This window comes from Macrotis lagotis, chromosome 1 (genome assembly GCF_037893015.1).
Source record: "Macrotis lagotis isolate mMagLag1 chromosome 1, bilby.v1.9.chrom.fasta, whole genome shotgun sequence".
NCBI classification, from domain to species: Eukaryota; Metazoa; Chordata; class Mammalia; order Peramelemorphia; family Peramelidae; genus Macrotis; species Macrotis lagotis.
In genome coordinates, this window is record NC_133658.1 from 277,982,876 (window position 1) to 278,271,233 (window position 288,358).

At 39.8% G+C, this 288,358-nt stretch overlaps 8 protein-coding genes and 1 pseudogene across 10 annotated transcripts in view; 3 read left to right on the plus strand and 6 right to left on the minus strand.

Moving 5' to 3' along the window:
* Positions 1-498, plus strand: part of NOXA1 (NADPH oxidase activator 1) — a 44,215-nt gene extending 43,717 nt beyond the window's left edge. Inside the window, exon 13 of the mRNA XM_074210610.1 lies at positions 1-498. This exon is cut by the window's left edge and continues 2,555 nt beyond it. The gene's annotated coding sequence lies outside the window, so the exon portion shown is untranslated.
* Positions 499-856: 358 nt separating this feature from the next.
* On the minus strand, positions 857-32,105 carry ENTPD8 (ectonucleoside triphosphate diphosphohydrolase 8). 2 transcript variants are annotated; one of them, XM_074210608.1, is made up of 10 exons: positions 31,936-32,104; positions 14,087-14,225; positions 13,863-13,980; positions 11,499-11,649; positions 10,239-10,398; positions 9,898-10,128; positions 9,219-9,476; positions 7,809-7,916; positions 2,745-2,879; positions 857-2,239 (listed from the first exon to the last, which is right to left on the minus strand). In XM_074210608.1, exons 2-10 carry the CDS (start codon positions 14,210-14,212, stop codon positions 2,048-2,050), a joined length of 1,479 nt encoding a protein of 492 aa, XP_074066709.1. In that variant the 5' UTR covers positions 14,213-14,225; positions 31,936-32,104; the 3' UTR covers positions 857-2,047. The 2 variants fall into 2 exon arrangements, with proteins under 2 accessions (XP_074066709.1, XP_074066710.1); XM_074210609.1 differs by having other exon boundaries at positions 2,220-2,301; positions 31,936-32,105.
* Positions 32,106-86,633: 54,528 nt separating this feature from the next.
* On the minus strand, positions 86,634-146,285 carry LOC141505094 (dual specificity testis-specific protein kinase 1-like). Of its 2 annotated transcripts, none has more exons than XM_074210612.1 (9): positions 133,820-145,829; positions 118,052-118,173; positions 117,268-117,316; positions 116,307-116,456; positions 115,515-115,688; positions 113,501-113,584; positions 112,533-112,619; positions 111,866-111,964; positions 86,634-86,807 (listed from the first exon to the last, which is right to left on the minus strand). In XM_074210612.1, exons 1-8 carry the CDS (start codon positions 134,003-134,005, stop codon positions 111,875-111,877), a joined length of 942 nt encoding a protein of 313 aa, XP_074066713.1. In that variant the 5' UTR covers positions 134,006-145,829; the 3' UTR covers positions 86,634-86,807; positions 111,866-111,874. The 2 variants fall into 2 exon arrangements, with proteins under 2 accessions (XP_074066713.1, XP_074066712.1); XM_074210611.1 differs by lacking the exon at positions 86,634-86,807 and adding an exon at positions 146,240-146,285 and having other exon boundaries at positions 109,748-111,964; positions 133,820-134,047.
* On the minus strand, positions 119,955-133,813 carry LOC141505095 (destrin pseudogene; annotated as a pseudogene).
* A 10,630-nt stretch (positions 146,286-156,915) lies between the features above and the next one.
* DPP7 (dipeptidyl peptidase 7) lies at positions 156,916-171,463 on the plus strand. Its single transcript, XM_074210615.1, has 13 exons — positions 156,916-157,092; positions 158,151-158,264; positions 158,704-158,843; positions 159,604-159,767; positions 161,753-161,888; positions 162,225-162,306; positions 162,735-162,901; positions 163,559-163,619; positions 168,393-168,511; positions 168,605-168,761; positions 169,020-169,084; positions 169,381-169,451; positions 170,728-171,463. The coding sequence occupies exons 1-13, from the start codon at positions 156,975-156,977 to the stop codon at positions 170,819-170,821; spliced, it is 1,488 nt and encodes a 495-aa protein (XP_074066716.1). The 5' UTR covers positions 156,916-156,974; the 3' UTR covers positions 170,822-171,463.
* LOC141505098 (kelch-like protein 9) lies at positions 157,498-172,735 on the minus strand. The gene is given in 4 exon segments (XM_074210614.1): positions 157,498-165,168; positions 165,484-165,644; positions 166,281-166,533; positions 166,985-172,735. Coding segments are annotated over 4 exon segments (1,653 nt in total). The 5' UTR covers positions 167,897-172,735; the 3' UTR covers positions 157,498-164,841.
* A 76-nt stretch (positions 172,736-172,811) lies between these two features.
* MAN1B1 (mannosidase alpha class 1B member 1) lies at positions 172,812-212,562 on the minus strand. Its single transcript, XM_074210613.1, has 13 exons — positions 212,312-212,562; positions 208,373-208,481; positions 207,518-207,645; positions 204,566-204,726; positions 202,828-202,940; positions 194,488-194,673; positions 191,306-191,454; positions 190,467-190,655; positions 188,826-189,016; positions 183,980-184,100; positions 178,220-178,417; positions 177,979-178,110; positions 172,812-175,670 (listed from the first exon to the last, which is right to left on the minus strand). Exons 1-13 carry the CDS (start codon positions 212,438-212,440, stop codon positions 175,467-175,469), a joined length of 2,010 nt encoding a protein of 669 aa, XP_074066714.1. The 5' UTR covers positions 212,441-212,562; the 3' UTR covers positions 172,812-175,466.
* An 11,943-nt stretch (positions 212,563-224,505) lies between these two features.
* On the minus strand, positions 224,506-255,480 carry UAP1L1 (UDP-N-acetylglucosamine pyrophosphorylase 1 like 1). Its single transcript, XM_074210616.1, has 9 exons — positions 255,079-255,480; positions 237,643-237,847; positions 237,096-237,271; positions 236,227-236,399; positions 235,570-235,763; positions 231,724-231,864; positions 230,538-230,723; positions 227,368-227,434; positions 224,506-226,053 (listed from the first exon to the last, which is right to left on the minus strand). The coding sequence occupies exons 1-9, from the start codon at positions 255,365-255,367 to the stop codon at positions 225,967-225,969; spliced, it is 1,518 nt and encodes a 505-aa protein (XP_074066717.1). The 5' UTR covers positions 255,368-255,480; the 3' UTR covers positions 224,506-225,966.
* Positions 255,481-265,381: 9,901 nt separating this feature from the next.
* Positions 265,382-273,177, plus strand: SAPCD2 (suppressor APC domain containing 2). Its single transcript, XM_074210617.1, has 6 exons — positions 265,382-266,098; positions 269,473-269,600; positions 270,501-270,647; positions 270,773-270,880; positions 271,327-271,431; positions 271,556-273,177. Exons 1-6 carry the CDS (start codon positions 265,423-265,425, stop codon positions 271,682-271,684), a joined length of 1,293 nt encoding a protein of 430 aa, XP_074066718.1. The 5' UTR covers positions 265,382-265,422; the 3' UTR covers positions 271,685-273,177.
* Positions 273,178-288,358: the final 15,181 nt, after the last annotated feature.

A 288,358-nucleotide genomic window follows, 5' to 3' on the forward strand; every position in this document is an offset into this window, starting at 1 on the left:
ATGACTTTCTGAGAAAGTACTTTCGGTCCCTGGCTATCTGCTTTCTGTTTTGTATATTTTTTCCCTTGAGCACAGGTAAAGAAATGAATATATTCAGAAATGAAGTTAGTGTAAAAGAGTTAAATAAGAAAATGTTTAACAGAATCCTAGCAGTACTTTTCATAGTAATAAAAAATAGAAACAAAGTGAGTGATTATTTGAGCAATACTTGAATAATTGTGGTATAGCATTACCATAATTTTAGAGAACGAAGATTATAAGAAATTAATAAAAAACTATAATATATAAATGAATATGACACTAAAAAGCAGCCAAATAAAGATTTAAGTGCAATGTTGACCAGAGTTGTTTCCTAGAAAACAGGTGATGAAATATTTGTCCCTTTTTAAAATAAAGCAGTAGGAGGCTTTGTCAACATACTATTGCGTATATCATTAGATAACAATCTTTTTGTCTGTCATTTTTTATTACTAAGAAGTTAATAAAAGATACCTCCCTTTGCAGTATTTAGTTCTGTGAAATTATGTTTATATTTACCTCTTATGTGGTTTGGATCTACTTATCATCTATGTTTATTCCCTAACCCATTCAGAAAGAGAATATAAATCTTGTGAGTAAGGATTTTATTGGGGTGGGGTTGGGGGGAGTGCCTATATTTCTATTCCCAATGTTTAGCATAGTGCTTGGTAAAGTAAATCCTTAATAGCAACATCATGTTGAAATGAATTACTCCACTTTCACCCAATCTCAAATGTCAGTCTAGAGATATAGGGCAGGACAGGGTTATCTCCTGAGAGTTGTCTAATAGACAAAAACCTCCCAATAAAGACTAAAAGAAATTTCTGAGATCTAGAAATCAAACTGCAGACAAGTGGAATTTTAATAAATTTAATAGCATATTTCCCAAAACTTTGAGCCATTCAGAGGAAAGGAGGGGCATTTCTGGGATACCCATCAGGGTTTGAGGCTTGGGCTTTGGACCAGAGTGTAGGAGCTGTGTCCCTGGAGACAAACCAGAATGAAACGGCTCAGATTTGAAGGTCTGAGGAGTAAACAAGGTCCTTGGTCAGTCAACAAATATTTATTAAATATCCAGAATATGCTGGCAGTGTTCTGAGGATACAAAACAGGCAAAAAGCAGTCCCTGCTCTCATTTTACTGGGGATGACAATATATAAAGATCACATACAACTAGAAGCAAGGGCTGAGATTGGAGGACTTGGGAGAGGAGGGAACTGAAAGGGAAGGAGGAATTGTTCTATAGAACAATCAGATCCAAATAAGGAGAACACGTACAAAAATCTTTGACCTGGAACTGTGCCTAGAGTTTCTCCTTGTGAGAAACTGGAGGTGAACCCCAACATCTGGCTGTTGCTGAAGAAACTGCTCTTCTGTCTCTCTTTGGAGACTTGAGCCCACCTTTGTAAATAGCGTAAGTGCATATTCCAGGGACAACTGCATTGAAATCCTTGAGCTGCCCCCAAGTTCCCTCAGACATTCTGTCATTTTTCATATAATTACTGAACAGGAAGGGACCTCAGTGATCATCTTGTCCAACCCCCCCTCATGTTACAGATGAAAAAACAGGCTTCAAAAGAGAAAATAATTTGTTTCTGGTCTCATAAATGGTTGATTGGAGAGGCAGCATTTGGACCTTGGTGTCCTGAATCTTCAATCAAGTTCTTTGTTCATTTTATCTTTCCATCTCTTCTCTCAGAATAGTCATACTTCCATGCCCCAACTTCAGCCCCTACACTTTGGCTCTTTCCCTCAGCTCATACCTACCCCAGAACCTTCCAGAAGGACTCCAGACTGAGGGCCAGAGTTATCCACCAAAAACTATACGTATAATAGTCAGGAGACCCAAAAGAAACCTCAAAAGTCTTCAGAGACAATTTCCTTGCTGTAGCCTTTGAGGTTCCAAGCTGGGAAGGAGTGGATTGCCCAAGGAGTTAAATGAACCAGTCTTCAGTTTATCAGAAGCTCATAATCGGGCTCCTTTTGTCCCACCCCAAGGATGTTCACCACAGTGACTTGAGTCTGAGGCCTAGTCCGGGCTCCAAAAACAGTAGATGAGTCCAGACCCAATGCTTGTGACTACTGTCAGGACGATAAAGAAGATACCAGAAGCCCAGACACTGTGACTGTGTGCCCACCGATGGCTGGGTGCTTCAGCTGGGATCATATTGGTCATATTCAGCATATAGCCCAGGGTCCAGCCGACATCAGTGCCGGCAGCCTGGAAGAGTCACAGAAAGGGGCTCACTCAGAGATGGCCAGTAGCAAGCCTTCAAGATGCACCTTTAGTTGGGGTAGCAAACTGAGGTTATACAGAGCCTGCTCCAGGAGCACTGGTGAGCAGACGCTGGGTAATCTATGCCACAATTAGCTACCTGTCCCCAAGTTCATAGTTGGACCTACTCCAGTGGAATCCCAGAAGGTAATGAATGAACCCAATGACTAAGAAAAATGGTACTCATGTTTATCAAAGCCCATAAGCAGCAGTCCTATCACCAGAGACTGCCACTGCCACACATCTGAATAGAAAGCCCTATGGGGATAATAGCACAGTTGTGACAATCCAATGAGATAATATTATAAAAATGCCTGCACAAAGAAGCATTCTTTGAATGCTTAGTCCTTTTCCTTTCTCATATCCTTAAAGGGAAAGTAGATGACAGCAAACAGATTCAACCTTTTTCTGGAAAGAAGCAATAGGTGGGCAGAGAAGTAAGGGCTCTCACCTGTTTGGTGAAGTGGATGTTGTTCCATGTTCCATTATCAAATTTGTAGCCATTGGTCAGGAGGATGAGGATGTATATGGCATTTGTACAATAGTTGTGTAGTCTTTGCTTCTGCTCAGGGTAGCTTGCCTCCACCTGCAGACCCCATGGTCAGGGGTAGGAGAAAACACTAAGTTCATGGGTCTTCTCATCACCAATACCTAAAACTGGAGGTGCTCCATGGGGCATGAGGAACAACAGAAGGAAAGAAGAGCTCCAAGGAACTGAAGCTGCCAAGGAAAACAGGTGGACTCTTGACCTTGAAATTTCCATCCTTTCCTAGAGTTCTTTTCTCTCATCATATCCATAGTGATTCAAGTAAAAAAAACACCAAAAGGGAATTTAGTGACTTTCAAGGCTGGAGGATTTTGTTGCCAATTGTTAAATATTTATAGACCAGAGACAGAAGATTTAAGGCCACTGAAAAGGTGAAGAATTTGCATGCTCTCTGGGATGTTAAAACTATTCAGGATTTTATTATGGCAAAATATTTTTACAAAGTACATTGGTCAAAATTAGTAAGAAAAGCAGTAAGCACTCTGAGGACAGGCTAGGTCAAGTCTCAATAAGAGAGAGAGAGAGAGAGAGAAGGGCAGGCAGCTATGAGGCTTGGCTTGGCTTGGCTTAGCCTGGCCACAAGGTGAGAGGTCCACTGTGCTCCAGGTAGGTTAAGGAAGAGCATGAGGAAAAACCCAACCCTTCTGGATGGGAGCCTGGAAGAAGGAAAGACCTCAAACTCACCACCAATGAGGAGTAAATTAACGTAATAATTTGAAATTATTTTGCCCAACTCTATGCCAATGAATTTGATAATCTAAGTGAAATGGATGAATATTTACAAAAATATAAGTTGCCCAGGCTAAATGAAGAAGAGATTAAATACCTAAACAACCCTATCTCAGAAAAAGAAATTCAACAAGCCATCATTGAATTCCCTAAGAAAAAGTCTCCAGGGCCTGATGGATTCACAAGTGAATTCTACCAAACATTTAAAGAACAATTGGTTCCAATTCTATATAAACTCTTTGGAAAAATAGGGAAAGATGGAACTCTGTCTAACTCTTTCTATGAAACCAATATGGTGCTGTTACTTAAACCAGGAAGAGTTAAAACAGAGAAAGAAAATTATAGACCTATCTCCCTGATGAATATAGATGCAAAAATCTTAAATAAAACATTAGCAAAACGATTACAACAAGTTATCACTAGGATAATACATTATGATCAAGTAGGATTTATTCCAGGAATGCAGAGTTGGTTCAATATTAGGAAAACTGTTAGTATACTCAATTATATCAACAACATATCTATCAGAAATCATATGATCATATCAATAGATGCTGAAAAAGCTTTTGACAAAATACAGCATCCATTCCTATTAAAAAACATTAGAGAGTGTAGGAATAAATGGACTGTTCCTTAGAATAATTAGCAGTATCTATCTGAAACCATCAACAAGCATTATATTCAATGGAGAGAGGCTAGAGGCATTCCCAATAAGATCAGGGGTGAAACAAGGATGCCCATTATCAACACTACTATTCAATATTGTATTAGAAATGTTAGCTTCAGCAATTAGAGAAGAAAAAGAAATTGAAGGAATTAGAATTGGGAAGAGACAAAACTCTCACTCTTTGCAGATGACATGATGGTCTACCTAGAGAATCCTAAGAAATCATCCAAAAAACTACTGGAAACAATTAGCAATTTTAGCAAAGTTGCAGGATATAAAATAAACCCTCATAAATCCTCAACTTTTCTATATATGTCTAGCAATATACAGCAGGAAGAGCTAGAAAGAGAAATCCCATTCAAAGTAACCTCAGACAATATAAAATACTTGGGAGTCTATTTGCCAAGACAGACTCAGAAACTTTTTGAAAACAATTATAAAACACTTCTCACACAAATTCAATCAGATTTAAATAACTGGGCAAATATCAATTGCTCATGGATAGGTAGAGCTAATATAATAAAAATGACAATTCTACCAAAACTAAATTACCTGTTTAGTGCCCTACCAATCAAAATTCCAAAAAATTACTTTAATGAGTTAGAAAAAATTGTAAGTAAATTCATATGGAGAAATAAAAAGTCAAGAATTTCCAGGAGCTTAATGAAAAAAAAGTGCAAAAGAAGGTAGCTTAGCTCTACCTGATCTAAAATTATATTATAAAGCATCAATCATCAAAATTGTTTGATATTGGCTAAGAAATAGAGTGGTGGACCAGTGGAATAGGCTAGGTGTAAAAGCAGGAGATGATTATAGTAATCTGCTGTTTGATAAACCCAAAGAGTCTAGCTATTGGGACAAAAACTCCCTCTTTGATAAAAACTGCTGGGATAATTGGAAGTTAGTATGGAAGAAACTTAGATTAGACCAACACCTAACGCCCTTTACCAAGATAAGATCCAAATGATTACAGGACTTAGTTAGACATAAAAAACAATACTATAAGCAAATTAGAAGATCAAGGACTAGTCTACCTGTCAGATCTCTGGAAAGGGGAGGAGTTTATGACTAAGGAAGAGTTGGAGAACATCACCAAAATCCAATTAGATGATTTTGATTACATTAAATTAAAAAGCTTTTGCACAGACAAAACCACTGTAAGATCAAAAGAAATGTAGTAAATTGGGAAAAAATCTTTACAACTAATGATTCCGACAAAGGACTCATTTCTAAAATATACAGAGAACTGAGTCGTATTTTTAAAACAATAAGCCATTCCCCAATTGACAAATGGTCAAAGGATATGCAAAGGCAATTTACAGATGAGGAGATCAAAGGAATCCATAGCCATATGAAAAAATGCTCTAAATCATTAATTGTTAGAGAAATGCAAATTAAAGCTTCTCTGAGTTACCACCTCACACCGCTCAGATTGGCCAATATGACCAGGAAGGATAATGATCATTGTTGGAAGGGTTGTGGGAAATCTGGGACATTATTACACTGTTGGTGGAGTTGTGAACTCATCCAACCCTTCTGGAGAGCTATTTGGAACTATGCCCAAAGGGCAACAAAAATGTGCACACCCTTTGACCCAGCAATACCACTACTGGGTCTATACCCTGAAGAGATGATGAAAAAAGGTAAAAACATTACTTGTACAAAAATATTTATAGCAGCCCTGTTTGTGGTGGCAAAGAATTGGAAATCAAGTAAATGTCCTTCAATTGGGGAATGGCTTAGCAAACTGTGGATTATGTATGTCATGGATCACTATTGTTCTATTAGAAATGAGGAGGGACAGGATTTCAGGGAAGCCTGGAGGTATTTGCATGAACTGATGCTGAGTGAGATGAGCAGAACCAGAAAAAGACTGTACACCCTAACAGCAACATGGGAGTGATGTTCAACCTTGAAGGACTCACTCATTCCATCAGTGCAACAATCGGGAACAGTTTGGGGCTGTCTGAAAAGGAGAGTGCCATCTGTATCCAGATAAGGAGCTGTGGAGTTTGGACAAAGTTCAAGGACTATTCCCTTTATTTTAGGGAAAAAAACAGATATCTTATTGTCTGATCTTGTTACCTCTTAGACTTCTTGTCTCTTCTTTAAGGATATGATTTCTCTCTCATCACACTCAATTTGGATCAGTGTACAACATGGAAACAAAGTAAAGACTGACAAATTGCTTTCTGTGGGGGGGGGGGGGAGGGAAGTAAGATGGGGGGAATTGTAAACTCAAATAATATCTTTAATAAAAATAAATTTAAAAAAAAGAAGGAAAGACCTCAAAGAGGTGGTGCTTCCTATTAATTACCCTTCTTTACCCTTCTATGGTAGGTTGGACAAGAGGTGGTGCTTAGGGAATGGTCTTACACCTTGGACCAGGTATCCTCCAATGACAATCCATGTACTGGTCCTTCCTGACCCAAGGTGCTTGACCCCCCAAGTTCAATATGTCTTTTCTTGTCACACCATCGTCTATGGCCAAAGGACAGGGAAAATGGGGGATAAGATGCAAACAACAGCATCAAAAGGGAGACAGGATGGGGTGGCTAGGTGGTGTAGTGGATAAAGCACCGACCTTGGAGTCAGGAGTACCTGGGTTCAAATCTGGTCTCAGACACTTAATAATTACCTAGCGGTGTGGCCTTGGGCAAGCCACTTAACCCCATTTGCCTCACATAAAAAAAAGCCTAAAAAAAAGGGGAGACAGGATGCAATCAACAATCAAGGTCAGTTTACATCTCAAGAGCAAACAGCCCTCCACAATTAATAAGATTTTAATAGCATGAAAGCTACATTCATAATTCTCTACATCATTTCCCTGCATCAAGATCAGTTGAGCTAAATTGTTTCTGGGGACAGATGAGGAAGAGAGAATAGAAAAATGAGAGACTGAGGTCAGATATAAAGACTGTTAACATAGAAAAAATCTATAGGATTTCAGAAAGGATAGCTTGGGCATGAGGAAGAGTCAGAGAGATGAGTGACTGCCTGAATGATTTAGGGGAAGGTCTGCTGATAATAAGGGGAATGAACTAGGTAGACAGCCTTAAAAAGCCAATGAGCCTATGAAACTGGCTTTAAGTCTAATCTAGATAGAGATGATGATCTAGAGGCCTGACCAACTTCAAACAGTATTCTTTATTATGTTCAAAGCACCAGGTCAATTTTCTGAGGAATAGAAGGACATCTAGTCCTTGCCCTTATCAACCTCATAGTATGGGAGGAGAAAGAAGACAATGATATAACTAATTCCAATACACAGCAGAAGATGCCAAGTATATAAGGAAAGCATCAACATATATGTCAGAGTGTGAAATAGTTGAAAGAAGTGGGAAGCAAATGAGATCTTGGTATTAGTTTACTACTGTGTCACTAAATAGCTATATGACCTTATATTGAATCACTCAATTTCCAAGTTTCAACACTTACAAAAATTTTCTAAAATCTCTTCCAACTTTCTATTGATAACGGTTCACTGTGCCTTCTGTTCCCAAAGAAAGGTCAGGTCCCAAAAGACAAACTTTGTGAATTTGCCCAGAGGGGCTGCAAATAGTAGGTCTCACCTGCTTCCAGGGCTTTTGGCAGAATTCCCAAATGGTTGTATTCACAGTATGCAAAGGCTGGCCTGTGAGGTTCAAGAAGTGGAAAGTGTAATAGAATCCAGAAAATGCCTGGGAGGAAAAAAAATTTTTTCAAAACCCTCCTGCTTCTCCATCCTTCCTATATAATGTGGTCTCCAGGGTTCTCAATGCATAAACCGGAGACTGGAGGACTCTCAAATTCTGGGTCTGGGAATCCAAAAAGAGGCTCTGGATCAGAAAACTCAAAATCTCTCTCCATTGTCCTCAATACTAGTAAATATCGACTTTTTATCCTTGCTTCTTCCCTCTCAGAAAAGTTGCTTCAAGCAATCTTTTAGGATGTATAGGGATTGTTAAATGGTTAAGAAAATGGTTAAGAAAAAGCTGGTGAAGTTGGTCTCACCAGAAAACTAGTTAAGAGAATTAGTAAGTACCAACATACAAGGGAGTCACTTCTGTGAATCAAAAATTTTGTGATCCAAATACTTCTGGGAATTACTCTTATAAACTTAAGACTTCATAGGATCATAGATTTAGAGCTGGAAGGATTCTTAGTGGTCAGCTAGTCCAATCCCTACCAAGTATTTATGAATGAAAATAGATTTGATTCTTTTTTCATAACATGATTAATATGGATCTATGTTTATCATGATTGCACATGTAGAGGCTATATTAGATTGCTTTCTGTCAGGGGGAAGGGGAAGAGAAGGGAGGGAGGAAGAAAAATATAAAACTCAAAACCTTGCAAAAAAAATTGGTCAAATTCAATTTGAATCAATGTATATCATGGAAACTGTAAATTGCCTTCTGTGGGGGTGGGGAAGGGAAGTAAGATTAGGGGGAAAAATTGTAAAACTCAAAATAAATAAAATCTTTATAATTAAAAAAAGATTGGCGAAAACTACTGTTGTATGCTGTTGTAAAAACAAACAAAAATATTTTCAAAAAAGAAAGAAAGAAAGAAAATGGTAGGATGAGGAGAAGGGTCCAACCTAGTCACCTTCAAAAATGAAAATCCTCTTTCTGAATTTCACTTCTTTGGCTATTGATCTCTATATAGATCTTTTGCAAGTATCATTGAATTCTTGGAGTGAATAGTCCTGGCTCTAAAGCAGGTGAAGATTAGGAGCTCCCTTTCCCTCACTACAAAGTTTCATTTTTAATTCCTTCCTTATTTCCTTCCTCCTTCCTTCTCTCTGTCTTTTTTTCCCTTCCTTATTTCCTTTCTTGCCTTTTCTCTTATCCTCCTCCTCCCTCTTCATCTCTTTCTTTTTCTCTATCCCTTCCTTATCACTATCTTTTTTTTTTCCTTTGCTAAGGAAAAATGAGGAAGTTTAGGGCAGAAGTTGGAGTGGTGGTAGAATTTAGGAAGGAATGGAAGGGGAATCTTACATAGAATTGGCCATGCTGCTGAGGCTGGTAGATGCCATTAAAGGCACAGTTTTCACGGCCCTGACAGGTAGAGAAGTTGAAGAGACTATAGATGGCAGAGTGGCAAGCTTCTGGGTTTCCTGTCCCCTCCACCTTGACACTCTGCATGGATGACTGGAAGTTCTGGATACAAGGAGTGTCATACAGATCAGTCAGAGATAGCATCTCCTCATATCCACCAGGGTAGCATGGGTTCCGGACCACTTCAGAAGGTCTGATCTGAGGACAAGGCAGATTTATCACCCTATCACCTAGATCCCATCTTGTTGTTGTTGTTGCTTGTGCAAGACAATGGGGTTGAGTGACTTGCCCTAGGTCACACAACTAGGTAATTATTAAGTGTCTGAGGTCACATTTGAACTCAGGTCCTCCTGACTCCAGGGCCAGTGCTTTATCCACTGTGCCACCTAGTTGCTCCTAGATTCCATCTTGATCTAACTTTGTTACTCATCTCTGCTCATCTCTGCTCTCAGTTAGCATCTAAAAATGAAAATAGAAGTCCCCATTTCCCTTCAAATTTCTCCCTTCTCTGCTTGATACTGCCTGCAATTTTGACCCCACCCCATTTCTAAAACTGACCCTGTGCTCCATACTCCATTCTCTCTTCCTGACCCTTTTCATCTCCCATTCCCATACACACCTGTACAAAATGTGCTAGGAGTCGTTTTTGAATCTCATTCTGTCCATAGCACAGGTAACTGTGTGTGTAGACACTGTAGTTATTCCCATAGAGGTGGAAAGTGGCCTTGGTGCTTGAATCATCGATGGGATCAAGTGGAAGGAAGGAGATCTGTGTCGAAGCTCCACCTAGATCTAGGGCTCCCACCATCTCAGCCATAGGGGGTTGAATCCACTCCCCTGAGAAGGTGTACTGACCCCCAAACACCAGTGACTCAGACCCGTGTACACCAGTGACTCAGATCCACAATCACTGGTGGCTTAGGGCCCCTAGAGTCCTCCCCTCCCAGGTTCCCAAAGCACCTTCACCAGGGTCTCCAGGATGTAGTTAATAGTGATCCAGCCAAAGGAGCCTTCCTCATTCCCTGTCAGAATTTGGGCCCCCTGGAAATTGACAGGGAACTGCCCCAGAACCTTGGTGATTTCTTCAAAGATCCGTTCTGCCTGGGAACCATTCTTCTCTCTGGAGGCAGCATGGGGGTAGGGAATGAAGGCCTAAATGGTACAGACTCCTTCTACAGAAAGATTTGTCTTTTGATCTAATATCTCCCCAGACTATAGCATTTTTAAGGGTAATAAAGGGTGTTTCTCTTAATAACCCTGTCAGGCTAAGTATGGACCTGTGTGGGAATCCTGACACTGATACTGACTAGTTATGTGTTCTGGGGCAAATCCCTTCATTTCTCTGATCCTTTGTGTCCTCTTCTTTACAACATTGTAGTGGGGATCAAATGATAGAACATAAATAAAGTCCTTTGAAAAATGGAACATTAATGGCAGTTATTTTTCTTCTCATTTTTACAGACCAGAGTAGAAAACTGACTTTCCCAAGTTCATATAACCACTAGTAAGAGTCAGAGTTGGGATTCAAACCCAGGACTCTTTTGGCTTTCCATACTCTCACCACACCAGGTTAAGGCTAATCAGCTTTCATTTACTGAGTACCCAATATGAGATGAGTGAACTACTGTGGCTTCAGTTTTCCTGTTACACAATCGTAACTATCAGGGGTTCACTAGGGAAATGGAGGTACAGAGAGGGGGGTCAAGAAGAAATTCAATACAGAATTGGGACAAGGTTGGGGGGAGGAGTGGGGCTAGAGGAAGCAGCAAGAGGCCTTCACCCAGGGGCAAGTCAAGTCATCTTCCATTTGCATCATCTCCCTGATGTCAGGGTCTTCTTCAAGAACGAAGGACAAACATCATCATCATCATCATCATCATCATCATCATCATCTTCCATTTATCATTCATCCTAGACTCCTTGAGATGCCTGCCTTGCCCTCCACATCTACCCCCACCCCATCCCATCCTGTCCTGGTCTCCATCCTCATCCCCATCATCCCAGTCCCTGTCTCCTAGTTTCTGATCCCAAATCCAATCACTTTTTGTTGTTCAGGCCTGATTTGAGGGCTAGGAGATAAGGGACTTTTGCTCTCTCTACCCACCCCTGTGAAATACCCTTCCATTAATCTAGAGACCCATACTTCTTGAGTCTCCCCAGCCACACCAACAGGTAGTATCTCCCACCCTGCTCCCTCCCCAGTCAAGGTCCCCATCAAACCTCAGAAGCCTCATCCCTGCTGTGGCCCCAAGGAAAGTCGGAGTCTCCTGATGCTTTTCTTCTGGGATAAGGGCCAGTGCCTGCTCCATACAAACCCTCAAGCTTTCACCAGCTTTCTCTGGGTCATTGAGGAAATGAGAAATCCCAGGCCCTGAAAAATAATAATCCTAGAAATTAGAACCTTTACCAGAATTTAACCTGTATTCCTGTTTTCTGAAAGGGTGATGGTGTATGTCTGTATATGTTAGCTTCAGAGCTTGAAGTGGGAAGAAAAGAGACCTGGAGTGCAGAGACAGATCACAGGACAAAACTGAGAAAGGTGAGATGGAGACAGAGATACAAGGGCAAAAGTGTTCAGAGAGAAACTGAAATAGAGAAAGATGGAGGAAAAGTGTATAAGAGAAACAGAGACAAATGAGGGAGGAGGAAGATGGGGAAAGAGCAAGGAAGGGGAAGAGAGACAGAAACAGAAACAGAGAGACAGAGACAGAGATAAATTGAAAAGCTAGAAATAGGGGAATTCAGGGAAAAAATAAAGACAGAAAGAAACAAATAAGAGGACATGGGGAGAGGGACATACAGAAAAATAGGAACAGAGGCAGAGAAAGGAGAAATAGTAACATAACTATATCATGCTTTAAGGGGTTCCAAACACTTTGGACAGTGTCATAGCCTGGTATTATTAGCTCTGTTTCTCAGATGTGTCTAAGAGAAATTAATCAACATGACTATGACCACCCAGCTAGTAAACACCTGAGAGCTATTTGGAGGTAAGTCTAGGACTTTCCACAATATATCAATATATCTCTATATATCTATATCTATCTATCTATCTATCTATCTATCTATCTATCTATCTATCTATCTATCTATCTATCTATATCTTTTTTATATTTTCCCCCAATTCCATCTAAAGATAATTTTCAATATTGGTTAACTAATATTTTGAGTTCCACATTTTTCTGCCTCTCTCTCCCTTCCCTTCTTTCTCCTTATGACAGCGAGTAATCTGATAAAGGTTATATTATATCACACTTTCTTGTCAGAAAAAGGGAGCTAAGTGGTACAGTAGAGAGAGAACTGTGTGACCTTGGGAGAGACATTTCATCCCTGTCTCAGTTTCTTCATCTGTGAAAGACGAAAGGAAATAACCATTTATATACCACCTAAGCACTTTCTCATTTGATCTTCAGAACAATTCTGCTGTTATTAATAGCATTTACTTTCCATAGTTCTTCAAGAATAAAATGAGATAAAATTTTCAAGATTTAAAAGTGCTACATAAATGTTGACTACTGTGTGTGTGTGTGTGTGTGTGTGTGTGTGTGTGTGTGTGTGTGTTTAATGCAGAAAGAAAGAGGAATGATTTATACCTCTGCCCTAGGCTTAATGGTTTCTGCAGGCCAGGGTTCCCACGTTCCCACTAGGATGAGGCAGTTTGAGGACAATCATGATACCCTTCCATGGGGTACCTCATATATAAGGAATGTCCACAAACACCCTCAGTCTCCTTTTGTAAGGATTAATTTTATATATTATTATATGGATCTGCATAGAAGAGTCCTAAAATGGTGGATTTGTGAAGTCAGAAAGATCAGGGTTCAAATCCTCCTTCTGATGAGTCTAAATATGACCATGTGTGAGTCATCTGAGTTTCTAACCATTTTGAAGTTACATAATGGTTGTGATCTGCATTATTATTGGGCAGCTGTTACCCCATCTGAATCATTGGTTCTTAACATATTGATAAAGGGATCTGTCATTCAGGAATTCATCTAAACTTTCTTTGTTTCTTTATTCTTCATCTTCTATCTCCTATATATGATGGCAGGAGATGGGTTTCACAGAGATGATGGTCAGTGCTTATAATCTACTTATCACATGCCATTCCTAGAGGTTTTGAAGACTTTTCTATTTTTAGGTTAAAAAAAAAATCTCTGGGGGCAGCTAGGTTGCATAGTGGATAGAGCACACTGTCTGGCATCAGGAGGACCTGAGTTCAAATCCAGCCTCAGACACTTAATAATTGCCTAGCTGTGTGATCTTGGGCAAGTCACTTAACCTCATTGCCTTAAATAAAAATTAAAAAAATAAAACTCCCTTCAAAACCATTAGAGCTTCCTAAAAATGGAATAAACTGCCTTAGAGGGCAAGGGATTTTCCACCAAGAAAGGATGTTCAAGCAGAATTTGAAAGATCCCCTCATGAGTAAGTAGGAGACAGGATTCCTGTATCTTGGACTCAACCCTTCCACTTCTGAGATTCTAGGGATTCATGAAATATCCCTGAAAAGAATCATCCTATAAATCACTTTTGACTCAGAATCCATAATTTTGTTGCTTATGTGTGCAACCAAAAACATACCTTCCACGTTGCAGGACAGAGCCTGGCTCACAATACCAGTGTCATTTTCTTTTTCTGCTGGCCACTTGTAGACATAGAGAGATGTGTGTGAGGATCCAGCATCAAACACCATCCCAAACTAGTGGAATCATGTGATACATATAAGTCATATACTTTTTTTAAGGTAAATCACAGGATCTAAAAATACGAAAATCCCCTAAGAGCAGTCCCAGGAGAAGGCCTACCTTGTCCTGTGAAGACAGGAAGATGTCTGAGCCATCCACAAGAAAGAGGATGAGGGCAATGATTCCTGATATTATTGTGGCTCCCAGGAAGACATTGAAGACTACATCTCTCCAGGAGTACCCCATGTTCACCTGGAATCTGGTGGTATAGAAAGCATTGAGGACCCAGCCTAACCTGTTCTCCATGGGGTTCAAACATCCATGTACTCTCCCCAAATAGGACTTGCCCCTCCTAAGCCTTGGACTCTCCAGAGGACTTCCTCTTCAGCCACTGTTATTCAAGCCATGCCTTTGTACTAAATCCTGAACTTGCACATTTAGAAAGAACTTTGTAGAACTCAAATGAAAATCCCCCAACTTTAGGCTTATGGATGTATAGATGAGACTGGGGACATTGCCTAGAGAATCATCTGTCTAGACTGAATATCCTCATACCTTATGGGCAATTCCAATTCTGCCATCATAGATCCTTGGAAAGTGATGTTGCCTTTCCACAACTATAGGTACATATGTCTCCATTGGGCCTGGGGTAATTGTTTGGAGGTGAAGTTCAAGTTATTTAAGAGATATCTGGATCCTTGAAGTGAATATTGGTTCACAGCTGAATAATGTTTTAAAAAATGAAGTTTTATAGTGGAAAAAATTGTGTATTTAGTCAGACGACTGGGTTCAAATTCTGGCTCTGCTATTTACCCTTTGAGACCCTTGAGGGAAGCTCCTTTCCTCCTCTAGGCCTCTCCTTTTCCTGAATTGCAAAATTTAAAGATTGAATTAGATGATCTCTAAAGAGCTTTCCAAATTTTAACATTCTATATTTCTCTTTCCTTAAGGATCCAGATACAGAAAGACTTGTTAGACATGCAGAGAAACTCATTCTCTGTACTGTTGTAATAAAGAAAGAAATACAAAAGTGCTGGTCCTCAGGAAAAAAAAAAGTGAATTAAGTCTTATTACTTCAATCTGAAGTACTTTCCAGTTGGCTTGTTGTTAACCTTGAGCATGTCCCTCAACTTCCTTGTTCCTCAGTTTCCCAATCCATAAAATGACAATAATAATCCCTGTCTTTTTAGAGCATTGTGAAAGAATAAGGAAATGATGGAATTCTAGGTATATTTGCTTCAGAGCCTGAGGTCCCACAGTCTTCCTCAATTGCATTCCAAAGTTTTATCCCCAGTGAGCTGAAAAGTCCTTCCTTGACTGTAATTGAAACTTCTGATAAATATCAGTTTGAGCCAGTTTTTCTCCTGCTTGGGTTTTTGATGACTATAGAGGACTACTAGGAAAAAGTCCTCCCCCAGCACTTCATAGACTGAAGAGACAAAGTCCTCAGCTTAAATAACTATCTTTAGAGTAGGGAAAGGAATCTGTGATTTCATTGACAATGAGAACCACCCACAAGGAAAATTTCGACTGAAGCAATGGGGCAGGTATTGGAAAGTTCTTTAGGTTACAATAAGACTTGTGATTGCCTTGGGTCACCTAGTCTAAAGGTGCTCAAGGTTAGACTTGAACCCCAGGTCTTCTAGACTCAGAGGCTATCTATACACTAAACTTCCCTGAATTTCTGCCAATTCCTTTGATTCATTTTCCAAACCTGAATTCATCCATGCCTCACTTCTTGGCATCTTCTACATGATTTTTAAAGTAGGAACCACCTCTAGTCCATGCTTCTGCATTAGGCTTCCCAGGTTCTACAAACCTTTTCCATTCCCAGCCTAGCTGGAGGCAGGGAATCCAGAGGCTTTCAGCCAAAACCATGGGGAAATCTAAGCAGAGTCACCTTGGTGCACATTTTCATCCCTTCATTCTTGACATTATATAGACCTAGATGGTCTCCTTGCCCCAAATATCTTCTCCACTTCAATCCAATCTCTCCTCTATTGCTCAATGAACTCCTTTGGCTCCCTATTACCTCTGAGATCAAATATAACATTCTATTTGACTTTTAAAATTCTTCAATAACTCAGTCCCTTTCTATGATTCCAGGATTCTTGCATTTAACTTCCCTCCAAACTTTATGATATGGCAGCACCTGCCTTCTCCCATCTCTTGTAACTTTTCAAAATAACTATTCTCCATGGGTGAAATGCTTTCCCTACTTATCAATGCCTCTGGGTTTCTCTGTCTTCCTTCAAAACTCAGTTTAGACCCTAATCTTCTGCTAGAGGACAACCTCTATCCCTCATTATCAGTCATTATCAGTCATCAAACCTTTACATAGTTGTTTGCATTTTGTTTCCCTCATTCCCTGAGCACAGGAATTGTTTTTGCTTTTCTTTGAATCCTGAATGCTTAAAAAGTACCAAGCAAGTTGTAAGGGCTTAATAAAATACTTAATTGACTCCCTGGAGTCAATTGGCTCCCTGGAGAGGTGACTTAAAGTGGCTATTTCTTTCTCCAATTTTTGGAGGGAAGAGAGGAGAAGAATTAGGGACCTTCCATCTCCTGCTGTGCATATCTCTAGGCCAAACTCTAGGTTCCTCTGGGAAGAGAAGAGTTGCCTTCACTGAATGATTAACCTGGTCTCATCCTTCCCATCCCAGGGATTCTGAAAGTCATTATGCAAATCCCATTCCCATCTCCTACCACCTATTTCCTTCTTCATAAATCCTTTCATCACAAAGACTACCCACCCCTTCTACTGCATCCCTGGAATGTCTGTTCCATAGGCAACAAACTTGTCTTTGTCTTAAATCTTTTCCTCTCTCTCTCCTCCAATCTTCGAACTGTAAGAGAGACCTGGCTTCCTTCCTGATGACAGGTTCCCTAGAAATCCCTTTTAGTTCCGGTTGCACTTACATTTGTTCCCCTCTGGTGGAAGTGGGAGAATTGGAATATTCGTTCTTAATTGCCACTTTTAGGTTCTCCTTCTACCTCCATTACTCAGTAGATTCTCATTCTTTATGTTCATACAATTCACAAATTCTACCCAATCAAAATAATGATAGTTGTTGTCTACATATCTCCATAATAATCACCTGCCAGTCTTATTCAACTCCTGTACTACTAGGGGACTTCAATCCACATATTCATTCTCCCTCAAACTGTTCTTCATCCTACTTATTCACTTCTCCAGTTTACTCCTCCAACCCATTTCAGTCACATACCATTCTTTTAATATTGCCATCTTTACTGCATGAACCTCCAAGTTCAAGAACTGTGAAATTTTCTTATCTGACCGCAATCTAGGACTTTCCACTTCTCTCAGTTTTCTCTTACTAAACCCTATTCTTCATTCTGTGACTTCCAATCCCTCGATTTCAATTCTCTCCACAGATATCAAAACCAGTTTAACTCAGTACTAGTTTTCTCTTGAATTTTCCCTGACCCCCTTATCATATCAAAACCTAACCTCCTGGAATACTCCCAATATTTACTGTCTTTACTCCTACACATACATAGGAATAGGATATCATACAATCTTCTAAGTAGGTCCACTCTAAATTTGTGTTATGCAACCTCAACTGGATCCTCTATGATGCTAAAAGTCTTCCACACTTCCCTTATCAACTGTTACAGAGATCAGTTAAATTTTAGCATTAAACTTTTATACAACTCACCAACCCACTCTCCATAACAAGTCTACATCTCTTCATTCCTCCTCAAACTTCCTTTGGCCTCTTCACCTCACCCTCTCAACTGGGAACCTTGTCTCATATTTTACTAAAACAATTGAGGCCATTCTTTGAGAGTTCTCTTTTTTCTCTTTCTCTTTATCTGATGTCAATCGAATGTCTTCTGCCACTATCTCTTCCTTTACCCCTGCCTCATACAAAGGGGTTTGTCAAGACAAACTACTCTACCTGAGCAAGCAATTCCATTCCGTCTTGTCTCTTCCAATGGATTGCCTCCTCTGACATCCCTTCTCTATTATTTAACTTCAAACTCTCTCTCTTTACAGGCTCCTTCCCTACTGTTTAGAAACATGCTAATGTCTCCCTCATCCTCAAAAAACTCTCATTTGATCCTTCCCATCCTCAATATTATCCTCCATCTTCTTGCCCATTGCAACTAACTCCTTGAGAATGTCATTTATTTTAGAAGCTTTCATTTCCTCCCTTCTCATTTTCTTCTTAATTCCTGCTTTCTCCAGTTACCAATGATTTTTTAATTACCAAATCAAGTAGACTTTTCTTAATCTTTTCACCATTCTTTGACACTGTTGATCATCCTATTCTCCTTAATAGTCTCTTCTCTCTAGGATTTTGAGACACCACTCTTTCCTGGTTCTATATTTCTGACTGTTCCTTCTCATTCTCCTTTGGTGGATCCTTATCCAGGTTATACTTACTAATTAGAGTCCTACAGAGTTTCTGTCCTGGAACCTCTTTCATTTCTACTACTTCTCTTGGATTCAGTGAACATCTCTATGCCGATGACTCTCAAATCTACCTATCCTAGAGGACTCCGGGGGCAGAGCCAAGATGGCAGCATGTAGCTAACATGCTATGTTGTTTACAAGAAACACATTTGAAGCACAGAAATACACACAGGGTAAAGGTAAAAGTATGGAGAAAAATTATTATATCTCAGCTGAAGTAAAAAAATCAGGGATAGCAATCCTGATCTCAGATAAAGTAAAAGCAAAAGAAGGTACCATTAATAATGAAGCTATATCATCATTAAACATATATGCACCTAGTGGTATAGCATCCAAATTCCTAGAGGAAGAGCTGACTGAATTACAAGGAGACATAGATAGAAAAACTTCAATAATGGAGGACCTCATCCTCCCTCTCTCAGAACTAGATAAATCTAACCACAAAATAAACAAGAAGGAAGTTAAGAGGGTGAATGAAATCTTAGAAAACTTAGATATGATAGACCTCTGGAGAAAACTATACCTTTTTTCTCGGCAGTACAAGGAACCTATACCAAAACTGACCATGTACTAGGGCACAAAAGCCTTATAATCAAATGCAGAAAGGCAGAAATAATAAATATACACTTCTCAAACCATGCTGCACTAAAAATTACATGTAATAAAGGGTCAAGGAAAGATAAACCAAAAACTAATTGGAAACTAAATAACTTAATCTTAAATAATGTGTGGATCAAAACAGCAAATCATAGAAATAATCAATAATTATATCCAAGAAAATGACACTAATGAGACATCATACCGAAATTTATGGGATGCAGTCAAGGCAGTTTTGAAGGAAAATTTTATATCTCTAAATGTCTATATGAATAAAATAGAGAAAGAAGAGATCAATGAATTGGACATGCAACTTAGAAAGCTAGAAAAAGAACAAATTAAAGATCCTAAATTAAATATCAAATTAGAAATTCTGAAAATCGAGGGAGAGATTAATAAAATTGAAAGCAAGAATAAAACTAAGAGTTGGTTTTATAAAAAAGCCAATAAAACAGACAAACCTTTGGTTAATCTGATTAAAAAGAAAGATTACCATATGCTAATAAATTTGATAATCTGAGTAAAATGGATGAATATTTACAAAAAGTCGCCCAGATTACCAGAAGAGGAAATAAAATATTTAAATAACCCCATTTCTGAAAAAGAAATTGAAGAAACCATCAATAAACTCCCTAAGAAAAAGTCTCCAGTTCCAGATAGAATTACAAGTGAATTCTACCAACCATTTAAGGAACAATTAATTCCTTTTCTACATAAACTATTTTTAAAAAATAGGAACAGAAGGAGTTCTGCCAAATTCCTTTTATGCCAACATGGAAGAACTAAAAGAACTAAAACAGACAAACTAAGCAGAAGAACTAAAACAGACAAAAAAAAATTATAGACCAATCTCCCTAATGAATATTGATGCTAAAAATCTTAAAATAAAATTTTAGCAATGAAATTACAACAAGTTATTACTAGGATACTACACCATGATCAGGTAGGATTTATACCAGGTATGGTTCAATATTAGGAAAACACTCAACATAATTGAACATACCCATAGCAAAACCAACAGAAATATGATTATCTCAATAGATGCTGAAAAAGCCTTTGATAAAAATAGAACATCCATTCCTATTCAAAACACTAGAATGTTTAGGAATAAATGGAGTTTTCCTTAAAATAATAAATGGTATCTATCTAAAACCATCAGCAAATATTATATGACTCTCCAGCTCTCTGTCCCTCTGATGCGTTCTCCTAATCTCTCCTTCTCTCCTTCTCCTTCCCACTCCCTCTTGTCCCTTCCCACTTCTGTCTCTCCTTCTGTCTCTCTGTCTCTGTCTCTCTTTCTCACCTGCCTGTCAAAGAACCCCGGGAAGTTTTCAGGTGCTTCTGTCAATCACTGTCCACACCTCCCTTCATTCATTCATTCTCAAGGTCATCCAGCCTCTGCCCATGCCCCCCAGTCCTCAGTAGTTGGCAGGGAGCCCCCAGAGCGGGTCTATATGCCCACCCCACCCCCAAACACCGATCCAGCCCCTACGGCTGCGGGGCTTTGGGGTGAAAGAGAGTTAAGACTGAACAACAGGGACATCTAGGTGGTACAGTGGATAGAGCACCAGAGTGCTGAAGGACCTGAGTTCAAATCTGCCCTCAGACACTTAATAATTACCTAGCTGTGTGACTGTGGGCAAGTCATTTAACCCCACTGCTTTGCAAAAAAAACTAAAAAAAAAAAGACTGAACAACAAATAAACAACTCCTGCTCTCGAGGGATGCAGGAGTGAGGGATGGCAGGGGTAACATGACATGAGCACCCCTTGGTCTTGACCTGGCCCCGAGGGCAGAGGGAGCCTGGTATCCTCTGCCAACACCACCAGCACAGCCACTACCAGCCAAGAGAAGCAGCCAAAATGGAAGTAAAGGATCTGATTATAACTTGTGAAAATAAGATGCAGACAGAGCTTGACCCTCTCTACCCCCAGCTGGTGAAACAGTATAACCTTCCATCCTTCCTGGATCTCCCAGGTGAAATGCCCCTTGCAGGAAAAGACCCAGATTTCTCTAAGGAGTTCCACTCAACACTTCACAAGTCAGAAGGATATAGATTATACCCAGATAAAACAAAACTCTGAGAACAAGAAGACTTTCACTTGCAGCTGGGAGTATCTTTCTGGAACCAGCCCCCCCCCCCAAAGGCCCCCTGGGCCAGCCCAAGTTCACAGCATGCAGTGCTTAAAGCCCTTGGAGGCAGGAGGCAGTACAGAAACTGCTCCAGTGGTCAGCTCTTAACAGACTTGGGGCCCAAAGAGATTTTGGGGCCAGTAGCCTACATCACTCCCAGTCAGATGATCAGACAGCCTCCAAACCAACCATCATTGGGTTCCTACCCTCCTAAGTGCTCAGCCAAGCTCCATCCCAAGGCCAAAAGAAGACTCACCTATAACCTCTGATCAATTCCTCCCCCCAGCCCCTGAGAGGTCTGGTCCAATATTGGCTACCTTTGCCTTTTTGACCTTGTGACTTTGACTTAGTTGCTTCCCTTTCCTTAGCCTCAATTTTCTTCTCTAAAATGAAAGGCTTTTTCTAAATGATCCTTGAGGTCTCTGTTTACAGTGTGTAATCCTTTGTATTTCTGCTTTTTAAAATGGGAAAATAAAGAGATGTTCTCATGGGAGAAAAAAACCCCAAATGTTATATGTAATGGGAATAAATTTGGAACATTTTGAATAAGTCAGGGTTGAAACAAGGATGCCCATTACCACCATTACTATTTGATATAGTATTATAAACACTACCTGTAGCAATTAGGAAAGAAAATAAAATGGAAGGAATGAGAATTGGCAATGAGGAAGCAAAGCTTTCACTCTTTGCTAATGATATGATGATATACTTAGAGAACCCCAGAAAATCATAATTAACAAATTCAGCAAAGTAGCAGAATATAAAATAAACCCACATAAATCATCAGCATTTCTATATATGAACAACAAAGCCCAAGAGCAAGAGATAGAAAGAGAAATTCTATTTAAACTATAGACAACATTAAATACTTGGGAATCTATCTCCCAAGACAAACCAAGAAACTATATGAACACAATTATAAAGCACTTCTCACTCAAATAAAATCAGATCTAAATAACTGGAAAAATGTCAATTGCTCGTGGTTAGGTAGAGCTAATATATAAAAAAAAGACAGTTCTGCCCAAACTGAGCTACTTATTCAGTGCCATACAAATAAACCAAATAACTATTTTACCAAGCTAGAAAAAAATAGTAACAGAATTTATCTGGAGCAACAAAAGGTCAAGAATACTAAGGGAACTGATGAAAAAAAAAAGTAAAGAAAGGTGACCTAGCTCTACCAGATCTAAAACTATACTATGAAGCAGCAGTCATCAAAACTGCCTGATACTGGTTGTTAAAAAATAGAATAAAGGATCAGACGATTAGGATAGGTTCAAAAGAAACCGTAATAAATGACTACAGAAATCTCCTGTTTGACAAATCCAAAGACATCAGTTTCTGGGATAAAAGAACTCAATATTTGACAAAAATTGTTGGGAAAACTGGAAAACAGCATGGCAAAAACTAGGCATAGATCTATATCTTACACCCTTTACCAAAATAAGGTCAAAATGGGTACAGGATTTAGACATAAAGGGTGACACAATAAATAAATTAATGGACCGAGAAATCTCTATCAGATCTATGGAAAGGGGACAAATTTAAGACCAAACAAGAATTAGAGTACATTATAAACTGCAAAATTAATGATTTTGACTATATTAAACTAAAAAGTATTTACACTATTAAAATCAATGCTGCCAAAATTAGAAGGAAAGCAGAAAGCTGGGAAACTATCTTCACAACTAGGAGGTCTCAATTCTAAAATATATAGAAAATTGCATCAAATGTATATGGTTACAAGTCATTCCCCAATTGATAAATGGTCAAAGGATATGAATAGACAGTTTTCAAATGAAGAAATTAAAGCTATATATAATCATATGAAAAATGCTCCAAATCATTATTCATTTTTTTTAGGTTTTTTTTTTGCAAGGCAAATGGGGTTAAGTGGCTTGCCCAAGGCCACACAGCTAGGTAATTATTAAGTGTCTGAGACCGGATTTGAACCCAGGTACTCCTGACTCCAGGGCCGGTGCTTTATCCACTAGCCACACCTCCAAATCATTATTGATTAGAGAAATACAAACTAAAACAACAATGAGGTATGACCTCATACCTATCAGATTAGCCAAGATGAGAAAAAGGTAAGATGAACAATGTTGGAGAGGTTGTGGGAGGATTGGGACATTGATGCATTGCTGGTGGAGTTGTGAACAGACAAAACCTTTCTGGAGAGCAATATGGAACTATGCCCAAAGAGCAATAAAATTGCTTATATCCTTTGACTCAGCAATTCCAATTCTAAGTCTAAATCCAGAAGAAATTATAAAAAAAAAGGGAAAAGTCCTACCTGTTCCAAAATATTCATAGCAACTCTTTTTGTAGTGGCAAAGAATTGGAAATTGAGGGGATGCCCATCAATTGGGGAATGGCTAAACAAATTATGGTACATGAATACTATGGAATACTATTGTTCTATAAGAAACCATAAATGATTGGATTCTAAAAAACATGGAATGACTTATAGGATCTGATGCTGAGTGAAGGGAGCAGAACCAAGAGAACAATGTACACATTAACAGCAACATTGTGAGATGATCAACCTTGATGAATGCAACTCCTCTCAGCAGCACAGAGAACTAGGACAACTGTATTAGACTGGCTATGGATAATGTTATTCCCATCCAGAGGAAGAAAAACAAAAGAAAAGAAAACACACAAAAAAACAACCCTACAGAATCTGAAACACACTTTAAAAATTATCTCTTATGTATTTCTTTCCCTTAATCCTAATTCCTCATACTGAAAATGACTTATCTTTAAATATGTTTATCAAGAATATGTATGTACAATGTTAACCTGTTTGCCACTGGGCGGGGGGATGAGAAGGGAGGGTAGAAGGAAATTTTGTAACTTAAAAATATACATATGCATATGTATGAATGTTAAAAAAAAATAGATGAAGTTTTGAAAAAAAATCTACCCCAACCTCTCTGCTGACTCTTCACTGTGGCATCTTCAAATGCCTTTCAGATATCTACTTCAAAACATCAGGCTCAAGACATCCAATTAACATCTTAAATTCAACTTTATTTCTTCATTATCTTTCCCCCTAAACCCCTTCCCATTTCTTTTTTTTTTATTTTTTGCAAGGCAATGGGGTTAAGTGACTTGCCCAAGGCCACACAGCTAGGTAATTATTAAGTATCTGAGGTCACATTTGAACTCAGATCCTCCTGACTCCAGGGCCAATGCTCTATCCACTGTACCACCTAGCTGCCCTAACCTTCCCCATTTCTAAACTTCCCTATTACTGTCAAGCAAATCAATATTTTTCTGACTCCTAATGCAGGCATCATCCTGAACTCCTCACATTCATCCCCCATATCCAATCCATTTCCAAGGTCTAGAGATTTCATCTTTTTAACTTCTTTTAAATACACCCCCTTCTTTTCTCTGACACTGCCACCACCCTAGTTCAGACCCTTATCACCTCATACCTAAACTAATATAATAACCTGCTGGTTGTCAACCAGTCACAAGTCTCATCCCCACAACAGTCAATTTTCCATTCACCTATCAAAAGGGATTTTCCTTAAACACCATTCCACCCACCCCTTAACTCAATGCTTTAACCTCAATTCAAGAAACTCTCATTGCTCCATATCATTTCCAGGATCAAATAAAAAATCCAGTTGAAAACTTGTAGACACCTGCGCCTCCACCACCACTTTTCCAGACATCTCCCAACTTCCTTTCCACCACATACTCTGATTCAGTGACCTTGTTCCCCTGGCTAATCCTTGAAAAGACATTCTATCTCTCAGCTCTGGGTATTTTCTCCAACTGTTTCCCACACCTGAAACACTTTTTCTTCTCTGCTCTAATTACTGACTTCTTAGCTTCCTTTAAGTCCCAACTAAAATCCTATCTTCTATAGGAAGGAAACCTTTTCAATTCCTCTTAATTTCCCTTACTTCCTAATTATCTTGTATATAATGTTCATATCCTTAGGATATGAACTCCTCAAGGACTGGAGCTACCTTTTGCTTCTTTTTATATCTTAGGTGCTTTATACATGCTTATTGACTAACCAGGGACAATTTTAGGGGATCTGTGATAGAAAATATCTTTTAACAGTCAGAGAAGGAACTGTGGGGGTTAAACAAAGACCAAAGTTTATTGCCTTCAATTTTTAAAAGCTGTCTTGTGTATTACATGATTTTGCTATCTCTAATGTTTTCTACCATATGTATCTGTTTCTTCTCTCAACACATTCAATTTGGATCTATGGGTAACATGGAAGCAAATATAAAGATTATATCAGGTTGCCTTCTGTTGGGGGAAGGAGGGAGGGAGAAAAAAAATTGTCAAATTCAAAACCTTGCAAAAAAAATGATTGATAGAAACTACCATTGTATGTAATTGGAAACAAATAAAATATTTATATAATAAAAAATAACCAAAAAAATAAATGCTTATTGACTGACTGAGGTGTAACCAGTCTGGGTTCTGTCTCCTGCTAATAGTTACAACTCAGTTCAGTCAGTCTTGAATTCATAGGACGCCTGGCTAGGCAGTAAGAGGTTCTGGGGAAGTCTTGAAATTCAGTTCCTGATATGGCCCCTCTTATTTCATTCTTTGGTTGGGCACTTCTGGGGGCAGTATTCCTTTCAATGGCTCCCCAAGGAAAAATGCATAGAGCTGCTCTCAAAGTCAGCCTTCTGAACATACTGGTGAGTTATTTTTCCTAACTGTTCTAGGCAACTCTTGCAGAGAAGAAGATGCAGGCTTCAATCAGTGAAAAGCTTTCTAATTTGGGTGTTCCTTATAATACTGAAATCTGGGGGGTCGGGAACAACTCTGCTATAATCCTAAAGTTAAAAATAACTCTGGGGAAGTAGGAAGGAACAGAGGGTGGTAGGAAAATGTGGAACTCATAAACTTATAAATGGATGAATGTTGAAAACTACCTTTCCATATAATTGGAAAAATAAAATTAAAAAATTATAAATTACAAAAAAAATATAATTCTGTTTTTAATATGGTGTTGGGGCAGCTAGTTGGTGCACACCAGCCTTGCAGTCAAGAGGATTCAAGTTCAAATTCAGCCTCAGATACATGCTAGTTTTGTGACTCTAGGCAAGTCACTTAACTCCATTGCCTCAAAATAAAATTCCCTGTAGAGGCAGGATATGGGAGTTGGAGTCATAGAACACAGGTTCAAATCTTGATTCCACCATTTTCTGATGGGGTGACCTTAGGAAAGTCACTTCATTTTTAGTTATCTGTTTCCTTATCTGTAAAATGATGGGAGGGAGTGTTTGGATTTGATGATTCATACAATCTCTTCCAAATATAACTCTATGATTCTATCACATCTGTTCTAAATTATACTAATACTAAATAACACTAAATAATACTAAATAATACTGGAATCAGGAATAGCTCTGGTGGTAGTCAATTTTTTTTGATTTGATTGAAACTAGTGATTTTACTGGTCTTCTCAAAGAGGAACTCTCTCTTCCAATATAGATCTATATTTTGTTCTTTTGTGTAAATTCTTATAGAGTAGCCTGGGTTCTGAAATGTTCAGTAACTTGTCCAAGATCAGATGAATCTCAGAGGTGGAATTTGAATTCAGGTATTCCTAAATCAGAATAATAATCTCCACTCCTCAGGAGTTAGGGGTATTCTTGCTATAATGCTAGAGTGAGGGATTAATGTTTTTCTTTTAGTCTCAAACTGTGATATCATCAATCCAAGGATGTACTCATGTGTAAACTCCTTGCACCAAAGCAAAATGGCAGACTCTTAGGTACCTTGTGGGCTTAGAGGGTCAATTAGGGGACCGAGAGCTGGTGACTTGCCCATCATTACAGAGCTAGTATGAGTCAAATATAGCACTTAACCCAGTTCTTCCTCACTCTGAGGTTGGCTTTCTAGCCACAAAAAGCCACAATGTTTTGGGGTTTTTTTTAAGAATTTTGCAAGGCAATGGGGTTAAGTGGCTTGCCCAAGGCTACACAGCTAGGTAATTAAGTGACTGAGGGTGAATTTGAACTCAGGTACTCCTGACTCCAGGGCCAGTGCTCTATCCACTGTGCCACCTAGCTGCCCAGAGCCACCTAGCCACCCCCACATTGCTTCTTGTGGTATCTAAAATAACTCACTTTAGGGGTTTAGGGGGTCAGGGAAGACACTTGTATTCCAACCTTTCTGTGCTCTAGTGTGTCATCATGTAATAATAATTATAGTTAGTATGTACAGAGTGCTCACTATAGGCTGTGCAGCCAGATGGATCAATGAATAAAATTCTGGGACTGGAGTCAGGAAGATTTGAGTTCAGATCTTACCTTAGACACTCACTATCTGTGACACTATAATCTGTATGACCTGGACAAGTCACTTAAACTGTTTGCCTTAATATACCAGAGAAGGAAATGGCAGTGGCTCAGTGGTTAGAGTTCTTGCACTGGAATAAGGAGGACCTGAGCTCAGATTCAGCCTTAAACACTTCCTGGTTGTGTGACCCTGGGTATGTTACAATCCTGATTGCTGATGCTGGGAGGAAAAATGAAATGGCAAATCATTCTAGGATCAGTTGCCAAGAAAACCTCATGGATAATGTTGGCATGCTATGGTCCATGGGGTCATGGAGAATCATCTGAACAACATCATGTGTTAGACACAGTAGTAAACACTTTTCAGTTATTATCTCATTTATCTCACATTATCTCTTATTATCTTATGACCTCATTAGAATCTCAGCCTAGGGAGGTAGGTGCTATTATTATACCCATTTTACAAATGGGAAAACTGAGGCAAACAGAGGTTTCCTGACTCCAAGTCAGAGGTTCTGTGCACTAGTTGCCTCTGAGGCAATATATATTCTGGAAATGACTCTATGGCAGCTGAGATCCCTTCCAGCTCTAGATCTATAAAATGGCATTTCTCATCAGGAACCCAGAATTTCAACATCATTTTCTACCAAGAGTCTTTCTCATTGTCTAGCATCTTAATAGGCTAGCTAGTGCTAATAAAGGCCACATAATGCCTTCTAGGATGATGATCTGATTTTTAAATGTTTCCTTGGAGAATCCAGATGATAATTTATCTTACCAGACAACAAGAAATCACTAACATTTTGGAAATCTGTTTTGCTTAACTAAGCATATTTATTACAAAGATTTGATTTCTTTTTTTTCCCCAGCAGGTCAGGAAAAGGTGAGAGAATGAAAATAAATTTTGGTAATTGAAAATTTTTAAAATTAAATTTAAAAAATTAAATCATTGACCAAGAATGCATCCTTAAGTCAACATGGATATTTGTGGAAGGTTTGGCTACCTTGGGTCCAGATAATCAGCTAGCATTTAAAGTATTTATTTAATAAAGTATGTTGAAGGGAAAAAATATCAAAACTTAATACTCTGGGTTTAGATGTTAGTCTGCCAGAAAGTTTTATTTCATTTAACATTAATCTATATCTAAACCATTTCTAGTTTGGAGAGAGAGAGAGAGAGAGAGAGAGAGAGAGAGAGAGAGAGAGAGAGAGAGAGATGGTCAAACTAGCAAAGTCCTTCCAATCCTTCAAAGTAGGACAATCATTTTACTAAATAAAGTTTCTGTAACTTCAGAGGCTAACATGATCAAGTTACATGTATGTAGAGAGGGAAATCCAGTTTGAGAACTGTCACTGAGCAGCACTGCTTGCTCAGAATCCTTCTATCAAAATTTCTTAACCTTTTTTGTGGTGGGGACTTTTCTGGCAATCTGATGAAGCCTATGGACCCCTTCTCACCATCATATTAGAATGTTTAACATGAAAAATGTAGGATAACAAAGGAAAACAATTATATTGAAATAAAGGTGTAATTCCTACCCAGGTTTATAGACAGCTGCCCCCCTTCCCCCACATCTTCACAGAAATCCATCCATAAAGTCTTTGCCTGAGAGAGGGTAATGGGGAAGGGACGGTCCATGGGTTAAGTAAGAACCCTTCAGGTTAACTAAATGCACAGGTTCATCAGGACAAGTTCTCTTCAAATTTTTGAATAATCTATTAGCATACCTTTATAGAATGGGGCCTCTAGTTCTCTCAGCCTAGGATCTGTTGTGACAAATCTGCTTAATGAAACTATTTTAAAGTGGAATAAACCCACTCTATCTCATGCAGTTGCTGGGGAGAAATTGATTTGCATTCCTTAAACCATTAAAGCAGATTGTTGTTGTTGGGGGTTTTTTTTCAACTCTATTTGACTATAAAACTATATACAGGAATGATTTGCTATTTTCTTCTCTGGCTCTTTTCACAGATAAGAAAACTGAGGCAAATGGGGTTAAGTGACTTGCCCAAGTCACCTAGTAAGTGTCTGATACTGAATTTGAATTCATGAAGAGGAGTTCCTGACTCCAGGTCCAGCACTCTATCCACTTCACCATTCAGTTGTCCTAATTATTATAATATATTTTCTCAGATATGGTATCAATAATTGTCATTCCAAGAGATATGATGCTTCCAAACATTAACATAGCTTCAATGCAAATGATCTTTAGGTAGTATCTAATATAAATAATCTGATCTAAATTGTATAATGAAGTTCAGTTCAATCCAGCAAAGGATGTCAAACATCTACTGTGTCCAAGGCATAATAATGGGGGAGACTCAAAGTCTAGATACAGACAGCCCCTCTGGTTTTCATAGACTTTATCTTCTCTGAGCAGATTGGCACAAGCACATCCACATTTCAAAAATCACATATGATAATTGTATATGAAAGTGCTATGTGAGCTAAAGAAGGATGAAGTCATTTCCCACTGTGGAGGATCAAGGAAGTTTTCAAGAAGGAAGTGACCATGAAAGATGGGTGCTCCTCAGGGTAAGATGGAAGGATGAGGTAGAGAGTACAGACATAGAAGGAAAGAACAAAGGCTTAGAGATGGAAGGATATGGAGTGTGCTAGAGGGAGGGGATGTGACTAAAACATGAAAATCATGGAGGGAAAACAAAGGAGATAAGAGCTGAAAAATAGGTTGGTGTCAGATTGAATATCAAATAAAATAAACTTTACTTCATAGCCCTGTAAAATATTGGTGTCAAACTAGGTAATATGTAACTAGCATAAATGAGTCAGAAAGACCTGATTCCAAATCTGAATTTACTAGCCCTATGACCCTATGGCTTAACCTTTGCCTGCCTCATTTTTCTCATCTGTTAAATGGTAATGTTAATGGCACTTAATTCCCAGGGTTGTTGTGAGTTTGAAATGAGATTATATTTGCAAACCTTAAGACATTATATAAATACTAGTTATTTTTATCAAGTCATATAAATGTTCACAGAAACGTTAAGTGACAATTTGAAAATCATTTCACTTACATAATCTCAATTTCAATCTCCTAGCAGATAGGAATCATCCCTGTTTTACAGATGAGGAAACTGAGACCCCAAAAAGGCAACCTGGCTAGTCAAAGGTGGAATTTGAACTTGGGCCTTTTTTACTTGAAGGTTCAGCACTCTATACGCTATGTTTCATAGTCTCTGGCAGTAATGGTGGAGTGGAAATAGCACAATGAGAAGGGTTTGGAGGGGAGAGAGACTAAACTTAGAAATTTATCATCTCTATTCAGCCTGATTCTTCAACGCTAGCGACTCAAACACCATTTTCGGCCATGGCTGTTCTCAATCCCCAAATAGCAAAACACTTGCATTGACAAGATACCTTTAACTGTCCTCTCAACTAGATCCCAATGAGCTCAGCCAACCTGGGAATGCACCTTTGATATCTCTGCCCTTCTTGGATGAACTTCCTTAAATGGCTTTCCACTCCCACCCCAGTCAAAACTGCCAAGGTTGGGAGGGAGGAAGGGGCAAAAATTCTATACCTGTGAAATTATGACTATTCTGGGAGCCACATCAAAGTATCGTGGGCTCGGGATGCGACTGATGGTGGTAGGTTGAGGAGGAAGAATCATCAATTTAAAAATTAGTTTCACAGCCTCTCTAGAGGCTGGGAGTTTTCCATTAGTAAACTAGAGTTCCCTTCTGCTTTCCCACTTGGGCGCCCTAAAACATACCAGGACTCTTGGAACTGATTTTATCCCTCTCTCCTCTTACTTTACCTGGAGAAATGGGAATAGGACTTGTCTTTTCCTTCATCCTTCCTGATCTTCTGCTCATTCCAGACCTATCTTGGTTCTGTCCACTAGCACCTGCTGGTTTCATTTGCCTTCCTCACTCACTGGATAGAATGCACGACTTCTATAGTACCTCTTCTAGGTAGCCAGTCCTCTGCCACTGAAAGATATTATTCGAAGCTGACTTTGAGAGCTAGGTACCTCCACTATATACTTTTGCTGATCTGGAAGAAATAGGAAGGAGATGGGATTTGAAAAGGACTGAGTTATGGGTGAAAAGAGCAATGAAAGGGTGGAATCCTTATTTAGGCAACTATAGCTCCTGTGAAGGCCACCTGTGTATCCTAGTTCAGGTCCAGGTATACATTTATCTATCTCTCTGTACTGCCCATCCTTACCAGTGCAAGGCAGAGATCAGTGGTTACTATAGCCAAAACAGTGTCCCCTATTCAGATCCACACTTCTGAACTAGAAACAAGGAAAGAGGATGTAAGGTGACGGGTCTTCCTTGAGACAAACCAGAAGGGTGCTGCCTAGAAATATCAGGAGACAACTGCTAACTCAGTCTGAGCTTTGCCCTGTGATTTCTCTCCCCCAATAAACACACAAGTTCTGTGCTTGCTGGAGTCAAAACAATGTCATTCCTCCCTGCCTGGCACCTGTCCTCCTTGTTCCCTCCAGCTCCACCCCAACCCCCCTCCCATCCCTGCTCACCTGGAGTAGGCTGTGTGGAAGAGGTAAGAGGGTTTCAGAGGATCCTGGAGGAGAACATGCTTGCCAGGCAGGGCACTGGGTCTACAACAGGATCTGGGACAGGATGGCTCTTTTATCAGTTACGCAGCTCATTCTGATCCCAGTCAGCAGCCTCCTTTAGTTCCCTCCCCTCTCCTCCACCTTTCCGGGGCCAATCACCTTTCCGGTGGCAGAGGCCCAACGCGAGTGGAGGCCCAGCCCTCATGGGAGACTGGTGGCCTGGACTCACCCTTCACATTGCTATTTACTCAACCAGGTCCTCCCCTTGACCCTGAACAGAGCCCAGTATTAACCCCAGGTGTGCCAGGATATGGAGGTTAGAGTAGGGGGAGAGGCTGATCACTGTAATCTAGGGAAGGTTGAGGAGAAGTAGGGTAGAATTTATCCTTCAGGAACGGTTCTCAGTCAGCAGCCTAGGCAGGAGGGCATACTGGAAACAGTGATGGATGTGACTGGAAGGGCCTGGGTTCAAATCCTGTCAATGCTATTCTCATTTTGAGCAAGTAATTTAAACTCTCTCTAAGTCTTAAATTTTCTCAACTATAAGATAAGAGATTGGACTAGATTCCACTTTGAATCTTATGAATTCCCCAGTCCTTCCAATTCTATTAATTTGCCATACCTCCCTTCCCTCCAGGCTACTTCCATCCTGACCTCTATCTTCCAAAGTATCCAGTGGCTAATCTGAAAAACTAAAACAAATTTATGGTTAGAGTGTGAGGAATCTGGGTGTGTTTGGGTTCCACGAGAATGTGAAGGGAGAATTGTTAGTTTACATTACAGACTGGGCTCTGCCTATATTGTTGCCTATGGGTACTTACCTGAGTTAAAACAAAAGATTTAGCTTCAATCCGATCAAAACCTGAGGTTAGGTCTGAACTGTCCCACTCTGAAGATCTGTGTATGTATGTTCAAGGAGGTAGGATAGCTGTTCTTGTTCATTAGTATAATGAGTAGGGTGGGGAAAACATGTGGGGATGAATGTATCAATTAGATTTGTGACCCCAGCCAATGATTAGCATGAAAGGGCAGGAACAAAGTCTTTCAAAGTGCATATAACACCTAGTATTTCTGGGATGCAGTGCCCCTCTCCCCTTGAGAAAGTTGTGCCATTTATTAAGATGTCTTAACAAAAAACCCATTTTAATCACTCTGGATTAAATATTCACAAGCCATTTATAACATAAAGGATGATGATATTTCTCCTTTGTTCTTGAAGAAGACCATAACATCAGGGAGGTAAGACTATGACAAGCAAGTGCTTTGGTTTTGAGTGAGGGAGATGCTGTGCTAAGTCACAAGCTTTACTTTCTCCTTTGGAATGATCTGGGTCTGGAGGCCAGATATGAATCAGGCTGTCTGGAGATGGTCCTGGATGTGAGGAAATCAGGGTTATATGCTCAAGATCACATAGCTAGTAAGTGTCAAGCATCTGAGGATAAGATTTGAACTCATAGGGGTGGCTAGGTGGCACAGTGGATAGAGCACTGGCCCTGGAGTCAGGAGTACCTGAGTTCAAATCCAGCCTCAGACACTTAATAATTACTTAGCTGTGTGGTCTTGGGCAAGCCACTTAACCCCATTGCCTTGCAAAACAAACAAAACCAAAAAAGATTTGAATTCAGGTCCTCCTGACTTCAGAGCTGGTGCTCTATCCACTGTACCACCTAGCCGCCCCAAAATGAACTTTCTTAACTCCATTGCCTAGGTGATGAACAAATTGAAACCTTTCCCCTGATACAATGTAAAGGAGCAGTTGGTGGAAGAAGGAAGGAAGTGAGTGACACAGTTCCTTTAAGGTTTAGACTTATCTCCGGAGGGTTTAGAGTTCAGAGCCACCCCACCCTTCTCTTTCTGGAGAAAAGTGACAAATGCTGGAGAGGGAAGAGAGGACAAGGGGAACCTGGCCTGGCTTTTGGAAATTGGGGGAAGAAACCTTTTCTTTTCTGGCATAGTTCCACCCCTCAGTGGCAAAGAATTGGAAATCAAAGGGATGTCCTTCAATTGGGGAATGGCTGAACAAATTGTGGTATATATATGTGATGGAACACTATTGTTCAATTAGAAATCAGGAGGGATGGGAATTCAAAGAAGCCTGGAAAAATTTGGATGAATTGATGCTGAGTGAGAGGAGCAGAACCAGAAAAACACTGTACACCTTAACAACAGTATGGGATGATGATCAACCTTGATGAGCATGCTCAATCCATCAGTGTAACAATCAGGGACAATTTTAGGGGAATGTGTGACAGAGAATACCATCTATGTTCTTTTTTTTTTTTTTTTAGGTTTTTGCAAGGCAAATGGGGTTAAGTGGCTTACCCAAGGCCACACAGCTAGGCAATCATTAAGTGCCTGAGGTCAGATTTGAACTCAGGTATTCCTGACTCCAGGGCCTGTGCTTTATCCACTGTGCCACCTAGCTGCCCCGATATCATCTATATTCAAAGAAGGAACTGGAGTTTAAATGAAGACCAAAGATTATCATCTTCAATTTTTAAAAAGTTGAATTATGTATTACATAATTTGGATCTATGCATATCATGGAAACAAATGTAAAGATTATAGTAGATTGCCTTCTGTTAGGGGGAGGGGAAGGAAAGGGAAGGGAGGGAGGCGGAAATTATAAAATTCAAAATCTTGCAAAAGAAAAGATTGCTAGAAACTACTATTGTATATAATTGGAAAACAAATAAAATTTTTATATAACTAAAAAAAAGAGTACATGGTGGGGAGTAAAGTGTAAGAAGATTGAAAATATAGGAGGGGCTAAGTTATGAAAGACTTGGAATGCCAAACAGCATTTCATATTTGATCCTAGCAGAATTTGAAGAATCACTAGAATTTACTAGATAGAGGGTGACTCTTTGAAAAATCATAGGAGGATCATAGATTTAGAGCTACAATCAAGCCTGATCTCCTCACTTTATAGATGAGAAAACTGAGGCCTGCAGAAATCAATTGTCCCGAGGAGGCTAGGTGGTGCAGTGGATAGAGCACTGGCCCTGGAGTCAGGAGTACATGGGTTCAAATCCGGTCTCAGATACTTAATAATTACCTAGCTGTGTGGCCTTGGGCAAGCCACTTAACCCTATTTGCTTTGCAAAAACCTAAAAAAAAAATTGTCCCAAATTATACAAGCAATCGAGAAAATCCAGTAGCAAAGCAGGATTAGAACCTGGAATCTCTGGATTTCCCAGGGTACCACACTACCTCTCATTCTATGGAAGAGAGGGAAGAGGAAACCATTTCACAGACACACACACACAAACAGAGACATACACACAGACACACACAGACACACACACACACACACATGCAGCCCCATCAGACTCTTTGGGTTCAAGGACACAAGATGGTCCCATACTCCATGGGAGGGGAGAGCTGATATCTCTAGCCTAAACTTTAAACTCTGGACTGGTTCAGGGAATTGGGCTCTGAACTCTGGGCTAGGCTGAACCGGGAGATTAGTACTGGATACAATATCAAACATTTAATTTGATCCACAGATTTTTCTCTTACTAGGAACAATAATCCATCCTCAATCAGAAATGATTTTGTCTTGGAAATAAACTGGAGTGGAATAGGGAGAGAAAAAAGGGATAGGAGGAGAGAGGGGAGGGGAGGAGAAGAGAAAAATAGAGCTGGCCACATTTTCTCTGGCATAGTTTCGTCCCAGGGCAGCTAGATGGCACAGTGGCTAGAGCAGTGGCCTTGGAGTCAGGAGGATGAGAGTTAGAATTCGACCTCAGATACATGACTTGTATTAGCTGTATGACCTTGGGCAAATCACTTAACTCTGATTTCCTCCAGTTGTCCTGATTCATATCTGGCCACTTGACCCAGATGGTTCTGGAGGAGAAAGTAAGGCTAGTGACTTAGCACAGCTTTCCCTCACTCAAATCCAAATCATGTACTTGTTTTGGCAACACCTCCCCTGATGTCCTGGTCTTCTTTGAAAATGAAGGACAGTTGATAGGGGGCGGAGCCAAGATGGCAACAAGAGAGCAACAGCTCTTAGAAGCTCTCTCATAAAACTTATAAACTAAGGACTCTAACTAAACTTTCAAGAGACAGAACCCACAGAAGGACCCAATGAAGCAATTCTCCTACTCAAGGTAACCTGGAAAAGAGCAGAAAGGCTCTGCTCCGCTGGATCCGAGGGGTGGCCTGCCAAAGGGGTGGCCTGCCAAAGGGGTGGCCTGCCAGAGCAAAAGGACTTCAGCCTCCCAAAGGCAGCCCCAGGGCATTGGGAGCCATGGCTCACAGCAGCAGGGGAGTCTCCGGAGCTACACCCCAGGGAGCATCAGGCACAAACTGGGGGAACGGGGAGGGGGACCTCTGCCAGAGCCCTCAGGGCATACAGCAAGCAAAGTGGTCTTTCAGCAGCCCAGATCCAGGAAACAGAAGCAGGTGGACCCGGTAAGCAGGCACCCCCAGGGCATGAGCCCATTGAACTGAGGGAGGGGAGTGAAGAGAGACTGCAGATCTCTGTCCTCTGCCCCTGGAACAGGACTCTGGGGCTCTGACCACATTCAGATCCTGATCACAGTCTAGGCTCCCCAATAGAACAACAGGGGCCCTCCTACCTCAGCCCCATGGCAGAGGGGGGGCACATATGGTTATTCACAGACCAGGAGGGAGGACAGAGCCTCACACACTGAGACCCTTGTGGGAGTGTCCCAAAAACTCAGGAAGCACCCCAAAACCAGGCTCAGGCTGAGAAAATGAGCTAGCAGAGAAACAAGAGGAACACCACTGAGAAATATTTTGCATATGAACCTAAGAAGGATCAAAATACTCAGTCTGAAGATGAGGAAGCACAAACTCCTGCATCTAAAGACTCCAAGAAAAACAGAAATTGTGCTCAGGCTATGACAGAGCTCAAAAAAGACTTTGAAAATCAAATGAGGGAGTTAGAAGAAAAACTGGGAAAAGAAAGGAGAGAGATGCAGGAAAAACATGAAAATGAAGTCAGCAACCTAGTCAAGGAAATCCAAAAAAATGCTGAAGAAAATAGCATGCTAAAAACCAGCTTAGGTCAAATGGATAAAACAGTTCAAAAAGTTATTGAAGAGAAGAATGCTTTAAAAAGCAAAATGGGCCAGATGGGAAAAAAGATAAGAAAACTCTCTGAGGAGAACAAATCCTTCAGACAAAGAAAGGAACTCAGGGAGATTGATGAATTTATGAGAAACCAGGATTCATTACTTCAAAACCAAAAAAAAATGAAAAATTAGAAGAAAATGTGAAACATCTCATTGAAAAAACAACTGATATGGAAAACAGACTTAGAAAAGATAATTTAAAAATTATTGGAATACCTAAAAGTCATGATCAAGAAAAGAGCCTTGACATCATTTTCAAAGAATTACTATAGGAAAATTGCCCTGATATTCTAGAAGCAGAGGGCAAAATAGAAATGGAGAGAATCCACAGATCCCCCTGAGAAAGAGATCCCAAAAAACCAACCCCTAGGAATATCATAGCCAAGTTCCAGAACTTCCAAGTCAAAGAGAAAATGTTACAAGCAGCCAGAAGGACACAGTTCAAATATCGTGGAACTGCAGTCAGGATCACACAGGACTTAGCAGCAACTACATCAGAAGCTCATAGGGCTTGGAATATAATATACCAGAATGCAAAAGAGCTTAGAATGCAACTGAGAATCAACTACCCAGCAAAACTGAATGTCCTCTTCCAGGGAAAAAGATAGACTTTCAATGAACCAGGGCAATTTCAAATGCTCCTGTTGGAATGGCCAGAGCTGAACAGAAGGTTTGATCTTCAGATACAGGACTCAGGTGAAGCATAGAGAGTGGAGGAGAAGGGGAAAATATGAGGGACTTAATGATGATGAACTGCATGTATTCCTGCATAGAAAAATGACACTGATAAAACTCATATGAACCTTCTCAGTTAATAGAGCAGGTAGAGGGAGCTTTTATAGTTGAAGCACAGGAGAAAGCTGAATTTGAAGATAAAATATGGTGTAAAAATGGAGTTAATAGAAAAAAAAGGAAATGTAATGGGAGAAAGAAAAAGGAGAGGGGGAATAGGCCAAGATATTTCATATAATAAGTTTTTTCTTTATTACAAGGAGCTATTGCAATGATATGGAAGGGGGGAAGGCAAGGGAGAATGAGGGAATCTTTGCTCTCATCAGAGGTGGCTAGGAGAGGAAACAGCCTATATACTCAATGGGGTATAGACATCTGGAGTAAGAAGGGGAGGACAGGGGGAAGGGGTGGGGATGTGAATGAAGGAGGAGAGGATGGACCATGGGGGGAGAGTGGTCAGATATAACACATTTTCCTTTTTACTTCTTGCAAGGGTCTGGGATTGGATGGCTTGTCCGGGACCATAGGGCCAGGTGGATACTGGGCCTAAGGGGTGGTAGCGGGGCTCAGGGCCTCTTGGCCCCAGGACCAGGGATCTGTCTGCTGTGTCACTCAGCTACCCTACAGCAGAGTCAGTGAAAGGACAGAGAAAATATAGTACATGGTAGTGGAGAAATAAGAAAGGAGGGAGTTGTGATCAGCAATGGCAACGGTGGAAAAATATGGAAGTAACTTTTGCCATGGACTTATCATAAAGAATGTGATCCACTTGCAACAGAGCTGTTGGTGTTGGAACAAAGACTGAAGCACATTTTATTATTATTATTATTTAGGAGAGGGTGCAAGGCAAGTGGGGCTGTGTGGCCTGCCTGGAGCTGCATAGCAGGGTGATCTTTGGGTGTCTGAGGCTAGATTTGGACCTGGGTGTTCCTGGCTCAAGGGCCAATGCTCTGTCTGCCATTCAGCCACCCCTACTATTATTACTATTTTATTTTGGGTCTTTTTCTTTTCTTTTTTTGTTTTTTGCAGGGCAGTGGGGTTGGGGTGACTTGCATGTCACACAGCTGGGTGATTGTTGGGTTCATGGGGCCAGATATGGGCTTGGGTGCTCCTGGATCCAGGGCTGGGGCTCAGTCCATTGTGCTACCTGGACATACCTACAATTATTGCTATCATTTTTTTTAAATTTTAATTTTTTCTCTCCCCTTTACTTTATCGCTCAAGCGAATCTATATTTTGGGGGTGAGGGGGTATTCTGTTTACTCTTAAACAAGAATATTTTATTAATGTATAAAAAATTATCTGTACAAAAAGAGAATAAATAAATATAAAAAAAAGAAAGAAAATGAAGGACAAGGGGCAGTTAGGTGGTACAGTGGATAGAGCACCGGCCCTGGAGTCAGGAGTACCTGAGTTCAGATCTGGCCTCAGACACAATAATTACCTAGCTGTGTGGCCTTGGCCAAGCCACTTGACCCCATTTGCCTCACAAAAACCTAAAAAGAAGAAGAAGAAGAAGAAGAAGAAGAAAATGAAGGACAAACATTATTATTATTATTATTATTATTATTATTATTATTATTATTATTATTATTATTATTATTAGTGTTGAATTGATTGGTGTGGGGAGAGACTTGAGGCAGGCTGACCCTGTGGCAGTAGTATAGGTGTGAGGTGATGAAGATTTGCATGAAAATGATGGCAGTGTTACAGAAAAAAAAAATTACTGTGAATTAGATAGGGGGGGGGGGTGAGAGGTAGTGAGGAGTGGATGATGACTCCTGGATTTTGAGTCTCCAGATTAGGAGGATACTGTTTCTCTCTACAGTAATAGGGAAGATAAGGAGAGAGGGCTTATGGGGAAAGCTAATGAATTCAATTTTGAACATGTTGAATTTAAGATGTTTACTGGATATCTAGTTTGAGATATCTTCAAGTCAGGGCTGTATGGAGTGTTCATGGAAAACTAGCACCTCTGATGTAAATTCTTTCCAAGGTCTTCTGAGGGTTGCTTATCCACCTTTGGTGTACTCTTTCACCCACTCTCACCTGTGGTTCCAAGTACCTGTAGCATGTTTGACTACCACACCCCAAGAAACCATCTCTGTTACAGCTAAACCAAGGTGAAAATAATTAACAGGCCTCAAACCCATTGATGAGTTAGGGGGATATTTACTCTAAGAATGTGAAGAATCCTCTTCAGAGGAATGGACAGTTGAGAACAAATTAGTTCCAATGGGCATGAAGGTGGCTGAAGCAATCACTATGGAGAACTTAGTGTTTGGTCAGACTTGGAAGATGTCAAGATCTTCCACTGTATCCTGGGCCATCAACAATTAATCTGGAAGAGAGTGAGACTGACAACTTTGTGCAACTATGCCTTACTCCATGATGTCAGTTGGTCATCTTTGAAAAGAAAGGATAGGACTTCTGGAGCAGAGTCAAGATAGTGGTGTGAATATAGAATGCTTCCAGAGCTCTTCCCTACACAACTAAATGAAGTCTCTGAACAGACGTTAAAGCTATTGATTCCAGCAAAAAAAAAAGACAAGACTGAAACAAATTTTTAATTGTAGACACTATGGAGGATCTTAAGTGAAGATCTGTCTCTAAGGGAAAAGGGGAAGTAAAGCTCAGCTAGGCAGAAGAGCAGGGAAAGTCATTGGGAGGCTTTTAACCTCAGTGCAGTCCTGGTCTAGACAGTTTGAAAATAACATAGGTCCCAGCAATTTATATAGCTAGTCAGCAGGGAGGGTCCCAACACCAAACAAAGTCTGCACCCCGGGAATACTGAGGCAAAAGACAGGATTGGATTGAGAACTAACTACTGCATAGATAAAACCTGGACATAAAGGAAGAAACAGACTTCTGCAAAGGCAATGCCTGGGCTGAATAGGCAACATCTTGTCCAACAATAAGTTTGAGTCTATATTCAGAGCAGAGCTCAAATAATCAAAATGATTAGCAAAAAAGCTAAAAGAGCACTAATCAAAGAGCAGTACTAAGCAGATAAAGATGATAACAATGTTACCTCAGAAAAAGAATGTAGTGAAAAATTACCTATGGGGAAGTTGCAAAGGGATCTATGAATTGGACTAAAATCCAGAAGCTCATAGAAGGGCTTAAAAAAGAATTTTAAAACCAAAGAAGAGAAGAAGAAGAAGAAAAATGGAAAAAAAAGAAATGAGAGTCATGCAGGAAAATTCTGAAAAATTGACCAAAGAATTTGATTCCTTTAAAAGTAAAAATAACCAACTGAAAAGAATGCAGCTCTTCAAAAAAAATAAAATTGACCCTATGGAAAAGGAATGCAACTCATCTAAAACTCAAATCAACCTACTGGAAAAGAACTGCAACTCATCTAAAACGCAAATAGAACAACCGGAAAAGGAATGTAATTCATCTAAAACTCAATTCGATCAACTGGAAGGAGAATGCAATTCAGTAAAAAGTAAAATTAACCAACTGGAAAAGGAACAAAAGCTAATGAAGAAAATAAAACCCTAAAAATCAGAATTGGACAAATAGAAACTAAGGAATCTATGAGAAGACAAGATTCCAACAAGGTAAATAGTCTGAAAAAGTTGAAGAAAACATAAATTACCTTTTAGGAAAAACAACCAGGGAAATAGATCTGAGACAGACAATTTATGAGTTATTGGACAACTAGAAAGCATAGATAAAAAAAAATAGTCTGGAAAATCTCTTTCAGGAAAACATCAGGGAAAACTGTTCAAATATGCTAGCTCACGAAGACAAAATAGCCATTGAAGGAATACAGAGAGCTCCTCCGGAATGACATCCTGGGATTTTTGATCCAAAGTCTAATCATAGTCAAATTCTTGAATAATCAAATAAAGGAGAAAATACTGCAAGCAGTGAAAAAGAAGCAATATAAATACAAAGGAAACACAATCAGACTTACACGGGACTTATCTGCTTCAACACTGAAGCACCAGAGGACTTGGAATACCATATTTTGAAGGGCAAAGGACCTTGGATTACAATCAAGATTTATTACCCTGCAAAATTCAGCATATTCTGTCAGGGGAAAAGATGGATATTCAGCGAAATAAAGGACTTCCAAAATTTCCTGATAAAAACAAACCGGAACTGAACAGAGAATTCAATCTCCAAATACAAGATTCAAGAGATATATAGAAAGGTAAATGAAAGGAAAAAAAACAAATTTTAGTCAATAACATTAAATTGCACACAACCCTATAAGGGAAGATATAACACTTGTGACTCTTAAACATTGTACTTCTCTTAGGATAGTTAAAGGGTTGAATATGGTTTAAGATATTGGATTTAGAGGACATGGGTATGGCTGGTTCTTCTTTTTCCATTGAAGAGGACCACTATATTTGAGACAAATAGTCCAGGTGAAAAACTGAGGTATTTAATCTAAAATTATGTATCTCAGTTTCCTTTTACCTTTAATTGTCTTGCTCATAAAGCTTAGTACTTTCTCTGATGAGAGCATCCTATGTCAAGAGGTCCTGAGTCAGTATCTTCCATATCTTATAATCAGTTGTAAAGTTCTTAAGACAGACCTTCAGAGTGTCCCAGTACTTAGAACACTTAGAGACTCTATGGTTATTTAAATTAGAAATGACTTTACTAGATACTTAAAGGTTTGTAGTACCAAGATGCAGAGGGGGAACATGCTTAGAAGGGTTGGATATAAAGCAATTAAGAAGTGATCATATCTTAATCCATACTTTGGCTAATGTTTGGGGAGCTAAAGGGGGAGGTGAGTGTAGGAGAGATTATGCTTGGGAGGGTGGTACAAATGGTTCATGAAATGATTTGTCTTTGCAAGATACTTTGGCTCATGAGGATTGTGTGTCCATGGAAGATACTTGAAAAAGGGGTAAGGTATGAGATTATAATTTGATATGATTTATGACTCTTGACAAGTGTTTTTCTATTGAGACTGAAGAGGGAAGAGTACTTAATGACTATGAGGCAATGCTGCATATCAATCAATTTTTAATTGATGGTACTTTGATTAAAATTACTTCTATCAGGTCAGATAAATTCAGGAATAGAATTTGATGAAAGGAATATAAATACTAGAGAGGAATAAAACAATTAAAAACCAAAAAGGAGACCAGGCATTAGTGGATAAGTAACTCCAGGTGAAGAGGCACAATGACCTATTATAGTAGAGGGAGAGATGGGAGGGCATGAACCCTGGGTAAATCCTATTCAAGAGATCTGAACCAGAGAGGGAATAAAACACATTTCCACTTGGGTTTAAAAACCTAGGGGCAACTAGGTGGCACAGTGGATAGAGAACTGGCCCTGGAATCAGGAGGACCTGAGTTCAAATTTGACCTCAGACAATTAATAATTACCTAGCTGTGTGACCCTGGGCAAATCACTTAACCCCATTGCCTTAAATAAATAAGTAAAATTTTAAAAATCTATCCTATTCTCCAGGGAAGTGGGGAAGAGGGGAAAGAAAAGAAAAGGGAGGAAGGGGCTGATAAAAGGGAAGACAAAGGTATGAATGAAAAAACCTGAAAGTTAAAATTTAAAAGAAAAGTTAAGAGGCAGCTAGGTGGCATAGTGGATAAAGCACCGGCCTTGGAGTCAGGAGTACTTGGGTTCAAATCTGGTCTCAGACACTTAATAATAATTACCTAGCTGTGTGGCCTTGGGCAAGCCACTTAATCCCATTTGCCTTGCAAGAACCTAAAAAAAAATATCTAGTAGAAAAGTTAAAGTGGAAAAGGAGTAAAGCTTTGGTGAAGAGGAAGAAGAAGATAAGAAAGAGAAAAGTATAAATGGGAAAAAATAGCATGGAGGGAAATACAGAATTAGTCATCTTAACTGTAAATGTAAATGGTATGGATTTTCCCCTAAAATGGAAGTGGATAACAGAATGAATTAAAAATCGAAATCCTGCAATATGTTGTTTACAAGAAACACATTTGAAGTAGAGAGATATATACCCAAAACAAAGGTAAAAGACTGTAACAAAATATATTATGCATCAATTGAAGTAAAATAATCAGGGGTAGCAATCCTGTCAAACAAAACAAAAGTGATATTAAAAGGGACAAGAAAGGATACTGCATCTCCTTAAAAGGCACTATAGGCAATGAAATCATATCATTATTTTTTTTTTGGCTAGGCAGATAGGGTTAAGTGACTTGCCCAAGGTCACACAGCTAGGTAATTATTAAGTGTCTGAGGCCAGATTTGAACTCAGGTATTCCTGACTCCAGGGCCAGTGCTCTATCCACTGTGCCACTTAGCAGCCCCCAAATTACATCATTTTTAAGCATGTATTCAACTAGTGGTATAGCATCCAAATTCTTCTTGGAGAAGCTGAGTAAATTACAAGGAGAGATAGACAGCAAAACTTTAATAATGGGAACCTCATTCTCCCTCTCTCACACTAGATAAATCTAACTACAAAATAAACAAGAAAGAAGTTAAGAAAGTGAATAAAATCCTAGAAAACCTAGATATGATAGACCTCTAAAGAAAACTTAATGGGGATAGAAAATAATATACTTTTTTCCCTACTGTACATGCTACTTATACCAAAATTGACCATGCACTAGGGTATAAAAACCTTACAATCAAATGCAGAAAGGCAGAAATAATGAATATATACTTTTCAGATCATGATGCAATAAAAATTACATGTGATAAAGGGCCATGGAAAAATAAACCAAAAATTAATTGGAAACTAAAAAAAATTAATCTTTTAAAATAGATCAAACAACAATTCATAGAAATATCAATCATTTTGCCTAAGATAATTATAGCAAAGAGACATCATACCAAAATTTATGGAATGTAGCCAAGAAAATTTTTAGGGGAAATTTTGTATCTTTAATTATTTATTTAAGATAGTGAAAAAGGAGACCAATGAATTAATTGTATAAGCAACTAAAAAAGTTTTCTAGAAAAAGAGAAAATTAAAGATTCCCAATTAAATACCAAATTAGAAATACTGAAAATCAAGGGAGAGATTAATAAAACTGAAAGCAAAGAAACCATGGATCTAATAAATAAAACTAAGAGCCAGTTTTATGGGGAAAAAACCCAATAAAATAGATAAACCTTTGGTTAATCTGATTTTAAAAAATGAAAGCAATTACTTTGCAGCTCTGTATGCCAATAAATTTGATAACCTGAGTGAAATAGATAAATATTTATAAATATCCAAACTGACCAAATTAACAAAAATAAAATACTTAAATAACTCCATTTCAGAAAAAGAAATTGAAGAAACCATTATAAAATCCCTAAGAAAAAGTCTCCAAATCCAGATGGATTTACAAGTGAATTCTACCAAACATTTAAGGAACAATTAATTCTAATTTTACATAAATTATTTTAAAAATAGGAGAAGAAAGGGTTCTGTGAAATTCCCTTTATGAATACAGAACTGATATGTAAACCAGGAAGAATCAAAACATTCAAAGAAAATTATAGCTCGATCTCCGTAATGCAAATTTTTTTTTTCTCAAAGATTTTATTTATTTTGAGTTTTACAATTTTTCCGCTAAGCTTACTTCCCTCCCCCTCTGCCCCACAGAAGGCATTTTGCCAGTCTTTACATTGTTACCATGGTATATATTGATCCAAATTGAACATGATGAGAGAAATCATATCCTTAAGGAAGAAACATAAAGTATAAGAGATAGCAGATCAGACAATAAGATATCAGTTTTTTTCTTAAATTAAAGGTAATAGTCCTTGGTCTCTGTTTAAACTCCACAGTTCTTTCTCTGGATACAGATGGTATTCTCCATTACCTAATGCAAAAATCTTAAATAAAATTTTGGTAAAGAAATTTTAGCAGGTTATTACTGGGATAATACTCTATGATTGGGTAGGATTTATACCAGGTAGGCAGAGATGGTGCAATATTAGGAAAATACTTAATATAATTGAACATATCAATAACTAAATCAAATGTTTATCTCAATAGATGCTGGAAAATGCCTTTGACAAAATACAACATCCAATCCTATTAAAAACACTAGGAAAGTATAGGAATAAATGGAGTTGTTCTTAAAAATAACAAGTAGTATCTATCTAAAACCATCAACAAATATTATGTGAATTGGGGATAAACTAGGAACATTTCTAATAAGATCAGGGGGGAAACAAGGATGCCCATTATCACCATTACCATTCAATATAGTATTAGAAATGTTAGCTTTAGCAATAAGAGAAGAAAAAGAAATTGAAGGAGTCAGAATTGGCAATGAGGAAGCAAACTTTCACTCTTTGCAGATGATATGATGGTATACTTAGAGGACCTGAGAAAATTATCCAAAAAACTACTTGAAAAAAGTAATGAATTCAGCAAAGTAGCAGGAAATAAAATAAATCCACATATGTCATCAACATTTCTATTTATGAACAACAAAACCTAAGAGCAAGGGATATAAAGAGAAATTCCATTTAAGTGAATGCAGACAACATTGAATACTTGGGAATCTACCTCCCAAGACAAATCCAGAAATTGTATGAAAACAATTACAAATTAATTCTCACACAAATAAAGTTAGATCTAAACAATTGGAAAACTGTCAGTTGCTCATGGTTAGGTTGAGCTAATATAATAAAAATGACAAGTTTACCCAAATTAAATTACTTATTCAATGCCATACCAATCAAACAACCAAATAATTATTTTACCAAGCTAGAAAAAAATAGTAACAAAATTCATCTGGAGAAGAAAAAGGTCAAGAATATCAAGGGAACTGATCAAAAAAATGTAAAGGAATGTGGCCTAGTTCTACCAGATCTAAAACTATAGTATAATGTAGTAGTCATCAAAATTACCTGGAACTGGTTAAGAAATAGAATAATGGATCAGTGGATTGGGATAGGTTCAAAAGAAACAGTAGGAAATGATTACGTTAATTTACTATCTGACAAATCCAAAGACATTAGCTTCTGGGATAAGAACTCACTATTTGACAAAAATTGTTGAAAAGGGGCAGCTAGGTGGTGCAATAGATAGAGCAGTGGCCCTGGAGTCGGGAGGACCTGAGTTCAAATCAGCCCTCACTTAATAATTACCTAGCTGAGTTACCTTGGGCAAGTTACTTAACTCCCCTTTGCCTTGCAAAAAAAAATTGTTGGGAAAAACTGGAAAATAGTATGGTAAAAACTAGACATAGACCCCCATCTCATACCTTATACCAAAATAAGGTCAAAATGGGTACAGGATTTAAACATAAAGTGTGGCACCATAGACCAATTAACAGACAAAGAAATACTATCTGTCAGATCTATGGAAAGGGGAGACACTTATACCAAACAAGAAATAGTACATTATAAATTGCAAAATGGATGATTTGACTCTATTAAAAAAGTTTTTGCAATAATATAACCAATGCTGCCCAAATTAGAAGGAAAAGAGAATGCTGGGAAACAATTTTCACAGCAAGGGGTTCTGATAAAGATCCATTTCTAAACTACATAGAGAATTGCATCAAATTTATAAGGTTATAGAAGTTATTCCCCAATTGAGAAATGGCCAAAGGATATGGACAGACATTTTTCAAGTGAAGAAATTAAAGCTATGTATAATCATATAAACATATTCTAAATCATTACTGATTAGAGAAATGCACATTAAAACAACTATGAGATTCTTCCCCATACCTATCAGATTGACTAAAATGACTAAAAGGGAAAGTGATCAATGTTGGAGAGGCTGTAGGAGGGTTGGAACATTAATGTATTATTGGTGAAGTTGTAAACTGATCCAACCATTTTGGAGAGCCATATGGAACTATGCCCAAAAAGCAATAAAACTGATCATACCCGTTGACCTAGCAATACCAGCACTGGGTCTATATCCAGAAGAAATCATAAAAAAATAGAGAATGTCTCACGTTTCAAAATGTTGTTAGCAGTTCTTTTTTCAGTGGCAAAGAACTGAAAATTGAGGGGATGCCCATCAATTGGGGAATGGCTGAACATGTTATGATAGTTGACCATTATGGAGTACTATTGTTCTATTAAAAAAAAAAAAACATGAATAGTTGGGTTCTAGAAAAGCATGGAATGAATTACAGGACCTGATGCTAAGCAAACAGAGCAGAACAAGAACATTGTACACATTAACAACAACATTGTGAGTTGATAAACCTTGATAAATACAGGTCCTCTAAACAGATCAGGGAGCTAGGACAACCCTGGGAGATTGCCTGTGAACAATGCTAATCCCCATCCAGAAGAAGAAAAACAAAACTAAATAAAGCAAAACCTTACAGAATTTGAACTAACACTACATTCACTTTTTAAAAATTTCTCTTATATATTTCTTTCCTATCTCATGGTTTTTTTTCCCCATTTAATCCTAATTCCTCAAACAGAAAATGACTAATCTGTAAACATGTCAAACACACATGTATAATTACAATATTCAATAGACTGTTCACAGTTAAGGGAAAGGCAGTGGGAAGGGAGGGTGGAAGGAAATTAGGTAACTTAAATATGTGTATATATGCACGTGCATGAACGTTGAAAAATTAAAATATAAATTAAAAATTTTATTAAAAAAAGAAAAGAAAGGATAAAGAACAGTTGCAAAGTAGTGGGAGATGTGATATTGGAAGTCAACAAAGAGATTTGTACTTGAGTAAGTATTTGAAAGACATAAGCACAAGGTGGAAATTTAAATTCATGGAAGCTGATGAGATCACCAAATGAAGTAATATTGAGGGAGAAGAGAAGACATAAACAGAACCCTGAGGGACATCTATGGTTAGACTGTGTGATCTGGCACATTGTAGACACCATATAGATACTTATCTATCTATTATTTTAATGAGCCCCAAATCCATGGACAGAAAGGGGATTTTGAGATAATTACTACTAGTATTATTTGTCTGCCTCCCCTTACAGGTGAGGAAACTGAGATTCACTGAGTGAAGTCCTAGCAAACTCTATCCACTATGCCACCTAGCTGCCCCTTTTAAGGAAACTTTCTCTGCTCTCAATGAGAGCAGCATGCCTTTTGGTTGTTATTTCCTATTTAATTTGCATGCATCCATGTGTGTTTGAATATATATGTATATATATATATGCATGCATGCATGCATGCATGTATATATACATGTGTGTGTGTGTGTGTTTTGGTTCATTTGTTTTTGTTTGTTATTTGTGAGCTCCTTTGTTTGTCAAGGCAATGGGATTAAGTGACTTGCCCAAGGTCACACAGCTAGGTAATTAGTAAGTATCTGAGACTGTATTTGAACTTAGGTCCTCCTGACTCCAGGGAACTCTATTCACTGTGACACCTAGTTGCCCAGTCCTAGCAAACTCAATGAGGGACATGGTCCCTAGGATTATCAGCCATAATGTAAGCCCCATGTTCCTGAGAAACCCCAAGTTAGAGTTGTCATCTCTTTACAGGTGAGAAATAGCTCCAAGTCTATCTAATTACTGATATAACTCATCAGAGATCTATCATCCTTTGGAATATCTATGACCTGAATCCATCCATTAAGTTGTTCTAGACCTCTACTTTCCTATTTCCAGTGCTTCTGAAATAAACAGCTAGGATGCTAAGTTCATAGGGAATTCTGGGAAGGAGAGAGACAGACAGACAGACAGAGAATGAGAGATGACTAGAAAGTATAAACTTTTTCTTTTTGATCACAAAAAAAGATAAAAGCATTCTATTGGCAGAAACAAATATTTAGAGCCGTTCTTTTCATAGTGGCAAAGAATTGAAAATTTAAGGGATACCCATCAAATGAGAAGCAATTGAACAAATTGTGAATGTGATGGAACACTATTGTTCTATAAGAAATCATGAGGAAGAGGGAGAGCCAAGATGGTGGAGTGAAGGCAGGGACTCAACCAAGCTTTCCCCCAAACCCACTCTAAATGCCTTTAAATAATGACTCTAAACAGATTCTAGAGTGGCAGAAGCCACAAAAAGACTGAGTGAAGCAATTTTCTAGTCCAAGACAACTTCAAAGATCAGTGGGAAGGGTCTGTTGTCCTGGGATTAAAAAGGAACTGCAGAAGCATTCCCAGCCATTCAGGAACGGGCTGTGAGGCAATTGGGTCAGTGACAGTGGTGGCAGTTTCCAGACCACTCAGCTCAGGAATTGTCAAGGACAACTTGGAAGGTCAGCAGGAAAAGTCTGCTGCACCTGATGAGAGTGGAGCATAGTTCAATGCATACTTCAACAGCGCAGACCTGGACTCCAGCAGACCAAGAGCAGGCTTCAGGAGCCGTTGAATCAGCAGCAGCAGCAGCAGCTGTTCCCTGAGCTCTCAGTTCACCAATGGTATTTCTTCCTCAAGTAGATTACAGGGGTTTCTTTGCTATCACTGAGGCAGAACTCTGTTGCTTTGCCCACACTCAGATCTGGGTCAAAGTCTAGGGATCTAGTCCCAGGAAAAGGAGTAGTAACATAAGAGAAGTTACTGCCATAGTGGAACAGGGACTCTCCTTATAGTTCCAGGGCTGAAATGAGTGTTTGTGACAAGAGCACAGACCAGGATAATGATACAAATCTCTTCTTAGAACATAAGACTTTGGAAGAATTGAAAACTTGTGAGTCCCTAGAAGTATCTCTGAAAATAGATGCAAAAACCTCCAAAAGCTTGAGGCAGTGGTCTTCTACCCTGGAAGTAGAGCTCTAACTGAACAAAGAGTTAAAATCAATCAATATGCTGGGGAAATGAGCAAGCCACAGAAGAAAAAAACAATCTCACTGTAGTCATCAGGAAGATAAAAATACAAACTCAGGAGAAGATAACAAAGCCAGAGCTTCTATATCCAAAGCCTCCAAGAAAAATATGAATTGGTCTAAGGCCATGGAAGAGCTCAAAAAAGGATTTTGAAAATCAGGTAAGGGAGGTAGGGGAAAAATTGGAAAGAGAAATGAGAGCGATGTGGAAAAATCATGAAAATTGAAGCAGCAGCTTGATGAAGGAGATACAAAAAAGCCCTGAAGAAAATAACATCTTAAAAACCAGTCTTGATCAGATGGCAAAAGAGGTCCAAAAAACCAGTGAGACTATCTTAAAAAGCAGCTTACTGAATAAAATAATTCTTTAAAATGTAGACTGGAGCAAAGAGATGATGACTTTATGAGAAATCAAGAAACAATAAAAAAAATCAGAAAGAATGAAAAACTTGGGGGTGGGGGAAGAGTGAAATATGTCATTGGAAAAAGCATTGAACCGAAAAACAGATCCAGAAGAGATAATTTAAAAAAATTTTTGGATTACTGAAAGCAATGACCAAAAAAGAGTTTAGACATTGTCAAGGAAAATTGCCCTGATATTTTAGAAGCAGAAGGTAAAATAGAAACTGAAAGAATCCACTGATCACCTCCTGAAACAGATCCCAAAATGAAAACTGTCAGGAATATTATAGCCAAATTTCAGAGCTCCCAAGTCAAGGAGAAAATATTGCAAGCAGCTGAAAAGAAACCATTCAAGTATCTTGGAGCTATAGACAGGATAACACAAGATTTAGCACCTTCTACATTAAGTGATTGATATGGATAAGGAATATGATATTGCAGAAGGCAAAAGAACTTGAATTACAACCAAGAATCAATTACCCAGCAAAACTGAACTTAGTCTTTCAGGGGAAAAGATAGACATTAAGTGAAATAGGGGACTTTCAAACTTTCCTGATAAAATAAACCAAAACTAAATAGAAAATTTGCTCTTCAAAAACAAGACTCAAGTGAAACAAGGGTTAACAGAAAATACTATTTGGGGAATGACTGAAAAAACTGTGGTATGTTATTAAGATGAAATGTATTCTGTTATAAGAAAGAATGAACAGGATACTCTCAGTAAAAAACTTACACAAGCAGATGTCACGGAAAATGTATTATATATAAAATCACAGAAATTTTGTAAGGTGATCAGCTGTGACCCAAGAGAACTCTGAAGGACTTAAAATTAAGAGACTTAATGATGTTGACCTGCTTATATTCCTGCATGGGAAGATGTCACTGATAACTTTCTCACTTATTAAAGCAGTTGGGAGCATATATAGACATAGACATAGATATAGGGAAGAGTTGAATTTGAATGGATAGTTTATTAAAAAGATGGAGTTAAGGGTGAAAGAGGAATGTACTAGAAGAAAGAGAAAGGGAGAGGTAGAATGGGGTAAGTTATTTTATATAAAAGAGGCAAGAAAAAACTTTTACAGTGGAATGGAAGAAGACCAAGATGAAGGGGAGTTAGCCTTACTTTCAAAGGAAGTGGCTCAGAAACAGAATAACATACACCCATAGTTAGGTATAGGCATCTATCTTACCCTAGAGGAAAGTAGGAGAGGAAAGGGATGGGAGAAAGGCAGCCAGGGAAAAGGAGTAGGTGATAGAAGGGAGGGAAGATTATGGGAGGATGTAGCCAGCTACAAAACACTTTTGAGGAGGGATAGGGTGAAAGGAGAGAAAGAATAGACTAAATAGGTGTGTGGAGGGGAATAGAATGGAGAGAAATATAGTTAGTAAAAGTGACTGTGGGAAAAAAAATATTAAAACAAATTACTCTGATAAAGACTTCATTTCTCAAACATAGAGAAGTGAGTGAATTCTTTTAAAAGTGAGTCATTCAGGGTGGCTAGGTAGCACAGTGGATAGAGCACCAGGCCGTGGAGTCAGGAGTAGTACCAAGTTCAAATCCAGCCTCAGACACTTAATAATTACCTAGCTGTGTGGCCTTGGGCAAGCCACTTAACTCCATTGCCTTGCAAAAACCTAAAAAAAAATGAGTCATTCCCCAATTGATAAATAATCAAAAGATGTGAACAGTTTTCAAATGAGATTATCAATGATATCTAGTTAAATCATTTTTAAAAATATACTCACACACTATTGATTGGGTTGTAACAATTCTGAGGTACTACCCTTTACCTATTGGATTGCCTAATAGGACAGAAAGAGAAAAGGACAGATGTTGGAAGGGATTAATGCACTGTTGGAGGAGAGAAAGGATTAAACAATTCTGTGGAGCTATTTAGAATTATGTTCAATGGGCTACAAAACCATACCTACAACTTTGACCTAGCAATGCTACTACTGGGTCTATATTCCAGAAAAGATGAAAAATAGGAAGGAAAAGGACCTCTACATTTAAGGAATTTTTTTAAGAAAGATTTTTATTTATTTTGAGTTTTATAATTTTTCCCTTAATCTTGTTTCCCTTCCCCCACCCCCTCACAGAAAGCAGTCTATTAGTCTTTACATTGTTTCCATGGCTGTATAAGGATATTTATAGCAGCTCTTTTCAAGTGGCAAAGAATTGAAAATTGAAGGGCTGGTCATCATTTGGGGAATGACTGAAAAAACTGTGGTATGTTATTAAGATGAAATGTATTCTGTTATAAGAAAAAATGAACAGGATACTCTCAGTAAAAAACTTACACAAGCAGATGTCATGGAAAATGTATTATATATAAAATCACAGAAATTTTGTAAGATGATCAGCTGTGACCCAAGAGAACTCTGAAGGACTTAGAATACTATCCATCCCCAGAGACAGAGCTTTTGACTATAGATTGAAGCATACTTTTTTAAAATTTTATTTTTCTTGAGGTTTCTCTTTTTTTGGGGGGTGTGACAGTTATGTTTACTTTTACAACATGATTATTGTGGTAATGTTTATCATTTACACATTTTTAACCTATATCAAATAATTTGCTTTCTCAATGAAGGGGATTAGGATAGGAGGAAGGGAGAGAATTCGGAATTTAAGGTTTTAAAAAGTGAATGTTGGAGTTTGTTTTTGCATGTGATCAGGGAAAGATTAAATAAAATAAAATACAAAAAAGAAAAAAGGAAAAAAATCATGAGGGACAGGACTTCAGAATAGCCTGCAAATACTGATGCTGAGTGAAATAAGAATCAGAAGAACAGTTTATACACTAAGAGCAACATTTTGTGATGATCAGATATGATGGATTTGCTCTATTCAGAAATACAATAATCAAAGACAATTCTAAAAGATTTGTGATGGAAAATACTATCACTATCCAATGTATAACATGGAAACAATGTAAAGACTGATAAATTGCCTTCTGTAGGGGGGTGAGGGGAGGGAAGTAAGACTGGGGGGAAAGAAAGAAATTGAAGGAATCAGAATCGGCAATGAAGAAACAAAATTCTCACTCTTTACAAATGATGTGATGGTATACCTAGAGAACCCAAGAAAATCATCAAAAAGACTACTAGAAACAATTAGCAACTTTGGCAAAATTGCAGTATATAAAATAAACCCACATAAATCCTCAGTTTTTCTATATATTACTAACAAGATGTAGCAGCACACAATAGAAAGAGTCTATGTGCCAAGTAGATTTAGAAACTATAAGAAAACAACTATAAAACACTTTTCACACAAATAAAATCAGATCTAAATAACTGGACAAATGTCAATTGTTCATGGGTAAGCTGAGCTAATATAATAAAAATGACAATCTTACCTAAATTAGCATTACATATTCAGTGTTATATCAAATTTTCAAAAAAAATACTTTAGTGAACTAGAAAAAACAATAACTAAATTCATATGGAGGAACAAAAAGCTAAGAATATAAAGGTAATTAGTGAAAAAAATACAAAGGAAGTTAGCCTAGCCATACCAGATCTAAAATTATATTATAAAGCAAGAGTCATCAAAATTGTTTGGTACTGGCTAAGAAATAGAGGGGGTGAATCAATAGAATAGATAGGGCAAAAGAAATAGCAGTAAATGACTATAGTAATCTACTGTTTGATAAACCCAAAGACTCCAGCTTCTAGGATAAAAATTCACTCTGATAAAAATTGTTAGGAAAACTAGAAGATAGTATGGCAGAAACTAGGCATAGACCATCTATACAAAGATAAGGTCGAAGTGGGTGTAGGATTTAGACATAAAAGGTCTAAAATATATAAAAAGACAATTAGGAGAGAAAGGAATAGTTTACCTGTCAGATCTATGGAAAGAACAGTTTATGACCAAAAAAGAGATAGAGAACATTATTAAAAACAAATTGGATAATTTTGATTGCATCAAATTAAAAAGTTTTTGCACAAACAAAACCACTGCAACCAAAATGTAATATGTTGGGAAACAATTTTTGCAACTAGTATTTCTGACATTTTAAAAATATATAGAGAACTGAGTCAAATTTATAAAAAAAAAAAAAAGTCACTTCCCAGTTGATAGGTCAAAGGATATGAAAAAGCAATTTTCAGACAAAGAAATTAAAGCTATCCAGTCATATGTAAAATTGCTCTAAATCATTATTGATTAGAGAAATGCAAATTAAAACAACTCTCAAGTACTACCTCACATCTATTAGATTGACCAATATGACTAGAAAGGAAAGTAATCAATGTTGGAGGGGATGTGCTAAAACTTGGACACCAGGGGCGGCTAGGTGGCATAGTGGATAAAGCACCGGCCCTGGAGTCAGGAGTACCTGGGTTCAAATCCGGTCTCAGACACTTAATAATTACCTAGCTGTGTGGCCTTGGGCAAGCCACTTAACCCCGTTTGCCTTGCAAAAACCTACAAAAAAAAAAAACAAAAAAACTTGGACACTAATGCATTGTGGTGGAGTTGTGAATTGATCTAAACTTTCTGGAGAGCAATTTGGAATTATTCCCAAAGGGCAATAAAACTGTGCGTACCCTTTGATCTAGTAATACCGCTACTGGGTCTACATCCTGAGGAGATCATAAAAAAAAGGTAAAAATCCCAAATGTACAAAAATATTAATTGCAGCTTTTTTGTAGTGGCAAGTAATTAGAATTTGAGGGGATGCCCATCAATTGAGGAATGGCTGAATAAACTGAAGTACATGTATGTGATGGAACACTATTGTTCTTTAAGAAACATGAGAGATGGGACTTCAGAAAAGCCTGGAAAGATTTGCACGAACTGATGTGGAGTGAAATGAGCAGATCCAGAAGAATATTATACACAGTATCAACAACATGGGGTGATGCTCAACTATGATGGACTTGTCCATTTTAGCAGTACAATAATTAAAGAAGACTTATGATGGAAAATACCATCCATATCCAGACAAGGAACTGTGGAGTTTAAATGAAGACCAAAGCTTATTATCTTCAATTTCTAAAATTATTCTTATGTAATATGTCATTTTTTCCCTCTCTAATGTTTTCTTTCTTCCATTTGAATTTGATTCTTTTCTCACAACATTAGCATGGTTATAAATGAGAAGCCTATATCAGATTGCTTTCTGGCATGGGGAGGAGGTAGGGAAGGGAGAGAGTGAGAAAAATGTAAAACTCAAAATCTTGTAAAAAAATTGATAAAAACTACCATTTTTGGAAATGGTAGTTGGAAAAACAAATAAAATATGAAAAAGTTCTTATATATTGTTTTCCCTCTTATGTTTCCCCCTTTTTAATTTGATTCTTCTTTTACAACATGATTAATGTGGATATATATTTACCATAATTATATACTTATAACCTATATTAGATTGTTTTCTGTCAGGGGAGGGAGAAAATGTGAAGCTCAAAACCTTATAAAAATGATTGTTGAAAACTTTGCATATAGTTGGAAAAATAAATAAAAATATTTTTAAAAATCTTTCTCTTTGATTTTTTCTTATTGCTTTTATTTCCTTGTATTTGCCAGAGGCAAATAAAATAGGAAATGCCTCCAGATAAAAAGAGTACAAGAATAGTTCCATTCTGTAATCACCTCCCCATTTTTCAGTTCCACTTGAATTTCATCTATTGAGTTGTTCCATACTTCTACTTCCTTACTTGCAAAATGCTTCTGTTATAAAACATAACCACAGCCATCACGCTAAGTTAGTTTTATGTATCAGAGAGGACAAAAACAGAAAAAAGGGTATGAAGAGATAGAGATAGAGAAAGGGGTGTGGGTTCTCAGGACAGAGAATAGAAGCACGTGGCAATCAGTAATTCTGCTTAGAGGAAGGGGGCTTCCTGCCTAGATACTGAAGTTGTGAGGAGTTCATCAATACCTTTCCACCTTGATCAAAAATGTGGGCAAGGAAAAACTTTTGGGAGTGGGGAGATTCAGTCCACAATTCAATTGTTACACTTCTCATGGCCCTATCTCTACAATTAGCTGTTCTCAATCTTTCTGGATGCAGAAAAACAAGTTCTGTTATCTTCCCATATCTTACTTGCTCTCAAGATGAAAAATATATGCCCTGGGGTGGCTAGGTGGCACAGTGGATAAAGCACCAGCCTTGGAGTCAGGAGTACCTGAGTTCCAATCTGGCCTCAGACACTTAATAATTACCTAGCTGTGTGGCCTTGGGCAAGCCACTTAACCCCACTGCCTTGCAAAAACTGGAAATATATATATGCATATATATATATATATATATGTATACGCATATATATGCCCTATTCTCAAATTCCAAGTCTCTGTCTCTTATCTTTCATTTTCTCCTTCCTAGAATTCCCTATGAACCAACCTTAGCCACACACACACACACACACACACACACACACACATGTATATATATATATATAGTCTCCCTGAATGTCTTCTTAAAAATCCAGTGCTATGCATTTTGGAAATGCTTTTGTATGAAAAGTGGGTTCCTGTATATGCACATATAGGCACTTATCCATAATTATAGTAATAAACAAAGTTTCTATCTCCTTGTTAGAATCTTTGTGTTCTAGAAGCTTATTTCTTCTCTCTAATGTTTCTTTTTCCCCTTCCCTAGTGTGGACATTTGGATTACCATATTATGCCCATTTGGAAAGGCAATGGTCACTTAATGAAGAAATTTAAATGGCTAGGAGAAATTGATGAAGGCTTCTCTTTATTTTAAAAATCCTTTATAACCAGCAGATGTAGCTGTGGAGTGCAGAGTTTTGCTAAGGAGAAATTTGCTTTCTCCCTTCTGGAAAAGAGAGTGACTGATTCCTCCCAAACATATCTGTCATCCACTATGGACTGGTTTGACTGGTTTATTGTTTCCTTCTTGCTGGGAGTTCTTACTTAGTTACAATTTATTTTCTATGACTAAGGGCAAAAGAAATGACCCAAATTTAGTTTAAGCTTTGAAGAAAGAAAGAGAGAAATAAAGAGTGAAAGAGAGAGACAGAGAGACAGAGAGACAGAGAAAGAGAGATGGAGAGGAAGGAGGGAGAAAGAGAGACAGAGAAAGGAAGAGGGAGAAAAAAGAAGGAAGAAAGAGAGAGGGAAGGAAGGAAGAAAGAAAGAAAGAAAGAAAGAAAGAAAGAAAGAAAGAAAGAAAGAAAGAAAGAAAGAAAGAAAGAAAGAAAGAAAGAAAGAAAGAAAGAAAGAAAGAAAGAAAGAAAGAAGAAAGAAAGAAGGAAGGAAAGGTAGGAAGGAAGGAAGGAAAGGTAGGAAGGAAGGAAGGAAGGAAGGAAGGAAGGAAGAAAGGAAGGAAGGAAAGGAAGAAAGAAAGGAAGGAAGGAAGAAAGAAAGAGGTGAAGGAAGGAAGGAAAGGAGAAAGAGGAAAGAAGGAAGAAAAGTTTGTTTAACTTTTTAAAATTTTATCAAAATTATTAGTAAAATAATTAATTGTAATGCTAGTGCCTTCCCTCTGCGATTATTTTTGCAGTTTACCCTGTATATATTTTGTGTGTTCAAAGTTGTTTTCATGTTGTCTCCATCATTAAACTGTGAACTTTCTGAGAACAAGAATTGTCTTTTGACTTTTTTTTAACCCCCAAAGCTTAACCCAAAGCCTAAGGTGTATTAGTACATTAAATGATGATTAAATCCTGCCCTAAACATATAACTAATTAAATCTCCTGACCTATGTAAATGTTTATGTATTGAATTTAGTCTCCTGCTCTACTCCTTCTCTTTCATTTGTACTTGCTCTGGACTAAAATTCTGCTATGATTGATATCTGTCTAGGGAAAGTCTGCCATAAAGAAATACTGGAAACAGCTGAAACAGAGCAGAAACCTGAGATCTCCCTTTTCCAACAGAAACTGAGGGAAAGGGAGAGAAAGAGGCATCCTAAGAGCCTCTGGAAATTTTGAGGAAAAACAATTCTGTTACTTCAAAAGAGGGTTCTATTAATAAGTGGAGCAACTAGTAAAAGGGGAGGTTCCAGCTACTCATTATTTACCATCTCCAAATAAATGTCCAACATTGCTCTGTCTCTATTTCTGTTTCTCTCATTTAAAAATGTCCATTTAACTTGGGAATCCTCCCAAGACAAACCCAGAAATGGTATGAGCACGGTTATATAGCTCTCCTCACCTAAATAAAGTCAGATCTAAATAATTGGAAAAGTGTCAAAGACTCATGGGTAGGCTGAGCTGATATAATAAAAATGACAATTATACTCATTTTTACTTATTCAGTGCCATACCAAACTACCAAGCTAGAAAAAGCAGTAACAAAATTCATCTGGAGCAACAAAAAAGGAAAGAATAACTGATGAAAAAAATGTAATCCGTACTAGCTCTACCAGATCTAAAACTATACTATTAAGCAGCAGTCATCAAAACTGCCTGGTACTGGTTAAGAAATAGAGTAATGAAAAAAAAAAGAAACAGAGTAATGGATTAGTGGATTAGGACGGGTTCAAAAGAAATTGCAGTAAATGACTACAGCAATCTACTATTTGACAAACTCAAAGCCATCATGTTCTGGGATAAGAACTCATTATTTGATAAAAATTGTTGGGAAAACTGGAAAATAGTATGGCAAAAACTAGACATAGATCCATATCTCACATCCTAAACCAAAATAAGGTCAAAATGGGTACAGGATTTAGAAATAAGGAATGATACTATGTATAAATTAATGGACCAAAAATACTCTATCTCTCTGATCTATGAAAAAGGGATAAATTTATGATCAAACAAGAATTAAAGCACATCATAAACTGAAAAATGAATGATTTTGACTATATTAAATTAAAAAGTTTTTGCATTGGGGCAGCTAGGCAGCGTAGTGGATAGAGCACAAGCCTTGGAGTCAGGAGTGTCTGAGTCACTTAATAATTACCTAGCTGTGTGACCTTGGGCAAGTCACTTAACCCCATTGCCTTGCAAAAAAAAGTTTTTGCATTAATGAAATCAATGCTGCCAAAATTAAAAAGAAAGCAGAAAGCTGGGAAACAATCTTTAGAATAGAGAAAGGTCTCATTTCTAAAATATATAGAGAATTGCATCAAATTTATAACATCACAAGTCATTCCCCAATTGAAAAATGGTCAAAGGATATGAATAGAGAGTTTTCAAATGAAGAAATTAAAGCTATATATAATCATATGAAAAAATGCTCCAAGTCACTATTTATTGGAGAAATACAAAATAAATTAAATTAATTACAAAGAGATATCATCTCACACCTACTAGATTAACCAAGATGAGAAAAAGGGAAGATGATCAATAACGGAGAGGATGTGGGAGGATTGGGACATTGATACATTGCTGGTGGAGTTATGAACAGACAAAACCTTTCTGGAGAGCAATATGGAACTATAACCAAAGAGTAATAAAACCGTTTATATCCTTTGACCCAGCAATTCAAATTCTAGGTCTATATCCAGAAGAAATTATAAAAAATGGGAAAAGTCCTACCTGTTCCAAAATATTCATAGTAACTCTTTTTGTAGTGGCAAAGAATTGGAAATTGAGGGGATGCCCATCAATTGGGGAATGGATAAACAAGTTATGGTATATGAATACTATAGAATACTATTGTTCTATAAGAAACCATAAATGTTTGGACTCTAGAGAAGTATGGAATGACTTACAGGATCTGATGCTGAGTGAAGGGAGTAGAACCAAGAGAAAAATGTACACATCAGCAACATTATGAGAGTAACAATCTTGATGGAAGAAGTTCCTCTCCATAGTTCAGAGAGCTAGGACAACTGTATTAGACTGACTACGGACTATATTATCCCCATCCAGAGGAAGAAAAACAAAACAAAAGAAAACACACACCAAAAAAACTTCTTTGGAATCTGATGAACTTTATAAAAATTATCTCTTATGTATCTCTTTCCATTGATCCTAATTCCTCATGCCAAAAAATTACTAATTCCTAAACATCTTTATCAAAATATTTATGTACAATGCCAACCTGACTGTTCCCTGCTGAGGGGAAGGGGGTGGGAAGGAAGGGTGGAGGGAAATTTTGTAACTTGGAAATATGCATGTGCACATGGATGAAATAAATAAATTTATAAAAAAAATAAAATAAAAATGTCCATTTAGTGGAAGACTCCTCCCTTCAGCTCCACTCAGCTTCCAACATTGAAACCTAATGCTTTAATACCAATTGCCATAGTGAGTGACCCTAAGTAAAGTGATGATGGACCCAAGTTTAGTCCTGACAGCAGAGAAGGAAGTCAGAAATTCCCAGGAGCCTAGATATCTTTCTTTTGCTCTGACCAGTCTCTTCTGTCTTTCCCAAATCCTCAGACTGGCATTTCTCAAGCAATGCAACCAGAAGCTACAGTTGCCAAATTCAAAGTTAGACCCCATACCCTAAAAGAAATGCTCATCACAATATATTCGATGCACATTCACTTAGACTCTGTTTGAAGACCTCCAAGCAGGGGGGGACCCACTGTTTTTTATGGAACCCATTCCACTTTGGATAACTATAGGGTTTTTCCTGAGAATAATCTTAAATTGGATTTTTTGTAACTTTACCATTTACTCTCAGTTCTGTCCTCTTAGGCCAAGCAAAACAAATCTTTGGGGGTGGGGCAGGGTAATGGGGTTAAGTGACTTGCACAAGGTCACTAAGCCAGGTAATTATGAAGTGTCTGAGGTCACATTTCAATACAGATCCTCTTGACTCCAGGGCTGCTGCTCTATCCACTGCTCAAACAGAACATGTTTAATCTGTCTTCCATGTGACAGCTCTTCAGATACTAGAAGATAACTATTATATACCTCCTAAATCTTCTCTTCTCCAAACTAAACATCTTCGGCCCACCTTCATATAAAATAGATTCATGGTCAATTATGATCCTGTTCCACCTTATCAATGCCCTTTCTCTTTTTTCTTTTTTTTATTGCAAGCATGATTAATTTATTAATTAGGTTAACAGTATTTAATAAATTGGGTCAATGACCTCTCTCAATGACCAAAGATCTGGGTGAGGGTCAACAGATCTTTTATTGTTTATTTTCCAATTAGTTAGTTTTCAAAGTTAGTTTTCCAAAGTTAGTTTTCAACATTCATTTCTGTAAAATAGTATATTTTGATCTGCATTCACTCCATAGTTCTTTTCTCTGTATGTGGATGATATTTCCATTCCAAGTCTTTTAGAAGTGACTTGTCAATGCCCTTTTAAAACTGTAGTTTCCAGAAGTGAACACTATCAGGAGAGGTCTGAGCATCCAAGGTATCCAGATATGTAGGCTATCTCTTTGAAATAGTGTTTCTCCCAAATTTAGCAGAGACTAGACTTTTCTGAGAGGTTCTAGACTAGGGAAGTCACAGATAAATACTGGTTGGACTATGTGGTCCCTGAAGTCCATCCCAATGTTCTTACACTATCTAACCAAAATATCCCTCCTAACATTAAGGTGCTGAGGCAGAGGTGGAAACTTAGAAGAGAAGGGGGAGAGGGAAACAGCACAACTGCTCTAAGTGGCTCTAACTCAACTGGCCCACCTGGGGACACTAACCTCCTGTACCAGATTTCTAGTGTTGGTGAATTTGGGTACTCTAAAGGAAAAGCTCTTTCCTACTCTCCCAGGTGCAATATTGTCATTTTCCACAGGATGGCAGCACAAGAATGTTACATTGTTCATGTCTGATTTTCCCCATTTGGAGTTTTCTTGGCAAAGATTCTAGAGAGGTTTGCTATTACCTTCTCCAACGCATTTTACAGATGAGAAACTGATGTAAACAGTGACCTTTCCCAGGGTCACATAGCTAGTAAATGTCTGAGAACAGGTTTGAATTCAGGTCTTCCCAATTCTAAGCCCAGCCTCCTGATCAACTGGGTCACCTAGCTAACACATATCTATTAAACTGTTTATTTTATTATTTTTTTAATTTTTAATTTCCAAATTTTTGCCCTTCTTTCTCCCTCTCACTTACCCAATGAAGTCATAGAAAATACATTTCCACATGAATAGGTTGTAGGAAAATGGTAATCCCATATTCTGACCATGTGATGGCAGCCACAACAATAATTCATTGAGATAGGTGGATTTAGAAAAGATCTGAAGCCTCAGATCCAAGTCCTCAGGGAGACTGGACTGAAAGCAACATCACACGTGTCATGCATATGTTGTGCCATGCTACACACATGTAGACAACAACACGTGCTGTGACAATGCCATGCCATGGCTGTTTTATGTTATGTGTTCAGAAGACCATATGTCATGTGATAAATACACATCAAAATCCTGCCACAGTTCTACATCATTTCATAGATGTATCATGTCACATCTTTATCACAGCATATTAGCTAGTCACCAGGTCATGCAACATGCATGTTATACATGGAATGTCTTGCCTCACATATACCATGACATTCTAGGTCACATGTGTCACAGTGCAATATAGGTGACGTGACCAAATATGGTGTGACATGATTAACATAGCTTGCAACCTCTTTGTATCCTTTTGTAGACATGGACTTGAATTTCATGATCATCACTTAGTCTGGCATTATTTTCTAGATATTGTGCAGAGTAGTGGTGGGGTAGAATGTTTCTTGATTCTCAGTATCATTTCCAGTTGGTATTGATTAGACAATGCTAAAGTTAGAGAGAGGAAAAGGGTTTGAACAGTGAAAGATTTGAGTCATTATGACCAATGATCAGACCTCCAGAAGAGGTGGGCTATCTGGATAAGGGCTTTTGAAAGCTGAGTGTTACATTTCCTGTGTAAGCATTTGGGAAATTGGTAAACTATCAATGAGAGTGTGAGTTATTATTCTATTAAGTGTTCACATTTACTGAAAAATGTGATGGAGAAAATGTGTTATTAATAAAATAGATTAAACTTTTAAAAAGTGTAGAGTGTGTACTTTTCTTTTTTCAGGTAAACCTTGACCAGCTCATGGATTAAAGACTAAAGATAAATATGGAGATCCAGATTGTAGATGGCCTTAGAGCTATTCTGGGATCTCTGTCTCCTGCTGTGGCTCTGTCTCTCACCTACTCTGTCTTTCATTCCACTACCACTGCTCTGCTGTTTGTCAGTCTCTGTAGTCTGCCATCTCTTTAAATGATCAACTAGTTGGCTTTTTTCTTTCTTTCAGGCTGACTAGTAAAATGGCTGAATGGGGCCTATATTTCCTGTGTCATCTCTACATCACCAAATGGACTCTCTGGGCTTTGAGTCTTTTTTGTCATGAGATGTCAGATTATCTGTCCTTCTGGACCTGTACCAGTCTATCCATTTCTCTTCTAAAGCTTTCCATCAATATACTTCTCTTGCCTAGGTTAGAGACCTGCCAATTTGCAATAAATCTGCTATGGAGAAATCCAAGCTTCCCAAAGCCATTTCCCAAGGGGCTATGGTTTGTTCCTGAGATCAGTTATCCGAAGATGAGGATATGGCCAGGTCATTGCAAGTTAAGAGAGCTAGGATCCTACTATGCATATGATTCTTATAGCAAACACATTTCTACTAGTTTAAGGCTTGGAACCACAAAAAAATTCAGCAAGAGAGAGAGAGGGAATGGTGCCATAAAGGCAGGATACACAAATACCAGCACTGAAAGACAATTGAAAGGACAGAAGTGCCTTTGGCTACAGATGTATATTGGATAGTGCCATACAAATTGGATACACTCATGGAGAGAATGTGGCTTTAATATTTATGAGGTCTATAGGACTAGCTCTGGAAAAAGATGAAGTAATAACTTTATTCTGTAATGCTTACTATGTGTCAGACATATTTGTTGTATATACTATTTGTTTAGTTCAGTCACTTTGCATTTGTGACCAACTTTTGTGATGCCTATTTGGGTTTCTTGGCAAAGATCCTGGAGTGGTTTGCCATTCCTTCCTCCATTTCATTTTACAGATGGGGAACCTGAGACAAATAGGGTTAAATGATTTTCACAGGGTCACACACTTAGTAAATGTTGGAGGTCTGTTTTGAACTCAGAAAGATGAGTCTTTCTGACTCTAGGCCTGGTACTTTATCTGCTGTACCACCTAGCTGCCCTGATACATAATAGATGTTTAATAAAGCTAAATGACTGACAATAACACCTTTACAGTGGGAGGTGATAAGTTGTAGATTTTGACTCCATGACAACTATAGATATATTAGTGCTTTGGTTTCCCTCTAAAGAAAAAGAGAGTAACAGGAAAGGAGGTGACTTTGGACCTTGAAAAGAGTGGGCATGACCTCATCACTAATCACATATAGATCCATTCTACCTTTACTCCCAAGACCCTGACTGGAAATGATGGTGGAGATGACTGGTATGGAATGCAATTGTTTGTAGAGCTGTGAGTCTGTATTCAGTATGTCCTTGGCTCCCAATTCCAACAATGTCATAAACTAATCTGGGAAACTTATAGAAATATAATAAGAATTTCAAAATCCTCTGGACCTTTTAAAGTTCTCAGGATCTGGTCAAGGAGAGAAGGGGGAGATTTGACTAAAACTGAAGCAGACCTTCCCCCTCCCTGCCATTATTATTGAAATACAATGCTTGCTCCAATATATCAAAAAACCCTGGCTGTAAACTACCTTGACAACAAAAAAAGGCAACTCCTGGGGCATAATCAAGTTTCCTTGGTTTAGTGGAACTCTTCTTCCCAAGCAATTTCTAGTTCCAAGTACTTTTCATACTTAACATGAAGCCTATGAGGGCAGTTAAGATGTTATAGATCAAGGAGTGTCAGGACTAGAGTCAGAAAGACTTATCTTCTTGATTTCAAAACTGAACTCTTTCTTTTTTGTTTTGTTTTTGCTAGGCAATGGGGTTAAGTGGCTTGCCCAAGGCCCCACAGCTAGGTAATTATTAAGTGTCTGAAGTCGGATTTGAACTCAGGTACTCCTGACTCCAGGGCCGGTGCTCTGTCCACTGAGCCACCTAGCCGCCCCTCAAAACTGAACTCTTAACTAGCTATGTGACACTGGAAAAATCACTTAACTGTTAGCCTCAGTTTCCTCATCTGTAAAAATGAGCTGGAGAAGAAAATGCAAACCCATTCCAATATCTCTATCAAGAAAACCCCAACTAAGGGCAGCTAGGTGGCGCAGTGGACAGAGCACCGGCCCTGGAGTCAGGAGTTCCTGAGTTCAAATCCGGCCTCAGACACTTAATAATTACCTAGCTGTGTGGCCTTGGGCAAGCCACTTAACCCCATTGCCTTGCAATAAATAAATAAATTAATTAATTAATTGAAAAAAATAAGTGGAAAAAAAAAAGAAAACCCCAACTAGAGTCAGATGTAATGGAAACAACTGAACAACAGATAAAATTTATGATTTGAGATTGGACATCTCATCCATTATTTTAAGTAGGGTAGAAAAACTTGACTGGTAAATCAATCCACCATTACACTGGAACCTAAGTGAGATCTAAAAATATATAGAATGATCTAAGAAGTCTCTTTCAACTCTTTTTAAACAAGGAAAACCACTGGTATTCGCTTACATTCTTATTGAGAATAGCATTAGGGGAAATCAACTTAAGGAAAAAACATTTCCAAAGAAGAGAGAGATCTAATACAGAGGTATTTTGCCAGAAGGGTTGTCTGGCTGGGACTGGATAAAGAGATAAAGAGAAGAGAATTATAGACCTTTTGATATTACTTCCTGGAGGAGAGAAGGAGTTTTCATGCCAGGAAACTCATCTTGGCAAGCTAGGATTCATAGGAAGGGTTGAATAACCCTAATTACCACACTTTTCCTTTAAAGGATTTTGGTATATGCCTCTCTTGGCTCCCACCATCTCCCTAGAGACAGCCACTCCTGCCTTGCTAAGAGGTCCTGTGATTTCAGGAGTTTCTGTCCTCAAGCTCTGCAAAATCACTTTCTACCAGATTGTACATTTTTTTCAGTTGCTTGCCAATCCCATTATCCTGCTGTCACATGACCAGTCCATTTCAACTGGTTCTTCCCCAGAGAAGCACAGATCCTTTCCCAAAAAGATTCCTGGCTTAGGTCTATGATATCCATGTGACATTGGAGACCTAGACTTCAGCACTATTTGTGGGTGAAGCATTTTTTTTCTAACTTCAACAAACTCTCAGTTTTTCCATTGTCATGTCTTTGCTCATAAAGACTTTCAAATTTTTAATCAACTTCTCAGAATGAGGATTAATGATCAATTTCCGGTACTATTCCCTACTGTTACAACATAAGCAATTTTTTATCTCTTTTTATTTTTTCATATTTTAATTAAATTTTTTTCTAATTATATGTAAGGATAATTTTCAACTTTCATCTTTTGTAAGATTTTGTGCTCCAAATTTTTCTCCCTTTCTCCTTTCCCTTCCTGCCCTTTTCCATTCCTCCTCCCTTCCCAAGGTAACAAGCAGTCCCTATATCAGTCATTTTTTTTATAATAAATAAATTTAGAAATAAATTTTTAGTAATAAAAAAGACTGAGTGGTATCTCCTAGCTCCTGCTATTGATCACTGTACATTTATCTAAATCTCTTATAACCCCTTTTTGGTGCTTTTTAATGTCCTTATGTTTAAGCTCCTAAAGAGCTTGAGAAATGTTTGGGAATTATTATATTCATTGTTTCCCAAATTTTTTCCTAAATTTTGGCTTCCATTTCATCCAAACGTTATATAAAATCCTATTCAGAAAACCAATAGTGCAAAATCAAACATGTTAGCAGGAACTCAAAACAAATAAAACTTTAAAACAAATATGCAGAAGGGCGGCTAGGTGGCGCAGTGGATAGAGCACTGTGGCCCTAGAGTCAGGAGGACCTCAGTTCAAATACAGCCTTGAACAGTTAATAATTACCTAGCTGTGTGACCTTGGGCAAGTCACTTAACCCCATTGCCATAAATAAATTAAATTTAAAAAACCAAATATGCAATTTTTGTAACATAACCATGCTAAAGTTCTGTTCCTCACCCATAATTATTATCTCTCATCTCATCTTATTTCGTCTTATTTGCCCCATGCCTGGATTGCTCTTCCTCTTCCTCTTTGCTCAGGGGAGTTCCTGGCTTTCTTGAAAACTCAACTGTAGTGGTGCTTTATTCAAGAGATCTTTCCAGGTCCCCTAGACACCTCTAGCTGCTCCCTTTAAGACTGATGTCGGGGCAGCTAGGTGGTGCAGTGGATAAAGCACGGGCCTTGGAGTCAGGAGTACCTGGGTTCAAATCCGGTCTCAGACACTTAATAATTACCTGTGTGGCCTTGGGCAAGTCACTTAACCCCATTTGCCTTACAAAAACCTAAAAAGAAAAAAACCCTTCAGGGTGACCCTCTAAGATTTTTTGGGGCAGCTAGGTGGCATAGATCTGGTCTCAGACACTTAATAATTACCTAGCTGTGTGGCCTTGGCCAAGCCACTTAACCCCATTTGCCTTGCAAAAAACCTTAAAAAAAAAAAGACTGATGTCACTGTGTCTGACTGTGACTTGGCAAAGATACTGGAGTGGTTTGTCATTTCTTTCTCCACCTCTTTTTATAGATGAGAAAACTGAGGCAAAGAGGATTAAGTGACTTGCCCAAGGTCACATAAATAGTAAGTGTCTGAGACTATATTTGAACTCAGGAAGATGAGTCTTCCTGGTTCCAGGTCCATCTCTATCCACTGTGTCACCTAGCTGTCCTCTTGAAGGTTATTTTGTACTTATTTTGCAAAAGCTTACATTTATATATGTTAGCTCCCAGAAGAATGAAAACTCCTTGAGTGCAAGGATTTCACTTTTGTCTTTATATCCTATGTTTTAATAAATGCTTGTGATTGATTGAAAGTCTGGATGAAAATGCATATGACAATTACTGGGGCAATATTTTTCAACAAGAAACATATGCTTACCACAACAGTATACAGTTGGTCCTACCTACAAATGAGCAACAACTTAAAACCAATGGAAGCCATAAACTCAATGTATTTGTAATCCTATAAAATAGATTAGGAAGGACCCAAGAGGAAACAAAATCCTCCTCTCTACATCTTTCATTTACAATTAGAGGTGGGTTCACCAGGAACCTAGTTAATCTCAATTTATAAGTATTCTGTGTCTCTCCATTCTCTCTCTCTCTCTTTTTAGCTATGGTTTTATTTATTTTTGGTAAGTTATAATAGAGAAAAGTTCCCAGAATTTGAACTTTGAGTATTTTTTCTTGATTTCAATTTAAACATAATTAAAAACTAATTTAATACTGGGGACACCTATTCACCCTGCTATTGAATACCTAGCCACCCTTCTCCCTACTCTTAAAATTATAGCTTACAAACCCCTACTGGTACATTTACTTAAACAATCACTCTGGGGATATATTTGTCTTTAAGCAAAAACATTTCTTTATATGAAATCATTAAGAATAGCAGCTACAAAATATTCTCCCCATAAACCTAGGGCATATTTTCCCATAAATACACATAACAACAGAAATTTAAAGTCTAATGCCAGCGCTCTGCTATTTCAGGTTCAATATTGGCACAACATTGGACTCAAAGGACATTGAACATTTAATAAAAGAAAGGTTTACTTTGCCTTAACAAAGCAAGGATATACAACAGGATACAGTGGCACTTAGTTTCTCTGAATATAACCCCCTTGTCTCCCTATGGAAATTTGTCTGGTCAGGGTGGGTAGAGAAGGTTTACACTTGTTTTCTTCAGATATCTAACAAGTTGAGGGGTCTTAACTCTACATAAGTGTAACTATTTATGCCCTTAGGTGAATTAAGGGAGTTAGGAACCAATCAAGTCTTAGGACAACTTTGTTGCTTTTCAGGGAAAACTAATTCTTATTGGGGGTGAAGGGAACTCTTATCCTTTCTTAAATAGGAAGAATGGGTTTACACATAGATTATTCTGGATGAGAGGCACAAACTTAAGGAACACAGTGACCAAGGCAATTCATATCCCCAGGTATAGAAGGACCCTGATATCCTACATCTTCTTATTATTCTCCTTCCTTGAGGCTCATTGTCTCTGATGACAGGTTACTTAGTTGGAGTCCCTGAACCTTTTCCTCTCTGAAGTTAGTTCCCAGAGGCCAACACTTTTTTTTTCCAACTTCTAGTCTTTTTTTTTAAGTTTTATTTCCCCCAGTTATGTGCAAAAACAAGTTTCAATAGCCACTTCCAAAATCTTGAGTTCCAAATTTTCTCCCTACCTCCCACCTCACTCATTGAGAAAGCAAGTTACTTGAAATAGGTTAAAAATTCCAACATTGGGGTGGCTAGGCGGCACAGTGGATAGAGCACCAGCCCTGGAGTCAGGAGTACCTGAGTTCAAATCCAGCCTCAGACACTTAATAATTACCTAGCAGTGCGGCCTTGGGCCACTTAACCCCATTTGCCTTGCAAAAACCTAAAAAAAAAAAATCCAACATTAATTCTTAACTCAAGAGGCTCTTCCTATCTTATACCCTGACTGATTGGGTCATCTGCTGGGTCCTGGATCATCTACTAGACAATTTATTTTTTTTAAAGCTTATTTTGATGTTTTTTTCCTTCCAATTACATGTTGACATGGTTTTCAGCATTCATTTTTTATAAAATTTTCTCCTTCTCTCCTCAAGACAACAAACAAGCTGATATAGGCTATACATGCACAATCATGTTTAATATGTTTCCATAATAGTCTTCTGTAAAATAAGAATCAGAACAAAAGGGAAAAACCAGGAGAAAAAATAACAAAGCGAAAATAGTAATAAAATTTGAGTTCAGACTCCATAACTCTTTTTCTGGCTGTGGATAGTACTTTCCATTACAAGTCTTTTAGAGCACACTTAGAGAGCTAAGTGTATCATAGTTGATCATCACCAAATGTTACTGTTACTCCTGGTTCTTCTCCCTTTACTCAGCATCAGTTCATGTAAGTCTTTCCAGGTTTTTCTGAAATCTGTCTGCTCAACATTTCTTATAGAATAATAGTAGTCCATTACATTCATATCTACATCTTGTTCAGATATTCTACAATTAAGCATCCCCTCAATTTCCAATATTTTGACACTACAAAAAGAGTTGCTATAAATATTTTTGCACATAAGGGGCTTTTCCCCTTTTTATGATATCTTTGGGAGTAGTCGTATTGCTGGATCAAAAGGGTATGCACAGATTTATAGTCCTTTAGGCATAGTTACAAGTTGTTCTCCAGAATGGTTGGATCAGTACACAACTCCACCCAGTTTTCCCACACCTCCTCGAACATTTATCATTTCCCTTTTCTGTCATATTAATCAATCTGTTAGGCATGAGATGGTACCTCAGAGTTGTTTTAATTTGCATTTCTCTAATCAATAGTAATTAGAACATGTTTTCATATGACTATAGATAACTTTAATTTCTTCATCTGAAAACTGTTCATATCCTTTGATCATTTGTGGATTGGGGAATGATATTTACTCTTATAAATTTAACTCCTTTGTATATTTTATAAATGAGTGAGTAATTAATTTTAATGCAAGATGTCAAGGTTGATGGGAGTGGGGAAGAAATCCTTTTCATCCCAGGGCAGCAAATAATGATTCTGTCCTAAGGGCTTAATTTTTGTTCAATGACTGGTTCCCTTTTCAGTTCATGAAGCTTACACTCCTCAGAGTTATCCTGTTTTGTCTCCTGCTTTGATTGATTCCCTAGAGACTATGGCTTTTGAAAGACTAGTAGGATCATGACCCTGCCTTCTTCCAATCAGTGGTTTCTAACTGCCTTCCAATTCCAACAAATTTAATCTTTACTTCTTCATAGCTCATTAAGGAGGTAGCAAAGTATGAATTCTTATTTTAAAGTTTAATGCCTCATGATTTCTGCTATCTCTACATTATATTCTGTAATTTCATCATTTGTGCTGCAGGTACTGATGGAGAATATCCTAGTTAACTTCCGCTACTATCATTTTTCAGGAAAAAAAAATTTTTATTATATGAAAAAAATCTGAATGGGGAAAAAACAATTCCAGTGAATAAACAAGAAAATATTTCAAAAAAGTAAAGGAAATGGGGGGGGGGGAAATCCCCCAAAATAGCAAAAAAAAAAATCTCAAGAAAAATTCTACTTAAAATTTAAAAAACATTCTCAGGAGGAATATTTTCAGTGTAACTTTTGTGGTCATTAAGAAAAGACCTACTCAAAAGAAAAACAATAGAAGAGAAAAAATAGATATAACCCCAAATATCCCAGATGAGAATATCTTTGTGATAGATAATAGGGGCTGGGCCAATAATTGTTGTAAATGTTGTTATAATGTTATAAACAATGTAATGGAAATAACTGTTGTAAAAAGTTCATTTTCTTTCTTCTGCAATTAAGAGAAAAGCAAGTTATCACTTAAAATTAACCAGTAAAGCGGTGTAGTATATAATAAGGCCACTATGTGGCACTAATTTCAAGCTACCAATCAAGTGATTTCTTCATGAACTTTTTAGTGTTTATATAATGGTTTCCCAAAGACTAAATCATCTCCATGATTACCACAGACTGCCTACCCTATAAACTCTATATTATTCTGTCTCCTAACACCAGAGGGTTCATGGAACAATGCTGACCAAGTTCAAAAATTATCTAGAGATATGGAAACAAAATAAATGAAGAATTTACTCTAAACTTAGGAAACTTATAGAAATCTTGACTTGTTTTTTAGTCTCTAAACCCACAACTGGAAAATCTTATGCTCTCAACCAACTAAGTTTATTCATAAGATCTAGAAGACTTTTTGGTGGAAGCACAATTTACTTATGCAGAGTGAAGTAAATGGAAAATGCTGTAACGTAGCAGAGCTATTCCGCGACTGCTTCATCCTGTCATATTTCCTGCTGATCTTCTGTTTTACTCTCACTGTTTCCAGGCATGAGAAGAAGAGAAGGCAGCTGGGAGAAGTTGAAGAATTGCATGACTCATAGCTCTTCCAATAATCAAAAAAGATGGGAGACTGGTATGTCTTCTGGCCCAATCTCACCAATCACTAAAGTAATAGGATCTTTCTTCTAGACCTATCCTCCTGTTCCAGCATTGCTTTCTGGTTTCTGTGATGTCCTGAACCCATCTCTGCTTCAGCTCTCCAATTTTGCTACTTTAGTTCTCCAGGATCTTAGTAAACAATATATGTCTATATACAAGTCTTGGCTTATCCATTGACCTGGTGATCTTTTTCCTCTCTGGAAACTTCCAGAAACATTAATTATCTCTTGTTGCACAAGAAAATTCAAACACCTTTGGCTGGCATTCAAGGTCTTTCACATTCTGGCCCTATTCAACTTATCTGATTTTAGGTACTCTCCTCCACATGCTTTACAATCCAGACAAACCAGACTTCTCATCATCCCCCTCCACAGCTTTGCTCATATTGGATACTGCAATTGGAGTATCTCCAGCACTCCATCTTTAAGTTATGGAAATCTTAACCATCCTTAAGACTCTGATTAAATGCCACTTTCTCCATGAATCCCTCCCTGATTCCTTTAGACAATAAAGGATACTAGACAACTATGTGGGTGTGGAGTTGGGAAGACCTGAGTTCCAATGTGAACTCGATATATGACCATAGATGAGTCAGTAAACTTCAACTGCCTCTTCAACTACAAATGAGTATTTTAATAGTTTACCTCCTAGCATTGTCATGAGGATCAAATAAGCTTTCATTTGTAATGAACTTAGCACAAAGTCCGGTGTGAAATATTCACTTAAAAATATTTGCTGTTTCCTTCCTTCCTTCACAGGATGTCACAAAACTTTCCATTGGCCCCTTTCTCAGTACAATATGTATTGAATTTCATATTACACTGAAGATTCTACCAAGGTGGTATCATATCTTTTTTTTTCTTCCTCTAGCATTTTGTACAGGGCTCAGCACTATGTAACAGATAATTTAATATTTGTTTGTTGAAATTGAAATTGACTTCTAAAAGATCTGTCAGGAATGATTTCCTCTTATGGACAACACATTGCCATACAACTACCAAGTTGTCTTTGCTCAAATGTTCATGCTTCTTAAGGTCAAATTTAGAGACACTGATTTTGAGAGTCAAGAGCAAAAGTCAGAGGTTCAAAGACAATCAGATACTGTCATAGTTCTGACTATAAATAATGCCAAATGGAACCATTATTCCCATGACCTATCAGGAAAACCAGTCTTTGGGTTCCTAAGGAATATGATTGAAGGTCTGAGGAAAGGCTGTGTTAGTCCATTGAGGTTTGGATTACCTGTGTTGTTGTAGTCCAATGTTGCTGAAATGTTGCTCTGCTTTGCATATCGAAGATTGCTACTTTGTCACCAAATATCATATACTGGCACTTTACCCAGCATTGCTGTGAGGAGAAGTCATAGTCAAAGGCCAAGGACTCCCGCAGTATCCAGACCATCACCAGAAATCCTGTTTCCTATCCTATTAGGCCTTGGGGTGAAATGGATCTGGAAAAAGCAAGTGAAAAGAAGGCTGTCTCCCCACTATAATAAACATAATGTGCAAGTCATGCCACCATTAGTTTGGTGTGGTCTTCTTTGAAATTGAACAACTATTTATTATTATGGATAGGAGACATGGTACCTTTTTCCATCAAAAGGCTAAAAGTCGCTCTAAGAGATTTCTCATGAGTCCAGCTAACCGACTTTTTTTTTTAATTACATCCTTAGGGGCGGCTAGGTGGCGCAGTGGATAAAGCACGGGCCCTGGAGTCAGGAGTATCTGGGTTCAAATCTGGTCTCAGACACTTAATAATTACCTAGCTATTTGGCCTTGGGCAAGCCACTTAACCCTGTTTGCCTTGCAAAAAAACAAAAAAAATTACATCCTTGGGTCAGGTGCAATGAATGGATCACTGGCCTAGAGTCAGGAGGACCTGAGTTTAAATTTGATCTCAGAAAATAATTGCCTAGCTTTGTGACCTTGGGCAAGTCACTTAACCCCATTGCCTTAAATAAAAATAAATTTTTTTAAAAATTACATCCTCCCAAAATACATACTTTTCTACAGAAACAAAGAAATTATAATAATTATATTCCTTCAAAATGTTTAAAAATTTGTGAGTAACTGTGAAAAGCCAAACACCATTTAAATGTCTTTTCTTGTCCATTTTGTTTTACATATAGGTGGATAGAGCACTGGGCTTGGAAACAGGAAGACTCATCTTCCTGACTTCAGATCTGGCTTCAGATACTAACTGTGTGACCCTGGATAAGTCACTTGACTCTGTTTGCCTCAGTTTCCTTGTCTGTAAAAAAAAACTAGAGAAAGAAATGCGAACCACTTCAATGTCTTTGCCAAAAATACCATGAATGAAATCATGAGGAATCATATGCTACCAAAAAAAAATAAAAAGGCAACAATACCTGATTTCTGTGATCTAGGAACTTGATTTAAATTCAAACTCTTCCACTTGGCATACAAAACACTTCCAGATTGTAAACACAACCAGGTTCCAGATTGTAAACACAGGTAATTCAAACCTGTCTCAATGAAGTATTGTACCTTACTTTCTTTTTCTTTTTTTTTTTTTAAGGTTTTTAGGTTTTTGCAAGGCAAATGAGGTTAAGTAGCTTGCCCAAGGCCACACAGCTAGGTAATCATTAAGTGTCTGAGACCAGATTTGAACCCAGGTACTCCTGACTCCAAGGCTGGTGCTTTATCCACTATGCCACCTAGCTGCCCCTGTACCTTACTTTCAAGTATTGTACATTACTCCTCTTCACACACACTTTACCTTCCCAAAGCCCTATTTATTGTTCTGCATACACAACATTCTGTCTCCAGGCTCCATGTTTTTGTACATGCTGGGCCCCTTGCCTGAAATGCTCTCTTTCCACCCCACTGTCTCTTAGAAGCACTATTTTCTTTCACAATTTGACTACAAATGCTACCAATCCTGCTACCAAGTGCCCCATCTTGTTTGAAATTACTGTGTCTTTTTTTTTTTTTGTACTTGGGTATTTATGTGTTTTTGCAGAAATTGTTTTGTTATTGTAGTATTGGATATTTTTCTTCCTAGTGATTAACACACTGCTGAACACAAGTAGCAAAAACTGCTTGTTGATTAATTATTAATTGATTCTTGTTTTCCTGCACTGGGGCCTTTCTTTAACTGGTCTTCCAGCTGAGTGTCTGTCAGCTTTGATAATTGATGCATTTTGATTCAAAGAATGTGAGAGAATAATGATTCATAACAGGACTCTCACAGCATGAAACACACTTTAAACAGTGGTTCAGTTTTACTGAATTTCTTTAGCTGCTTTGTAAATCATTGCTCTGTTGGGAAAAAAAAAAAGAGAAAATCTAGTTGCAAAAATTCCAGAAAAATTAGAACATTTTACACAATTCTGTAGTCAAAGCTTGAAAGATCTCTGATTCCATTTTAAAAACTCCAAGTCTCCTAATTGCCTTTAGGATAAAGGACTCCTGTGTTTGGTATTTTAAGTCCTACACACACACACACACACACACACACACACACACACACCCTCATTCTTTGCAGAGGTGGGGGAACCATAGATCTAGAATACTGCATCTGTCAGACTTTTCCATGTGTTGGTTAGTTCTGCTGAACTGTTTTTTTTCCCTCTTTTTTTCATTCTTTGTTTTTAAGGAATGTCTGTCTGGGAGGAACACACAGGGAGGGATCTGCTGGGAAATGTAATGATTTAAAAATAAAACACTGTAATAAAAAATTTAAGAGGAAAAAAGTTTTTCACACAAATTTACAAAGTTTATTACATGTGACTCACCTTCATGAATCCTGTGGCCCTTCTTACTGTATCTCACACACAACACCAGATCTCCTATCACTTGACCTTGTATAGGTGCTGCCCTAGGCTTGGAATGTGGTCCCTCCTCAACTGTGCCTGTTGAAATCCCTAGCTTCTCCAAATATGTCAGTGAATCTGCCTTGTACTATAAATTTCAATAATATACAAAATTTAAAGTCTTATCATTGGTCACTAATATTAGGAGTACCTACAAAATTCAGATAAAACTGATTGGAATATATTGGATAAAACTAATATTTTGTTTGCTTGTTTAAACAGCTATAATTTCTTTCCTCAAAATTTGACCAAAATGAGAGTACACATTTTACATATTGAATTAAACATTATTGTATTAAATAAATGCATAAATAAATCTGACAGAATTTCATTAATAAAGAGCATATATCAGGCAAAAGATTTGAAGGATCTGGAATAGGAAAAATTTATATAAAATAAACTGTCCATTGATCAACAAATATTTACTGACTAGCATTGTTAATTTTGGGGGTCTCTAGAACCTAGATATTTGTTTTAGGTATTCTACTAATTTAAACTCTCGCTTGATCATACCTGCCTCTTTCCTCTCAGGTTCTTTTATAACCAGAACTCAGCAAAGAGGATTCACATGTTGACCTCATCTTGCAATGATTATGGTTTACTCAATAAACAAACTCTGTATGAATTAAAATATGTGTATGATTTAAAATACTTTTTTGGTAGACTAAATGAATAAGAATACTTAATATAAAAAAGAAATCCTTAATTTCCTTCAAAGTGCATTTCAAATATTGGCTCCTTCATAAAGCCTTTCCCCATTTTACAGTTAAGAAAATTGAAGTAGACAACTGTTAAGTGACATGTCTAGAATTACATAAGTGTCTGAGGTCAAATTTGAACTCAGGTCTTCCTGACTCCAGTCAGGCTCTAGTCACTAGTCATTTAACTTACTCAATAGGAAATTTTAATGATTTGCCAAGGTCACCTGGCTGGTAAGTGACAGAGCCCAAATTTGAACCAGGTGTTCAAATTCAAGTACAATCCCCACCTCCTCACTTAACACTTCATAGCTAGGTGACATCCCTGCGGCAATAATTGTTCCTAATAGCCTGGTCTTTATCTACCAATCAGGAATTTATTAAGCAACTATTATGTGTCAACAGCCTTGAAGGCAGCTAAAGCAGGCAACTTGGTCAGGTATCTAAGATGCCAAAGTCATCCCCTTTATCCTGGGCCACCACCAGTCATCTTGACTTTTGTCCTGCCACTGAACTTCAATGTCTCTGGAAGAGAGAAGGAAGCTGACGACTTTGTGCAACTCTGCCTCACTTATATCCAATTCACTCGAAAGTCAAGATATCACCCATGATGTCATCAGTCCTCTTCAGAAATGAAGGATGAACAGCTGGGTACCATGTGAGGCATAGAGGAAATAAAGATAAAAATGAAATAATCCCTGTCCTCACTCATTGGGAAGATGGGAAAGGACCCAGAGGAAGGAGAAGACACAGCCCCTACCTCCTGCAGCTCCTAGACTAAGATCAAGGGCTGCCATTCCTGTATTTCCAGCAGACGGATAACCATATGGTTATCTTCAAATTCAACATGTTGAAAATTGAAATCATCATCTTCCTTGAAACCTGCCCCTCCCTGCAATTTTAAAGTTTGTACTAATGACATCAGCCTCCCTTCCTGAAAACTTATCCTCAGGGACTCAGTTTGATTAATCATTCTCTTTGTCTTTTTCTAGTTTTCTAAAGAAAATGAAGGTGAGAATAATGGCCATACTACTGAACTAATTATAAACAGGAGATATATTCTGGAAGGGAAACAATTTCAAAGGATTTTCAGGGATCAATTCTTAATATTTCTACAATAAAGGAAGATACTAAAGAAGTACCAAAAAAATCTCAGATCTTATTATAAACCTCCCCCCAAATCCTGAGAAAATATTAATACTAAATACTTGTCCTTCATTCTTGGAAGAAGACCATGACATTAGGGAGGAGATGCTATGACTTGCAAGTAAATTGGATTTAAGTGAGGGAGGCTGTGCAAAGTCACCTCACTTTCTCCTCTGGACTCATCTAGGTCCAGTGGCCAGATATGGCTCAGCCTCCTGGAGATGGCTTCTGAATACTAGAGGAAGATGTTTTCAAAAAAGACATGGGAACACTTGAATGAATAACTTCAGAGTGTGAAGTGAATAGAACTAGAACAATTTATACCATATTACAAAAATGAAAAATTTTAAAGGACTTAAGAACTCTGATCAACTAAATGATCCACCATGATTCCAAAGGACTAATAAAGAAGAGTGCTACCCATTCTATGACAAAGAGATAATGGCCTAAAATGCAGAATATGAGATCTGATTTTGAATCTGATCAGTATGGGAATATATCTTACTTGATTGTGCTTATATAACACAAGGGTTCTATATTTCTTTCTTTCTTTTCAGTGGGTGGGGGAGGAGGGAAGAAAAAAATTACTATATAATAATTAATAAAACTTTGAAAAATGAATATAGTTACCTACCTTCCCATCTCTACAAAATTTTCAGGAGAATAACTTACACACACAGAGGGCATGCTTGATCAGAGAATGAGAAGTGAACAGGCCATCATTCACAAATGATATTCCACAGCAGATTCTATCTTTACAATCACACAACTGATTAGAAGAATAGAGAACATAATATCCCACTGTGTTTATCGCTTGTTGACAATAAAAACATCATTTACTCCAGTAGAGGGAAATGCTTTTTTAAAAGATACAACAATGTATCTCCCAAGCATGTAATAAAGTTATATAAGATTTATTGAAAGATATAGCAAAAGAGCTATCAATCCAATATTATTAACATCAAGCAAAACATAAAACAAGGAAATGTATGTTCAACAAAAGATGTTCTCCATTGTCTTGTAGGATGTCCAGCATTGAATCCAAATTGAAAGAAATTCCCTAAAGATAGGTTTTTTGTAAATTATACAGTTCTTTTAATGATCCCACACACCCATTAGCTTCTCCCTATGACAAAAGTCATTCTCAACTTAATTATTCAGAAAATAATGATGATAATGGAAATTATTTCATTTTGTCCCTGCAACAATTCTATGAGATACATGCTATTATTAAACATAATGGACAGAGTATTGGCCCTGAGTTCAAATCCTGCCTCAGATACTTACTAGTTGTGTGACCCTGGATAGGTCATATAACTATTATTTGCCACAGTTTCTTTATCTGTAAAATGAATCTAACAATTACATTTGCCTCCTAGGGTTATTGTAGGGATAAAATGAAATAATATCTGTAAAGGGCTTTGCAAATCCTAAAGCACTATATAAATTCTTTCTTCTTCTTCTTCTTCCTCTTCCTCCTCCTCCTCCTCCTCCTTCTTCTTTATTGGTCTCTGAATAATTAAAGTTGAGTATTACCCAAAGGTAGTATGAACAGGCTGCAGTATATTACAAATGAGAAATTATACAAGAAAAGCAGTATAAGGAATGTCATAATGTATGATTGGAAAATAACAGTGCTTGGCAAGAATATGAGATAACTGATGAACTGCCAAAGTCCTCCATTGGTATCCATTCAAGGTCAGGAGAATGTGATGTAGGAATCAAACAAAGATTAGGCTCCATGTTGTTAGTGTAATCAGTTAGCCAACTTTATTTGCTATGATTTCCTTTACTTTTATAAAGATATATTAAGAAGATTGTATGTGACTTACTGAGAGAATATTATGAATGAATACTACTGTTGTTTGTCCTTCATTCTTGGAAGAGGACCATGACATCAGGGAGGTGATGACATGATGTTCAAGTGAATTGGATTTGAGTGAGGGGGGGCTATGCAAAGTCACCAGCCTCATTTTCTCCTCTGGAGTTGTCTGGGCCCAGGGTCAGATATGGATTAGGACGACTGGAGATGGCCTCAGAATACTAGAAATGAGAAAGATGTTTTCAAGTATGGGGTAAGATTATGGAGGGTCAGCAAGTGTCTCCCTTCTTGAAGAAGTTTATCTAAACTTCCCAATTGCTCTGTTCAGCTCAGCTAAAGATAATTCTTCATTTGGATTTATAGTCTTTCTACATGATACTTAACTAATCGACTGATGATGTCAATAAATTATTAATCAAAAGTTTTCACATGAGTTATATAATTTTCTACATTTCCCCATTCTCAAAATCTCTAAGTTTGATTAGAAATTGTAAAACTCTTATTGCATATTACTTTAGCATTCAATTACCTTGTTTTAATATTGTCATGTGGGATCAGGAATGCCCTCAAAGCAGATCTTATAAATCAACCTACTTTCGTGGTCTCATAATACTTTCCATTCCTGCAAATACCTTGAATATGTATTAGATTCTATGAACACATACTGATCACATAAGTATGTATTGTGATTAGCTCTTTTTTACTATAAAAGAAGAATGCTGGATTTATCCACAGTCTTTGGTTCTTGGGAGTTCATTGACTCATTTTGGGGCAATTGCTAACTTGCTAATAAATTGATTTTGTTTGGAACTCAAGTCTCCTACATCATTAACATGGCAGTGTGGAAGGTTCCCAATTCATTGGGTGAACCCTCTGTGGAATTCTATGGAATACTTGTGCAGGATGAATAGGCAAGGATAAGCATGTTATCTGCGTTGCTGGAAGGAGTCATCACATTGATTGGTTTGTAGATCCTCTGAAATATAGGAGTAAGTGCAAATAGGTGTCATGTGGCAATAAAAATGGTACAGTGAAAAGAGCACTGGACCTGGATTTGGAGGGATGACTTGAAATCTTGACTCCGCTGCTTATTACCTTGTGTGATCTTGGACAAGTCACTCAATTTCTCTGGGTCTCAGTTTCTCCATCTTGCAAAATTAAAGAGATGGATTATATCAGAGGTATCAAACTTTAAGCAACAAGTATGGGCAGTAACCAGATTAAAATATAATTAACAAAATAAGTAAAAATACAATACACTATCTGATCTTTCCTGGTTTGCAAATAAACTAAGAGTAAAAATGGGGGAAAAAAACCCCTTTACTCAAGCTACTACCCCTATACCTTTCTATTCTTTTACTGCTAATTTCCTATAAAGTCTGATTTACCCTTTCTCACTACCAATTCACTATTCATTCCCTTGTAATTTGGTTTCTCTTTCTTCTTTTGTAATGAAATTATTCTCTTAAAGATGCTATTCTTTGTTAAATTCAAAGATATCTTCTCAGTTTTGTTTTTATAGATCTTTTTGAAATTTTTTTGGTTTGTTTTTGCAATGGGGGTTAAGTGACTTGCCTAAGATCCCAAAGCTAGGTAATTATTAAGCAACTGAGATCAGATTTGAACTCAGGTCCTCTTGACTCCAGTGCTCTATCCACTGTGCAACCTAGCTACCCCATTTTTTGAAATCTTTGACCTTGATCACCACCCTCTCATCCTCAAAACTCTTTCTTCTTTTGACTTCTGTAATATTGTTCTTTCCTGATTTTCCTACTACATGTTTAATCTATCTTCAGTCTTCTGTATTGGATTATCATCTATCTTTAAATCACTACTCAAGAATGTCCCCCAGTGCTCTTTCCACATCTTAGTGAAATCATCAGCTCTCATGGGTTCAACTGTCATCTCTACGCAGACAACTTACACACCTGAATATCCAGCCCTCATATTTCTCCTCTTTTCCCATCTCTACCCCTAGATATTTCCACCTTATTTGAAATAAAACCCGAAGTTTCAGATTTTAAGATAGGAATGAAATGAAGTGAGATACCCTTAGACCACTGGAGAGTTAGATACCTTAGAAAAGCTATAGCCATATTATGGAAAGGACAATCAGCAAGGATCTGTGTTGACTTGGGAAATGTGTCTGATCAAAATGGGGTGTTGACTAGCAGAGCAACAGATAATCTATTCTGAAGAATTTATGGGCTCATCTTTTTAGTTAACTGAGAAATCTGAGCAATGACTCAAGTCCTAATCCCCTAGACCAATCAATTATAAGTTTCAGTTTCCCTGCCTTTTAAGGAAAAACTGGCCTTGTGTCAGGGTCATTATATGATGTTACTATTTTAATATAAATGAATGTCCTATAAACATTTCAGACTCAATATATCCTAGATAGAAGTCTCCTCCCCACAAATCCTTTCCTCCTCTAAAATTTGCTATTTCTTGTGAAAATGCTGCTTATGCTCATTCAGGTTTTTTTTAACTTAATCATACTACATCATCCTACTATCCTATGTCTCATCCCTTAAAACCAAATGTCAACTTTTTCTTTATATATCTCTCATCTCTTCCATTTTCCTCCAAGCCTTCATCCTTTCTCTCCCATCTAATAGGCTCTTCACTGGTCTCCCTACCTTCAGTCTCTCCCCTTCACACAGTTGCCAAAATAGTCTTCCTATGTTCTTGTTACCTCTCTACTTCAAAACTTTCAGTAGTTTGCTTTTTTTAGGTTTTTTGCAAGGCAAATGGAGTTAAGTGGCTTGCCCAAGGCCACACAGCTAGGTAATTATTAAGTGTCTGAGGCCTGATTTAAACTCAGGTACTCCTGACTCCAGGGCTGGTGCTCCATCCACTGCGCCACCTAGCCGCCTGGTAGTTCCCTTTTTACATAAACTGGTCAGCCAGCCTCTTCCCAATCTAACTTGTACTTATCTTTCCAACCTTATTTCAAGTGACTCCCATTCACTCTGCATTCCAGCCGGACTAGACCATATTCACTTGACATTCCATCTCCTTCACCCACTGTACATTCAGAAAACTCCCTCCCCATCCAAGCCTTCCCTTCTCATTTCAACCTTTTAGAATATATCTTCTTTCAAAATTGAATTCAGTCATTACCTTCTCTGTAGAGCTCCTCATCGCCCTTCCAAACACTTGTGCTCTTGACCTCTCTGCCCATGTGTATTATAGCCACCCAGTAGAATAGGGAAAAGACTCTAGTTTTTGACTCTGTATCCCCAGAATACACAGGAGTGTGCTTTTAAAAAGTCTGTTGAAATCAATAAGCATTTATTAGGTTCACACTATGTGCTAAGGTATACAAAGACAGAAGCAAAAAATTCCTGCTTTTAGAGGGTCTACATTTAAACAAGATAAGCCAAGTTATGCATTTACACTATATGTATATATTACATATGTTTATCTTGAATATGATAATGTATATATTGCTTATATGTATATTTATTAAAAGTGTGTACAAAAAAGATATAAGGTAATGTGTTTATGTGTGTGTGTATGTGTATGTGCGTGTGTGTGTATGTGTGTATGTGTGTGGTCGGGTGGTAGCTGGAGAACCAGAAAAGTCCTTGTACATAAGATGCCTGAGAAGAGTCCTGAAGGAAACCAGAGATTCCAAAAGGGACATTCCAGGCTTGGGGAACAGTCAGTGCTAACACACAGATGGGATTATTGCCAATTTCTAAAACTATGAACAAACAAGAGTATTTTTAGGAAAGCTTGAAAGTAGGTAAATTCTATTATGTCTTTATATTGTCTCTAAGAGGCAAGTTGGCAAAATGTTTAGAGGGCTGACCTTGAAATCAGGAAGGCTGGGGTTCAAGCCTGACCTTGGACAAATTCTAGCCATGGAACAATGAGTCAGATGCTTAACTCTCAATACTCCAAGTGATTCTCTAGGACTAAAAGTTGTATGAACTGCTCTTCTGCATCACTGAAGGGGAGCTTCCCACTGGGAATTCCACCTACAGATGAATCACACATACACAAAAAAAATTTTTGTTAAGTAGAGTAAATGTATGGAACAGTTAAAAGCAGTAAAGAGCTCTTTAACTGATGAGTATTATAAGTATAAATCCATTACCCACAATCTAAGCAGAAGATAGAAGCAATCATTTCAATTATGTACAAGGGCTTTTTGGTAGGGAGTGCTATTTTAGTGAATTTCTTAGTGTACATGCATTTGAAGAGACAAGGAAGACTTGATGTCTTTAGAGTTCACATTAGCCCTTTTTTAAGGACCACTTGATAATCAAGTGGACATGAGAAGATATCTCTAACACTCAGCACTCTTAGCTGTTTTAAGGAGAGTATTTGCATAGAAGATTTGTAAAGTCTTTTTTAACTATAAAAATCTGAATTTATGGTTCTCCAAGACAGACCTCAAGAATGACAAACTTAATGGTGATGAAATCATTGGAGATTGAAGTTTCATACCTCACACTTTTTTTTGTTAATTTGCTATGTCACCTAACCTCTCTGGGTCTCAGGGGATGGTATTAGCTAATCCTTCCCCAGTTCTTCATCTATTAAATGAGGGAATTGAACCAGATAGCCTCTGAGGTCCCTCTTAATTCTAGCCTATGATCCTGAAATTGCTTCCTTGCTAGATAGTTGGCTTATTTTTTCTTTACCTGTTTTGGAATACTACAGGGTGAGTTACCCACACTTATTTACCCCTTCAGTGACCTGTTGCTGAAGATAAGCAACTCTGCAAGATGGATGGATAAGGTGACCTTTCTGGTCCTTTTTGGCTCTAAAGGACTGATCCTGCGAGCCTGCAAAGGTCCGGTTTAGAAGCTGGGTAAGCCTTCTACAATAAACTGCCAATCTTGCAACCATCAACCAAAGTAGATATAGTCATTTAACCCTAATGAAATTATTTTATAGTGTTGAATTTGGAAAGGGCATTGAATATTGAAAGGGAAGCTAGGTGGCACTGCTGGACACAAAGTCAAAAAAGATTCATGTTAATTTCTTGTTGTTGTAATTTGCTAGACTTAATGATTTTTGTCCTTCATTCTCAAAGAAGGCCATGACAAGCAAATGGATTGGAATTTAGTGCAGGGGTGCTGTGATAAGCCACCAGCCTCATTTTCTTCTCCAGAGTCATCTGGGTCCAGGGATCAGATATAAATCAGGATGACTGGAGTTGGCCCTGGATGCTAAGCAATCAGGGTTAAGTGACTTGTCAAAGGTCACACAGTTAGTAAGAATGAAGTGCCTGGGGCTGGATTCATCCTCCTGACTCCAAGGCCAGTACTCTATCACCTGTGCCATCTAAGAAAATGATGGAGTGCAGACCGAGAGTGCATAGGGTAGGAGGTTTCGGCACAAATTATTCACCTGTATATATATATATGATGCCAGGAAGACCTGAGTTCAAAAATCTCAGACACTTCCTAGCTATGTGATCCTAGGTAAGTAGCTTACCCTTGTTTGCCTCAGTTTCCTCACCTATAAAATGCACTGGAGAAGAAAAGGACAGACAATTCCAGTATCTTTGCCAGAAAACCCCAAATGGAGATTTGAAGAGTCAGACATGATGGAACAACAACATTGAATTAGAAAAAGTGAGGAACTGGGTAAGAATAGGGATAAGGACTGGTCCTGTGTTCTTTTAGGAAACCAATAATGATATGTGATCAATACCTAATGGGATCCTAGGTATAACAGTTGATAGAGCATGGGTCCTGGAATCATGAGAACCTGAGTTTAAATTCAATCTCAGACACTTTAAGAGCCTTTTGACCCAGGGCAAGTGACTTAACTCTGATTGCCAACCCCCCCAAAAGAAATATGTTCATGTATGAATACATGTATTTATATATATATATATATATATATATATATATAAAATCAGGCAGATATATATGTGTGTGTATGTGTCTTATATACATATATATACATTCATATATATTTTTTTTCCTAAGAAAATAATTTAGGAGAGAAAAAAATCTCTGAATACAGGTATTTTTAGCTATATCATTTGTAATAGTGAAGAAATGGAAAAAAATCTAAAGTCCTAATAGTTAGGAGAGAGCTGATAGTGTAATAAGTATTAAATAGCCTGCAAGAACAATAAATATAAGGATTATAAAGAAACATAGAAAGACTTATATGAAATAATGCCAAAACAAAAAAATAGAATTCATACAGTATACACATTGACTACAACTTCTTAATTGTTAAAAATATATAATATATACTTTTCATACATGAATGTATAATGAAAGAAAGTAGAACGAGATTTAGAGGGAGATCCTGAATTGTTATTAGTTTTTGTAGGCTTAAGTAATGACAAAAAAAATGTTTATTGAATTGATTTGAATTTCATTGTAAATAGTTTTGAGTTGTAGAGGAGTGCCCATCCACATTGGTGGAGAGATTTTCCACATAGAGAGTACCTTCCATGAGAGTTCCTTCCATTACAGCTCTAGAAAAAAAAACAAACAAATCAAAAAGTCCATAAACTTATAAAAAAATTTAAGTCCAGTCCTGTATGATACAACTCCCTCCAAATGATCATCACTGCTATCTTTAGTTTCCAGGAGCTCTTCTAATCTTCCTAGATGATTTGCTAGAATATGTCAGCATACTACTAAGGACTGTAACAAAATAGAAGGAATTCAGAGTTGGAAAGACCTTCAAAGGCCATCTAAGCCATCATGAATATGAAAAAATCTTTTCTAAAATATCGCCAAAAAGAAGTCTTCAAGTGAGGAGAAACTCATTGTCTCCCAAGGAAGCATATTCCATTTTGGACTGCTCAATTTATTATATGAAGAAAACATATGGTTCTGCAAATTCCTCCCCATTAGTTCCAGTTCTGTGCCCCCCCACCCCCAGGCCCACATAGAACAAGTCTAATACATTTTTTCACATGTTAGCCCTTTAAATAATAGAAAATAGCTATCATGTTAGTGGGGCAGGTCTTCCTTAAGTCTTTTCTTCTCCAGGCTGAATATTCCCAGTTCTTTCAACAGAAATTTATAAATCAGGTTTTTCAGTACTCTTACCATCCTTATCACCCTCTACTAGACATACTCTAGTTCAGTTATGTCATTCTCCCAAACTGAACACAATAGAAGTCATTTGACCTCAGCAAAGTAAAACAGAATAATTATCTATGTTCTTCATTCTGGATATTATTCTTCTCTAAATACTGCCTAGAATACCATTAGTCCTTTTGGCTGTCTGTTGACTCATTTTGAGCTTACAGACTATGAAATCTTTTTCATAAGAACCATCATCTAGCTTTGTCTCCTCCAACCTATGCTCAGAAAGTCAATTTTTTTAAAAATCAAGAATAGAATTTAACATTTATAATTATTAAAAGTTTGCCTTAATAAATTTGACCATTCATGCTTGCCTTTTGAGATTTTTTAAAAAATCTTCTTTCTGTCATCAATTCATCATTCCCAGCTTCATGCTTTCTTCAGACTTACAAGAATTTCTCCTATATATTCTCTTTATCAAATCTAATGGCCTTTTCTCAATCCTCATCTTTCTTGATTTCTCTGGAAACTGTAACACTGTCAAATGTCTACTTCTTGATTCTCTCCTCTCTAAGTTTTCATAACACTGCTCTTTCCTGGTTCTCCTCCTACCCATCAAACCATATATTCTCAGTCTTCTTTGCTGAATTTTCATCCAGGTTACAAATACTAACTATCGTGTACCCCAAGGTTCTGTCCTGGACCACCTCCTCTTCTTTACTTTTTTCCCCTCTTTTTTTCACATCTGTATTTCTACACTAGTGATTCTCAAACCTAACTCTAACTTCTCTCTGGAACTCCAATCTTATGTCTACAGCTGCCTATTGATCATCTCATACTGGATGTCTTATAGAAACTTTAAATTCAAAATTGAACTCATTATCTTTCCCCAAAACTCTCCCATCTTCCTAACTTTATTATTGTTAAATGTATCACCAACTCTCTAGTCACCTATCCTCAAAGACTTAGGCTTCATATTTGAATCCCCAGTCTCTTTTACCTCCACCTCCATATCTAATCTGTTGATGAATCTTTTTGATTATATCTTCATAACATCCTTTTAATACATTTCCTTTTTTCCTCTGACACAACCACCATCCTGGTGTAAGTCCTCATTTCCTCATGTCTAGCCTACTTGTCAGTCTCCTTGTCTTAAGTTTCTTGTCTCTTCATTCTATTCTTCACTCAGGTATCAAAGTGATCTTCCACACTGATCTGACCACGTCATCTTCCTTATTCAATAAATTTCAGTGGTGTCCTACGACTTCCAGGATCAAATATAAAATCCTCTGCTTTGCTTTTAAAACAGGTTCTTTCCTTAATTTCCAGTCTTTTTTAAATGTTACTCCCTTTCAAGAATTTTGTGATCTAGGATTCTTGTTTCCATACTGTTCCTTGAACAAAGTATCCCATTTCCCAACAGAATGTACTTTCACTGATTTTTCTCATGCCAGGTATATGGCATGCTTTTTCTCCTTCCCTTCCTTGGTTACAGATCAAGTCTCAGATAAAATTCTACCTTCTGTAATAAACCTTTCCTTTGAGATCACTCCCAATTTATCCTGAATATATCACATTTGCAAATAGTTGTTTGCACATTGTCTCTCCCCTAGATAGTGAGCTCTCTGCAGGTAGGGAATATTTAATATTTAATTTAAATATTATTATTTCAAACTGTTTAAAATTTAATTTACTTGTCCCAGCACTTAGTTCAGGGCCTGGTAAATAGTAAGCACTTATTGATTATGTCTTTTTTTAAATCACTGATAAGAAATGAGGATTAGGATAGGTCAAAGGACAAATCACTAAGACAATCCATAAAGACAGTTTCTCCAAATTAGTATCAATCTATTAAAAACTACTTTTGAATGTAGTCCATTCAATTATACTATAATGAGCCCATTTTATCCCAAAAAGTAGAATTGTCCAATGTTTTACTTAAGTATATGATGTCTGTACCATTCTCCTAATCCACCACTATAGTCACTCTGCCAAATACAAGTCTGGCGTGACATGTACTTGATAAAACCATACCAGCTATTAGTAATCACTGCTTCCCTAAGTGCTCACAAACCAACCCTTTAATAATATGTTCTAGGGTTTTTCCAAAAATAGAAATAAAGTTCACTGACCTATAATTTGTAGATTTCAACCTTTTTTTTATTGGAAATTGAGAAAATGTTTTCCCTAATAATTGCACAGCACTTTTCCCATTCTTCATGATTTTTCAAAGAACATAGAGACTGAACTGTGTATATATATGGCAGTTCTTTTATTGCTGTTTGTTTATATTAACAAATACTTAAGTGCCTACTGTGTAAAGATCATTGATTTAGCCCCAAGAGAAACAAATATTAAATGGGGTACTGTCTCCATGGAAATTCCAGCCTAGTAGATGGAGGACCTGCTCTAGAGCCCTCACCCACTACCTCCTGCTCCTAATTACTCCTTTACATTCACCTTCATGTACCATTTCTCTCTTGGTCTTTCTTTCTTCAAGTTCACAAAAGATCAGCTCTAGTTCCATTGTGACCCAATCCTACCTGGTACAACTCACTTATCCAATTCAATCTAATCCAATATTCATTATAAAATACTTGTCGTTTGTAAAGTAACTTGCCAGGTACTAAGGATATGAAAATAGGCCTATCCTAAAGAGCATTCCATTTTACTGAAAGGATAAAGTATGTTTAAAAAAAAGTGAAAATAATAGCAGTTAGAAGTTGGGACTGGGGGCGGCTAGGTGGCATAGTGGATAAAGCACCAGCCCTGGAGTCAGGAGTACCTGGGTTCAAATCCAGTCTCAGACACTTAACAATTACCTAGCTGTGTGACCTTGGGCAAGCCACTTAACCTTGTTTGTCTTGCAAAAACCTAAAAAAAAAAAGTTGGGACTGTTTGGCCAGAGAGGAACATTGACTATTCCCTTTCTGTGGTGTGAATAGAGTCACTCTTTCCCAGTTCCTTCCTTTAGTTGTCCTCATGGACATGATTTTTCCTTTTAATCAGTACTCTTACTCTACCTTTCATGGGAGAGAGGAAGTTTTTTGAATCTATCACAGAAGAAAACACAGGGGAATGTAGTTCCTGGGGGTTAACTACCACAAAAGAGCTTAGAAAGAAAGCTTTTTTTTTCCTTCCCCCCCTCTAAGAGGACTACTCAGATTGTCCTTTTGCCCTAGAGAATCCAGGATCTGGGGCAGATTTATTTTGATCTCTGTTTGGGGAAACTTAATTATATGGTTTTGATAAAAATCTCTTTGGTTCAATTTGAACACCTAGCTGGCACTCCAGAAATTTAAAAAGAGAATTTTCTTTTTTTTTTCTTCTTTTGTAGTCAGCCATAACATCTCTTTTTTTTTCTTTTTTCCTCTAAGGTCATATGTACACAATGAATACTATCTTAGAGAAAGCATCTTTGAAGACATATGAACAATACAGAAACAATGAACATACTATTAAAGACAAGAAATGGGATTGAGGGAATAGAAAATTCACCTCTGGTTTAAGGGAATGAGAGGTGCAGAAGGAAGCAGAGAACTGGAATAGGAATCAATATCTCTGCTATTAGTAGTGTGCTAAGTGTGACTTCCTGTAATAGATCTGTCCAGTATCTTTCAGTACTGGTAAAAAGATGATTATTTCACTGTCTCGGCTTGTTCTCATGCTGTGATAATTCTGGTCATGGCTTGGACATATAAACTATGGTAGGGGGAAAGCAGCAGCTAGGGATTCTAAGGAATGGGAATGAAAAAGGTGTGGGGGAAAGACTAGCAAAAGCAATAAAGTAGGAGATATAATGCTAAATTCAGGAAGCAATAAGTAACTCAGTTATCTAGAATATATAAAGTGAATGAAGAAAAGGAATATTCCAGGAAGACTGGAAAGGTAGACTATAGATATATTGTAAAGACTTTTAAATGACAAGCTAAGGATTTTATATTTTATCCTGGAGGCAATACTTTTTGAACCAGGAAGTGAAAAAGTTATATTTGTGTTTTAGGAAGAATTATTTTGACAACTGTCTGGAAGATAGATTATAGGAGGGAGAGACTGAAAGACAGGAGCTTTATTTAATTATTGCACTATTTCATTATTCTATGTGAGAGGTCAGGAGGATTTGAATAAGGATCTGAATATAATGTGCTTATAAGGTACTGTCCCTTTGTTATGTGGACATTTTAGTTGGTGAAAAGGGGAAAAAATAGAGATTGTATGAAGAAAACTAATCAAATCAACCTTAGAAGAAACATAATCCAGCAGATAAAAGTGCCTGAGGGAAGGCAGAGGCTATCCTGAGAGAACAATTAGAGGATATTCTATTTTGAGACAAAAGTCCTGATTAAAGGTGAGGATGATTGCAGGGCCACCAATTTATTCACAAGTAACTATTTTCTGGGTTTTAAAGAATATGACTGAGAAACTATAACTCTCAAAACTGGAGACTGGGGGGAATAAATAAATAAATATAAATATATAATATTATATATAGTTTTAGTTATTTGAATTTTTCTGAATAGAACTGTGAAAATTGAAATTTTCAGCTGGAGTTGGAGATAGGTCATGGGGAAGCCCTGATTTGAGGTATTAGAAGAGCAGGAGAAAATAGGAAAAGAAAAAAAAAGAAAAAGGAAAAGAAGTTGAGCACTGCAAGAGTCGGAAGTAACTGGTGTCAGAAAAAAAACAAGGTAAAGAGAAAAGATGTTTATATCAGGCTAACTTCAGACATAGATAGTAATTGAGAACAATTGACAAGCTGACTGTGAAGCTAATGCAAAGAGCTATTTGACTAGAGGAAAACACTTTACTGAAAATTGGTTGGGGGAAAACAGAATTCTCTCCCTGTGTGAAGAATTGATTAGGTTTTATTGCCTTTTTCGTGCCATCTACGATCTCAAAGAAAAGAAATCTCTTAGGGGATAGCTTGTGTTGCTTTTTACTCCCCTCTACAACTTGAAAGGAAAAAACAGAGGTTGACATAAAAGCCTTATATCTGCTTTGCTATAAGCTGTTCAGATATAGTTTTGCTTATAAAAAAATGGCTAACAGTTTCTCAGTTCCCTGCTGGTGATGTTTGTGTTTTAAAAGAGTTTGACACTGTTTCAGTGGTCTGAGAATAGTAGAGAGGTAGTTTTGACCAGAAGGAGAGCTGTGAGGACTAGAAGGAAAGCAAATAGTAAAGTGGTTTTGCATACTATATGGCACATGGTACAGACTGTTCCCTAAAGACATCAAGGCCTATAGTACAGAATTATGAGTTATCCTAAGCTTATGAATTTCCCTCATATATCATCCTGCTGGTTTTCCAAAAATACATAACCACTCTTCTCTCATGAACAATGTATACATTGGCTTATGGAGGGGTTATGATATTTTAATTACTCATGCATTTGTCTTCTAAAGAACAAATAATACATTTTTATTGTTAATTCTTTTTCTTCTCATTTAATAATTGTTATATGGTATATCATTGTAACTAGTGTAAATGGGAAGCACAATAGTTGGGGCTCAAAAGCTGTTTTTGAGGAGCAAGACTGTATTTCTCACCCTCTTCCTCATTTCAGGATTGCTCCTAGGGAATATTGGAATAGTAACAACATAGTGGCTCTTCTAGAAAACCTTTTTGATTTGCTGAAGTGGATAGAGGTATAATGAGTCAGTTCCAGCCAGGCCAGAAAAAGAGAAAAAGAATGCAAGTGTGTATCATGCACCATTAATACACTACATGGCATCCCTCTCTAAGGCATTTTGACCTATCTCACTCCTTCTGCTATTGGAAGAAAAGATAGCAAAGAAATGCAACTATTTGCATTAAATATATTAACAAAGAAAACAAAATGTGGGCATTAGAAAAACCATAAGTTTTAGCTTAAATGACAATAAACCCACAAGAAACCTGAGTCTATTTAAAAAAACAACTCTTTTTGGAATTCCAGGAAAAGTGTAGCCTAGGAATAAAAAAAATCAAGTATTTGGAAAAATTCCAAAAAAAAGGCAGACTTAAAGAAGTTTTTACAGGGGAAAAGGCATCGTTCCAAATATGAAGTCAAGTCCAAGGGAGGGAAACAAGAAGCCTGGAAAATGTGACAGGTAATGATGGGATTGGTACAAAAACCATTAAAAAAAAAACTTGAAAAACAGGCCAAAAGAAATTCTAAGTCCATTACTGAGAAAGAATTTAAATACTAAGAAAGGAAGCCAAAGGGAGAATCAATGAAGTTCAAAATGATAAGAATTCAATCAAGGATGAAATTACACAGACCAATGGAATAAGTTATTTGCCTCAATCCTTAGAAATTAAGAAGATGGGAACATTATAATAAGTTATGGTGGAAGACACATTAGTCTTGAAGATAAAAGACTAGCCAGTCATATCCTGACTTTTATATTTACTAGTTAGGTGATCAAGGACAATTGAGTTCCTTTCTCTAGTCCTCATTTACTACATCCATGAAATGGCAGTTATTATGCTTAAAATTCAATTCAAGAAAAATTTGAACATACCTACAGCTGGGAGAGAGCATCAGAAATTCTGACCTAGAACACTGAATTTATTCTTTTAATTTATATTTTATTTTTACAAATACATGTTATGAAAGTTTTTCAACATTCATTCATATGTATATTTGTGTGTATATATATATATGTGTGTGTGTGTGTGTGTGTGTGTGTGTGTGTGTGTGTGTGTGTGTATATATATATATGTGTGTGTGTGTGTATTTTTTTATAAGGCAATGGGGTTAAGTGGCTTGCCCAGGGCCACACAGCTAGGTAATTATTAAGTGTCTGAGGCTGGATTTGAACTCAGGTACTCCTGACCCCAAGGCCGGTGCTCTATCCACTGCGCCACCTAGCCACCCCTACATATGTATATTTTTAAGTTACATAATTTCCTTCCATCCTCTCAGTGGCAAACGTCAGGTAAATATTATACATATACATTTGTATTAAATATGTTTATAGATTAGTCATTTTCAGTATGAGGAATTAGGATTAAGGGAAAGAAATACATAAGAGAAATTTTTTTTAAAGTGAATGTACAAGGCGGCTAGGTGGCATAGTGGATAGAGTACCGGCCTTGGAGTCAGGAGTACCTAGGTTCAAATCGGATCTCAGACACTTAACAATTACCTAACTGTGTGGCCTTGGGCAAGCCACTTAATCCTGTTTGCCTTGCAAAAAAAAAAAGTCAATGTAGTGGGGTGGCTAGGTGGCACAGTGGATAGAGACCTGGAATCAGGAGTATCTGAGTTCAAATCCGGCCTCAGACACTTAATAATTACCCAACTGTGTGGTGTTGGGCAAGCCAATTAACCCCATTGCCTTGCAAAAACCTAAAAGAAAAAATAATGAAAAATAAATAAAGTGAATGTAGTATCCATCAGATTCTAAAGGTTTTTGTTTCGTTTTGTTTTTCTTCCTCTCAATGGTGATAGCATTGTCCATAGGTTGGTCTCCTAAGGTTGGCCTAGCTCTCTGAACTGCTGAGGGGAGTTGCATGATCAGGGCTGATCAACTCACATTGTTGTTAATGCATACAATGTTCTCTTGGTTCTGCTCCCTTCACTCAGCATCAGTTCATGTAATTCATTTCATGCTTCTCTAGAGTCTGACCACTACTGGTTTCTTATAGAACATCAGTATTCCATAATATTCATATACCATAACTTGTTCAGTCATTCCCCAATTGATGGACATTTCAATTTCCAATTCTTTGTCACTTTGTCACTTTGTCACAAAAAGAGCTTCTATGAATATTTTGGTACATGTGGGACTTTTCCCATTTTTTATGATTTCTTCTGGATATAAGCCTAGAATTGGAATTGCTGGGTCAAAGGGTATGATCAATTTTATTGCACTTTGGGCATAGTAGAACACTGAATTTAAAAGGTACTATCACTTGAATATGCTTGAGCAAGCTCCTTCTTCTCCCTTCCCTTCTCTCTCCTTCCCTTTCAGAAGCAACTTTAAGCCTGCATCAGGGGTCTCTGTCTTTTCCTGTACTCAGGAGTATTCCCCAGAGGTGTGCTTGAGCTGATTTGAGACAGATAATTGTTAAATTTTCAATTTCAGAAACTGGGAGATGCTATAAATCAGGCCTTGATTTATTGATTTGTCAATTGTTTAGACTTAAGAAAGTGATAGAAAAAATGTTAATTACAGATTAAACTTTAAAATGTTTCATAAATACAATTATTTTCACAGTCAGTTGTTAAACATTTACTAGAACACCCTTGCTTTGGTGCCATTCATGCACTTGGCCCTGGTGCAAAAATTCCTACTTATGGCTCTTGGTTTAGGGAATAAGTTAGAAAATTGTTTTGATTAGAAATCTGTGAAGGGGGCTAATATGAAATAAGTATGGAAAGCTATTCTTCCATAGTGGTTGCGGGAAAAGGCTTTATAAGACATAAAGTACTATTGAAATATGAGTTATGATGATAATGTAATCATCACTAATAATCACTAATGAATAATAAACAGTTAAGCAAATACCTGTAGTGTGAAAATCAACATGGCTTCTGTAAGGAGAAATGACATTTAACTATATCTTAGAATTATTTGAATGGGTAAATATGCACTGATAAAAAAGGAAACTGTTTAGATTCTAGTTAGAGTTTCAAATAACTTTTGACAAGGTTACATATACATCCTAGACTTTTTAAAATTAGTTGTGATAACCAGGGAAAAATTAAATGTAATATTAAAATGAGTTATGATAGGATTTGCAGTCCTTTTTCAAAAATATCCAACTGAATATTGTAAAAACAAAAGGTAAGGGTAAACAGGCATTCCTCTAAATAAAGAAGTGTAAACTAAGTGTACTAAGTTTGGGAATGGTGCCTAAGTTCCTCCAGACCAGTGTCACCATAACAAATTTCAAGGAGATCACCTAAGGCTACATGAGGAATCAGAAAAAAGAGGTAGTGCTGTCTTGGGTCAAGCAAGCAAAGCTATTGTGTTCTAAACTCTCATATATGAGCCAGGAATCTTGTATTTTCTAAACCCAGGAATCTAACTCTTTAGAATTATAGAGACATTAAGTTTAGGATTGTAAAGAAGTCCAACTTTCTAGAGTAAAAAATAAGTTTCCAGATTTTTTTTACTTTCAAGGTAACACCTTGTAGTACACTTCAAAGTAACCACCTAAAATATACACAGATTTTACAAATTCTTTTTAATTGTTTCACCTCCTCCCTATATTACAGATTCATACCACATTACTGACAGGCAATAGGACTTTGGGAACTTCTTTAAAACAGTAGGTAAATGGATTGGGGATGACTAGTCATTTCACAAACTATCCCCCACTTAAAAGTAGAATTCTCAGCTGAAGGCTGCATACCTTGTTGCCTGCCCTTCCCAGACTGGCATCTATGACCTACACCTCACAGGTCTCAAACTTGATTACTTCACCCAGTTCATTCTTTGTCTTTCATGCTGGAAGAGGACCATGACATCAGGGAGGTGATGCCATGACTTGCAAGTGAATTGGATTTAGGTCAAGGGGGCTGTGCAAAGTCATCAGTCTTACTCTCTCTACCAGAGCCATCTGGTTCCAGTGACCAGATATAGATCAGGATGACTAGAGATGGTCCCAGATATGGTAGGAAACCTTGACTTTTTTCACTTGTTCTCCCTCAGTGCCTCAGAGAAGGCCAAGGGATCTTAGAGTCTTAGTGATGGGGGACCTGATTAAGAATTGTTCTTCCCAAAGTCCTTTAAACCCCTGCTCCCCACCCTCTCTACTCCTCCAACTTTCAGGATTTGGTGACTAGTAAATTTAGAAATCCCTGAAGTCAAATGTGAAGTATCTTCTTATAAGAAAACTAAGCTTCCCTTAACCCTGAGGATAGAGGCAATGCATAGACTTAAGCTGGTGATCCAATGTCTTGAAAAGCTAAAATTTAAACACCAACCACCCACATTTACTTATTATATAACCCTGGATAAATCATTTAATCTCTTTCTGAGATTCAGTTTCCTCATTTGTAAAATGGGGCTGAGACACAGCAATGTTCTAGTTGTTTAGACTTGTCTTTGTAATGAAGAGAACCCAAGTTCAAGTTTTCCCTCTGATTCATTCTAGCTATGGACAAGTCACAGATTGTTGTTTATTCTTCATTCTAGAAGAGGGCCAATAATCTCAGGAGAGACAGGAATGTGCAGATTCATCAACCTCACTCTCTTCTCTGGTGTCTTCTGAATCAAGTGTCAAGACATAGATCAGGACAGCTGCCTATTCCTTCCACTACTCCCAAACTAGTACCTGTAGTCCTTAGCTCACAGGTTTAGTGTGAGGATCAAATGAGAATGTGTATACAGCTCCTTAGTCATTATTTCCAAAATAGAAAAGAATAATCTACTTTACATGGGTTTGGTATAATGCTGCCTGGACATAAGAAAGAGATGATTTCAAAGGTTCTTCCAGCTTCAAGATCCAGACTAACATTATTGTTAGTCAAGATATTAACCAAGAATAGTACCACCCACCCCAGGGGCTTCTCTGCAGGAGAGAAGATCTTGGTAGAGACTAGGACCAAATTCTGAATGGGAGTGGGAAAAATCAGCTCAATACACATCCATATTTGTCTTCAGTATTTCTATGCACCCTCTGAGGTAGCAGCTCCCTTGTGTCCTGGGATGGAGAGAGTTGGTCAAGTTTAAGGTATCAAGACAGGTGGGAAGATATAATTCCTTCAGATTTCATGTTATATATATATGAAAAGATTCCAGGTTCATTTTGGAACTTCTTTCCCCAGGAGACTGTGTGAGAGTTTACAGACAGAGAAACTCTGGGGACCAATAATTATTCTGGTGGACTAGTACTGAAATAAGATAGCCACTGCATGACAAAGAGTTAATACAGAATGCAGTTAACATGGAATGAGACATATATTTTCATATGTGGCCAATGGATGGATTTGTTTCCAATAAAGAGCATGGCTTAGTAGATAGAAAGGTGGTCCTCCAAGTTCCTGTTCCACTCCATTGCCAGACTGTCTGGAACAAAACCTTGTCACCCCAGTTCCTGGTTCTTGTGGGCCCTATCACCAAAATAGCTTCTTTTTTTTTTTTGAACATTTTATTTATTTGTTTTCTTTTTCTTTCTTTCTTTTTTTTTTTTTTTAGATTTTTCAAGGCAATGGGGTTAAGTGGCTTGCCCAAGGCCACATGGCTAGGTAATTATTAAGTGTCTGAGGTCAGATTTGAATCCAGGTACTCCTGACTCCAAGGCCGGTGCTCTATTCACTGCGCCCCCAGCAGCCCCTTGTTTTCCAATTATATACAATAGTAATATCTACCTATCATTTTTTGTAAGGTTTTGAATTTTACAATTTTTCCCTCACCCTCCCTTTCCTCCCCACCCCCCACAGAAGGCTGTCTGATACTCTTTACATTGTTTCCATGGTATACATTGATGTAAATTGAATGTGTTATAAGAGTAAACATAAACCCCCCGCTTCCCCCAAGAAGATGAGAAACCTCAAGAATAGAGAGAGAGAGAGAAAAAAAAGATGTACTTCAGTCTGTGTTCAGATTCCAATGACTCTGTCTCTGGGGTGAGCTGCTTTCTTTATCATAAGTCCACCAGAGAATTTGCTTCAATATTTTTCCCACAGCTGCTATTACTAGCTGTACCTCTACTCTATTCCTCCCCACTCTCATTTATTCTATTCTCTCTCTCTCTCCTTTCATCCTGTCCCTTTCCAAAAGTGTGTTGTATTTGAGTACCCTCTCCCTCAATCTTCCCTCTCTTCTATCACCTATTCCCTCCTTCCTTCCCCCCATTTCCCCTTATCCTATCCCTTTCTTCTCATTTTTCTCTAGGGTAAGATATTTCCTCACCCTATTAAGTGTGTATGTTATTTCCTCTCTGAGCCATTTCTGATGAGAATTAAGGTTCACTCATTCCCCCTTGCCTTCCCCCTTTCCACTCCATTGAAAAAGCTTTTTCTTGACTCTTATGTGAAATTTCTTAGCTTCTTCTTCATCTCCTTTCCCTTCCTCCCAGTACTTTCCTTTATCACCCATTGACTCCATCTTTTTACTATATTATACTATTATATTCCACTCCATCCTATGTCCTGTCTATATGTGTTCCTTCTAACAACTTATGAGAAAGTTCATAGGAGTTATTAATATTTTCTTCCCATGGAGGAATACAAACAGTTCAATATCATTAAGTTCCTCATAGTCCTTCTCTTCCATCCCCTCTATGGTTCACCAGAGTCCTGTACTTGAAGATCAAACTTTCTGTTCAGCTCTGGTTGTTTCAATAGGAAAGTTTGAAAGTACCCTGTTTCATTGAAAGTTCATCTTTTCCCCTGAAAGAGGATGTTCAGTTTTGCTGGGTAGTTGATTCTCAGTTGTAAACCAAGATCTTTTGCCTTCCAGAATATCATATTCCAATCCCTATGAGCCCTTAATGTAGATGCTGCCAGATCCTGTGTAATCCTGACTATGGAGCCTCAGTAATTGAATTGTTTGTTTCTGGCAGCTTTTAGAATTTTCTCTTTGATTTGGGAGTTTTGGAATTTGGTTATAATATTCCTGGAGGTTTTTCTTTTGGGATCTCTTTCAGGAAGTAACCAGTGAATTCTCTCTATTTCTATTTTACCCTCTGCTTCTAGGATCTCAGGACAATTTTGCTGTATTATTTCTTGAAAAATGAAGTCTAGGCTCTTCTCCTGATCATGGCTTTCAGATAGCACAATCATTTTTAAATTATTTCTTCTGTATCTGTTTTCAAGGTCAGTGGTTTTGCCAATGAGATATTTCACATTTTATTCTAATTTTTGCCTTTTTTGGAAGAGTTTTTATTTCTTTCTGATTTCTTGCAAAGTCATCAGTTTCCTTTAGTTCCATTCTGCATTTGAAGGAGTTGTTTTTATTTTTATTTTTATTTTTTTTTTAGTTTTTGCAAGGCAAATGGGGTTAAGTGGCTTGGCCAAGGCCACACATCTAGGTAATTATTAAGTATCTGAGGCTGGATTTTAACTCAGGTACTCCTGACTCCAAGGCCAATGCTCTATTCACTATGCCACCTAGCTTCCCCAGAGTTATTTTCTTCAGAGAGTTTTTTTTAATTTCCTTTTCCAGCTGGCCAATTCTGCTTTTTAAAGGCATCCTTCTCATTTGCCTTTTGTTTTGCTTTTTCCATTAGGCCTAAACTGGTTTTTAACATATTATTTTCTTCAGTATTCTTTTTGTATATCTTTCACCAAGCTGTTGATTTGGTTTTCATGATTTTTCTACATCACTCTCATCTCTCCTCCCAATTTTTCCTCCATCTCTCTTAATTGCTTTTCAAAATCTTTTCTTGAGTTCATTCATAGTCTGAGCCCATTTTCTATTTCTCTTGGAGGTTTTGGATACAGAATTCGATTTTGTCATCATCTGAGTATGTGTTTTGATCTTCCATGGTAATTCTCTATGGTCAGATTCTTCTTTTTCTGTTGTTTACTCATTTCCTCAGCCTAAGACTAATTTACAGCACTTTAAAAATTTGGGGATTTTTTGGGGGATACACCCCACTAGGACCTTTATTCCTCCAAGGTCTTATGCTCTCTTGCCTGTGCTTTGATTTGTATATGGCTCCCATACTTTCCTCTGCCCTGGAGCTATGAGGAGGGATCCAGCTTGGCTACTTAGTATGCAACCTGGATCTGAGTGTAGGCTTGTAGCAGAGTCCTATCATGGGGGAGAGTAGGGAAATCTCTGCAGACTTCCCTTACCATCTCTGGGGGTGCAGGCTGCTTTCTTCAGATTCTCACTGCAGATTCTGTGGTCAGTGCTCCCTCACTCCATACTCATTCTCTCCCCACCCCTTCAAGTTGTTGCTGGTGATCTCTGGGCTGGGCTGGGCTGTGCTGTGCTGCGGCCAAGGCTTTTTTCCAACCCCCTGGTCCACATAAAACACACCTTTCTTGTGGAACTTCTAAATTATCTTGGACTGGGAAAACGCATCATTCAGTCTTTCTGTGGGTTCTTCCCCTCTAAATTTTGGCTAGAGTCATAATTTGTTGGTTTTTGGAGTCTGGGGGTGGACAAGTTCCTAGGAAATGCTGCCTTCATGCTACCATCTTGGCTTCCTCTCCCCTCCCCGCCCAGATATCTTCTGCACAAGATCAGGACCATTCACCACCTGGTATCTGTGGCCTCAGTGATTGGACCTTAAAAGAGAATGTCAAACAACCTAGAGCAGAGGTCCTCCCTGAAATCACTGATACTCTTCCTAGACTCACTCCTTAATGGTTTGTTTATTCCCAATCCATTACACACTACCTATGTTAGAGATTCTTTACCCCAAGACAACAATTCTCAAATTCCTATTCCCTTACTTTCATCTCCTTCAATCTTTACCCTCTACAATATCTGTGCCTCTTCCACTATGGTCTCTGGAATCACTGATCGGTATTTAAGAAGCTACTTTTCAACTTAAACCTCTTCCTTTCTGATTCCTTCCATTTTCTGAAGCCCTGAGACCCAGCTTCCTCCTGAGGACACTATGCTTCTCTCCTATCCCCTAACTCACTGGTCTTGATGGGAGAATTAGATTTTTCTTTGCTCTACATTGCTTCTTCCAGATTTCATCTTAATATTTCTCCCTTTCTCATCACCACCAGGAAGTTTTTCTCCTTGAGATACAGCTATTTAAATTTATCATTCAATATAGGTCCTGATGTTTTACTCCTCCCTTAGATAAATTCTTTCCTCAAGGAATTCAATACTTGGTCTCATTTTTCTCAGTCATCCCCTTGACCTTGCCATCATCCAGAAGAGTTTTCCTTTCATATTCATGAACTCTAAAATTCCTTTATCTTACAACAATCTTTTATCATTCCATGTCTTCTTCCTACAACCCCAATCAAGTTCTATATCTTTACTAATATTTTTATTTCCCCCCACTTCTCAATTCTTTCCCAGGTCATTGTCCTCTATTTTTTCATCCATTCCCTGTCTTGATCCTTTGTTGATTGAAGTAAACTATACACTTTCTTCTGTTGCTGTTTGTCCTTCATTTTTGAAGAGGATGAATGACAACATATCTTGACTCAGTCATGAATTGGATTTAAGTGAGACAGAGTTACACAAAGTCACTCCTCTCTATATTCCAGAATCATTGAAGCTCAGCATCAGGACAAAAATTATGACAACTGGTGATGACTCAATAAGCAGTGAGTGACCTTGGCACCTGCAATGTCTGACCAATCTCTCTCAGTTCTCTAATTATCTTTACAGTCCTTGGAACAAATTTTTCTCATCTGCCCATTGTACCAGATGCTTGGGATTGATATTTCCCTTAATTGACTGATGAGTCTGAAGTCCAGTGGTTATCCTCAATCTTGTTTAGTTTGTCTGCCAAGATGGTTTTCCTATAGTATGACTGCTGCAGATGTAAGAGCTTCTTGGAGCCACAGGTGAATGCCAGATGGACATCAAAGATGAATGAGCAACCCAGAAAAGGGCTCAGTAAGTTCCTCCACCAGAAGTGCTAGTCCTTCCAGAATGTCCCATACACTGGATTTTGATTTTTTATTGAAGTGAGTCAAATATATACTCTCTACATTGCTTTCAAATCCTTTGACCTGTTATCACTAACATCCAACCTTGTAATAGCTCCAAACTTGTATTCCCCTGCAATCTGTTTTCCCTACTATTCACATGCCACTGAATAGAGTTAGAGAAAACCACTGAAATCATGTCGTTGGATCCACTTTATATTAATGTCATGTAATTACAAACCTTCTTGTGTCTCCCTAAATCTCTCATAAAACCCTACTCTTTCAGCTGAAGATCTCATATTATTTCCCTCCTAAAAAATTAATAGAGTTCACTAAGCATCCCTTTCATCTTCCATATCTTAACATCACTAAGCTATCTTTCCTTATTAGCTCTTCCTTCATTCCAGTCTTGGTCCCTCTTTTTGCCAAGGTCAATCCTTCTATAAATACTCTTGGTCCCATTTCTTCCTTCTCTAGTAAACTGTTTGTATTGAGAATAAACTTGTTGTCTTGACATAACTGATTCCAATTTTTGATGAAATGTTTTTGTTCTTTCATAATTTATTTTTCTACATTGACAAGCAATCCTGTAGTGTAGGTTAGTAATATGTTTGTGCTCATAAACAACTGGTACATATATGGGACTCCCAGATAGGGACAGACTGTCAGTGGGAAGATTTGATAAATGACTTGATCATTAGTTTATGTCATCAGGCATCAAACAAATTAACAGGCAAACAAATTGGGTCACTAACATCTAATCAGAATTTGGGCATAACTAGTCCATGCCTATGGTTAGAACTCAGCCTTTAGTTTGACCATGGGTCTTGATGGAGGTAGCTCTTGTGTTCCCCACACTGGAGACTCAAATGTTATCACTGTTTGCTTGAGTACAGTGCAAAATGATTAACTGAGATTTGTTGACTTGCCAGGCAATCATCTCAGGCTTCTGGCTGGGCAGAGAAGGAACTTAGTCATTGAGTACCAGGACAAGACATGCCTATTGAGAGACCCTAGGAAATCAGGTTGGTGGTTTGTTCCTAGTGGGGTTAGTATTTGGGCTCCTTAATTAAGAAGATGAAGTGATGTTTTCATGCATTTGATTAATCAATTTTGATTGCTGGCATTGAGAAGCCTTAGTGTAATTAGTGATTCCATTGCATTAGTTAGTTTAAGTAATGGTAAATTGATTTTGCATATGCATCATACATTACAATGTTCTTACTATCATTCCCATTTTCTTCTTTTATCTTCTTTCATTATCTTCTGTCACTTTCTGTCTGCTGTTTTCTTTCCTGATGCCTACAAACATATTCATGTCTCTCCCAACCTTAAAAAACCCTCACTTGATTCTACTATTCCCATTAACTATGGTCCTATATCTCTCCTCCTAATTATAGCTAAACTCCTTGAGAAGGCCATCTTCTCTCAGCACCTACTTTCCCAAATCCTCTGTAAACTGGCTTCTGACCTGATTATTCAATGAAACTATTTACTCCAAAGTTACCAATGATTCTTTTGTTTGACAAATCTAATGACTTTTTCTCAGTGCTCATCTTTTCTTGACCTCTCTTCAACATTTGGTGCTGGTGATCATCTCCTCCTTAATACTCTCTCCTCTTTAGGTTTTTGTGACACTGAACTCTGCTTTCTTCTCCTAGCTTTCTGACAGCTCCTTCTTAGTCTCCTTTGCTGATTTTTCAACCATATCATCCTATTAACTCTGCTTCTTCCCCAAGACTCTTTCCTGAACCGTTCATAATTGTATGATCCTAAACAAGTCACTTAAGCTTTTTAGCTGCAATTTTCTGATCTGGAAAATGAGCTGGAGGAGGAAATGGCAAACCATTCTGATGTCTTTGCCAGGAAAACCCCAAAAGGGGTGACAGAATCAGATATGACTGAAAACAAATCAACAACAACAAATTTATAGATGTGTATGGGTATACATGTGTGTATGTGAGTAAATGTTTATGTATTCTACTCTTTCTCTTGAGCCACCATTTCACATTGACAGATACCTTTTGGACACCTTGTATTCATTATCCCATAATCATTGCAAATTCATTATATTCAAAACAGAACTCTTTATCTTTCTGCCCCCAAACTCCTTTCTTCTGAATTTCCCTATTATTAAAAGAACATCACTATTTGATTAGTTAGTTACCCAGGTTCATATTCACAATAACATACTCATCCCCAATCACCCCACATGGACAATCTATTGCCAAATCTTGCAATGTCCACTTTCACATCTCTTCTAGATTTTCCTTTCTTTCTCACAGGCACCACACCCTGCTACAGGCACTCTTTAGTTCTCCCCAGGACTGTCACAATAATCTTGTCATTGTTCTCCTTGATTCAAATCTCTCCCCACTCCAATTCATCCCCAGTTCAGCTGCCAAAGTGATTTTCCTAAAGTGAAGGTCTGACCATGTCAAAGATTCCCTGTTTCTTCAAAAATCAGTCATAAAATGTTCTGCTTCAAACTTAGCCTAACTACTTCTTACCTCTCCAGTCTTCTTATACTTTATTTCTACTTGCTGTTCCTTAACACAACCCTCCATCCAGCTTTGTAGTCTGACGTTTTCCTTTCTGACCTCATCTCTTCTCCTCGACTTCTTTCAAGATTGACTCAAATTCTACCTTCTAGAAGATCCTTTTCCCAATCTCCCCAGGAAGTAGAAATCATCTTCTGTCTCACACACACACACACACACACACACACACACACACACACAAACACACACAGAGTATGCTATTTTGTGTTTTATTATGTGTATATATGAATGAGATGCTTTCACATTCTATTATGTTTGTATATATATTTATATGTAGATATGTATGAATGAAGCTGATCCCTTATTCTGTGTACATACATGTGAATGATTCCATTGTTCATTCTCTTATTGTGTGTGCATAAGCATGTAATGTAGGAGAAATCTTATTGAGGATAAGACACAATGCAAGTGAAGTACAAGGTTTAATCAAAGAAAGATGGGAGGAAAATGGTGTCTGTATTCTGAACTCTGGCATTGTGAAGATGGACCCCTATTGTGTGTATATGTATATATATGTAAATCTTGTATGGATCTAGTAATTGATATGTCTTCTCTCCCATTTGAATATGAGCTGACCAAAAGTTGGAGCTGTTTTTGCTTTTTTTCCATGTTCCAGCCCATAGCATAGTGCCTGCCATATACTAAATGTTGAATAAATGATTGTTGACTGACAACTTCTCGGAACTCTAGACAACTTTTGATGATTTTAAGTTATGGAAACACCAGCCTTTGTTGATAGTGTGACAATTAAAAAATTCTGAGGGACATAATTTTTAGGTAATTTAATCATTTTATTAATAAGGCTAGCATGTTTATTAATAAAAGGATGATCATTTAGCCATCTCTCTCAGTCAGGGACCCCTCATGGCAGTGGATTGTACACCCTTTGAAGAGTGGAAGTGGAGGCAACCAACTTTTTTGTTTTTGTTTTTGCAAGGCAATGGGATTAAATGACTTGCCCAAGGCCACACAGCTAGGTAATTATTAAGTGTCTGAGTCTGGATTTACACTCAGGTCCTCCCAACTCCAGGGTTGGTGCTCTATCCAGAGGCAATCAGCTTTAACTGGTTAACACAATGGGAAGTGGGCTATATTAAATGAGGGTTCTGGGGTAGGTGACTTAGGTCACATAAATCTTGGTCAAAGAGCTATCAATTTCCATATCATCTGCCTGCAAAAAGGGAGAGTCCACACTTCTTCAGAACTGTCTGTGCAAAGAAAATGAGCAAGAATATATTCATTAGCCCTAACTTAGAATTTCTTTTACTCTTTAATTAGATCTTAACCCAGATAAAGGTCTAAGAGATTTTCCACACTAGTTGGTTTCTGGATGAAGAAATAAAAAAGGAGAAAAACTTGGTCCTAATACTATTGCTATTAAATATAAGAGATTACTATTCATTTCTCACAATAGAAAAATTTCACCAGGAATTCCCTCTGCCAGTGAAATCACAGATTCAATTCACATCTATGTTTATTTATTACAGAGCTAACTGTTTCCCCCCTATTAAGGATGGATTCTAGTGAAGTAATAACAATAAGTTAACATTTGTGTAGTATTTTTTATGGGTTTTTTTTTTTGCAAGGCAATGGGGTTAAGTGGCTTGCCCAAGGCCACACAGCTAGGTAATTAGAAAGTGTCTGAGGCTGGATTTGAACCCAGGTACTCCTGACTCCAGGGCCAGGGCTCTATCCACTGAACCACCTAGCTGCCCCTTATGTAGTATTTTTTAAATTTTTAGACCTATTATTTTTATTTTACAAAATAAAAAAATTATATGCAAAGTAAAACATGAGGGAATTCATAATAGAAAATAATAAATTGTGTTTCAAGAAAGCCTATATGATAAATATTACACATTCAGTTCAAAATTGTATGTCTTTTCTTTATATATATAGCACTTATTTGATCCTCACAACAACATTGCGGTAAGAGCTAATATTATCTTTTACAAATGAGGAAACCAAGGCTGACAGTTTAAGTAATTTACCTAGGAATCACACAGCTTATTAGCAATAAGAGTTTATGGTAGAATTTAAACTCATGCTTTCCTCACTTCATCTGGCACGCTTACTCACTGGGCTGTTAGGGAGACTAGTGATAGGGAAGCAAAGGAAAAAAAAGGAAGGTCCTTGAAGCATATTTTATTGCAGAGAAGAGAACAGAAGAAAATTAAGGAGGAAGAGTTGACAGGGCAGCTTCTAAACTAATGGAATTTTAGTTTTGGTTTAGTTTTGTTTTTTTTTAAGCAAGAGATCCAAAATAGAGATTCATGGATTCATATACCTGCCACCTCTCCAAAAAATAGTAGGAGAAATCTTATTGAGGATAAGACACAAGGTGAGTGAAGTACAGGGTTTAATCAAAGAAAGATGGGAGGAAAATGGTGTCTGTATTCTGAACTCTGGCATTGTGAAGATGGACTGTCAAACCTGCCCAGAATTTCAGGGATCTTCTATTTCTTTCATCAGGGCCCAATGTTTCCCAGAGTAGTGGCAAATTTTTCTAATAGCTCTCTCCGTGATTAATTATCCCCTTCAAAGTGTGTTGAGGGGACAGAATGGTTATTTGAGAGCTGAGACTAGGGCTCCCTAGGAGACTCATACAGAGATGGCAATTATTTGGGAATGAGTGCCAAGAATGTAAAATACCTGATTCAATTACCTGTTTTAGCAAAACTATTCAGTGTCATTAAATGTCTTTGTCTGAAATTCATGGGCACCTGGTTTGATCTGATAAAAGAAACATCAGTGGGGGCTTGTGAGCTGTGGAGTAACTATGGACCTGAGGATAATGGAGTGGGGAGTCATATTCAAAGCACTTAGGTGTGACTTACACATTTCCCTAATGGCAACATAAACACCTTTCCTAGGTATTATCATGTAGGATTCAATTTTTTTTCTTCCTCCACCTCTGGTTTTCAGGTACAACCAGGGTGAATCCTCAGACACAAACCTCATTCTTGAGTGATCTGAAGAATTCAAAATAACTGCCATCAGTTTCAAGTCTTCAACAGAAAGGATTGTTAAATGTCCCAGTCCTGTGAGTAGGGGATTATAGGTGGGAATAGGATTTGGGATGCAAATTTTTATCAAAATATTAGTCCTTTGTTTCTAAGTTTTATGAAGGCCCTTGCAATGTAGAATCTCAGATAATTAAGGATGATTCAGATGGGACCTCCCGTGAGCATTTTTGCTTGGGACACCAAGAAAAGATTTATGTTGGCCCCACTCCTTTCCCTGTTACCCTCAACTCTCCCCTCCTCCATACATACATTTAAACATGGGGCGGCGGGGGGGGGGGAAGAGACACAAAGAAGAAACCTCAGGTGGGTCTCTAAGTATACTCTATTTGAGCTGCCACATTCAGCAGAAGATGATAGACTAACATGGGAGAATTTCCTCATGACTGGAAAAAGAGTCCTTTACAGCAAGTCATAGGGGGGAAAAAACCTATTTATAAAATCTTGGATTTCCAGAGTGAGGGAATTTTCTTTCCAGGGACTGAGAAGAAGCCAGGAGAGAGGTATGAATATTCTTCAAGCTCAGGTCACAGACTGACCGCTAATTTGAAGCTTTAACCATAGACATAGACTAACCAATGAGTGGGATTTGTACCTATTTTATAGATGAGGAAGTAAGACCCAGAGGGTTAATACAGGGTCATACAGATGTCAATCAGAACTCAAATTCAAATCTTTCTACTCTTAAGACTAATACTACTCAGCAATATACCCAGTGAGATGTGCATTGTTATATAAATGCAGATGTAGATGGGTGTATACACTCAGAGTGTATGATACACACATAGAGATTTAATCTGATGCAGAAACATAGCTAGACCATCACTCTCTCTCTCTCTCTCTCTCTCTCTCTCTCTCTCTCTCTCTCTCTCCCTCTCTCTCTCTCCTTCCCTCCCCCCCTCTCTTTCTCTCTCTCTCTCTCTCTCTCTCTCTCTCTCTCACACACACACACACACACACACACACACACACACACACACACACAATTTCTGTTGAGGACAAAACAGAAATTATAAGAAGTTAAACAATTCATCAGGGCAGTTATGTGGTACAGTGGATAAAGTGCTGGGCCTGGAGTCAGGAAGTGCAGATCTGGCCTCAGTCATAGTCAGCTGTATGATCCTGGGAAATTCACTTAAGCCTATTTGCCTCAGTTTCCTCAACTATCAAATGAACTAGAGAAGGAAATGGCAAATTCCTCTAGTATCTTTATCAAGAAAATTACAAAATAGGTCACAAAGAGTGAGACATGACTGAAAAACAACTGAACAACCAGTTTATCAGATTCAACAAGCTTTATTTCCTCTATTTAGTAAGACATTTCCTAGGACCTCGGGTCAGGGGAACAGAGCCAGAGCAATTTTGACTAATGAGCTGTTTGCATATGTTGCCCACCTTGCCCAAACCATCTTCCCTCCCCTCAATCGGTCTGGTGATTATGTTTAACAATCAAGAACCATGGATTCACAGAATTCTCCCCAAACTTCAGTCCCATTCAGGAAGGGCATACAAGGATGCTGTCTAACCAGCCAGGTGGTAGTTCAAGGGCTACAACCTCTCCCCATCCATGGCAAGTCATACCTCATCTTTTGGAGAAACTTTGGCAGGCCCCTCTTAATCCCATGGAGAAAAAAAGGCCCAGAGAGTTTTAAGTGACATCTTCAAAATCACCCAGCAAGACCCGGTGAAGTCTGCCGGCCAGTCTTCCTGCCTTGTGCTCCCCATCCCTGCCCATTCCAACTTTGCTGTCCTATGAAGAAAGCTATCTGGGGCATTCAAAGTGACAGCTTTTGGAAAAAAAACAACAATTCACAGGGTTGCAAACTATTATGCTCTGCAGAAAGTACAGGGGGAGGAAGAAGTTGCCACAGGTAGACAAACAGTAGAACCCACCCACCGACCCATGTGCTTGGGCCTCTAGGTGGTTAGGCTGCTGCGATTTTACTTATGAAAGCACCTCCTCTAGGACACACACATATGGAATGAGATAAGACCCAAAAAAGGGATGAGACCTTGATAGAGAATGTTAGGATACTGTCTTGCAGAGGTGGGAGGAAGACATGTACATGAGAGTAACAGTTCGCCTATGGGGTTGGGGTGTAAATTCCCCGGATAATCATGTTGTTAATATCCATAGGGGTTGATTGGGCATATACTCTGTAACAATGAGATGATTCCAGGCTCAGGAAAACTCATTTCCAGATTCTGCCATCACTTCTTGATAGGGAAGCATCAAAATCAAAGGAGGAAAAGGTGGCAGAATTTGGCTCTTTAAAGATCTCTTCCTGCTTTCAGTCTTCTTGGCTTCCTCTTGGACAGTCTGAACTGAGGGTCTCAGGTCTTTGATCATCAGGAGGATGGGCCTCCCAAAGAGTCAGAAGAGATGAGAAATGTCTATGACTTTATGGTGCCTATGGATCCAGAGGCTCTTCCCCTACTGCTCCTAATATCCTACCTGCCTGTCCATCATTCATTCATTTAAGTGAAGAAGATACAAATACAAACAATAAAGACAGTCCCTGATCTCCCTGATCTTACATCCTAATGGGAGAGAGGGATAACACCCAAAGGAGAGCCATGACCAGGAAGGGTCACTTAGGTTAAAGAGATCATGAGTAGGGTCTAGAGGAGTCAATCAAGCAAGAACTCTGCCAGAATTCATTTGATCACGGCTTATGCTCTTAAAGAGAAGGAAAGGGAGGAGGAGAAAGAAGAGTGGGAAAAGGACGTAAGAGGAGGAACAAGAGGAGCTGTCCAGCAAGTAGGGGCATAGACGAGGCTTTTCTTGAAATAGTGGCCCAGAAGAGGAAGCCACCACCAGGAAATCAGGGGCCCAGGTGGATGTCTCCAGGATTAGAAGGTGCCAGCAAGGCTATGGAAGGAGTGGACTGGAGACTCGAGTTTCAGCTCCTGTTCTTGACTGGCTTTCAGCTCTGGACTAGTAACCTCTCCTTCCCCAAAAGGAGTGTTGGTCTTTGGTTACCATCTGAGGTTAGGGGACTCTGGGGTGCCTATGATAGAACCCACAGGGGAAAGAATTCTGGCGTCTGGTCATCTCCATCCCTCCTGTGAGCACTTCTGGTTATTTATATTACAAATGAATCTTTAAGTCTTTTGCTTCAAAAGAGTTCAGAGCAGGTTCTCATATGAGTTATTTCTTTATCAACTAACTCTCTCTCTCTCTCTCTCTCTCTCTCTCTCTCTCTCTCTCTCTCTCTCTCATCTGCTGAACTCTGTTGCCAAGTCTTCTGAGTAGGCAGCCGGCAGTGCAAGCACAAACAAGTCCATGGAGGCTGATGCAGGGAACTGTCCCTTTCCGGATCTGCTTGTGGCTCAGTCAGGTAGGGAATTCCTGTCTGTCCCTACAGGAGGTTCAGATGGGAGCAGGCACCCAATTTCATACCTCAAAAAGCTAACTGGCTGTTTGGGAGTCCAGGATCTCCGCCATCTCCTCCAGTTCTTCCAGGAGCTCAGTGAAGGATGGTCGCTTCAAAGCTTCCAACTGAGAATTAGGAAAGAGAAAAAGAAGAGTAGACACAAAATCCTTTCTGAAGTCCCACCCAAAGGCCTTCTCTATCCTGAGGTTCTACCCTGGCACTCTCTAGCAATGGTCTGAGTGCTAAAAAAATCTACCCTATTAAGGGTTATTCATTTCCCCAAATTACAGGTTGGGAACCAGAGATCCCAAGGAGATATGAACTTCCCCAAGGTCACATACCTCTCAGGCCCTAAATAAAACCACTGGGTTCCAGGAACTTTTTCCTAGGGCTAATAATGTGAACAAGAAATAACAAAACAAAATGAAATTATAGACTTTAGGGTTTACAAAATGCTTTCCAAAAGATATTTTATTTGATCCTCCCAAAAGCCCTGTGAGATAGGTGCCATTAAATTCCCATTTTACAGATAGGAAAGTGAAGGTGAAAGAGACTAAGTGACCAGCTCAGGTCTTCCTGACTCCCTGTCCATTGTGTGACCTAGCCAAAGCTAGGCTGGTTGACACCAGAACAAGATGATTGAGGCTTCAGTCTAGTGGATATGGGGTAAGGGTGGAAGGAGAGTAGACATACCCGGCAACAGCTGGCAGCCAAATCTAGGATACGTGAAGGGCACTCACTGACCATCCCTTGGAATGCAGCCACATCTAACCCATAGTCCTAGGTAGAGAAAGGTCAGTAGTGAGGCTGTGCTCAGCAAGGAGAAAGCTCCTACAGAAATCTGCCCCAGTCCTTTCCCAAACACAGAGAGAGTCTACAATTGATCCTTTCTGCTCCTCTGTGGGCATCATTATGGCTACCACTTTTCCTTGCTCCTAGCAAGCTTAGCTCGCCCAAGCTCTCTTAGTCTAGTAGGACTAAAGGGATTAATGGAGATTCTTGTCTATAATCGCTTCAACAGTTAACTCCAGAAATGACCAAATCAACCCAACTTATAGAGAGTTCTAGAGGGGATGCAGAGAAACCTCTGGAATCAACTACTCCAGGATCTCCCAGTCCTTACCCCATGCACAGAATTGCTCCCTCATTTTCTTCCTGGTACCTAAGTAAAATTCAATTCAGCTAACATTTATTGAATACTTAGTGCTTGTACTAGGGAATGCATAGATATGGGTAGGGTTTTTGCCCTCAAAAAGCTGTGGGGTTCCAATGTAGAGCTGTGGAAACTTAGGCCATTAAAAAAAAAAACTATCATTTCTGACTCCAACATTTGTACCCCAGGCATTCACATTGAACCCCCATCTCTCTTCCTATTTTTAGCCACTCAATGGGTTACTTAACTTCTGGGGAATTTTTTTCCCTTGTTCTGGGTAATAGATAGGGCTTGTCTCTGGTTTGAGTCTGGGGAAGTCCTTTGACCACTCTGACACTAGAAAGCTCATACATATATATTTATGTATATATTTCTTGGGGTTACTACTGAGAGCCTCGGGGAAATCCAAGAGAGTTCCCTGAGTTTGTGCAGATGACTTACATATAATACTTTGCATTCAAACTGTTCCCTTTACAATAACTCACACAATGATATTGGTGTGACTCACCTGTGTCCGGGGAAGAACCTCAGGGTCAGCAGGAATCCGACCCAGGATCTCACAAAGGACAATGCCAAATGAGAACACATCTACCTGTCAAGGCCAAAAAAACAGGGAGGAGCTGGGGCAGCAGGAGAGACCAGGAGCCACCTTCCCAAGAGTTCAGTGAGAGGCCTTCAGAAACTCAAGGCAAATTTCACTCCTAGAGGTTTAACTTCACTCAAAAGGAATCCTACTCTTAGCCCCCTCAGCATTTTGGAAACAATTCAAATGATACCAACACCACCTTCCACTTCCTCAAGTTCTAATCTGAAACACTCCTCTTTCTCCTAGTGTAGGTGGGAACTGCCTACACTTCCTACCACATTTTTGGGAAAAGGAGAAAATGGGTGTGTCTGTCCAAACATAAATAAACCTGTGGCCAAGATCTCATCCCAGAGGCTCCAACAGCCCAGGGCTGGGCCAAGAGAAGTTTGGCTGCTGCAGTGCATAATAGCTGGTCTCAAATTCTATCTGTCCTTCTTAATTTGTATTTAAGCATATGGTTTTGTTTCTTAAAGATGTGGTCACTGCAAAGGCTCTTGTCATTTTGAAGAATGTAAATGCATCAATAGCATTCATTATAGACTATATGCAGGCATACACACATTTATACTTAGCTATATTAATAATGATAATAGCTTAAAACAAATTAGGATTTATATAGCTCTTATTGAAAGCTTTACAATTATTACCTATTTTTTTCCTCTCAACAACCCTGTGAAGTAGGTGTTTTTATTATCTCCATTTTATAGTGAGGTACCAGAGGTTGGCACAATCAGGTGGAGTAATGGATAGAGCACTGATCCTGGAATTAGGAAGACCTGAATTCTAATCTTGACCCTTACTAGCTTCTAGGCAAGGCATTTAACCTGATTACCTTAGAGAGAGAGACAGACAGAGGCAGAGACAGAAAGAAAGAGGAGAGACAGACAGAGAAAGAGAGAGAGAGAGCACTAAACAGAGATTAAGTGACTTGCCCAAGGTCACACAGCTAACAAGTGTCTGAGGCTAAATTTGAACTCAGTTCTTCCTAACTCAAGACCCTACCTTCTATCCATTGGGCTACCTAGTTGCCCATACATATCAATATCTTAGGTCTTAATCTTTTGTTCAGATGGTCATGTATTAAGAGTTTATTTCCCCCTAACCTTTGGAATCAGAGTTAGCATTTCAAGACTAATCCCAAAATAGGGAGAGTGAGTTAAAAAATAAATAAAATATATAAATAGTATATAATAAATATAATATATAATGATATATATGTATATATGAAGTATCCTGCACATATTTACTATTCCTTCCTTTTTGGCTTCCATTCCTAAAGTCAGTCAAAGTCTCCCTCTCTTTTTCTAATGTAAGTAAGTGACCAGTTGTGTCCAGAAGGCCTTTTAACATTTACCGTCATAGATGAACCCCAGATTTTTCCTCCCCCCTCAATTAATTCCTGGGCTCAGAAATTCCAGAAAGTAGTTCTGGAAGTGAAAATAAACAGATAATACCTTATTCTCCATCAGTTGTTATTATCTTGGACTCCCCCAAAAGAAGGAACAACCCTAATGTCCCAGAGTAGAACTTTTTCTATACAAAAAGGGAATACTGGGAAGCCCTCTCTAGAGCCACCACGACTAGGTTCCAATCGGATCTGGAGGCCAGCCGCAGCACCCCACCCCTGGCTCCACTGTTGCTCAGATTATGCTTTAGCAAATCGCTTTTGGACACATCAGTCCTGTGTGTGTGTGTGTGTGTGTGTGTGTGTGTTTCTTTTTCCCCAATCTGGAGCAAATTCAGGGTTTTACCATATAATCAAAGGCACTAGCTGCCAAATGAAGTAACTGAAATGGGTGGGAGAAAATTATCTTAGTCTCTTCCTTGTTAATAAATTCCTCAAGCTTAGAGAGTTCTCATTCCACTGGCCCTTCCCTAAGTGATGTGTAGGTTCAAGAAGACCTTGCAACCAGAGGACTGAAACATTGGGTCCTACCTTCCGGTCATATGGCTCCCCCCGGAGCATCTCAGGGGCCATCCAGAAGGCAGAGCCCACCAGGGACAGCTTCCTCTCAGGGTCGGAGGCTGGCATCTCCACTACTTCCCGGGCGAGGCCAAAATCAGTAACCAGGGCCTCCCGGCCCCTAGGTGTAACACGAATCAGGCAATTCTAGAAGGAGAACCTGAGACTGGAAGACCTGATAGATCTCCCAAGGAGCATGGCCCAGGCCTTCCCACACCCTCCTTGACTTATCTGGGCCAGAGATTCTGGAACGGTGCCCCTCCCTCCATCCCTACATCCCAAGAGTCTTCCCCTCATGGGGCAGAGCTGTAAAAGAAAGGTGCTGAAGCATCATCACTTCTTCCCTCTTCTTCCCTGACTCTTCCCTCAGTCTTTGGATCCTGGACCTCCCCCCACCCCCAGGGATTATGTGATCTTAGAAGATGAATGGTGAGGAGCCTTCAGGTCCTCTCTGTGCCCCAGTACTGCCCTCTGAATGATGGAAGAGTAATGTCCCCCAGTCATAAGGCAGGCCCAGTCCAGTACAGATGGCTTGCATGGGGCTTAGGTTGGACTGGGGCCCCAAGAGGAAAATAGCAATAACCAGGGCTATAGTAGGGGCACAGTGGCAGGATCAAGGCTTCCAAGGAATATAGGAAAGAGGGAAAAGGTTTGAATTTGGGTGTTGGGTGAAGTGGCAAGGAGCAGTGGAGCTGCAGGTGCAGCAGGTGCTGACTCTAGGCCTGAAGCCAGGCATAAGTTTGTTCTTCTCTTCTTGCTCCTTACCTTGGAGTTGAGGTCACGATGATAAATATTCTTGGAGTGTAGATACACCATGCCCCTAGTAATGTCACAGGACAGAGCCACCTTCTCCTTCCAGCTCAGTGGTACCTCAGGTCTGGCCAGGAGTTCTTCCAAGCAGCCACCATTTACATACTAAAGGGGAGAAAAAAGGGGAAAGGGACTCACCCCACTAGGACTGTTTAAGACCCCTAGTATATTGGGTCAAACCTGGCTAGAACCCTTGCCACAAAGGGCCTGAGGAACAGGGTCGCAAATCTTACCTGAGGTAGCAGGCAGAGACAGGAGTTTAAGAGTCCCACTGCCATGCTAAGGGACCTCAGGCTACTTGCTTCCTTTTCTGGGTCTGTTTCCCTTATCTATAAAATTAGGATGTTTGGCTTAGTGGTCTTGGTTTCTAAGTTCCCTTAAGATCTGACCTTCTGAAACACCCATATCTGACTTCCTGGAAACCCCCCAAGTTCAGGGAAAGCAACTATGTGGTCATACTTTTATTTTTTGTTTTGTTTTTTGCTTTTGCAAAGCAATGAGGTTAAGTGACTTGCCCAAGATTACACAGCTAAGTAATTATGAAGTATCTGAGGCTGTATTTGAACCCAGTTCCTCCTGACTACAGGGTGCTACTGTGACACCTAGCTGCCCCTTATTTTGGGGGGGGGTTGTTTTGTTGTGGTCATACTTTTGATCCAGAAGTCTGGATTTCCTTTATACATTAGCCTGTTGCTGTGTGACTTGGCCAAATCATTGTCCATCTTTGAGCTGTCTTCTTCCCTGGGATATGTGGTAATAGGGAACATCAGACAAGGGGCCTGGGGCTTGGGTCTCACTAGTCAGGCCAGGGTCCAAGTGGTCCTGTGGAAGCCGGGGCATGGGGGATGATAAGACCCTCCCCCATTCCCACACTCAGCTCAGCCCAGCTCCAGCCTGGGATCTTCTGGGCTCTCACCTCCAGAATTGGGTACAGTTTCTCGTCCCTCACACAGATGCCAAGGTACCTGCAGAAGACACAGACTTGGTGTCTCCTCCATCCTCCCCCCAACCCCGGGACCCTAAGCCAAAGATCTGATCTCAGTATATTGACCAGATCACCACCTGGGGACAGCAATGAATGTTTGCAGCTTGGCACTGCGTGTGTGTGTGTGTGTGTGTGTGTGTGTGTGTGAGCATGGAAGGAACTGCTGCCACGCAATGGAACTTGACACATAACATATAGCTGTGTTATTGCCAAACGTTGGCTTGACTGCAACAGAAAACAGCATGTAACATGAGGCTCCCTTTGACATGGGGCCATGTGTAACATGAGGCTGCCAGTGATGTGTGGCAGAATTTAACACGAGTCAGCTTGTAGCGTTTGTCTGAGAAATCCTAGTGCTGCCGGTCCTGTTACCAAGAGCAGTTGGGAGAGGGGAGAGCGTCTCTCCAGAAGTGGAGAAGTGAAGATGAGAGACAGACAAGCAGAAGCACAGGCCAATAGATCCAGGCCAACAAGGGTTCAATAGCATAACCATTTGATTGCCAAGAGCTCAGGACCCAATTGGTATGGCAGTATCCCTGTGATGGTAGAGACAAGATTGTGGAACCTGGCTTCCCCAGCTTCTAACTGCAACTCTGTCAAGGGCAGAGAAGCAGAGATGGAGACTGTCAGGCAAAGCTGGGCCATGTGTGTGTTTTGTGTGTATCTCCCCTCCTAAAGCTCTCTGGCCACCCAGGTCCCCAGGCCCAGAGCCCACCTGACAATGTTGGGGTGGGACAGCTTCTGCAGCAAGCTGATCTCCCTCAGGATGACCAGTTGGTCCACATCATTCTTATAGATCTTCACCACCATTACCTTGCAGGTCGCACTTTGGGTCACCTAGGGGAAGAACTGGATCAGGTCCCTGGCAATATGGCAAGTGGCATCCTCACCCACACCTGGGTTTCCCACATATCCATCCCTCTTCTCATTCATACATTCAACAAACATTTATTAAATGTTTACCTTGTCCAATAGGAAAACATTTAAGAAGACACTGTCCCCCCCTCATGAAGCTTACAGTTTTATGGAGGAATTAGTCAGTTCATACTGACTCTTGAGAGTCAACTTAAATGTTCACTTTGAGCATTCATCCCTCAGAATTCAAATATGCTATATACCAGAGCCCAATTTATTATTTTATTGATTACTTGGACTTAAGAAAGTGATGGAAAAAATGTCAGTAATATAGTTTAAATTTGAAGGTGTGTCCTGCCTTTTCAGAAAACACTGATCGGAACCCCCCTGGATGAGACCCTCAAATAAATAAATAAAATACAGAGTATTACATGATAAGGTCACTAAGTAGGTCTAAACAACATGTATTAAGACCCCTGGCCCAAGAGTTTCCATGGCCTAAGTAGGCAGTCAGAGAGAGTCATCCATGCAACTCTATTCAGATGAGGGAGATTCAAGGAGCCAGAGCAACTAGCACATCCACTTTCAAATAATTAGATCAATCTGTGGCATCAATCTCCCCAGTCCTTCTAGTCACTAGGTACAGAGACTCCTCCTTCAGTTAGCACCTTGGAAAACATGTAGGGCAGATTCCCAATTACTTTAGGTCTAGGTCTCATAGCACTCCCTTCCCTGGGCACTGACCTTAAGGTCCCTGACACACCTGACCTCTCATCCCTCTCCTAAGAGAAGCTGCAAGGAGCCAAAGGCCAGATGACAGAGCCAAAGTACCCCTTGGGTCACTTTTATTCATGAATGGAAAGGAAGTTTGGTATAATAGATTAGGAGTCAGGAAAGACCCAGCCAGATTCAAATCCTTCCTTCTACACTGTGTTATTATGGGCAAGTCACTTAATAATCAATCAACAAACTTTTATTAAATTCTTATTATATGCAAAGCAACTTCTGGGCACTGGAAAGACAAAAGGCAAACTGAAGCAGGATCTACCGTGAAGGCTCTTACATTTTGAGGATGGGGGCACAAGTACAATGGGAACTTTGATGGGTCTGTGAAGTTAACCTTTGGGCAACCCTGCAGACAGTCCAGTTGACAGTCCAGTGACCCATTCTCCTCCTGTGTGACTCTTGCCTGCTTTCTCCACAGGGGATCCACCTATCATTTCACTGGAGTTCCTGAAAATGCATGTCTCCAGTGGAACCCAAAGATGGGTTACTGCCTTATCCTTTTACTCTCATTCCAGGTGGCCAGCCCTCTCCCTCTCCAGTCATGTCTCCTGTTGATGATAACCCTTGTGCCTCTTCTCTGGGACAATTCTTCATTGATGACCAGGCATACTGATGTTCAATTATTCAATCTCATCCAATTGTGTGTGACCTCATAGATTATAATATCCAGGAGTTTTTCTTAGCAAAGATACTGGTGGTTTTCCATTTCCTTCTCCATGGATTAAGACAAACAGGAGAAATGACTTGCCCAGGTTCTCATAATCAATAAGTGTCTAAGGCTAGATTTGAACTCAGGTTTTCCCAACTCTAGGCCCAGGACTCTATCCTTTGAGTCACCTATTTGCCTAAAATGCTAGAAGGGTGTGTTATTATGGTTCTGGCCCATTATGCACCTCTCTGTTGCCCTTTGGGTGACTCACAATTTTTCATGCTTGGGAGATGAAGAACTGTCACCAAATATCATCATCACTGGAAAGAATGATGAGAGAGAGAGAGACAGACAGACAGACAGACAGATAGACAGAGATATATGTAAATATACATATTATCAAATGAGATAAAGTTTGTAAAGCACTGTGTAAATGCTAATTCCTTTTCCTTCCCCTCCCTGGCCTCACATAACTGAAGGAATATTATTTCAGGGAGAAGCTGAGGGTCATGACAAGCATTGCCAGCTTCCCAGTAGCAATCTTGTCTGTTTTCCTGTTTAATTCTGAGTTCAGATGATTGTGCATTTTCAGTGTTCAAGTCAAGCTATACTTACTGAAAGCCTGGCTCAATGGGCTTGCTCATCATATTCCATATCACAGTCTAGACTCTGGGTAATCTTCATCCATCTGGTTTGGTTCAATTCTTTTGCATGATTACAGATCTCATAAGGGAGGCAATATTTCAGGATCTGGTGTCCTCACTATAATGTCCTCTGCAAATAGAAGCATCTGAAGACTTTGTAGTCTGTAGGGGAATCTCTCTTCCATGAGCTCACTAGGCTGGATGTTGTCCATGTCAGAGGTAAACTGGTTAGCAGATGTTTTTCCATCTCATGCCTCACTTCACATTAAGACCCAGAGGCTCATCAAACAGTTTGAGAACCAGTGTAATGTGATGCAAAAGACCCTGGATTCAGACTCAGAGAACTTGGAGTGGAGTCCTGGTCCTTTCACTTCTTGGACTAGTCACTTAATCTTCCTAGGCCTCAGTTTCTTTATCTGGAAGTGGAAGAGTTGAACTAGATGACCTTTCAAAGTTCCTTTCAGCTCTATAGTAGGTATTTTTTTTGTTTGACTATATGTGTTTGTACTGGGGTTTTTTTGCTTTTTAAATTTTTCCCCCCTCAATTGCGGACAAGAAATATAGGAGAATATGGAACTGAAAACAAAATAAAAGTGAACTTGAAATTATTTTTATAATTTATAAAAAAAATCCCTCAACACCTTTAAAAATATGTCACTTGCAGCAGGAACACTAGCTGGTTTATACTTGATCTAGGCTAAGTCTAGTCTTATTCTGATCTGTACATACTTAGTTCTTTTGTTCAGTGATTTCAGTTGTATCTGACTATTTGTGACCCCATTTGGGATTTTCTTGGCAGAGATACTAGAGTGGCTTGCCATTTCCTTCTCCAGTTCATTTTATAAAAGAGGAAACTGAGGCAAACAAGGTTAAGTGACTTGCCCAGGTTCTCACAGCTAGAAGTGTTTGAGGCTAGATTTGAACTAGAAAGATGAGTCTTTTTTGACCCTGGGCCCAGAACACTATCTACTGTGTCACCTAACTGCCCCTCCTTAGGCATAGTTCCTATCTGTTTTCTTTAGTGCCATTTTTATATCTTTATGTGGCTATGATGCTTGAGGCTACATAGTATCTCTACTGTCATCAGGAAAAGAGTTTATTATGAAAATCTTATAGATCTTTTTCATTGTCTATCTTATGAAATAATTGTTGGTTTGGGGGATGAAGTGTTTTCTAAGATCTTTTGATCTCATGGCAACTGATTTACTTTAGTAGGCTAAACTTCCTTAGAAAATGGTGATGCATGTATAATAGAGATTATGTATCTTGCCTTCACAAAGGAGTGGGGGGGAGGAAAAAATTTGGAACTCAAAATTTTGAAAAATGAATGTTAAAAATTTTAAATAAAATTATATTAAAAAGAAATTGGTAATAAACTGTGTTTATATCTGTTCTCTTGTCCATTTCCCATTTTTTTACATCAACAGGTTGTTTTAATAAGTCTAGCTGAGTTGCCTCAATTATGTGTTCTATCTTCTCATTTTATCAATTCATCTAATTTGGTATTGATTTTGATTTCTACTTAAGGTGGTATTCTCACTCTACATAGATGGCTGCATCAGAAATGACTCCCATATCAATAACCACTTTTTTTTCTGTTTAAACAAATCTATTTTACTTTTTATCAAATTACTGAGTGTTTCCCTTAACCTCCAGAACCTCCCCTTTCTTCTTTTTTGAAGAAAGTATTCATGATATATAGACATGAGGTTTCTTATAGTCTATGAATTTTTTCCCTTATTTCTCATTTGTGACTCATTTTTTCCAACAAATTTTTGTCATCCTTTTGAATAGCCTTTGAAATGAAGTCCCTGAAGGATTAAAGTATATGTGTCATTTAATTTTGGAGTATCTTAGCAGAGTTTCTTCACAGAATTTCTCCAGACTTTTAGATGTTGTTGGTGCTGCATTTATTTTCATAGTAATCCTTCTTTTTCTTTTTCTTCTTCTTATTTTTTTTTTGCAAATGCTTATCCTGAGTACTAAAATACAAGATGAACAACTCTCCCATGAAATTCTGTCATTTGTCTCCTTTAGATGAAATCAACTCCATCAATTTCTTTATTTGCCTCTCCAAGTAGAATCTATGAACCATCCTCCTATCTAGACACAGATTCTTTTTGTCTTTTCATTATATTTACAATGGGAACATCAAAACCAATTTTATTCATAAACTTTAAGAATCCAATCACTGTATAAGGATCTCAAACACAAGATACCAACAGCTAGGTTAATGCTCATAGATGTTATCAAAATTATGCCATTCTTGTCAACTTTATCTCTTTTCTTTTAAAAAATGTTATTTTTATTTGTTTTTGTTTTATTAAAACCACCTTCTTTATTAAATAAAGCCTCCATCTGGATTTATTTTTCAATCTCCACTCTATTTAGCAGTGTTATAGCCATAGTATTAAGACAACCACTGAAAACTTAAAGTAGATGATTAAGATGAATATTATATTTTATACCCATTTCTCACTTTAATACAATCAACACATCTCTGTAGGAAATTAAGAAGTCTCCCCATGTCCCAAAGTAAACATCTGCTTAATGATCTTCCATAATTTACTGTAGTAGAAGTAGAAAATCTCCTAGTTTGTCAACACAATATTCTCTCATTTTCATCAGCAAACCAAGTTACTGCAGAGCTATAATTTGTTTTGTGTAATAATTTAGTATTGCATAAAGGAATTACACAATTACTGCAGAATACATTGTGATTCCTGAATAAGAGATTCAGCAAATGAAAGAACTTTACCATAGTTTCAAGGAATTGCTTCCTATGTTCTTTGTGTTTTAAATAGAGCTTTGAAATTACCTGTTACTACTAGTGTGCACAGTTTTAAGGCAGTCTTTATCACATATTAACTGTTAAAAGTGAAGACAGCCTAATTTGACTTACTACTATATTTAGTGGAGTAGTGTTGGTTTTTGAATTTTTGAGGAGAAATGCTTTCCATTTATCCAGACCCTTAAAGTCAGTTTCTATTTAATTCAAGGAAGGATTTTTTAAAAAATGGGTCTAAATTGCCATCAGATTATGACCAATAGGGCAATCAAAGCAGAGATAATATCTATAGAAATTACAAAAATGTCTATTAACTCTCCATTCTATTCTTAAGGCCACTTTTTTGTTGCTTTAATATTATAATTAAAATTTATGAGCTTAAACAAAAACCTTAATGCCATCTTGCCAACCAGACTGTCAAGCTAGCAAAAATTTAATTTACAACCATGAAACTTTAGACTTTAGATTTATTTAGGGTTATTTTATATAATTTTATGTACTATCTAGTTTAATCTAGAACAAGAAGGCTCACCCTCAGAGAAACCCTGGCCTAAATATATTTGTTTTACATATTTAGCAAGAAGACATAACAAACATGAAAATCTTGCAGCTTGTGACACTCCATCTAAATGGGACTTACTTCAAAAGCTACAATTAAGGATCCTCTTAGTTTTTCAGAAAATATAAAACTGATTAAGATTTTTGGTCCATTTGTTAGACTCTGGGTTTGAAATTTCTTTTTGATTGCATCCTTGGAGATCATCTTACTTTTGAGAAGTGTTAGTTCTGGAACACGTAGAAAAAACATCAGTTCTTCTTTTCTTGATTCCTTTGTTTCAAAGCTTGCATCACATAAAGCGTAGGAACAATTCTTTTCAGGAAGCACTCTCATGAAACGCTTAAAAGAATCGGTAATAGTTACACCAACATCTCTCCCACTAAGATCTCTTTGCCTTCTTCCATACAATGATGCATTTTTTTGAAAACACTGAGACAAAAGAAAATGGCTTTCTTTTTTAATTTATTTATTTCCTCTGGCATAGAATAGTTCCAAACAGTTCATCAACTCCTTGTACTCCTGAGGTCATCTTTCCAAAGACCAAGAGCCAGAGCAAGGTAGAGTTGCTGGTCCAGTGGGGGCAGGGAGGAGGGCAATTGAAAAGTCCTGGTCAATGCTACTGTATACTCTGGAGGGTTGTTTTCATTCCCAAGATGGAATGGAGGTGACAGTGTGGCTACAGTGGGCAGGAGGAAATGATCCTCTATTTCTTTCAGAACTCTGCTACTGTCATTGCAAGAGCAGATGAAGCTTCCCAGCAATGAGGACCACTTTGTACCTTCCTTTATTTGATAGGTTGCTGTGACCAAAGAATTCATCATTCAGCAATCAGCCTAATGCGCCCTCTTTATTGAGCTCATTGCGTTAATTCTGGAAAAGTAGGGCACATGTATATGGAGAAGCATAATAAAAGATCAGATGATGTGTAAGGAAACTCTGAGGAAAAAGAATGTACTAACTCTTAGAGATCATGGGAGGTTTCTTAGAGCTAACACCCAAGTTGTCTCTTGAAGAAAAGAATTTTGAAATGCAGGGTTGATGTAAGTGTACCGTGAGTTGTGCCTATTTCTGACTGATCAATCAATCATTAAACATTTATTACACACCTACCATGATGGAGAAAATTTGAGTATAATAGAAATAATGAAATCCCCAGCAGCTTCTGGCCACGTGATGACTCAATGCTGAAAATAAATATTAGTATGACATGGCAAGCCCTGAGAAGTCCCTGGGTCCTCTCTCTGAAGTCTCAGGATCCTTCCCTCTTTCAGACATGGGGAAAACTGACACTGTCCTTCAGGACAATAATTGCCAGAAGTTCATGCATCCAGGTCCCAACACCCTTCCCTTTGCATAGGGAAGAATAGTTCTGAATACCTGGTTACATAGGAATGGGGGCAGAGCTTCTATAAACACACAAAGATATATGGCATGCAGAGCAAGACCAAGCTTCAAACTAGGTTCCTGCAGTTTTCAATTCAAATCCTATCTAGCAATCAGTCAACCAATCGATAATCATTTATTAAGTACCTACAATGTGTCAAGCAATCCCTCTATGTATTCATTCAGGAACAGTCTAGTCTGGATTTCTTATGGTTCCTTAGAAGTCAACCCAGATTCATATAGTCTATGGTTGGCTATGCAAAAGTGATTTCTTTTAAATTTCTTGAGATTAGAGATTATTTCAATTTATTGTATCTGTATCTCCAGGACCTGATGTACCACCTGCCACATAATGCTTATTGATTTATTGATTATAACTTATTTTATAACTTTATCAAATTGTAGTTCAAACCACAATTAAGATTCTTACTTCCTTCCCATCCTTAGGTAACCCAAAGGACTATATGTTCATATTAGAGACAAAGTATTTTTACTGAATGGAATAAAAAAATAGAAGATACAGCTTTAAAACAACCAAGCATCTTAGCACACCCACTCCAGGAAGGGTGAAATCAAATGTGTCTAGTCTCCTCTAGTCATGTTCTTTGTCAGAGGCTTCATTTATGCCAAGGAAACAGCCACACCAAGAGGCTATTTGCAGAGGAGAAGATCAGACATTTGTAATATCAATATTTAATATCAAAGTCACAAAGACAGGAAAGATACCTGCCTTATCACCTGATAGATGAGGATCTCCAAACATCCTGACTCTTGGGGGTAAAGTTTTTGCCTCCTGGCTCATCACTAGGTGATACCTGGACTCCAATAGCCACTTGGAGGATTTCTCTGAAATCGACTCTTGTTCCTTCCACTCTAGACCTAGGGCCCCTAAATGGGCTGGAATTCTTCTGCCAATGAAGCATCTTAGGCAAGTTCTCTGTAGGTCCTCTTTGGATCTGTTTGCCATAAGAGAGTTGGACGACCTTTGTTCTAACGTCCTTTAGCACAGCATGATGGGGTCTTCATGGCAACTGTATTTACATTAAGCCCCTGAAACCATACAAGTCACCATTTCCTGTCCCCTTGGCACCATTAGGATGAGTCTTATGCAAAGGATAGAAATCTGGAAAAAAGCTCTCATTTCAAATATGAGGTTCATTCAGCCAACTGAGATCTAACAGGAGAGTGAGAACTGGATCATACTCTGTGTTGTCGTTCCCCCATCCCACCCCACCAATTTGGGTGAAGTCAAAGGTTCTGTCCTGGCCTTGGTTCTCTTTTCTTTCTATTCCCTCTCTCTTGATGATCTCTGATCCCAAGAGTTCAAATATTATTTCCATGTAAATGACTCCTAAATAAATGAGCCCTTATTTCTTTCCTGAGTTTCAGTTTCTCATCATCAATTGTTTGCTGGCCATCTCTGACTAAGCCCATGGTAGAGATTTCAAATGCAATCTGTACAAAACAAAACTCATCATCTTCTGCATAAACCTGATGCTCCTCCAAACTCCCCATTTCTGTGGAAGGCATCATCCAGGAATTTATGATTGCAACTTCAGAACAGTCCTCAATTCTTCAGGCTTTCTCACTCCCAGGCAATAAGTTAACACATTTTGTCAATTTTCCCTCCACAAAATCTTTCATTTATATATGTCCTTCTCCCCACTCATATAACTACCATTGGTGTTTCATAACCTCTGTTTCTCCTGCCAAGATTACTTCAATAACCTCCCAATTGGTCTCCCAGATTCCATTCTCTCTCCTCTGCCTCAGTTTGCATCCTCCACAGAGTGGCCAACAAAATCTTCCTAACAGGTCACTTCCTGGCTCAAGAATTTTCAAAGATTTCCTGTTGCCTCCAGTAGAAAATGCAAAGTCCTCAATTAAAAATTAAATGTTCACATATTATAATGCTCAAGCTTGGCCCCAGAGAAGACATGAGAATACTACTCTTTTTCAGAGGCTGGGAACTATGACTGTGCATCACTGGGTATATTGTCACACTTGGCTGAGGTGTTGGTTAATTGTAGAGAGCTGTGGTTTGTTTTTTTATTCTCCTTTTTTCTTTGTTATAAGGAAAACACTTTAAGAGGGGGAGAAGGAGAGGAGGTATATATGTTTGAAAAGAAGGTGCTATAAAAAATGTCAAAATAAATTCTAAATTGAAAACTAAAAAAAATCATAAAAAATAAAGCCCTTCAATGTCTGGCTCCAGTGTATTATTGCCCTTTACATCATCTCCATTCCAGTCTACATGCTGACCTATATGCTCTTTCGCAAATTCAATATTTCATCTTTTGACTTGGTATTTTTGCACAGACTGTTGTTCCATATTTCTGGAATACTTGCTCTTGCTCCCCAGCCCCTTCCTCTCTCTCTTTTCTTCCTTCTCTGCCTCTATTTTCCCTTTTATAAACCATCCCCAGTTTTCTTCAAGGCTCAGCTCAGGTGCCTCTTCCTCCTGGGAGAAAACCTTCCTGGTCCCCAAATTGAAAGCAATTTGCAAAAAAGGTACTATTTGTGAAGTTCTTAGCCTGCTGCCTAGCACAGCCTTTCCCCCTTCAAGTCATCTTGTATTGAATTATCTAATAAATTACCTATGTAAATATTATTATTTGCCTCCCCTTGGCCAGACCCTAAGCTCCTTGGGGGCAGGAACTCTTTTCTGTTTTGTTTTAGCTCTTTTGGCTTTAGCATAATTCCTTCCTCATAATGGAGCCTTTAAAAAACTGTCAATGAATGGAATTGTTGTCAAGGAAGTATTATGGAAAATATGAGATAGTAGAGATCAGGTTTACCTGAAGGGCTTTATGGAGAGAATACTTTGGAAGAAAGGGAGGAATTTCCCTGAGTGACATGGTGTTGGGTTGGGAGAGTTAGGGAACCTAAGTCATTCTAACTGGAGCAGGGGTTTCTTAACCTAGAGTGTCATGAACCACTTCTCTGACAGTCTGGTGAGACCAATAGACCCTTACTCAGTATGTTTTTGAACAATTGAAGGAAATGCTAAAATTTGGTTAGAAGTTAGAGAAAACAAAGATGTAAATTTTTTTCCCCATCTAAATTCATGCATCTCTGAAATCTATCCATGATCTCTTTAGGGGAATCCATGGAGTCAGTTAAGAACCCCTGAGTTAGAAGGTCATCTGCACAAAAGTGATCATTGGACTGATGAACTGAGAGAAGACCTCTTGTGAGGGTTGATGACCACTCTTTGTGGGTCCCATAAAGAGTCCCTCTCTAGTCTTGGGGACAAGTGAGGGAGGATGTACAGAGTGGGTCCTGAACTCCCAAAAGTCTATTTTTAATGTTTTTGACATTCCAGGGACAAGTCCTTTCCTGATTTACAGTGAATGCTTAATAAGTGATAACTGACTGATATATGCACTCTGTGTATGTGTGTTGACCTATAGAGATATCTCCCTTGCTTGGTCTGTCCTCTCGCCTCCCCCCCGCCTTGACTCCTTTCCCACCCAGGTTCAGTTTGCAGTTCTGAATTATTTCACATCTGAGCCACCAAGCACCCAGCTGGGACTGGTTCTAGGTCTGTCTGGCTCACACCTCACTGCCAAAAGAGCAAAGTTGCAAAGGGGCGGAGGTGGAGGGGACTTGTGTTCAGAGCCTTTAGGCCCCTTCCTGTGGTTTTGTTGACTGTGAAGATGGGGGTGGCAGGATGAGGGGGTAGTGTGGTGCTGCTGAGACATACTGAATATGAGTCACTGAAGACAAGTGAATCAAAGAAGAGGGAAGATTAGGGTGTGAGGTATTAGTCAGGGAGGGAAGAAGTACCCCCCCACCCACAGACATCCCCACACAGGGTGGGGGCATCCAATAGATACAACCCATCTTTGGGATAAGGACCTTCATTCATATATTGGCATATGGCCTTAGAAAGAAACCCCCAATTTCTGCCCTTTTGGTGAAGTTTCTACCTTCAGAAAAGAGGACAAAGATAGAGGATTCTAGGTTGGGTGTTGGGGAGAAGAAAGGGGACCATTCTGGAAAACTCTTTATATGTATCAAAAGGGACTGCCATTTCTGACAATGTGCTTGTCTCAAGGTGATGAATCATTGGTCTCTCTCTTGGCCCTAGACACAAGGGATTCTATTAATCTGAGGTCCAAGAATTTAAAAAAAAATACTTTGATAATTGTATTTCATTATAATTGATTTCCTTTATAATCTTTCCTATTTTATTTTATTCATTTAAAAACATTATTCTGGGAATGGATCCATAGGCTTTGCCAGGCTGTACGTGAATCCAGGCTACTCAACTGGCTTTTGACTTTGAGAGCTGGTCTAGGCCTAAGTTCTTCCCTCCTCTGCCCTTTTGCTGACCCTGCCCAGTATCTCCATGACAGAAACTCCCTGGTTACTGATGCTATAAGGAATGTGTCCAGATGAACCTCATTGTCCCCCTGGTTCTCCCGTCCAACCCTAAGCTCTGAGAGACAAAACAGTCTGGTGTCTCCCACCATGCCAGCAAAGACATTCAAGGATGGGAAGCCCAGAAAGCAGCAATCTTATCCTGGGCAGTTACCATGGTTACCATAAGAGCAATAAGAACCAGCAATAAGAACTTGGCATCCTTTGCCTTCCCTCCAGGAAAAACAAAGAAATGAGAGAAGAGACTAGAGGGAACTCTTTTTCCTTTTCCAGTTCCTTTGTATCAGGGCACCAGAAGGCTTGACCCTGGGGGTGCTGCTTCTAGGGCTACATTCATGACAATCAAACTCAGGGTGGGCCAGAGAAACACTCCCCTTTCCTTCTCTGATGCTAGTCCCGGACTCCTCCCAGTTCTCTTCAGGCTGAGATATTTGGTTGCTGGAGAGCCTGACACTCACAGTGTTGCCTGTGCTAGGCCGGCCCAGTGCCAGGGAGGACAGCCAAAACCTGTCTCCTGGCACCAGTTTCCCCCTCCTAAGCTATCACCACTCCGGGAAACTGCTTCTGCTATGGTCAGCACCTCTGTCTGGGACCCTTCTTCTTGGGGCCTAGCTGAGGGTCTGCCTTCGGCTTTCATCTCTGGTCTTACTTTTCAGGTCTGGTACACCTGGGCATCTCTAAATCTTCCCCACATAGAGGACCCCAGGGTGATCAAAGGGTTGAAAGACCTTAGAGGAACTGGGACTATAAAGTGACTTGCTCAGGATCATCTTCCTGTCCCCAAGTCCAAAGTTTTATCTACCACATATCTAAAGGACACTAGGTAGCAAGCACAAGTGGATCAAACGCTGGACTGGAGGTTGGGGAGACAAGTTTAAATAACTTACCAGCTGTGTGACCCTGGGCAAGTCACTTAATTCTGTTCTGCCTCAGTTTTCTCATCTGTAAAATGTAATAACTAAACATACACACACAACCTTCTGTTGTTGTAAGGATAAAATGAGATATTTAAAGTTTTGAAAGCTTTGAAAGCTTAAAGCTCTATATAAACCTTAAAGCTCTATATAAATGCTAAATTCTTCTTCTATTATTATTATTATTATTCTATATTGCTTTTAATGGTGATCAACCCCATCAATGGTAATGTCCCTGAGCTATTTCTAGAATCAAGAGGCCACAACTTGATCCAAGTCAGAGATCATAGTACAAACCATTGCATATCCCCTTTGCATCCCAACCCAATGTGGCTCCCAGGGGCTTGGCCCTCCATGCAGAGCCTGGATGAGAAAGGGAGGCAGTGGGAGAGGCTGTTCTGAAGAAGGTAGGGTGCCAAAGAGGAGCTAGATGGCTCCAAACACATTCCTCCCCTTCATATTTCCTATTAGAGAGCACCCCATCAGAAATGAGAATATGGCCCACTGCCTCTTTTCTTCTTGGTACTCCCTCAGCCCAGATCAAAAGAACGAATGTCACCATCTGCCTCTAGAGGCTGAGTCACAAAAACAAAAGAAATCTCTCAGAAAAATCTCCTTCCACAGGAGAAGGCAGAATGACAGAGACCCCCCCTTATCATTTATCTGAGTTCCCAAAATCCCCCAGCCCTTCTCTGTATGGCCGAATATCAAAATTCTAAGCAAGCCCCTGCTGTCACATTCCAAGTTGGGGAGGGGGGCTCCTCAGGGTGGGGAGGAAGGGAAGAGAAGACTCAGACTATGGGGTTAGGTTTATTGAATGATTCATTCTTTGTTCAGACTCCCTTTCTTGATGGTAATACCAAGGGGATGAGGGGGTGGGGGCTGTTCCCCTGATAAAAGCTAAGTAGGAGCTACAACTGTTACCATAGTGACTTAGAGTTGAGACAGGAGCTTTGTATGGAGTTGGGAGCAGCAGAAAAGCTGAATTGGTTGGGAAAGAAGGAGAGACTCAAGGGCTATGGATTATTCTTTTGGATGAAGCCTTCTGGTGTTATCCCATCAGGGACCCCTGGATCTACCACTTGGGGGCAGGGTATAGAGAAGACTGCTTCATTCTAGGGAAGTATCTGCCCTGCTCTCATCTGATCCACAATGATCTCTGGGGTAATGATGAAGGGAAACATCCCCAATCAAAGAAGCATCTGCCTGTCTTGGGGTCAGAGGATCCTGACTACAAATCCAGCTTCCTACCTGTTGTACTTGGGCAATAATAATAAATAACAATACCAACTAATATTTATGCAATGCTTTAAGGTTTGGAAAGCTCTTTGCAAATGCTACTTCATCTGGCCCTCACAAAAACAATGTGAGGTAGATGGAATAAACATGTCCATTTTATAGAGGAATAAACTAAGGCTGAGAAAGGCTAGGTGACTTCCCCAGGGTCACACTAGTAAGTATCTGATGCATGGTTATTCCTCACTCTAAGTCCAGGACTCTAGCTACTGGCCATATCGCTGACTCCAAGTTAGTTAACCTTAGTGATTCTCAGTTTCTTCAACTATAAAACTGAGGCCCTCTAAGGACTCTGCCAATCCTAGATCTACAATCCTATGTCCTTGGAAGGACCATGGAATCACCTCTTTTTCCAAATACCTTCTCTGACCAATATCCACACAGCAAATTCCAAAACTGTCTAGGTTTTCTACTTTTTTAATCCCTAATTGTGAACCTCAAAGCTAAGCCTTACAGGTGAGAAAACTGAGGCAGACAGAGCTTAACTGATTTGCCTAAGGTCACATAGCTAGCAGGCATCTAAGACAGGATTTGAACTTAGTTCTTCCTTATACCAGATTTAGGAGACCCAGATATAAGGGAAGTGGTTACTAGGCTCTTGGTTTTCATTCATTTCCTCCAGCTCACCAGGAGGAATCAAGAGCTCATTAAAAAATAATGCTCCCATCCTTGGCAGGGCATGAACCCCACCCCCCAGCATCAGTTCCTTTTCTAAAGAGCAGCCTCCCATAGACCCAAAGATGGGATATAATACACACACACACACACACACACACACACATACACACACACAAACGCACACAGTTTAACTAACCCTAATAATAAACATGTCTTTGACCAACCCTAGCAAATCAAGTTGCTCCAATCATTCTGAGAAGTACATGTTAGGAACAGGAACAGTCAGAGCTGCCCTCCCATTGCCCATCACAGCCTTTCCTTTCTCTGAGGCAAGGGGCTCCTAATCTGATGTTCCCTTCACCCACTCTACCCCACCCCAGGGGTCTACATATGAATTTCAGAGGGTCTGAGAACCAGAATTCTCTGGAAACTAGGGGGAAAAGTACATCTTTATTTTCACTCACCTCTAACAGAAATTTAGCATTTCCTTCCAGTATAAACTTTTCACTAAAAACAACACATTATTCTGAATGAGGGCACATAGACTTCGCTAAATTGCCAAGACACACAAAAAGATTAAGATCCCCTACTACAGAGGAACTGGCCAATCAAAGTGTCTTTAGAAGTCCTGTGAGGGGGGCAGGGCCATATAACCAGGTCAAGTAGTGGCGATATCCTCCAGGATCTCCAGAAAAGAGAATGATATTTATCATGCACTTACTAAGGGAAAGACACTATGCTAAGCACTTTACAGGTAAGGACTCATTTTACAGTTGAGGAAACTGAGGCAGACAGAAGTTAAACTGACTTGCCTAGGGTTACATAGTTAGCAGGCATCTAAGACAAAATTTGAACTTAGTTCTTCCTTATCCCAGATCCAATGCTCTAACTTCAATGAAAGGAGATGGAGTCAGGAAAGTGCTGCACTCTAAGGACCACAAAGATGGGAGATGTCTAAATAAGAATGATGGAAATTATAAAGGGTGGTTGACTCTCAGTTCTCCAACTTATTATCCCCAATGTGTCCTTATCACTAAATTTCTCTGGGTTTCAGCTTCCTTATCTTTACAATTGAGAAGGTAGGATGGAATAACCAAAGGCAGGAAAACCATTGGGGAGACTATTATAATAATCTGGGCAAGAAGAGACAAAGGAGCCTGCAGGAGCAATGAAGACAAGGGGACATGTGATTACATTCTGAAAGCAGAAAAGATAGGATTTGGATTTGTGGGAAGAAACAAGAGTCAAAGGTACCTCCAAGGTTCTGAGACTGAGGGACGATGCCAATTAATAGGTAGAAAGGGTAGTGGGACAAGCAGTTTTGGGGGGGGTGGAATCAGACTTCTGGGTGAGCAGACCCAGCTGCATAGGTCCATCTCTCCTGATTCTCCACTTCACTCAGGACAAGGGTAGGGAGGAGTGGGACCATATGTTTTAATATACTTCTTCTCTGGACACAAAAGAACAGGAAAACATCACCACACCTCACTTACCAAAACTATGGACACATTTATATACACTGGAGTCATTTAAGGTCCCCCTAGCTGCTTTCCCTCCCACCCCATCTCCAATATATACAATACAGATCTTTCCTTGGAGTCTTACCTTATACACCTGAGAGAAGAAACCACTTCCAATAAGCTCAGCATCAAAGTTCTCCCAAAATTCCAGTCTCCGGACAGCTGTACGTAGTCTCTGCCAGCGATCAACCTGGAGATATGTGTCTGAAGACTCCCCATCATAGGGCCCTGGGCTGGATGGTTCAGGGGGCATCATTCCCGTCTCACACATGATGGGGACTGCTACAAGATGATAAAGCAAGTGACCTGGGACCTAAGGACAAATCAGTGTCTGTATGTGTATCTTGGGGGTGGGGAAGAGATGTGCATGGTCAAATGTCCCCCCAAATAATACCACCAAGGTAACTGGGATTCAACCAGACTCTGATGCCTAGCCCAGTCCCATTGGCAGAGATACTATGATCAGTCCTAATTGTGTGACCCTGGGCAAAGATCTACAGCTGAAAGGGACCTTGGAGACTATCCCCTTCATTTTACAGAAGAGGAAACTCAGGAGGTTGAACAGTCCAACTAGGAAGAATCAGATGTGGGAATGAACCCAGGTCCTCTGGCCCTAGAGTTGGAGATCTCTCCATTGTAACATGAATTTTAATTCTCTAAGCCTCAGTTACCCCATCTGTAAAATGGGACAATTCTTTTACTTCCTGACATAGAGAAAAGTGTTTATTAAATATTCAAAGATTATAGAAATGGGAAGGGAGTGAATTTAGAACTCAAGGTCTTGGAAGTAAATGTTACTTGTTTTTGTATGTAATGGGGATTGGGAGGGGGGAATAAAATGAAATAAAATTTTTTAAAAGGTTATAGAAATGTGTTGTTGGTGATCACTATTGCACAAGTCACTATTGCTCTTTAAACTTGTAATCAGTAAAAGAGTATGAATGATACTATTTTTCTTGTTGTAAACCTTAAAGCTTAAACACAAAATAGAAGTTATTACTAATTTTTTTTTTGTCTAGTAGACAAATTCCTAGGTGGATTTCTGGATTATTTTTAGCAGTGCCTGTACTCTGGTATCTTGGGGAACTACTACTTTTTTCATCCAGTGAGCCACAAGTTGGCACCGAAATGTACCCCTCCTACCCCACCCCTGCCCTAGGGCTTCAAGGCCCACCTCTCACATGGGCCTGCAGTGTTGGAGGAGGGTAGGGCCTGCCAGACATGAGCTGCCCTGGTCCCAGCCCTTCCCTCTCAGGTGGTGCATGAGGCTGGGGGCAGGGCCCATTCCTGTTGTTGTTGTCCAGGATGCTGTTTCTGGAAGCCATAGCTCCCAGGGGAGAAACCTAATTGCTTTAGCATATACTTCTGACAGTTCCAGGAGAAACAGGTTAAACTGGCTTCTTGCCTAGCTGGAGCAGGGGTAACACCAGGACCTTGGTGGAGAGAGGGGGTAGCAGACACTGCTGGGATATCCCAGGAGATGGGACCCCAGGAAGAGATTCCACTCTGCTTCTACTCCAAAGGATCTCCTGAGCTCCTTACCTTCCAGTCAGTATCCTTCCCCCTTGGTTTCCATTTCATCCTCCTAACATCTCTCCTCTGAACCCCAGGAACGGGATTCAAAACTCAAGCTTGATTTCTCACAAAGTGGTTGCCTCTTTTTTAACAAACATCCATGTCTGCCCACTGGAGATCCCCCTTCAAGCCTTGCCCAGCCTAAGCTGGCCCTCGGATCTCATCAGAAGGAATTCTCCACACTGGAAGGGACCCTAATGGTCCCTTCTCCCCAGTCCAACTCTAATCGGTGTACAAATGCCCTCTACAATATCCTTTACTTGAACAGTTCCAGTGTTTGTAAAATAGCCTTTTCAAATGTTGGACACCTCCAGTGGTTGGAAATATCTCCAAATATCCCAAACCATCTCCCTTCCCTTCCATGCTTCCTAGTTCTGCTCTCTGGGGCCAAGGAAAACAATTCTAATCCACTTTCCATAGAACAGGTCTTGAAATATTTAATGGGAATGATCACGTCTGCTTTAAGCCTTCTTTTCTCTGAGTTAAACTCCCCCAGTTTCTTTCATATGACAAGACTCTTCACCATCTAGGAGGAAGGGTGGTGGGGTAGTAAAGGGAGGGCTCTGTTGGGAAAAGCTTTTTCAGCTCTTTTTCCCTCCCCTCCATTCCCACGCTGACAAGGGCCTGCCAGTCAGTTGGACTCTATTCTTCAATAGCTCTCTGTGTGGCTGCCGGGATTCCTGGAGAAGGGCAGGGCTCACCCCCTCCAGCCCTCCCTCAATAAGCCATTTGTCCTCTGCCAGGGGTGGCCCCCAAGGTTGAATGAAGGCAGCTCAAAGCTCCATCTGGAAGGAGAGATGGAGGGGTGGGCAGGCAGACAGCCTTGGGGGCACAAGAAAAGCCCATACTTGTCATGAATCCATAGAGAAAAGGAGCAAGACCTTCTCAACAATGAAGACTGTCAGAGCCTGGAATCATGGGTCAAGATGGGTCAGTGACATCTTCAGTGGTCAGTCTGTCTTTGGAGGCCTCAACAGCCTCTCCAGGTACCTGATATGTCCTAAAATCTAATATCCCAGCAAGGGCTGGAAGACAGGGTCAGGATGGAGGAGATGCTTGGAATCACAAAATCTGAATTCGGGGAGGGAGGGATACTAGAAGCTATCTAGGCCAACCTATGCCAAAATAAGACTCCCCACTCCAATATATCCAAGTTGCTTAAGTTTTGGTGGAAGGCCTTCAGTCAGGTCTGGAATCAGCTCAGACCAGAGAGAAGAACTGATTGTTAAATTTTCAGTGTGAACATTCACACATAAAAAGCTACAAATCAGGGTTTGAGTTAGTGTTTTGATTGTCTAGACTGAAGCCAGAAACAGAGAAAATGTTAATAATGCAGATTATTTCCTAAGTACATCCCTCTCTACTCCCACCCTCCAGCAGTTTGATAAACAATTACCATCACACCCCTGGAAAGAACCCATTACCCCTTAGCACAAATCATTCCATTCTTAGATAGTTCTGATTCTTAGGATGCTTTTCCCTACATTCAAGCCCAAATTTGCCTCTTTGCAACATCCACCTATTGTGCCAAGATTGGCCCACTAGGGTCAAACAAAAGAAGTCTAATCCCATGTTCATTTGACAGGCCTCCCACCGTCACTCCTAACCCCTGATCACATCTTTTTTTCTCCAGGTTAAACATCCCCAAATTCTTCAATTAATCAAATTCTTCCTCAAGGGTTGTTTTCCCTCTGAACACTCTCCAGTTGACCTATATCCTTTCCAATTTTTGGTGCCTCAAATTGAACATCACATTTTGGTTGGCTTTTGGTCTGAACAAGAAAGAGTTTAGTAGTTCTAATACTTACCCCGGACTATTCTGTCTAAGGTTACATTAGCTGTCTTGGTTACCCTCTGATGTAATTTTTTTTTTTAGGTTTTTGCAAGGCAAACAGGGTTAAGTGGCTTGCCCAAGGCCACACAGCTAGGTAATTATTAAGTGTCTGAGACCAGATTTGAACCCAGGTACTCCTGACTCCAAAGCTGGTCCTTTTATCCAATCCACCACCTAGCCACCCCCCACACCGATGTTATTGATTCAAAGTGAATTTCCAGCACATTAAGACCTTCAGAGCTTTCTCAGATTCCTGGCTAGTCATGTCTCTCCTAGCTTGTGTTTGTAAAATTGGGTTTTTTTGGTTTGTTTTTGTAACTAAAGTGAAAGACATTTACTCCTTTTAAATTTCCTCTTATTAACAACATAGACAACCAACAGTGTCCGAGTGGAGGAATAGAAGATGGGAAAGGAGGAAGAACTATAATGGTTAATTCCCAAGACTGAAAGGGACAAGCAATGTCCCCAAGTCAAGACCCAGGCAGTACCAAAGCAAGGATGCTCACTGATCTGGAAGAAAATAAGCAGGCTCACTAGTTTGAACTAGGTTTCAACTTAGCTGTAAATCAATTAACAAATTAAGGGCTTTGACACTCATCAAGCATTGTGACAGCTGCTGTTCAACAAGAAATAAACTGTCTCTGTCTCACCAGGGCTTACATAATGTTGGAAGAAGCAGCAGATGCAACAAGAAGGATATAGAAAGGGGAGGATGGGAGGACCACTAGTAGATGGGGAGGATGAAGGAAGGCAGGCAGAGATGCCACTTGAGTCAAGTTCTAAAGGAAACTAAGAATTCTAAGAGGCAGAGTTGAGGAGAGAGGGAATTGCTGAGCACAGGCCCAGTTTAGGCAAAGTCTCAGAGGTGAGAGATGCAGAGACCAGTGAGGAACAGCAAGAAGGGCAGTTTGCCAGGACTACAGAGTGCCTGAAGGGGAGCAATGGAAAGCCTAAAAAGGGAGAGTAGGATTTTAAAAGTCTTTAAATGCCTAACAAAGAAGTGTGTGCTTGGTTCTGGTGGAAACAAGGAACCCCTGGTGCTTACTGGTCAGGCCTGTTCTTTAGGAAGGTCACTTTGGCAGCTGTGTGGACAGTGGATGAAAGACGGCAGAGGCCTGAGGCAAGGTGACCGTGTAGAATGTAATCACATTACCTTCTTTCTGAGACTTCTACCATCCTCTAGATTCTCATTAACAATGCCTGAATTTATTCCTTAATGGAAAACTCTGAGATTTCAGGGTCCTACCCTTTTATGGATAAAGGAAAAGGGGGGTTCACCAAAAATGGGACCAGCATCCTTCCATACCCCCTACCCCAGTGCTGGGTCCCCCTTGAGACTCAAGGTACATTCCCCCTTGTTGTGAGCATCACTGCCTCTGCAAAGACACCTTCCCCTGCCCCCAATCTCACATAGGCTCACCCACAGGCTTCCTTAGCTTTGTGGCAACCCCTCACTGTACACTCACTTCCTTGGCTCCTGAAGAAGCATGAGAGGGAGGAAAGTGGGGGGGGGGGGCTCCTCCTCAAATATTCCCCCAGAGTCCTCTCAGACCTTGGAGTATCTCAAGGACAAGGAAAAAGGAGGAGGGCAACACTTCCCCTCCACAAAAACCACTTTGAAGTAGGAATGGAAGTTCCCCAAACAGGCACTTCCTGCTCATTAATCTTAGCTTTGGAAGGAGTCTTTCCTGCCCCTGCTAAGCCGGGAAGTAGAGGCATTGGTATGGGCGAGGTGAGAAATGATTAGAGAAGGAAGGAAAGTGGGGCAATGGAAGTTCCAGGGAGGACCTCCATGGGATCCATGTTAGAATCACTACCCTGCCTCTTAGCTAGCCACATCATCAAAGTTCATGTCATTTTGGGGGAACCCAGTCTGCAAATTATGTGTGAGATGACCTCTAAGGTTACTTCCAGCTGGAAAACTCTAAAATACCTTTATTTTTACTTCAGGTAGCCCTGACTGTAAAATCGTTTCCTTTTGAGTTTTGACACAGAGCTTGGAGGACCATACATCTACTCCCCCACAGCCCGCCCTGCCACACAAACCAGCCTTTGCTCTGGATTCTGAGATTCCTAGGGAAGTGATACCATCTGACCTCAGAGAAGGCCCAGGCACCCCAAATGCAAGGGAAAGTGTTTCTAGACCACTGACCCAAATCGGCCTACTTCCTGGGCCTGACCAGGAATCTGGTCTATGGGGACTATGGAGTCCACAATAAAAGCACAAACACACTGTCCTCTTGTTTCTCCCCACATCTTTAAAAATCAGTGAGGTGAGATAGTCACACAGTTCTGACAGGCACAGTGTGGGTGCAGTATGTCCAGGCTTCTCCAAGGAGCCACTGTGCCCACTGGCAAGCTGGCTCCAGGCGCCCCCACCATTCCAGGCCTCTTACCACCCCTGAAATCCCAGACCTGAATGCAATAGAAAAAAACCTTCCTGGCAGCTTCACTGCACAGCATAGACAGAAATTCCTCACCCCACTTCCCCAAGGCAAAAAGCCAACCTTCCTCTCTGCTCTACTACAGGAAATGGTTTGAGCTAACCTTCCTCCCCCTCGTCTTGAGCCTGGCTTTCTTTGACATTGTAGGTAAAATCTAATTCCCTTCATGGTACAGCTTAGGTTGGCCCCCAGTCTTCCAGCATGTGCAAGAAGAGCCAGGATGACCCTCCTGCCCTTTTCCACAGGGACAGTGCCGGCTTTAGTGGGTTTCCCACCCTCCTAAGGGGACATTTCTGGAAAAAGAAAGACTTTTATCTCCAGGTCCAAACTGAGTCTCCCAGAGCATACCCAAAATGTGAATCTCTACCCCCCCACCCCATAAGAGATAATTGCCAGGCAGGAAGGGCTGAGCTTTCAGCCTTTTGCTCTTCCAGAAGACTTAGTCACTCCTGAATAATGGGTGAAGGGAGGGGATGGACCCAGGCATTATTACTCAGTAAAAGGCCTTCAGTGACACAGCCCCAGTCAGATGGCTAGAGAGAAATCTAGCTTGAAGCATCCTCTCAGCCCAGCCAGTCCCGTGCCTACACTTCCTATATACAACATGTCTGGACTCTCAGGGATCCAGCCTGGGACAGTCTGGGATTGTTTCTTATAATGGAAGGAAAATTCAAGAGATCCCTGACCCTCTGAGGAAGGAGCCTTCTTTGGGGATCTCACAAGGAGAACCAGATGGACCCTAAAAGAAAGAGTCAGGCATGAAGGGTCACCGTGGCAGGCCCACTCTCTCACCAAGTTCAGCAAGGGCAAAGGCAGGTAGCCCTCCAAGGCAAAGGCAGGAAGCCTTCCCAAGGCAAAGGCAAAGGCAGTCCCCCAAGCCTGCAAAGTATTCCCATTTCTCAAGATCTGGACTTGGATTTCCCCTCCATTGCTGCTGCTGTTTGTGTGTGTATGAGACTCTGGCCATAGAAGTTTGCTCCAATGAATGAAGGGTGTGTGTGTGTGTGTGTGTGTGTGTGTGTGTATACATGTGGGTAGGTATATAATGTTTGTCCTTCGTTCTGGAGGAAGATGGTAACATCAAGGAGGGACAAACAGTGAATTGGATTTGAGTGGGTGGGGGTAAATGTGTTAAGTCACCGGCCTTACTTTCTCCTCCAGAGCCATCTGGTTCAGTGGCAGATATAAGTCAGGATGCCTGGAGATGGCCCTGGATATGAAGCAATCAGGGGGGCAAGTGACTTGTCCAAGGTCACACAGCTAGGTAGTGCCTGAGGCCACATTTGAACTCAGACCCTCCTGATTTCAGGGTCAGTGCTCTACCCCCGGCACCATCCAGCTGCTAGGGAGAAATGTATCTGGGTATGGTATGTGAGGATTTATGTGTGCTCGTGCTTGAGAGCACATGTGTGAAATGTGTGTGCCTGTGCTTACATGTATATGGTACATGGATGCATCTTTCATGCCCACACTCAGATCTGGGTGCCTGCCTTCTGTTTACGGATGTATTTGTCAGATGCTGCCTCTAAGCTTATGCCTGGCTCTCAGTGCTAGTTTCTATGACACCAATTTTCAAGAGTTCTGTCTCAGTGAAATGTCTGGATTTCCCTATACTTAAAGGGGTGTGCCAGAGTTGAAGGGGAAGGGCAAAGCAAAGGTCAAAGCCAACAGAGAATTATACAGTAAAGTTCTTCCATCTCGAGATCTCCATTAAGTAAATAGCTAGTTTCAAATTACATTAAGAAGAATTAAAGTTAGAGCTTCTTGACTACAAAAAGTTACTAAGGTGGTGAGGAGGAATGGACTTTCACCTCCAAAAGGCTGAGAATGAGGTCTAGGAAGTCTGGCATCTTTCAGGTGGAAACTATCTGGAAGATAAGAAAGGGTCAAGGTCTCTGTCTTTATCCCATGTCTTCAAGCAGCACTTGATTTGACAGGCCATGTTTCATAAATCAGGAAAAGACTCATCCTTTAGAGTCAACAAATCCAACCAGGGTTGCCCTCCATACAAGCAAAACAGCCAGTTGTTTCCCAAGAGTTATACTGAGGTTTCATAATTCCTGCTACCTTGACATGATTCTTTCCTTTCTTACCTGGTCTGAAATTCTCACCATTTGAATCACGGGATTCTGTCTCTAGGAGGCCTTAGCAAAAAGGTACATTTTGCCTAGAAGCAGTCCTCTTTTATTAGTACAAATACTTATCATTTATTAGTAAAAAGGTTTATCAGATTAGCAAATTGATTACAGTTGCCCTAAAGGATGAGATCCAGGATCACAAGGTAGGAAGGAGCTAGAAAGAATCTTAGAATTCATCTGGTTCAATGCTTTCATTGTTCAGATGGGGAAACTGAGGATAGAGAAGGAAAGTGATTTGCCTAAGGTCCCACAAATAAAGGCAGACTATATGGCTCACTGGAAAGAATATGGAAACTAGAGTTAGGAGACCAAGGTTTTAATCTCAGCTTTGTCACTAACTGGTTGTGTGACCTTGGTCAAGTCCCTGTTTGTTCATTTGTAAAATGAAGGAGTTAAACTAAATAATCTCTAAAGTTCCCAGTTTGTAGTTTGCATTCATTCACTCAAGAGACAGGAAGGAGACAGATTCTAAAGTGGATTTTAGGAGTCAGGAGTGTCAGAAAAAAAGGACTGGAGGTACCTTGAGAGGAACATAGGAAGAAGTAAGGAGGGAGAAGTCACTGTTCCCTCACCTTACTGTGAAGAGCTCCCAGGCTCCAGACTCAAAAAATCAGGTAACAATTATATACAGATCATTCTAATGGACCAATGCAGACACTCCCTTTTATAACCCCCGGAGACCACGATCCTATCTATCTATGATAGCCCCAACCAAGCTAGAAAAATACAAGAGTGGGATTCAGAGGAAATGTAGCTAATTCCAGAATGCCAGATGTAAGTTTGCCAAAAAAACTATTTTATGAGAACTCACATAGGGCAAGTGCTCATAAGGGGTTCAGAAGAGGCAATACTGAGACACTCTGGAGGTCTCATTGAAGAACTATAGGACTGATTGTACAGCATGGGAGACACTGACACACAGGACAATCCAGTATGACATGATCTCATCATTGAGGGGGCTGCACACTATGAGGAAGGCAAAATTGAAGCAGCTCAAAGGAAAATGATATCTGTTAAGTTTAGAGTACCCACCCTAAGTGTTCACGTGGACTACTCGTGCCCAATCAGTGGTAGAACATTCCAAGCTTGTATTGGTCTGATCAGCCACAGTCAGACACACTGTCATTTGTTTCACATATAGTGATATTGTTTTGGTCTTCAATAATAAAGGGCAAGAACTAACCAACCAAACAATCAAACCAGCTAATTCCAGATTCAGGTACCAGACTCCTGGGGCTTGCCCAGGGAATGACAACCAACCAGCTAAAAATCATGCTTTCTATATATCTCTCTTATCAGAGAAGTCTCAGCTACCCCAATAACATCTCCCTCCAGATGATCTGAAGTCAACCTGGGCAACCACCCAGCAACAACACACCCAATTGATAATGACATAGTTGATAAATAAGTGCTGGCAGAGAATCTCAAGGAACATGTGTTAAAAAACGTGACAACGACCAGGCAGACAGCCTCCTGGGACCATTCAGGTACCTCAAAAGGGAAAGAAAATTAACACCAAGTATTAAACCACAACAGGGAAGTCAGACCAGGATACAGCCTTTCCAGAATTTCCTCGGGAAAACAAGCCTTTGCCCATTTTACAGAGCAGATGATTTCCAGTGAAGTTAATTTCTAACATGAATACTATTTCCCCATTGATTTTCATTAAAGAATCTTGTTCACCAAGAGACCTAATTATAAACTCTGGTGGATTGTATCTAGTCTCATGGTGTTCTTCAGATATACATAATCCCTTTACTTTTCCAACACCTACCACAGATCCTTAATAACTTTTGTTGAATTGGATTGACTTCCTTCATAGAACTTTCCTGGACACTCTCTACCACTGCCACTTTCTTGGATCATGGGAAGTTCTCCAGTTCATGAGGCTGTCCTCATTCCATGGCTATAGTCCCTAGAACATGACTCCTCTCCTTTTCCTTCTGTCTGAGGTATTTGTAGTTGTTATTGCTGTTTAGTCAAGTCTGATTCTCCGTGACTCCATTTGGAGTTTTCTTGGCAAAGATAGTAAAGTAGTTTGTTATTTCCTTCTTTGGTTCATTTGACAGATGAGGAAACTGAAGCAAACAGGATTAAGTGACATGCCCAGGATCACACAGCAAAATGTCTAAGATCAGATTTGAACTCACAAAGATAAGTCTTCCTGATTCTGAGCACTCTATCCACAGTGCTACCTAATGGCTAAAATGTTGGGCTTGGAAACTATTTGACCAAAGTTGCTGCCATGAAGCTTTAAAATTCCATAAATTTGTGGTTTAACATTTTATAAAATGAGTTAGTTGGTCCTGCTGCCAAAATGAAATTCAAAATCAATTTGGATTACTTGTTTGCCTACTAGGAATGAGGTAACTATCTTGAGTAAAAAGTTCCTTAAGCTAAGGGTCCTCCAATCTCTTCCTGATGAGGAAATATTGACTTCTTTCAAGTTTTAAGTTCACTTAGTCAGGAAGGGATTGAAAAATTTCCAAAGAGCCCTGGAATGGTAGGTAGAGTGGGAACAGCCTACTTGGAGAACAACCAGTAAGACTTTAAAATCATCTGGTTGGGTCATCTGGCCAACTTGCCAACTCCTCAATAGTGGAAAAAATAGATGGATTATTCTCATTTCACTTTATGACAGCCCAAGAGATACAGCAAACAAGTCTTCCTTTACTTACTCAGTCAACAAAAACTTATTAAATGCCTACTGTATACAGGGTACTCTCCTTGAGAAACTAGTGCAGAGAGATGGAGAGAATCCCTTACACCTTCCCTGAAGCGATTCAGAAAAAGACCAACAGATGTCTTAGGCTGGTGCTGAACCAGTGGACTACCTTTCCATGGTCTTCATTAGAGTACCAATGTCTGATTTAGGAGTCAAGACTGAAAATAAGGCAAACCATCCAAAATCCAAATCCAGTTCATCAGTGGGGGGAGGTGGAAGAAATTGACCTTCTAATGATTGGGGGAGGGAGGAGGAAGAAAGAAGCATGTATGAAAGACTAAAAAGAGAGAAACTGAAGGTCTGCCTAATCCAATACATTAAGCAGATATTCTTATGTCACATGGCACTTCATCAATTCATCATCTGAGAAGAAAAGTATATATCCCTAAAGGTCCCAAGGACCTGGGCAAAGATGATGATGATGATGATGGTATTTTAAGGTTTACAAAGTATTTTACAAATATCATCTCACTTTATCCCCAAAGTAATCCTGTGAAGTAAACACTATTATTATCCCCACTTTGCAAATAAGGAAACTGAGGCTGAGAGCTTAAATGACTTGAATTCAGAGTTTCCTGACTCCATATCTGATACTATTCACTGCACCCTCTAACTGCTCCAGAAATGTCTTCAATTCTTTCATTGGTAGCAGAAATTTCTTTTTTCTTCCAGGGGTTCTCTAAAATGAAGCTTTTGCCACTGGGGACCTATTTGGCTTCCCTTTTCTCATTCAGTTTCCCAAATCCTCCTCCAAGGGGCAGGGTAGACAGAATGCTCCTCTTTATTTTTGGAGCAGTTTAGGCAGGAGCTCCAGACTAGGTCTAGAAGTCAAATGAGTTGGATTCCTATGTGAATCCATCATTTACCTGTCGCATAACCCCTGGAACCGTGTTAACATCTCAGCCTCATTTTACTCATCTGCAAAACAGGCAAAAGATGCACACCACCTCTTGGGATTGATAAAAGACATCAAGTTCTTGGTTAACTGCCCAGCACTGTTCTTTAGAGGGTCCCGTGTGGAATGTTTATAGGACCCCGAGGCATGGCATTTCCTGGGCTGGGGCAGCAGTGGGGCCTTTCATTCCACCCTTCAGTCCCGCCCCCCCCCCCTGGCGGAGGGGCAGCTGGGATGAGGGGCAGTCAGTCCTTGCTGTGTGAGCCCCAGGATCTGGGCGCTCCTGACAGGGGACCACAAGTTGTGCCCAGACAAGACTGGCATTCATTATGACTGTACAGAGAGGCAGGCGCTAGCCCGGGACCCTCCTCTTGTCCCCCCACACAAACACATTGTAAATGAGGAGAGAAACCCGGTGGGCACCAGGGATGCGGGTCCCAGAGCGTCTCCGTGGCGGGGCGGGGGGCACCCCAGCAGAGACCATGTGGGGCTGCTGTGCTTGCAGGCTCCCCACCCCGGGGCGCGCCCGTGGACCGTCAGGTATTTTGGGGCTGTTCCCTTCCTGTGGACTAAGCTCGGGTGGGAGAAGCACCCCCGCCCCCCCCACTGGAGCCGGTCCCCGTCCGGAGAGGCTCGCTGAAGGAGCGCCGGCCCTGCCCGGGCGGTGAGGGGCCCGGGGTCCAGTCCTGCCCGGGCGGTGATCCTGCCCGGGCGGTGAGGGGCCCGGGGTCCAGTCCTGCCCGGGCGGTGAGGGGCCCGGGGTCCAGTCCTGCCCTTGGCGCTTTCTGGGGAGCCTCAGCCTGCCCCCGGGGAACTTCAGCCCCGGAGCCCCAGACTTCTGAGGAGCCAGAGGCCGGGGCCGCAGCCCCCCGCCCCCCGCCCCGGCGGCCTCACCTGCTGTCCGCGCGGGCCCAGGCTCCGGCTCCCGGCCCCGCTCCGCGCGCGGCGCCCCCAGCTCTGGGCCAGGCTGTGCCAGGAGCGCCCGCCGCCCGCGGGGTGCCCGGGGGCGGGGAGCCGCGGGCCCCGCCCAGGGCCCGCCCGGCCCGCACCGCCCTGGCGGGAGGGCGGGTCCGGAGGGGCCGGGGCTGAGGAGAAGAGAAGAGGAGCCGGAGGACGCAGCGGCCCCGACCCTGGGCCCCGGGCCCGCGGCGGGGCGGGGGGCAGAAGCCCGGTCTTGCCCTCGTCTTATGCTCCGGGAGGAGGGAATGGAGGGCCGGGCCGGCTCCCGGGCCCGCAGCCGCCAGGACCCAGGCATTCCCCTCCCCAGGCCTCAGTTTCCCTAATCGTAAAGCAAGGGAGCGAGACCGGGGGCTGCGCTCCGTGGCTCCCCGAGCCCGTGCGGCCGCGGCGGGGAAGGGGGCCGGCGCCGGCGGTCCCGCCACCCCTGCTCCCGCCGCTCCTCCGGGCGCAGCGGGACTTGGCAACGCGGCGTGCCAACGGGGCCTCCCCGAAGCCGGCCGCGAGGGGCCAGAGCTCCCGCCACTGCTGCCCCCGCCAGAAGGGCTCAGGGCCGGGTACCCAACCCAGGCCGGCCGGCGACTAAGTGGAAGCTGGTGTGGAGGACATCCACCCATTTGCCCCCACCCCATCCCCCTTCCCCCTCAGGCTGTTTTTTTTTCCCCCAGTCTCTCCATTTATTTTTTTTTAAAGACTTATTTTGAGTTTTACAATTTCCCCCCCATTCTCGCTCCCCCCCAACAGAAGGCATTCCATTAGTCTTCACAGTGTTTCCATGATATACCTAGATCTAAGTTGAATGTGATGAGAGAGAAATCATATCCTTAAGGAAGAAGCATAAAGTATAAGAGATAGCAAAATTACATAAGAAGATAACGGGTTTTTTTTCTAAATTAAAGATAATAGCCCTTGGTCTTTGTTCAAGCTCCACAGTTTTTTCTCTGAATACAGATGGCATTCTCCATCGCAGACACCCCAAAGTTGTCCCTGATCCCTGCACTGATAGACGGAGTGTCCATAGACGGAGTGTCCATCAAGGTTGATCAACACCCCCCCCCCCAGACTGTTAAAGAAGTGCACAATATGATTGGCCACAAGCCCCCCAGACTGGTCCTGTGACAATTGGGCCTTCCTTGGGTCTATACCTTCCTAGGACATTACTCAGGGAATCTGTACAGAAGCTGGGGAGATGTGGGGGTTGTGACTACTTTGTCTTGCTTACAACTTCAGCCTGAACTATCAGATCACAGGACACTGGGATGATGGATTAGAAGCTGGAAAGGAGGGGGCTGCTAGGTGGTGCAGTGGATAGAGCACCGACCCTGGAGTCAGGAGTACCTGAGTTCAAATCTGGCCTCAGACACTTAATAATTACCTAGCTGTGTGGCCTTGGGCAAGCCACTTAACCCCATTGCCTTAAATAAATTATAAAAAAAAAAAAAAGAGCAGATAGGGGATTCCCCTCTACCCAGCCCTGGCCCCTGGCATATCCAGATCCCCTGCCCTCCCTCCAGCCTAGATAGGGAGTAAAAACTATTCCCCTTCACACCCTTCATATTACACCACAACTCCAGAATAGACTGTTTCTCAGCTCATCCTACACTCTCCTTCATTCCTTGTCTGTGGCTGAAATAACACCTTCCTTCCTCATTCTTTCTCAGTTAAAAAGTTCTCATTAAGGCTTAAATTTTTAACTTTTTATATGCCATGGACCCCTTTGTCAGTGCAGAATACAGAGCACTTAAGATTTTAAAAGGAAATAAGTCATCAAAATGTTAAGAAACAAGTTCCAAATCCCCTAGCTAGGCACACTTCATCTGCACTATCTTTGCCTAGCAGACATTATCCTATCCACTTACCATAGCATTTTATACACATTTTTTAATTTAATCTCTTCTATTACTCTGTGGGGAAGCTAGATGTGGCTGGGCCTGGAGTCAGAATGGACCTGAGTTCAAATATGGTCTCAGACACTTAATAGCTGTGTAAACCAGGGCAAGTCACTTAGCCCTGTTTGCTTTGGTTTCCTCAACTGAAAAATGAGTTGGAGAAGGAAATGGCAAAACCATTCCAATATTTTTGTCAAGAAAACTCCAAATAAGGATACAAAGAGATGGACATGATTGAACAACAACATGATTCTTTGAGGCAGTAATAGTATTATACTATAGGACAAAGCACTTAAATTTTATCTCTTTGAGACTCAAAACAATCCTAAGGCATATGCTATTATTATCCCCATTCTACATGAGAAATGAGGCAAATAGAAGTTAAGTGTTTAGGGTTACCCATCAAGTAACTACTTAGGCAGCATTTGAACTCAGGTCTTCCTGACTCCAGACCCATTATGCTATCCAGAGTATCACCTGTCTCTTTATTATGCATGCTAGGTATTAGCATCCCCACATGCCTGCACACATAGAAGATTCAAGCTTTGATCCTCTTGATTCCATATTCATCTTTCTTTCTACTATATCATAGTCTCTATTGTGAAGTCTTCCCATCCCACTTAATATCCTCCCCCCCCAAATAATTCTCTTCTCAAATTTCTATAGAGTATTTTGACTGGATCTCTTTTGTACCCAATCCATTCTGTTTTATTTTTATCTTTGTGCAGGTTGCAACCATGTAATTTTTCACCTTTCTATCCCCATTGCCTAACAAAGTGCATATTCTGGTTGACTGCTTAATAAAATGTTTGTTGAATTGAATGTATCCTTGGATTAAGGGATATTCAACAGGGTCAACAATAAAATTTTACTTGATAATTATTGAAAGTAAATTACTTGAGGGGATAATCAGAGGCAAGTAACTTAATTCCTTTAAGCCTCAGGCAATTCTCTAAGACTGATTTCCTAAATTATATAAGGGATCAAACAGATTTAGGGGACTTTTGAGGTCATCTCATCCAACTCTCACTTCTTTCAAAGGCCTCCAGACATGTGAACTATCTTGCCCATGTCTTTCTTTTTTTTTATGGTTTTTGTTTTTATGGGGTTTTTTTTCCAAGGCAAATGGGGTTAAGTGGCTTGCCCAAGGCCACACAGCTAGGTAATCATTAAGTGTCTGAGACCGGATTTGAACCCAGGTACTCCTGACTCCAGGGCTGGTGCTTTATCCACTGTGCCACCTAGCTGCCCCTTGCCCATGTCTTTCTAATCAAGTCTCTCCCTTTTATTAAATTCTTCCTCCAATCAATTGCTCAAAATTTATTAAACATCTATTAAGTGCCATACATTGTGCTAGGCCCTAGAGATAGGAATACAAAATCCCAGAACGCCTGGCAGAAGGAGTAACTGGAAAGATAAAGTGGAGTCATATTTATCAAGAGCTTTAAAGAATTGGAATTTAAGAATACTTCTATGAACTGATATTACACAGGATATTTTTTTTTTTATCCTAAGGCAAAGAAAATAAAGATTGGATGAAAATTTTCATTTCAAAGTAAAATTCTATGTTTGTTATTTTGTATTTAAAGTACATTTGTGAGGGGCGGCTAGGTGGCGTAGTGGATAAAGCACCGGCCCTGGAGTCAGGAGTACCTGGGTTCAAATCCGGTCTCAGAAACTTAATGATTACCTAGCTGTGTGGCCTTGGGCAAGCCACTTAACCCCATTTGCCTTGCAAAAAACCTAAAAAAAAAAAATAATAATAAGGTGCATTTGTAAAGATAGGTGAAATTATAGTAAATTGTTGTAAAATTGGGAAAGCAAATGACACAGTAAATAGAGCACCAGACCTGGAATCAGGAAGACCTGAGTTCAAATTGACCTTAAGTCCCTTAACCATGTTTTCCTCAGTTTCCTCATCTGTAAAATGAGCTGGAGAAGAAAATGGCAAACCCCTCTAGTAACATTGCCAAGAAAATCCCAAATGGGGTCACTGGGAGTTGTATATGACTGAAATAATTGAAAAATACTAGTAATAAATTTTTTTAAAATTGACATCAGTGTCAATTAACAAGCCAAGTCCTTTTAGTGTTAAATGCCAAAAAATGGAGTATGTATCTATCCCGAGGGCAATGGGGAGCCATTGAAGTTTCTTGAACAGACCTATGTATGCTTTAGGAATATCAATCTGGAAGCTGGCTCTGTCAAATACCAAGTTCCTAGTTTGGCATTGAATACCTTTCACAACCTAACTCCAGCCTGCCATTATACTTTATCATACATGACTCCCTTCATATGCTTCACAGTCCATCTTGCTGTACCTCACACATAACACTCTATCTCTGCATCTTTCTCTGCAATTGGTTGTTTCCTAGAATATACCACCTCCTCACTTTGGCTTCTTAGCATCCTGACTTTCTTTCCAAAATCAACTCTTGTGCCAACTCCTAAAGGAAATCTCTTTTTGTTATTTTAAGATTGAGTCTCTTCATCTCGTCCAGGTAGAAGTTCAGACATCACTCATGAGTCAATTCAACTACTGATCATGAGAGCTTTGGCCTACTCCAATTCCAAGCTGGGACCATTTGCCCCTCTTTAAGTAATGTGGTGGTTCTCTTCTGTTCCCAGGGCCTCACCATATAGAGGACTAATTTAGAGACATCTCCACTGCAGCTCAGAACTTCTTTCAACTTTTCTCTCTAAAATTTCAAGTGATCTCTTACCAGATCTAATGGCCTTTTCTCAATCTCATCATTTTTTAACTCTCTGCAATTTAAAATTGTTAGCACTCTTAGTACTTTCTGTAGGTTTTCGTGACAACTGTTCTCTTTTGGTTATGCCTCTAGCTATCTGACTACTCCTCAGAAGATTTGGCTGGATCTTCATCTAGAATTCTAGATCATATCCATTAACAGGAGGTATCCTGAAACCCTCTTCTCTAGGTTCTATTCTTTTTCTCGTCTTGTTCAGTCATAGTTAATACTTTCTGACTCTACCAGATTTTCTCGCAAAGATACTGGAATGGTTTGCAATTTTCTTCTTCAGTGGATTAAGGAAAACAGAAGTTAAGTGTCTTGCCCCAAAGTCTTGCATCTAGTGAGTGACTGAGGCTTAATTTAAACTCAGCTCCTCCTGACTCTAGGACTAGCTCTCTAAACTCTGTACCACCTACCTATTTTTTCCTTTCTACTCTATACTATCTCATCAGCTCTCATAAATTCCAAACTGCGTTTCTATGCAGATGATTCTCAGATCTTATTTATCTAGCCCTGAACTCTCTCTTGGCTTCTAGGCTCCTTTCTCCTGATATCTATTGGACATCTTGAACTGGATGTCTCATGGACATCTTAAAACTCAACATGTCCAAAACAGAATACAGTATTTTCCCTCTACCCTACTCTTCTCACCCAGATCCCATCCCCATTCAGCAACTTCCCTATGACAGTCCAGAGTACCACCCTAGTTAACAACCTGGCTATCATCCTTTACTCATCTCTCTTTTTTCTCCCCTATATCTATCAGTCATCAAGTCCTGTTATTTCTACCTTTATAACATCTCTCTGTGCTTTCTTCTCCTCTGACACCCTCATCACCTCCATCTGAGGCTGTTAGGATAATCAGGTAGTTGAGCCTCCATATATCATCTCTCCCCCACTCCAGTCCATCAGTTGTCAAAATGATTTTTTTTTTATAATACGGTCAGACCATGTCACCCAGATCCCATCCCCATTCAGCAAACTCCGGTGGCTCCCTCCTATCTCTAGGATTAAATATGAAACCCACTTTTTGACTTTTAAAACCCTTCATAACCTGATCCCTTACCACTTTGCCAGAATTCTTAACACCTTATTCCCTTCCACATACTCTGTCATTCAGTGACACTGACTTTCATGCTACTCCTCAAACACTACACAAAATTTTCACAGGCTATCCCTTCCATGCTCTTCTCCCTCATCCCTGCTTCCTGAATTCCCTGTCTTTCTCCAGATCTCAACCAAAGTTCTGCCTTAGGCAAGTTTTTCTCAGTCCTCCTTAATATCAGTTCTTTCCCTGGGAGACTGTCCTGAATTTCCTTGTATGTATTGTTTTTTTTGTATGAACAGCTAAATGATAGGTCTTGAGTTCAAATGCAATCATTACCTTTGTGACCCTAAGTCACTGAACCCTGTTGACCTCAGTTTCCTCATCTATAAAATGAGCTGAAGAAAATGGCAGACCACACTTTGCAAAGAAAATCCCAAATGAGATCATGAGGAGTCGAACTGAACAACAAATTATCTTTGTAGTTATTTTAACTTCTTTAGAGAGGGCTCAGAATTTTCCTCTCCATTCTCCATTGGCAGCTCTGCTTGGTTTCAACTCCCTGGAACAACTGGTCTACCCTCCAGGCCTCTTCCTCATCCCTAACCCCCCATCTCCAGCCTCCCTCACCCTCCCACTTTTCAGCTCTCTTTTCTATTGCCTTCTTCTATTAGATAGTAAGCTCTTTGAGGATAGACACTGTCTTTTTTTTTTTAATTTGTATCCCTGTTACTTAGTAGTATGTCTGGGGCATAGCAGGAGCATTAAACATTTGTCAATCAACTGAGGGGCATAAGAGATATATCAGCCTCAGCCTCCCTAACAGCTGGAATTTCAGTCCTGTGCTCCCATGCCTAGCTATGAAGTCTTTCTCACTTTGAGCCCCCCAAACCTGCCTGCTTGCCAGTCATCTCCTGACATCCCAATCCCCAAGCTGCCATGCCTTTCCACTAAAAATTTCTTCCTATTTCTTTTGCATAAACTTTTAAAAGTACATGACTCCCTGGTGGAATATAAGCTTCCTGAATGTAGAGAATATTTCAATTTAGTCTTTTTTATCTCCAGTGTCTGGTGTGATGGATAGGGAGTAGGGGAAGGGAATACTTATAGGTCCTACTGCACTAAGAGGTTTGACAAATATCTCATTTGATCTCACAATAACCCTGTGAGGTAGGTACTATTATTATCTTCATTTTACAGCTGAGGAAATGGAGGCTAATAGAAATTAAATTACTTGTTCAAGGTTACACAGCTAGAGTCTGAGGATAGATCCCTTTAAATTTTACTGCCCTGAAGCAAAGTACAGGTTTCCCAGCCTTAATTATAGTTTTGATGAAGACCAAGAACCTTTAGGAGAACAAAACAATAGTAGAAACTGGATCCATTGTCATTTTTTTAGCAACCTCTTTACTAAATTAAATGTGAGTTTTCAATTAAGACCCAATGTGTGCTTAGCCTTATGTTGGGGACTAGGGTAGGAGTTGGCACAGAAAAGAGGAAAAAAAATTCCTAAATCTATTATCTTCAATTTTAGCTTTTCTTCTGGGATCTCCAACTGGCTAAAGGCCATCTCAAACAACATGTACAAAATGGAGCAGATGAGCGTTCTTCTTAAATCTCCTCCTCTTTGTGATTTCCTTATTTGGGACTGTGATTTCCCTAAGTCTCCCGGGTTAAGAGCCTTGAATTAGTTTGCACTCTACACTCTATCTGCTCCCATATATCAAGTTAGTCAAAAGTTCTTTACTGTCTCCAACTTCATGTTTTCTCATCTCTCCTTTCCTCTCTGTTCCCATTGCCACCAGACTACTACAACAAATATCTATTGTGTCTGTTATGTCTTAGGTGACACAATGGATAGAGCAATGGGCTGGGAATCAGGAGGACTCCTCTCCCTGAGTTCAAATTAGGCCTAAAATATTTACTAGCTGGGTGACCCCTGGACAAGTCATTTTACCAGTCTGCCTTAGTTTCCTTATCTGAAAAATGAAGAAGGAAATAGCAAAGACACTATCTAGTGTCTTTGCCAAGAAAGATGGGGTCACAAAAGGTTGAACATGACTGAACTTAATTAGCACTAAGATGGGTCTTCAGTACCACCCAAGCAAACTAATACATTCCTTTCCTAACAAGTCCTCCTACCTCTACTCAATCTGTTCTACTTTCTGCCTCATCAGTAAAGCCATCAACCCTTCAGACCAAGACCAGACTAATTAAACAACAAAATTCAAACTCCCCTGTGTGGCATTCAAGGCCCTTGAGACCCACAGTTCTATGTAAGACAAAGGATACCAACCAACCTGTGTGTCAAACTCAGTCTGGAAATGGTGATAAAAATGCAAAAGATCAGGGCTGCTAGGTGGTGCAGTGGATAAAGCACTGGCCCTGGAGTCAGGAGTACCTGGGTTCACATCTGGTCTCAGACACTTAATAATTACCTAGCTGTGTGGCCTTGGGCAAGCCACTTAACCCTGTTTGCTTTGCAAAAAACAAAAAACAAAAACGCAAAAGATTAGCGATAAACCTTCCCTTTATCCTATTATCCTGAGGCATACCTCAGAAATATTGTAGCTTTGGATCCAGATCATCCCAATAAAGCAAATATCAAATTAAGCAAGCTATAGGATTTTCAGGGTTTTCTGGTACATATAAAAGTTATGTTTATACTATACTGTAGTCTATTAAGTATGTAATAATATTATGTCTAAAAGTATATCCCTTAAATGAAAAATACTTAATTTCTAAAAAATGAAGTTTTGGGTGGCTAGGTGGCATTGTGGATAAAGCACCGGCCCTGGAGTCAGGAGTACCTGGGTTCAAATCTGGTCTCAGACACTTAATAATTACCTAGCTGTGTGGCCTTGGGCAAGCCAATTAACCCCATTGCCTTGCAAAAACCTTAAAAAAAATGCAGTTTTAATTTCCTTCAAAAACTTTTCCTTTGCATTCACAAACTTAGTCAACTGTTTGTTGAAAGGGACCTAGCTTTTGGTCTTCACAGCTTTCAACATACTTTCTTCACTTGGCTTAATCATTTCTAGCTTTTGATTTAAAGTGAGAGACACAGGCAACTATGTTTATTTTACTTGAATACTTAGAGACCACTGTAAGGTTGGACCTGATTTCAATATTATTGTTTCAGGGAATAGAGAAGAGGAGGAGGAAGAGGAGGAGGAGGAGGAGGAGGAGGAGGAGGAGAGAGAAGAGAGAGAGAGAGAGAGAGAGAGAGAGAGAGAGAGAGAGAGAGAGAGAGAGAGAGAGAAGAGAGAGAAACAGCTGGTCAATGAAACAGTCAGAATATCCACAGTTCTTATGATGAAGTTCCCCGTCTTATCTGGGTGTGGTTGCTGAAGGCCCAAAACAATTACATAATAACATCAAAGTCCATAGATCACTGATCACCCTATAGTGTAAGAATTGCCAAAAATGGGGGCAGTTAGGTGGTACAGAGGATAGACCACTAGCCCAGGAGTCAGGAGGACCTGAGTTCAAATGTGACCTCAGACACTTAGTACTTGCTTAACAGGGTGACCTTGGGTAAGTCGCTTATTTCCATTATCTTGCAAAAAAAAATTTTAAAGAATTATCAAAAAATTGACACAGAGGGGAGACTAGGTGGCGCAGTAGATAGAGCACCAGCCTTGGAGTCAGGAGTATCTGAGTTCAAATCTGGTCTCAGACACTTAATAATGACCTAGCTGTGTGGCCTTGGGAAAGCCACTTAACCCCACTGCCTTGAAAAATCTAAAAACACAACAACAAAAAACAAACAAAAAAAACCCCAAAAATTGACACGGAGACATAATGTGAGCATTTGCCATTGAGAAAATGTCACCAATACACTTACTCAATTCAGAGTTGTAAGAAACCTTCAATTTGTAAAAAACTCAATTATCTCAATTATGTGTAAAACACAATAAGACGAGGTATGCCTATACCACCTTTCTACAGAGAAGAAATCAAGAACCTTTTAAGTGCCTACTATCTGCCAGACACTGGAGATACAAAGCATTGCAAAACAAGTCCCTGCTTTTAAGTATAATGGGAAGACAGTATGGGAACAACTACATACAACTACATACAAATAAGATAAAGTAGAGATAATGAAAATGCAGTAAGATCTTGGAAGCAAAAACTTCTAGCAGAAGGGGTCACTTCATTTTTTTGTTTTTCTTTTTGTGGGGCAATGGGGCTATGGCTTGCCCGGCGTTACACAGCTAGGTCATTATTAAGTGTGTGAGGCCGCATCCGAATTCAGGTCTTCCTGACTCCAGGGCTGGTGCTCTGCCCACCCGCACCTAGTTGCCCAAAAGGTAGAACTTTAGTTGAAATCCAGGTGAAGCCAGCTCCGAGGGTCTGGCTGGCGGAGAAGCCCGGGGTCGGCCATGGAGGCCCCGGTGCGGAGGAGGGCAGGTGTGTAGGGCAGGGAAGCCAGGTCTTCTGCCCACGTTAGAGCTGAGGGCGGCGCGGGTCACAGGGCACTGCCGGGCTCTCTGCCAGGCCTCCCTGCCCACAGCGGGCACCGCCGCAGGACCGAATATCGCCCCCGAGACGGAGCCGTGGGACGGGGCGGCGGGGCTGAGCGGGCTGCAGCCCTGGCTCCTGGCCGAAGCACGAGGGGCACGAGTCCTTGCTGTGCTCCCTCCCGGGCCTGGGTTCTAATTCGGCTTTTTCGGCCGCGTCTTCGGGGCCTCGCCCCGGTCTCGGCCGGTGCCGATGGCTTGGCACGGCCGTGGCGGGCTCTCCTGCCTCGGCCTCCCGCCGCCGGCCCGAGGGGCGGGGCCTCGGAGCACGTGACTCTGGGGGAGGGCCGCCCCGCCGCCGGCAGGGGGCGCTGCGCCCGTTGAGCGCACGGGGGCACGGCGGTGCGCGGGGCCCGCCTCGTGACCGGCCCCGGGGGCCCTGGGATCACGTGCGGCCGGTCACCTGACCCTCCTCGGCGGTCCCAGCCGGGCGGGCCGCGCTCGGGGCCACTCGCGCCCATGGGCCCCGGGGCCATGCTGTCTGCCGCCCCGCGGGGCCCGCGCCTCCCCCCGACCTGGGGTCTGCCGCTGCTGCTGCTGGGGCTGAGGCTAGACCCGAGCAGCGGGGGGACCCGGGGTGAGTGCCCAGCCCCTGGAGCCCCTCCCCCCCCCCCCCCCCCCGCACCTAGTGCCCCCGTTCTTCCCAAATGCCCCGGGAGCTCCCCTCGGCAGGGCCTGCTTCATTTTGGTTTTACCTTGCCGATGTGGACGGAGTAGGCACTTAATAAATGCTTGTCATTGGTTTTTTTAGTTGCCCTCAAGGAACCTCCATTTCTCTTTTTCCCCCCCCAGAAGCTGGCTGGACCAGGCATTCATTTCCTCCCCTCCCCCACCCCATCGTCAGCCTCTGCATCCCTCCACTGCCCATAAACATACTCGAACTCCTTCATCCTTAAAAATGTCCACTCAGATCTGACTTCGTCTCTTCTCCCTCCTCCTCCCTCCCCCCCACCATTCTTCCTTCCTCACTCTTTCTCTAAAGGGTCATCTGCACTTGTCTCTTATTTTTCTACTTGCCACTTATTCATTCTTATGATTGTCTAAAATCTTTTAATTTGCTTAAGTCCATTAGCCCTTCCTACTGCTTTGCCCTTCTTGGACTGCAGCAACTCTTGAGACTATTCTTGAAAACTCCCTTGGCTTCTGTGACACATTTTTGGTTCTCTTCCTGTTTGACCACTTCTTCTTTTGCTGGCTCTTCACCTAATAGTGATTTAGGCTTAGTTGTGAGCTTTGAAATATCTTAAGAAAACCCTTAAGGAATTTACAGAAAATCATAGAGTTGTGGTCAGGGAAAGGAGTTGTGATCTGTATAGTCACAGAGATGGTGAGTCAATAGGGCAATTGGCTGTCAGGCCCAGATTTGTTTACTGTTTCTAGAGCAAATAATTAAAAAACTAATAATAAAGGAGGGGAGGGAGTTAGGGGAGAGCAGATGACAAGATTTCAAGGCAGGCATTTCTTTTCTGGTGGTAGATAGATCAGATGTGAAGCATGGTCCATGGCCAGTTGGGTATAGCCAGCAGCAGTAGAATATAGGTACCTGCGCTGCTCTCACAGGCACAGTGTCCTCCCAGCTCTGGGTCCCACATCCTTTGACTGGAGTAATTGCTAACCTAGTGCATCTCTCCCCAGTTCAAGAAGCCTCCCAGGTGGACTTCCAGGAACGATGGTTTGAGCAGATTTTGGATCATTTCAACTTTGAGAGCTATGGCAACAATATGTTTCTCCAGCGGTTCCTGGTGACAGGTGAGGTCTGGTGAAGAAAGTGAGAGCAGAGGAGCCCAACTAGGACCCTCCCCATCCCATGTATGTTGTATGAACATACATTTATACTAATACATTGGTTGAGTGGCAAAGGTCATTGGCAGTGTGGGCAGTGGAAGACTCACTCTATATTTTTGCCAAACTGTCTCACCAGGAGGGGCCTAGTAGATGGGGAAACCATTACTTCAGGGCTTTAGGTAAAGCCCTGTCCTGTCCTGCAGAACATAAGCCCCTTGAGGGAAAGGAATGTTGGTTTTGACTGAATCCCCTGTAGGTCAGCCCTTTTTGTTGGTGATCAGTCTTGGAGTTCCTTGGGAATGGGAGAAAACTACAATAAAACTTTTTCCCTGGAGCGGATAACCCAGGACATTTGCTTTGACAAATAGAATACTCCCTCTCTTTCTCTTGGTCTGTCTTACAGAGAAGTTCTGGAAGAAGGCAACAGGACCAATATTTTTTTATACGGGAAATGAAGCAGATATCTGGGACTTTGCCAATAACTGCGATTTCATTCTGGAACTAGCATCAGTTGAGGAGGCTCTGGTCGTTTTTGCTGAACATGTGGGTACAATGTTTTTTTTTTTTCTCAAATTTGGGGCTCTTTGCTGGGGCAGATAACAGTGGGCTGATTCTCCAGATAAGGAGAGGAACAGATCATGCCCCCATTCTCTCCCTTCAATGTTTGTTTTGCTTCGTGTCAGAGCAGCTCTGCTTTTTCTTTTTTTTTCTTTTTTTTTCTTTTTTTAGGGTTTTTGTTGTTGTTGTTTTGCGAGGCAATGGGGTTAAGTGGCTTGCTCAAGGCCATATAGCTAGGTAATTATTAAATGTCTGAGGTCAGATTTGAACTCAGGTACTCCTGATTCCAGGGCCAGTACTCTTTCCACTGTGCCACCTAGCTGCCCCTGCAGCTCTGCTTTTGTATCAGAACATCAACTGTTGGGCTCAAGGACAGTCTGACCCATGTTCATACAGCCTTGATAGTTTTTTACTCAGACTTTAAAAGAAAAGTTGCATGTTTAGTTATTTTCACCAAGTTCATACAATTGGAATGAAACTATTTTGAATAATTTCGGGCATTTGAAGTCCGACCTCTTCTCTTTATCATTCCTGCCTTTGTCATCATATAACATGCTGGGGTCTCGCACACACATTTTGATGCTACAAAATGAAATTGAGCTATCCCTATACAGTGAATTTGCCTGTGACCTGAAAAGGAGACCAACTGGGGAACAGGTCAATTTTGGTCTTGGCCAGTGGAGTCTGATGCTGGGCTGGGATTAGATTGTTGAGGTCAGTCTGGTTTTTTATTCTTATTTTCCAGCGCTACTATGGAAAGTCCCTCCCATTTGGGGACCAGTCCACCAAGAAGGGAAATACATCCCTGCTTACAGTGGAGCAGGCCTTGGCTGACTTTGCTGTATTGATCCAGGCTCTCCAGAAGGAGTATAAGATTGAGAATGTGCCTGTCATTACCTTTGGAGGGAGGTATGTTCCTGTACAGCCATATGGTGTCCAAGGAGCTGCAGGTGTTCACAAGCTTGGCCTTTTAGGATCAACCTCACTGTCTTTCCAGCCCCAGATTCTTCCTCCACAGTCTCTGCCATATTTCCCTTGGTGCTCAGCTTATCAGAAGTTTCGAGTAGAGCAGAGCTGTCCAACCTTACTTTTAAAAGTTTTTATATTTTGACTTGCCATTTTAGTGAGAGTCTGCGGTAGCTTGGCTTTGTTTACTAAAGCATTTAATAAACCCGCAGGCTCATTGAACGGCCCTGGAATAGGGCACTAAGGGACATTTTGAAATTTGGTTTTCCTAAATAACCTGCAGTGTTTTGGATTTCTAAATGATAATCCAAACCCTAGAACAAGTATATTCCCAGGCCCTGCCACTCCTCTATTGGTGACAGTTAATAGTAATGAATTTTCTGTTGGACATTTTGAACTGGATGTGAAATAGGCATAATAAATTCAATGTGTCCAAAACAAATCAATTATCCTTCCTCCCAAACCCACCCCTCTGTCAGACTTCCTTATTTTTGTTGAGAATACCATTGTTCTTCCAGTCACCTAGATTCAAAACATTGCTTATCCTTGATACCCACCTCTTATCTTGTTCATCCAGGAACAGTCCCTTTCTCTCCATTATTGTAGCTATCATCCCTACTCAGCTCATCACCCTTCCCATGAATTCTTGCAATTGCCTCTTTCTGGATCTTGCCTTAATCCTCCCTCTGTTCTAAGCCGACCCCCCCATGAAGCTACCAGTAATTACATTACTCCCTTATTCAGTAAACTACTTAGCAACAAATGCAAAATCCTCTGTTTGACTGTTAAAGATATTCATAATCTGACTCCAGCCCATCTTCCTAGGCTTATTAAACTGTATTCATCCTCACATTTTTTCCATTCAAGCCAAACTGGCCTTGCTATTTTTTCATGGTGTCTTTCTATTTCTTCTCTCTGGGCCTTTGTCCTGGCTCTTCCCCATGTCTGGAGTTCCCTTCTCACTTTTGCTTTAGAGTCCCTGGTTTTATTCCAGGCTGAGCTTAAGTATCTTGGTCTTTCCTGATCTGTCCAGCTACCACTGCCTTTGTTTCAACATTCTCTTGTATTAATTCTGTCTCTACCTGCCTATATCCTTGTGGACCCTAGCTGCCTCAATTCTCTTAGCACACACTGGCCCAAAGTGCTTTATAAATGTTTATTGATTGACAAATGATAATAGCTGCCTTTGTAGGATTCATTTTTTTTTTAGTTTTTGCAATGGGGGTTAAGTGGCTTGCCCAAGGCCACACAGATAAGTAATTATTAAGTATCTGAGGCTGGATTTAAACTCAGGTACTCCTGACTCCAGGGCCGGTGCTCTATCCACTGCACCACCTAGCTGCCCCCTCATTTTTTCTTTTTATCATGAAGCTTCATTTTATTTAATCTTCTCAACACTCTTCTGAAGAGAAAAACAGCATCCCTATCTCCTGATGAAGAAACTGAGGACTAGAAAGGCTAAGGAGACTCACCTCAATGTCAGGAAGACATCTTATTAGTTCTAAAATTCTCTCCTTCAGATCCCAAGGATAGCTTACCTCACTTCCCTCACTGTGCTACTATTCCAGGCTTTGGGGAATTTGATCTACTTTCCAGGCTTGAAAGTGGAAGAATATATTTATGACATAGATACTTCTGTGGTGTAGGCCTTGAAGTATGAATGGAGATTGTTTTCATATAGCACTTTACAGTTCAGAAAATTCTATACTCCCCCCACCTTCAGTCAGGTAGACAGCACAAGTATTACAGCCTCCATTTTATAAAACTGGGGTTTGAAGGTGGGGTGGAGTTTAGAGTTTAGTATTTCCAGAGGAACAATAGGAGTCTAGGCCTGGCAGGAGTGGAGGGCATGTGTTGGGGAGACAAAGCTGGAGAGACTTGGGAGGAAGGAGTGTCTCAGACAGGGTCTTCTCTTGTGGCCTCCCCAGTTACGGAGGGATGCTCAGTGCCTACATGAGGATGAAGTACCCCAATCTGGTGGCAGGAGCACTGGCTGCAAGTGCCCCTGTGCTGTCCATCGCTGGTGTCGGCGACTCCAGGCAGTTCTTCAGAGATGTCACTGCTGTAAGTTGGACCAGCACCCCAGTCTACAGGAGCCCTCAACCCTCCTTGTTCCAGCAGGGGCCTCTGCCCAGGCTGGAACATCCTAGCATCATGCTTCCAGCAGCCCTTGAATGATCTAGGTGCTTGTTGTATCCCATGTACTAGCTTGTAAACTCCTTGCAAACAAAGACTGCTTCATTTTTGTCTTTAATGTTGAATTATATTGAATTGGGGGCACCATAGATCCTGTATTCTACAGCTCACCTCTGTGTTCTGCACTGCCATGACTTTCCCCAAGGAAAGAGCATAGGAATAGAGGGGGGACTCATATGCTTTGGGGTTTCCCCTCCTCCCCAGGACTTTGAGAATTACAGCCCTAAGTGTGTCCAGGGAGTGCGAGAAGCCTTCAGACTGATCAGAGACCTGTTCCTACAAGGAGGTAACAGTAATTCTTTCTGCTGTTTCTCATATACTAATTTACTTGGTCATTAAGCATCTTTGGAATAGAGACAGAGCAGGTGATATTATCCTCATTTCACTGTTAAAAAAAAACTGAAGCGCAAGGTCACTTGCCTAAAGACACAGTGATTTGGTGATGACAGAGACCTGCATCCTGATTAAGTGCTCTTTCCCCTGAACCATACTGCCTTGGATATCAATGGATAGCCCTCCTGTAATGAGAAGATTGCCCAGGATTTAGGAATCCCCTTCTCTCTGAAAATGTTGCTTCCTGGACCCTGAGTCATTTGAGGAGATGATGTGTGCATTGGACTCAAAAATACTATCTTAGCTCCTTTTTGCTTAGGCCATAGCATCCCTCTGGATGTGAGGATTAGCGCATTCCTTCTTTTCTTCTTCTCCTCAAAGCCTTTGACAGAATCAGTCAGGAAATGGGTACTTGCACACAGCCCTCAAATGACTCAGCCCTCATCCAGTTGTTTGAGTTTGCCCGAAATGCCTTCACCATGATCACAATGATGGACTACCCCTACCCAACTGATTTCATGGGCCATTTCCCAGCCAATCCTGTCAAGGTAAGAAGTCCCAGGGGTTCTTGGACATTGGGGGAGAGTGTGGAAGAACATTTGCCAGAGCTCCCAACCTGAGCAAGAGCCTCTTGTTCCTAAATTAACAGAATCCCAGCAAATGGAAGGAGGCAGAGATGAGTGCCCTAGCTGAACCAGAGTAGTCTTGTTTGAGACTGGCAAGGTGTTCTTGACTACATAGCCATATGAGCTTTTTCCAACAAGGTTAAGAAGGGACAGTGAACTCAGGCTTGAAGTCCAGCCACTTAAAAGTTTGAAATTTAGTGGTTTGAGAACTGAAGGGAACTTTCCAGATCATCTGTCCTAAACCCCTCATTATTACAATGAGAAAACAGGCCTACAGATGTGAGGTGACTAGCTAAGAGTCACACTGGCAATAAACAACAGAGCTGGGATTCAAATGCAAGGCTTCTGAATAAAAATTCAAATTTTGTTTCCATATTCACTTCTCTCACTGCCTCCAGTTTTGTCCCTGGTACCAAAGTTCCCTCCAGTGTCACTAAAATTATCCTCCCAGTTTGTGCCAGAGATGCGGGGAGAGGCAAGACCATGGTCCTGGAAATTTTATGTTCCCACCCTCAGAGTTCCTGAACTTTACTCTCCAATAAGTTAAGAAGGGAGACTGACCAGAATGTCTCTTGCCAGGTGGGATGTGATCGGCTACTTCATGCAGAAAATCAGATCCGGGGCCTCAGGGAGCTGACTGGTAAGTCTTCAGAGTCCTTAAGGTGAGCTAGCTCTGGGAGTCTGCTGGGTCGAAGGGTATCTGACCAATCTCCTTCCCAGTAATCAGCAATTTGAGACATAGGTTGAATGGTCCATTATTGATCTGGTGTTTTTGGTATTCTGTGAGAACTCAAGTTTAGGACTAGGTTAGAAATTCATGTTCATAAAGCAAAAGAATGTGAATGAGGAACTGTTTCATCATGGAGTCCCATTCCCTGTTGGCTTCCTGGGGCCAAGTATTGGCAGTTTTCCTTTTACTGACACCCTCTGCCTGATGAGCCCAACAGAAATGGAGAGAAGACGACTATTGGGATGGGAAGAAAAGAGTGTAGAAGTGATGGTAAGGTGAGCGTCAGAGAAGCAGTAGGGACTAGGGAAGAGTAGAGAGAACGTTGCTCTTACCTCCTCATGGAAGACAGCTGACCTAAACAAAAGATAAGGATTTGTGCTGGATGAGACCTCACAATACTTTGGTGGTACAGTGAGTCAAGGAAGTGGGAGTTAGGAAGCCTTGACATTCAAATACACTTTCACATACTTACCAGGTGTGTGACCCTGGATGAGTCACTTAACACCTATTTCAGCCTCGGGTTCCTCATCTGTAAAAATGGGAATAATAGCTTTTACCTCCTATGAGGATCAAACAAAGGAATGAATGAAGAACTTTGCAAAACATTCAGTGTTATGTAAATATTTGCTGTTCCTACTTTTACAGATCATCCTTGGCCAGCCCCATTATTTTACAGATGAGGAAACTGAACTCCATAGAGGGGTAGTGATTTGTCTGAGAACCTGTTAGTAAAGTGGCAGAGCTCCCATCTCACCAACAAGGATTAAGGAGATACATGTGTTGGCATTGTCCCTGGTTACTATGGCTCTGAAATTCAGTGAGTATCGGATGTAGGGCTTGTCCTTGGGCTTGTCCCTCTGCTCTAGTCCCATGAGTCTGTCCCTATCATCTCTATTCTGGGTTGTACCTCTCCGAGTGAGTGTTGGGGCTGGAAATGCCAGAGTCTAGGATTCCCCTTCTACTTGTCCTGCCTGACAGCTCCACTAGTGCATCTGGATTGAGTTATATTCATCTTTATTCAGTAGTTCACTGGGGCCCAGATGGTCACATGATGCTCAGAGAAGGGAGACCAGATTAAGGTGGGCAGCACTTCTCTCCTTGCTGTAATTTTCCTGCTGGCCTCATCTGCTTTTCACTGGTAACCAGAAGGTTCACTATGGGTTTCTCACTCCTCTGGGGCTGGAACTCCAGGAAAGGAAAAGATGCAAGAAGCATGATCCAATAGTGGCTGTGGCAGGAAGCCCACCTCCTGCCAGGCCCAGCCTGCTGGCTTGGACACCAGGACTATAGCCTCCTTGGTCCTGGTGCTCAGAGAGCCCCCACCTGTTACATAGAGCTGGTCCTCATGCCCAACCATGCTCAGCTGGCATCGGCCCAGGGAGATGAGACGCAGAACTGTCCACTGGTCTGTGCTTGGGCTGTAGCACTCGGTCTCAGCAACATGGACCCATGTCCCTGCCTGTGCACATGAGTGATTATCAGTCATATCTAGCTGCCTGTCCTTCAGAGTCCTAGGAGTTCCCAAGAAGGCTAGGATTCTCAAGAATTTACATCAGGATAGGAATAATACACATTTTCAGGAGACCTGTATTCTGATTTTGCTATGAGCTATCTGCATGATCTTAGGCACTCAGTTTTTTCACTTATAAGATGGAAATGAATTTAGGGATAGGGTGGAATGGGGTGGGTTACATTATTTAATGCCTGACCCCCTTGCTCAGATAAACCAAGCCCATTCTTCCCCCATCCTCCAGCTTCTTCCTATGATACTCACTGGAGTAAGGGTCCGGCCTCCAACACAGAAGAGGGTGTTTCTAGAAGCTGCAAGACTGTGTTCACAGCGGGAGAAAGTCAGTGGGTGGTTGGGGACCCAGCGATGCAGACGAGGAAGGTAACTGCTCAGTAGATTTAAGGTCTTGCCTGAAGAGAAGCCACCTTGGGTGGGGAAGGAAACTCTAAACATCCTATGTTGAATAGGGCAGGCATGGTTCTGGAGGCCTGGTCCCTAGAGCCTCGATCCATCCTGCCCTATACCCAAGATTTTCTTGGTTTATCTAAACCAGGAGTTCTTAACACTGTTCTCCCTTCCTTCTTCCTTCTTTCCCCATCCATCCATGAGTGCATTCATGTGTGTATTTGTGTGTGTGTGTGTGTGTGTATACACACAAAGCTATATAGGACTTTCCAAAAGTCTGCAGTTTAAGGTAACTTTCACTTATGTATTTTTTGCATTAAAAAAGAGTTAGGAGAAGTTGTACAGAGACTCCACTAGACTGACAAAGGGGTGGATGATAAAGAAGGGAGCCTCTGATCTAACCCCTCCTGGGAACTTGCTTTATGTTTTCAGACTATGCAACTATTTAGAAAGTGAATTCTTTTGTTTCTTTCCCACTGAAAGAAATGTTGGTGTGTGGTTGGTCCCTAAACTTGCTCAAGCTCCCATCAAGGCTAAGAATTTGGACAGCATGCCAGTCTCTCACTGGCCATTCTTCTGCATATACCCCCACCCCCTTCCCCTCCTCTCTTTCTCCAGTTGAACAGAAAAAGGGAACCTTCTTTCACTTAGCTCACCTGCTATATAAAGAAGGCCCTCGTGTGTGGCTCCAGCATGGTCAGCCACAGGCATAGGGAAAGGCACCAGCCACTTCCAGGTATCTTGAACAGGCTCATAAGCTTCCACAGTGCAGGTGAGTTTGCCCAGAAGTGTCCCACCACCTACAGCCACAATGGTCTCACCCAGGACAGCCCCATGGAATCTACTTCTTCTTTGAAGCATGCTGGCTGCCTGTAGCCAGGCACCATGTTGGGGATCAAATCGAAATACCTAGGGATCCAGGAATCACTGTGAGTAGGGTTTGTGTTCCAGGGCAGAGTCCCCATTCACTTAGCCCTCCCTCCTTGTGGCTGCCTGTGGTAACCCATTCAGAAGGGCAAACAGAAGCCCTAATTATTGGCCAGAGGGATTCCTTGGATTTCAGGCAGAACTGGCTGTAGAGCTCCCCAGTCTGGATGACCAGGAAGGGACCCTTGGTGACTTGGAGGCATATTGGTAAGGAAGGACATCACTGGACTTTTCCCAGCTAGATAAGCCTGGCAGTGCAGTAAGATTGCAGAACATCTCTGCTTGGGAAAATCTTTCACCTTAGTAAAGGCCAGGGGAAAGGTTGAGAGGTCTCCCCTGGATTTTGAATGCTGGCTCTCTCAAAGCTCATCTCACTCTTGTCTCACGCTTTCCCTGACTGCTTCTACTATAGGGCCTCATGCAAGGCTCTCACCTCATTGGAAGGATGCTGGCCTGCTGGGTCAAACTTGGACTGGCCTCCCAGGATGTAGAGGAAGCCCCCGAGTACAGCCACAGCATGATTGTATAGTGGTGTGGCCAGCTTCCCCATTTGCCTCCAGCTCCCATTAGCCAGCCTCATGGCCCACATGTCCCCACTGAGTTGGTTGTTGGGTCCACGCCCTCCCAGGACAAGCAGAGTAGGGACAGTAGCTCGTGGGCAGGCTTGTTCAGGCTGCAGGGCTGGCAGGGCACCAGCAGGCATGTGGTTTCTCAGGGCTTTGGAACAGGTGAGATAAGTCTCCGTAGTGGATGTGGCCTGGGCAGGGCCTTCAAGTTCTGTGGGCAACAATGGTGGAAAGTGGAGCCACCCCACCTCCAGAAATCTTACAGTTGTCCCCAGCCACCTCACCATTGGCTCAAACACTGTTGGCTCTCTAGTTCCCTATATCCCCATTCTCTCCAGTAACTCACTCAAGGCATCCTGTTGCATCCGGACATAGGGCTCATCCTGAGGGGCTTCAGTGACTTTTCCAGGTGTGGCCATGGAGGTATCTTGGAAGGCATGGCAGAGGCGAATGGCGTCCCTGATCAGCAGGACCTCAGCCGCCTGTCTTGTCTCCTTGATGTTGTCTGCTGAGAGGTGCAGTCTCCCAGAGTAAATGAAGTTGAGCACGTTCTCCAGCCCCCCAGGTTGAATACCCTGTAATGGAACAGTGGACTCCAGACCCATGTCACCCAGGAACAGGGCCCGGCAGTAGCCACTGGCTGAAGCCAGGACCACGCGGTGGGCAGGGAAACAGACACCACCAACTTGGAGGGTCACATCACACAAGACCCCCAATTGCCACAGAGTTCCAACTCCTTCCACCAGCTTCTGGGGATATGTGGCTGAAACCAGAGACATGATGCCCAGTGCCTCCACTGGGCCAGGCTACTTCTGGGGAGTGCCTGTCAATATAGACAAGAAAGCTCTTGCCTGCCATTGGCTTGTTGCAGTTAGGGATTTCGGCGTCATCGGGCAAGCCTGGACCCGTCTGCTCCCCATGCCAGCTCCTAGCAGAGGGATGTGCAGATTAAATGAGCATTCTTGGGGGCAGGGCCTTGGGCAGTACAGTGTTGGCACACATTCACACTGGAGTGTACTTCATTTGGGAAAGGAGGGAATGGGATTGATGGGATTGGCTCTTCCAAGATTTCCCAGTCCTGTATCTAAACTACTTGAGCTAGAGCAAACAGAACACTTGAAACACCACTGAGGAGGAAAACATTGGTTCTGCTGTAGGGGGTGGATGGTAAAAGGATTTTAACATTTAATTATTGGGAATGTGACGGTAGAGCTCATGCATGTGAGCCTGGACACTGTATTGAATGTTGCCAACCCTTTCCTTCCATGCTCTTAGGACTACTTTACAATGCTTCTGGGACAGAGCCATGCTATGACATCTACAAACTTTACCACAAGTGTGCAGATCCCACAGGCTGTGGCACAGGCCCCAGTGCTGAGGCCTGGGATTATCAGGTACGAGGCTGGGGACAGTTGGGTGATGACTAGATGGAAACCCTACCTGTGACCCTGCCTTGATGCGGCTTCTTGGGGTGGGATGTTTTTCAGGCCTGCACTGAAATCAACCTCACCTTTGACAGCAATAACGTAACTGACATGTTCCCTGAGATCCTATTCACCAGTGACCTCCGAGAGAAGTACTGTTTTGCAAGGTGGGGTGTCAGGCCCCGGGAAAGTTGGATGCAGACCAACTTCTGGGGGAAAAGTAAGTCACTAATCATTTCTGATCCACACTGTTAAAACATATGGAGGGAACATCAGTTCATCCTTCCATGGGTTCTGTTCCAGCCTACTTGAGGCACCCCCCAAAAAGGAATTGACAGAAGCCAATTATGATTCTTCTGGGTATATCCCTGACTTCAGGATTATGCATTCTACCACTGGGTTTTCCTGAACCCCAATAAGCAAATAGACTTAAATTTTGGCTCACTTTTTTTGCTCATATTCTGCTTATCCCTTCCAGATCTCAAAGCTGCAAGCAACATCATATTTTCAAATGGAGACTTGGATCCCTGGGCAGGGGGTGGGGTAAGTATCTGGTAAGCCTGAGCTCATGTTGAGGCAAGATAAACCTCTACCAAGGTTGGCAATAGGACTAAGCACCAACTTCTACCATCCTTCTCAGGTACTTTTTAGTCCAGTGACAGATCTGGCCTTTCCCCAGAAGACTAAGGTTTAGATGAACCTCCTGCATCTTTCTTAATCAGCTCTGCCTGGGTATAGAAAGCAATCAGCTTTGGTGCTATATTTTTCTCCTCATCCCCACCCCCATCTTTTTCCAAAAAATCTACAACTAAACAGTGAGATTTCCTTCCCCTGAACAGATAAGGAGTAATCTGAGTTCGTCCTTGATCTCTGTCACCATCCAGGGTGGAGCTCATCACCTTGATCTCAGGTAGGGCAGCATGGGCTTCTTGAATGTTCTGTTTGTATTCTACTCATATTAAGAGTGAAATCCTACCCAAAGGGGAGTTTAGAGAATCACATATAATTTCAGGGACCAGGGTGGGTGGGTGATAGCCAGGATTGTCAACTCAAAGCTGGCAAGTGGCTAAACAATATTAAAAACCAACATTTTTTTTAAAAAAAATTTATTCGGGGTTTTTTGCAAAGCAATACAGTTAACACGGCTAGGTAATTATTAAATGTCTGAGGTCAAATTTGAACTCAGGTCCTCCTGACTCCATGGCCAGTGTTCTATCCATTGCTCCATCTAGCTTCCCCATCTATAAAACATTTTATTTATTTGATGCAACAAATAATTATTAAGAGCCTTCCATGGGGGTGGCTAGGTGGCGTAGTGGATAAAGGTATTGGATAAAGCATGGGCCCTGGAGTCAGGAGTACCTGGGTTCAAATCTGACCTCAAACACTTAATAATTACCTAGCTGTGTGGCCTTGGGCAAGCCACTTAGCCCCATTGCCTTGCAAAAACCAAAAAATAATAATAGATGATATTGTAGAACAAGTGCCATTATGCATTGTAAAGCTATTTTCCTATAACAATAAAATCATTAATCTGGATTTCCCCCCTCGTGAGCAAAGGTACAAAGTGTGTGTTGGCAGGGCATCAGAGAAGACTTCACGGAGGTAACATCTGAGCAGTATCTTAGGATAGTTAGGGTTTAGGGAGAAAGCAGCTCTCTCTTCAGGAGGTTGAAATCTTGGGCCGGTAATTCAGCATTTATTAGGTGCTTATTAGGTTTATTAGGTGCTTATGTGCCAGGTACTTTGCTAAGTGGTAGGAATACATACACAAATAAAATAAACTGTCCCTGCCATCAAGGACTTTCTATTTGATCCGGGGTGGGGGAGACAATATAAGCAAAAACCATGGAAACATGGTGATGAAGCCTGGAGAGTGATGCTAGTTTTAGACCTTTCCTAAAATTGGAGTTTCCCAGAACTGGCCAAAGAGAGAAGGGTACCAAAGGGCAGAGGGGGAAGGCAGTTGAAATATGGAGGCAAGTTCAAAGTGTGATTTGAGCTTAATGTGAATGAAGCCAAAGACTTCATTTGATCCCAGGATTCTAGAAACACTCTCAAGTTACAGCCTGTTCGTAGTCCTCTTTCCCCTTTTCTCACCAAAGCCTGAGCTGGAGAACTTCTCAAAGGCTCAGGACAGGGTAAGCAGAGTACTTACCTTTCCTACCTTGTGTTGCTTATTCCAGAGGGTCCAACCCAGCAGACCCCATCTCTGTCGTGGAGGTCCGGAAGCTAGAAGCTGCATATATACATGAATGGGTGAAAACAGGAAGAAATTAACAGTAGCATGACTACCTTCAGTGCCAGCCAACAGGAAGATTTCCAAAACCAGGCCCAAAGTAGGGTCTTTAGAGGTTCACTCTGCCCAGGCCTAAGACTGAGTCAGACAAGGACTATTGCTTGATAAACTCAACTCCCAAACGTCAAATACTGAGCAGGATCATTTTGACTTGGCACACCATCTCCAATAGTCTGTGTGTGGTATCTGGGCTTAAGAAGCAATTGTACAAAGGGTTCCCTCCTATCTGGGCTTAATAAAGGTTCCCTTCCCTACTGTTCCCACATAGCTCGAGTTTTCCATTTTAGGGAATCTGGGGAGAGATCTCAGTGTGTGATTTTCCCTTTTTTGTACACCATAAAAGCAAAAAAAAAAAGCTCTTTAACTTTTCTTATAAGATTCTGGTACCCTAAAGAAAGATTTCAAGTTAGTTATGAATGTCCTTTACCCCACCCCCATTGTAATTGAAATTTTCTCCACCTCTGAAAAACAAATTGCACCATGCTGCTAAAACTTATGCAGAAGAGTTGAGGGTTCTGTCAGTCAGGACTCCACAAAAGGCTTACCTAAGGCTCCAATGGGAAGAGGAGTCACACCACATTTGTTTCTGGATAATAAACAATAAAATTTCACCTGGCTTTTAACTAGGAGACTTTTATCTTCACTGTTGAGATTTGAATTCACCAAATCAATATTAAAACTTTTAAACCAGTTTCATATACTGAAGTGAGAAGGGCCAACTTAATGGAAATCAAGGATTCTTTTGAGTTAAAGGTTATTGGGGAGTGTTCCATGTATGGGGATGGCCAGGTCAGGAAGGTATGTTGAGTAGGGGGTGGAATGCCAGACTAAGGCATTCATATTTTATCCTATAGGCAATGGGAAGCCAATGTGCTCCCAAGCAACAAAGTGACCTGATTGGAATGCCAAGACAGTCCAAGGGACTTCTGGATAACTACAAGAACAGGCCTTGGCACCTAGAGAATTCTAACACCCAACTCATTTCATGTATTTATAAAACCTGTGGACTAGATAATGGTTTGGAGAGGAAACTTTGCAGGAATAAGCTATCTGGATAACATGCAGTCATTTTTTGAAAGAAAGGTGTGTATATGTATGTATGGCCATGGTTGGTATGTGATCTTGTGCCATCCCTAAGGACATCCTATCAATCAATCATGTTACATAGGCCCTTAAACTTATTTCATATGCTTAGCCCTTGCAGTGCCATCTTTCTCTTTCCTTGGAATACTAAACCTAGCATATATAATCACATGAGAGCTCTGGGTAGATCATTTTAGCAGTTGTGTGAAGGACAGAAGTAGTTAGACCAATGAGGTATTAAATAATAATCTAGGTGGGACAATGGATAGAGTATTGGTCCCCAGTCAGGAGGACCTGAATTCAAATCTAACAGCAGACACCTAATGCATACAAGCTGCAAGATTTGGGGCAAGTCATTTAACTCCACTATCTTGCAAAAAGAAAAAATAACATGACAAAGGCTGAGATAAAAAGACAAGACTAGATAAACTGGATGTGGAAGGGAGGACTGAAAGGGAAAAGTTAAGGAAGTCATAAAATTGGAAGACTGGAGGGATGCTAATGAACTCAACAGAAAATGAAATTTGCAGAAGGGTTAGGTTTAGAAGAGGATGTCATGTGACAAGTACAGACCAATGATTTAGGGATGGTTCTATAGATTTGGGACTCATTTGTTTACAGATGAATAAATCTTGTCTATTTATTTTGCTTACCCTAAATGGGATTTGGCTTTTGACAGAGGTACAGATACCCATTCCAGGAGCCATTCCTTGCCTTCAATAAACTCACAAGGATGGTCAGAGCTATTTACTTTCCAACATATAAGCATAAATTTATTCACTACCAAATAGTGAAAAAAACAAAGATACTTGAATCAAGGAACTAGAAATCACTGGACAAATTAGCAGAAAACAATTGTTGAGACTTTCAATGAATACACTACACAAATCTCTTAAAATAAGTTATAAGTTTAATAAAATGTATAATATAGAACTCCATTATTTGGTGATTCAGAACACGGAATAAAATTCTCCCCTTTCCCCACAGGACCTTAGTTTTTGTGTGACATGGTTAGCCTGTGAGTAAGGAGTCCTGGGTTCTAGCCCAGGTCTTTTGATTCTACGTTCAATGCTTTTTACATTCTGTGGTTACAAATTTACTTTTAGCAATGTCCTCCTGCTTTGAGGACACTAGGGCACATTCTCTCCCTTTGGTTGAAGATAAGGGCACCGGAGGATCAGTATGCCACCGGTCACTTAATTTTACAGCCAGAGCATTATAGAGATGGCCAAGTTCAATCCCCTTCCATAAGAGCCAGAGACAATGTGCCATGGTCAAGGTCAAACAGATATCAGCAGACCTGAGGCTGGAACCCATCTCTCCAGACTCAGATTTTCAGTGTGCCAAATTAATGGTCCTTAGGCAACAACTTGGCAGGAGAAAATAAGTATGGGCTTTTGTTGATTAAAAAAAGAATTGGGAAATTATCTGTGGGACTCAGAAACTATGAACTTTCTTAAAATTTCCATAAAAATAGCAAGCATCTTCCTCACTAAATTTCTCCCCGAAGTGAACACTGAATGAAGTGAAGGAGTATAGAGGTATGCTAATCTAGTTCAATTCAGTCTCATTTTGGGAGAAGTCATTCAGGAAAAAGATGAACCAAGAAAGATAAGCATCAATTCTGCAAGCACTGGGTATATACTCTCTCCTCTCCAGTCTCCCTGCTACCCAACACAAAAGAAAAAACAACTCAAGTAAGAATTTGTTCCAGGAAACAGTGGTGGCAATAGGATAGGGAAAATTCATCTGTTTATGTAAAGAGGAAAAGTCACCATTCATCTAACCTTCCACATTGAAATAGCACTTGGCATCTTTTTTTCCACAGTGTACCAAGTCCCCCAATACAGACGTAAATCAAATAATGCAGCTTGACTGGTCCAGGGTCCAGTCTCCATGGGCCTCCCTATTGATAAACCCCTATCCATGAATGCATATCTATCTTCTAGTTTTTAGAAACTAGAGACCACATATTACCATGGCAAGATATCCTTCTAGCATCTTCTAGCATCAAAGACTTTATGACATATTCAATAGATCCTATTTACTGCAGAAATGACTTTACACATAAACTATCACTACAAGGAATGATAGTGTCAAAAATTATGATTGGTCCCATAGAGCTGAACAGTTCTATCCAATTAGGAAAGAAAGCTCATATCCACTTAACAATAATAAATAGCTGATACTCCAAGCTGTTTCCCAACTTGTAGAAAATTAGTATTTGCACTTACTTTTTTGGGCAGATTAAGAAACTGCTCTTTCCAAAGGGAAGATCTGGTAGAGCTCTACTGAATGCCAGGTAATTTTAAGCCTTGTGATTCACATGATACTGGCTACCAGGAGACTCTATCCTGGGGCACTGATTGTGACCCTTCCTCACTTCTGTCAGCTGTAATTCCTAGTAACCCTATGTACTTTTCAGGGAAACTTGTTATAATAAGCTCATTTGAGAATTCCATGGATAAATTATATAATTTCAACAAATCAGCTCCAAAAAGAAATCATTCTTTAAAATGTCCTTTTATCCCATCTACACAAAAGCAGACTAAAGGAAACAAACTAAGCAATCGGAAAATCCTTTCAATATGAACTGAGTAAAACATTGCAGGTTATAGGAATTTACAATGGCCTGGCTTAAGCCTAGTGTACCCGGAGGAATATGGCAAAGGGAGAGAATAAAGTAAGACAAGGCTGAGTTAGACTAACTATGCCCTCCTAGCTCAGCACCACAAAGCAGCCTTTCCAGTCAGAATACCTGAGTCTAACTGATGCAAATACACAAGTAATTTTTGATTTGTTTCACATTGAGTCTTAAATGTTTAAAAATAAAAAGGTACCCAACTATAAAATTATATACCACGGAGCCATAACCAGCAGCAATATCCACTTAATTTTCTATAAGGAACCCCGTGTCCTTCACAGATACATTCACAGTGCTTCCTGAACAATGACACTAGAAATGCTTCTTAGGTCATTCCCTTTTCACATGACCACACTATTTTGTCTCAGTGTAGTGAAATCAATGCCTGAAATCATTGCTGTGCACACTGCCATCATCTGATGAAGGTGGAATGACTTCTTGATTATTCCATCTCTAAGTCAGGACTACAACCTTATCCTAGAATTACAAATTGCTGACTTTTCTTTCTCATTCTAGCTGAATCTATCATCTGAGAACCTGAGGGGAAAGAAGCCCCTAAGCCAGTGTGTACAACCCCCTGAATCAGGGACTCCTAAGGAAAATGGCACAAAGTGACTCAGGCCCTAGTAGTCCCTCTGGACCAGGGCCGTGTTCCACCTCCCACTACTTCAGCCCTGAGTCGGATTTTCATCTGGCTCCCAGCACTGGGTGCAGCACACACTTCTTGGCTGGATTTATAAGAATGGCTGATTTATCCAAAGTGGAGAAAGGTTTTCCCACATTTGGTCCTCCAGGAAGGCCTGAAAATTGTGCTGTGTACAACCCCTGCTCACCTGGGAAAGACCCCACAACCAGGAGAAGTCCCCATTCTACCAGGGTCTATTTCTCCTGGCTTTCAGTTAAGCTGGGGTCCAGATGGGAAGAGGATGAGCCTCTGTATTAAATACATATTGTTCAAGGTTGATGAGGTCCATATCATCAGAAAAGAGCAGAAAAAAATATTTCAGGGTTTCTCCCAGAAAGAAACTTTCCATCTTATCTCTTGGTTGTGGGTTGCTGGGATTCTGGACATTATCAATAGATGAATAACCACCTGCAGGGACCTGTAAATAAGAGACACAATGTCATTTTCAACACAAACTCACAATCAGCACCATAGTAAAAACAAAAGTAGGCAAAACGTCTGGAAGCTACTGCTAAGTTAAGTTTCATGTCTAAATTATAGCTTTGAAAGCAAAAAAAGAAAAAAGATCAACCCTTCACAGCATGAATTTGCAATCAACACAATCCACACTCCCTTTCTGAAGCAAAGTTAAAAAGTACTCATTTGATACTATAATATACTCCACAGTAGGCACTTTGCATGTTTTTAAATAAGCTCAAGAAGGAAAAATTGCCTTGGAGATGAGCTCAAAAATTTATTCAACAGTAAACCTTAAAAATGCCAATTCAACCAGAAGAACATTATACACCTAAAAGCATCATGGGAGTGATGATCAATTTTAATGGACTTGCTCATTCCATCAGTGCAATAATTAGGAACTATTTTAGGGTATCTGTCATGGAGAATACCATCTATACCCAGAGAACTGTGGAGTTTAAATAAAGACCTTCAATTAAAAAAAAAAGTTGGCTTATGTACTACATAATTTTGCTATCTCTAATAGTTTTTCTTTTCCTCAAGGATACGTTTTTTTCCTCTCAACACATTCAATTTCAATCAATGCATAACATGGAAACAATGTAAAGATTATCAGATTGCCTTCTGTGGGGGAAAGGGGGAGGGAAGGAATGGGGGACAGTGTAAAATTCAAAACCTTACCAAAAAAATGATAGATAGAAACTACTATTGTATATAATTGGAAAAACAAATAAAATATTTATATAATAAAAATGCCAATTCACCCATGGACAAACCCGTTGCTTTCCTTTTTACTCCAATATAGTTCTATGAATTCATCAAATTTCCTTTGTGAAGAAGGGTCACCCATCAAGTACTCCCTCCTAGGAGAGGCTTCAAGGGATATTCCCTTTACCCCAAACTATGGAAAATAATATAAGTCTCCTGGCCTCAGGAAGTCCTAAGAACTCAGTTGGACTACAGCAGAAAAAGCCCACTCCCACTAAACAGGGGGAAGAAGGGAACAAGCATTTATTAAGCATCTTACTATGTGTTGGGCACAATAGTAAGCACTTTTCAAATATGTCTTATTTTATCATCACAGCAACCCTGGACCCTGAGAGGGAATACTAACTAAGCAAAAAACCTACCATTTCCCATTAAAGAGGGACAGAAGTCAAGTAACTTGCTAGTCAAGCATGTGAGCTCTCTTTGAACCCAGTTCTTTCTGATTCAGGGTCTAGTTCTCTATACTCCTAGTTCTCTCTCTGAACCCCAAAGAACAGACCATAGATCACAATTTTAGCTTAGTCATATCTTACATTAAAAAAAAAAGATAAGCAATTCATGCTACCCAACTTCTCAAGATATAGAAGACATACATTCTAGTTATGGCTGATGGGGAATTTGAATTTGTTTTGTTGAGCTATATAAATTAATCAGCAGGATTTTTTTTTAAAAAGATGGTTAGACAAGGTAGGAAAAAATGTTTATTAATTTTTTAAGTTGAGAAATAAAAGATTAGAAATAAGCATTCCAAAGTAGATAATGGATACACAAGAGACCAACTAGTGGAGGAAAAAAGTAAACAAATAACCATCATGAAATGATAATCTCCCAGACACCCTTCAAACACCCACCCCAAGATTATTCTGTTAATGTCCTTGACATCAACTTTCTACTACTCTTCCCATTTGTGAAAATTGCCAGACAATAACTTCCAAGCTCATTGTAGATATAAATAATAACAAATGTAATTACTTGATTTCTATAATTCTTTTAAGAGACACTCAACATTTTATGAATTATTCCCTCTCGGGAAGATCATGGAAGACGGTAGGCAGATACAACACGTTTTTGAGGAGGGACAAAGTGAAAGGAGAGAAAGGATAGAATAAACGGGAGTGGGGAGGAATAAAAGGGAAGGAATTACAGTTAGCAATAGCAATTGTGAAAAAAAAATTGAAGCAACTTCTCTGATGAACTAAAAATAAAGAATGCAATCCATCCCAGAGACAGAGCTGATGGTATCTAAACACAGACTGAAGTACATTTTTCTTCTCTCACTTTATTTTTCTTGAGGTTTCTTTCTCCATCTTTGTCAGGAGAGGGGGATTATGTTTGCTTTTACAAGACTATTGTAGTAATGTGAAAATATTTTTTTTTAAAAAAAAGAAATTATTCCCTCTCTAGATTTAACAAGAGGGTGAAAACATCAAGGAAAGTTCAGCACTCTGGACCCAAACTCTTCCCCATTAAGAATTCAGAATAGTGGCTAAATAGGGCCTCACCCTTGTGTACTTGTTGAAGTTCTGCAAGATCTCCCAGCCCCAGTCCTGGTATTTCTTGTCACCAGTGAACCGATATAGATAGAATAGGCTCTCTATTGTCTCAGGTCGAAGCAGATTATGCCTATCTGAAGACTGGAGAGGGAAACAAAGATTATTATTCATTCAGGGAGAATGGGAAGAAAAGGAAAAATGGATCATTCTCTCCTTTACCAGAGGCTTCCAGATCAACCCATCATCTTACCTTGACTTCCACATCTTTATGGCCTTTCTGGGCATGAATGTTGAAGTACACAATCTCTGGGCTCAGGCCGGTTTCTATTTGATGATACATCTGATAACAAGTTTCTATGAGAGCTTTGGCCAGTTCCATATGATCAGCTGTTAGTCCACTATGAGCTCCTAGAGCCAGGGTACCAGGCAAGAAGCATACCAGGTGATCCTGAAAGTTAGAAGTTTTTTAAAACCACTAAAATTCTTAACAATGTTCAAGTGGTCATTTTGAGTAGTCTACTAGGACTAGGAGTCTTCAAAAGACACTCATAGGCCCAAACACTGGCTTAGATACTGAAAATTAGGATCTGTTTCCAAACTAATATATATAAATATATACATAATGTCTCCTCTTGATTATATACATTTTGGTCTCTCTCTGGCAAATCCTGTTTTCATCTTCTTGGTTAACATTATCACTTGCTCTCTCATTCTGCCTGCACAATTTAAAAGAATCTAAGAGAGGCCATTTTTTTATTTGTATTTGGGTCTGCATCTTGACTTAAGTCTGAAAAAAAAACCTGTTCTCATCTTTGAAATAAGGATGGAGACTTAAATTCTCCTAAGTCTTTCTATACAGTGTTTCTTCATTAGGTCTTTGTGGATTCTCTGATGGGTTACAGCCACATTCAAATTAAATTAAAAAATACTTTCCAAAGTCAAATGAAAACAAAATATGTATTGTCAAAGTCTATCTTCTAAAGGTGTAGAGTTACACCTGTCAGTAGCTTCCCCAGCCTCCCAATAACTATGCTGAAACCTCAACATCATCTGAGTCGTGCTTATCACTCATTCTCCAAATCTAGTTTTTAAGTCCCATCTCCACTTCTACTATGTTTGACATTCATGCCTTTCTTTTCCACTTTTGCTGACAAGCACTCACATCCATGCTATCATTATACCTGGCTTTCTTTAATGGATGATATTCCCACCACCTATAGAATTATAATCAACTCATCTCAGGTCTTTCCTCCCTCCAAGTGACTCTATGCATATTTTCCAGATTAATATTTATCCTGTAGAGATTTATCTTATTCCACTGTTCTGAAAAAAGAAAAAAGGCCTCAGTAACTCCCTAATGCCCATCAAACGGTGGGCTTGCTTTTGAAGCCCTTCAACACCTGGCACTGTGTGGTGCAGTGGACAGCATGTTGGATTTAAAATCAGAGAACCTGGATTTAAATCTCCTCTCTGGCACTGTGTTAGGCAAATCATTTAAACCTCTTTGGGCTTCAGTTTCCTCATCTGTAAAGGGGTTAAACCAGATGATTTCTGAGGTTCATTCCTAAAACCATGATATTATGATTTTACCATTGCAAACTTATTTTCTCACTATTTCCCTTCATGTACTCTCCACTCTAGCCAAAACAGACTACTCAAGGGGCAGCTAGGTGGCACAGTGGATAGAGCACCTGCCCTGGAGTCAGGAGTACCTGAGTTCAAATCCGGCCTCAGACACTTAATAATTACCTAGCTGTGTGGCCTTAACCCCACTGCCTTGCAAAAAAAAAAAAAAAAAACCAAAACAAAAAAACAAAAAAATACAGACTACTCATTGTTCAAACACTTCCCACATTTGTCCATTGCTTCTATGGCTATTCAGGCTGCTCCCCACATTTGCTGTTAAGTTGTTCAGTTGTCTCAGTCATGTGACTCATTTGGGGTTTTCTTGGAAAAAGGTACAGGAGTGTTTTACCATTTCTTTCTCTACATAGAGAATATCATCCCCAGTCTATTCTCTCCCCACTTCCTCATCTCTGTCTATTTTTCAAAATCTGAACTTAATTCATATCAAAGGTGAACATGTCCTATATAGGAAAGAAGTCATAAACAGCCTGCTTTTCTCTTTAAGCATATAATAAATTCAACTCAATAGTTCTAGAGCTACCTGTCCTTCCTACTGACCTACATTCTACTCTCTTCTATATTTTAAAAATAATTCATTGACTTACAATTCTTTTTCCTCCATTTTAATAATTTCAACATTGCTGTTGATGCTTCTCCCCTTCTCCCTTCCCCACCTCTTCTCTTCAAATCAAAAGAAAAATAAAATCATTGTACCAGTTAGTCATTGTCAAGCAAAATTGGCTGTTTCTGAAAATATCCCACTCTGTATCTTGAGTCCATCACTTCTGTCTACTGATTTAATATTCATCCTTCAAGTCCCAGATCAAACAAGGATCTCCTTCATGATTCCCCATCTACCACATTGACAATGATACTACTCTTCTCGGGGTATTCGCAACACTTTAAAGTTCTTTTGTACAACTATCCAAAACTATTTTGTAATCACTACTGGAATACATGTTCTAGATCCTCTTTTAAATAACTTGTAACCTCTTCAATGTCCTATTCACCTTTATACCATATACACACATATACACACACACAAACACACACGTATATATATATATATTTTAGCCTAAAAGATTACCCCCCCACCCCAAGGTGGAAAAATTAGTAATGTGCCCCAGGATCAGAAATTTAATGATTTAAGAGACCCTGACATATCTCGTACTTCCCTAAGAAGGAGAAAAGGCAGGGAGGCTGTTTCAGGAATAAGTGAGGTAAAGAGACAAGAGAGTAAGAGTAGCACCAGATGTAAATGAATGAAAAAGCATAGAAACCTGGGAAGTGAAGTAAGCAGAGCCAGAAGAGCAAGTTATAGAACAATACCATTATAAAGGAAAAACAACTTTGAAAAACTTGAGAACTCTCATCTATGAAGTGATCAATCACAATACCAATGGAAGATGGAGAGTGAGATAAACATTTTCAGACAGACAATATGGGAACTTGTTTTGATTGTCTAAGTATATTTGGTAAAAGGGTTTTATCTCCTTTTTACTTCTCCAAAAGGTGGGGTGGAAAAGGAGTTGTGGTTATAGCTAGAGCAGGAAAAAAAAAGACAGGTGGTTAACCGAGTTTTTTTTTTAATTTAGAAAAGAAAAGGAAGGCAGAAAGAATAAGAAACGTAGACAGCTTAGAAAGCTACAAACTGAATTTTATTATATATTTAAGAAAAGCTATACAATATAGAAGTAAATTTTGGTTTTATGAAACCCTCCAAGGTAGAGGACATGGGTTAAAAAGGGGGGAAAATAGAGAGAGGACACACATGACAAAATGGCTGGGGGGGAGGGGGGAGAGCATGAGTAGCCAGAAACAAAGCTAAGTGAATCTGATTCCCCCAAAAAAGATTCCTCAGTCCTAGGATGAGCATTACACAAAGCAGAATGTATTAATCATTCTTCTTCTGAACAGGGAGAGAGGCCAGAGACCTCTGAGTGGTCTTAGGGGTTGGGGAGGAAGGCCCGATTGGTTCAGTAAGTCTTCAAAAATAGCTTTAGGAGTCTAACAACAACAAACAACCTGGATGAAAAGAGCTCTGAAACCAATTTTGAGTCTGTTTCCTCTTCTCTTAAAATAGTTATTGGACAAAATGGTCTCAAAGGACCCTTCCAATCAGTCTTATGAATCGAGGAGATCTGTACTGTCTCCGCCTCAGCTCAGCTAAGCCTCTTTTAATAAATTAGCACCCCCTTCTCTAAAGTTTCACCTTCTTCCTCAGTAAAAATGAAGAATTGGATGAATGATTTCCAAGGTCCCCTTCTAGCTCTAAACTGACAGCTTGAGAGGGTTTTTTCAAGCCTCTTTTACCAAAAAAAAAAAAAAAAAAAAAAATAGATATATATCAGCTTGGCATGAGAGTTACTATTTTACTGGCCCCACTGCTCATAATGGAGGGAGAAAAGATAGAGCAGGCTTTTTTGGATAATATATGTGAAAATAATTGAACTCAGAATCTGATAGCAAGAATAATAAGTGAAAATAATAAGTAAAAATTAAAAAAAAAGTAAAAATAAATTTAAAAAGTAAATAAAAAGCTACCAAATGGTTGCTTCCTCTTAATAGTAAGATTGGTGAGGCCACCTTCTTCTTCTATGTTGGTCTTATGGTCCCAAGAGTCTTTCTTTCATCAGGAGTGCTGTTCATCCTAGGCATAATTTGGGGTCCTAGCTCTAGGTGTAAAAATTCCCCAAACATATTGCACATAGCAGGCACTTAATAGTTGAATTGCTAAATAGATTCCATTTTTTCCCCAGTATATTTTTTTAGGTATATTATTTATTCAGGAATGGGAAATGCCCTACTTTGAGGCAGTCAATTCCATTTTTGAACAGCACTAACTTTCCCATAGGCCTTAATTTCCTGATCTATAAAATGAGAAGATTGGACTAAATGAACACTCCAAATCTAAATCTATGCATCCACAATTCCCAAAGAAACCTGTCTCTTTGCAGTTTCCAACACTATTTTTAGTTCTTTCCTCAAACTGTGCAGTTTAGTTTGCCTTCTTCTATTTGATGGCACTTGAGACATACTCAAACTACACTGCCCCCTCCACCTCCATCCATACTTGTTATTCAGTGCAAACATCACCAATTCCTTCAACCCATTCTTGAACTACTGCAAGGCCTCTGGGCTCCCCATCAGCCTTGAAACTCTTTTTAAAAGAATGCTCCAGTTTGTCAACGTACATTTTAAAACATAACAGTGAGAATCAAATACAATACTCCAAATGATTAGGAAGAAACTATCACCTCTCATTCTAGATATTATGCTTCTTTTATCAGCAACAATTATAGATTTGTTCTGAATAATAGGGTTTTTTTGGTCATAGTCACAGATTTTTGGAGATGAATGGCAAATAGTAGAATCTCAAAAACCACAACTTTCCTGAAAGTCTTACCCCACATTAGTCTTCAGGATACAACAGGAATGATAAAACCCTATTTCCTCATTGAAAACCCTATTTCCTCATTTGGCTAATTTAACAGTACAAAAATCAAGGTTGAAGCACACATCCTAACCTGGCCAAAAGGGTAAGACTGGACAGGAGGAAGAAAATTAGCTCTAAGAGCCATAATATTAACATACTAACTTAGAATTACTTTCTAGTTGAATACCCTAATATAAGCAACTTAAATTCTACCAAAGCTTCTATCCTTTCTTAATGGGATATAATGACTTAAGCAATGTTACAAAGAGCCTTTCGAAACAAGCCCAATTTGACAGTGGATAAAAAGCTTGCCACTCTTAACTCGAGGACAGAGGATCAACTAATTCTAAAGTTGTTCTGCTGACCACAGATAAGTGGGAGCCCATGGATCTTTATTTGGAGAGGTGGGAAAACCTGTCTAAAATGAGAGAAATGTCTTGGGATCTGCCTATAGCCAGGGTGTCAGTTTAGAGTACAATGATTTAGATGAACTATTTCTTTAAGAACAAATCCTGTTCAAATGACATTAAAACTTTATGAAATTATATGCAACATCTACTTGAAAATCTGTGTTACCATCAGAATCTTCTCTTCCTCCTGAGCTTAGTGACTCAGAACCAGGTATTTCTACATTCTTTTCTTTCTTCTTTTTTTTTTAAGGTTTTTGCAAGGCAAATGGGGTTAAGTGGCTTGCCCAAGGCCACAGAGCTAGGTAATTATTAAAGTGTATGAGACCAGATTTGAACCCAGGTACACCTGACTCCAGGGCCGGTGCTTTATCCACTACACCACCTAGCCGCCCATCTACATTCTTTTCAATAGAGTTAAGAACTTATCTTGAATATTTTATCTTATACAACTTTACCAGTTCAACTTGGCCTTGATGAAGTTCCCTTCCTTGGAAAATGTCACCACATCCATAAAGCAACAAAGGGTACAGAGACTCACCATCTTGGCCTTGAAGCGGCCATGAGCAAGTTCACCCACAAAAGTCAGCTTGCTGGGCTCAGATTTCCGAAGTAAGTGTCTTTTAACCCCTTCTATGGCATTAATATACTCTTCCAGCAATCTGTTAAAACAATTTCCCAGTTTTATACACATAAACATCTACATTCCTACAATCCACTTTTGAACTTTAACCTGAGGACAAGGACTGAGGAGGTGGGGATGGGGTAGAAAACAAAACCTGTAATTACACTTATACAGGGCACCTGCTGAGGATTGTCCCACCACCAAACCAGATTGGCACTTGCTTTGCAAGCTCTAGTCTTATCAAGTTGCCCTGGACATTGAGAGTTAAGTAACTTGTCCAGTGTCATGAAGCCAGTATGTGTCAGAGGCCAGTCTTCTATCCACAATGCTGCACTGCCTTTTCAAGGTCACAATAGATATATCTAGTCTCCCTATGTTTTTTTCTAACATGGAGGAACGCAGAGTATTTAAAGATGAAAACTAACAAAAAAGGGCTGATGAAGGACTTGCTTGTTTTACATATAAATGCAGTTGAATGCTGATGTTTAAAAGCCCTCAGAGACCTAAAAAATCCAATTCCATCATATGCTAAGTAGTGTATAACCACGAAGAGGTTATTTTACTATTCTGAAGCTGAAGCAACCCTCTCAATATTGTAAGTTGTGAACTGCATTCAGAAAGAAATCACAAGAACTAATGTAATAATACAGTGCTTTAACAAGTACATTTTCCACTAGAGTCCTGTATATATCATCCATTTTATGGATGAGGAAACTGAGGCCCAGGGAATAAGTTATTTACCCAAGGTTATATGATCACTTAGTAAAGTGCTAGAGCTGGGAATTCCAATTATTCCAATACCATTTCCAGTGTTTTTATTTTTAACAGTAAGATTTCAAATGAGCCTTTGATGAATCCTAGTATTTCTTTTTTGTCCAGAAAGACACATGTTTTAACTTCTTCCTTATTAAAAGATTATATAAAATCCTACAGTTCTCTCAGTAAAATCAAACTCATTCGAGGCTTAGGCTTACAGACCTTATGACAATTAAAAGCTCTCTTATATTTAACTTAAATATATCTTAATACTACAAAGGTACAAGTATTTACTTTTTTAAAAAAATCAACATTTAACTGTTCAATATAAGCTTATCTTTTTTTAAGATAGGGAAAAAATATTTTTTCAATTAAATGTAAAACAATTTCTAACAATCATTTTTAGCTATCTTGAGTTCCAAATTCTCTTACCCCCTGTCCCTATGCCCCTTCATTAAGATAAAAATTATACAAGTGCAGTCATGCAAAACCTTTTCCTATTAGTCATGTTGTGAAAGAAAACACAGTTTAAAAAAACCAAAAAAGAAAAAAGTAAAGAATGTAAAAAATAAACGTTATGCTTCAACCTGCATTCAAATTCTACTGGTTTTTTTCTCAGAAGGTGGAAAGCATTTTTTGAATTAAGTCCTTCAGAATTGTCTTGGATATTTGTATTACTGAGAATAGCTAAGTCATTCACGGTTGTTCATTGCACAATATTGCTGTTACTTTGTCAATGTTCTCCTGGTTCTGCTTACTTCACTTTGCATCAGTTCATTTAAGTCTTTCCAGGTTTTCTGAGTATCCTGCTCATCATTCCATACAGAACAATAATATTCCATCACAATCACATGCCACAACTTATACAGCTGGATCTCAATTGATGGGCAGTCTCTCAAATTCCAATTCTTTGCCATCATTAAAAAAGCTGCTATAATTTGCATGAACTGATGCTGAGTGTGATGAGCAGAACCAGAAAAAAACACTGTACACCCTAACAGCAACATGGAGGTGATGATCAACCTTTGATGGACTTGCTAATTCCATCAGTGCAACAATCAGGGACAATTTTGGGGTATCTTCGATGGAGAATACCATCTGTATCCAGAGAAAGAATTGTGGAGTTTGAACAAAGACCAAAGACCTTCAATTTTGGAAAAAAAACCAAAAACCTGTTATCTTATTATGTAATTTTTCTATCTCTTATACTTTTTCTTCCTTAAGGATATGATTCCTCTCTTATCACCTTCATCTTAGATCAATGTATACCATGGAAACAATGTGAAGACTAACAGACTACCTTCTGTTGGGGGGAGCAGCAAAAATAGGGAAAAAATAAATAAAATCTTTCTTAAAAAAAAAGGACTGTTATATTTTTGTATATATAGGTCTTTTTCTTTTTTTAAAATCTCTATGACAGACCTAGAAGTAATATTGCTGGATCAAAGGATTTTATAGTCCTTTGAGCATAGTTCCAAATTGCTCTCTAACTTTTGTTATATTATAAGCTTGTTTTCTTAAAGAGTCTAAAGAGTCCCAGTGTTAAATCTATTGCTGTTTCAATGACCAACCATAATTCCAGAGGATTCAAGATAAAAAGAGAAATGAATGGGGGAGGGCAGGAGATTGTTGGTTATTTCCTTTCTCAATATGGGGGGAAAGGGGAAGTGAAAGGAAGAGAATGCAGATCTAAAAATAAGATAAAACAACTTTAAATAATGATGAGGTAGAGAAATAAAGAACATTATCAAAAGGGTTTTTTAAAAGTATTTTCAAGACCTGCACCTTCAACAGAATGGATATCTGGCTTTGAAGTTAGAAAGACCTCATTGAGGTTCAAATACTACCTTTTATCTATGTGACCATGGTTAAATCATTTAAGTTCTTACTGCTCCAAACAACTCTCTAAGACTAAATTACAATGGAGCAGTTAATACAAATTATAGAAGGGGTTTTCTACATGGATTACATCCCCTAAACAGATGACTTAACAAAATGTAGGCCTATCTACAACTGTCTACAAGAACATCTCCACCTTGATGATTTCAATTTCAACATTCAACGTTTTCAAAACCAAGCTCATCTCTTTTTTTTGGCAAGGGTTAATGTTCGTTTTTTTATTTTTGAAGAAGACCATGACATCAGAGAGATGATGCCATGGCAAGTACATGAATTAGATTTGAGTGAAGGAGGGTTGTTGTCTTTCTCCTCCAGAGTCATCTGGGTCCAGTGGCCAGACATGAATCAGGATGACTGGAGATGGCCCTGGATGCAAGGTAACCAGGGTTAAAGTGACTTGCCCAAGGTCACACAGCTATGTAATCATTAAGTGTCTGAGGTCTAATTTGAATTCAAATCTTACTGACTCCAGGGCCAATGTTCTATCCACTGTGTTATTGAGCACCTCTAATGTCATTATTCCTGTCAGTCTCACATTTAAAAACTTCGTGTTATCTGACAATTGCACAAGTAGAATTAAAAGAACTTGGTAAATGACAGGATATGAAAGGGAAAACAATCAGATATCAAGTCCTATCAATTCTACTTACACAACATCTCTTTGATCCAATCCCATCTATCTTATTCCCATTATCACTACCTTCTTAAGGACTTTGTTATTACTTATCTGGATAAGAATTTTCTCCTAGGTATTTCCATTTTGATTCCTTTATACTGCTACCAGACTAATCCTTATCCAGTATATATAATCATATCATGTTAAAAGATTCAATGGCATACTGTTGTCAGAGTTAAGATATAATTCTTTAGTTTAAAATTCCTGTGGCCCTCCGCATACTGGCAACATTATGTCTCTTCTGCCTTATAACCCCCTCTACATTTTAAAATTTTTCACATTATTACAATGGTCTTGTAAAAGTAAACATAATTCCACCCCACACAAAGAAAGAGAAACCTTAAGAAAAATAAAATGAAAGAAAAAAAGTATGCTTCAATCTATATTCAGACAACATCAGGTCTAACTTTGAGATGGACAGCATTCTTTATCATAAGTCCATCAGTTTCCTTACAGATGTTATTGCTAGCTTTATTTCCCTCCATCCTATTCCTCCCCACCTCCATTTGTTCTATTCTCTCTCTTCTTTCACTCTCTCTCTCTCCTCAAAGGTGTGTTGTATCTAACTACCCTCTTCCACAATCTTCCTTCTCTTCTATCACCTATATCCCCCCTCACCTCCCCCCCCCCCATTCCCTTTCTCTCATCCCTTTCCTCTCCTATTTTCCTCTAAGGTAAGATGGATTTCTATTCCCAATTGAGTGTATATATTTTCCCCCTCCCAGTCACTTCCAAATGAGAGTGAAAGTTAATTCATCCCTCACCTTCCCCCCCTTCACTCAACTGAAAAACTTTTTCTTGCCTTTTATGTGAAATAACTTAGTCCATTCTAGCTCTCCTTTTCTTTTCGTGCCCTATAACTCCATCTTTATATTATACCTTCATCTTCAGCTCCCTCCTAAGCCTTGTCTAACTGCCCTAAAACATAACCCCCTCTATGTACTATAACGCTCCAGACAAGCTGTACTATTCATTCTTTCCTGAACACAGTGCTTCCCCTCTGTTGCTTTTAATTTTGCTCAAACTGTTCTCCTTCTGCCTAGAATCTAACCTTGCCCCATTTCCACCTGTAGACTTTTGCATCCTGTAAAGCCCAAATCAAATGTTAATCTGCTCCAAAAAACCTGGGATGATTGTCCTATTCAATAATTTTCCCATTCAGAGCTCACTGCTTAAACATTCATAATGTAATTATGTTATTATTTTACAATATATTTGCATGACATAGAACATGTAGTACATGACAACCATGGGGTGTAAAAACCTTGTCTTATCCAGAATTCATATCTTTTCCAATGTCCACCCATTGCTCTGCATAAATAGAAATTACAAAATGTTTGGTGAATTAAACTTTGGAATACCAGCAGGGAGTTAAGGTACAAACTGAATTCACAAAGACCTCATTTCAAAAGTAGAGAAAACAGAACTCACTCATTTTCTTTCTTTCCTCCCTGGATCCATTGCTTCAGCAAATATTCATAGTAGCTATCAGCTCGGGCACCTAGAGTATAGACTCCCAGGTGAGTAAAGAGGCCAGTGTTGGTATTGATAAACATGGGAACCAAGCCATCATTCTTCCCTGATAGGGAATGAACATGTTTCATCACTTTATCCACGGCTGTCTGTAGTATTCAACAAAGGAAACAGGTAAAGGAGAAAAAAAATATGTGAATGTCATGGCTCTACAGTTAAACAAGGAGTCAAATGGCAACTAGTTAGATGAAACTCTAAACATCAGCATGCCTCACTCAACTTTATTTCCTTATTAAGGTTGGCAGAGGGGGCGGCTAGGTGGCATAGTGGATAAAGCACCGGCCTTGGAGTCAGGAGTACCTGGGTTCAAATCCGGTCTCAGACACTTAATAATTACCTAGCTGTGTGGCCTTGGGCAAGCCACTTAACCCCATTGCCTTGCAAAAAAAAAAAAAACCCTAAAAAAAAAAGTAGGCAGAATAGGTCATCATGAAAAAAGCCAAATGTTGCCTGGCAGTCTTCATTTCCCATAATCAAACAACACCTGGCTGGAATTTAACAAAGGCTTAACTCAGATTACTCTAAATGAAGTTTATAAAGGCAATTCAGACACTGGTACATAAAATTAAAGTAATTTAGGGGCTGTCAAGTTGGGGGTTGGTTTTCTGACAGGGTACAGAAGAGCTTAATTTATCTTCCTAACAATGCTCAAGGCTGTAGTCAAGTTTCATTCCACCTAATGCCTATGTAGCCTTTTACACTATAATTTGACTGCCATGACCAATGGCTGATATGAAATGATTAATAAATCTCTGTTGAATTCTTGTTGAATTTTATTGACTCATATAGCTTCCTGGAAGGCAAAGGAAAAGCAAATCTGTTTTCAAACCTCCTAATAACCTTTAAAAGCATCATTATAGGAGATGAACTAGATTATCTCTAAAGGTCAGTCCAGTTCTAAGCTTCCTTGAATCCATGCACCTATGAAATAGCTTCTAAATTACATAGTAAAAGAAGTAGTAGCCCACCCAGAATAAATAAACTGTCAACTCAGACTGAAGTCATTAAAAGGCCATACAGTCCTACAAGTTCAAATTTTGAAATCTAAAACTAAAAACTGCTTTGTTTTTAAATTAGCAAATTCAATTGGGAAATACAATAAGGAATAGATATAAAGGAATAAAGGCAAATATTTGCCTCTTTTAATAAATCCACTTATTTTAATAAATAAACAAAAATGTTAAAAGAGAAATTACTTTCAGCTTTCCCATCTAAGGAAGAAACCTCCCCTTCCCACCCCCTCCACTACTATTTTGCTCCACGAAGATCTGTAAGAACAAAGTCAATAAAAAGCAAACTCAGCAAATTTAGCCATAATTTATGATGGTGTCTGTGAAGTTAGTTTTATTCTCTTTATTTGCGACTATAGACCTCTAGATTATTTAATATATATTTTTGTACAACTATTTTAGCACACTATAAAATCAAATCACCAAGGATAAAAGGGAGAGGGGACCATAAATAGTTCAAGTTCTGCCTTATGGTAAAAGCTCTGCTTTTCCTGAAAGAAAAATATCTAATTAACGAGTTGGTCTATACCTGGAATCTCATATCTCCAGTGAGACGAGACAGTTCTCTAAACTCCAGTTGGATACTTGTCACTTCTGCCACAGTACTATCTGAAGTCCACCGAGGAGGATGGGCAACACCACTGCCAATGTTTACATCAGAGTATGGAATCCTGGACGGGGTGCTGAATGCTGGCATTAGTCGATTTCCAATATCTTTCTAAAAGAAAAAAGAAAACATTCAACAAAATATATGAGTCCTTGAGAATCTACCGTTTTTACATGCTGCTCTGCCAATATTTTTAATGTAAGGAGGACAACTTGGAAGAAACCGCTACAGTGAAAAGAATACCAGAAGAGGGCTCAAAAGACCAAGGTTCTGCCTTTGTCCTGTCATTAACATGCTGTGACCTTGGTTGGGCAAGTCACCTAACCTCTTTGAAACTCAATTTTCTCTTCTGTAAATGAAGGATAATTCTTACAGGACCACTAAAAGACTTTAATAAGATATAGTACCACATAAACTAGAAGGCACTACACAAATGTGAGGAATGTTATCTGAATGTACTCAACCAACTCAATATAGCAAAATTCATAATCATCACCAAATCACATTTCTTAAAAAAATTTTAAGTGGAAAAAGCACTAACTGGGGTCTATGATCTTATTATAGGCAGAAAGATGTAATTAAATATCTAAATATGACTCTAAAGGAGTAAATTATAATAAAATTAGTCCCACTCTTAAACCTAAACAAGGCAGTAAAAAAAAAAATCAAGAAAAATAAATACTAGAGATCTAGAAAATATCAATTAAGTGATTTTATAGGGAGAGAAAAGCACCATAAATTGGGAAACTCAGATCACTTACTGCCTTTTCCAGAAAAAGACTATCTCCAGATAAATGGTAGGTACTCAGAAGTCCACCCAAGATTCGTATAGTACTTTCAAATAGATTTACATCCACATTTTTTCCAAAATTCAATTCCGTCTTCACCCATGCCTTGGCTTCTTCAAATTCTATGTTGCAAAACAAAAAAGGCCAAAGGGACTGAATTGATAAGGATATTACATATATTCTAGATCCCCTCTAGCTCTAAATCTATGATTCTATGGTCATGTTTTGAAATCTAACTATATGACTAAAATAAGATTATTTCCATCTAGCAAATGAATTCCTACACCAAAGCTAAACCTGAGCTGTTTTTAATCTTTGGGAATAAAGAGATATGATACCTAAGCAGGATTCCAAATAAGAAAAAGTACACAAGGAAAGGAAAAGGATTTACATAGTGCTTTCTATTTGCTGGGCACTGTGCTAATAATAAGCATTTTACAAATATGTCTCATATGAGATGGCCAAGATATAGCCAAACCACACAAAATTCTCCAAGTTAAAAGAAAAAATTAACAACAAAAACAACCACTTTAAAATATCTAGAGAGTACACTCTGGGCAAGTTGGGAAGGTAGGGAATTTTAGAGCTACATTATTAATAACCTAAGTAGCTACATAAAGCCCAAAAAGATATAGAAGAAATATACTGGAACCAGGGTATGTGTACAGTACACCAGATCTGTATTAAGGTTATATATGATAATCTTTCACAAACTGACAGTTCTCCGTATGACTAATGAAGATACAGATTGAACAAGCAGATGGTACTAGCAGAAACTTATTTTAAAGCTGTCCAGACTTAAAGGCATCTGAACTTGGATTAAATTCAATAATCAGTCTTTATCCCAGAATATAGTTGATGAAACACAACTGTCTTAACTCAGTAGAGGTCAGGAATAAAATGTCATCCAACCTGGACACATACAATATTGGCCAATTTATTCCATTTTTCTTTGTTAAGTAAGATAGGATTCAATGAAGAGTAAGGTATATAGTTAAATGGCTTTAATCTAAGAAAGGTACACACAAAAAGCATCAATTAAGACTTTAAAAAATACAATTAAATTAAGCAGTCCTATAGAGGGAGCTCTTCTCCAGAGCAGTTTATAAACCATCTCAAAAGGTTTATTAGTACATCCTCTCATTTTATAGAGGGGACTGAAAGGTAGAAAGTGATAGAGAAGAGAAAACAAAGACACGACGAAGTCAACTGTGACGTTCATAAACTATTAAAACAAAAAAATACCTTTATGCCAGGGTAAGTTTTTGAATTAGCTGCTTTAAATATGTATGTACACACACACACACACACACACACACACACACACACACACACGAAAAATAGAAAACAATAGGCTCATTTGGCAGCATCTCCCAACCAAACGCCTACTTTATGTATGTAAACAGAGTCAGGAGCATTATTTCATGAACGTATTTCAAAAGAACACAAACAGAAATCAATAATTTGGAGGGCCATACAAGAATAATTAGGTGCTATATATCTCTATGAGTTTTTTGGTTTTTTCTATGTACAGATTACAATGTGGATAAACTATAGTGAGGTGCATTATGTCTATAAGACAGCATAGTTTTACTCAGTTGGACAAAACCATAAAATAATCTATCATAAGGAAACATTTTTCCAAAAGAAAACCATTTATAGGGGCAGCTAGGTGGCATAGTGGATAAAGCAACAGCCCTGGAGTCAGGAGTACCTGGGTTCAAATCAGGCCTCAGACACTTAATAATTACCTAGCTGTGTGGCCTTGGGCAAGCCACTTAACCCCATTTGCCTTGCAAAAAAAAAAAAACCCTAAAAAAAATTTAAAAAAAGAACAAAAACCATTTACATTAATTTATTATTTTGGGTTATTATTCACTAATACAAATAACACATTTTCTTAAAAGATTACAGAGCATTTTCCTCACAAAATTCCTATGAGACAGAATCTGAGTGAAAGTGTCATTCCCATTTACAGATGAAGAAACTGAGATTCAGGAGGTAGACTTGCCCCAAAGTCACAGCTATTAGGTGTTGGGAGGTGGAATATCAAACAAGTCTCTACAGACTAAGTCTAGCACTCTTTCCATTATTCTATACTGTCTCTTTAAAAAGGTGGGGGTTTTTTTGGAGGGGACCTCTGTAATGTCAAGTCTATGTTAATGTAAACATTAATAAAGCATGAGGACTTATTTAATGATCAACAGATATTTAACCACTATTGTCAATAAATTAAGGAAATACCCAAATATCTGTACCTCTGCCACAAATTCAAGCTTTTCATTATGTCTCACTAGGACTAAGGCAATAAGGGATTGATTCCAGTCTCCTAAAAAAAAATGGAGTAGCACACAATGCTCATGATTTTGATAGTCAAAGAATATGCAATAAGGGACACTGAATACTAACCCCTTAAATGTTTTTTAACTTATATAGACAATCTGTGTGAGAACAGCATGCCATTATATAACCAGAAGACTTCAAGAAGCCATCTAGTCCAACCCCCCACCTTCAGGCAGCCCCATATCTTTCTAATCTATTCTTTACATTATTCTCATATTGTTGTTCATGTTACTTCTCTGCTCAAAACCTTTTATGATATGAAGTTTATTTACCTTAGTCTGACATTTAAAGGTCCCCCAGAAACTGGCTCAAATCTTCCCTCCTTCTCTCCTCTATTATCTCCTTTAAGTACTCTATAATCTAGATCAAATGGAAATGTGCCCTATCCTCTACATATATCTTTTCACCTCTGTCCCTTTCACTCACATTCTTTCCACTAGGAATGTCTTAATTTCACTTGTTGCCATCCCACCTATACACTCCCATCATCAGCTAAAATGATATCTCTTCTATAAAAATATAATTTTCTCCCCATTAATCACATAACATTTTATACTTCTTTTATGTACCTATCATTTTCTACCTTATAATATTTCTGTTTACAAGTCTTTTCCCTTTTTATTACATAAATTGAGTGGTAGGATGAATTATGCTAATCCTTTCATCTCCTTCAACTCTAATTCACTGTACAAATGTTTGCTGACTGAACAAAATAATGGCATCAAGTCTTTGGTATGAACAACTTTGGGATATGTCTAACAAAGTATACTTTCAAACAGAATTCCAACCAGGAGATCTGAACAATATGGTACCTTCTTTTAAACCCAAAATCCACATGGTATCCAGGGCATCGATTAGTGTCAGACCAAGTCCAAACCACTCATTGAATGAATGTGACAATGGCTTTAGCTCGTCATGTCCCCAAGCAAACTTTTTGTATCCTTTCCACGCGTGGCGAAATGCTTCTATCACAGCCTTTTGCCTTTCATTGATGGGTACTACAAGATTAAAAAGAACATTATCATTGTCTTTCAATATGGTAAAATCATGGAAAAATCTGACTGAATATAATAAACAAGTCTCAAGATCCTCAGGAGGACTGTTACCGCAGTTATGGTTGCTATGGATACTGCTCTCTAAAACTCTATTAATCACAGTCAACAGTGGGAGACATTGCTTCTCATAACTAAGATTAAAATAAGAGACGACTTCACTTCTACCTTAGAGCTCAGAGGGAAAAAAGGAAAGGAAAAGTGCCAAACTGAGGTGAAGTAATGGGATTACCATGAAACTAGCAAAAAAAAATCTGGTTGTTAAGACATTTCACAGAAAGCTTTAAAATTCTCTAAAACTATTATGGTACAGAGTAGTGATTTTTGAGACCCATTCAAGGTGTTCAAAGTCAAACCAATTCTCATAATACTAAAACAATAAAATTTTTAATATAATAAATGCTGATAAATATAACCTACTTAGGATCCTCAATAGTTTTTTTAAATTGATTTATTTATTTATAAAAGGGTTCTGAGACAAAAAGGTTTTAAAAACCATGGATGTAAGAGGAAGAATTTGGGATTCACAACCTTAAGACCAAGGTTTGAATCCCAGCTGTATCACTTTTTGTCAGTTAACCTTAGATCTATTTCCTAGTCTAGATCCTTTCCAACTCTAAAATCCTATGACACTTATTTCCTGGTCACTTAACCTTCCTCCTGGTTCAAACAGTTCTGCCTTCCCTAACTCTAAAGGTTACAGTAGTTTGGACACTCATCTGCTAGATCTAAAACCCCTTTCCTTCTATCCAAAAGTAAATATCCATAATATACTGGATCCTAAAGAATTTTCAGGGGCAGTAGGTAGTACAGTGGATAGAGCACTGGCCCTGGAGTCAGGAGGATCTAAATTCAAATATGGTCTCAGACACGTAAAAATTGCCTTGTTGTGTGACCCTGGGCAAGTCACTCTTAACCCCACTGCCTTAAATAATATATAAAATTATTAAAAAAAAGAATCTTCAAAATATGAACATACATGTTTTAAAAAATGCCTTAGAAGGGCAGCTAGGTGGCTCAGTGGATAGCGCACTGACCTGGAGTCAGGAGAACCTGAATTTAAATCTGGTCTCAGACACATAATTGCCTAGCTGTGTGACCTTGGGCTAGTCACTCAAACCCCATTGCCTTAAATAAATAAAAATTAAAAAAAAAAAAAAGAAAATGCCTTTAGAATTTGTGATGAAAAATGCCAACCATATCCAGAAAAAAAACTATGGAGTCTAAATACAAACCAAATCACACTATTTTTACTTTTTAATACTTGTTTTTGATCTTTTTTCCTTTTTCTCATGACTTTTTTCCCTTTAGTTCTGATTCCTCTTGCACAATATAACTAATATATTTATTTAAGGCAATGGGGTTAAGGGATCTGCCCAAGGTCACACAGCTAGGTAATTAAGTGTCTGAGGTTTTTGAACTCAGGTGCAACTCCAGGGCCAGTACTCTATTCACTGCGCCACCTACCTATCCCTATAATATAACTAATATAGAAATATAATGAACATGATTATGCATGTATAACATATCATACTCACTGTCATGGGAAGGGGAGAGGGAAGGAAGAAAAACGTAAAACTCAAATGTTCACAAAAAGATGAACGTTAAAATAACATTCAGGAAAAAAAGAAAGGCCTATAGAGATGAACAGAAACACTAAAACCCCTCCCCAAACATTCTCTCCAGCTACAACTAAACTTAACTGACAAAAACTCAACTACTAAATAATCACTTGGCTAAATCTGCAACCTTGTAGCATTTTGGTTAGCATTACATTTAATGAGCAAAATTTTGAAAACAAAACACCCTCCCCACTCCCATTTTTTTAAACTGAGAAGGATTAGGATAAGTAATTTTTTCAGGATTCCATAGCAAAGAGCAAAGCAGAAATAAATATTTGAGCCCCTGAATTCTGAGTCTATTTCTTAATCGAGTCATGGTAAAACTCAATAATTTAAAGAGCAAAACTGTTCTCTTTCCTTATATGTATTTTTTCACTCGACGAAAGTCTTTAACCATTTAATAAAAAGAAATATGTGTACCTCAGTGTATGGTAATTATGATAGATGGCTGAAAAGATATCAAAATGGTATGACAATTCTTCCCCCCTGGGGCGGCTAGGTGGCCCAGTGGATAAAGCACCGGCCCTGGAGTCAGGAGTACCTGGGTTCGAATCCGGCCTCAGACACTTAATAATAACCTAGCTGTGTGGCCTTGGGCAAGCCACTTAACCCCATTTGCCTTGCAAAATCCTAATAAAAAAAAAAAATCTTCCCTACAATGAACTAGTAATATATAAGTAAAAAAAGTATCAAGTAGACAAACTAAGACATAGAAATGATATATGATCATTCCAAATTCCAAAAAACTACTTTAATGAGTTAGAAAAAATTGTAAGTAAATTCATACAGAGAAGTAAGTCAAGAATTCTGAGGATTTAATGAAGAAAAGTGCAAAGGAAGGTAGCTTAGCCCTACCCAGACCTAAAATTACATTAAAAAGCATCGGTCATCAAAACTGTCTGGTACTGGCTAAGAAACAGAGCGGAGGATCAGTGGAAGAGACTAGGTGAAATAGCAGGAAGTGATTATAGTAATCTGCTATTTGATAAACCCAAATAGTCCAGCTATTGGGATAAAAACTCTCTCTTCAATAAAAACTGCTGGGAAAATTGGAAGTTAGTATGGAAGAAACTTAGATTAGCACAACACCTCACACCCTATACCAAGATAAGATCCAAATGGATATAGGATTTAGACATTAAAAAACAATACTATAAGCAAACCAGAAGATCAAGCACTAGTTTACCTGTCAGATCTATGGAAAGGGAAGCAGTTTATGAGTAAGGAAGAGATGGAGAATATCACTAAAAACAAACTAGATAATTTCGATTACAATAAATTAAAAAGCTTTTGCATAGACAAAACCAATGTAACCAAGATCAAAAGAAATGTAGCAAATTGGGAAACAATTTTTATACCTAGTATTTCTTTTTTTTTTAGTTTTTTTTTTTGTAAGGCAAACAGCTTTAAGTGGCTTGCCCAAGGCCACACAGCTAAGTAATTATTAAGTGTCTGAGACCGGATTCGAACCCAGGTACTCCTGACTCCAGGGCCGGTGGCTTTATTGACTACGCCACCTAGCCGCCCCATACCTAATATTTCTGACAAAGGTCTCATTTAGAAAATATATAGAGAACGGAGTCAAATTTATAAAAACACAAGCCATTCCCCAATTAACAAATGATCAAAGGATATGCAGAGGCAATTTACAGATGAGGAAATCAATGTGATCCATAGTTATATGAAAAATTGCTCTAAATTATTCATTACTGATTAGAGAAATGCATATTAAAGCATATCTGAGGTACCACCTCACACATCTCAGACAGGCCAATATGACCAATATGTTGGAAGGGTTGTGGGAAATCTAGGACACTAATCACATTGTTGGTGGAGCTGTGAACTCATCCAACCTTTTTGGAGAGCAATCTGGAATTACGCCCAAAGGGCAATAAAAATGTGCATACCTTTTGATCCAGCAATACCACTACTGGGTCTATACCCTGAAGAGATCATGAAAAAAGGTAAAAATATCACTTATAAATATTTTTATAAAAATATTCTTAGCAGCTCTGTGGTGGCAAAGAATTGGAAGTTGAGTGATTGTCCATCAATTGAGGAATAGCTTAATAAATTGTATGGGGGGTGGCTAGGTGGTGCAGTGGATAGAGCACTGGTCCTGGAGTCAGGAGTACCTGAGTTCGAATCTGGCCTTAGACACTTAATAATTGCCTAGCTGTGTGACCTTGGGCAAGTCACTTAACCCCATTGCCTAAAATAAAAAATGTTTAAAAAATTTTTAAAAATAAACTGTGGTATATGTATGTGATGGAATGCTATTGTTCCATTAGAAACCAGGAGGGATGGGAACTCAGGGAAGCATGGAAGGATTTGTATGAACTGATGCTGAGCGAGATGAGCAGAACCAGAAGAACATTGTACACCCAAACAGCAACATGGGGTAATGATCAACCTTAATGGACTTGCTCATTCCATCAGTGCAACAATCAGACAAATTTGGGGTATCTGCAATGGAGAATACCATCTATATCCAGAGAAAAAATTGTGCAGTTTGAACAAAGATCAAAGACTACTGACTCTAATTTTAAAAAGTGAGTTATCTTTTTATGTAATTTTGCTATCTCTTATATTTTATTTTTTCTCCCTTAAAGACATTTTTCCTCTCAACACATTCAATTTAGATCGATGTAAAGACTAACAGACTGCCTTCTATGGCGGGGTAGGGGAGGGAAGAGAGATTAGGGGAATAATTGTAAAATTCACAAATAAATAATTAAAATAAAATTTTAAAAAAGGAAATATTTAAGACAAGCTTTTATGGAAACTCAAAGGAAGGAGAAATAACCATGGATAGGAGGGACTATTTCAATGGGATCTTAGAAATATTTTAGATATTTGATACTGTTTTTGCCAATTTTGCAAAAAATTCTTCCTCTATGATTCATTTTACATACATCAAAAACACAAATCTTGGCTCTAATAATTTTTATTTATGAAATTAAAAGGTATCTTCCCTTCATAAATGAGATAAAAGATATTATTTCATTCTCATTTTTATTTTTAGTCCCATTTTGGGCTTAAGTCTTGCCTAGACAAGTTCCAATGAGGTAATAAGGAATGTGATAGGGGGTTTATATTCATTTTTTTAACCTGCTACATTCTTCCCATAAACATTTCTGAAACAAAGAATCATTTCCCCAGTTTTTGTTTCTTACAGATTTATCAAACACAAAAGTTTTGTACATTTCTGATAGATGTTTGCTAAACAGATTCTATTCATCAACATATTTCTCAGGAAAATGATTAATGTTGGAAGGGATGTGGGAAATCTGGGACACTAATGCATTGTTAGTGGAGCTGTGAACTGATCCAGGCTTTCTGGAGAGTTCTTTGGAAACAATAAAAATGTGCATATCCTTTGACCCAGGAATACCTCTACTGGGTCTATATCCTGAAGAGATCATGAAAAAGGGTAAAAACATCACTTGTTTAAAAATATTCATGGCAGCTCTGTTTGTGGTGGCAAAGAACTGGAAATCAATGGGAAAGGCTGAACAAATTGTGGTATATGTACATTATGGAATACTATTGTTCTATTAGAAACCAGGAGGGATGGGATTTCAGAGAAGCCTGGAAAGACTTGCATGAACTGATGCTAATAGCAACATGGGGGTAATGATCAACCCAATGGACTTGCTCATTCCATAATTTTAGGGTATCTACAATGGAGAACACACCATTGAAATCCAGAAAAAGAACTGTGGAGTTTAAACAAAGACTAAAGACTATTACCTTCAATTTTTTTTAAAAGTTGTCTTATGTAATACATAATCTTGCTATCTCTAATATTTTATTTTTTTCCTCAAGGATATAATTCTTCTCGCAACACATTCAATTTTAATCAATGTATAGCATGGAAAAAAAAGTAAAGATTATCAGACTACCTTCTGAGGGGAGGGGAGGAAAGGAGGGGTTGGGGAAAATTGTAAAATTCAAAACCTTACCAAAAAATGATAGGTAGAAACTACTATTGTATATAATTGGGAAAAAAATAAAATATATAAAAACCATATTTTTCCATTTTTTGCTCAATATGGTTGTTTTGATGATAACTACTTTATTTTAAATGATGAAAATAGAAGGGGGTGGAACCAAGATAGCCACAGGAGAAGGGCCTCTCCTAGGTGCTCTCTCCATAATATTTCAAAAATATTAAAATTATGACAACTAAATTTTCGAGAGACAGAACCCACAGAAAGTTCCAGGGAGGCAATTCTCCAGACCAAGGTAACCTAGTAAATAGTGGCAAGGCTCCACTCCACGGTGTTAGAGGGGCTGCCCGCCAGAGTGAAGAAACTTCAGTTCTCAGAGGCAGCCCAAGGGCACCTAGGAGACATGGCTAACAGTAGCAGGGGCAGTTTTCTGACCTACACCCCAGGGAGCACTAGGCACAAATTGAAAGATCAGCAGAGGAGACCTCTGCCAGAGTGAGAGCAGTAAGCCCAGGCCCTCAGGGCAGTTGCAGCCATCAGAGTGGTCAGCTCAAGGGCACACAGGGCAGCCCAGATCCAGGAAAGGGAAGCAGGCATGGAGCTAGTAATCAGGAGCCCCCAGGCAACTGAGCCTTGAGTGCTCAGCCCACCAAAGGTAGGGGAGTGGAGAGAGACTTCAGAGGTTTGTCCTCTGTATCTGTAACAGGACTCTGGGGTTCTGACCACATTCAGATCCTGATTGCAGTCTAGGCCCCCCACAGAACAGGGCCACCCCTCCACCTCAGCCCTATGGCAGAGGGGTACGCTTGTGGACATTCACAGACCAGGAAGGAAGTTCAGAGCTTCCTTCACACACTGAGGTAGGTGTGTGTGTGTGTGTGTGTGTGTGTGTGTGTGTGTGTGTGTGTGTGTGTGTGTGTAGGGGGTGTCCCAATAATACTCAAAAGCTCAGTAAGTACCCCAAAACCAGGCACAGGCTGGAGAAATGAGTAAACAGAGCAAAAAAGAGGAACACCATTGAGAAATACACTATGATCCCAAGAAGGATCAAAAGCTCCTGCATCTGAATACTCCAAGAAAAACAGAAATTAGGCTCAGGCTATGACAGAACTCAAAAAAGATTTTGAAAATCAAGTAAGGGAGATAAAAGAAAAATTGGGAAAAGAAATGAGACAGATGCAGGAAAAACATGAAAAAGAATTCAGCACGTTAGTCAAGGCAATCCAAAAGAATGCTGAAGAAAATAACATGTTAAAAACCAGCATAAGTCAAATGGATAAAACACTTCAAAAAGTTATTGAGAAGAATGCTTTAAAAAAGCAGAACTGGCCAGGTGGAAAAGGAGATACAAAAATTCTCTGAAGAAAACAAATCCTTCGGATGTAGAATGGAGCTAAAGGAAGCTGATGAGAAGTCAAGAAACAATAATTCAACCCTGGGTTCAAATCCGGTCTCAGACACTTAACAGTTACCTAGCTGTGTGGCCTTGGGCAAGCCACTTAACCCCATTTGCCTTACAAAAACCTTAAAAAAAAATAATACAAAATAATCACTAGAAAGTGTATACTCTTTGACCTAGTGATACTTTTTTTTTTTTAGGTTTTTGCAAGGCAAATGGGGTTAAAGTGGCTTGCCCAAGGCCACACAGCTAGGTAATTAACTAAGTGTCTGAGACCAGATTTGAACCCAGGTACTCCTGACTCCAAGGCCGGTGCTTTATCCACTACACCACCTAGCCACACCAGACCTAGTGATACTTCTACTAGACCTATATCCCTAAAAAGATCAAAGAAAGGGATGGCTAGGTGGTGCAGTGGATAGAGCACCGGCCCTGGAGTCAGGAGTACCTGAGTTCAAATCCGGCCTCAGACACTTAACAATTACCTAGCTGTGTGGCCTTGGGCAAGCCACTTAAACCTGTCAGCCTTGCAAAAACCTAAAAAATGAATGAATGAATAAATGAAGATCAAATAAAGGGAAAAAATCCATTTGTGCAAAAATAATTTTATCAATTCTGTTACAGCAAACAACTAGAAGTTAAGGAAGTGCCCATCAACTGGAGATGATTGAACAAATTATAGTGTATCAACCTAATGCAAAATTACTCTCCCAACTGAAGTGATTGAAGGGATGTTTTCAGAGAAACCTGGAAGATGTATTAACTGCCAAGTTATATAATAACAATATTACAAAGAAAAATAATTTTGAAAGACTTGAGGAATTTCATCACTGCTATGACCAACCAAGTTTCCAAGACTGAAGAAGTACCCTATTCACCTAAGGGAGAGATGGACTAAAATTAAAAAACACATATTTTCAGAGACATTCAATGCATAAGTTTTGTTTGCCCATATAAATTTGTAGAGTTTTTCTTATTTTGTCAATGAAACATTTAAAACACACATTAAAAAAAGACCAATTTTCCCTAACAGAGATGCAAAAAGCAAAATAAAACAGTAAACTGATTACAATTCAACAGTAATGTGAAAATAAATGCCCAAAACATAGAAATGACAGAGGGCTACCTGGTTTCTTCTGGGCTCCAATTTCTGCTGCTGAAGGCTTGTGACCTGGATCTTGCATTTTATTGGAAGGGGGTTCTGTGCTCTGGTCAGTCTCAATCACTGCACCTCTCCAACTATAAAAGACAGGGAAAAAACAATCAAAATGATTTGAGAACATCAAATTTATCAAGTAACCAAGTACCTACTTATATAGCTCTCCACTAGTAGTTGCAGTATTAATCTCTACACCAAAAGAGTTTAAATCTTATTAGAGAATAAAAAAAGACAGTTAAAACACATATACTAAATGATGTGCTGATACAAAGATACCCTCAAGGACAACAGCATGATACAAAGAAGACTACATGGAATGGGTTGTATTCAAAAGATAAATCCCCTGGGGAATATCAGTTCAGGAGGATGAGGATGAGGATGAGGATGATGATGATGTCATCTTTAGGGAATGGCAAAAGAACCATAGCCTTTCAATGAGACTTCAAATGAGTTAACTTCTGTGAACTGATCACTCTTAAGGGTAAAAGGGGAGTTAGTATGAAGATCCTATCACAGTCTTGACCATAACATGATACCAGTTTTTACTACTAATTATTTTCACCAACAGAAGATGATCATTAAGTCACTGTAATCCAGGCATGAAGTCTTTTGGTTTACTAAAGCTTAATAAATCCTATCATTTAACAAAAGAATACCATGATATAGCTAGAAGACAAGCACTATTTCTACTAACTAAAAGGAAGCTAATTACTACTTCAATAAGTTACAAATCTAGAATTCTGCTTTAATACCAATGCTGGGAGTAAGCTTACCGTACTGGAAGTAGAATATTTTGCTAATCTTTGAGCAATGCCAGGTTTTGTGTTTGCTTGCAAATACAGAATACAGCAAAACTGCTCTTTATTGAGCAACTTTTATAAAAAATCAATCCCTAGTAATATTTACATAAAAAGCAGTCTTTCCTAAATTTTTAGAACATTCAACATAGATAAAAATGTCATAAAATGTGCCTTCTTTTGCTAGAAAGAGCTCCACAAAATAAATTTTACATACAATAAAAGTGTTTTAACATATTTAAGTTCCGAGTTTAATAAAAATTCTTCAAGTCAAATATATTAAAGAATAGTATATATGCTTCACAGTCAAGCTCTAAGCATTTAGAACAACTGCATAATACGAGGGTTTCCACATACATTAAAAAATTGCCAGGTAAATGCTTTACACCATGATTTTAAAAACTGGAAACAACTTACAACATGCCTCTATCACTCAAAGTGCTCAGCTAAAGGAAAGAGAAAACCACCTCCCCAATTCTCATAGCAACCTAAATAGCAAGAAGCTGCCAATAACTCAAAACATTTATCTCAGGCTCTACCCACAAGATAGAAAAAAGCCAGATTAAATATTTGCCAGTGTGTGTGGAAGCCCTATTCCATCTCCTTATTTGACTCATTGTACCCACTTCCACCCTCCTCTACACACACACACAAGCATACAAATAAACAAAACCCATCACTTTATGCCCTTTCAAAATGTAGTAGTTAATGGATTTAAAAATGAAAAAAACTAGTGGTAGTTGGGGGATCCCACAATAGTGGAATCGATAGATAATATGTAGTTTGGACAAGACAAAAGATGTTTTTCTTTTTGGGGGGCGATAGTGAGGAGGTGGGGGAGTCAAATTTTCTTGCTAACAAAGCTCAAACCATTCTAATATCTAAGTAACAAGATATTGTTATGGTACCTAATAACAGTCCTCTCAGATTTGTTTTCCTTGTTAGCCTGGCCATGTTCCTCCTCCAGTCTCTTAGTATCATCATCATCATGTGGCCTTTCCTTCAGATCTTCCTGTGGCGCTTTGATCTGTAGATTAACAAGCCTCCCACGACGAGGATTTCGTGTTTTCTGTAAGAAGAGATGCAAGCACTTCCCATGAAATTAAGTCCATATACTCTACTGAGGTTTTTTAATAAACATACCCTCAAGCACAATAGCATGACTTATGTTAAAGAAAACATGAAAATTATTATATATACAGAGTTTCAGGTGCCTATACAGCTTCAGATCCTTGTTTCTATGAAATGGCTAAAACAAAATAAAAACTACCAGCCTAACCAACACAACATGACTGAAATTCTAAAGGCCTTCCCTTGATAAATTCCTCCATGTTATCTGCTGACACTCTGAACACCAATAGATAGTAGCCTTCCAGATAGAGAATCCCAACCCAAATGGCCCTGAAGGCCAGTATCACAAGTTTGAAATGAGAACATTCTTGAAAATATTCATGGGAAAAGTGCTTCTATTAATTTATGTATGAATACCCAACTCCTAGAAAGTTCATCAAAGTTGCTATGGACTCTCTAGATGAAAAAAGGGTTAGTTACAAGGTAAAGATGGCAAAAGAATGCTTTGAGTTCTGTTACTTCAGACCTAGAGATTTCCTTCCAGAATTGGGAATTATTATTCTCAGCTTTATGTGGACCTATTAGTCCCTTGCCTTCATAAGGCTCTAATTTGTCAAACTTCCACCAGACCCTTCCTCTTCTCTCCCCTCAATACACACTGAAAAAGGGGGTAAACAGTGGTTATGACAGTCATGATAACTGTTCAGAATTCAAACTATATAGATTTAAATCATTATAATGTACAGCTGGGGTTGCACTTAGTTAACTCTCCAAACTAAAAATGATGAAATTCTTGTGATTATGTTACAGAAAAGAGAAAAAGGGCTCATCCTTTAAGGCTCCAAACCCAATCCTTAATAGCTATGGGCTAAGAAGCATCTTTTTTTGGGGAAACACTACATTTACAAAAACTACATGTACAAGTCTACAGTAAGTGGGAGGAAAAAAAATACCACTAAGGACTGCTATGGAACATGATGCTTCATTTAAGTTCATTTTTTATATAAAGCTGGGAGAAAATGTAACTCTTCCAAATGGAACCTATGAAAGAAAGCTCATTTCCTGCCATTTCCCCCACCCCCACCTTCATCCACCAAAATAACTTCCAGAAGACTGGCTTATATAATGCTTTTAAGCAATGAAAATGTACTGGGGAGGAGGGGAGGGAGAGGAGGGAATCACATGTTTCTTTCATAAAATTACAGAACATTAATGGATAAAAATGGGGTCAATAAAACCAATGATGTGTTTTTCTCCTTTTTGAAGCTCATAATAAAGCATGGAAACATATTGTACCCTTAGAAACCAAAAATTATGTTGTTTTTTTCCCCAAGCACACAGAAAAAAGAAGGTACTTATAGTCATTAATGAAGCACTGTGCCAGGCCCTTTTAGTAGTTTTTATATAACCTACAAATATTTCTTCCATTAAATCAACTATACTTCAGAAGTTACATTAAACTTCAAGAGAGATGCTTAGGAGCTGGACAAAAGGGCATATTCTGAAAGCTCAAGGTTATGGATTAGATAAGATTAACTAAGTAAAAGATACTCAAACTACTATACAAACAAGTCTCCATGGACTTTGAGATAGCAATGTTTGCAGAAACCAAAAACAAATTAGGAGTAAACTCTTCACACTGAAGAAAAATTCATCACAGCTGTGCTCTTTATATTATGATTCTCAATGTCTGTTTAAGAGCTTGTTTACTGATATGATTAAGAAACAGTGTAAAGGAGAAAAACATTTCTAACTAAAGTCTTAGGTAAATAAAATGTAAAAATAGAACATTTTTGAAATGCTCTTGAATTAATCAATGGGAAAATTGATTTGAATACACATGTAATAGAAATAAATTCCCTTTTTTCCCCCTGAGAATGTCTCTGCTACTTATAACTCTAGTTAAGATGTTTTAAGACACCATGGATTAACCTACTTGGCCTCTATATGCCTCAGAGTCCTAACATGTAAAATAAGATTTTTTTTTATTAGATTTTAGAAGGCCCTCCCCAAGCTTACATTCTAGGAACTACTCTGGCATTCTTCCTAGACTTGCTTTAACCCACCCACCCCCAGAATATCTCTAATTAATTCTAAGGAGTTATCATCAAAACACATTTAATTTTAATGCACTTCAAGAAACAATGGTATTGGGTGGCTAGGTGGTGCGATGGATAGAGCACCGGCTCTGGAGAGAGGAGTACCTGAGTTCAAACAAGGCCTCAGACACTTAATAATTACCTAGCTGTGTGGCCTTGGAAAAGCTACTTAATCCCATTTGCCTTGCAAAAACCAAAAAAAAAACGGGGAAAAAAAAAACAAACAAAAAAAAGAAAATGGTATTCTCAGCATTTTTAGGAAGTGTACCCTAATACTTCAAACAAACTTAGTGTAGAAACAATAGCATGTGATGTATTAATACTAAAACAATAGTTTTTAGCTGAACTAGAACTAAGGTGGCACAGTGGATAGAGTACTTGGCCTGCTGTCAAGAAGACTGAGTTCATATGCAGTCTCAGTTATGTGACTCCTAAGTGTGTGACCCTGAACAAGATACTTAAGCTGCTTGCCTCGATTTCCACAACTGTAAAATGGGGATAATAATACCTACCTCCTAAGATTATTATTAGGATCAAATTAGATAATATTTGTCTGATGTTTAGCACAGTGCCTAGCACATAGTAGGTGCTATAAATCTTAGTTCTATTGTTGTATTTGTTATTATTTATACTATTATAGCTAACTACATGGTTACCACAGCTTCCATTATAACAAAGTCTGTAAAATACCTGAGCCAAAATCTCAGGAAAGTCACCCTGATTAGCATCTGCTTTCTGAGGAGCTGCTAAAACAGCTGGATTTAGTTCAGGAATGTCAAGTTCTATCTTCTGTTCTTCTGATGATCTGCTGGTGAAGGCTACATATGAAAGTACATCTTAGTATACAAAATGCTTTGAGGAGTAACATTGATTAAAAATCATTAGGAAAAAAAAAATCTAACATTTTTACCCATATACAATAGAAATATATTCTCCCAGGAAAAGTCTTTACTGAGTCAAGATAAAGAAGTGATGAATGATAATCACTCATCTCCAAAATACTATAAAGTTTTAAATCTTGCCCCATGTCAATTCAAGTTCACATTGTTCTGACAAAATATACTTTCCAAAACCTAATAAAATATAAAGCCAAGTCAGCAATTTCTCCTGTAAAATTAAGTTTTAGTCTTGTCCATTGAAAGTTACTGTCAGAAAATTTAAAATGGATTTTAATAGCTTATGAAAGCAGCCTTCTATATACTATAAATTTAGCATATTAAAGAACTATAATTCTGAATTAAGAACAAATTGATTTTCTTAAATGACCTCCACCCTAAAACACCCAAGAAAATCGCAATTAAATTTAAAAATGAAATGAAAAAAGAGATGCTAAGAAAGCAACCAGATTCTGCCAAATTAACATCCAGACTTTTCCATAAAGTCAATGAGGAAAGCAGTCTTTCATCTCTACTGACCTTGATAATTCATCAATCTGGTGCCATATCATGTTATCCACAGGCTCATTAATTCATTCTAGGGAGCTCACCTCCTGCTTAATCAACATGCAAGACAAACATAATTTTTAGATGCAAACTGTTCTGATACCTCTCCCGTGGTTAGCCATATTGATGTAGGAAATGAGTCCACAGACAGCAAGAAAGGCAAAGAAGAAAAGAATTATATTCCGCTGTAATCGTGATAACTGTTTCCATTTCTAGAAAGAAAGAGAGAAATACATTTTTTACTGATAATATAGTAACTCAGTAAAGTTACTGAAAAATCTTTGTCACATTCCAAAAATATTAAGGAAAAAGAATGTAAGAGTTAAGTTCTATTGTTTACTCTGAACAAGAATAAATTACTTCTGAACATGTGATACCCTGCTCAGATAAAGACAATAACAAAACGTGCTGGCACATGCCAGATGAGAATAAAGAACTTATTTATTTTTAAAACTATCCAAATTCAATGGGAAAAGAACCTTCACACTCAGGTGCTCAGAAACTTTTTTGCTTTATATTTAATGTTAAGAGCCTTAAATCAACCAAGTTTCTCATTAGGTCATTAAAAGGGATATAATAGAGAACCTGATTGCAATAATTATTTGCAAACATTTCTGAACCCCCTCATACAGTAAGTTCCATGAAAGAAAGGAATGTGACTGTACCTTTTTTTTCCCCGCTTTGTATCCCTAGAGTAAAAGGCATTATATGCAGTCTAGAGTACTATATACAACAGGTCCTAAGTGTTGTTTAATTTGATCATGCAAGGAAGCATTTATTAAGTGCTTACTATGTACCAGAAAATGAGAGCAAAAAAAAAAAAAAAATGAGAGTCCTAGTCCTCAAGGACTTTAAAATCAATTAATAATGTATTTACTCAAGGGCAGCTAGGTGGCACAGTGGATAGAGCACCAGCCCTGGAGTCAGGAGTACCTGAGTTCAAATCGGGCCTCAGACGCTTAATAATTACCTAGCTGTGTGGTCTTGGGCAAGCCACTTAACCCCATTGCATAGCAAAAAATAAATGAATGAATGAATGAATAAGTAAATAAATAAATGGATGGATGGATGAATGAATGAATGAATGAACAAATGAAGTATTTGCCCAGACAACATCACAGTGAACTAGAAAAGACAGGCCAAGGTAGTAATGGGAGTCAACCTAAAGTAGATTTCTAACCATTGTAGGCAAAGTGGTAGTAAAAAACATTTCTACTTATCTTTTGGACATAAGAATTTGTGTTTCTTATTTTCTCAATTGGGTTCTAGGGAGGGAGGTTGAGATTTGCATCCTCAACTGAAAAAAAATTTTACTTTAAAAATAAAATAAGCAAATACTAGAACTTCTTGAATAGAGGAGTGACAAAGTTAAAAATCAAACCCCAAAACAAAAATCTTTCATTTTGGGGGGTGGGGGAAGGAAGTGTGTGTTCGAAGAATTGGGGAGGATGATAATGTGTGATACACAGAAATGAAACTGGAAGCTTTTTCACATGCTATGCTAAATGACCATTAAGTAGGTGTTCAAGCTGTCTTTATCCTAGAAGTAGTCTTTCAAAACCCTCTTATTAAGGCACAGGCCCTGGAGTCAGGAGTACCTGGGTTCAAATCTGGTCTCAGACACTTAATAATTACCTAGCTGTGTGGCCTTGGGCAAGCCACTTAACCCCATTGCCTTGCAAAAAAAAAATCTAAAAAAAAACCAACCCTCTTATACCTAGGAGAACTTGCCAGCTACATCAATCTCTCTGAAATCTGGTAATGTGGCTGGATGCCACTGTGGGAATCAGTTCAGAGACAGGTTTGTCTGTCAGCACTCAACTTAAGCAGGTGATCACAGGTGCAAAGGAACAAAGATTTCCTCAGAAAAGATAGAATACCTGATACCAAGGACTCCCCCCCAATTACCATTCTGCAAAACTGGGCAGTAAAGAGAAAGAGAACAAGAATATATATCCCTGTCCCTTGAAAAGCAAATATACCTTTCAATGCTAATTCTAGTCTTTGAGGAACTAAAGGAAGAAGAAAGAAATAGGAAATTAAGTTTGATACCTCTTGCCTTATGGCATACACAATTTCTCTTTTACTCTCCAGTCAATTCTACTTCATTTCTTCTATGTCATTGATCTTGATCTAATCCTCTAATTAACACATCCTTTGCATTGCCTCCTCTTTCTACCCATACCACCCTGGGATTCCTTTTCTGCCTGGCCAGGTACCATCTCTCATCAGGCCCAGATACAGTACACTTCCTTTCTGTCCCTATCACCAACATCAGTGGTTAACTAAACTTACCAGTAGGATACAACAGTAAATAAGTAGAAGTAGGGAACCCTACCAACCTAAGAGTCATTATTATTACTATTCTTACTACTGCTCACTACTATTAGGATTACTACTTCAGTCCTGACCCTTAAGGCCTTCTCCAGTCTGGGACTTCATTGGATGTAAAGCAGAAACATTCTCATTGGATATATATATATTATGTAATAATAATAAATAGCAACTAGCATTTATATGGTACTTCAGCGTTTGCAAAGTGCTTTACATACACAATCTCATTTGATTCTCAGCAGAACCCTGTAGGTGTTATTATTCCCATTAATAAAAATAAGAATCCTGAAATTCAGAGACAGATTAAGTACCTTGTCCAGATCACAAGGATCCTTGAGGTTAATTTCAAATTAATATTACTACTTCCTCAAACAGATTAGATCCCTGTCTCCTTCTCCAGAGAAGAATTTTCTGTTCTTTCCTCCCCTGGACAGCTTCCTAGGCTGTTCCACCTTCAACTCTCCCACTTCATACAGCTAAGAATTTCCAATATCCCTCAATTCAGTAACACTGTCCTCCACTAATCAACCCTTCAATCTAACAAAATTCTTTCCCTAAAATGACAATTAAAAACTCAAATCTACAGTTTTATGCATAAATATTATTGTCCCTTTTTCACAAAAGAAGAAACTAAGGCTCAAAGAGATTGAGGAACTTGTTCATCTTCCCCAGCCTCACTGCTGCGTCATCCCCTAGATCCCTAGTCCCTTCTTCCCCCTTCAAGTCCCCAACCCTGTGCCTATTCCAGGTCCAATCAGCACCACTGTTGCACCAGAGCCAGGATTGAAATAGTTCTCTCCCTCACTTTTCCCATCTGCTGCTTTCCTCTCCCAGGCCTCTCATTCGAAGCCTCCCTCGCCAGTTCCTCTCAGGCTTATTCTCCAACTTGTCCTATGCCTCGGGTCTCATCCACCCCTAAGAGATGCCCAACTGAGTTCCTAACCACCCCAATTTGATTCCCCAGTCTCATTCGCCACCTGAACTTTCTCTTTTCACGCTCTTTAGCCATCAGCAAGTCCTCCTTGCTTAGCCCAGAGCTGGGTAACAATACTTCAGCTCTCAGGGACTCTCCCCGTCCTCCCACCCTCAAGGCCTGTTCTGTCATCCCGTCTTTCCAAACAGCAGCCGTTCCTCCCCAACTGGCACCTCCACGGCCCAACACTCACTCCACCGCCGGGAGCGGGTCTCTCCCATCAACGGAAATGCCACGGCGTCTTTCCTCCTTGCTCTCCCAGTCCCTGTCCTACCTCCACGCCACACGCTCCTGGGTGTCATGCCATGCCATCCTTGCCCCCCACGTCCCCGGGCCCTTTCTCTTCCTGGTCCCCACATGCCAACCGGGCCAGGTCCTCCCTACTCACCAGCTCCCAGACTTGCCCAGCACGTCCCACTCCTCCCACCTTCCCTGGAGCCCTCCGCCACCCTGCCCCTCCCAGGTGCTGGCTCTGCCCCTGCCCCAGCTCCTCCGTTCCCCTTCTCCCCCCCGGGCCCACAGTCCCTAGGCTCTGCCCAGCCCCGCGGGCCCCGAACCCCTCGTCCCCGTCCCCAGCCCCAGGCTACACGGGCACCCCGACGCCGGTGGCTCAGCGCCCCGGCTCCGTCTCTCAGGTCCCGTCCCTTCCGGGTCGCCCCCGCCCCGGCCCAGCCGAGCTCCTGGTTCTGCCCCGGCCCCCCGCCCCGGTGCGGTGCGGTCCGGTCGGGGCCTCACCCGCCAGCAGAGGCGCCGCCGCCTCCAGTACTTGCTCCCGCCGCCGCCGCCGTCGCCGCCGCCCTGGGCCCGCTCCCCCAAGTTCAGAGTCACCGCGAAGAAGTCCTGCCTCGGCGACGGCGGGTACATGGCGGCGACGAGGCCGGGCCGGCGGCCGAGACGCGTCAGGAAGCCCGGCTCGGGGAAGCCGCGAGCGCACCGGCTCCGCACCGCCCACCGTCAGCCGCCATGGCCGCGACACCGCCGCCCAGGGCCGCACGTCACCGGCCACTTCCGGGGTCACGCGGGCACTTCCGGGGCGACTCGCAGCGGCCGCTCTAGCCCACCGGCCCCGACTCTATGGCGGCCGCCGCAGGAAGCGGGCGAGGCGCAGGGCCCGGAAGTCCGGCCTGGCGCCCGCGGGGCTGCGTCCGAGCCTCCTGGTGAGCCTGCCCAGAAAAGGAAAGATTCTTGGTGCTACTGTCTTATTTGCTTTTATATTCTTTTCACAAAGTACAGTTAGGGGCGGCTAGGTGGTGCAGTGGATAGAGCACCGGCCCTGGAGTCAGGAGTACCTGAGTTCAAATCCGGCCTCTGACACTTAATAATTACCTAGCTGTGTGGCCTTGGGCAAGCCACTTAACCCCATTGCCTTGAAAAATCTAAAAAAAAAAAAAAATTAAAAAGTACAGTTAGCGCAATATAAAAGGACATAACGCTGGCGTCATAAAAACAGCTTTGAGATTAGCTTTACCCAACTTCTCACATTTTGTTCAGCCAGTGGTTTGGTTTACCTCCTCAGACCTGATCCTACAAAACTCAGTTCATAGAATCGCAGAATGAATGCTTCAGCTATTAAGGACTTTAGAGATTTAAGTTGGTTCTGATCATTCCAAAGTGCTAATCATTTTAAATTTTTGAGTCTCCCAAGTATTCTCCCAACTGGGTTGGGATGAGGCAGAGTCCACTAGTACTTCTGGTAAGGGGTCCGGACACTGAATATATTCCAGCAGTTCAGTCAAAATGATTGGTTCAACCGAGTATTTACATGCATCTTGAATGAGATAATCAAGTAGGGCAGCTGGAAGATTAGCAGATGTGCACATAACTGTAATCTGTGCAACTCGATGGTTTAATGGAAAGTGTCAAGCCCGGGGTCAGAGAGAAGCATCTTCCTAAGGTCAAATCCGGCTTCAGACCCAGTCAATAACCTTCTTCACCTTAGGTTTCTCAGCTTTGCCAAGAAAACCCCCAAAGGGGTCAGAAAGAGTCACAAGAATAGTAAACATAATAAAGACTGGAATTGGAACAAAAGATTAACCTGTAAGACTATGCTTCTGAGAGTCTCCATCTGGTTATTGTTTTGTATTTATCTTCTCTCTTCTATTTGCATAAAAGACCCAAAGGATTATGGGGAGTTGATAAAAACTGCAGGGCCTCAGATTCAAATGGCGTTTTATATTTTGCTAGATGATTAGTTACAGAAAGCATTGAACAGATGCAGGTTGGCAATCATGGATGACACAAGAGTCATTGGTATTTTGTAACCTTAAGTTAGTTAAAGGCTTCGGAGAATGATATGAAAGTTACTATCAAGAAGTAAAAGTCAACCAGTTACTCAGCATGAATTTATGAATTATTACAGTGTACCTGGTACAATGCTAGTGGGAAACAGGAAATTCAAGTAAAGGTAAAAAATAATTCTTAGGGGCAGCTAGGTAGCTCAGTGGATACTACAGGAGTCAGGAGGACCTGAATGCAAATTTGACTTTCAGACACTTGATACTAGCTGTGTGACCTTGGCCATGTCACTTAACCCCATTCCCTTGCCAAAAAAAAAAGATACTGCTTAGTCAAAAAGCTCACATTTTGAAAAAAAAAAGTTTTTAATTGATATTTAATTTTTCCAAATACATGTTATAAAAGTTTTTCAATATCCATCCATATGCATATATATATTTTTAAGTTTTTAAGTTTTAATATTTTTAAGTTATATAATTTAAGTTATATAATTTCCTTCCTTCCAACAGTCATGTGAATATTATACACACACATTTGTGTTCACCATGTTCACTGGTTAGTCATCTTCCATATGAGGAATTAGGATTAGGGAAACAAGTACATAAGAGAAAGTTTTTAAAAATGAATGTAGTGTTCATCAATTCTGAAGGGTTTTTTGTTTTGTTTTTCTTCCTCTGGTTGGGGATAGCATTGTCCATAGTGGATCTAATAGAGTTGTCTTAGCCCTCTGAACTGCTGAAAGGAGTTGCATCCATCAAGGTTTATCAACTTACAATGTTATTGTTAATGTGTAGAATGTTCTCTAGGGTCTGCTTCCTTCACTCAGTATCACATCCTGTAAGAGCTCACATTCTTATTATTATTAGGGGTTTTTTTTGGCAAGGCAGTGGGATTAAGTGGCTTGCCCAAGGCCACACAGCTAGGTAATTAAGTGTCTGAGGTTGGATTTGAACTCAGATCCTCCTGACTGCAGGGCCGGTGCTCTATTCACTGCACCACCTAGCTAAGAGCTCACATTCTAATGGAGGAGAGACATACAGACAACTAAGTACAAATAAGAAATATAAAGACAATAGCATTAAAGGGGATCCAGCAAGACTTCTTGTAGAACATGGAACTTTAGTTGAGACTTGAAGGAAGCTAGGGAAGATGCCTGGAGTCATGAGTCAGAAGATGGAGCATTATTCAAAGAGCAGCAAGGAAGTCAGTGTTCCTGGATCTCAGGGTAGAGGGGAGGAGGGATTATAAGGTACAAGAAAACTGGAAATGTAAGGAGTGGCTGGACTGTAAAAGACTTTAAATGCCAAACAAGAGGATTTTGTATTTGATAATGGAGGTAATAGGGAACCACTGAAGTCAATCAAATAGGAGAGATAGCTTCAATGAATTGTAGTGAGGAGAGACTTGAAACAAGGAAGATGAAACAACAGACCACTGCAACAGTCCAACTGTGAGGTTGGTCCAGGATGATAATAATGACAAGAGAGATGGGGGTTCATATAAAAGATGTTGAGAAGGTAGAAATAACAGGCATTGGTAACTTATCAGAAATGGGAGAATAAGAGAGTGAGGAGATGAAGATGACACCTAAGTTGAGCCCAGGTGACTAAAAGGATGGTGGTACCCTTGACATGAATAGGGAAGTTAAGAAGATGGGAGGCTTTGGAAGGGAAAAAAATAAGTTCAGTTTTAGACATGTTTGAGTTTAAGATGATTATGGAACATGCAGTTGGAATATCTAATAGGCAGGTGGAAATGTGAGGTCAAGGAAAGAGGTTAGAGCAGACATCTAAGAATCTGAGAATCATCTGTATAGAGACAATAATTGAAACTATTGGGAGGTGATGAGATCACCAAGTTTAATAATAAAAAGGAAAAAGAGAAGAGGGACCAGGTAGGGATGTCCCTTAGGGGACAACTAATGGTTAAAAGGTATGGCTTGGATAAAGATCCAGTAAAATCAACTAAGAAGGAAAAGACAGATAAGAATATCAGGAGAGAGCAGAATCATAAAAACCCAGAGAGAAGATCAGTATCAAAGACTACAAAGAGAAGTCAAGAAGAATAAATATTGAGAAAAAGCTATTAGATTTGGCAAGTAAGCTATCCTTAGTAACCTTGGAAAGGAAAGAACAGTTCTGATGAGTTAGGAAGCCAGATGGAAGAATTACGAAGAGAATGAGAAGAGAGAAAAATCGAAGCATTGGTTATAGAAAGAAAAAGTTCAAATTGATTTAATTTGATTCAAACTGGTTAAATGTCTAACATCTCTGGTTCTAAGAGAGTTTAGCTCTTGAAATTTAAGATTCTAGGAACCGAAAGACTTGTTTCCCCCTATCAAGAGAAAGTGGCACATTACCCTAAAGACTGATATCTCTCTCTCTCTTTATGGAGTGAAAAGCTATTTCCTAATCTGCTACCAGATGTATGTCATGGAATACTATTATGTATGTCATGGAATACTATTGTTCTATTAGAAATCAGGAGGGATGGGATTTCAGGGAAACCTGGAGGGATTTGCATGAATTGATGCTGAGTGAGATGAGCAGAACCAGAAAAACACTGTACACCCTAACAGCAACATGGGAGTGATGTTCAACCTTGAAGGACTTGCTCATTCCATCAGTGCAACAATTGGGAACAATTTTTGGCTGTCTGCAAAGGAGAGTACCATCTGTATCCAGATAAGGAGCTGTGGAGTTTGAACAAAGTACAAGGACTATTCCCTTTAATTCGGAAAAAAAAAAAAAACCTAGATGTCTTATGGTTTGATCTGGTTACCTCTGAGAATTCTGTTCCTTTTAAGGATATGATTTCTCTCTCATTACACCCAATTTGGATCGAGGTACAACATGGAAACAAAGTAAAGACTGACAGAGTGCTATCTGTGCGGTGGGGGTGGGGGGAGGGAAGCAAGATTGGGGGAAAACTGTAAAACTCAAATAATATCTTTAATAAATATTCTATTGCTTTAAAAAAAAATCTGCTACCAGGGTATGTTTAAACTATGAGAGTGGCAAAATTTATTCCTTTTAAAGGGAAGTAACATTTCAATTATGGACCAGCAGGTGGCAGCAACAAGGATATATCACAAAGAATATAATCTTTTTTTTTAAAAGTGTATTTATTTTCACACTACTACAATAGTCTGGTTGTAAAAATAAAAATAATCCACCTCTCCCCACAAAGATAGAGAAACCTTAAGAAAAATATAGCGAGAAAAGAAAAAAGTGTACTTCCAGTCTGTGTTCAATTCTGGGATGGTTTGTATTCTTAATCCTAAATCCATGAGAGAAGTTGCTTCAATATTTTTTTCCCCTACATTTGCTATTGCTAACTGTATTTCCCTCCATCTTATTCCTCCCTACCCTATTTATTCTGTTCTCTCTCTCCTTTCACCCTGTCCCTCCTCAAAAGTATATTGTATCTGACTACTCTCTCCCTTGATCTTCCCTCTCTTCTATCACCTATTTTTTTCCCCTCCCCTCTAGGTCTCCTTTCTCCCATCTCTTTTTCCTCTAGGGTAAGATAGATTTCTTTACCCTATTGTATGTTATTTCCTCTCTGAGTCACTTCTGATAAGAATGAAGGCTCACTTATTCCCCTACCCTCACCTTTCCCCTTCCACTCCATCACAAAAACTTCTTTCTTGCCTCTTTTACACAAAATATCTTAGCCTAATCTACCTTTCCTTTCCCTTCTTCCAGTACATCCTTTTTCCATCAATTGACTCCATATACTTTCACATTCAGCTCCCTCCTGTGCCTTGTCTGTATATACTCCTTCTAACTGCTCTAATAAATGAGAAGGGTTATATGAGTTATCAGTAGAATATGAACAATCTTAAAAATAGAATTACAAATTATTAACAACCATATGAAAAATTCCTCCAAATCATCATTAGTAATTAAGAAAAATGTAATTCAAAGTAACTAAAGTTTCACCCACAAAAAAACTGAAAATGATAACAAAAGATGGGAATAATGTCGAAAGGGCTGTTGAATGGATTCGCTCATTCCATCAGTGCAATAATCAGGGACAATTTGGGGCTATCTGTATCCAGAGAAACAACTGTGGAGTCTGAACAAAGACGAAGGACTATTAACTTTAATTTACAAAAAAAAAAACCTGATATCTTATTGTCTGATCTTGCTATCTCTTATGTTTCTTCCTTAAAGATATGATTTCTCTCATCACATTCAATTTGGATCAGTATATACCATGGAAACAATGTAAAGACTGGCAGATTGCCTTCTGTGGGGGGTGGGGAGGGAAGTAAGATTAGGGGGAAAAATTGTAAAACTCAAATAAAATCTTTAAAAAAAACAAAAGAAAAAGAAAGGACTGTTGAAAGCTAGACACACTAACAGACTTTTGGGAGATTTGTGAATTAGCCCTATCATTCTGGAAAATGAGTAGGAAATTATGCTTTAAAAAGTGACTGGAAAAAAAAAGTGACTGGGGCAGCTATGTGGCGCAGTCGATAGAGTACCAGCCCTGGAGCCAGGAGTACCTGAGTTCAAATCCAGCCTCAGAAATTTAATATTTACCTTGGGCAAGCCACTTAACCACATTGGCCTTGTAAAAAAAAAGTGACTAAAATGCCTATGGCTTTTGACCCACAGATCCCATGCATTTCAAAAAAAAAAACAAAGAGAAAGGTATCAAAGACAAAAAGTATTCATAATGGTGTTTCTGGTAATAGCAAAGAATTGGAAAAGAGGTAGATACATTCCCCAGTGAGTGGTGAAGAGCTAAACAAATTGTGGTCCATGAATATAATGGAATAATTACTGTACTTTAGGGAATGACAAAGATTAATTCAGAGAATTAAGGAAGGTTTATATCAATTGATGTGGGGGAAATAAGCAGAAGGGGGGGAAAGGTACTCAATGACTACAATACTTAGAAGAAAAAAACAAAACTGAATGATGTGTAATTGTAATTATAATCAAGGTTGGCATCAGAAGAGATGAGAAAATGTCTGTCTTTAAGATATGGAATATAGGGGCGGCTAGGTGGTGCAGTGGATACAGCACCAGCCCTGGAGTCAGGAGTACCTGAGTTCAAATCTGGCCTCAGACGCTTAATAATAATTACATAGCTGTGTGGCCTTGGGTAAGCCACTTAACCCCATTGCCTTGTAAAAAAAAAACCCTAAAAAAAGAATAAGGGGTTATGTGAAATCTTGGTTAGGTTGTATGATAAGATATGAAATATATTTCCATATATTAAACACTTGTTTTTTTCTTACAAAATTTATAATTTAATAAATACCATAGTTTGTCAAAACTAAAAAAAAAAAAGATATGGGGCAGGGGTTCTATAGTGAGGAATATTGCACATATTGTCAGACCAGGTAGATGTGTTTGGTTAGTTTTGTTGAATAGGTTTTTTTTTCCTTCTTTCTTATTTTTTGTTTAAAAGGATAGGTCTCTGAGAAGAGGAAGACTGATATATTTGGAAATTAAAGGGATATAAAACCCAAAATATCATGAAAATTTATTTTAATAGGGGAGACAGAGAGACATAGAGTGAGACAGATCAGAATAAAGAAATAAGGTGCTACAGTAGGATGTGATAGCCAAAGGCTAGTGAAAGTAAGATGATATCATCAGAATAAAATTTTTTTTTAGGTTTTTTGCAAGGCAAATGGAGTTAAGTGACTTACCCAAGGCCACACAGGTAATTATTAAATGTCTGAGGCCAGATTTGAAATCAGGTACTCCAGACTCCTGGGCAAGTCTATCCACTCAGAATAAAATTCTAAGGGCAACATCTAAGGTAGGTTGTACTCCATATTGTGTGTCCTGGCCACAGATTCCCTATATGGCTAATTCTTCTCTCCTTGGTCCCTTGGTCCACATAGTCAAATAGTTGTGCTTTCCACTATGGCATCTGTTTGTGGGAAAACATGTCCCAGGTTTATATAGAAAAGTTCAATTGCTGTTTTTCTTTGTATGCCATTTCATTAAGTGCCTTTTAACTAATGGTGGCCTCTAGTTGATTAATATTAGGGATGGATCATGGGACTTCTCTATCAACTTGATAAACTTACAGAGGTGAACCTTTGTTTAGGACATTGTTATAAATGGCTCAAGAATACTTAATCCAGAGTGATTAAAATGGTTTCTAATTGATACATTGGTTCCTATACATTTTCTCACCCTCCTCATTATACTAATGAGTAAGAACAGATAGAAATCCTTGAGTTTGTGCAGTGAAGATCAAGACTAGGTTACTTTTGATCAGTTAAGGACTAGTTTCTTCTAATCTTGGGTTTGTCATTTTTGGAATGGGATTAGGAGAACTCTCCCAGTTTTATGACAGGCTGGGGCCAATCCCCCTTTGTAATGGATTTCAAAGGTGCCCCCCCCCTCCACACCCTGTGAAGACCAACAATGCCCTATATTCCTCACAGACATGATTGTCACCTCCTTTGTTACCTCTTGGAAAATGTTTCAGGGATTAAGATGGCCCGTAGTCTATTACTCAATATTGTAGAATAGATTATTTAGGGGAAACCATTTTTTTTTTGCTAGTCCATAAAAAAAGTCAGTAGACATTTTTCTCTTTTGCCTTTCATCGGGAGCACTGAAGTGGGTGAGATTCCTCCCCTCCCACCTCCATTCCAGAGCCATTGTAGTACAGAAGTCCTTGGCAAATTGCATGTGCTCAAGCCAAGCCTACTATGATCCAAGAGAATACCCCAGAGTCTAACAGACCTTTTCCCCCAACCCCTAATACCAAAGTAACTACCAGAAGATAATATGCAAGGCAGTAAGTGAAGTATCAAGAGTTCCTAGAGGAACATAGCAGGTCAAAGTGCTCACCTACATTATGTAGAAATATTCTCAGGCTATGTGGAATTTATGGCCTGGGCCTTAAAGAGGCAGTGTATCTAATTTATCAACTACATATCTATCATGGACAAAGGAACCATTGCTCAGGTGATAAGAGTTTGTAAAAGTTGCCTCTCTGGCACAAAGCCTTACATCAAGAGTCCCCAAATCCAGTCTTCTTTTTTTTTTCTTTTTTTTTAAGGTTTTTGCAAGGCAAATGGGGTTAAGTGGCTTGCCCAAGGCCACACAGCTAGTTAATTATTAAGCATCTGAGGTCGGATTTGAACTCAGGTACTCCTGACTCCAGGGCTGGTGCTCTATCCACTGCATCACCTAGCCGCCCTGCAAATCCAGTCTTCTAACCAAAGAAATTTTTGGTCTTCTAGCAAGACAAAGTATTTCTCAGAAAAACAGCTACAGTCTTGGGGAGATTTCTTTCCTTAGGAGTGACCCAAAGTGTGAGGGTTCAAGGATCTGACCTTCTATTGAAAGGTGAATTTCCTGAGTAGTGTCTAGCTATGAAAAAAAGGATCATGTGTGTGGTTCATGGAACTGAGGGAAGCAGCTTCATGGGACAAAAGCCATGCTATGAAGGGAAAAAGGGATCTAGACTGTGTCCTATGTCATTTTCATGTGTTATATGAATGGTGTGGCTCTAGAAGTTATCCATTTAATACCAAGTTTTTTTCACTTCCAAGTGATGATCAGAAAATCAAATAATCTCAGGGAAAAGGTTTAAAAATGGGGTTATTCTAAATGAAAAACTTACAGACAGACCATCTGAGACCGGAGGCAAGAAAATTTTAGATTTTCATTCAGGGATTATTGCAAAGTTCACATTACAACATAAAGTTACTCCATAAAGTTCACAGGTAACTGCAAATTGTTCACAGGTTAAGCTGTCTTGGACAGGCTGATTAGCACAAATTGAGATAAAAAAAACTAAAGGCTTAAGAGAAAAAGAAAGGAAAGAAGCTTAGGTCAACATAGATCCAGTCACATGGAGCTGAGGTACATGTAATTACCATATTGATAATATAAACTGGGAAAGGGGGAGTCAAGTTTAAATTAGATCATAAAAGCCTAGAGGATAATAGATCCAGTCACATGGAGCTGGGGCCACTTAGTTCCAAGCACATGGTCAGACTACATAGTTTAGAGAGAGAGCTTGCATTTGAAAGGAGAAAAGCAAGCAGGAAATGAGAGAGCTTGGAGGAAGTCCACTCAAACACCTTTCAGGTGGGTGGGACAAGGGTGGTGGTTGAGGATGTCACGGGGCAGTCCCAAGGAGTGGCTTGGATAAGCAGTCTTGTACTATTAACTATGGACCAAGCCTTTCTTGCCCAAAGGGCATGACCTTTGAGTCCAATGTGGCCTAGGAAATGAAGAGAATGGAGAATGCCCTCCACAGAAAAGCCCAAAAGATTACAGCATGCCCTGCTTCACAAGGAAAATCCAAACAACAGGGTACTACTATAAATCAAAGGATTTTAAGACCCTTTGAAAGAGGTACCCATAAGAGGAAAATCAGTTTTAATTGTTTCATGGAGTCTGTAAAAAAAGTGAGAATCCTCTGAATTTTCTTTCTCTCTAGTGTTAATAAGACCTTCTTGTACCTGTTACTTAGTTATCTTGAATGCCTGGATGGTATCTTTTGCTTTTGCCCATATCTGTGGAAACCTAGACACAAGTTAAACCAGAATACCAGAATGGACACCAAAATACTTCCTAGAGTTGACTATTATCTTATTCAAGTACTTCTCTACCTGAATAGTGCTAGAATCACACCTGCAATTAATTTGCCCTCTTATTGCTGAGACCTTTCAGTTGTGTCTGATTTGGGGTTTTCTTTACAAAGTTACTGGAGGGGGTTGCCATTTCCTTCTCCAACTCATTTTGCTGATGAGAAAATGATGTAAACAGGGTTAAGTGACTTGCCTAGGGTCACATTGCTAAGAATTGAGATTAGATTTGAACCTAGTTCCTACTGACTCCAGGCCAGGAGCTCTATCCATTTTTCCACCTAGTAAGCCTTCTTAGTGATAAATAATAAAAATGATTGTCATTTATATAACACTCCACTGTTTACAAAGTGCTTTCCAAATTATCTTATTTGACCTAGTAGAATATTCAGGGAAGGCATTATTAAACCCATTTTATATAGGAGATACTTGAAATTCAAAGTGACTTACCATGTTCATGCAGTTAGATAAAGAACCAGAGCCCAGATTCAAAAATCAGGTGTTCTGAATCCAGATCTGGCTAAAGGCTTTAGGGGTTGGAGCAAAGGTGAATGAATTCATTTAAAAGACTGGCTGACTCAGAATATTCAGGAATCAAAAAGGAGAGAGAGAGAGAGAGAGAGAGAATGGAAGGGACTGATCCCTAAGGGAATTGGCAGCAGGAGCAGGAGTTACCTTCAGAAGCAATAAAGGAGAAAAAATAGAAGCAGTTGGATCCATTGTTATGTTGATAGAGGCTAGTCTTGTGCCTGGGGGCATGGATTTATTGAGTCCAGACTAGGAAGGGTTAGGTATTTTAAAGTTCATTGAGCTCATCTAGGGGTGGGGGTGTGGGGAGTAAGGACATATAGACTTGAACAATGGGATGGAAGTCAGTATTATGATGATCAGTTTAGAACAGATTAATTATAGAACAAATTACTTTATCCAATATTTCTTCTACTACACTTTTTTTTTTTAGATTTTTCAAGGCAGTGGGGTTAAGTGGCTTGCCCAAGGCCACAGGGCTAGGTAATTATCAAGTGTCTGAGGTCACATTTGAACTCCTGACTCCAAGGCCAGTGCTCTATCCACTGTGCCACCTAGCCACCCATCTACTACACTTTTCTAAGAACTATCTCAGACTTCCTCAGAACTTATAATTCCACCATTTTGCCTTATTCCTGTTATCTTTCTATTTCTACCTTTTGTAATTACATCTTAGTGTACTAGTTTAGATTAATTTCAATCATAAAAGGTCCCCTTTCCTTTTTTTTATCTATTTTCCCTTCCAGATAGGATTCTAGTAAGCCTTTGACCTTTTCCTCCAGCAAGCAGATTAATTTGTCTCTTGCTGTTCTATGAGTCATCCTATTATGCTGCTGTTCTCTGTCAAAGCCACTTTAAAACACTGTGGTTAGGTAGGTAACTGGAACTGGTTGCTGTGGGAAACCATGGTTCAGAAGGGAGCTGAATTGAGAGACAGATGTGAAGTGGTATTAAGAGAGCAACATGAAGTGGTATTAAGAGAGAGATGTGAATTAAGAGGTTTGAGTGCAGTTCTTATGTAAGGCAGAGGTAATGGACAATGGACAGATACTGGAAAGGTTCCTTCCAGCTACATGACTGATCGATGATTGCAGCTTGGTAAAGTTCACGCTCAATCCAATAATGCCATATGTGCTCTGTTTGGCTCTCTTTGTCCTGCTGCTTTTGATTTGATACAGAGCTCTGGATCTTGGAAGAAACAGCAGTTTGCCCAACAGAATAAAACAACAAAAACAAAAAAGGTACACCTAAATGAAGAGTTAAGAATTCTACAACCATGGGTTCTCTTATCATCACCTACTAATACTCTAGTCCAAAAACTACAGACAGAATACTGGTAGAAATATAGTGTGGTTTTATTATCAAAGTCTGGCATATTCAGAATTAAAACAAAAGATAAAAAACAATCTGTTGTTTAAGATTCAGAGTTAGCTGTGATGGAAAAACAAAACATGAATAAAATTTTTTTAAAAGATTCATAGTTGATTACAGGAAATTAAATTTATACATTTATATAGAAAAAGATACATGCAGTTATTTGAGTTGGGATTTAAGAGTTTTGTTGCCATTAAAGCTTATTTAAAAAAAAAAAACAACAAAACACCCTGCATCAGAATGCTCTGACCTGCAGGTGTTCCAGGAGTTCTGACTACAGCTGGCCTTCTACCTCTGACAGGGACTTCCCCTTTCCCTACCAGGTCTCAGGTTCTAAAAGAGAAATCTCTCTACTATAACTATAGGGTAGCCAATCTCCTAGCATTTCAAAGCCCTCCTCCCCTCTACTGTCTGCTTTCCTGTTCCTAGACTGAGCATTCACTCATCCTTTTCAGAACCACCAGGCTCTAGAGTCAAGCCTGCCTCCATTCATGATGATTTCCTTCCACTGGCTAAACTGATTAGAAAAGGGAAAGACAGTAATTATCTCCTGTCTGCAGTGGCCTAAGGCACCAAGCAGGAATCAGCCACTGAAGAAGACAGAGGGGGAGGTTTAAAAAGGAAAAGGAAAAAAAAATGGAAAGAATAATTAAATAGTGCTGTTTGTAGAAGGCTTGTTCTTTTTTATTCCTCACAACAGACTCCAAGAAGTAGTAAATAGCACCATCCCCTACTTAAAGGGAAAGAAGGCAGAATACAGGGACACTAAGCAAAGCAGCTCCAGAGTTAAGGGCTCTGCTCACTGAGGTGGAAAAATAGGAAGATCCACCCAGTGCACTGTTTCACAGCTGAAGGTGTTGCTCAATTTCTAACAAGCTCTTATGAAACTCAGCTATTGCAGAACTGCTGGGAGCCCTCACTGGCCTTTCTTCCTCCATTTTCCAGATAGTTTCCCCCCAGGCTGAGAAGCAAAGCCAGGGTAATGCCAGTTGTCTTCCCATTTGTCCCAGATTTGTAGATAAATTGGAAATGAAGGTCTGTGGCCCACAAGGCACCATGAGCCAAGGGCAAATGTGACCTTCATGAAATCAATCTGCAAACCAGTACAAGGACATGGGACAGTCTCTGAGTTAGTGAAAGGTATCATATCATATCATAAAGGTATCACTAACAACAGTAAGTCATAACATCAACATTTTGCCTTTAGGAACCAGCACTTTCTTAGCAGCCTGGATCTGCTCTATTGATTGCCTGAAGGAATTCAGCAAAGATTCAGAAATATAAAAATTGCCTACAGATTTGATCAGCAGAGCAAGATTTTAGCCTCAGGGAGAAAAAAGGCAGGAATGATGAACAAACACACACACACACACACACACACACACACACATACACACAAGATTTTTAGTTTTATAGGACTTCTTCCACATTTCAATAAAAGAAGCAGTAGCAGCACAAGATAAATTATCAGCCCTGGATAACAGAAGCCAACTATACTTGGCAAAATAAATCTTAGCACTTATATTTCATTATAAATATATTTCTTACTAAAGTCTAGCACCCAAGGCTGAGCAGTACTGCTTCCAGAAATATTTGTGTCTCATTCAAATCAAAAACCAATTTCATGCCGGTGGACCCAAGGACAGATTTGATTTGGTCTTGATATGAATCAAGCCTTTTCCAGCAGCTTTGCTTTGTTTTCATCAAGTATGAAAGGCGAGCAGATTTCTTTATCCTTCAGGTATACCTCCAGTCCCTGCAAGAACAATGGCAGAGAAATGTCTTTTCCCCCTCCAGAGATGTATCCACCCATGTGACTGGCTAATCTCAGGAATGCTTCATAGAATAATATCAGAAAACACCTCATATAACCCAAAGAAGACTGCAGGAAATGATGGGAAGCTTCTCGGATTCAAGCAACACATTTTTTCTAACTCAATCTGAATTCAGATTGTATAGAAAGAACAAGACTGCTTCTTCCCCATCTCTCCTGGTTGGACTTGAAAATAAGACAGTTTAAAAGGAAAGGAAGAGCTTTGTGTGATAATAGGGAGACCCCAAACCAAGTCCCATGTCACAGCATCATAGACTGTCATAGATTTTCATAGAAAAGGACATTTGGGAATATCTAGCCCAACCTTCTGCTGTTACAAATGAAGAGGAAGAAACTTGCTTGGGGTGAAATATATTAGTGACAGAATAGGGACTAGAACCCAATAAAACAAATGGCATAAATTTAAAGGACCTCAAGCAAAAGCTTACAAAGTCTTCTAACAACAATCTCTTTTGACAATCTTGTAAGCAATTGCAAGGCTGTATGTGTCTAGGTAAAGGTCAGAAACCAAATTCAGGATTATCTCTTAGGAAAACTATGTAGTTCAGGAAACTGATCAAAAAGATTATTGTTCAAAAGAAGTGGAAAGGAGAACACATTTCTTTTCTTCTTAATGAAATTTTTTTAGGTTTTTGCAAGGCAAATGGGTTTAAGTGGCTTGCCCAAGGCCATACAGCTAGGCCAAATTTAAACTCAGATACTCCTGACTCTATCCACTGCACCACCTAGCCACCCCTTAAAGAAATTTTTAAAAATTTATTTAAGGCAATGGGGTAAAGTGACTTGCCCAAGGTAGCTAGGCAAATATTAAGTGTCTGAAGGTGAATTTGAACTCAGGTCCTCCTGACTCCAGGGCCATGTTCTATTCACTGTGCCACCTAGCTGCTCCAAGAAGACATTTCATATAGCATAGATTATTAAAGGTCTTTTGCCTTCAACAACAAAAATCCAGAGCCTGGCAGAGACTTTTTTCAGATCCCAGAACCAGACTACAATCCAGGTAAACAGAATCTCTCTATGTCATCACCAAACCCTTCCCACCATGCCCTGAGAATGTTCCCAGAAACTCCAGAGCCCAAGTTTCAGATTGGTAAACAGATGTAGTTGAGGGTGCAAATCTGTCTAAGGTCAACTAAAAGCAGCATTTAGTTCTAACACCTGCAGCCCTCATCCTAAGTTTCTAGGATATCTAGCCCCAGCCCTGCAAGACCTTGAAACTGAGGAAAAGGTTCTCACCTCCCCAAAATAGGATACTAATGGAGAAATCTCACACAGGACAGGAGGGTTTTCAGTTCCCAGAGTACTGTAAAAGAAAAACATGTATTAGCACCTGTTTAGTATACAGCCTTCTTCAGGAGGACTGCCACTCCTGGAACTAAGTCCCAGTCTTCTCTGGGGCTCAGATTACATACAGCAGTTTTCTTCAAAATCATTGACCTAAAATCTCCTTCCTACAGAACAACTGCCTTGGGCTGTAAAATATTTATAGTATAAAAGGCTTCAAAAGTCTGGCTTCAGGGATATTCAGATTTCATCATTTTGTGTCAGTGATTAAAAAAAGACAGCTAATTTCTTTTCCCTTCTTGGTTCAGAAAAGCAAAATGGTCATCAGCTTTGGAATATCATCACTCAGTTCATGTTTCAGAGTTTATTAATATATAGATGAGGGTTTCTAAGGGCCTGTCTCTTGCTGGTACTCTGAGAAGATCTCAAGAGTCATTAGACAGTCCAAAAACTGTGACAGGGAGAGATCTCCATGATCATCCTTAGAAGAACACTCATAGGCCTATAGCTGAGCAGAAATTCCCCTCTACTAGTCCCCTGACAAATGATTAAACAGTTTCAACTGAAACACCTTCACTGTTAGGGAACCCACCACCCCTGCAGGTCACTAGCTCTTTTCCTTCAGCATGACTTATTATTAGGAAGCATTTTCTGACTTAGCCTAAGTCTGCTTCTCTGAAACTCCTAAATACTTCTCCCAGTTCAGACAAATAGAACAAGTTCTCTTCCACAAATACCAGATGGCACTGTTCAGATCCCATCTATCCAGCTCAATCCTCCCACCTCCATGGATTGCCAAAGCAACTAGGAGAGCCAACTAGGAAGAAAGCTGTTCCTACTCTCCAGACACAAGGGTGGCTAAATATAGGCACAAGATACCACAGACAACAGTGGGGTGATGGGGCCAACCCCCTTTCTCCCACCAACAGGGGGAGGGAGAGGAACATGATTTATTATACCAGCATAAGAGATAATTGGGATAAGTAGAGGGGAAATAGCAGGAGAGCAATTGTCTAGGATATGAGGGACAGCTGACTAGGATGAATAACAGCTGCTTAGGAAGTAGGAAGACACATTGGAAAAAGAGCTGATTAGAAAGGGGGAAGTAGATCAGGGCAAATGCTGCTGAAGTTTCCCAGTCCCCAGTTTTTCCCTTTTAGAACCATCCTTCATATGGCTACCAACATAATCTTTATAAAACACAGGTCTAGTCACATCATACCTCTGCTCAACAGTTCTGGATGGCTTTCAGATTAAGTTACAAACTCCCGATCTGACATTTAGAGCCTTCAATGACTTGGCTCTAATATAACTTTTCAACCTAATTTCATATCATTGCCCTTCATACATTCCATGTTTCAGGCTGCTTCTAAAACTTGTTTTACTATCGCCTTAATTCAAGAATAACTGAGTATCTTCCATAATTAAAAAACAAAATTTAAAATAAAGAAGAAAAGCCTCTCTCCTGATTTCTCTTTAAAGCAATCTGATGAAGCCTATGACTTTCTTATAATAATGCCTTTAAATGAACAAAATAAGATGGCAAAGGAAACTAATTATATTAAAATATTGATCATTCTTTTTTTCCTATCCAAATTCATAAAACTCCTGAAATTTATTTACAGATCCCAGGTTAAGAGATCCTGCTTTAGGGGGCGGCTAGGTGGCACAGTGGATAAAGCACCGGCCCTGGAGTCAGGAGTACCTAGGTTCAAATCTGGTCTCAAAGTGGCCTTGAGCAAGCCACTTAACCCCATTGCCGTGCAAAATCTAAAAAAAAAAAAAAAAAAAAGACAGAGAGAGATCCTGCTTTAAATCCTACTCTGCCCTTAAAGGTTCCAATCAGACACAACTTCCTCCATAAACCTTTCCTTAATTCATCCCCAGATGAATGTTTTGTTTTCCTCCACAAATGTTATTAGAACATTTTGTCTAAATGTCACATTCTACCTAACATTCTGTGTGAACTCAAAATGCTTTTGTTCTACCTCTTAAAGTTTACAGTCCCTTAAACCTGAAACATACTCCTTACTCAACTTCTCCTTGCTAAATCTATATTGATTTAAGTTTGACTCAGGCTATCACCCCTCTACTTAGATTTTCCATTCTACCAGCTGTTAGGGCTCTCTCAACTCAATGAGAGAAAGGAAGTGAACTCTTCAATTGAGTTCAATTCAATTCAACAAATATTTAATAAGCCCTGAATGCCCAAGCTACTATGCTAGACCCTAAAAATATAAAGATGAAATCAAAACAGTCCCTGTTCTGCCCTCCAGGAATTTTCTATGATTACTCAAGTTTGGCTGGAACATAAAATATGTAAAAGGGAGAAATGCAAAAAGAGGCCAGAAAAGCGGACCGTAAATGCCAGGCTGTGGAGTTGTATTTTATCCTGGGGATGAGAGGTATCTGTGAAGTGTTTTTGAAGAGAGGAAAGTTATTTGGTAGCTATGTGGAGGACAGACTGAAGAAGGAAGAGATGAAAAGTAGGAAGACCAATTAGGAGACTATTATAGGGAGGTAAGAGCAGATAGGATATTGGTCCAATGATTGTAGAGAAGAGGACAGATGTGGAAGCAATAATAGAATCAACAGAATTGAACCCTTAATTGGACAAGGAATGGGGAAGAAAAAGGTCTAGGATGATCCAGACCTCCAAAAGAGATCAAGAAAGTGCATAGACAGTAAAGAGAAAGGGATTACAGGGAAGTATCTTGGGGGACCCTCATGTTTAGAAGGCTGAGGATGATGATCCAGTAAAGAAGAAAAGCAGAGGAAACCAGAGTACCATGTGCATTCTTTCTTTTATTTTATCCCCTTTGCTGTTCACCCTGGGATCACATTTCTATGTGCACATGGAGTAGCCCCACTTCCCTATCCAGTAAAAGAAAATAAGCTTTCTGAGGGCAGTAACTGCTTCATCTTCATATTCCAAGTTTCTTCTATAGGACTCTGCATATAATAGGTCCTTACAACAGGTTCACTGACTTGGATAGGAAGGAAGAAACAAGAAGGGGATCACCAGAGTGTCAGCTCTTTGGAAGTGGGGCTCACCAGGGTAAAAAAGTTGGCAAAAGGAAACACCAGTCTACGAGGCAGGGCTGTACTCATCAGATGCTCACCTGGGCTGTTCTGGGATCCTTACTCCATTTTCATCCACGAAACAGGCACCAGCCCGCAGAGCCCAACGGTAGTGCTGAGCTAGGAGGGCCTGCCGGGCAGTGGTGGGGCTGTCTTTGCTTGCTGTATCTGCATTCTTTAGGGGAGAGAATTCCTCTTCCCTCAGGACTTCAAATGCAACAAAGTTTCTAGTGGCAGAAAGATGGCATCAAAAGAAGCCTTGTCAAGTACTAGTGGGTGCTGGGGGAAACAGGGAAGGAGTGGAAAGAGAAGGGACTAAAAGGATACGGGGATTAGATTCTGATTTCAAATGGGATCAGTCCTACTGCAATGGGTCTATTGTGGTTTCAGAATTCTATAGTTCTCTCTTCATGAACAAAAAAGAAAAATTATAGCAAGTGTGTAAATTCAGTAGTGGGGGGGGAGAGCGGAGAGCCACTTGAAACACTGCACCTTCTATGAAGAAGGGCAATGCCATTTATACTCACTGGCTCTTACATCATCCTCTCTCCCTAAAAATAACTGCCACTCTTAGGGTCTGAAGCTACCTATTTACCTCTACCACCTTTCTGTTTTTTGGTCAGCAAGGGGGTGAAGTGACTTGCCCAAGTCACACAGTTAGTAAGGATCAAAGGTCTGAGGCTGGGTTTGATCTCAGGTCTTTCTGACTCCAGGAGCAGGGCTCTATCCACTGCTCTACCTAGCTGTCCCCTCCCTACCACTTTTAATGTTCCAGCATCCTCTGTCCCCCCAGTGGTCTTTGGAGTAAGGTGAAGCATTTCTACACTGACTCCTCATGAGGAGATTGGATGTGGTCTGCTTGCCTTCCCTCTGGAAACCTGAGACTTGAGGGCAAGGACCCTACATTTTAGAGCTGAGAAGAAGCTTAGTGCTCATGTAGTCTTTCTCACCATACGAATAAAGGAAACTGAGGCCCAGAAAAATTACTTTCTGTAGACACATAGGTATCAAGTGGCAGAGTTGAAATCTGAACTCAGTTCTCTTGACTTCAAATCCAAGGATCTTCAATGCATCCTGAGCTTCCATTCCTGCATCCCTCCCCCAATACAACACATACACAATGGTTCCTGATTTACTGGTGCTCTGGGAAGTACTATGACCCAACCAAGGGAGAGACAATCATGGAGTAGGGGGCTGAGAACAGAAAGACTCATTTCTACCACTAACTTTGAAAACTGGAACACATCAAACACGAACTTCTCCATCTTTATACCATTTGGTTTGAGTGGCTTTACCAGATTTCCATCCTCATCCACAAAAGGGACCTTCTTGATGGCAACATGTGACTTCAGCAAAGGCTCAAATTCCCTGTAGGGGCAAAGAAGAAAATGGAAGTCATAAACTAATTCCTTTCATTCCAGAGTCATCCTAAATAGGGTATCACAGACTAGGGAAGAGTCTGGAGAAGCAGCCTCCAAAGATAATCAGCAGGAGCTCTTGCTCTGTCATGAGCTAAGCAGATACAGTTGACCTGGATGCAGTCCAACAGGTAGCAGGTAACACTCCTTTCAGCAGGTAAATTCAGGCAGCCTAGTCTGGAATGTGGCAGTTACTAAAAGTCAAGTAGACAAGAAAGTCCCACTATAGACTGCCCTTGAATCTGATCACCCTATTCCAAAGATGGTTTCCTTCTGAAGACATGAAGAAGGGGGAGGAAGAGGAAGAGGAGAAAAATAAGGATCTTCCTACTCTCTCTAATGCCCTGCTAGCATCTTAAAATTCCAGGAGAAATGACCTTTGTATCTGAATTTGGAGGATGACTAAAGGGGAAGGGAGGCCAATATGCAAATCTATACCCTTTCCTTTCATCATTCTACCCAGAAAGGTGAAATTGTCTCTGATTGTATAGTTTTACCTTACCTCTTTTCTCTTCCATACCAATCTCTTTACTTTGTGGAAGGTCAGGGAAAGACAAAGAGGGAAATCCAAGAACCCCAAAGGAATATCTTCCAAATATATAACACAACATTAATAGGCATTACATATACAGAGATTGTATTAGGTAATAGGGAGATAAAAAATTAGATAACAGAAATATTTTGTACATCTTTTTAAAAATTTTAATGTAGGGGAAAAATGATCATTTTCAGAAAAACAAAATAAGAGATTACATATGAAACTATAAGTATTATATACAATTTGCTAATCCTTTTAAATACATAATAAAGGTATCATCTAAATTTCTTTCCCCCCCCTTTCTTTTTCCCCCCAAATTCAAGATGTTTGGCAGTATTCTAAACATACTTTTATTTATCTGGATGCAGATAGCATCTTTCTTTCTATATCTTTTTATTATTAATTTGGATATTTGTAAGTCAAAAATGTCTTATTTGCTCAGTCATTCTTAAAATAATATTGCTGTTAACTGTATACAATGTTCTCTTGGTTCTGTTCATTTTGCTTTTCATTACTTTGTGCAAGTCTTTCCATGTTTTTCTAAGATCATTGAGCTCATCATCTCTCATGGGCACAGTAATGATCCTATACCACAGTTGTTCATTCCCCAAATGATGGGGCATCCCTGAAATTTCCAGTTCTTTGCCACCATACAGGGAATTGTTCTAACATTTTAGAACATATAGGTTCTTTTCCATTTTCCCTAAACATCTTTAGAAAGAGAACTGGTATTGCTAGGTCAAAGGGCATAATAATTCTTTGGGCATAATTACAGATTGCTCTCCAAAATGGTTGGATCTTAAAGTGCTATTTTAAAGCCAATTTGATAGTTTAAAAAAAGGGGAGGGGGAAGGGAGGGAGGAGTGCTTTGGGGGAGTTTTAGGAAATGATAATCAACAATGGAGTGGGAAAGGTTTTATAGAAGGAGAATGAAATTGAGTTGGCTGAAGACATCTATTACAGATGGCAGAAAAGAGGTTAAGAATCTGAGGGTCAGGGGCAGCTAGGTGGCACAGTGGTTAAAGTACCACCCCTAGAGTCGGGAGAACCTGAGTTCAAATCTGACCTCAAAAACTTAATAATTGCCTAGCTGTGTGACCTTGGGCAAGTCACCTAACTCTAATGCCTTAAATAAATAAAATTTTTAAAAAATGGATCTGAGGGTCAAAAGGATGCTGCCCATAAGGGACACTGGAACAATCTCAGAAGATGGGAAAACTGAGAGTTCACAAAGGTATTCTCTAGATGAAATCAAAGAAAAGGCTGGTTAATAATAGTTCCTAGGAATTAGAATATTTTGTTGTTGTTGTTGAAGTTGAAGGACCAACATAAGAAACAAGTAATGGTTCAGGTTAAATACAAATCTGGACAAAGCCCTGAGGGGAAAGTATGCTCTGGGAGTAAAACCTTGGAAAAGTCATTTATAATTTCCTCTTCTCTCATTCTCTTCTTTATTTTTTATAGTCAAGCTTCCAACTTCATCATTTAGTCCTGCTCTTTCCAATGTTACTTATGATTTCTTTATTGACAAACCCAATGGCCTTTTCTCAATACTCATAATTCTTGACCTCTCTACAGTCTTTGATATATTAATCATCCTCTTTCCCTTGATACTTTCTTCTCAGGGAAGCTAGGTGGCGCAGTGGATAGAGTACCAGTCCAGGAATCAGGAAGACCTGAGTTTAAAATTCAACCTGACCTTGGGCAAGTCACTTAACCCCATTGCCTTACAAAAAAACAAAAGAAAACTAAATTTTCCATACATATCCTAAATCCCACATGTCTAAAAATGAACTCATTATCTTTCCTCCTAAACCCTCTCCTCTTCTTAACTTCTCTATTACTATTAAAAAGTGCCACTGTCCTCCGAATCATTAGAGCTAACAACCTAAAAGTGAAGCTCCACTCTTCACTCTCTCATATTTAATTTGTTGCAAAGACTAACATCTTCACAATATCTCCACCATCATCACCCTCAGGGTGATGATGATACAGGCTCTTGCTACTTCACAACTGCACTATAACAATTGTCTGCTGGTTGGTCTGCCTGCCACAAGTCTCTCCCCAGTCCAATCCATCCTCCACTTAGCTATTAAAGTGATCTTAAAATGTAGGCAACATGACTAACTTGTAGCATATACTAATGTTTTGAAAGGATTGAAGGTTCCTCTTTTGGGGATCACTGTTAGGATAGATTATTCCCAATTATTGATAGATTCCTATATGAGGGATCATACTCAAGTGTTTAAACAGCACTTAGTATGCTTTTAAGTCTTTGAAATTTTGTAGTTATTGAGCTTGAGTTTTAATATGATCCTCACCTATAATATGTTTTAACAGTTTTAATATGAAAATTAAATATTCTATTAACAATGTAGATTGCACCTGCTTATAAAAAAGAAAATGGGAGTACACAGAGATACTTTATTACTCTGCAAACTGGACTGAAAAGTATAAAAGAATATGTGAAATACACCTAAAATTTTGTTATTACTAATGATTATAAAGTTGATATATACAACAATAGCTAATCTATTATCCTTGAATGAATGTACTTAGTTTAGTCTTAGTTACTTTGATTTAAATGTCTATTTAAATATTTAAATTATGTCTCCTTAGAAATTTAATTCGACTATAATTCATACTTCTGGGCTTTAGGAGGGGCCAGACTTGACTACATGAACTGAAGATATATATTTGTGTTCATTATTTTATAGAATCAACTATATCAATTTTATAATTTAAATGATATTTAGATAATCTTAATTATCAGTATTAGGCAAATTATTTAAAATTTTCAGTTGATTCTTTTCAACTTATCCTGGTAGTTGTTTATGCATAGTTATTTGCACATTTTCTCCATTAACTTGGAACTCCCTAAGAACTGGAACTATCTTTTGCCTTTTTTTGTATCTTAGTGCTTGCACAGTATCTGAAACCATGATAGGCACTTCATAAATAAATAAAATAAAATAAAATAAAGTAGGTACTTAACAAATATTCAAACTAGTTTCCGTATCTTGCCCCCACCAAAATCCAATGAAAACAGTCAGTCATTTTGACTGTGCAGAGAGAGTCCTGGAGGACCAACCACTAACCTGACATAGGAAACCTTACCGGGTAATGGTCTGGAGGAAGTTCCTGGTGAAGAAATGGTTGCAGATGTTGCCTGCATTGAAGACCAGATTCCCACTCTCATCCTGACGCTGTGCTGTCTCCAGGCTGACTTCACTGTACTCTACCACTTGGTAGATACCATCTACCTGGCATACCACACCCACAGGCTCTGTGGGATAGGCTTTCTCCACTACCTACAGACAAATCAGAGGGAAAAGAAGATAGGTTTCAGGAAATCAATTATCCCTAGAGATCAGTGGACAACAGAATTCCCTTGTCTGCATCCCTATAGCACCTATAAGCTAATCCATTCCCTTCGCAGATGCTAAGATATTTCGACTGCAGGAAAATCAAACAATCAGGTGAAAGAGACTAGAGGTACAATGGAGAGGAAGTAACCCTGGACTTAAGAGCCAGAGAACCTGGGTTCAAATCCTCAATCTGCTCAGCTCCTCTTTGGAATCTTAAGCAAGTTCATATTCATTTCTCTGGATTGAACTGAGAGGGCTGGAATAGATGATCCCCCTAGGTTTCTTCCAGCTCTAATCCTATGATTCTATAAGAATAGCCCAGAATCAGAATTAGGGTCCAGGTCAGATAAAGATCTAGATATGGCTTGGGGCAAATATCTAGCCAGGGGAAAGAGAACATGCTGACCTTGGCTCCACAGTCTGCACCCTTCATCACACAGAAACCAATGAAAACAGGGTCAGCCATTTTAACAAGAATATTATCCACACAGTACACGTGGACATACTCTACTCCACGGCGCTCCATGTCTTCCAAAATTTCATTGTTCACCAGGGCTCGGTACAGACCACCATTGCCATCTGAATTCACAAAAGAAAGAGAAGTAAAAGGACACATAGCAAGAGAGGAATCACTAAGGCTAAAAGTAACAGGAGCGAGCTTTCATGCCCTAAGCTAAACCTAAGGCCTACACAGGGAATGCTCCACTGAGTTATTCTCCTATCACAAAACAAAAGCATCAAACCTACATCACTCTTACCCAATTTTAGCTCCAAAGGGTCTCCTGAGCTGGACCAACCATCAGCAGTACTTCCTGGGACTGGTTGCAAGCTCAGGTGAATACACTATCTCATTGCTATCCTCATCCTAACTTTAGAAGATTGTGACTAGTATTAATACTCCCATTAGACAGATGATGAAACAAAGAGAAATTTAATGACTTCCTTATGATCAATCATTCAAGTTATTGGGAGGATGGAAATTTTACATAGTATTTTGCTTTTTAACCTCAGATTAATTCATTGTTTAATATTCTTTATTAAAAAATGTACATCTAATTTATCCCATTAGACTATAAATTCCAATGGGGCAAGTTCTATGTCTTATCTAAACTTTGTTTCTTCCCTTGCACAGAGCACAATGATGTCAATACAATAAGCACTTTTTTGTTTTGTGTTGTTTCTTAAATTTTATTTAAGAATAACTTGCCCAAGGTCACACATTAATACGCACTTCTTCCCTGGACAACCAAGCACCAGAAAGCAGATCCAGTATACCTGGGGCCATTGCAACTTTATCCTTCCTCTCTAAGATGGCCTGACCATTGAAGTCCACTGCTGGTAACATCCTCTGCTCAAACATGATCACATTGGCTGGGTCCAGTTTGAAGAAATTATTTTCCTTAAAAAACTCAACTGTCGGCTTCAAAGTGAACTCACTGGTCATGATATACCTAGTGGAAGAAGAGAGAAGTTAAGTGGGATAAACAGACCACATCACAGGCACTAGGAAAAATGGAAGAGGAAAGCTTGAAGCTAAAAACAAGGATCAGTCAAAGCATCAATGGACACACTAGGGATGGGGTCTATAGCGAGTCTCAGCAAAGGTATATTGACCTGAAAATATAGATGCAAAAAATAAAAAAATTCCCAGTCCCTTTAGAGTAAGGAAAATTTAAGCCCCAAGGATTAATACTTATCTCTCTACATCCCAGGAAAAGAGAAGTACTCCAGGAGGAGTAGAGAAAGGGGAAGAGAAAAGAAAGGGAAAAAATAGCAATGAGGGAAGCAAACAAAAAAGATAGCAAAGACCAGGAAAACCCACCAGGGAACAGTGCACTGGGTGTTGTGTTTGTGACCAGCCATCTGTTCCACTCGGCGAATGCGCTCAGCCTGGAGTTCATAAAGCGTTTTCCCACTTGGTAAGCCCACCCGATACATGCCTTTGGGGTAGGTCACTCCTAGGCGAGTACCTTGCCCCCCAGCAAGTAGCAGGACAGCCACCTTGTTCTGAGCAATCTGGTGGAAACCTGTGGAGAAAGAAGAGTGAGGAAGCATGATCCATTAACTGTCCTTTCCAGTCATTGCCACATGTATTTCTACTTATCCATGGAAGGCCATGTCTGCCTTAAATTATCATTCCTAAATGCTTCATGTGACTTCATGCATATATAATTATATCATATTAGTTACCTTCTCAATGAGTGGAAAAGGGGTTGGAGGGAGAGAATTTGGAACTCAAAAAAGAAATTTAAATGAATTAAAAAAAAATCATCATTCCCAGGGTGGCTAGGTGGTGCAGTGGATAGAGCACCGGCCCTAGAGTGAGGAGTACCTGTTCAAATCCAGCCCCAGACACTTAATAATTACCTAGCTGTGTGGCCTTGGGCAAGCCACTGTACCCCACTGCCTTGCAAAAAAAAAAAACCCTAAAAAAAATCATCATTCTGAGAAGGCACACATTGCCTGGTGAGGATGAGCAATGAATAAATTATTCTGATAGTGGTATATCCCGAAGTTCCCATTTAGCTACTCTCCCTCTTCCAGCACTTGGCACATGGCTATTGTTTGTTCTTCATTCTCAAAGAGGACCAATGACATCTTGAGGTGATATCTTTACTTGTTCATGACTTGGTTTTAAGAGGGGCAGAGCTGCATAGTCATTGGACTCACTAACTTTTTTTTGCAAGGCAATGGGGTTAAGTGACCTACCCAAGATCTCACAGCTAGGTAATTATTAAGTGTCTGAGGTCACATTTGAACTCAGGTCCTCCTGAGTCCAGGGCGGGTACTCTAGTCACTGTGCCACCTAGCTGCCCTTCACTAACTCTTTCAGATTCATCAAAGTCTAGTGGCAAGACAAAAGTCAAGATGACTGATAGCACAGAATGCAGTGAATGATCCTGGCATCTTGATGTCTGACCAAGCTCTAAGTGCTCCACAGCACCTGCTGCAGCTGTCTTCATGACCAGTGGAACAAACTGATCCTATCTGTCCATTCCACCTGGGAAAGCTTTCACATGCTTGGGGTAGACATCCCCCTAACTCATGAAGACATTTGAGATCTGTAGGTTACTATCAACCTGGCTTAGCCCATCTGGAGAGAGGTCAACAGAGGTGTGGCTGCTGAATGTGCTATAGCTTCTTGGAGTCACAGGTGAAAACTGAGTGCCAGATGGACAACAAAAGGGGATGAGCTGACCTAATAAGGACTCCTCAAGCCTTCACACCGGAGGTGCTAGTCCTCCTTGAATATCCATACAACCCCATAGTAGTTGCTATTATTCCCTTCTTTTACTCTTCCCTTCCCTGAAGGACTAATTTTGCCCAGAGCTGATAAATCCAAAGGTTACAGAAATCTGCTTCCTGAAGGGAAAACTCTGCCCTTGTCTCCCCCAATACATTCATTTTGAACAAAACCATTATTGTAGAATTCTCTCCTCTTGGTTTGTCTGAGCTGATATGAGGCTATATTCAGATTCCTTGGATACCCTTAAATTCCTGTCTCCCTAAAGGAAGGAAAGAGGCTTAGCCAGGAGCTGTGCAATTGTTCACTCCAAAGTATACACCAACAGACCAGGGGCAGCAAAAGATTAAAGGAGAATGAATTCCTGCGTAGGCCACATACTGACTCTGTGAAATTAGGAACTCAATTAACTTCTCTGAGCCTCAGTTTCCTCACCTGTAGAATGAAGGGGTTGAGAGTCCAAGAGGACTGAAGATGAAACATACCAACCAACTCCTGATGGAGTGATGAACTTAAGATGAAGAGCAGAGACATAGATTTTTGGAGTTGACCAATGCCGGACTTTGCTTCGTTTAAGTATATTGGACCAGGTGACATTTAAAGTCTCTTCCAGTTATAAATCTGTAATCCCCTTATCTTACTCCTTCTCTGGATGTAGGCATAGGAATCTCTAATATTCAAGGGGTCACAGTAAGTATAGTGTGATTACTCAATATGGGACTTGGGGGACCTGAGGACAGCAAGAGCCTAGTCTTGGCAAACTATTCATCTTAAAACTGATGTCAGGATAAACTATTGCACAGGAACATTGTCTTAGCCTCAGTATAATTTCAACAAGAAGAATTAAAATTAGTCAAAGACCTGGGCCCTAGTACCTGCCTTATCCCCACAGAAGCATCCAGACCTGGCTACCAAGAACCAACACTGTCCCTATACAGAGTAAATCTCAGTGAGTCAGATGGACATTCATTCACCATCAACTGGCAGTCTCTGGGTTGGCACAATGTACCAAGTGTTTCAAAAACTCATCAACTGTAGAAATAAGAATTCTTTTTAAATTAAAACTTTTTGCCTAGAAATTGTTTTTAAGAATAACCATGGGGGGGCGGCTATGGGGCATAGTGGATAAAGCACCAGTCCCGGAGTCAGGAGTACCTGGGTTCAAATCTGGTCTCAGACACTTAATAATTACCTAGCTGTGTGGCCTTGGGCAGGCCACTTAACCCCATTTGCCTTAAAATAAAAATAAAATCTAAAAAAAAACAAAGAATGTTAAAGGGGGGGGCAGCTAGGTGGTGCAGTAGATAGAGCACTGGCCCTGGAGTCAGGAAGACCCAAGTTCAAATCTGATCTCAGACACATAATAATTACCTAGCTATATGACCTTGGGCAAGTCACTTAACCCCACTGCCTTACAAACATTTTTAAAAAAGAGAAAACTTAACAGAATCATAAAACTAATTAAATAATTATAAATGAAATGTATCTATTTATTCCTCCTTTAGAATCTGAGTGTTAGATTGGTAACTTATATCAGTAAGGAGGAGAGACCATGAGTTGCCAAGATTATGCTCAGGGTCACAAGTTCACAGAGGTCTTATCAACCTTGACAGGCTTTTTGAGTAGGAGTGGATGTGGGCTATGGTAAATGTTCAAGGAATCCCACATCAAGAAACTTTGGGGGATGCCTTAGAGAAGATATAAAACTAAAACAGAAATGGGTACCTGCCAGGTGCATATTAACTTAGAAAACCACAAATTAATATTCTCTGCACTGAATTATATTTTTACCTATTTTGTTAAACATTTTCCAATAACATTTTGATCTGATTCCTGCCACACTCAGGCATTTTCAAATCTTAAGTTAAGAGTCTGAAATCTCTACCCTAGTTTACAGACCTTCTGTATTTCAGATTTGTACTGATCCTTTCATGCTGTCTCTCTCCAGCCTAGTGGCACATTTTTTGCCAGGTGATACTGTTTGCTCCAACTCCTTCAGTAAAGAAATTCTGTTTCGTTATCCACTCCACCCCATTCCCCAACACTGACAAAAGTCAGGAACCTGATGATACTTGGTAAAAAAGAGAAAGGAGAGTTCCAGAACCTATAATTCTGTTCTGATACTCTATGCTTCTATTTTCAGAGAAAGCAGAAAGAGGGAATTAAAGAAAAGTTATGAAATTATTATTATGCCTATTAATCTCTTAGATTTGTAATATGATTGTATTTTCACATTATCATTTGATCCTCACTAGAGGGGGTAAGGCTAGCATTATTATTCCCAGTGGACAGGTGAGAAAACTGAATGAGACTCAGGAGGGTGAATTTATTTTTATCAGATCACAGAAACAAAAAATGGCAGAAAAAGGAATAAAAAAATAAGGAACTAATGCCTCCTTATTCAGTATTCTTTCTTTAATAATTCTCTAGACTCTGGTTCTTTCTCCTTTTCCTTGAAGAAGAGGCTGTAGAATAGGGATGATGCTAAAATGAGCCTTGGTCTAAAGAAGAGACAGAATGCTGAATGAAAAATTCTGTTCAACCTGGTGCAGAGAAAGTGCTGTATGATTTAGTTTATAAAGTATCAAATTATAAAGTGGCAATCCCACCCCAAAAAAAAACTGATAAAGGATTAAAAATTAAAAAACTAGCTCAGCAGAACAAAGAATCCAGAAATAATACCTAGTGTACATAAGAGATTAGTGTTTGATAAGGTTAAGGCTAAAAGAAGCCCCACTAAGGAACAGAATAGCTATTCAATTAAAAAAAGTTGGGAAACTGGATACAAAATGAAAAATGAGTTTAAAGCCACTTCTCCTATGCCATAAAACACCAAAGTACTCCAACTGGATCAACACTCTAACTAAGAATTTCTTTAAAATATTTTATGTCAGTAGTATAGGGAAGAAAAACATTTCTCAAGCAAATGTATTAGAGAGATAAACTGATTGGCACAGAAAGGTGGTGCAGTAGACAGAACACCAACTCTGGAGTCAGGAGGATCCAAGTTCCAATGTTACCTCAGACACTTAAAAATCTGATCTCTAGCATCTGTAAAGAACTAGTATAAATATATCAAAGTAAGAACTAATCAAAGGGCATACTTTTTGAAATAGGAAAAGCAAATGTCAAAAGTTGTTTAAATGCTTATAATCAAAGAAATGCAAATAAAACTTTAAGATACCACTTTAGGGGTGGCTAGGTGGCATAGTGGATAAAGCACCAGCCTTGGAGTCAGGAGTACCTGGGTTCAAATCCGGTCTCAGACACTTAATATAATTACCTAGCTGTGTGGCCTTGGGCAAGCCACTTAACCCCATTTGCCTTGCAAAAAAAAAAAAAGATACCACTTTGTACTCATCAAATTCTTAACAATAGATTAAAAACTAGGTGACCCTACTGCAGGATGTTTAATAACATTCTAAGGATGGTATTAAAACAGGGAAATAAGACCTATCTCTACAAAATTAGTCACATGTAATATCCATTTATAATAGCAAAATATGGGAAACAATGTCCACAGTCAACTGTGGAATATTAGGAGCATACTTAGGATGCTGATTTAGAGCTGGAACCTTAGAGGCCATCTATTATTCTTTTGCCATAAAAATGACAAATAGGAAAAAATACAAGGAAGAGGAATGACACATGAAATGATTCAACATGAGAAAAATAGAATTAGAACAACCTAAACTGAGACTATGACTATATTTTTAAAACATAGTCATCCAAAATCTGCATGTACAGAAGAGAAATAAGAGAACATAGGACAAATAAATTGATATTTATCTTAAAATTTACGCAAAATATCACATTAGTCTTAGTGCAATTTTAAGCTATTAAAGCTTTATAGATTTTAAAAATAGAATTTGTTATACATTATATCATATAACATATATAAAATCTTGTACACACATATGTTAATAAATTACAAAAAGTTCTGATTATATCTGGGATTCAATTCTATATTTTATTTGCATTTGTTGACAGGTTTAAATCCTGTCTTTGACATTTCTTACCTAGGAGATCTTAGGGAGATCACTTTCAGTGCCTGAGTGTCTCATCTGTAAAAGGAGGGAATTGAGCTAGATGACCTTTGAGACTCCTTCCAGCTCTAAATCTATGACCTTAAGAGAATGTTAAGTTTATAATAATTTATAATACATTTTTTAAAAGTTTTAGATTTGGGAGTCTAAACAGTTGGATCTCAATCTGGCTTGGGAACCTACTAGTCATGATGGAAAAAAAAATAAAAACTATCTTACCTGATTTTCCTGGTCCTCAGGAGGGTACAACACACAATTTTTTCTTCATTTAATGGACATTTTTTTTTAGTTAGGTTTTTTTTTTTGCAAGGCAATGGGGTTATGTGGCTTTCCCAAGGTCACACAGCTAGGTAAATATTAAGTGTCTGAGGCTGGATTTGAACTCAGGTACACCTGACTCCAGGGCCAGTGTTCTATCCACTGCACCATCTAGCTGCCCTGATAATTTTTTCTTCATTTAAAACATAACTGATGTCATATTTTTCCTACAAGTCATCATGATTTTCATACAGGTTCAACTATTACCTCTATAAATGACTCCAAAATCTCCCCCACCCAAGTCTCTATCTTCATTGTCTATATAGTGCACAGGCATCTCAAATTCAGCATATCTAAAAGAGAACTCTTTTTTTAATTCCCAAATTCTTCCCTCCTTCCAATTTTCTAATTTCCACTGTCCTTACAGGTATCCAGACTTTCATTCTAGAAGTCATTGTCAACTCATCCCCTCTTACATTCTGTCAATTGAAAAATCTTGTTAATTCTATATCCATATTCACTTTTTTTCATTGTTTTCCCTATTCTGTTTTCTTTCAAAACATTACTGTGGAAATGTTTAACATAATTATACATGTATAACCTATATCAGGTTGTTGGGAAGAGAGAAGGGAGAAAAATTTGGAACTCAAAATCTTATAAAAATGGATGTTGAAAACTATATATAATTGGAAAAATCAAAATACTATTTTCCAAAAAAGAGAATAATATATCTAATCTTTGAGGTGAATAGAAGAGGGAAATCATTTTTGTCTCTCAATTGGGTCCCCAAAGCAACACTAAGGTAACGTTTCTGATGGATTGAAGTTCCTGTAACCTAGAGGACAAGCAAAGGCCAGTCAGTTTGGCCTTCTAGGTCTAGCACCCTATCCATGACAGCATCTTGTAAGCAATAGGAGTTTATACCAAACAATAAAGCATGCCAATAATGGTACAAGGAGATGACTCACTCATCATTCCAAGTCAGTGCAGAGTAATTAACCACCCACTGGTTCAATGATTCTGCCAATCAATCAACCAGCATCACCCATGCAGATTTCTAGAACACAAGAAGTCATCCGTGTTCAGAGAAGAAGAGCAAACCCACAGCAGGGAAGTGAGAAAAAACAAGACAGTATAAAATTTGTTTCTAAATCTCTCTGAAGTACAAGTCAGAGTTGTTTTCCTCTTTAAAATGGTTTTGATTAGAAATATTAAAAACAGTTTTAGCATTCAAGTAACAGCTTGAAGATATGATCATACAACAGAAATTACAATTTCAAACCTTAGAACAGTCAGGGCATATCTCTAATTCTGTATGACTGGACCCTCAAAGAAATTCAGGTTCTTCCTTTATAAATATGTGGGCTAGACTGACAACATTATCAATCTCTTCTAAGTCTTACATTCTTTGTTCTAGCATTCTATATTCTAGGGCCCCAGAATAGCAATTCTGATATCTTATGACTCTGTGTCCATTAGATTACAGGATCTAGAATAGAAAGAAATCCTGAAGAACATCTAATTGAGGTGTTTCCAATCAAATGTCTAGGCAGTAGTTTGCTGATAGATATTTAACCATTTCTAACAACCACCCCAAATATATAGAGGACATATTTTCAAATTTAATCTATATTATTAGCAGTATCTACATTGATTTCTTAAGTCTAAACAACAACAAAACAATAAATCAAGCCCTGATTTGAAGTGGTTGTTGATTTCTGAGGTATAAATGCACCACACTGAAAATTTTAACCATTTGCTTCAGCCAGTCTGACCTGACTCCAGAACAATAGTTCCCCACACCTCTAGGGGAAACAAGACTGTCAAGGAAGTGAGTATGAAGACTATTTGATTTTCAAAAAAAAAAGCCATTCCCCAATTGACAAATGGTCAAAGGATATGAAAAGGCAATTTACAGCTGAGGAAATCAAAACAATTCATAGTCACATGAAAAATTGCTCCAAATCACTACTTATTAGAGAAATACAAATTAAGGCATCTCTGAGAAACCCTCTCACCTCTCAGACTGGCCAATATGACCAGAAAGGACAATGATCAATGTTGAAAGGGATGTAGGAAATCTGGGACACTAATACATTGTTGTTGGAACTGTGACCTCATCCAGCCTTTCTGGAGACAATTTGGGATTATGCCCAAAGGGCAACAAAAATGTGCATATCCTTTGATCCAGCAATACCACTACTGGGTTTATACCCTGAAGAGATGATGAAAAAGGGTAAAAACATCACCTGTACAAAAATATTTATAGCAGCCCTGTTTGTAGTGGCAAAAAATTGGAAATTAAGTGAATGTCTTTCAGTTGGGGAATGGCTTAACAAACTGTGTGTCATAGAACACTATTATTCTATTAGAAAACAGGAATGCAGGGAAGCCTGGTAAGATCTGCATGAACTGATGCTGGGTGAGATGAGCAGAACCAGAAAAACATTGTACACCCTAACAGCAACATGGGGGTGATGATCAACCCTGATGGACTTGCTCATCCCTTCAGTGCAACAACCAGAGACAATTTTGAGCTATCTACAATGTAGAATACCACCTGTATCCAGAAAAAGAATTATGGACTTTGTGAACAAAGAACAAAGACTATTACCGTCAAATTAGGAGAAAAAACATTATATTATTGTGTAATTTTACTATCTCAAACTTTATTTTTCTTCCTTAAGGATATGATTTCTCTATCATCACATTCAACTGAGATCAATGCAGAACATGGAACCAATGTAAAGACTAACAGACTGCCTTCTGTGCAGAGGCTGGTGGGGTGGGAGGAAGGGAAGCAAGAATGAGGGAAAAATTGTAAAACTCAAATAAAATCTTTCTTTATAAAAAAGACTATGAGGGGAGGGGAATAGGTGGCACAATGGATAGAGCACTGGCCCTGGAGTCAGGAGTACCTGAGTTCATATCCCGTCTCAGACACTTAATAATTATCTAGCCTTGGGGAAGCCACTTAACCCCAATGCCTTGCAAAAACCTTAAAAAAAAAAGACTATTTGACAAATGACTATATCATTCTACTAATACCAATTTCTATTTTTTCTTATGTAGAGATGCACAATAAATTCTAGACTTTATTTCCTTTCATTTTGGAGGATTCTATAGGACCAAAAAAAAAAATTAGAAACCTTTTATTTAGTTCAATTATCTTCCATTCTAATGTCTTCTCTAGATCTAACTATGTTCTAAGTTGTTTTCCAGCTCTAACATTATCTACTTAGGGCTCTTATTTGCATTTCTAGCAATGCAGTGGCAACAGTGGATACCTGGAGTAGTAACTACTCCAGGTAGTAACTGAACCTGGAGTCCAGAAGACCTGAATTCAAATTCAACCTCTTACATTTACTAGCTATGTGATTCTGGACAAGTCTTTTTTTTTTATTTTTATTTTTTATTTTTTGCAAGACAATGGAGTTAAGTGGCTTGCCCAAGGCCACACAGATAGGCAATTATTAAGTGTCTGAGGCCACATTTGAACTCAGGTACTCCTGACTCCAAGGCCAATGCTGTATCCACTGCGGCACCTAGCCGCCCCCAGACAAGTCATTTAACTTTTCAGCCTTAGTTTCCTCAAATGTACAAGGAGATAATAACATCATCTAATTCACAAGATTGTTGTGAGGAGTAAACTCGCTTTAGCATTGGCACAGAGTAGTCTTCTCCCTTCTTTTCCCAGACACAACTCCAGGCACTTTGCTCGGTCAGGAAGGTACGAACAAGTCTGCACTCTATTCAGCACCATTTGGGGCTGAAAGGGGAAAAAGTACCAGGGTTAATCAATGATATATTAGGGGCCCGTTTGTTTTTAATCCAAAGTATGCATTACTTTTTTTACTTCACTAAAATTCTATTACTATTTAATTCACTTTTACATATTTTTCCTGAAAACTTGCTCTTCCCTTTTTTGAGGGCTTCTTTGAATCTAGTGATATACTTATTTTCTTATCATATATTTTATTTTTAAACAGATTTTAAGGATACCTTTTGTTTTTTCATCTGTTGCATCTCTTGCTCTATCCTTCCCCTCCCAGAAATTCATCTCTTAAAACAAAAGCAATATATATGTATGTGTGTATATATGTATTTTTTTTTAAAGAGAGAATTCATGCGTTTGCTAAGCACTTCAAATTGAACTTAATATCTCAAATATTTCCTCCTTTTTCCCCTGATGCTGCCACCATCCTGGTGCAGACTCTCATTTCCTTAAGCCTATAATACTGCAAACCCCTGCTGATCCTCTTGCCAAAAGTCTCTCCTAATTCCAGTTCATCTTTCATTGCTAGTGAAAGTCAAAAGTATTCTTCCAAAACTACAGGTTTGACAAAGTCAAAATCCAGTTTCCCAGCCCCCACCCCCATTCCACACATACTCCTTTTCAGGAAATTCTGGTGTCTTCCTATTGTCTCCTTATCAAATATCCTCTTTTAAAGCCCTTAATAATCTGACCCTTTCTTCCCTTTCCAATTTTTTTACACCTTGCTTCCCACCTTTCCACCATCTATGACCTAGTGACACTGGTCCTATTGCTCTTCTTGATGGACACATGACTATCTCCTGATTCTGGGCATTTTCATGAACTCTTCTAACCCCCACCCCTACCTCCCAATTCTCTGGTTGCCTTCAAGCCTCAGCTAAAGTTCCAACTTCTTTACGAAGACTTTCCAAATCACCTTATTGCTAAGACTAAGATTACCTCCAGTTTACCCAGGATCTATTTTGTTTGTGCCTTATACATGTAGTCTCCCCTATAATGCTGAATTCCCAAAAGTCAGGGACTGGTTTTTCATTTCTGAATATGTCCACACATAGCATACAGATATTTAATAAACTCTTGTTCATTTGACTTTTCTGATATGTTGATTGGTTTTGCTGGAAACGTAGGAATACAGTATCAAGGAGGAGAATGTGATCAAGGGTGAAGAATGAGTATTGAGAAAAGGTCATTGAATTTTACAACTAAGAGATCATTAGTAACTTTGGGAAGAGTAGCCTTGATGGAATGATAATTTCAGAAGTCAGATTATAAAGAATTAAGAAGAAAGTGGAGTTAAAGTAGATGAGTTTAGCTACAAAAGGCAGAATATGACAGCAGGACTGGAAGAATAAAGTAAGGTTTTTCATCCCACTAACTGGGAGTGTCCATAAGGATTTTGTACTGAGCCTCCTACTCTTCTCTCCCTCCCCCCACAATACTATTTCACTTGATCTCTTTAGCTCCCATGGATTCAATTATCATCTCAGGGTTTATTTAACCCTAAACTGTCTACTGCTTCCAGGGGGTTAATTCCAACTGCTTAATAGACATTTCAAGCTGGATATCCCATAGATATCAAACTCAACATGTCCAAAACTATATTCATCTTTCCTAGCAAAACCTCTCCCTTTCATAATTTCCTTATCATTGTCAATTAACCCCTCCCATGGGAATCTTCCCATTCATTCAGGCTTATAACTTACATGTTTTCCTTACTCTCTCTTACTTCTGATAATCAATCTGTTGTGGAAGTCTGTCAAGTTTACCTTAGCAATATATCTTTTTTCCTCTGGCACTTCCACTTGTTTTGGGGGCAAGCCCCCATCACTTCAAGCTTCTCCACTGTAATACTGTGATGGTGGGCCTCTCTGTCCACTTCAGTCGATCTGTTATTCATTTTTCAAAAGAGATCCTTGTAAACATGCAACCCTGATACCACAGGTTCACTATCACTTCCAGGCTCAAATATAAAATCCTCTGGTGTCCAAAGTCCTTTATAAACTGCTCTCCCTACCTTTCCTATCCTTTTTATATCCTACACAGTCCCCTTCCTCTATCCCCACTGGTGCCACACCCTCTATGTACTCTAAGATCTGGTGACAAGTGGTCTCCTTAAATAAGACATCACACATTCCCAGACTCCAAGCATTTTTACTGTTCTCTACATCTGGAATTTTCTCCTTCCTTATCAGTGCCTCCTGGCTTCCTTCAAGTCTCAGTTAAAATCACACCTTCTACAGCAAGTCTTTCTTTCTGTTATTTCCAATTCATCTTATGTATAGCTTGTTTGTACATAGTTGTTTGCAATTATGTTCGTACATAGTTCGTCTCTGCTGTTTGACTATTAATGCCTTGAGATTAGGAACTATCTTTTGCCCTTTTTTTCAAACCTAGAATGTAACACAGCAACTGGCATGTATTTATTGACTCACTGAACTCAAGAGACTGAGAGTATGATGGTGCCCTGACTAGTAACAGGGCAAATAGGGAAAGGAGTGGATTCAATTGTATATGGTGTATTTAACATCTAATCTGAGATACTTAATAGGCAACTGGAGATGTGAGACTGGGAGACAGGTTAGAGCTAGCTAAATAAAACTAAGAATCATCTGTTTCTGAATCTAAGCCAGCTAAGGAATTCACCAGATGAAACAATGTAAAGGGAGAAGATAAGAGGGCCCTAGATAGAGCCTTGAGGGACATCTTTGAAAAGCAGGCATGACCTGGAAGAGAGCCCAGCAAAGGAAACTAAGGAGAATGGAGGAAAGAGAAAGTAGTGAGAGATGATAGTGTCATGAAGTCCTAAGAGTATTGAGAAATTGGAGAACATTGGTGTCAAAAGCTCTAGAAAAGTCAAGAAGGATGAGGATGAAGGAAAAAATCGTTAAATTAGGTAATTAAGAGATCATTAGTAACTTTAGAGAGCAGTTTTGATTGAAGGAGGTTCATTAATCAGACTTCAAGGAGTTTAGAAAAGAGAATAAGAGAAAATGAAGTAAAGCCATTAATTGTAAAAAGCAAGATCTTAGCTTTAAAAGACAAAATTCTTCCACTTTATCCAGGGCCATCTCCAGTGGTCTTGATCCATATCTGGTCACTGGTCCCAGATGGTTCTGGAAGAGAAAGAGCCACCTTTGCCTTGGCAGCCCCTCCCAAAGTCATAATCCTCACTGAGAACAAAGGACAAAGAAGTCATTAAGGGAGGAGAAATAGGGTGATAGCTAGTTTAGATAGCACACAACCACTTCTGAAGAGAAGTGGCAAGATGTCTTTTTAATCTCTTTTTTTGGGGTCAACCTTGGTCTTTATAATTTTGTAAGATTCATTTTGACTGTTTGATAGTTGCTGCTTTTTTCACTTACATTGTCAGTTATTGCATATGTTGTTTTCTGGGCTCCACTTACTTTACTTTCCATCAGTTTATATATAATTTTCTGTGTTTTCTTGGACACACGATGTTTATGACTTCTTATAGCTATTTCAATGCAATACTCCATTATAATAACGTACCACAATTTATTTAGCCATTTCCCAATTACAGGCATTGGTCTTGAATCAAATTCTTTGATACCATAAAAAGTTCAAGTATACATATTTTTGGAATGTATAGAACTTTGGTTTTGTCAAATAAACTCTGTGGGTTATATGCCTAGCAATAGAATCTCTAGGTCAAAACTTCAGACATTTTAGTCCTTTTATTTGCATAATTTCCAACTGCTTTCTAATTTGTTTAAATAAATCCTGCTGATTCACAGATTCAACAATGCCAGTCTTTTCACAATCCTCCAATATTAACTGTTCAGGTCCTCTATTATTTTTACCAATATTCTGGGTGGAAAGTAAAACCTTAGTGCTATTTTAATTCATATTTCTCTTCTGAGTAACTATTATTCTTTCATATGGTTGTTATTAATTTTCACTTCTTTTGAAAACTGTCTTTGGATCCCTTATCTTACTGTAGAATGACTGTCTCTTAGTTATATGCTCTTCTCTTATTGCTAGTGCTACCATTTCTAGAACTCTATCAAATAATAGCAAGCAGCAAACATTTTTAAAGTTAAAGCTCCACATTATGGTAGCTTCAGCACTCTACCACCACCCCCCCAACCTCCCCCAGTCCTTCCTAATCTTACCCCAGAGCATAGGAACTGACTTTAACCACAAAAGTTTTATGGAAAGGTCAGATCAAAAAATGTGAGAACTGGAAGAAATAGTACAGAAGAAAAAACTAATCAGTCAACAAGCATTTTATTAAGAGTCCACTATGTACCCCACTGGAAGTAAGTTGTCTATTACACCGGCAGATGCATTTTCAAAATCCTATTTTGGTTCTTCATCTGGGTTTAGGTAGCAACTTACCCTCTAAGTGGCAGAGAGGTAGGCCCAAGTAATTGAAATAATTCATTGCTAGAAGGTCCAGATAAAGATCTAAAGCTTGCACTGGAATAACTCCCATTGCCTCAGTGGATCTCTCCCTCCAAGCAAAATTCCGAGGGAATTGAGAGTACCTTTTTATCTTAAGTATTTGTTAGAGATTAATTTATCTTAGAAATCAAACCCTAATTAAGAAAGTTAGCTTTGGACTTTCCCTTGAATAAGAGGATTTCTTTCTTTATGCATTCATTAATTTCTTTCATGAAAAATTTTTTCATTGTATGTAAACAAAATAATTTTATCTTTTGTAGCAGTCCCTTTTAGAAATCACCCCTAACTCGCAGCTATGAAAGCTTCTCTTGGTTTTTGTTTTTGTTTTGGCAAGCCAATGGGGTTACTTGTGACTTGCCCAAGGTCACACAGCCAGGTAATTATTAAGAGCCTAAGACCATATTTGAACTCAGGTTCTCCTCACTACAGGGTAGGTGCTCTATCCACTGTGCCACCTAGCTGCCCCTACCCCCTACCTGCTTCTCTTCTAATCTTTTTAATGATGTGATAGTTAATAGTTGAGTCATATATTCATTTTTAATTTACTGTAAACATTGTAGAAGTAAAATATTGATTTAATACTAATTTCTATCAAATTGATTTCTAATAATTCCCAGAAGTACTTACCAAAGAGGGAATTCTTTTTTGTGTTATTCATTTCTTTAGGTCTATTGAATCTTGTGATTTCATTGTTTCTAATACTTCCCTGTCTAATCTGTTTCATCCATCTATTTTTCCATTACTTTATCCAACACCAAATGGTTTTGATGATGATGCTTTATAATAAAATGAGACCTAGAAGTGCTATTCTCCATCGTTTTTACTTTTTTTCTTATTACTCCTCGAGATATTCTAAATCTTCAAATGAATTTTGTTATTGTTATATCTAACTCTGTAAAGTATCTCTTTGGTAGTTTCATTGGTATAGCACTAAATTTGTAAATTAACTTTGGTAGTATAATTTTTATTATATTGGCATAGCACAATCATGAGCACTGAACCTTCCTCCAATTATTTAAGTTGGGGTTTTTTTTGAGCATTTCATAATTAAATCCATACAGGCATTGAAGGTACTTTGGAATATTAACTCCAAAATATTTAATACATTTTTATAGTTATATTTGTGGGATTTTTTCTGTAACTTTCAATTTTGCTAATGTTATATTCTCAAATAGTTTCTTTGCTGATTTCCTAGGTATTTTTTTTTTCCTTTGAAGAGTAGTAGCACATGCTTTCAGGCAACTATCCGCAACTTCCATTCCCACTGACAGGTTGAATTTCTCCAAAATGACTAAATTCCCTATAATCCAGAATGGACGAGAAATGAATTTTTAATGCTGTACATAGCTCATGAACTCCCAGAACTGTTTCCTCTACAAGACTCTCAGCTGATTATCAATTAGTTAGGCAGATTTAATTAATCTTAGTATTTACTAAGGTGATATGACAGGAACAGCTGGTACAAAACATCTAACCAAAAGTATATGGCATAAGTACGTATAGTCCAGGGGGAAATATATTCCTACTTAAAGACAAGGGGTTAACTCACAGCTTTGGGAAATCTTTTTGCTGGAGTCTCCAAGCTGTTTCCCTCCCATATGGTATAACTTTTCTTATACATTCTTTGCTAAGATCCTTGAATCTTAGTCCAGTGTGTGGTTGGCTCCCAATGCAGACATTAATAGCTATATAACTAGCATTTATATGAAACTAAGTGGTTGTGCTTTACAAATATTATTATCTCATTTACTCCTCAAAAGAACCCTGAGAATTAGGCACTATCATTATCATTCCCATTTTATAGTTGAGGAAACTGAGACAGTTGGCAATTAAGTGACTTGCCCAGGGTCACACAATGTCTGGTGCACATTTGAACCCAGGACTTTTCCTAACTCTTGGCCTACTGCTCCAAATAGGTTTACTATTATTTGGATATTTCTCTTTTTTGGTCCCCATTTGTGGTTTTCTTGGAAAAGATACTGGAGGAGGAAAACTGAGTTAAATGACTAGTTCAGGGTCACATAGTTAGGCCAGGATCTGAACTTAACAAGAGTAATCTTCCTGACTCCAGGCTGAGTACTCTATCCACCGAACCACCTAGCAGATCTCAAACCATATAGGTATTTTTTTTTTAGATTTTTCAAGGCAATGGGGTGAAGCGGCTCGCCCAACGCCACAGGGCTAGGTAATTATTAAGTGTCTGAGGTCAAATTTGAACCCAGGTACTCCTGACTCCAAGGCCGGTGATCTATTCACTGTGCCACCTAGCAGCCCAAACCATATATGTATTTAAGAAGTTATTGTGGTGTACAAAGCACTACACTAAGAGCATTGCAAATAGATTCTCATTAGATTCTTACAATAATATTGACTCGGTGGAGTCAGGGATACAGCAAAGATGGTGATGGGAAGGTAAGAAATACTCTGAATGCCTTAAGTTCATAGTCTTTTTTTTTCTCTAATAGAGAGGGTAAAGTTAGATACAAAGACCAACATCTGCTCCTTCCTGACTAATCAATTCCTTTTCAGGAGTTTAAATGGAACTTCTTCCCTCTGCTTCCCGGTTTTATTCCACCTACCAGTTGCCTCAGTGAATCTGGTGACTCTTCAAGGACAATGTCATGCCAGTGTTATTTATTTAGCCTAAATCTATGATTTAAATTGACTGACCTCACTCGGTTACTTAACAGGGTAGATCATTTATTACTTACTTTAGAGGGATGGGGGGTTGCCTCGATTGCTTTATTCGATCTCCAACCTTAAGCGATCAGATCAGTAACTAGAGATAGTTTCATTTCCCCTTTGTGTATCATTAAGTCTTTAATTTCCTTCTCTTATTCCTTAGTGCTACCATTTCTAGAACTACATCAAACCATGGCAGGAATAATAGCAGGCTGCAAAGGTTTTTTAAGTAAAAACCCCGCCAATCCCTGCCAATCTACTCATCCACACTGATATTGTCTCTCAGTTTCTCCCTCTTCTCCTTCCCAACCTTAAGCCTTAACTCAAGTTAAAGATGGGTCCGATGGTTGAATGTTAGAACTAGAAGGAACAGTAAAGGCATTTATCTATTTTTTTTTTAGTTTTGCAAGGCCAATGGAGTAAAGTGTCTTGCCCGAGGCCACACAGCTAGGTCGTTATTAAGTGTCTGAGGTCGGGTTTGAACTCCGAACAGGAATTTCTTTTCAGGGCCCACTGGAAGCGACTGGCTCCTTGGCAGGACGCTCACTTCTCTGAGATGCTTGGTCCGGATCCCCGGGGGGCCGGCGGGGCTCCCCTGCCCGCCCTCTAGGTGGCGGGGAGGAGGGACCCCACATGTGAAAGCCTGGCTGGCTCGGGGGGCGCCACTAACTTTACCAACGGTCCCGAGTTGGGGCCGAAAGGGCCGTGTGGCCCCAGCCCTGCGTGTCCCAGATCGGGAAACTGGGGCCCCGAGGCTTAGTCCCAGGGTGGCGGGCGCTGCGGGTGCGGCGCCCCGGCCTCCCTGCCCCGGCCCGCGGCCGCTCTCACCTTCCTGCTCCCAGCGCCGCAGGCTCTGCGGGTCGCTCCTGCGCACGCCGCCCAGGACCTCGGGCTGCACGGGCCGCATCCTGGAGTCCGCCTGCTCCAGGGGCGCCTGCTCCCGGGCGCGGGCCGCGGCCGCCCGCCGGCAGTGCTCGCCCAGTTCGTCCGGGTCCAGCGGGGCCAGGTCGGCGAGCAGCGAGGCCCTCCCGGCCGGCGCCAGCTCGGCCCAGAAGCGCAGGAGATGGGCCTGGCCCGCCCGCTCCAGCCCGGCTCGGACTTCCTCCTCGGACACCATGCCTGGCGCTGGCAGCGGCGGGGCCCCGGGCGGCCGGTCTCCCGCCTTCGGCTGGCGCAGGGGCCTCGTGACCGGTCCAGGAAGCCGGCTCAGGGTCACGCGCTGCCGGGGACGGGCGGCCTCGGGGCCGCTCCACCTGTGGGCTGGGCCTCCGCGGCCCCGGCCCGGCCCGCTCCAGGGTCTCCCTCCCCGCCCCCTCCCACGCCGAAAAGTTTCTGGCGCGCATGCCCAGTTCCATTCTCCGGCGTCTGCCCGCTTCCTCGTGGAAGTGGCCCCGGACCTGCCCACCCCAGGCGGATAGCGGGGAACGCCGTGGCCCCGGACCTGCCCACCCCAGGCGGATAGCGGGGAGCGCCGTGGCCCGGACCTGCCCACCCCAGCCGGATAGCGGGGAGCGCCGTGGCCCCGGACCTGCCCACCCCAGCCGGATAGCGGGGAACGCCGTGGCCCGGACCTGCCCACCCCAGGCGGATAGCGGGGAGCGCCGTGGCCCCGGACCTGCCCACCCCAGGCGGATAGCGGGGAGCGCCGTGGCCCCGGACCTGCCCACCCCAGGCGGATAGCGGGGAGCGCCGTGGCCCGGACCTGCCCACCCCAGCCGGATAGCGGGGAGCGCCGTGGCCCCGGTCCTGCCCACCCCAGCCGGATAGCGGGGAGCGCCGTGGCCCGGACCTGCCCACCCCAGGCGGATAGCGGGGAACGCCGTGGCCCGGACCTGCCCACCCCAGGCGGATAGCGGGGAACGCCGTGGCCCGGACCTGCCCACCCCAGGCGGATAGCGGGGAGCGCCGTGGCCCCGGTCCGTCCTGCCGCCCGCGGCTCGGGCTAGCACCGCCCTCAGAGCCTGCCCCGGCGACCACGTTCCAGCCTTTTCTCGCCCGCTCCCCGCCTTTAGACCTCAGAGATCGGGGAAAGCCGGAGACCCCGTCGAGGCTGCGGGCCGATGCTCTAATCCCTCAGCCCGAGACCGACCGGGAAAGACCTTAGCTTAAAAAGGCCGAGATCTCCCACGACGCCTGGGGGCCATCTCCTTATGGGGCCCGCGGTCCCGGGGGCTCCGGAGGAGAAAGTGGGGCTGGACACTCGGCACGGGCCTCCTTCACTTCCAGCCAAGTTACCTGTGTGTCATGGCATCGCCTCTGTGTCATGGTCCTCGCTGAGATCCAAGAACAAACTGCAACCCAATTGACTTCCCGGGCAGGCTAGTGATGATCCTCCCCCATTTAGTGGGAGGCTGGGGAACTCGGGAACCTGGCCAGACTGAGCTCCGGGGCACTGGATCTGTGAGTGGAAAGAACTCGTTCCTGGCCAAACAGGTTACTAAAACCAGCATGGAAGAGTCATCAAGTAGACCAGAAGATACCTGGATATCTGGTTCCACATCCCAGGGCGAAAAAGATATTTCTCCAGTTTTCTACTCTCAGTAGCCCAGCCCATCTTAAGTGTAAGAAGTTAAGTCTTGGACCACTGAAGAGAGGTATTGCAAAGAGGACTTAGAGCCTAAGGAGTGTGGAGACAAGAAAAGACTCGTTTTCTCTCTCTCTCTTTCTCACTTCCTACCTTCTGCCCAACCTTCAGTTTTTTGGTTCAGGGTACACTGACCTCTCATTGTCCCTCAAGCAAGACACTCCAACATCCTGGCTCTGGGTATTTTCAGGGCATATCTCTTCCTCACCCCCTCCATACGTGGAATGTTTTCCCTCCTCATGAATACCCTGATTTCCTTCCAAACTCTTCTAGAGGAAGCCTCCCCCAAACCATCTCTCTTTTTTTTTTAAGAATTTTTTGCAAGGCAAATGGGGGTAAAGTGGCTTGCCACACAGCTAAGTAATTATTAAGTGTCTGAGACCAGATTTGAACCCAGATACTCCTGACTCCAGGGCCAGTGCTTTATCCACTGTGCCACCTAGCTGCCCCCCAAAACGCTCTTAATTCTAGTACATGTGTAGATTATTTTCCTACTTATCCTGCATTATAGCTTGATGCATAATTGTTTGCATATCTCTTTCCCATTAAGTTGTACTCTCTAGAAGGGAAGGAACTATCTTTCAGCTTTTTTTTACAAGGCAGTGGGGTTAAGTGACTTGCCCAAGGTCACACAGCTAGGTAGTCTGGATTTGGACTCAGATCCTCCTGACTCCAGGGCCAGTACTCTACCCTAACCTAGCTGCCCTCATCTTTTTTAATATCCCATAACATTTAACACAGTATCTGGAACACTTGTTTAGTCATTCATTCGTCATATTCCCCATGACCCAGAATGGGGTTTTCTTGACAATGATCCTGGAATGGTTTGCCATTTCCTTCTCTAGACCTAGCATGCAGGAGGTACCTAATAAATGTATATTGATTGATCAGCTGGCCTATGGTTCTTCTGGTCAGGAGTACCATGTGCTAAAGGAAATGCTGCATTATTTTCTTTTCTCCAGCACTTTTTCCTGACAAGAAGAAGAAGGGTCAGGACATGGTGACCAAGAATGGGAAGAAATTATAGCACATAGTTCAGCAAAAACTGAGAGGGGGAGAAATCAGGGGGGAGTAGGGTGAGGGGGACTAAATTATCTACTTTGATTCACATCTGTTCAAAAGAAATGCACCTCTCATCCTATGAAAATGAAATAACTATTACCCCCCCAGGGCTTTTGAAAGTCATATTCCATTATAATAATAATAATAATAATAGTCCTTTGTATTCCAAGAGGACCATATCAACAAAATTAATGGTGGCATAAATTATGTTTATTATAGTGAGGGATATGTTGTGAAAAGACATCCTTTTCCTTTTACCTTTTCCAGAACTATTTTACCCCATGGCCTGACATGATAGGAAACAATATTTCTGGTGATGTACTGGCTATTATGGAAGTCTTTGGTCTTTGAGCATGATTTTTTCTACCATATCAGTGAGGCACCTTGGCTCTCCAGGAATGCTGGGCTGTGACAACTCAGAACATCCAAACCTGTTTCTTAGTGTTTTCTCTTAGAGCTTCAACCATAGACTTTGGTTTCCTAGAAGCTGCCTGACAGGTCATGGGAATTATGCTGCAGGATCTCTAGTCAGCATCATTTATGGTCAGAACTATGATAGTATTTGATTGTCTCTAAATCTCTGACTTAGATTCTTGATTAAAGAAAACATTCATGGTAAATGCTTTTGATCTGGCCCATCTTCAAGAATTTCACCTCTAATGGCACAATAGGAATGCCAGTGGCTGTCCATCTTAATCAAGAACTCTACCTCTGAAAAACAACAAAACCAAACCTAGTTTCAGATCCCAGAGCAAAGTTCTGAAATATAACAAGAGATCTGGAGTCCTATTCTTAGCTGAGGTATCCAAGTAACTGGTGCCTGCTTTGAACATTCTAATTTCTTCAAAGTAAACTTCAACCTCCAGAACACTTAACCAAGAGCTTCAAGGGGTCACTGAGAGGCAAGGGCTGGGACAGGTAGTGGCTCATATCATGGCAGACTGATAACTCTTAACCAAAGATCCAACTACAAACTTTTTAACTACAGCAACTTTAATATATGCTATTGGAGCTGGAATCACCTCTGCTACCAGCACCAGACTCTTCCTGCAATGAATCCTTCCTTAAAGGATTTCAAGTGTATTCATTCCAATTATAGGGCCTTGAAAGAGTCCCATGTTGTTGATTTTCATCACTACCTCCCCAGGTTGGGAATGGGCATTTTGCAGACTTGCCATCATCTTTGCATGCAGTAGCCATTTCTCAGGTCCATTCTAGCACTCTACTAGTTATTAATGACCTGAGAGAAGCACAGAGCAGAGATTACAATGCACAATAATTTATACATATTATATATATATAATATATATGCCCCATATTTATTGACTATTGCATAATAAACAATACATAACAAAGGAAAATTCCTTTTTTATTAATGAAGGAGATACTCCAAGAAAAGTTCCCAGGATATGGAGAAGTTTATTTGAAGGACAATGGATAAAGTGGTTAAAAGCCTGTGATGGGATGTTCCTGTAATATGTACATTTCTCCAACAACCCTCTGAGTTCTCTAAAGGCAGGGACTAAGTCATTTACTTGTTACTCTGTATGTCCTTTGCAGTTTCTAAATTGGTATCAGGCCCAGAAGCACTCAATAAGCAGTGATTGATTTTTGGAATTGTAACTAGGGCCCCTAGTCTGACTCTTTCCCACACACCTGAGCATCCCCGAGGGGCCACCTGATGCTTAGGGAATGACTTCCCTCCCTTGCCACCCGCCAAGACTCAGCTGTAAAAAAGAGCCTTGTTCTTCTTAGGCAAATGCTCTATGGTAATACAAGGGTCCCTTGTCCCAAGCTGGGGCAGCTCTCAGCTGTAGCTTCCTCAGCTACAAAAATGTTTCCACTCATATCAATGATGTCTGATGTCATCCCTGGATTCCCTTGGACAAAACCCCTGCTTTATTCTCAAACAGATTTACAGCACAATCCTTGCTTGTCCCTCAGCGGTTTGGGGTTTTTTTCTAAGAAATGTGCTTCTAGTATGCCTTATGTACACTCCTTCCCTACCTACAGTCACTGGACCTGTTTGATTTTTGGAGAATCTTGGAGAGAAAGGGATGTGGAAGACTAGCAGGTAGAAACCAGGAGTTGGCTTTCACATTATATGCTTTCTGGATCCTGGCCAACTGACCCTATCACAAGACTAGTGTTTGAAAAGTAACAGAGAACAAACATTCATAACAAGTATTAGGGGCAAAGGTCAGTGACACCTTCCCCTCTAGTCCCATAAAGGAACAAAAAGTTCAGATGATATAATGAGCTAAGATGATACTCAGTTTCAAAAATCTAGGACTAATTTTTTAAGAGTAAAAAAGAAGTTATCGATTCTCAAACATACAGAGAACTGAGTCAAAGTTATAAAAGTAAGAACCATTTCCCAACTGATAAATAATCAAGAGATATGAAGTTTTCAGATGAAGTAATCCAAGTTATCTATAGCCATTTGAAAAAATGCTCTAACTCACTATTTTTTTAGGTGTTTTTTTTTGCAAGGCAAATGGGGTTAAGTGGCTTGCCCAAGGCCACACAGCTAGGTAATTATTAAGTGTCTGAGACAGGATTTGAACCCAGGTACTCCTGACTCCAAGGCCAGTGCTTTATCCACTACGCCACCTAGCCGCCCCTCTAACTCACTATTGATTGGAGAAATGAAAATTAAAATTCTGAGGTACTACCTCAAACTAATTAGATTGGTAAACAGGACAGAAAAGGAAAATGACAAATTTTAGAGAAGTGGGAAAATTATGACATCAGTTCATTGTTGGTGGAGTTGTGAACTGATTCAACCATGCTGCAGAGCAATTTAGAACTATGGCCAAAGAGCTTGAAAACCCATGCATTTGCCTTTTACTAACCTTACTGGGTTTGTATGCCAAAAGAGATAAAAAAAAAAAACACAAAAAGGAAACTGATCTTTATGTGAAAAAAATATTTATTGTGGCTCTTTTCTGGTGTCAAGAAACTAGAAATCAAGGGGATATTCATCATTTGGGGAATGTAATGGAATACTATTCTGCTACAAGAAATGAGCAGGATGCTCTCAGAAAAACCTGAAAACACTTACATATGTTGATGCAAATGGAAATGTACTGTGTACAAAGTAAAATCAATATTATAAGATGATTAATGTGAACTTAGCTGTTTTCAACAGTACAATGATCCAAGACAACTCTGAAGAACTTATGATGCAAAATGCTATCCATCCCCAAGAAAGAATGCAGATTAAAGCATGCTTTTAAAATTTAAAATTTTTAATTTTTAAAATTTAATTTTAAAATTTAATTTTTTTAATTTATTTAAGACAATGGAGTTAAGTGACTTGCCCAAGGTCACACAGCTAGGCAATTATTAAGTATCTGAGGCCCGATTTGAATTCAGGCACTCTTGACTCCAGGGACAGTGCTCTATCCACTGCACCTGGCTGCCCCAGAAGCATGCTTTTTAAAAAAAAATTGTTTTTTTCTTGAAGATTTTTGGGGGGGTCTATATTTTCTTTCCCAACATGACTATTATGTAAATGTTTTGCATGACTAAATGTGTGTAATCTATTTCGAATTGCTTGACTTCTCAATTAGGTGGATACGTAGGGAGAAAGGGAAAGAATGTGAAACTCAAAGTGTAAAAATGAATGTTAAAATCTGTTTCTATATGTAACTAGAGAAAAGAAAAAAGAAAATAGGTCACTATAAAAACCTAATCAGAGTTATTAAATGGATCCAAGATGCATTCAGGGAATAATTTTAAACTTGTAAATTACCCTTCATTACAGCAAGGAATCAAAGATTCTTTACACTGTAAAAAGATCTGTTTAACTTAAATGGCAATCTGAGCATATGTGTTATGACAGAAAAACTACAAAGGAGGAAGACTAGAGAAAATTAAAGGCCACCATCCTAAAGTTACAGAATTAAGGAATACACCTAGATCTTGCTCTTGGTAGTGAAAGTGTACAGCATTAGGTTCTAAGGAGTCTTCTTTTGAGGGCATCCTGACCAGAACTGTCACAATTGACCATAAGAGATAAAAGTGTGTGGATGATTCCTTGCAGTACATGCCACTATTAAGCAAAAACAGGGATTTCTTTGTCCATATCAGATCACTTCTCTTATGGGTTGTTGTATATTAGTACCTTCCTTGGTTTGACTCTGACTCCTCTACCTGGGTATGTTTATCCTTCATTCATTTATTAAACATCTACTGTCCAGTGTTGTACATGATTTCTTACAGGAGGCAACAACAGACCCATAAAGCAAGGTCCATGTCAATCTCCAACAAAGTCCTTTCTAAATGGTAAATGCTAATTGATCAAATGAATCAAACTAATCAAATGTCAGAACTGGAAAAGGTCTAAGAGATTATTTAGTCTCACCTTCAAATTAGATAAGGAGGCTAAAATAGTGGAATATAGGCGGCAAGATGCAGTGCATTGAGTTTGAACTAGAAATTCTGCTACTAATTTGCCATGAGACAAATTACTTGCCAGCTTTAAAATAAACTAGTGGTTGAATGCAAATTATATAGGTTGATGACTTTACTGCACTGCTTTGCCTTACTTAAATTCAATTCATGAGCTTGTAGAACATTACCTTCATCATATCTTTGGTTCTCTTTGAAAGTGAATGATGAGCAACAACAGCAGCAACAGCAGCACTAGTTTTGATATAATCTGTTTCTATAACAAGGAATCTAGAAATCTCAATTTGCATCCCAGTAACTTTGCAAGTTATTAGAAATAACTTGAACAAGTTATAGGATCTTACTGTGCTGGAATGCTCATCCAGTCTAGTACCTTCTTTTGATAGCTGAGAAAAACGCGACCCAGAAAGGTTATGATTTACCTAAAGTCTCTTAACTTCTCCCTGGCTCAGTTTTTTCTCTATTAAAAGGGATTGAAAAAAATTTTTAATAAAAAAAAAGTGACTGAAATAAGAGAAGGGGTGGGGAGGTGATAGAAGGGAAGGGGGTTGGGGGATGCTGAAGTCAGAAGCAAATGTGATTGAATCATAATACCTGCCTTCATCACAGAGTCATGCTGAGGTTCAAATAAGATAATATTTATTTATTTTGGGGTGGGGTTTTTTGGGTAAGGCAGTTGGGTTAAGTGACTTGCCTACAGTCACACAGCTAGGAAATTATTAAGTTGAATTCTGAGGTTTAATTCAAACTCAGGTCCTCCTGACTCCAGGGTCGGTGTTCTCTCCACTGCACCACCTAGCTACCCCTATAAGATAATATTTATAGGAGCACTTTGTAAATTGGAAAGTATTATATAAATGTAAAGTATTACTACAGATAAATAAACTCCAAGACTCAGAGACTATTAGAACCATAAGACATCTCAATACAATTCATGCATTTTACAGTTGAGGAAACTGAGCCTTACAGGAGATCAGTAATTTGCTCCAAGTCTCCCAGCTTTACTACACAGAGTGATGGTTTTAAGGCTAAAATTCAGGTCTTCTGGATCTCAGTTCATGACTATGTTATGGTACACATATGTCTTATTCTTTTGGTGCATTGAAAGCATCACAATAATGGGGACAAAAATCACATTTGTGTTTGTATTCTCCACCCCTCCTCATCACTATACCAGCTCAAGGTCTTGCACAAACTGCTTGCTGCCAGAGAGAGGGCAGTCAATCAATCAGTAAGCATTCACTAAGCACTTATTATGAGACACATTCTGTGCTAAATATTGGAGGTGCAAGGAACATAAAAAAAAAAAAACTGTGGGTGAGTGTCAGAATAAGATCTCCTAGCTGTTTGCCAGTCTAGGTTTTGTCCTGAAGAACCTACCTGTGGACCCCTCCTCTCAGAATTCTTCTCTTTGCTAAGAAAAGAGTCCAGGAAAGGAGGAAAGTTTTTGAAATTAATCTAGGAGAGGTAAGTTAACAGATGACATAACCAGGACCTCAAAATAGCTCAGATAGTTACAATAATATTCTGAAATTAATATGTCTAACTGAGAAGGCAATAAGATGAACAAATACATAGTTTGTGAAAAAGCAAGCAAAAGAAGACAAACTGAGTTGGGAAACGGATGTTCTGGTCTCAAGGTTCAGCATACAGTGTGAAATGAAAACCAAAGAAGCTAATATTATTTTATGTTATTTTTTCTCAGTTACATACAAATAGTTTTCAATATTCATCTTCCTGTAAACTTTTGAGTTCCATATTTTTCAACCTCCCTCCTCTCTTCCTATATCTTCTGATATAGGTTATACATGTACAATCATTTTAAACAAACTTCCATATTAGTCATACTGTGAAAGAAGTATCAGGACTAAAGGAAAAAAAAGAGAAAAAGGGAAAAAAGTAAAACAAGTTTTAAAAAGTGAAAATAATTTGGTCTGCATTTGGACTCCACAGTTTTGTTTTGTTTTTCCTCTAGATGTAGACTGCATTATCTGTCACAATTTTTTTGGAATTGATCTTCATCACTGAACCACTGAGAGGAGTTAAGTCCATTCTGACTGATCACTACACAGTGTTACTGTTCATGGTCTCCTGATTCGGTTTACTGAACAAAGCATCAGTTCATGCAAGTCTATCCAGGCTTTTCTAAATCATTTCACTCACGACTTTTTTTAGGTTTTTGCAAGGCAATGGGGTTAAGTGGCTTGCCCAAGGCCACACAGCTAGGTAATTATTAAGTGTACTCCAAGGCCGGTGCTCTATCCACTACGCCACCTCACGATTTCTTAAGGAACAGTAGTACTCCAGGTGGGTCCCCCTACAAAAGTTTTTCAAGTAGAATTAAATGACTTCTTGTTTCAATAGAGATAGGAGCTCTTGATCACGAAAAAGTTGGGCTGAATTCTCCTTTCAAAACTAAAATTTTGAAATTTTGTGTTTTTTTCCTAAAGGAGGAAACAGAAGGACTGGGGGGGAAAAATTGGAGGTAAATACAGAATGGAGACCTAGATCTGGGCTGCGTTTAGGGGGATCTATGGGATCTTCTGGAAAAGGGACCCAGAAAAATAACATAAAATAATATTAGCTTCTTTGGTTTCCATTTCACACTGTATGCTGTATCCAGTCTGTAATTTGGCCTCCTTCTCTATATCTTGATGGATATAGAGAAGGGACCCCATCCTCATTTCACACTGTATGCTGTATCCAGTCTGTAATTTGGCCTCCTTCTCTATGTCCTGATGGAGCCATGAGGGTTGAGCCTGCACCTGCGAGGAGGAGGAGCTTGAGACTCAGCATCTGCTCATTGGCATTTCTACTCCGTTTCTCCTTAGGCTGGAAAAATCAAACCGGTTCAGTCTGTTTCTTAGCCAATCCAGCAAGAGATGGTGCCCTTTTTGACCAATGACTATTGAAAATGCTAATGAGTGATGACGCAAGCGAAGAAAGCCCCCATTCAAAAAGAAGAAACTATTGTAAGCTCCTTTCCCGGGTTGTCTGGCTCCCTTCTCTCCCTCCCCTCCCTCCCCCTCCCCCCATCCTTTGGTACTTCTTTCCCGGCACTTTGTAACGTTGTGGGTCGTTTGGACCTAGGGGACCCTCACTGCCGGCCCATGGCTGTGATCGCTTCCGAGCGTGGCCGGGCACTGCCCACAGCCCCAGAGCAGGAGTTCAGCACCGAGGGGCTCCCCCGGGCCTTTCTTCAAAGCCTGCGTACCCTCTTCGACATTCTGGACGATCGACGGCGGGGCTACGTGCACCTTCTGGAGATCGAGTCCCGGTGGCAAGGCGCTGACACGAGAGAGCTCCCCAGGGGTGTCCTGGAAGGTCTGAGGAAGGTGGCCCCAGCCAGCGGCTACCTGACCTTCGAGAGGTTTGTAGTAGGGCTGAGGACCTCGCTGTTGAGTGCTGAGAAGGGGGCCCCCCATGCCCGAGCCCCGCCGGGCTCCCGGGGCCAGGCGTCCCAAGGCAAGTTGCTTCCCACGGGTCCCGGGATTTGCAAAGTTGGTGCGGGCCAGGGCCGGGGCAAACTGGCCCATGAGAAGCACCACCAGCGACTCATCTTCGCACCCGCAGACGAGCCCCGGACGCTGCTGGAGAAGAAACCTTTGTCCTCGGGAGGTCGTTATACCCGCGCGGGATCGAGCTGCTCCTCCCGCAGCCTGGAGAAGCTGTCCAGCCCTCAGGAAGCCGGGTGCTACCCTGGGGACGTGGAGCGACCCAAGGGCCAGGCTCCTCAGAGCCCCGGAGGACTGGTTCTGGAGCGAAGTCTGAGTGGAGGAGATTCAGGTGAAGACTGAAGGGGCTTGGAGATGTGGGGAGGGAAAGGAGAGGGGAAGTTTGGGGACCCAAAGTTGATGGGGGAGGTAGGAGTATCTAAGAGATTTTATTCTGGTTCCTAAATTTGCTTCTTCTTTCCTTCTATCCCTCCTTCCTCTCATTTGACAGTATTGCTGACCATGGTCTATCTTGGGGACCCTTACCATTCTACTCTTCTCTGTCTGGATGCTCAGCCCCCTTTTCTGCCAATCTATACATTCCTCCCCCTCTTAGCCCCTATTTCACTCAGCTCCTGCCATGCATGAGATTCTTGGTTATGAGGCCAGTGTTCAGACTGACATTTACATCAACCATAGGAGGACCCTGTTAGGACTCCAGGAGTAGTGGGGAGAGGCTAGAGGAAACAGCCATTGGGGTAGGCTGGCTTGTTCCCAGACCATTCTCTTCCAAGGTCCTTCTTGCCCTCGATTCAGACTCACTTTGCCTAGGGTCTCAGTTCCTGGGATGTTCTTATGGGAAAATCACTCCCTACCTGGGCAACCCTGGGGTCAAGGGACCCAGCAGGATAATGACCCTTGTATACTCTCCTCAAACTACTTAGAAATGTCTCCTTCTTCCTCCTCCTACCCAAGATGAGGGTTACCATCCTTGGAGTGTTCCTGGTGGCATTTATCCCAAATGCTGATGAATTCTTTTTGAGGGATTACACAGACACAAGTCCAAGCCTGAGAAGGAATGATTTTCCTTTGCTACATAAAAAGCAGAGCCAAAGAAGGGACTTAAAGGGCCCCAAAATGAGTTTTGGTCTGATATAGACCTGCCCTTGGGGAGAGAAGATCCAGGTAATAATAATTAAAATGATTATACTTTGCATTTATTAAGCATTTAAATTTTATTATCTAATTTTATCTGTATAATATCCCTGGAAGGTAGGCAAAACAGGATAAAAACTACTGAGGCACCGAAAAATTTTACCCAAGGTCATACAGGAAATCCTGATAGTGTCAGCATTAGAATCTAGGTCTTGGAGTTCCCATATGATAGAGGGTTTGGGAGGAAATCAAAAGAAAAGACATTTTCTTGAAGAGGAAGATAGGTTCTTTGCAAGCCTTTTGCTCCCGGGCAAAAAATTGTGGACTTGTTTACTGATAGTCCAGGTGGATGAATGTCTGAGGTTAGAAACTCATCTAGAGCACTTACCCTTGGGTTTAGGGGTGGGAATGGGGAAGAAAGACAGTCTTATCAGAGACTTCCTGAGCCATTGGCAAAGGCTGAAGGGAGTTGAATGCCTGGCACTGTCCATTCCCACAGACCCCCTCCTTAGGGAACAAGTATCTGAATTATAGGTTAAGGCATGGGCTGGGCTCTGAGATTGGCTGATGGTCCTCCTGAAAACCAAGCTCCTTGGCCCATTCAGCCTACACACGTGTCTAGGCAGGTGCAGAGTTTCCATTCAGCAGAGTGCTTCCGATCCCTGTACCATGGGGGAAGGGGGGTTGGGGAAGAGAAAGGGGAGCAAGAAGACAAGGGCTCTGAGCCTCCTGGAATGTTAGTTGAGAGCTTAATAGGTCTCTAAGTATAGGGTAAAGTTAGGAAGAGGGGGGAAGATGTTTGGAGTTTAAGAACATTGGAGGAGGAGACTGCCCCTTTTCCTCTCCATATCACTCTTCTGCTTGTCCATTCGTCACCAGCTGTCGTGTGGCTTAAGGCCCCTTTGGGAATCATGGGGACTACACTGTGTCTGTTGTCAAGAAGTAGTCAGATTCAGTCTTAGGTGTATACTCTAGTTCCAGGGGCCCAGATGACCACTGGGACCCTCTCCTCTAGAGAGCAGGGAGTCTACTGTGATGACCTCCTGGGGAACTGATTTCCTGGGCCAAGCAACTTGTGTTGGTGTCACTAGCATGTTGAGGCAAGAAGCTTAAGGTCTGACTCAGAGTTGCTTTGCCTGGTAAAGGGTGAGGAGAGATAGATCTGGGATCTGGGATGTCTCAACAAACCCTTTCAGCCCCCAAGATTCCAGGTCTGGCACCACTGAAATATCCACCATGAAAAGGATTGTCTCTCCCCACCCTCCTTTCCACATTTACTCTAATCTTCCTCCATTTCTCTTTCCCGTATTATTTGGACTCTAGATGGCCATGGCTTTGCCCTAATGGGTCTTTCAGACTGAAAAGTGTGCAGTTGCTATGCTTTTGCAACTTCACTTTCCCTACCAAAGAGACCTATGCCACTCTTGTTTACCCTGAGTTTCAGACCCCCCCCCCACAATTGGCAGAACAAGGGCCTTCTGCTCCCCCTCATTAAAGGCTGGCCTGCTTCCCAGAAGTGAAGAGGATTTGAACCCCAGGATCATAGGATCATAAATTTAGAAGTGGAAGAAACTTTGGAGACCATTGAGTCCAACTCCCTCATTCTACAGATGAAGAAACTGAGGCAAAGAGAAGTTAAGTGATTTGCTCAGGGTCATACAACTAGTAAGTATCTAAAACAAGATTTAAATCAGGTCTTCCTGACTTCAAGTTCAGGCACACCTTGATCATCTGTCACTAGAGTCCCATAGAGTATGTTATGAACAGACCTCTCTTTGCATTGTCTGTGTCTTTCTGAAATGTTGGATGCCAATGGACTATAGATAGATAAATAAATACTGGGATATCTGATTCATAGGCCACTAGTAAATCTGGAAGGGTTTGAAGATGGTTCTAGGAAAACCTAAGAAGACAGTACTGGAACAGTAGATTGGTGCTGATGGAGAGCTAAACTGGCAGCAAAGCCTTCAAGTAAGAAAAGCAGTCAAATCCATATTAAGCTCATGCAGAAATGTCTATTTCTTTTATTAACCTAATTTTGAGTCAGGGCCTGCTGGGAAAAACAGGAAAAGGAGGGAATGAGATACTCAGGAAATGCTTAAAAGTCTGGAAACAGATTAGGGAAGGAGACATATATGACAAGAAAAATAAGGGGGGGGAAAAGCCAACCTGGGAGATGAGGTATAAAAAAAAAATCTAGAATGAAATATATGAATTTGACTACTCAGTTTCCCAGGAAGGAAATGAAAATTCCCCTAGTAAGTAATCCAAAATGTTGAGTTATCTTCCCCGCCAGGGAACGCAACCTTTTCTCCAAATTTCTTCTTTGTCAGGAGGGTGGGGGACAACTTTTTTGGCTCACCCATGTACACTCTGCTGGGACTTGTTTTCACAGCCCAGATAATATGGAGCTAGCCTGGGGAATGGGGGAGGGAGGGAGGAAGAGAGATCAGGTCCAGTCAGAGCTAAGAGTGAGCATGATTGGCTGCTGCTAGCCTTTTGGAGGCCAAGCTGAGAACTGGTTTTGGAAAGAACCAGGCAGCTACCTATCCACATCTCTCTTCCTTGCAGGCACTGATGTTTGGACTGTGGGACGATGCCATAGTGAAAACTGTACTGCAGGTGGCTCTGGGAGGCATCCAAGGGGCCGGGGAGAGCAGCGGCGGCATACTATCACCAATGGAGTGGACTATGATATGGTAAGATATGTCTGTCCTAAGGTCCCCCCACTTCACTGTGGATTAGATGGAACAATCAGACAGACCAGGGAGCATGTTTACCAGAAGTGCTAACCTCTGTTATCTCCTTGGTAATGGGGTAGGGCATTGGTGTAGGGAGAATGAATAAATGAAAAAAAATTTTCTTTTTTAAAAATTTGTTTCATTAGATGTTCCCATTTATATGTAAAAAAATATATATTCATTTAAGAAAATTTAGAGTTCCAAATTCTCTCCCTCCTTCCCACTCATTGAGAAGGCAAGCCATGTTGATATCAAGTATACATGTGAAGTCATGCAAAACATATGGCATAATAACCATGTTGCAAGAATGCATTTCTTAATCACCTGCTAAGTATCAGACTCTAATAGGCAAATCTCTGCCTTCAAAGATTTTACATTCTTTTAAAGGGATACAATACATATAGGGGAATGGTGGCCCCAGAAAGGATTTAGTCTGAGGAGTTTCAGGGGTTATGATTGGAGTCACAGGGCAATTGAGTGTCCTCTTTCCAAGAGCATTGGTAATAGTGGTTTGATTGAGAGCAAGAGGCAGAAAGGAGGAGGGGCCAGTTTTCCCAGGCTTCTAGCTCTGGGGTGGCTCCAGGCCCCTTCCAGGTACAGTAGATCTGGACTAAAAGCCTCTTTGAGGACACTTTATTTCTTTCTTGTCTGGAAGATCCATTCCTCCAAGGACATGAGAAATGAAAAGAATCTCCTCTTTCCATCTTCTAGGGACTTGGACTTGCTCTAGAAGGTTCTGGGGAACTACTGCCATCTAGAGAAGGCATAAACTTGGGGGATGTAGAGACCTTCCATCTAATAGGCTCTCTGATGGATAAGCATATGGCATATACATATGCTTCTCTTGGTATGTTGCAGCTGAAGCAGATGAAGGAGCTGGAACAAGAAAAGGATGCACTCCTGCAAGGGTTGGAAATGATGGACCGAGGAAGGGACTGGTACCATCAACAGCTCCAGTGGGTGCAGGAGCGACAGCGCCAACTGACAAAGAACAAGAAGAGCACGGTGAGTCTCCCATTCTTCTTGCTTCCCAGATAGCAGCACCCACCCCAGCCTTTGGCAGATAATTCCTAGGATCCTCCCTCTGCCTCAGAAGTTGGTTTGACTTCTGACCTTAACTCTCTTTGCAGGATTTTGGGGCTGAGGGGAACCTCAGTCCACTGGGTCAGCTATTGCCTAAACTGCAGGAAGTGATTCGGTGCCTAGGGGAGCTATTAGCTGCTGCCTGTGCTGGAAGGGTGAGTATTCCCTAAGCCCCTCCCTAGGGTTTCATAGAATTCTCAATTCTAGGGCCACTGAGTACCACACCTTAGTCCCTACTAGAGGTAAACTGAGATTGTATGATAGAATTATGAGATATCTGAGTTGAAAGGGAACTTTAAGATCCTTGAATCTAGTCCTCTTATTTTACAAATGGGGAAACTGAGGACCACAAAAGGGAAATGGCTTGTTCAATATCACCCAGGTAGATTAGGAACACAGGTCTTCTCATTTCTAATCCAGTACTGTTTTCACTGCATAATATTGCCTCTTAGAATCAAAGTATCTATCCACCTCCCCCCTTCAAATCAGACTTGTGGTAACATTTCCTATGTGGAGGAAGAAACAATGGGATTCTCTAGGACTTCCTTACTGGGTCTACTCTCAGTCTCTGAACTCTTATTTTCTTCTTATGTGGGTGCAGACTGTCCCCAGCCCTGTCTCTGCCACTCCCACCATATCACCTCTCTCTGGAAGACATCAACAGACGATACTCATGCTGAAGGAACAAAACCGTCTCCTAACAAAGGTGGGGACCAGAGATGAAGTGAAGGGTATAAGAGGATGGGCTGGAGATAAGGGAGAAAAAGAGGGCATTGGGAAATAGGAAGAGGGTCCTAATCAGTTGTTGATTCCTATGGCTTCCTCTCTAGGAGGTAACTGATAAGAGTGAGCGAATCACACAGCTAGAGCAGGAGAAATCTGCCCTCATCAAGCAACTGTTTGAGGCTCGAGCTCGAAGCCATCAGGAAACCAGTCAACTGGACTCCACCTTCATCTAACTGCACCCACAAGAATGTCAGCACCGTGGATAGCCCTTGCTCTTATGGTGGGCGTAGAGTCTTTTCCTAGCTCCTGCCCCAGCATAGCCACACACTGGGCATCCTCTGCTTTGGTATGGGCAGAGATTCATCAGACTACCTCTGCCATAGGCAGAAAGTTCAGAAAGCCCCTGCCCCTGGCAGGGGTACCACCCTTCTATGACCACAGAGCATCCAGCCATAACCAAAGCAGGAGTACTTCCCCATCCAGACTCTAGGGAGAAATATCCATTAAGACAACTTCCATAACCATCTCTGGCTGAAAGGAAGCTTTCCTCAGTCAGTCCCAGAGATGTAGCCTCATCTCCCTCTCTCCACTTCCCCCTTCTTCCTTTGATGAGCAAAGCCTTTAGTTGCGATCATGTTCTTCTTCTTGCCATATGTGTAGAACAAATCACTTCCCTTTCCTGGGTTTACTTTATAAAATGAGAGGACTGGAGTGGATAACATCATTAGGTCCTTTCTAGCCCTAATGATACAAGAGCCTAAGCTGGGTTTTCTCATGCCCTTTCACCAATCCTGCTCTGGTACTCCATAAGGTAGGGCTTGTTCTCAAAAGAACATCTACTGTTAGGAGTAGCCTTGAGATGGGGGCACCAAGCCCTGGGGCTTGGTGTATTGCACCCTTACTTACCCCTAATAGCTATTACTGGAGCAATAGCTGAGGGGATAAGGATGAGCTGAAAAAGGCTATTCTCTGGCGGGGAATGGGGTATAATCAAAACTCACCCTCTTTCTTCAGCCACCTTCAAAGTGTTTACAGGGAAAATTCTGGGGCATTTAGGTAGGAATGGATTTTTAATGGTTGTTGCCCCATCCCTAGCAATGTGTACAGCTGCTATCTATCTGTAGTAAAAAATATACATCAACCTATTTGTCTTTTCACCCCCCTCAGCTACTCCCCCTTCCAAATGCTGACTCTTAAAAAGGAAGGGGTGTCATTAAGGAAACAGCAGGGGGAGTTGGGGTATGAGAGGTACCTTAGAAACTTTTAAGGTGATAATTCCTTACTGTGCCCCTAGAGGGCAAAATAGTTAGACCAAAGACTTCAGCAATCAGAACAACAAAGCTCCCCTTAGTCAGAAAGTATTAAGTACCTATTCTAGTCCAGGCAGCTGGGTGGCACAGTGGATAAAGTGCCAGGCCTGGAGTCTGGAAGACCTGAGTTCAAATTTGATCTCAGATACATAGTACCTGTGTGACCCTGTGCAAGTCATTTGCCTCAGTTTCCTCATCTATAAAATGAACTGTAAAAGGAAATGACAATCCACCAAGAAAACACCAAAAAGGGGTCAAAATCAACAATTTCTTTAAGCATTGCGTTAAATCCTGAAGATAGAAAGAAAAGCAACAGGGAATCCTTAATCTCAAAGAGCACACCTCTAAAGGGGAAGACATATAAATACTGTGTATAATATGTATAAGATATATATATATATGTATGTGTATATATATATATATACATATAATAAATTGAAAGTAGGCATATAATAAATTGAAAGTAGGCTTCAAAGAGGAAAAGCTTTATGGAAAATTGAAGAACAGCTTCCTGTAGGATTGTAACTATGGTTTTTGTTTTTTTTAATAATTTTTTTTTTTGGCAAGGCAAATGGGGTTAAGTGGCTTGCCCAAGGCCACACAGCTAGGTAATTATTAAGTGTCTGAGGCCAGATTTGAACTGGGGTATTCCAGGGCCAGGGCTCTATCCAGTGTGCCACAAAGCTGCCCCTGTAACTATGGTTTAAAGAAAACTGCCCTGGTAGAAAACAAGGAAGGGTCTAGCCCCAGTGGTGGGAGATGGGAGGTGGAGACCTCTCCTCCTAACATTGATGGTGTTTGGGCAGCTAGGTTTGCTTCCTATAGCATTTAGCCCCTTTGCCCAGATTTCCTTCTCCCCAACCCATCTCTCTTAAAATCAAGATATCTCTTCCTTTTCCCCCTTCCCCCACATCCATCTGGGACTCTCTCCCAGATGCCCTTTAGGAAGAGAGGCCCTGCCCCCCTCCTCAACCTTCATCCTCCTTGTTTTTGACCAAGGTCTTGGGAGTCTGTTGCCAGGAAACAAAGGGGCCTCCCTGTTGCTAAATGCAAACAAATTCATTCAGAAACAGCTCTTTGTCTGCAGTTCAGCACATTCTCCCCTCAAGAAACTAGTACTCTTTCTTTGTAGGGTATATGCCCCCTTTGGTCAGAAGGATAAAAACAGGATAATAGGAGAATAACAGTTCACATTTCTTTTTTTTATTTAGTAAATAGTATTTTTTCTATTTACATGTAAAGTTAGTTTTCAATATTTTTTTTTTTAGTTTTTGCAAGGCAACGGGGTTAAGTGGCTTGGCCAAGGCCACGCAGCTAGGTAATTATTAAGTGTCTGAGGCTGGATTTGAACTCATGCATTGCTGACTCCAGGGCTGGTGCTCTATCCACTGTGCCACCTAGCCTCCCCAACATTCATTTTTTTTATAAGGTTTTGAGCTTCAAATTTTTTCCCTCCCATTTCCCCCTCCCAAAATGGCAAAGAATATGAAATAGGTTTATATATGCATTATCATGTAAACATTTCCACATTAGTCATGTTATGAAAGAAGAAACTAAACAAAAGGGAAGTCACCAAAAACTTTAAGACAAAAAAAGGAAAAATAATATGCTTTTAGATTCCATTTAGTTCCATCATGAATCTTTTGGATTGTTTTTCATCAGTGTATTACAGAGAAGAGCTAAGTCAATTATTGCTGATTATCGCACAATTACAGCTCACATTTCAATAGCACTTTGCTCAGAACAGCCCTGTGAGGTAGGTTGTGCAAGTATTTTTATCCTCTTTTGGCAGATGAGGAAACTTAGACTCAGTGAGAAACAAAGTGACTTGCTTGTGAACACATGGCTAGTAAGTATGTTAACCTAAGTATTGACTTAAATACAGAATGGGAGACCTCCTGTGGTGGTTCAGGTCTTGAGAAATTGAGTTTGTATCCATCTAGTGGATAAAATCTCCTGGTCCTTCCCCAGAATAGAAGGGGGCCAATTTCTCTGAGGGTCTTTGATATTCACCACCTCCAAGAACCCCAACTCAGACCTCAGGCCTGGGATCAGTACCTTATAGTATTTAAGGAAACTTTGGACCTGAGGTCTGAGATGAAAGTAGTAACAACTAGGCAAATAGCAGTATTTATGTGTTAAGAAATATACTAAAAATCGCATGCTTTCCCTGGAGAAGCATCTCCCTTCCTAGACTCTCCTCATGTAGGTAGGGAATAGAAAAAAAACACAAAAGTTTGAGTCTTAGCCTGAGCTCAGCCCAGAGGATCTTGCTTCTTTAAATATCACCTTACCTGTGCCCTTTGGAACCTGAAAAGATAGGTTTGACTTCCAGCTCTTCTAAGTTTTAAGTGTGTGACCTTGAACATGCAACCTCTCCAAGACTGTGGCTATCTATTAAATAGGGATGATGGTAGACTCAAGCTCTAGGATTTTATAACCTTAGGAGTTCATTGGTAGTGCAGTTATGAGGTTTAGATCAAAATCAGACCAAGATGTCTAGCCCAGTTCAATGTTAGGTTTCCAGTCGTCTCTATCCTACCATGGAACAAAAAGAAAAGGTCAGAAAAGTTATTTTTTTCCACCAATCAAGGACGGAGTAAACTCCAGGTCAATCCTTACTCCCAAGAGACATAAGAACAAGATGTAACAGCTTATACATGGGGGGGGGGGGGCACTATGGAAGCAACAGAAAGGTAGCCAGAACTCATCTCCAGAACTAATCTCCGTCAGCTCGTGTTCACACAGGTTGGACAGGTTTGGTTCCTACTTCTTTTTCTGAGATTTCCAAGTTAACAGGATTTGAAGATTGAGGGTAGAGGGAGGGCTAATTGACTCTTTGTTTTCACTTTCTGATTCAGTGAATGGTAACTGGTTTTTCCACAAATTAATATTCACAAAGTCAAATGTTGCTCAGCTTTACGTAGCAGTAACTTTCCTGTCATCCCAGGTAATAAACTCATATGGCTCCCTCACCTGGGCCACAGGCTGACCATATTACAGAGAGCAGCAAGTAAAAGAGTATAAATGTCTCAGTGTTACTCTTCCCTCTCACAGAGGTAACAAGTCAGAATTGATAACAACCCAAAGTGGGTCAAGAAAGCCATTCATAAGTCAGACCTGGAGCCAATGGAGACCAGGGTTAGGGAGGTCAGAAGAAGAGTCAATCAAATCAATAGTATTTATTAGGTACCTGTTATTGTTGTTGAGTTGTTTCAGTTATATTCAATTCTCCTGTGACTCCAGTTGGGGTTTTCTTGGCAAAGATACTGGAGTGGTTTACCATTTTCTTCTCTAGCTCATTTTACAGACAAGGAATTGAGGCAAACAGGGTTGAGTGACTTTGTCCTCTCACAAAGCTAGTAACTATGTGAGGCTGGATTTGAACTGAGGTATCCTGACTCCAGGGTCATCAAACCACCCTCTTAACTGGGGATTCAAAGGAAAATTAAATAAACTCTGCCCTCCTGGAGTTTGACTTCCATTAGGGGACAATATGCAAATAAAAGATAATTTTAATGAATAGCTACTAGAAGTCAGATCCTGGGTGAGTGGGAAATCAGGAAAATCCTCATTTAGAAGTAAACTGAGCTTTTAAGGAATTCATGGATTTTAATGGAAATTAAGAGAGGATGTATACCATGCCTGTGCAAAGGTAGAGATGGGAGATGAAATATGTGTAAGGAACAGACAAATACTTTGAATGAACCTTAGAGTATTTGAAAAAAAAAAGTAATGTAATAAACCTGAAAAACTAAGTTGAAATAAGACTGTGAAGTATTTAAAATGTGATTCATATATGATTCAAGGGCCAATAAAAGAATCCCCGGAGCTGACTGAGTAAGGGAGCAAAGTGCTTTACTAGAAAGCATGGTCTAGGAAGTGACAACCATGTCATCTATCCCTTCTGAGATAATCCAATTAGAGAAATTTCAAGGTTAGCTTTACCATTCCTCATTGGAAGTGCAAGCACTTTTGAAGCCTCATGAACACAGATCTTTTTTTTTTAATTTTTATTTTATTTAAGGCAATAGGATTAAGTGACATGCTCAAGGTCAAACAGCTAGGCAATTAGGTTTCACATTTGAACTCAGGTCCTCCTGACTCCAGGGCTAGTACCCTATCCACTTTGCCCCCTAGCTATCCTGAGCACAAATCTTAATGGTAAGAATGGGTGGCTGACTTTCATGTTCAGTCCCTTCCTGCCAGCCCCGGACCTGGCATCCCCAAGAGACCGAGAGAAAGGGTTATTGTTGTTTTGGGGCACATGTATTGTCTGATCTGTTCTAGGGAAATAGAGGGGGCAGAAGGGTGGGAAGGATGCCAGCCAGTACACAGAGAATTTGGTTTGCCTTTAACCGGCCTGGGGGAGTTTTCTTTCTATTCTCCAGCTAGATAGCTCTCTTATAAAGTAACTTCCCTTATTCTGAATGCCTTCAGTTTCCAAGGGTCTGGCATAGAGACCAATGGCTCTTCCCCCACCCCCACCCCCACTTGCCCCTCTTGTAATTTGTCTCTAAGTGAGAGGATCTCCAGTTTTTTCACCAATCTACCCCTAAGAGTTTCATCTTTAAAATGAATGATTTGTGCAGAATGAAAAAAAAGAAATTAGAATGACATTATGCTTCAGGTAATCTAAAAAGGCAGGGATGCAATGAAGTTATCAGATGAAACAAAAATTAAAATTCACACCATTAACAGCATAGGCAATGAATCAGTATCAATTTTATTTTTTTTATTTTAGGTTTTTGTTTTTTTTCTCTTTTGTGTTTTTTTTTTTTTTGCAAGGCAAACAGGGTTAAGTGGGTTGCTCAAGGCCACACAGCTAGGTAATTATTAAGTGTCTGAGGACAGATTTGAACTCAAGTACTCCAGGGTTGGTGCTCTATCCATTGCGACACCTAGCTGCCCCATCAGTATCAATTCTAAATGAATGTGCCAAATAATACTACATTTAAATGTGCACGGGAAAAGTAAATTGAATCACAGAAGATATACCATGGAGTAGGCGTGATTCAGCATAGGTCTCTGGTAATTTCAGTTCAAAATTGAAGCAAGATGAGACACTCTTTAGTTTCTTAACAGTTATTAAAAGGAGATTTGCTTAACCAAACTGGAAGGATATCTAAGAAGGATAGGTATTGAGGATACCTGGAATTGATTCCTTTACTTGAATTGCCTATCATTTTCCAGAGAGATATGCTAGAGTTCTTTGTGGATATTTTGTATTCAGAATAAGAGCAATGTAAATAGCCTGAGCCTGGAGCCAATCTAATCTCAAGGATGGTCTCAATGCCTTTTGAGGAAAATTTGACTTAGTTTGCATGGGGACATAGGGTAAGATATTGCTCTCACCATAAGACGAAATCATATAAATTACAAGAGACATAGACAAATTGAAAGATAAAAAAGACTATAGACTGATAAAAAAACAAAACTAAAAGCTGTTTATTTTTTTTAGGTTTTTTTTTTTTTGCAAATCAAATGGGGTTAAGTGGCTTGCCCAAGGCCACACGGCTAGGTAATTATCAAATGTCTGAGATTGGATTTGAACCCAGATACTCCTGACTCCAGGGCCAGTGCTTTATCCACTGTGCCACCTAGCACCCCTAAAAGCTGTTTATTTTGAAAATACTTTAGTTAATCTAACAGGGAAGAAATAAGAATTATCAGAACCTTTGTTCTTAATTTATTATTTAGAATGAGTTAAAGGCAAAGAGGACAAGAATGACTGAAGTTACTAGTCTCACTTGCTCCTCCAGAGTCATCTGAGTATGGTGGCCAGATATGGATCAGGACTACTGAAGAAAGCTTTGGATGAAGGACTACTGAAAATGTCTCTGGATGAAGTGGGAGATCTCCTTTCTTAAAAGCTAGGTCTTTCCCAGCTCGAAGCTTGATTGAGGTAACACCCATTCAGTGATTAAGGTTAGGTAAGAGAGATGAAGCAGAGACCAAGAATGACCACTTCCAAAAAAAATGAAGAAAAAAAATGAAAATGTCAAAGATATAGAGCAATAAGGTTTTTTTTTTATTTTTAGGGTTTTTTTTCCCAATTGTTAATTTTATTTTTCCAATTACATGTCACGAATGTTTTTTCAACATTCACATATTTTTTGTTACACAATTTCCTACCTTTCTCCCCTTAGTGATGAACAGTTTGGTGAATATTGTACATACACATTTGGTTGAACATGTCTACAGAGTAGTCATTTTCTATATGAGGAATTAGCATTAAGGGAAAAGAAAGAAAACCATAAGATAGGAAAGAAAAACATAAGAGAAATTTTTAAAAAGGGAATGTAGTGTTCAGATTCTGTAGGGTTTTTTCTTTTTGCTTTTCTTCCTCTGGATGTGAATAGTATTCTCTCTAGCCGGTCTCCTAGGGGATGTCCTAGTTCGCTGAACTGCTGAGAGGAGCTACATTCATCAAGGTTGATCAACTCACAATGTGTATAGTGTGTACGATAGATCCTTCTGGAAATCTGATAAAACCTATGGATTCCACTTTAGAATAAATTTTTATATGAATAAAAAAGCAATGGAAACCAATTATATTAAAATACAGTCATTGATTTAAACAAAAAGATCATGGTCTCCAGGTTAAAAACCCTTGATAGAGATGATTATCTGCAAAATTATAAAATAACAAAATAAAATGAAGAGGTTGGAGAGGAATCTTATTTCAGGGGAAAGACTAATGAGTTTGGAGTCAAAGAGCCTAGTTTCAAATCCTGGTACTTCCACTTAGTAGCTGTGTGACCCAAAGAAAACTACACAATTTATCTGGGTCTTTGCTTCCTGTTCCTTAATAAGGGGATTTGAGTAGGTGACTAAAATCTTTTCTATCTCCAAATCTGTGATATTATGACTAGGTAATTTCTAAGGTCCCATCCAACTCTAAAATTCCATAATCCGATCAGCCCCTCTCTCCTGTCCTTGCCTCTCCTAGGTGCAGCAAAAGAAAAGGGACCAACTACACCAATCCTAATCAAGGCTGAGAATGGGGATCATGGCGAGCTAATAAAACCTTATAGAGCAAAGGAGATGCCTGCCTAGACAATTTTCCCATCAGCTTCCATCATAAAATGAAACATGTATCTCTACAGAAGGAAACCAATTAAAGACTAAACTGAAAGCCTTTGGTGAGGATCCTGTGGTACACTGGGTATTACAGTAGGGTAATAACCTTGTCCCTGATAGCAGTTGTAGTTCCTACAATAGAAGTTTGCTTTTCTTTCTCCTCTATTTACATTATTTTCTCAGCAATGAGATCTTTCTTTCACCATCCCCACTCTCCACCATTTCCTCTTCCAATTTCCTCCATCTCTCAGCCCTGTTCCCCTCCACTCACCAAAGCTCAGGAATTTCCTTCTCCTGTTTTGGAATCATAGCTAGATCCTTGTCGATTACCTTGGACATCAAGAGCAGGACTGGCCATACAACTCTTAGTCAGCAGGAGGTGTACTGCATTCCACTTGGTAATGCCAGAGGTTTAAGGCTTCAAAGGAATTAATTTCTGACTTAAATTCTATCTACTGAGTTTACCTAAAATTAGTAAGACACTTAGATGGGGCTTGAAGGGTTGAATATGAGCTCATGAAAAAGAAAGAGGAAAAGACTTGAACTTGGACTTGAACCATATCCATCCAGCAGTAAAGGGATGGCTCAGGGGACCTCTGTGGGCTGACTCCAAGTCCAAAGGGAAGAAAGGGAGGGAGGAGCAAGGTCACTCCCCTTAAAGTCATAGATCCAAGGCTTGCAGTGCTTTGAAGTGAGCCAGATCTAATCCTTTTTAAATTTTTTTTTATTTTATTAAAGGCAGTGGAGCTAAGTGATTTGCCCAAAGTCACACAGCTAGGCAATTATTAAGTGTCGGGGATGGGATTTAAATTCAGGTGAGAGAAGCCTTTCAAGAGTTAGGGTTGGGGGGCAGCTAGGTGGTGAAGTGGATAAAGCACCAGTCCTGGAGTCAGGAGTACCTGAGTTCAAATCCAACCTCAGACACTTAATAATTAGCTAGCTGTGTGGTCTTGGCCAAGCCACTTAACCCCATTGCCTTGCAAAAATAAAAATAAAAAAGAAATAGGGATACAGGCACATGAAGTAATTTGAATGAGGTCACACAAGAAATAAATAGCTGAGCTAAGATTTGAACTATTCTCTATTACAGTATGAGTTACTATAGTAGCAAAAGTTAGGAGACTAAATTCAAAGTTAGGAGACTAAATTAAGAAAAAAATGGAGAGGGGGGAGAGAAAGGGTAGGAGGGAACCAACAGATAACCAGAAAAAAATAAGGAAGACCATGACTTGAAAAGATGATGAGTTGACATGCAAGTTAGTTGGATTTAAGTGAGGTGATGTTGTGCAGGGTCACCATACTCACTTGCTCCTCCAGAGTCATTGGGGTCCAGTGGCCAGATGTGGATCAGGATGATTGGAGATCATCCTGGATGAAGTGGGAGACTTTGTCTTTTTTAAAGCTAGGACTTTCTCAGATCAAACTTTGCCTGAGGCAATGTCCATTCAGTCATTTAGATTAGATAATAGAGAGATGAGGCAAAGAAGTCAAGAGTGACCACTTCCAAAAAAAGAAGAAAACAATTTGTTTGGAAGGGTAAGATCCTCCTTCACTAAGACCAATTTAGAGATTAAGGCAATAAGAAAGAAGAGAAGCAAGGAGTCTCTTTTGCATAGTCCAAAAAATAAATAAATAAACATCAATCTGGGAGGCAGACCCTCGGAGTTTCTGGACAACACAGAAATAATTGGTGTTTGGATTCACTCTAAACCAATAAGGAGCCCAAGCAATGAACAAATGGGCTTAGCCCCCTTGTTGGTCAATCGAGGAAAACCAAAGTGAACTTTTCTAGGTATACAAGATGATCCAATAGACCTGAAAGATGAACAGCTCTTCTTGCAAGAGAATTTAGCAGGTATCATATCCAAATAGAAGCCCTGAGTGAAAGAAGGCTGGCAAATAAGACCAGTTTACTAAGTTGGAGCTAGATACACTGAGTGACCACAGTGAAGTGGAGCTGTGAAGCTGGCTGGCATAGGTTTTGCAATCAAAACTAATCTAGTCAATAAACTTTTATGCATACCAAAAGGGGTGAATGACAGGCTCTTGTCAATGAGATCTGGCTTGTAGGAAAAATGCCATGCCACTATCATCAGTGCCTATGCTCCTACCATGACAAGTCCTTATGAAGTCAAAGAAAAATTTTATGAAGACCTGGAGACCCCATCATAAATGTGCCAAGAGAGGACACTTATACTTCTGGGTGACTTTAATGCTAGGGTAGGTTTAAACTACAGAACATGGCAGGGAGTCCTTGGGAGAAATGAAGTTGGAAATAGCAACAGCCATGATCATCTACTACCTACTTGTGCATCTCATGACTTTCTAATCACAAACACTGTCTTCCATTTACCTAAAGATAATAAAACTTCCTGGATGCAAACATTGGCATCTATTAGACTATATGTTTATAAGGAAAAAAGACAGATAGGATGTGAGAGTGACCAAGGCAATATGTGGTCCAGAGTTGTGGACTGATCAAAAACTCATCCTTTCCAAGCTAAATATTCACATTTAACTGAAGACAAAATGACTACCAGAAGAATTAATGACAAGAGATTAGAGTGCCTCTCTAAGTGGGTGCAGTTTGTTACTAACTTGAAGGGAAAGTTGAGCCAAATACAACTGGAAACAGAGGAACAGAAAAAGAGTGGGCAGCTTTCAGAGATTTGGTGTACAGTATAGCATTTGCTAATTGCTAATCTGGACCAGAATGCTCATAATTATCAAGACTGATTTGATGAAAACAATGGGGAAATACAGAAGCTGCTAAATGAAAAATGATAACTCCACAGGATTTACCATCAGGTCATCCATTTCTTTTTCTTTTTTTTAGATTTTTTCAAGGCAATGGGGTTAAGTGCCTTGCCAAGGCCACACAACTAGGTATTTATTAAGTGTCTGAGGTCAGATTTGAACCCAGGTACTCCTGACTCCAAGGCCAGTGTTCTGTCTACTGCACCACCTAGCCACCCTAGGTCATCCATTTCTAAGCAGCATTTAATTCCATCAAAAGTAAAGCACAGGGGCGGCTAGGTGGCTTAGTGGATAAAGCACCTCCCTGGAGTCAGGAGTACCTGGGTTCAAATCCTGTCTCAGACACTTAATAATTATCTAGCTGTGTGGCCTTGGGCAAGCCACTTAACCCCATTTGCCTTGCAAAAATAACCCCATAAAAATAAAAGTAAAGCACAAGTGAAGTTTAGAGAGATGCAGGATTCTTGGCTCGGTAAGAAGAAATTCAGTTCATGAGGATAGTAACAATCCAAAGTGCTTTTATCATAGACTGAACGCTATTTATGTACCAAAGACCTATGGTGCCTCTCAACTACTCAGTACTGATGAAGTCACATTAATTAATGACAGGGACATGATCCTAGAAAGATAGACTGAACACTTTTATAGTGCTCTTAACAGACCATCATCAATCAATGTAGAGGTCATTGACTGTTTAACTCAAGTGGCAAAGTCCCTAGTGCTGATTCTATTCCAGCTGAGGTTTACAAGTTGGGGGTCCATTGCTCTTCCAAAAGCTAACTGAAATTATATGGTATGAAGACATTATCTCCCAGGGATTTAAGGATGCCTCCACTATCCATCTCTATAAAGGTAAAGGGAATAGATTGTCCTGTGACAATCACAAGACTTTTAGTCAATGCTGGTAAAATTCTTGCCAGAGTACTCCTCAATAGACTGATCCTTTGTCTGGAAGATGATCACTAACTTGAGAGCTAGTATGGCTTCAGAAAGGTTCCAGGAACAGTCAATATGGTGTTTACTGCCCAACAACTCCAGAAAAAAATGTCAAGAACAGAACAGAGGTCTTATAGTTCTGACCAAGGCCTTTGATACTGTCAGTCAATAGGACTTATTAAAAATTATGACAAAATTTGGTTACAGAGAACTTCACCAGTATTATATATCAATCTCAGGGCAGGCATGCTTGCCTGAGTTCTGATAGTGGACAATGCTCTTGTGATTTCCTGGTCATCAATGGAGTGAAACAAATCTGTGCTCTTGCTCCTATGCCTTTTAGCATGTTTTAAGTCATGTCAAATGCTTTCACTGAGGATGAACGGGATATCAAAGTCAGTTACTGCACTGATGGTAAATTCTTTCATTTGAAAAGGCTACAAGCCAAGACCAAAGTGGAGAGAGTGTTGGTGCATGATCTCCTGCTTGCAGATGATTGTACACTCAATGCAGCTTCTGAAGCTGAGATGCAACAAAGTATGGATCCGATTCTCTGCTCATTGTGCTAATTTTGGTCTAACAATTAATACCACAAAAACACAGGTGCTCCATCAGCCAGCGCCACACCTTCCATATGTGGAACCATCGATTACAGCAAATGGGGAAGTTTTGAGTATTGTAGACAAGTTCATTTACTTTGACAGTATTCTTTCTAGGGAGGTACACATTGATAATGAGTATTATGATGCATTACAAGAGCTAGCTCAATATTTGGGAGGTTTCTGGAAAAAAGTATGGGAAAGAAGAGGTATTAGACTGACTACCAAACTGAAGGTCCACAGAGCCATTGTGCTGACCTCATTGCTATATGCCTGTGAAACCTGGAAAATCTACCAGCACCATGTCAGGAAACTGAATCACTTCTATTTAAACTGTCTTAGGAAGATTCTGAAGATCATTTGGCAGGGGAAAATATCAGACACTGAGGTCCTTCCCTTTTTTTTTTTAAATAAGGCAATAGGGTTAAGTAACTTGCCCAAGATCACACAGCTAGGTAATTATTAAGTGACTGAGGCTGGATCTGAACTCAGGTCCTCCTGACTCCAGAGTGGGTGCTCTATTCCATGGACCACCTAGATGCCCCCCACTGAGGTTTCTAAACTACCAAGCATTCAAAAATTACTACAGAGAATGCAACTACAATGAACTGGGCATGTTGTTAGAATGCCAAATGTATGGGGTGGCTAGGTGGCATAGTGGATAAAGCACCGGCCTTGGAGTCAGGAGGACCTGGGTTCAGATCCGGTCTCAGACACTTAATAATTACCTAGCTGTGTGGCCTTGGGCAAGCCACTTAACCCCATTTGCCTTGCAAAAACCTTAAAAAAAAAAGAATGCCAAATGTACATTTGCTTGCCAAGAAGACTATCATATGGAGAACTCATGCAGGACAAGCACTCACAAGGGGGTCAGAAAAAAATCTTAGAGGGTCACCCTGAAGGGTTTTTTTCTTTTTAGGGTTTTGTAAGGCAAATGGGGTTAAGTGGCTTGCCCAAGGCCACACAGCTAGGTAATTATTAAGGGTCTGAAATCAGATTTGAACCCAGGTAACTCCTGACTCCAAGGCCGGTGCTTTATCCACTGCGTCACCTAGCTGCCCCAACACTGAAGGTTCTTCTAAGAACTTTAGAACTGATTATTCAGCATGGAAGACATTGGCATAGGACTTCCCAGAATGGCGTGCTCTCATCAGTGAGGGTGCTGTTCTCCATGAGGAAGGCAGAATTGAAGCAGTTTAGAGAAAACGTTTGATACATAAATTTAGAGTAACAACTCCAGGTAATCACATGGACTATTTGTGCCCAACCTGCGGCAGAGCATTCTAAACTTGTATTGGTCTGATCAGCCATAGTCAGACACATTGTAATTTGTCTCCAACATAGCGATGTCATTTTGTTCTTCTTTGATAACAAAGGACAAGAACCAGCCAACAAGAAGAAAAGGAGAAAAGGAAAGAAAGAAGGAATGTAGGAAGACTGTAGCCCAACTTTCTTTTTTTAAATTTATTTTTATTAAAGATATTTGAGTTTTACAATTTCCCCCCCAATCTTACTTCCCTCCCCCCCACCCCCACCTCCATGGAAAGCAATCTGTCAGTCTTTACTTTGTTTCCATGTTGTACATTGATCCAAACTGAGTGTGATGAGAGAGAAATCATATCCTTAAAGAAGAGACAAGAAGTCTAAGAAGTAACAAGATCAGACAATAAGATATCTGGTTCCCCCCCCCCCCCCCACCCCGCCAAAATTAAAGGGAATAGGGCGGCTAGGTGTCGTAGTGGATAAAGCACTGGCCTTGGAGTCAGGAGTACCTGAGTTTAAATTTGACCTCAGACACTTAATAATTACCTAGCTGTGTGGCCTTGGGCAAGCCATTTAACCCCATTTGCCTTGCAAAAACCTAAAATAAAATAAAATAAAATAAAATAAAATAAAATAAAATAAAGGGAATAGTCCTTGCACTTTGTTCAAACTCCACAGCTCCTTATCTGGATGCAGATGGCACTCTCCTTTGCAGACAGCCCAAAATTGTTCCCGATTGTTGCACTGATGGAATGAGCAAGTCCTTCAAGATTGAACATCACTCCCATGTTGCTGTTAGGGTGCACAGTGTTTTTCTGGTTCTGCTCATCTCACTCAGCATCAGTTCATGCAAATCCTTCCATGCTTCCCTGAATCCCCATCCCTCCAGGTTTCTAATAGAACAATAGTGTTCCATCACATACATATACCACAGTTAGCTAAGCCATTCCCCAATTGAAGGACATTTACTTGATTTCCAATTCTTTGCCACCACAAACAGGGCTGCTATAAATATTTTTGTACAAGTGATGTTTTTAACCCTTTTTTTTTATCATCTCTTCAGGGTATAGACCCAGTAATGGTATTTCTGGGTCAAAGGGTATTTTTGTTGCCCTTTGGGTATAGTTCCAAATAGCTCTCCAGAAGGGTTGGATGAGTTCACAGCTCCACCAACAGTGTAATAGTGTCCCAGATTTCCCACAACCCTTCCAACAATGATCACTATCCTTCCTGGTCATATTGGCCAATCTGAGAGGTGTGAGGTGGTACCTCAGAGAAGCTTTAATCTGCATTTTTCTAATAATTAATGATTTAGAGCAATTTTTCATATGGCTATGGATTGCTTTGATCTCCTCATCTGTAAATTGCCTTTGCATATCCTTTGATGTAGCCCAACTTTCAAGCACTGGGGCTGCTTCTATTACTTACAGAAATTGTTCTTTATCCTTTGGGGTTTTTTTTGTTGTTTTTTTTTTAGATTTTTTTGCAAGACAAATGGGGTTAAGTGGCTTGCCCAAGGCCACACAGCTGGGTAATTATTAAGTGTCTGAGACAGGATTTGAACCCAGGTACTCCTGACTCCAAGGCCGGTGCTCTATCCACTACGACACCTAGCCGCCCCTTTATCCTTTGTTTTTGAGGAAAACTATGACATCAGTGAGGTGATACCATGACAGAAGAAATAAAAAGGAAAAGGAAAGAGGAAACTGTCTTCTCAAAGAAGGAAGAGACACTGAGTTGCCTATAAAGGATCAATAGAAGCTTTGGAAGACAAAGGGCTACCATCCTTAGTGATGGGAAAAAAAATAGGAGGAGGGGCTCAGGCAATGATAAAGAAAAAAGTCCACTGCAGATGAATAAGTCACTTGAAAATAATCTCTGATAAAGCTTTGTAGGCTGGCTGAAAGAAGCTGTGATTTCAAAAAGGGGCTCCTCCATATAGCTGTCCCCAAGTCCTAAGTTTTTCTCAGGCTTTGAGAATTATCTGAGAGATAATTTTAATAAATATTTATTGAATTTAGGGAAAGTGAATTGGATGACTAAATTGAGCTAGTACAGGACTGTACAGGACCAAGCAGGATTTTTTTAAATGGGATCAAATATGAGTAATGAGGAAAGTTGTGGGTGGCAAGAAGATGGGTTACTAGGAAAGAGAAGAAAATTTGAATCAGGGACCAACTTCTTTTTTATTTCTAGCATCAACTGGGAAGTTCAGCCAGATAGTTAGAATGATGGGCCTGAAGTTAGGAAAATTTTTCCTGAATTCAAATCTGACCTAAGACACTTATTAGCTATGATCTTGTTTGTTTTTTTTTTTTGCAAGGCAAATGGGGTTAAGTGGCTTGCCCAAGGCCACACAGCTAGGTAATTATTAAGTGTCTGAGACCAGATTTGAACTCAGGTACTCCTTTATCCACTGTGCCACCTAGCAGCCCCTTAGCTATGATCTTGGGCAAATCATTTAGCCTTGTTTGCCTTAGTTCCTCATCTGTAAAAATGAACTAGAGAAGGAAATGGCAAAACATCTAGAATCTTTGCCAAGAAAATTACAAATGAGGTCACAAAGAGTCGGACACAACTGAAATGAGTAAACAACAACAAATAATTCCAGCTTTTCTAGATTCAGGCCCTGAATATTCAGAGCATGGAAGAGGATTGATCATTCAGGGAAAAAAGAAAGAACAGAAGAATCCTTGGCGGTCTCTGGGAGGTTCACCTGGGGTAGGGCATAGAACAGATCAGATCCTCCTTCACTTCTGGGGAAGATCAGGCAAGAGAAATTATGGTCAGAGACTGAGGTCTGATATGAAGAAAAATGTTCTGAGGGGAATTGATGATTCATAGGCCATGAAATATTTTCTAAGATTATTTTCCTTGCATGAGTGTTGACTTCCTATTTTCTGTGGTTATACTATCTTGCTAACTAAAGAAGTCATGAGCAAATAATTTTCGATTTCTG

Coding starts and splice junctions, on each gene's coding strand:
- ENTPD8 (XM_074210608.1), bottom strand. CDS start 14,212: ATGGGGTACTCCTGGAGAGATGTAGTCTTCAATGTCTTCCTGGGAGCC. Junction 7,917..9,218: donor AGCAGCATGGCCAATTCTAT/GTAAGATTCCCC, acceptor TTTTCCTCCCAG/GCATTTTCTGGATTCTATTA. Junction 2,880..7,808: donor GCCAAAAGCCCTGGAAGCAG/GTGAGACCTACT, acceptor TGGGGTCTGCAG/GTGGAGGCAAGCTACCCTGA.
- LOC141505094 (XM_074210612.1), bottom strand. CDS start 134,005: ATGTGTGAGACGGGAATGATGCCCCCTGAACCATCCAGCCCAGGGCCC. Junction 116,457..117,267: donor AACTGTACCCAATTCTGGAG/GTGAGAGCCCAG, acceptor TCTCCCCTTTAG/TATGTAAATGGTGGCTGCTT. Junction 111,965..112,532: donor TGGCTGCCAGCTGTTGCCGG/GTATGTCTACTC, acceptor CCTAATTCTCAG/TTGGAAGCTTTGAAGCGACC.
- DPP7 (XM_074210615.1), top strand. CDS start 156,975: ATGGGCCCCGGGGCCATGCTGTCTGCCGCCCCGCGGGGCCCGCGCCTC. Junction 157,093..158,150: donor GAGCAGCGGGGGGACCCGGG/GTGAGTGCCCAG, acceptor ATCTCTCCCCAG/TTCAAGAAGCCTCCCAGGTG. Junction 161,889..162,224: donor TCTTCAGAGATGTCACTGCT/GTAAGTTGGACC, acceptor CCTCCTCCCCAG/GACTTTGAGAATTACAGCCC.
- MAN1B1 (XM_074210613.1), bottom strand. CDS start 212,440: ATGTACCCGCCGTCGCCGAGGCAGGACTTCTTCGCGGTGACTCTGAAC. Junction 204,727..207,517: donor TTCCTGAGATTTTGGCTCAG/GTATTTTACAGA, acceptor CTCTTCTTACAG/AAAACACGAAATCCTCGTCG. Junction 175,671..177,978: donor ACTTCAACAAGTACACAAGG/GTGAGGCCCTAT, acceptor TCTTATTTACAG/GTCCCTGCAGGTGGTTATTC.
- UAP1L1 (XM_074210616.1), bottom strand. CDS start 255,367: ATGGTGTCCGAGGAGGAAGTCCGAGCCGGGCTGGAGCGGGCGGGCCAG. Junction 236,400..237,095: donor TAAAGTTGCAATGGCCCCAG/GTATACTGGATC, acceptor TTGTGAATTCAG/ATGGCAATGGTGGTCTGTAC. Junction 227,435..230,537: donor AGGATCCCAGAACAGCCCAG/GTGAGCATCTGA, acceptor TTTCTTTTACAG/TACTCTGGGAACTGAAAACC.
- SAPCD2 (XM_074210617.1), top strand. CDS start 265,423: ATGGCTGTGATCGCTTCCGAGCGTGGCCGGGCACTGCCCACAGCCCCA. Junction 269,601..270,500: donor ATGGAGTGGACTATGATATG/GTAAGATATGTC, acceptor GGTATGTTGCAG/CTGAAGCAGATGAAGGAGCT. Junction 270,648..270,772: donor CAAAGAACAAGAAGAGCACG/GTGAGTCTCCCA, acceptor CTCTCTTTGCAG/GATTTTGGGGCTGAGGGGAA.